At 38.3% G+C, this 288,358-nt stretch overlaps 2 protein-coding genes across 15 annotated transcripts in view; both read left to right on the top strand.

Moving 5' to 3' along the window:
• The first annotated feature begins 212 nt into the window (after positions 1-212).
• MAPK10 (mitogen-activated protein kinase 10) lies at positions 213-151,648 on the top strand. 8 transcript variants are annotated; one of them, XM_030492128.1, is made up of 15 exons: positions 213-600; positions 5,295-5,414; positions 58,224-58,377; positions 72,836-72,907; positions 84,056-84,225; positions 100,439-100,568; positions 102,699-102,757; positions 104,329-104,467; positions 105,734-105,899; positions 109,115-109,186; positions 126,238-126,420; positions 128,128-128,252; positions 139,267-139,330; positions 139,881-139,958; positions 144,290-151,648. In XM_030492128.1, the coding sequence occupies exons 4-15, from the start codon at positions 72,842-72,844 to the stop codon at positions 144,430-144,432; spliced, it is 1,395 nt and encodes a 464-aa protein (XP_030347988.1). In that variant the 5' UTR covers positions 213-600; positions 5,295-5,414; positions 58,224-58,377; positions 72,836-72,841; the 3' UTR covers positions 144,433-151,648. The 8 variants fall into 8 exon arrangements, with proteins under 8 accessions (XP_030347988.1, XP_030347995.1, XP_030347990.1 ...); XM_030492135.1 differs by having other exon boundaries at positions 72,836-72,934; positions 144,285-148,726; XM_030492131.1 differs by having other exon boundaries at positions 214-600; positions 72,836-72,934; positions 144,290-148,726.
• A 20,827-nt stretch (positions 151,649-172,475) lies between these two features.
• The window catches only part of PTPN13 (protein tyrosine phosphatase non-receptor type 13), a 120,692-nt gene continuing 4,809 nt past the window's right edge, over positions 172,476-288,358 (top strand). The window contains exons 1-44 of one of the 7 annotated variants that reach the window (XM_030492576.1): positions 172,476-172,579; positions 173,075-173,182; positions 200,503-200,622; positions 209,553-209,722; positions 215,440-215,505; positions 217,942-218,127; positions 221,478-221,571; positions 233,552-234,112; positions 243,852-243,947; positions 245,634-245,733; positions 251,967-252,186; positions 253,424-253,498; positions 253,608-253,782; positions 254,392-254,545; positions 254,700-254,838; positions 255,263-255,415; positions 256,802-256,984; positions 258,153-258,315; positions 261,822-262,245; positions 262,416-262,513; positions 264,447-264,503; positions 266,141-266,233; positions 267,571-267,678; positions 268,453-268,584; positions 268,764-269,230; positions 270,245-270,388; positions 272,085-272,178; positions 272,981-273,066; positions 273,924-274,086; positions 275,014-275,228; positions 275,318-275,416; positions 276,908-277,269; positions 277,450-277,624; positions 278,868-279,026; positions 279,706-279,877; positions 279,980-280,190; positions 280,593-280,663; positions 281,402-281,463; positions 282,128-282,284; positions 282,579-282,755; positions 284,002-284,084; positions 285,289-285,344; positions 286,477-286,580; positions 287,708-287,856. In XM_030492576.1, coding sequence (XP_030348436.1) covers positions 172,510-172,579; positions 173,075-173,182; positions 200,503-200,622; positions 209,553-209,722; positions 215,440-215,505; positions 217,942-218,127; positions 221,478-221,571; positions 233,552-234,112; positions 243,852-243,947; positions 245,634-245,733; positions 251,967-252,186; positions 253,424-253,498; positions 253,608-253,782; positions 254,392-254,545; positions 254,700-254,838; positions 255,263-255,415; positions 256,802-256,984; positions 258,153-258,315; positions 261,822-262,245; positions 262,416-262,513; positions 264,447-264,503; positions 266,141-266,233; positions 267,571-267,678; positions 268,453-268,584; positions 268,764-269,230; positions 270,245-270,388; positions 272,085-272,178; positions 272,981-273,066; positions 273,924-274,086; positions 275,014-275,228; positions 275,318-275,416; positions 276,908-277,269; positions 277,450-277,624; positions 278,868-279,026; positions 279,706-279,877; positions 279,980-280,190; positions 280,593-280,663; positions 281,402-281,463; positions 282,128-282,284; positions 282,579-282,755; positions 284,002-284,084; positions 285,289-285,344; positions 286,477-286,580; positions 287,708-287,856 — 6,951 coding nt within the window. In that variant the 5' untranslated portion in view covers positions 172,476-172,509. Of the gene's footprint in view, positions 172,580-172,794; positions 172,875-173,074; positions 173,250-200,502; positions 200,623-209,552; positions 209,723-215,439; positions 215,506-217,941; positions 218,128-221,477; positions 221,572-233,551; positions 234,113-243,851; positions 243,948-245,633; positions 245,734-249,292; positions 249,423-251,966; positions 252,187-253,423; positions 253,499-253,607; positions 253,783-254,391; positions 254,546-254,699; positions 254,839-255,262; positions 255,416-256,801; positions 256,985-258,152; positions 258,316-261,821; positions 262,246-262,415; positions 262,514-264,446; positions 264,504-266,140; positions 266,234-267,570; positions 267,679-268,452; positions 268,585-268,763; positions 269,231-270,244; positions 270,389-272,084; positions 272,179-272,980; positions 273,067-273,923; positions 274,087-275,013; positions 275,229-275,317; positions 275,417-276,907; positions 277,270-277,449; positions 277,625-278,867; positions 279,027-279,705; positions 279,878-279,979; positions 280,191-280,592; positions 280,664-281,401; positions 281,464-282,127; positions 282,285-282,578; positions 282,756-284,001; positions 284,085-285,288; positions 285,345-286,476; positions 286,581-287,707; positions 287,857-288,358 lie in introns of those variants that run through there. The other 6 variants (XM_030492578.1, XM_030492580.1, XM_030492577.1 and 3 more) reach the window with 6 other exon arrangements.

The raw sequence follows: 288,358 nt of genomic DNA on the forward strand, positions 1-288,358 counted from the left end.
TGCTGTTGCTGCTAAGTGCTACAGAAGACTATTCAGCTCCTCTTTGCAGCCTGCTCTATCCCCTGATTCACCAGGAGATACTGTAGCTGTGGCTGCAGATTAGACTTTTCTCTCCCTCCCCCTGTGAGACCTCTGTGTGCTTTGACGTCATGTGTGCTCCTTTCAGTTGCCATAGCAGCCCCATTCCCCAAGCTCTCTGCCTGTCTCCTCTGGTAGGTTCCACAATGGTACAGCCAGCATCACGCTGCACAATGGTTTCCAGGCAGTGAAAGAGCGTGATTCAGCAAGCCAATCTTTTTTTTTTTTTTTCTTTTTTTTTTTTTCTTCCTTTATTTCATTATTATCAGACATTTTGCCTTCCCTTTTTCTGTTCTGCTCTACCCTCTCTCCCAGGCTTTTATTTAGTTCTTTAAATGAAAACAGTGATTTACGTTGAATCCAACTGCCCATCTTTTTATTCTTTATTATTATTATTATCGTCATAAATAGCCCATCTTTTCCTCGCCACTGTTTGGAATGTGATTTTTAAAAATACCACCTACAGTCGCAGATTGGGGAAAAGGTTTCTGGACGAGGAAAATAGCTTGCAAGCACGGAATGGTAGGTGGTTGATGCTAATATTCTATGACTAACTGCTTTCGCAGGGTGGGGTGATGAATATTGATTGCTGTTTAAAAAAAATGGGGGAGAGGGAGCGACAGACAGGTTAATGAAGTAAAGTGAAGAAACAAGAAGGCTGCAGCTGTGTATTTTGCGGCCAGAGAACCATCGTTTTCCTGCATTCCGGTGTGTATGAGCTTTTCTGTTTGGGTGCTGTAGGTGAGATGATTGTGAGAGCAGTGCAGAGGGACATCATGGAAAGGAGTGTAATAGTGCTTTACCAGCTGGCTCATGTAAACAGTAGCGTTTACTCAGCCTCATCACCTCTAACACTGCTTGGGGGCTTTTGGGGGAAGGAGGTGTCTTGGTTTGCAATTCAAGTAGAAATGAGTACCTTATGTGGATTATATTATACATACAGGGCCATTTAAAATTTGCATTTGTAAAAATAAAAAGAAGAGAGGATAATGATAAGCAAGTAGAAGATCCAGAGAACAGAAGTCTTGGCCTTTTGAAAGTGGTTGAATGCCAGAAAACCAACAGAGTGTGTGTGTGTGTGTGTGTGTGTGTGTGTGTGTGTGTGTGGAGAAGCGTTTGACAAACCTTGCTGGATGTGGGGGTGAGGGTTGTTTTTAGGAAAGTGATCTTTTAAGGTAATCATCACTCTTCTGCTTTAGTCTTGGACCCATGTGAACAACTCAGCCCATTGGGTTTTACAGAACCACCAAGAGCTTTTAAGAGAAATGTTTACAGCATGCTACAGGCCATTTATTTTGCAGAAGGGAATCAACAATGTGTAGATGCTGCAGTGAAATCAATGTTGCTTTGCAGGGAAATTCTCGGGCAGAAAATGAAGAAATGTTGGTTTTGTATTTTACTGCAGAGAGGCCTTATTAGAAACAATACACATTTGACTTGGATAATTAAGTGTTACAGCATTGTTTAATAAGCAGGCGGTGCTTCCAGTGAACCATGATGGGTATGTTTTACACCATTTGTGTACTGAGTGATTGTAAGCTTGTTTACATGGGTTCTTTTTGCTGCATAGCTTCATGATACCCTCATTGCAGCCTTCCCCTCCTCTGATATGTTCACTGTGAGTTTTGCCAGAGACTTGTTTAAAGACAAAATCAACACTGTTTGAAAATACATTTCTGAAGAAAATGATGGGATAGAGTAGAATTTTTTTAGGAAGAAAGTGCAAATTAGTATATTGTAAATGATAAGGAGAAGCCTGAAATCATAGTGCTGGAGGACACAGAGCTTGTCATGCAAGGCCGGCTTCAGGAAAAGAGAAAGGTTAAGATAGAATAGCATGGTGTTGGCACTGCACAGGGCTGTTTATCTCATAAGCTACCTTTAGTTCCCGTGCCTTGGGGAAAGTGGAGTGCATCATACCTCTGGATTTTAACCCTCTTTCACAACATTGCTCTGTAGTCATAGCTAGAAGCACTTTGAAGCAGTATTTTCTTCTGTGGTCCCGCTGCTGTGTGCTCACTCTACCTGCTAGGAAAGGTGGCATAGAAATACCTTTTCAATTGGCTTAGCTAATGACTTTCTCTTACAGGGATGTAGATGTGAATGACAAAGGTGAATTGACCTCAGTCACTAAACGATATTCTTCCCCCCTGGCTCTGAGTAAACTGCACTCTTGCGCATTGCTCTCTCCTACTGTTTCAGAGTACGCACAATTTGCCAGGGTCCTGTTGGAATTTTGATATTTTAAATTCTTTTTTTTTTTTTTTTGAGGAGTGTTAGGATTACAGGGCAAAAACTGCTTAACATGAAAAATAAGTTGCTGCTTGTCTGCCTGCTTGATATTAGAAAATGTCCTTCTTATTGTTAGAAATATGTGTATGCACTGAAGGGGCTTTTTATGAGCAGACCTTGAGGGATAAGTGTTTTCTTGTAGGTTGTTGTGGGTTTGGTTTTGGGGAGTGGGGGAGGGGGTTGGTTGGTTGGTTGGGGGTTTTTTTTTCCCCTCTGACAGCGATTGGTATGTTTGCAGCCATTATTTAGAGATTTAATACTGCTAGATCAATAATTATAAGACAAAATATCTTCCAGCAGTGTTACAGTACCACATCTGGCTTGTGAAAGCAAAAGGAGGGCTAACAAAATTTCCCTACTATGATATTGGAGAATGTCAATAAATCTCACTTGTAGTTTGCAGTCCATTGCAAAACTCATGCAATTTAAGAGAGCTCTAACACAGGCCCAAAGGAGATGGTTTTAGCATTGCTTTTGCAAACAACATTGTAGTCTTACTAAGATTTGGAAGGCAGAAAAGCTGCATTTACAGAAAGGTCCACGGATTTAAAACTGGTTATCTCTTCTTAAACTGTTATTCAGTAGAAGATACCCAGTTCTTTGGACAATTCTTGAATAACAGAAAATATCACCAGCTTGATAAATCGATAAATTGTCAAAACAAATAAGGTGGTGTTTTGGTTTTGTTGGGTTTTTTTAATGGCGAGCATTCTATATCCATAGCCCTTCCCATGCCACTGGTTATATTTTGAGCTTATTGTAGCACTGCTAGAAATTACAATATAGAAACCTAGTGATTGCAGTATTACCATAGTTGCTGCTCTGTTATGTCATCAAGAGAAAAGGAGAGACACTTCACTGGACCACGATACTGAATATAAATATAACCTGGCTTCCATTGCTTCTGCTACCCAACTCTATGATTCTTGCATGCTTACTGTTTTGAAGGCTGCTTGCAAGAAAAATTCATTCTCATAAAAGGGCACCAGTTAAAAGAAAAAATGCTGCATTTGCTGTGAGTTCTTTTTTATTTCTTTCTTGCAACACCTTCTGTGGAGGCAGACATAAGAAAAACAGCCACAGAAACAAAAAATCTTTTGTACTCAAGTAACTATATAAACCCAGTGGTCTAAAACTGAACGTAACATACAACTCTAGCGTGAAATATAAGATGTTAGGGCTATGTTTCCTTTCTCTTATGCTGTGACAGTGAAATTAAAGTAGAGATCAAAAGCAGTACAGGGACAGAATTTAATAGTCCCCTGTTCACTGGTTGCAAAAATTACACAGCTTTCTTGCTATACTGTGTTTTAGCCTGATACCCATAGCTTTGTTAGCAAGCTTTATAATCAGTCTTGGCTATTTTATTAAAAGAGAAGGACAGGAAATTCAAGTCCCAATACCTTCCAGTCTTGTGTTACATGGAGAGATTTTTAGTAAAGGATTTGGCACATGAACTTGCTAGTGGCACTGGAATGTTCTTCTCAGCTTCATCTCTATAGAAAGGTTGTGAAGTCATGATTTTTTGTGAATCTTATGATATCCCTGACTATACCTGGGCATAGTCAGAGCCCGTTTTGCAGCAAAAAAGAGAAAGAACAGCTGTCATATTTTTAGTCTTCCAGGTTCTTTTCTCCTGCCCAAGGAAAAGAAAAGGTTGATGACAGTAAGAGTGCAGACCCTTGCTCACATCACAGTAGTGACATGGGAATTTTTGAGTGTTATAGTCTCCCAGGATTGCTGTTAGCTTTTAACATTGTAATAAACAGTAAAAGTTGGAGATCCAGAAGAGCCTTCCAGTCAAGTCAATAACTGCTTCACCAACATTCTACACTAAGAGGTCAGATAACCCAGGAAATTAGGAACTGCTATTTGAAGTGACACTTCAGGGAGCTTGGGTATGTGCAACTCTTGTTCCAGTGAAGTGTAGTGGGCCCTTACTGGTTAAGCAGGTGTTTTCTCATAAGGATTTTTGAACCTCTATCCTTAGTAAAAAGTTTTAGTACTCTGCTGAGCTATTTGAAAACATATTGTGAAAGAGTGATAAGAAGATGTCGCCCAAACGTTCCACTTAATGATAGTCACTTAATTTTGTTCAGTGGTTACAAAGAGTGGTACACGCTTGACTGTTCCTCCTCTTGTTTGCTGTCTTAACACCACAACAGTTGCTTTCTACATTTCTTGAGGTCCTCTATAATTTTCTCAATTGCAAGCACTTTATCAATTGGACATGTTGTATCACATATTTTGTTGTTTGTTTTTAAAAGTATGCTAATTTGATGAAGAGCAGTAATTCACAGGCCTTTTCTTAAACCTATATGTATCTGTATCACACAGTTTTTAAAACTGTTCATAATGTCACAGTTCAAATTTAATTTCAATCCCCAGGTATTAGTGACAGATGACTGTGTACAAACCTCAGCTTGTTACAGTGAAAGGTTACGCTCTTCCTCATTCCAAAGATAGATTTGAAGGCCTAACCTGAGAAAGATAGGATAGAAACAAAAATAATTATTTTAGAACAATGTTATGATTTTTAGTGCCATCTGTTCCAATTCGAATAGTCTTGAATGTAAGCTCTTGAGCACATGGGTCTGCCTGCCTTGATTATCTTCCCCCACCTCCTTTTTTTGGGGGAAAAGGGGGGGAATAACTATGACCTTTCTCTCCCATTTAAACAACACTTCATTCTGCACTATTTTCTATCTCTAGCCTTTCTTCTTTGCACAGCAGAAGTGAAAATATAGTACAAATACTGCCTGTAACTGGATGCATTATGGTATTAGAGGAAAATCTCAAGTCTTTGTTACATGATGTTCAAATACTTGCATTCCAGGTTAGCTTAGTTTTTTGCACTTTTTCTGTGTCTGTCAGACCTGAAAAATAAACCCCAAATATTTCTTTCTCCTCTTTTTTCTGCTTAGGGCTAGTATTAGAAACCTGTACCAGCAGCAGGCCGGACTCAAATATCAGCTATGGCAACCCATGCATGAAGTTGATGCCTTTGAACCATTTCCTATAGATGAGACATAGCACATGCTGTGGTGAGTCAACAATGTATTATTTTATTAAACCATACTACTTGGCAAAAAAAAAAAAAAAGGAAAAAAAAAGAAAAAAGAATCCTAAATGCCAAAGTGCATGGTGGTTTGGTTTTTATTTCTTATTGTTGTTTTCTTTGGGAGTTTTTTTTTGGGGGGGGAACATTAAAATTACAACTTCGAGTAATTTTTAGTACATGTGAGCATAATGCTGTCTTTTAAATGCCTTTTTCAAGTGTGTAATTTCTGCATTGTATATGCGATCATCAGATGGAGCATATTGGGAATATGGTTTTGGTGGAAGTGTGAGGATAGCAAAATGATTTTTAAAAATTCCTACATATGCATGTTCTGGGCTTGATATATCCACTATTTCACACTATTTTTTGTAATTAATATTTTGCATCTCTTTGATTTGGTGTGGGGGAGAGGAAAGGTGGTTTTGTTTCTATTTGATATGACTAAAGAAGACTCTGAGAAACCCTGACAGTATTTTCTGACATATAGCTCTATCCTTCGACAGGAAAAGAGATTGCAAAAATAGTGTTTAAAAGGAAATAGCCTTTTTAAAATACTCTTTGGCTTTATCTGTAAGTCTGCTAATAATTTTGATATGCCTTTCTTACATAAGTAATTTTGATCCCCATAATTTCTTTAAGATGGCCTTGGGATACCTTTGGGAGATGAGGAATTGTTTTTAATTGTCCCATGTAATCACAATAGAATTATTGAGAGATCTTGTAATTATTGAAGGTAACCAATTTTCTGTTCAAAACAAGGTTATATTACTTTTTTCCCCCCTTAATACTAGCTAGACATTTGTCAGCTGCAGTCAGCATAACCAGCCAACAGATTTAAAAAGAAGCCACAGATCCAAGCAGATCTGTAGACTTCAAGTAGATCTTGTGTGATTTGACCTTTACTGGGGGCCAGTGCCAAATCTTATACCTGGTGCTATTACACAAATAAGGTGTAGATCTACGTCACTAAAATGTTTCTACTGTTTTGTTAGGAGATAGAACTCTGTTGTTATTGGTAGATCAGGCAGAGATGGAAACACATAGTACATAGTGACTGGTGGGCAGTAGTGATATGTGACTAATAAATACGACAGTAATGAAATAAGTGCTCTGATGGCATGTTACTTTCACTCTTGGTAGAGCTGCTGAAAAAAATGGAACAGGTGTCAGTTAAGTGAATTTGACTTTACTCCGGAGTGAAATGAGAGAGAAACTAGCAGAAAGGAGTGCCTGCTAGTCCATTGAAATAATCAGTGTTCTCTTGAAACCTAAGAGGTGTTTTCCAAGAGGAGAAACCACACACTGGACATGAATAGTGATTTGTGGCATGAAGAGTGGATGCAAAAATCTATGTAGAACTTAAAAAACTTCCCGGTATTACTGCTATGATATTTTTAATGTCTTATGGCTTTTAAGGCCTATTGTGTTTTTCCTAAGGCAATTCTTGTTAGCAAGACAGCCTTCATCTTAGTTTAACACTTAGTTTAATATGGACTCTAAAAACCATATGAATATATAAGGTTTTTTTTCCCCAAATTTTGTTTCTGCGCTTAAGAGCATATAGATAACCTACTTGTTGTTGATAATGAAAGTTTTAAATAAACTGGAAACAGCAAAGGGTTCAGGATTTATGATAGTTCGTTGTGTTGTAAAAATAAAGGATTTTGTTAATATGTCCGTAATGAACAGTAGCTAAAGAGAAATTGTATGGAATTTTTATGGCCTTGTGTACATGTTAATATGATTAGCCCATAGTTATAGCAGTTCAGTTCCCATCACCATTAGCATTTTAAAAATTGCTGTATAAGTAGAATATTTTTTTAAGAAGCTGGGTGGCAATAATCCCCATCTTAACGGTTTTGCATTTAGTAGAATATGCAGTGCTAATTTTGGAATACAGTGATACTGCTGTCTACAAGCAGCATGACTTAATCATTTGTCCCTCAGGTCACCAAGATGTCTTTGTCTTCATGTTGTAGCTATTGATATTGCTGTGTGGTATTTGAAGCATGTACCAATGGCTCTGTTCAGTGTAATTTCTCTCTCAGTTCAAGTCATCTAAAACACCTAATTCAAGACATCTAAGCCACCTTCTTCAGCTTCATTCTTCCCAATTTCAGATGGGTAATCAGTACAAATAGCAGGTTTTCAGAAACAGTATAGCATATGAATCAGTAGAACTTGGAGATGTCATAGGTAGAGAGTTCTTGAGAAGATTTCCTCCCAACTGTCGTAATGTTAACAGACATACAATGAAATGTTTTTAGCAGAAATTAAGGAATTCAAGGTCTTGTTCTGAAGCTACAGCTCCACAGAAAATGTCTGTAGCTGTCTTCAGGCAAGTAATACAAACCTTTAGCATGTATGTTTGAAAGTTGGGGCCTTGATGTGCAAATTCTTACGCTTTCTGTGCAGGTTCTTTCCAGTTAATGTTGGTTGTTAAGGCATACGGATCACTTTGAACACATAACTGTATTTTGCATTCAGCCATTTCTCCTTATGAAAATGCAAGCTTTATAACTGTGGAACTCATATGTGAAATCAGAAATCAGGTCTAAAACTTAGCATGTAACTGAAGTTAAATTCACTTTCAAACAACTTCTAAAAATGGTCAGAAAAAGTAGCATTTTGAGAATAAAAATAGTTCACAATATGCATCACAAAAAAGAGCAGGTAATGAAAAAGTTATTGTATTTTGTTTAACATGAAAATAAGCTTAGTGCTATGGTTGATGGGAGTTTTATGAAGCTGAGTTAGTAATTTTGGTAGAAATCGTGAGAGAGAGAGGCTTTGATATATCTATGCAGATGAACAACAGTACCTGGGATAAAGTAATTTATTTTTTAGCACTTATAGAGTTAACTTATGCAGTTGCATGTTTTTATGAAACATTGCATTGGTTTCTCTTATGTTAATTCCAACGTAAGTGCTAAGTGCACAAAGAGAAATTCTGAACTTCATCTACCCAAGTAAATGTAAAGTAGCTCCAGAGAGTTTTGTACAGTTACACCAGATTTGTATCAGAGCTCAGAACACAGTTTTCTTTGAGAAACCTGCATTCTGCTCCTTTGCCTTCTCCAATAGGAAAAGCCTATTTATATTAAATTTGCTGCATATGATAAATGTAAAGACTTCTTATCTGTTATCGATAGTGGTGATATAATGAGTAACAGGTTTCCTATTTGAGAAGAGTTGCCTTAGTGTATTTCCAAAAGCCATTTGTCATGTGATAACAACAAACAAAGGTTTTGCAGAAGTGACCTGTAATTGTCAACACTTTAACTGTTCACCTTCCTTATTCTTCAGGGAGGCTGAATTTTTTCCAGAAAGTGCTGAGATCTTCACTTTGAATTACAGACATCTCAGTGGAACCTCTTGATCACCTTTTATTTTAATAAACTTCACTGGAAATGCCTGTGAAAGGGAATTGTCCTGCCTTTGCATTTTTTTCTTGTTGGTTTTCTTATTATTTCTTTTTATTATTATTATTATTATTTGTTTTATTTAGTCTCCTCAGGATATTCTTTTGCAGGATTTTTTCACCCACTTTTAAGCTCAAATTGCAATATTTTTTTATGCTGTTACTTCTTATTCTGGTTCCTGTCCCTTCTCCTGCCATTCTTGGTTTGTCTTTACTCATCCTTGCAGCCCGTGAGATTAGTATTTTAATTCAATAATATTGAAATATGGCATTGTCAACTTTTGCAGTATTTGGGGGTTTTAATGCTCAGTGTCACATACATAAGAGAAACTATGAGGTTTTTTTAATAAAAGGTAGGTTTTTCATCCTTACTCCTGAAAAAAATTAAATTTGAATACGTGAAAGCTTGAGGCTTCAAAAACATATAACCCTTCCGATGGGATTATTCCCTAGTAGTATCTCAGAATTTTGGGGGCATATGATACAGTTGTTTGTGACTGATAATCTCAAAAACTTATTGATAGAGTTAGTTGGAAAGTGAAGATTTGTTATCCATCTGAATGCTTGTAAAGGCATGGGCATATCTCTGTTCTGTATCTATGTCTGCATTCCTCCAGTAGCCTGGATTGGCATAGGAAAAGTCAAGCTATTTGCACATTTAAAAAGTGAAAATGAAATTCTTCTAAAAAATTCAAGTGCAGATGTCTGTCTTTTTAGGATCTCCAGTTGTTTAATTTCACTTTGAAATACTAGTGGATCAGATGCTTTTATTCTGCCATATGGCAGTCTGTGCTTATTGAAAAGGGGTGAACTTACATTACAAGCTTAATACCTCCCTGTGTCAAGTGTGACCTGTGAACTTATCACATGAAATACTCATGTCTCTGCTATATTTCTGGAGTCGCTGATGGGAAATATAACTGTATGCCACCTGGCAGGTTAGTTCAGTATTTGGCAGACTCCCCTCCCAACCTTGTGGAAAATATTCAGGACTATTGCTGTAGAATGTGGGGATAGAATATCAGACAAATATATTCTGAACCTTTGAGTAGTTTTTCAGTGTGATCCTTATGAGTTGTAGTAAAATAATTTGACTAGCCTGCAGAACAATAAATGGAAATGCTAAATCAATAACAAAAAAGAGAGTGGTGCCAGCAGAAGGGTGGAAAGGAGACCAAGACAGCAGGAAATTCAGCTGTGTTAATGGGTATGCCATATGAACCCATGTTATATAAAGTACTAGGAAGTATTTTGTAACCACAGTGGGAAATAGTTTACCTCTCTTCTAGATTTGCCATTGTGGTGCATTGGCTCTGTGACTTTCTTTATGTAGTGTTCTTAACAAAAGTGCCTTTCCTTATTACAGACTGTCAATGGAAGCAAAGAGCTGAACATACCGTGTAATACTGTCAGCTTTTTCTCTGTTTACTTTCCCTCTTCTGTAGTGTGTATCAGAAAGAAAGGGGAGCACTGACTGCAAGTGAAGAGTACAGCTTTTGTAGAAAGAAGTATCTGCAGTACTTATACCATCAGCTATCACGTTCATGCTCTATGCACTAGAGTTTAGGTCAAGCTGCCTCAAGGCAGCAGTATCCTAATGGCTGTGCAGGCATCAGATTAGCTGCTTTAAGATCCTCAGGGTGATCATTTCCCTGGTATAAATAAGGAGTAAAATAAGTGAGAGAGATATGTACAGGCCTATCGATGCAATGTGCTAATATGATGTTAGTATAATGATCCTTCTCTCTTAACTATTGTGTTTTGGGATAGAGTATGGCAGACAAGTGAAAGGGTGAAGGCAAATATGCATGATGGAGGACTACCTAGAAAGGTGAGGTTATCCAAAGGTTGTTTAAACTCATTGTACATCCACAGACTCCTCTACAGCACCTGAAGTATCCTTGTGTTGGATGCAGACTGCTGTGCAGTAGCAAGTTGGCAAGAAGACAGTGAACACTGCAGGCATGGTGCAGTACTCATGCATTCTTAATATGCCCCAAATTCCTGGCAAAATCAATAACAGCAATTCACCTGTGATGAGTTTGAGAGGACATAATTGTTAAATAGGCATTCTTGAACTGCTGGATGCTGGCTTTGTTTCATAATAGTCAGAATTGTTCAGGCTTACAGTTTTTAATTACTTTTAAAGAAGATTAAGGATATAAGAACAACCCGTAGTGTCACAGTAAAAATCCGTCTTGTAAAGGCTTGTGTCCTCAGTGGCCATTAGCTAAATATTTGGTGAAGAAAAGTGAGAACAATATAAGCAATCATTAATGTCTCTCTTGCTGTGTCCTCCCATATTTCAGAAGTCTGCTGTTTTTGTTTGGTTTTTTGTTTTGGTTTTGGTTTGGTTTTTTGAGACAGAAATTGTTCCTTTGTATTAAAAAAATGTGTTTTCTAATTCAACATTTTCTGCGCAGTTCGTGTTTTATGACCTGTCTTCTAGGTGCTCACTATGAAGAACTGCAAATGTTGGGATTTGTTTGGGTTTTTTTTTTAAGTGATGTCAGATGTAGATGTTTGACCTATTCTGGAAAAAAATAATTACCACTGTAAGACTGCAAGGACTTTGAAAGTACTATGAAGATACATCATGCCAATGAGAAGTTCTGATTTGCAGCAGATATGAAATCACTGCTACAGGTAGTATTTATGCAGCAGGCTCTGGAGTAATTTATGGTGTATGTAGCTTTGTGTTAACATGCCACTATGCCAAGTTAGTTCTTCTAGATCAATGCAGCATATAGAATCGTAGAATGGTTTGGGTTGGAAGGGACCTTTGAAGATCATGTAGTCCAGCCCCCTGCCATCGGCTGGGGCACCTTCCACTAGTGGTACAGGGACTTCCTAATCTACTTATCTTACCTTTGTTTCTGGAAAAATAAAATTCCTGTTAGGTATCCAGCTAGTAGGGTCACCTTCCTTTGAGTAGCACATAGGGTGAGCTGAGCAGGTGATAGTGCTCTCCATTCTGGCCTGCCAACACTGCATGAGAGGGGAGAAGGATAGCAGGATTTTCTTGCTTTATAAGCTGTTGAATTGAAATAAAATGCAGAAGAGAGCAGGGAGGAATTAATTACCCTGTGTTTCATAGAGTGGATATGAAAGTTTTTCTTGGTTGCACATCAGAACCAGATGAAAAAATGACCTATAATGGTATCCAAATGTTCCTGTCCCTGTATTCTCAAAGCAAATTTTTCTCTGAACCTAATTGCTTATTGTTGTTAGTGAGTTTTCACCATTTAATTTCACTACTTCATGCATAGTCCAAATACAGTGTATATATTTACCTCAGATAATTCAGAGATAGTATGTAAAGATTGACTCCTATTCTTAAGTAAGAACATAAACAAAAGGCAAGCAGAAGAGAGAAATACATTTTTAATGCTGGTTTTTTTGAAACAAAAAAACCCCAACATCAAAATCCTCTCTGAGCTGTTCCTGAAAAATATCTGCATGGCTTAATTGTGAATCATAATGCTACTTAAATGCCTGCATTAATTTTATGGTGGATTTCAGTCATCAGTGTGTAGATGGATGTCTTTATGGTATCATGAATGCTTGATTTGCTGTTCTACTTAAATTTTTTTTAATGCTGCGTGAAGAGAATATGGTGCATGTCTCCCATGATAAAAGAATGTCAAAAAAATACCTACATGTTTATACGAATGGCAGTGATCTATAAATTAGAAATTCTTTAAAAGCAGTGATTTCAAGGTGGTATATACTCCTCAATCCAACAAACATGTAGTGCAATTCCCTGCTTTTCTTTTGAGGATTTGAAGAAACAAAGACAAGGATCTGCTTGGTTTTGGCTTTAGTTAGCTGTGGCAATTGTTAGTTAAGTTTACATGCGTAGGCTCAAATCCTCTCTATAATTACATTGACTGCAGTAAGAATGGGACAATTTACAGCAGTTGAGACTTGTATTCTGCGGGTTTAATTTAATGTTGTTTTTTAAGTGGCACTAGGTTTGTTGTTGAAAATTTCTCCTGTTTCGATGGAGACTGCGTTTCTGGACTGCAGGCTTTTCCTCCGCTTCACCCAACCTCATTTCTGAGCTTTTATGTCTTATTAATGTGGAAAAAAAGAAGTCTCTGGCTGCAAACATTACATGTGGCTGAAATTGTCATGTGAAGCAGTATTGTCAAAACTGAAGTATTCAAAAACCTTGAATAAAATATTCAGACCTGGAGGCTATTTTTTTGTGTGCTTGTAGGCTATCTTTGGGTCTCATTTTAAGGTTTTCTCTAAAATCCAAAAGGGCACAAAAACCTAAGATAGAATCCAGGAAAAAACCCCAAACTAATAGGAAAATTACAGCAACAGTTTTTGGTGTCAGCACTGGGGGGATAAATTTTATAGCTAATTTTGTTGGAAACAGTTATGCATGGATCAACTGCCCAGCAAACTTACCAGGTAGAATCTGACCTGGGAATTACTTCTTACTTGTTTTTTCCTGAAAATAATTATCAAGATCCTGAAAATAATTATCAAGATCCCTCTGAATAGCTATAAATGTTGAAATAATAACATGAAATATTTATATATAAGGAAGCTTTCTGACATGTCTTATTATATCTTGAAGGTGGACAATTGGAAAGAGAATTTGCCCTAGATTTACCCTAGGCTGCATCTCCCACAATCAGTTTATATACAGATTGCCTGAAATCTTTTTCCACCTGAAATCTTTTTCCACCTGAAACTTTGTTCAGTCTTGGCTAGTTGGCTCAATAGGTTGTCCATCTGAATGGCCTGGACACCAGATAGTCCATATCAATTAACCAATGAAGCAGAATCTGATGAGGTCAGGATAGACAAATATAATCTAGATGTATCCCTTGTGCTGTGCACAACTTGGCTCAGGTTTTGAACAGTGTCAGGAACATAAGCTTTTTGACATTAGTTTCTGATGGCGCTATGAAAAGAAAATAAAGCCACACATTCCTCTTTTTCTCTTTTTCTTTCTCAAATCCCTTTTGCAGTAGTGAAGAACATCTCATACCGTCCTGTGTAATTGTCAGTGATACTGTTATCTGAGCCAGTTATCCTGCAGCTTTTCTTAAATGTTTAGCTAACACACAAGACCAGACGCTCTTCTTCATGGCTTCAAAGTCTCAGTGACTGGAGAGAATGGCAAAGAAGAGAGCTATAATCAAGTTAGGCTTTAGTGACCTTCAAAATTATAGCTGAGTCATGATATTCAAGATTTCAGAGTAAATGTGTATCAAGTGCACTTGAATTGCTAATCCTTGTGCAAGTACTATCTTTTTTTTTCCCACTGTAAGAGTACTTTTGGGCTAATGATTAATTTATGTGTGAGCTCTGTATTATACAACTAGTAAGAGACCAGAATAGATCAAAGCAGACTTTGAGCTGCTTCAAGCTAGAATTGCTTGGGTGTTTTCAAAGGAGCAGTGTTGAATTGTAGGAGGATAGAACATGATCCACTGGTAAAGGTGGATGCTTCTTTAATTAGCAGGGTGAAGGCAATCATGGCAGGTTTTTAAAATGACAACAAATACTACACATAGAACTCTCTACTTCCTAGAGACCTTAGGGCACATAATCAAACAGTAGCCCATCATACGTGACAATGATTTTTTTTTTTAATAGGAAAGAGAAAACAATATATTCAAAGTCTTCTTTCAGGATTTGGCTGTAAGCAACAAAGTCCAAATTGGGATGTCAGTGGTGATCACTAAAATAAGTTTGACCTCTGACCTCACACCTGGAAATGCTGCAAAGAAACTTTCTAGTGTTCAGTGAGCTAATTTTAATCATCTGCAAGCATAAACTAGTTTAATTAGCATGTCTACTCTGCTCTGATGAGACCCCAGCTGGAGTACTGTGTCCAGCTCTGGAGTCCTCAGTGCAAGAAAGACTTTGGACTTGTTGGAGCAGGTCCAGAAGAGGGCCACAAAAATGATCAGAGGGATGGAGCACCTCTTCTGTGAGGAAAGGCTGAGAGAGTTGGGGCTGTTCAGTCTGGAGAATAGAAGTCTCCAGACAGACCTTATCATGTCCTTTCAATGCTTAAAGGGGACTTATATGAAAGATGGAGATGGACTTATTAGCAGGGCCTGTAGTGATAGGACAAGGGGTAACGGCTTTAAACTAAAGGAGGGGAGATTCAGTCTAGATATAAGGAAGAAATGTTTTACAATGAGGGTGGTGAAACAATAGAACAGGTTGTCCTGAGAGGGGGTAGATGCTGCCTCTCTGGAAACATTCAAGGTCAGGTTGGATGGGGGTTTGAGCAACCTGATCTGGTGGAAGATGTCCCTGCTCATTGCAGGAGGGTTGGACTAGATGATCTTTAAAGGCCGCTTCCAAGCTAAAACATTCTCCAAAAAGAAAAACTTATCTATGTAGATAAACAGGATACCAACCAATAGCCCTGAAGTAGCACTAATGCTATTTCACAGTAGTTGTCTTCATTGAGCAACCTGACCTAGCAGTTGGATGCTTATTCCCTTCTCCAGTAATGCCTCATAAAGAGTTCAGTGCCGTCAAGTCCAAGTTTTTGTTACCCATGCTGCTGGGTTACAAAGCCCAGTTGATGCTTTCGATCTTGTGATATGAACTACTTCTGTTCTACCACCTACTCCACTTCTTGCTGCTCTAGATAAACACTACTGACTTTGTCTGCAGTTTAAGCACTTGTACTAAAATACAAGTGATTTTCACAACTAACGCAGTAATCTTGCATGCAAGGATATTCTGAAGGGATTCTGATATTTCCACTATATCCTTAAATTCCTATCTGCTTTCCGCAGATGTCAGCAGAACTCTGGTTTTGATCCCATCCAGAGCTCTTTGGGGGGGTGAAAAGGAGGAAGCTTTCATTTTTTATTTTAGCAATCAGAATTACTGGTATTTTGCCTCAAACCTTGCTTCTGAAATAAAAACAGATTCCAGAATCAAGTTATTCCTATTGCTGTGCCTTTCTCACAAAACTGTTGTACCTCTTCTGCTGCTGCCTTGCATCCATCACCTCTGTTCCTTTTCAGTGTCTGCCCTTTCTTTTCAGGATGAGTTGCTTTTTAGCTTTATCCTTTGATATTTCTGTGTTAGAAACTGTCCTTGAAAGGGTTTGGTGGATAATTCCAAAAACAGATGCTCAAAGTAATACTGTGTGGAATGCCCAAATGAGCATAATTTTGGGTTAGATCTGCAGGCTTATTGTGTGTCTAGAGCAGCTCAAGGTGATAAGTGTGATGTTAAAAGCTTTACAGAAAGCTAAAAGATGACTTCACACGATACCATGAAAATTCACCTCTAGGAGAAAAATTCAGATTCCAGATGTAGAGCAAGTTCAGACTAGCAAGTCTCTACCTTGAAAAGTTTGGTTTTGATGAGACTGTTTAGTAGCCATGTTGGAAATTAATCAGATTTTCTTGTCTAGGATACTCCTTTATTCAATCAGTAAATCCTTACTTTATTGCACAGCATAATCTGTGAAACATTCTCAAAATTTTCTTGCCATTGTCCAGTCCAAAAATCAGTAACTGTTTCAGTTAGTTCGCTGGGTGCCATGTCTCTGGCTGGGGAAGAGACAGAACAAACAACAAAAAAGCAGCGTTATCTTTGTTTTACAGGTTTTCTTTTGCTGGTTTCCCCCCACCTCACCCCTCACTCACCCCTCCTCTCCTCCCTCCCCCCATATGAGGCACTTGCTCTTGATACTTCAAATTTATGTTATTTATTTTCAATCACAGAACCACAGAATCAATGAGGTTGGAAAAGACCTTTAATATCATCAAGTCCAACTGTTCCCCCAGGACTGCCAAATCCACCACTAAACCAAAGCCTTATATTCTAATGCAAAGCTTCAACTAGAGGTTGAGCTAGGTGAGGGAGAAAGTTCCATAAATGCCTCCTGTATGTCTGTGAAAGGGAACGGCTCTGTTCTCCAGGAATTTTGTGGAGTAACACTGAGCTGCAGTTTGGAAAGACGGTGTATCGCTGCTCCAACGGACAAGCATATGTGAAGATAATTAGCAGGCTCAGCAGGTAGATAGGTGTAGAATGGGATAGACATAGCAACGTAGAGGCAGAACGAGTTTTAAACAAAAAAAGATTTATGTTTAACTGTGTTGTTATGTTACATCATTGAACTTAATGGCACATGAACTGCTTTGTAATGCTGATTACACCCAAATCCATGGAGAGCTTTTTCATGTTGATTGTACCTTCACCTGGTATTGTTTAAGTATGAATGAATCTATAACTAGCCACAAACCCCAAAATTATAATTTATGTTCATGGTGAATCGTATTAGTGTATCTCCTGGTAGATTTCATGGTTGTACATTAATAAAACTTTCTGCTCTTTATTACCATATATGAAAATAAAAAATGTTGTCAAGAGAGATCTAAACTATTATTCCATCTTCAATGCTGTGTAGTATTGAAGAAGGATAACATGAAATTCATATCTAGAATCACTTTGTTTCTATAGTAAAAGAAATATTTGGTCTTAAAGCTTCTGCTAGGCTAGTAAGTCATCAGAATGAATATTATTTTTGTTGTGGTTTTGGTATTATGAGTTTATGTTAAATATTGCTCTTTAGTAAGTGATGCAAGCATTTTCTTTCAGTTAGGGTGAGGCCCAAAATTCGTCTGCCTAGTTATCAAAAAGAATAGATGCTGTCATTAAATTGCTCAAATTCACCATCAGAAAATGTTGCTGCTTTGGTTTTGCACTTCTATTTTGGCACTTAGTCCTTATACTCAGTTACTTTTTTCATGTTAAGTATCAGCCTTTCAATGATGGCTTCCCCATAACACATATAATGGGGAGTTAAAAAAAAAACCAAAAAAGCTATGCTGGGGGTTATTGTAATTTCCTTTTGTGAGATATGAAATGTAGTAAAGGACACAGAAATTGGCTTCTTTGTGCATGTGATATTTTGCACTATCTTACATGCTATAGAATTTTATGGCTTAATTCTTAGCACAGTGCATCATCAGCATTGTTTATTTGCATTGACTTGTCAGCCTTTGTTTTTTTAAATAAATAGAATATGCAGTAAATCATAGCTGGCTTTTGAGACTTAAAATTAAGATAGTTAATTAACTGATTTGTCCTTGCATATAAATAAGTGGCGGTTTGTTTGCAAAGTACCATGTTTGGTACTGAAATGTAACTTAAACCCAGGAGTAAAAACAAGGAGAAGAGAAAGGGAAGATAGTGCAGAGCAGACAAATTGCAGCAGCTTTGACATGGTTGTTCTTGGAGTCCAGGACAGGGTAGTTTTGGTGCTGTATATGATATACTACAATTTTTTACAGGAGACTTTTACATAATCAGTGAGTGTTTGTTAAACATTTGTGTCGCGGCTTAAGTCTAGCTGACAAGCGTGCTACGCTTGCAGAACCAGCAGTCTAGATACATGGAGGACAATGTAAAGGGTGTTTGCATAAGAGGGCAGAAAGCCGCCTACTAATATGATATTAAGCCTTTGTCATTGAAGTTGTTTGGTAGGACAAGCCAGTGCCATGGAAAAATCTGCCAAGGGGACAAGTACAATTAATTACCAGCACTTGAAATATCCGTGCAAATTATGACTTTGATCTGTTAATAATGTTTGGAGTAGGAAAGTATATGTTTCTGACACTGCTGGTACTTCAAAATCAGCAAACCTGTGCCTTCAACTAAGTTGTCTGGAAGATGGGGGAACTGCTGTAGGACATTATGGTTGCAGGCAGGAAGGAAGAGCAAGCAATGCAGTGGATAACCTTGTGGCTCTCTGAATTAGTTGCTGTTGGAATATCACTGGGGGAGGAGAAAAGGAACAGCTGCAGAAAGAACCAGGCACGGTCTGGTTCTTAACTGCAAGATTTCCTGGTGACTTCTGTAGCTGCACTTTACTGTAACTCTGTGATATAGTATGTATTCACTAGTCTGTCAGAGACCTTTTAATACTAAGGCTTTACTGTTGCAACTGTCCTTATTTTCCCTTTTTGTCTAGAAGGCACCAAGACCATTCTGCCAAATAATTTTGGTCGATTTACTCTCTTATCTTGTGCTTGAAGAGGGGTGTTGGGGGCGGCATGTGAGATGATGCTTCAGGACACTGCAGAGGGGAGAGGATAGTGGTGACAATCTGCAGTGTGTTCTGCCCTTGTTCCAGAGCAAGGTCCAACCACGCCTGAGTGCCATTGTATCTCATGACTATGATTGACAGAAATTTCTCTATTTTACTGGCAGTTTTCTTACTGCTGTTATTAATCTAGATAGCTGTGTTTCCTTTTAATTCTTGATTTTTAAGCTTGCAAAAAAAAATTAATTTAGATGAAATATTCCTTTTGGCATTCAGTGAAGAATGAATGTCTCCTTCAGTTCTGTTCAAATCCTGTTTGCTGATAGAAACATTTGGTTTGGGTTAATATTGGACAACAACAGTTTATGCATCTCTTCATCTCAAGTTAGGGTTTTGGCTGGATATCAATTTTGGTTTTGCCTCCCCATACTCCTCCCCAGCATGAAGTGTTTATTTTCTTTTCATATGACTATTCCTGAAATCACCATTGCCTTCTCAAAGTGATATCAATTCTGGGCAGGGAGTAGTCCAAACACACAACTGGACAGGAGCCTTTTAAAAGGTGCATTGGTTTAGTTATCCTCTTTAAAAGTTTTGTGAGCAGTGCCTCATTTAAACAGATTCTATGGTTATTTACCTCTTCTGATGAGCCTCTGAAGTACAACTAGGTAGTAGGATGGGGGGAAATGGACTGCGATAGTTAAATTTTCTTTGTTTACTGTCTGAAAGTGAGCCTGGAGTTCTGGTTTTATTTGCATACATTGTATAAGTGACAGAGCTTAAGCTCATAGAACATATTTGCCAAAGATTTGGGATTGAGGATTTGAAATTATACTCTCTTTGACAAATACACGATGTCATGTAAAAACAAGTTATTATGCTTAATTCTTTCCTTGCAAAAACTGTACTCTCTTCAGTATTCCATGCTTTTGTAAGTCCTAAGTTGTCTTCTAAGGAAGCTACTTATATGGGGGTTTTTATTGTTTGTTTAAAGGAATATCTGTGCTGCGTAAGTTTTGTCTATAATATTGTAAGGGCATCTTATTACAAATTTGAAGTTATCTTGATAACTTGATCTTGGTAAATTAGCCTATTTTCCAGGTTAGGAGTTGTGCCGGTGACAATCACCTGTGTAGCTTAAATTAGTATATAACAAACAGCATAGTTTTGTATGGAGGCTATTGTTTTAATAAAGATTCAAGTGATGACGTGTCACCAAGTAAGGTAGTAAGTATTGTTTCTTGATTGATTAGACACCAAAATTAATTTGCATGTTGCCTCTTATTAGCTTTTATGTGGAAAACAAGGGTAGGATTTAGAAAAGTGGGATTAGTGATGCAAAGTGGGATTTTATATGCAAAGGTGCATATAAAATCATCTTTTACTGCTTTCAGATTAAGTGAGCAATGGTTGGCTTGTGATCCAGAGTTCATTTTTCTAATGTGCTTATGTTAACAGTTTTATAATTAAGCTTCACTTAAAATTACAATAATAATTTCCTTTTCCATTCAAGCATAACAAAGCACTTAAACAAGCATTAATAAGCCTCATATCAACTTTGAAAAATAAGTATTATTGCCCCTACTTTTACAGTTGGGTAAACATAATTGAGGATAAGTAATTTGCTTTGAAGTGTCAAATACTACAAAGGGCAGCTCCTAGACACTTCTCCAGCTGTGTGGACCACAGTGTTAAAGTGCAGATAACTGGGTAGATCCTTAAATATTAAGGTTTAATAACAAAAATTATCTCAACAATACTTAATCTAGATGAAAAACCTGTGTGTAAATAACGTGTTTTGACAGAATGTGTTGGTCTGAGATTTTTGGGGAAACAACAAAGATTTCATGTTTTGGTTGATCTGCCTTTTTTTCCTGAGGTCTTCTGCTGATCCTTTTCCATAAAAATAGTAGTTTCTTTTCTGAGCAGGCTTTTGTGCCTTTCTGACACATAAATGTAGCCCCTTGAACTTCAGCTGTGTGAAGGCCCAAGACAGGCCTGAAGATCTGTAGTGCCACACCCTATGTGAGGACAGACATCCTCTCTCTGCACTCTCTACTTTCTTTCCTATTGGGAAGTAGATAGGTGGACCTCATCAAGATGCATTTAACTGAATTAAAAAAAAAATAGAGTAAAACTTCTGGACTAAATGAAAGATGACCTTGCATAGGGTTTTTGTTTGGGTTTTCTTTTTTTAGGAAATTTATGTAACCAGCCACTTCCAGAAATATATCCTAACCTGCACCACAGCAGGAAATGCAGAATAAATAATTACAGATACCTCAATGGAAGGCATACCACAGCACGTAAAGAATGGAAAACTTATCTTCCTTCAGAATTAAAAAAGCATGAAAAATATGAAACAAACCATCATAACTAGTGATGAAGCCACCTGGAAATTAAAAGCCCACGTCTTAGCAAGAGGGAGAATTTTGGTGTGGCCGAAGACTGCTGATGTCTTCTGATTTAAATTACACTCTGGCGTTGCTCACTGATATTTTTCACAAGCGTCATCACAGTGTTTATGTAGTATGTATAAAGTTCACAAACATGAAGTCAATGCCATTCACATTCATCAACAGCTTATATCCCTATGGCTGAAACGATACTTCACCATATAACAGCACATGCATTGTTGTAGAGTATATGTAAATCTGTCTATATGTACTGTAAATTCCAGACTACAAATTTATAGGTGAAACATTTTGACAGAACTGAGATGTATGTTATTTCCTGAGATGTAATTTAGATGCGAGAAAAGAAGTATTTGACCTTCATGCACATCAGAACTTCAAGTACTTGCTGTATCTAAGCAGTATTTGGCCCTAAATTAATTATTAAATATAAGTGGCATTAAAGCATCTCAATATTTGACCCACAGATTAAAGGGATAATGAGACAGTGTTTGGTACCTGACTACAGGGGAAGGAGAAAAAAATTAAAATAGTGATGTGCCTCAGTTTATTTTTAGGAGTGGACAACTATGATAAGGAAGAATTTTTTCTAATAGGAAAGAATATAATCCTTTTGCTGCATTGTCGGTGTTAACAGCAGACTAGAAGTAACTCTAATCTGTCTCTAGGAGGACTAATAAGAAAACCTTAAATTGAGGGGAAGAGGATAAGCAGTGTAATTGGGGCACCAGAGTTGGAACAGAAGACATTCAAAATTTGGGATGTTCATCTGCATTATTAGTCTGCAGTTATTTTTTTAACTTCGATTTGAGAAACAAAATCATCCATTGACTAATGAATTCTTGTTATGGGAAAAAGTATTCAGCTGCATTCTATAATTTCTGGCTGCTTTACTGTTACTGTCAACAGCATTTCTGGATCCAGTACTACCCACAGGACTAAAAAAGAGACAGATCAATTTACCAGGATAATTGTATGCACACCTAATTTTAAGTAACTGAATCATCCTGACAAATCTAACTTTAAGCAGCTGAAGAGTGCCTTAATCAGACTATTCAGGTACTTAAAATGAAACACAGAATTAAGAACATTACTACACTAGGTCTGAATGTAGAAAAGCATAATTGCAATGGGAGGAGGGGGAGAAAGAGGATGGGAGAAGGAGAGGGTGTTTCCACAGGCAGGAATTAGTTTTCGCTCCATTGTACGTCTTTGACAACCTCCCACATGCAGAGTTGTGTTTACATCATAGGTTTTTTCAGCCTTAGCAATATCAGCATGTTTGTTGGCTAAAGCTGCTGAACTTTGTCATTGCTTCCCAATATTTAGAGACCAAGACTGAAATAAAGGGCATAAGTCTGAAACAAAGCTCTCATTATTAGATACCAGACAGCTATAATCCCATCTGTGTAGATCTACAGCCAGGATCTGGGTCATGTGAAATACTCCCTCCCACCAACCAGAAGCCCTCTAATGATTATTCATGATTAATTTTAAAGAGAGCTCTGCAATATATTGCTAAGTGAATTCTCCCACTGAACAACATTTCAAACAGTCATTATTATAACAGTCCTGACAAATCCCTGATTAATTCTTATCCATGTGTATCAGGTACTATTAACACTTAACTGGTCAGAGCTCAATCTTTACTACTCTCTGAGTCTGCTTCTTCATGCAGTGCCTGAGTGAAGCTGTCATATGTGTCGTACTGTCAAGCTAGAATACATAATCCATTTCCACTTGTTAGTTTACTGACACTTCTTATGTAAAGTGGGTCTCTAAAGATGGTGGTGTCAGTTCTAATTGCTGGTGCAAATGTTGGTTTTTGCTTTTGCTGTTCTTTAAGTATAAATAAGTGTGCTATATATAGGTCTCATAGCACAGTAGTAGGTGTTTCCAGTTCCTGTTGCCCTGATAGTGTGCTGATGTCTCAATTTGCTGTGATTGCAGAACTGGGCACCAGTGGTCATTATGTGTAGGCACAGTCTTGACCCTGAAAGGTGACTTTGCTCCTCTGTCGTAGAATCATAGAGAGTTGGGCTTGTTCAGCCTGAAGAAGAGAGAGCTCCAGGGAGACCTTATAGCAGCTTTCCAGTATCTGAAGGTACAAAAATCTGGAGAGGGACATTTTACAAAGGAATATAGTGACAGGGCAAGGGGAATGGTTTTAAAATGAAAGAGGATAAATTTAGGTTAGATAGTAGGAAAAAATTCTTTACTATGAGGGTGGTGAGACACTGGAACAGGTTGCCCAGAGAAGTCTTGGCTGCCCCATCCTTGGTAGTGTTTAAGGCTAGGGTGGACAGGGCTTTGGGCAACCTGGTCTACTGGAAGGTGTCCTTGCCCATGGCAGGGGGTTGGAACTAGACGGTCTTTAGTACTTGTCCTGCTATTCCCGGTTGCTAAGCTGTTGTCATGTAGCAGTTGCCGCAGTGGTCGAAATAGGTTTCATCTGTCATATTCTGCAACTGGAATCTTCTGAAACACTCCTTACAATTTCAGGTTTGGAAGTGGCTTCAGATTCACTGGGTGGGTTCTGTCTGAATAAGAGTAGGTGTCTCATGCATTTGTCTTATTTCATCACAAACCAAATTTTATCTGGACTGACCTTAAAACTTTCAGCTTGGGCCTTTGCCATCACTAGCTTCAATCTCTGCCTGAACCGATGCTCTTATCATGTCATCAGCTGTTATACAAATGCTGACAACACCTTCAGGTTTTTCTGTGTTCATTAGCAAAAATACTTTGTCAGCTCATTTGATTGCCAAAAAAAAAGAGAAAGCATTCTTTTGTTTCTTTCTTTCTCCCCACCAGTTCAACGTACATGGTTCAGGCAGTTGATTATCTGATCTGTTAATATCTCTATGGATTACCAAGTATGTTTTCAGCAGTTTGGCTGCACTAAAATGTCTGGTATGAGGGCTGAGAAATGCTGTCTCAGAATAGCCTTGTTAAAATGTCTGAAATTGAGGTGATCCTATTCTTGTTATGTCTTAAGTTTTTGCCAGGCTATGATCCTGTAAGAGGGGGCTTGTTTGCTAGCTGCAAGTCCTTCCTTTTACCAACATTGTGCATACAGCTTGCTACATCTGTCATTGCAAAGAACATATTTCTGCATCCACATATGATGGTGGTGGCTCAGCTATCGATGTATTTGTTGGCTTATTCAAGAACTCTTGTGCTTCATAAAAATTTCTGGATATTGTGTGATCAGCTCTTTTTTGGTGTTGTCCATCTTTGTTTATAGTAAGCTTATAATGCATGCTACTTTTAGCTTTATACATGTATCCAGCTGATATTAAAACATAAGCGTGAGAGAACTGAAGAGTGGCTGAACTGAAGTTCTTGATTGTCATTTGTAATGGAGGATTTCACCAGTGACTCTTGATCTCCTTATATTACAAACACAACATTCAGGTGATTTTTAAATACCTTCGATACCTTTTTCCAATATAGGGTAATAGATGAGTTTTAGCTGTAGTACTGAACTTGAAATGTATAGGTATATTGTTTTCATCGTGAATGAAGTACAGTTGAATTCCAGTCTTCCACTCCACTAGCAGATTTCCTTCCACATGTGTATGGTTCACAAATGAGACCTGATACACAGGAGTGTACCCAAGGAGCCTGACTAAATCTTTTATTGCCTAGGGGGAGTATGTCTGCAGTTGGGTATTTTCATAAGATTTTCCACATACTGAGAGTGTGTCTCTGTTGGTGTGAGGGTTAAAGCATCTACAGATGGCTTGTGGTCTGTTTGACTTCTGAAAATGTAGTTTGGAAACCACTGTACTGCGTAATTACTCTTAATCTGTGATAACCTTATACACAAGAACAGCTTGGTCACATCCGAGTGCAGCAAACAATCTATAGGTCTTGTATGACTAAATTTTTGGTTGTTTGTGTGGGAGAACAGACATTTAATTTTCTGCATTTTTGCTGCTGCTTCAAATATTGAGCATATTCTGGGTGGCTTTGTGTAATTAGAGTCTTTTTCTATTTGTGTGACCTGTTGTTCTATGTTTACTTTCTCTGGCCTAGTTCCTCCTTCCCTTACTTTGAAACTGCTTTTGTGCAGTTAGTTACACAGGGTGGTCAATGAGATTTTTGGGTTCTTGTGGTTTCAGGCAGGCTCTGCAATTATACATTGCTTTATGCACCTTAAAGCAGGAACTTTCAATACCTCTCCTTTTTATCCAGTTATCCATTGCTCTGTAACTGTAATTCTTCTTAATTCCTAAGAGCTTTTATTTTTAGCTAAGCTGGTTTTTTTCTTACGTGCAGATGTACCCAGAACTAGTTAAATCTGTGCACTAAGCACCGTTATTTCCAGAGATATTTCTTTGTACTGGTGTGCCTTCCAGCATTAGGTTTCATCTTGATAACTTTGCAGTTAATAGCAAAGACAAATGTCCAGAAAGAGTGCTACTGCACTGCTACTATTTATATTATTACTGTCATAGGTAATAATATCAATAATCCATATTTAAGTATAAAGATACACTGCTTATTTCCTTGATTCTTAGATACTCATACTGCCTATCAATAGCGTAAGTTGCTCTGAGCTGAAGCTATCATTTACGTCTCATTTCTCAGATAAGTCTTTTCTTTTGGCTGCTGGGACTTCCTCACAGGGCTCTGTGTTTTATCCTCTCAGTCTGAAGTTAGAAATCTTTTTCACCTATATTTGAAGCTACGCTAGTCACCACCATCCATTTTGTATTCATCCTTGCTGGCTTCATTTGTTGTCTTTCATTGCAAGTGGTAAAGAAAATAGAAAACCTTGTTTTCTGGCCTTACCGTTCCAAGAGGTTGTCAGATAGAACGGAGATACTGAATTTTTGGCATCGCTTGCTTTACGTGCACGCACACAAACCTAAGTGTATTATCCCCATGGTTTCTCTGTTATAGCTGGGTCATTCAAAATAGAAGAGTGTGTGGAATGAGAGATGATTGATTGGAAGAGAAGTATCAGGACAAAGAAGATAAAATAGTGCATTCAAGCTTGTGGGAGAGCTTTAGTTCTAAAGCCAAGTTTTAGACATAAAGGCCAATATGAGCAAAACTGACAAAAATCCAGTAGCAGTAGACAGAATATGTCTTCATGCAGCCTGTGCATTTGTAAATTCATAACAATAGCAGCTGCTGGACCAGCTAGTCTCTCTGGTTCTGTCCCTCTCCTTTCCTGTGAGAGGATAAAAGGAAGAAAATGGGAATTGCATTATGTTTCTTGGTCATTTGAGATCTGGAAAGGATTCTAGGCTTCTGCTTTACTTTGGTAATTGGGTTATATACTGCAGGAGGCCAATATACTTGTGTGATTAATAGTCTATTTTGACAAATTATGTATTTCTGAAAAGTACATGGTGCAACACTGCATTTTAATGTAGGAATAACCACAGTTTGGTTTACTCATCTATAAACTTGCCCCTCTGCTTTCCTGTAGAATGTGCATAAATCACATTTCAAACATGAGATAATCATCAGCAGTCAGTAGAAAGATATTTCCATGGCAACAGTTGCTAAATTAAACAGTGCATCAGTACCATCTCCCTATTTTTGTCTAGAAATCTTCCTGACTTCAGCTCAGATAACATGTAGCTTACTGATAAGTAACAAAATAATCATACCTGCTATAAAATAAATTCACCATTGCCTCTGTAAAGAGTGCTTCTGACAGTACTGGGCATCAGCCCGTTACATCTGCACTTCTATAACTCTCCATAGTCCCTGCCAAATATTTAGTATGTCCTTTCTACACACCCAGTGGAGTTACTGCAATTGTATTTCAAAAGCTCAGGAAAAAATCTTCTGGCATGGATGAAAATCTGACCACTTTTATCATAAAATCACAGAATGGTCTGGGTAGGAAGGAACCTTAAAGATCATTTAGTTCCCACCCCCCTGCCATAGGCAGGGACACCTTCCACTAGACCAGGTTGCTCCGAGCCCCATCCAACCTGGCCTTAAACACTTCCAGGGATGGGGCAGCCAAGACTTCTCTGGGCAACCTGTTCCAGTGTCTCACCACCCTCATAGTAAAGAATTTTTTCCTACTATCTAACTTAAATTTATCCTCTTTCATTTTAAAACCATTCCGCTTGTCCTGTCACTATATTTCTTTGTAAAATGTCCCTCTCCAGGTTTTTGTACCTTCAGATACTGGAAGGTTGCTATAAGGTCTCCCTAGAGCTCTCTCTTCTCCAGGCTGAACAAGCCCAACTCTCTCAGTCTGTCTTCATAGGAGAGGTGCTCCAGCCCTCTGTTCATCTTCGTGGCCTAACTCTGAATTCACTTCAACAGGTCCATGTCCTGCGTATTTGGGGGACCCAGAACTGCACACAGAACTGCAGGTGGGGTCTCACGAGAGCCGAGTAGAGGGGGAGAGTCACGTCTCTTGACCTGCTGGTCACACTCCTTTTGATGCAGCCCAGCATACAGTTGGCTTTCTGGGCTGTGAGCACACACTGATGGCTCATGTTGACCTTCTCAGCAATCAACATCTCCAAGTCCTCCTTAGGATTGCTCTCAATCCAGTCTCTGCCCAGCCTCTAGTGCTTGGTATTGCCCCAACCCAGGTGCAGGATGCTGCTCTTGGCCTTGCTGAACTTAATGAGGCTGCCATTTGCCCACCTCTCAAGCATGTCAAGGTCCCTCTGGATGGCATCCCTTCCCTCCAGCATGTCGATTGCACTACACAGCTGTGTGATGACCACACAGCTTGTCATTAGCAAACAGATACAGAAGATAAGTAGGAAGATTTGGGTTTTTGTTATACAAATCACAAAATTTGAGATAAACCCCTCAACAGTTCTGTCTGACTATGATCTTTATATTACGTTTGTGTTACTTCATTAACAGGCCTTTTATGCATTTTGGTGTTCATGTTTTTGTTGTTGTGTGGGTTGTTGTTTTTTTCTTTCTTTGAAGTGCTTGTCAGTGGGAACTGCTCTCAGGAGGTTAAATAAGAAACTTGGGTTTAGTTTCCATGCATAGTCAACAGCATCTCTCTGCTGTACAATGTTAAAGGATTCCTGTTCTCCAGGATATTCTCCTTTTCGTGTATATTAACTGCTTTTGCCATAATGAAGCAAAACCTCTGAAAAGGAAGAGGCAGTTTCTAACAATGGGAAATATTTTGCTTTTTACTCCACCTCATCACTAGTGTGAACTAATTTAAATTTTGAACCAAAGATTTCCAAAGAAGAGATCAGAAAGGCAGAGAATAAATTGATACTATTTTTACCATGTTGTTCTTCAGTTATAAGCTACAGGGACATATTTTGACTGTCTCTGCATTGAAAGAGGAAAACACTAACTCTTTGCTATTATCTAACATATTTCCTATCTACAACGCCTTTCCCACCTCTCAACCCTCTCAGAATTTCTTTTTTTGGCTTGTAAAGCATAATTTTGCATGGTCTTGTTCTATCAGCGTTCTGTTCTGTTTCATCTCCCCGAACCTTAAGTATATCTTAAACCTCTCTTTGGTCTGTCCTCCCTTCATCCTAAGCTGGGAACTTGGGGACTGAAGAGTCAATGGCAGAGGTGGACCACACTTATTCCTGAAGCATTAGAAGTCTGATGGGAAGCTGAAATCAACACTGTTCTTTTCCTTGTCTCTTAGGCCTGTAGATACACAAAGATGGAGAAGATAGGCACTAAGGCATTCAAAAAGTGTTTGCTTCCTGTCAGGGGCAGTTGAAGCTGTAGAATTGGACGTCCTTATGGGAGTTGAGCAAGGAATGGATGAGTTGCTATAGAAAGACTTGAAAAGAAGAAAACTGTCACGTGTGTTTCTGACCAAAATGGGACTGTTACCAGACTGTGTGACATACGATAACTTCTGAAACTAGAAGAATGTTAGCAGGTTTTAATTGATTTTATAGCTGCCTTTTTTTTTTCCTGGTTTTTTTTTGTTTTTTTTTTTTTTTTTTTTTTTTGGCACAGAATTAATACTAAATTTAGTTGCTGTTGCTCTTTATTAAAAAAATGGAATGAAAAATCCCAGCTGCTTTTAACTGCTCATTGCATCTCTAAACCAGCTAATTTTCCAATTCCATCTGATTCTGTATGTGAGCAATTGTGCTTAATCTGCTGTGTATGAGGGGATTTTAATGAAGTTTATCCTGGCAGGAAGAAAGTCTGTAATATGGATATTCTGAGTTCAGGGGGTTGTGCACTTGTGTCCTCACACATTTGCTCAGAAATCTGAGGAAGAACAACTGTATAAGGCTACTGTTTCCCAGGGAGCACGTTGTCCTTCTACACTGAGAGCCTGTCCATGTTTTCTGGCAGCTGGTGCTCCATTGCGTTAAATTTTAAGAGGCTGTTTTGCATTATTAAGCTTGGGGAAGCAAGTACACTGATGATAGCTTAATCAGTGTTATGATTAAACAAACACAAATAGCCCAGTCTTGGTGTTTCTGAAAATAATTATGTGGAGCCGTTTCTGATTTAGATGCACTAATTGAGTTTGGGGTGACTTGCCCATTTGTTGGTATTACCAATGTATGAAAAGTGTCTCGTGGTGTGCTTTTTGCTTTATTTGCCTGCTGAGGCTGTGCCTCAACACAAGTGCATAGTTTGCTGATGTATTCGGCAGTATTAGGAATTTCAGGTAAAGTTGTCAGGTAATTTAAAACTCTAATTCCCTATCTCCAGGGCAACTTAGACATGGGACACATCACTGGGAAATCAGTCACTCACTTCCTAGACTTCCCAGACTACTTCACAACAGGCCTTTAAATGCCCAACAGCCTTTGTACTGGTTGCCTGTCTACGGGTGGCACAGGTGTCCAAGGGTTGCATGAAGTAGATGAAAAAAATGCCATTCTGCCTGCTCTGTTATAAAATAGGGATTCTTCTCTTTCCCTTATTCAGTCTGGTGTGAATCATGTTACTTCTTCAAAAATCTTGCTCAACTAATCCCAACCGAAATGAGGACTTCAGAGGCAAAAGAGTGTGCAGGCAGAAGAATGGAAAGTTTTTGTGTCTAGCAGTAAGGTTTAGTGGTCTCCAAACTATAACTAGAGATTCAGCATCAATATGATCAAAGTTTTGTTCTTGACTATATTGCTTTTGTTTCTCATCTGCTCACTTCACTTTCATTGACCAGTAAAGCCGCTATCTTGCCCTCCTGTTTTGATTGAGGCTTGAAGATTATGCCAGAGTTTACACTGAGCATTGGGCTTGACTTCATTTCTAGAATCTCTTTCAGTCTGCAGACTGAAGACAGGAAAAGGACTGACAGAACTAAAGATACAAGAAAAGTCAAGAAGTGTCTTTGAGGGGAAAAAGAAAGAAAGTGTAGAAGTGAGAAGGGTGTGCTAAGAAAGAGACATACTGAATGAAAAATGAGGACACTGGGCAGTAGAAGCAAAAAAGAAAAGTGAAGTGTTGGCCATTGAAAACCAGCAGCGAGCAGAATAGTAAAGGAGGAGGCAGTATGGATGGAAGAAACAGAAAAGTAAGTAGTAAAAGGTGCAGTAAAGAAAAAAAGAAAAAGGGGAGAAAACGATGTGTGAAGGAGAAAAGATGCTTGGAAGAAGTGCATTGAATTGTGAAGGCAGCAAGTAAGTTTAGGAGTGGAATTAAGGGGGAGTGAAACAGGGGAGAAGGATACCATCCCATCTGAACTGTGTGCTTTCCCACAAGCTCATTTTCTTCAAGCATTTTGGAAGGATGATCCCTTTTGTCTCCTGTTGTCTGTGGCATCTTCTGCCAGCTTCACTTTGTCTTCCATGCACTAATTCCTCACTTCAGTTGTTTACAGTCCCTCTCAAGCTCTAGAAGAATGGCAGCTGTTGCCAGCAAGTGAAGAGAGTTAGCGGTTGCTTTGTGTTAGTATTACGGCTGGTAATTTTATGGTTTCTCCTTCTACCTTGCAAGAAGTAAACCACTGTTGATTAGGGTAGAAGTGTGTTGCTGCTGACTACTTTTATAGCTCCCAAGGCAGTCATGATTTGCTGTTGGGGAAACGTAGCTTTATGAGAACAATCCCAGCAGTGATTTTTATCTTTGGCTTTTGTAAATGTGAAGACACTAAGACCAGGCAGTCTAAAATCCTGCTTTATCTCTTTTTTTTTTTTTTTCTGTGCACCTTTTCACCCCGTTTTTGGTATTTGTCAAGAGACACCCTTCTTCAGGCAGTAACTGACAGCACAGGTGAGAGAAACATGTTTTGCTTGTTTCCCCAGAAGTGTGTGTTTGCTGTGAAAACCTCATTCATATTCTCCTCACTGGTCTAATGCTCAAACGTTGTGAAACGCCTCTGAGTGAGACCTGACCTCTTGGCCTGATACTGATGTTATGCGTGGTACAGTGCATCTAAGTATTGTTTGCCTGTGCAAGGTTTAGTAATGAACAGAAGATTAAATAGCTAGGCATGCACCTGTGTTTTATGTAATTAACGCTTGCTGTCATATGTTTTTGTTTATTTCTTGGCTCCAGAAACAGGAGTCAGTGAAAGCAAATATGTAAGTAACAAAAATTGTTACTGTGTATGCTATATTTGTTTCTGAATTCTCAAGACCAAAAAAATAAAGAAGAATAGCCTTAAACAAGACCAAAAGATCTGAAGAATTTTGGGTTTAGCCTCTAGACATAAATTAAGTCTTTTCTTGCCATGAGGAAGTTAAGACCTTCATTCCAGTGTCTTCTGTAAACTTTTTGCAAGATTTTGTAGACTTTGTGTGGCATGGCTGATGACAACCCTTACTAAAGGCAGTTGATAGACTGATTGCTAGTATGATAGATAAGTACTTAGATTTTAACTGACTTCTATTTTTGTCCATATTTCTGCCATTATTAATAGTGATAGTGAGATGATATCTATGAGACTGTGTTCTGTTACAAAGTATGCGCAGAGGTACTATTTTTGGTCATTTAAATAGAGGGAACAGCAATTTAAACTACTACTTGCACATCTTTATCAAGAGCACTGAGGCCTTCCATGTAACTTCCCAAGCATGGTCTTTACTCTGAGGTACAAAATGCAGATTGCACGCAGATCAAACTGTTATGTTTGTGTTGGGTATTTAGACTAATTGTAATAGTTTGATAAATGAATTCTAATAATTTTCCTGATGAAATAAAGGAGTTACTGATTTAGTTTGTAACTGATATATCTTGACATTCTCTGGTGGGTAAGGCAGAGGTTATCCCTGGTTCTGGTCCTTCGAGAACCTGAGGCACATTTTTTAAAAAGTCTTAACAACTGTTAAAATAGGCAACACCTTTTTGTGCTGTACACACTGTTTTACTCTTCAAGCCATTTCTGCAGCAACAAATGTTTTCTCAGTATGAAAACTTTCCTTCTCACCAGTGATTTTTCTGGTGATCTGTAAGCTCAAAACTACTTCCTACATAGTTCTGTAAAGCAGAACTGAGTTAACAATGGTCTGACTAATTGCTAAGTGCTTGTTCTGCATCTTTAGAATTGCCAGGATATTAGTTAAGCAAAACTGGTTGAAGAGCACCTCACTTTATTCACATGAAGTGCATGAATCGGGTAGAATCAGTGGTTTGAAGGTTCTGCATTCTACTGAGTATAGGAAAACTGCAAATGTAACCGGCATGTTAATAGACTAATTCATTTTGAGTCTGCAAATGGAGTTGAACCAGTGACACAGGTGACTTAAATATAGTATTTATGACATTTGGATACTTTATCTCTCCCTACTAATCATTTCAATCAGCAGCATCATTTCTGCCTTTCAGCAGCATGCATACCTACTTTTGACTTAATTGCACTGCTTGAAGAACTAAATAGACACAGTCCATACTAATAATTTTTTGCACAGGGTGATGCATGAAAGGGTTGGAGTCTTCTGAGTTAGAGTTCAGACCATGTTGGGCTCTGTGTTTTGATGACAGATTCACATCTCAGAAACCTGTATTGGCAAGTGTAGGAAAACATTTTGATCAGCCAAAGGATTGTTTTGTTTGTTTCCTGAGCAGTACAACATTGATGCAAGACGAGATACTGAGGCTCTCCATGTCCTGAAGGAATGCTCACATTCTCTCTGGGTGGAGAAGACGTTGATGGTGTTTCAATGTGTGATGTCATTGTGTATGAAAAACATCTGGTATGTGCAACAGAACTGACCTTCCACTTCTGCTTGAAATAATTTCAGCATGTAAAATGTTCTGCTGAACTGAAATGTAATCACAGACTGCTTAGTCCTTTGCCATAGATCAGAACCACAAGTTTAATCAGCAGTTTAGATAGTTCACAACCTTAGCTGAAGAAAATCATCCATATTGTGTTGAGGGTAACTGATGAGAAGACTTGCAGATACCATTAAAATGATCAGTAACAGTTGCACTGTCAGCAATGGAAAATATTCAGAGTTAATTTCAAATTGAAATCCCACAGCTTTCATCTGAACACCTGCTGTTTAGAATCGGAATATGAAACATTAACTGTGATTACTCCACTCCCAAAGGTACCCAAAACCAAACATCTGTTACTCCTTAAATTAAGATTATGTTTAACATCAGTTTAAACCCAGTAATATTAGGGACAAGGTTAGATTGCATGCAGAGTTCCTAGGGTCCACTCCTTATGAAGAAGTAAAATTATGGTCTGATAGATCAGTGAGTAAATAAAAGTAATTTCTTGTGAAACATATCTGTGAGAAATGAGATACTGGCCATTTTCCTGTAAAGTTGAGCAATGTTACTGTTCATTGTAAGGGACAGAAAAAGAGGCGAGAAATGTTGCTTTGGCTGCCAAATTAAAAGGCTAGTTTTATGCAGACTTCCATGAAAAAAGTACTACATATATTCAATGAGTATGACTAGATAAACTTCTGTAGTATACATATAGCTGGTATACGTGCTAGATATTGCAGTATAATGTGGGCTTTAGAAAGAAGTACTCTAGATTTAGGAAACGTAAATGATACATGTGAAGAGGGCTCTGATTTTCTGTCATGTATGAGATCCTTTTTAATTATTTGATGGGATTTGGGCATGTGTAGAAGGCTTTGAATCAGAGAGTGATAAAGTGTGATTTTTTTTGTTGTTGTTTTGTTTTTTTACAAGGAACTAAGATTGCGTTTGTTTAGTTGCCTGAGGTATTTTGTATTTCAATTTTTTTCCCCTGGTTTGAGTTTGTAAAAAATACAAGAGAGTATAGAATGGCAGTTCTAAGAAGTATTTAGCAATAAATAGGCAGAAATGTTATGCTGTAATCTTTCATATTGACGTGTTATACTTTTTTGTTTCTGTTATCTGTAAAACTCTATTGGTAACATTGTCTACTTCACTGCACAATTGTGGTAATGAAGGGCAAAAGACATAAGGTCTGTAGTCTGGTTTCCTTTACACCTTTGTATATCTGGTCTTAATTACTATGATGAAAGCGAAGAATTTATGGATTTATTCTTTGAGAAAATAAGGTAAGAATTAGCCCTGGATCTTTTTGGCTTTGTTTTCTTTTTATAGTACAGTTTTGTTTTCTTTCAGTTTCCTCCTGGCTTAAGGTTTGGGTGGAGAAAAAAAAGGAAAAAGAAGAATCCTTATTTTCTACCTTTATGCGCAATGGTTAAAGGACTTTGGGATTTTTTAGGTCAAATAATTTCTCTTTTTCCTTTTTTGTACAAAACACTAGTTGCATGCAGGCATTTAGGAAGCCTCACAGCAATTTAATGGGACATATAAAACTACCTTGATTTTAAAACAGAGATGTATGAACACAGGCTGAGAAAGTTGGGGCTGTTCAGCCTGGAGAAGAGAAGGCTGCTTGGAGACCTTATAGCAGCCTTCCAGTATGTGAAGGGGGCCTATAAGGATGCTGGGGAGGGACTCTTCATTAGGGACTGTAGTGGTAGGACAAGGGGTAATGGCTTCAAACTTAAACAGGGGAAGTTTAGATTAGATATAAGGAAGAAGTTCTTTACAGTGAGGGTGGTGAGGCACTGGAATGGCTTGCCCAAGGAAGTTGTGAATGCTCCATCCCTGGTGGTGTTCAAGGCCAGGTTGGACAGAGCCTTGGGCAACATGGTTCAGTGCAAGGTGTCCCTGCCCATGGCAGGGGAGTTGGAACTAGATGATCTTAAGGTCCTTTCCAACCCTAATTATTCTATGATTCTATGAAGAAATTAAAGCAAGATTCTGGAGGATTCCACTGATTTGGAGCGCTTCTTGATTTTGAACTCTTAATGAGCACTTGGAGCTGATTGTGCCAAGACACTTATGGAAAATTACTGGATTTGTGGGTTTTCTACTAGTCCTAGATTTCTGCTCTGGCAAACAGTTCATATAGTCAGAGCTTGACATAGGATGTTTGAACAGTGTCCTGAAGAGACTTGCTGAAATTAGCTGCCTCCTGTGAATTTTAAGTGGTTATCCATTTTAATACCATCAATAATGCTGTGGCAACAACAGAAATAATATTATTGCCTGGAATTCAAAGTGTTGTGACACCAGTCAGCCCTGGAAACATTGAGCAGTTAGATACAGGATGGCATCAATGTCAACCAGATTCATGAGCAGATAGTAATCCCATGCCATTTTCTCTGTGTGTTTCCTGTAGTAGGGTTACTGCATTTTATTTTTACTATTTTATCTGTGTTCCCAATATCCATGTGGATATTGAGATTTACGTTTGATATTTCCAGCCTCATTTACTGTGAGTAGAATAGCCTTGTTCAGAAATACATGTACAACATAATTTGCAACAATAATCTCAGTACTCCCAGATAACTAGAATTTTTACATTGCATGTGCAGGTAAAAGCAGCCTCACCTGGATTGTTGGATCATTTAATCTCTGAACGTGTTGAGTTCTGTTAAAAAAGGTATTGGTTGAGTCAATTGTGTTTCAAGCTGTTTGTCCTATTTCCACCAACATGCCATCCTCTCAAAATGCACCCTTTTATAGGTCTTTGTCATAGACTATGTTTCACAAATAAGAAGAGACTGGAGTTATAATTGCTTTTTAAAGTCCCATTTGTGTTTTCCTTAACATGGTCCAGCACCCATATTGTAGGTGACAGATCTGCCTCATCTGACTTCTGCTTATTAATATGTTCCTATGGTGAGAAATAATTTCTAACTTTCATTTCTCATTTCTGGATGCAGCTTGTTTGTACCTTAGCTAATGTTTTGGAAATAATATTTTGCAGCATAGTGTCCATTGTCACATAGAAAGATGAAATGGAAGATGCCTTAGGGTTCGTTTTGATTTTGGTTTATTTCACTATCAGTGCTTCTCATTTTCTTTAATACAGTGGAATTTTGGGGGAAGCTTACTAAGATAAATTTGTATTTATTTAGATTTTAATATGCCCATTCATCTATAAGCTGTCCTTTCATTTAGAGATTTTCCTATATTTGCAACTACTTCATCTTTCTTTATCCAGATTAAGGCTATGCTCTGCTGACATTATGCCATCCTGGCAAAACAAAGATAACATATACTAGTCAAATAAACACATTCACATCTACTTTTATTGTCAGTGGCTTTGATTCAGAATTGGTTTGCTCTAGTGTGTAAAAGCTTAAACCAACAACTTTTTTGGCAATTAACTGGTTAACTGCCAAAATGTTTTCATATATATAGGCTGATTTATCCTGGATAACATTCAGATGTGCAGTTTCCTGTTATATATAAACATTATTCATACACTTTTTTTCCCCCTTGGAACAGCTGGCGATATTTAAAAGACAGCCAGAACTGTGGTTGCCTATGGCCCTTGCAAATCAGGCTTTCCATGTTGTACCAATAAAGTAATGCTATCTATTGTACAGAAAACAAACAGAAGAATAATGAAACAAGACCAGCCTGAGATATTTGTTCCCCATTTGCTTTTGCAAATGTTTATATTGGTTCTAGGGCAAGAACTATGGCCTGAAGCTAAAGGAGGAAGAAAGTTTTCATTGGTTGTTAAGAAATCACTGGCAAAAGGAAGAGCAATTAGTAAAATAAACAAGGTGGTCATGAAGGCATCATTACTGCAAGTAAACCATAGCTTTCTACATAAACATTGACAAGGTGCCACACAAAGAATATAGACTGGACTCTACTAGCTACGATATGATGTGCATGTAACTTTATCACACAGATTGTTTTCAATGAAATTGCTCTAGATAGTCATATGTGCAAAATGGCAGAACCTCATTCTGAGGGAATCTGTCAAATTCCGTTACTTTTTCAAATGATCCAGTGTATCTTCTCTCCTGCTTTCTGTCATTACATTTTAACGAATTAATCGTAACTTTAAATCTCCATACAAAGTGAGTAATTTCAGGTCAGGAATGCACTGTTCTGTTTTCATTGTACTACTGTCCTTGATTAGTGTGCACTAGCATGTTCCTAAGCATATAAAAAATGCTACGGAAATTAATGTAATGACTTATCTTTGAATTAGACATACATTATTTTGCTGAATCAGGACAATGCAGACAAACAAAAGTATCTTTGCAATAGGGAGTACATTTTCTTTTGTGGATATTGCATTATAGGCATTAATACTATACCACAGATACCTTGGAGAGTTTATTATTAGGAAACAAGAGGGAGGAGGGTAGAAGTTCTTGTAGTAGTAGTAATAGTGTGAATTTTGACTATAGACACAGAAATGGCTGGTATAGATATCTGTCTTTTTGTAAATAGGAGGTAAATATAACTTGTGTGAGCATTGCCAAGTTGTTTGTTGCATGTGTTTCTACTTAAGTTTAGGTATTCAGTCAAAGACAGCGGAAGGTGTGTTACCAACATAAGCTTTGTTACCAGAATTATGAGGTAGGGGACATGGCGAATGCAACAAGATCTCTGGAAAGCCAGGTTTGCTGTTTTTGCACTGATGGAGTGCTAAGGAAGGGGAGCACATACAGCAGGGACTACAGAAATGCTTCCATAGTAGCCCCAACTCCATATACACTAACTTTGAACAAGTTTCAATGGGAAATCTGTCTCTCTAAGGCTTGGGCACTAATATTTTAGGCAGAGGAGTCAACAGGTGTGTGATATGCCCAGAACCATACTATTGTAAGTAGTTGTTTATTTTGCCTATGCCAAAGTTTAGGTGGGAATTTACTACCACAGATTTCCTTTGGTCAGCTTTTGCTGAAATGCAAGATATATAAACTCATTCTGTGTGAATTTCAGTCAGTCCTTACAATGATGATTATCATTCAGTAAGAGTCCATACTTTGGGATAGCGCAGGTTTTCTTGGGTCAAAAATTGAGAAATAGGAAAGGAAGAACAGTGGTAAAGAGGGAGAGAAGCAGAAACAGATTTTTATGTTTAAGATGGTGAATAAAATGTCCATACATGAGGAGCTACTTTCTTTTTTGTAAGACTAGAACTTGGCATCTTAGGATAACCACTGAAATAATGAAAGAGCCATTTTGAAAGGACATTCTGAAAATAATTTGTATCGGTTGAATAGCTTAAGTTTTAGCTTTCAGTTTTAGCTTTTATTTTTTGAAAAATAGTTTTTCAATACCTTGAAAAACAATTTCTGCTTATGTTCCTTTTAACAAAGAAGCAATTTATTTTGATACATTGAAAACATCCTTGCACTTTAACCTTTGTGAAAAACCACTTTTATAACAGCATTATGACTCCTCATTTGAGTATGAAGGATCATTTCTAGATTTCAGTTAAAGCAACTCTTGTAAATTTATTACAATAAAGATGGAATCATTAAGAACATGATTGGATATCATAATGTCGATCTTGGAGACAAATTGAGAAGCTTTCAGTTTTTCTATGCAAGTAGAAATGTCATCAAAAAAACTAAATCTGCCTACATTTGTAATGGACTTAACAGTATGTAGGGAGAACGTCAGGGAGGAGGAGCTGTTGCACGAGGAAGCTCAGCTACAAGAATGTAGCTCTGCAGTAAAGTCAGACCAATTAATTCTCTAAAGCAACCATCAAGGCCCATCCAAAGGTGATTACAAGATGGGCAGTAGTCTGAGAAAAGGAAAATATATTGCCATTTCAGTTTTAATAATGTTAACCCAAACTATATGTAAACACATTGAATAATGAGAAGGAAAAATAACCTCACCACTTTTTGAAGGAAAACCCTCTGGTTTTGCATTTCTCATTTATTCTACGTTTTGGATATTTGACATGTTTTTTTGATATATGCATATATCAGGATGTTCAGACACAGTTTCAGTTGTAACATGCTGCAAAATAATGGCCCACTCCTTCCATCCCTACTTGCTCCTTGTTTGACTTTTCACAGATATTTTTTTCTCAATGGATCAGACTGCTTTACTGCTATGGAAAGTTCGTTCTATTGTCTTCCTATAATTTTCTACAGTTCATTGTTGTCTGTCCAATAACTGTGCTACAATAATATATCTGATGCCCTGGTATAGAACTCTGATAAATTTACACTGGGCTTTTTGTAGACCAGAGTATGATATACGAAAATAGCAAAATGTATTTGTTGTCACATCTGTGATTTGGTTTCTGGTACAAAAGTATCTGTAGTTCACAGTCCATTCCCTCAACAATGGCTTATTAAATGCTTTGAACGATGGATAATAATCATCTCAAAGAAGCAGGAAGCCAAAAAGTCCATGTTTAAGAATATATCCCAAGGCTCAAATAGTCATTTCTTCTGTGTCAAACAGTGTTCAGCTTTAAGGGGTTACTAAATTATGACCATTTCAGTTGGTTTGATGTGCATTTAGACTGAGCTGCAATTTTTGAAGGTTACATTTGTTACAGGGCCTTCAGGCCACTTCCAATATTAACTGACAGATTATGACACCCAGTAGAGTTCATTTCATTTAAAACAATATATCATGCAAAAAGTTGTCCAATGCTCTTATGAAACTGGTAAATTTATGTAAAACAGGGTCTTTGACATTTTGTTTTGCAAGAAAATTATCCCCCTTTACTATCCCCACCTCCATTATACTAAAATCATAGTATAAGGGTCATTATAGGCAAACATATTAAAACTTCTGCCTTCCTGATAATATTTTTCATACCAAGTGTTCTTTCTCACCTTATGGAACCTAAAAGATTAATCTCATGAATGTGGTCTGGGGTCATAGGTTGTTTTGGTGTGCTAGCAAAACCCATTGTTTTTCTAGCATGTATGACGTATGGAGAATGGTGTTTGACTTACTTGCTTTAATTTTCTCCTCATTGCTTTCCAAGAGCTTCACATAATGTAATAGAGTGGAGGAACATATCAGCTAGCCTTGAACTGTCCTAACATTCCCAAGCATTGAAAAGGGGGCCAGGAAAAACCTTGTCTGTGCTAGATGTATTGTTTCCCTTAAATAAACAGAGGTAGAGAAGTACGGTCTTAAGTTTCCTCCAGTGTTGTTTGGGTTAAAATGTAAAGTTACTTAGCTTGATATAGCAAACTGTAGTTTGGAAAGTTAAATAACAGGCAGTATTATCCCTTTCATTTCTATTTAAGCCTGCAGAAGGGTTTTCGTTTGTTTAAGGCACCAAAGAAAGTCCCAAGCACATCCATGTTTTAGAATCAAAGTTTGAAGTATATATTAAGTCACTTTGAGAATCAGCTGCTTAGTGCTGATGTGCTGCTGCAGTGCTGCACTTGCAGAATACTAGCGACATTATCTGTGCTGCACAAGACACAAATATAAAGGGAATTTCTGCTCCAGTGAACTCCCATCCCAGAAAGCAGACACAAAGAAGGCCTCTACTTACTGTGCATCCCAGAGACAGGAGGTGATTGAGGATATAATTCCATGTCATTTAAATAATTTCTGGAAGGCTTCCCTTTGTGCTTTCAGTTGCTAGTGATTTTGGTTGGCAGCTGCAATTTGCAAAGTATTTGGCAGTGTCTGGGGGCTTTTCAAAGTGGTTTCGATAACCTCAGGCAGAAAGCAGAAAGAGTTCACTTTTTCTGGAATAAGTTACAGTTTCTTACTTTGATAGTTTCTTTCTTCTTACAGTCACGTTTAAATCAGCGAGGATTTCCTTGTCTGATGACTCAGATTTTTTTAGTATAGTGTGTGTTCTTAAAATTCAGGTATTAAGGACATCTTTCATTTCAGTGCCCAGATTCTCTGAAAGCTGAAGGACAAACAGTTCACTGAAAGAAGTCAAGTTCCTTTTTTCTACTTGTATGGAATTGTGCCTTCATTGCTTCTGACAGATAATCCTATAGTGACAACTGCAGGCTTGTGACTACTGTTTCTTTGCTGTAGGGTCTGTGGTAGGAACAATGCTCAAAGGAGAAAGATATGCAACACCCAACCTGAAATGGACATTTGATATCTGTCTAGATTGTGGGTAAAAAATAATGCAGCTTCACCAAAACGAACTCTTGAAAAAAACTCATGATATAGGTATGGTGAGTCGCCGTGTAGAGGGATTGTTAGGAAGAGTCAGTATGGGCAATTTTTTCTCTAAGTTTTATTGACTATGAGATTATTAAAACAGACTTAGTAAGTTAAAATCTACATGATAAAGCTGACAATGTTTAAATGAGTTGCTAAATAAAGTCTTAATTGTTTTATATTTCATATATGAGGGACTCGGGGTCTCAATGGTGCTCACCAATGGGCACAAAACTGTTAAAACTCAGTGAGGAAATCTGTGCTTGTTGAGTGTGATTGTTGCTGGAAGTTTGTAATCACAGAAGAGATGACATAAAGCCTAAAAAGAAAACCCACATGGGAACAGGAGGGGTGATTTGAATGGATATTCCAAACTGAAAAAATCAAAATTTAGGTGCCCTGGAAAGAGCTAACAGGCTAGGAAAAGCTGCAGCCCACAAGAAAACAGAAGGTGATATCTAAGCAGCATTACAAAAACTTTCTTCAGAGGGAAGGTTATAGATTCAAGTACATATATCTAAAACACCAAAGCATTCAGTAGCTAGTAAAGGAATAGTATTTTTTCTTCCAAAGATTATAGAGGCATTTTCCAGAAATTTTTCTGGTGTATATAAATTTATTGACACATTAGCATGACCAAAATAGATAATTTTGAACTGCTTCACACTGTATGATACCAAAAGTTCATATATAGTTCATAGAAACACACACAAAAGGGTGAAAAAATGCTTAAAATATAAAATACTATGCTGTTAGCCTCAATAGAAACACACAGAAAAAAATGTGAAAATAAGGAAAATATGAAATATTGTAATAAAAGAAATGTGTAATTTGAGAACCAGATATGTGAAGAACACAAAGGTGTCAGTCTGGAAAAACATGCTTATACCATGAAGAAAGGTGCTGTTTAAAAAACCCATGCCCAACGTGTATGTTCTTTTTATGCAACCTTCAAAAGCAGGTGAGATTATAACAATAAAGGAAGAATTGTGGAGAGGAGGGATGTTCTTGGGCAGCATGTCAAGAGCAGACAGTGGTCAGCTGTATTGGAGGCAACTGTATTGCAGTGACAGGAGCAAACTGGACATGGACTTTGCTGTTCAGAGAGGATGTGTGCTGTTTAGAGAGAGGGAAGGGGAAAGAAATGGAGACCACTGAAAGCCTTCAGTAGTCTGGCAGCATATGCATTTCTTGTGATGAGAAAATAAACAGATACCAGTAGGATGTGGTAGGTTAATATGTTCAGCAAACTTGAAAAGAATAGAGACAAACATTTTCTCAGGGCTTGGTAAGTAGTCATGGATGGGGGCGGGGAGGGCACAGGGAGCTCTAAAGAACCCTTTTGTTTGCTTCATTTAGTTTTGGAAAAGAGATTGTTGGTGGTAGACATTCATGAGAGATTCTCCTGGGTAAAAAACCCCATAAAAGTATTTACCTCTTCTATTGTTTGTGGAAGAAAGGATTCTTTTTTATTATTATTATTAACTTCTTATTTTCTACCAGTTCACTGAGATCTTGATACTTACCAGTACAAGAATACTAATAATTTGTTAACCTAATATTTCACTCTATTTGTGTTTTACAGATATGCTTTGGTGTTACAGGCTATAGGTCTCACAGGCAGCTCAGCTTAATCAAAGTGTCTGACATGAAAGAAGCAGCTAGGGAAATCTTGCTTATAGCGACCTTTGGCTTGTTAAACCATTTGGTTTAGTGAGGTGGGAACTATGGCAGCGAATTCGTACAGGCCAGTGGGGTGAGGAGAAATGGGAGTAAGCCACACAACCCCAAACAACATCTGAAAGGTGCCTCATTTTTTTTCTCAGCAAAACACTGACCTGTCCTTTTGATCACTGTAGTAAAAGTAGGAGTCTTAATATCATAACCAACGATAATAATAATAATCATAAAGCATTGAGACTAAAATATATAGATCCATTGTTGATTCAACCAATACATATTTTCAGCTTTCTAGATGCCATTGTCAGTTTCATGTTTGTGTTCAGCTCTGCGGGGCACAGATCCTGTCTTTTTGGATGTGACTGCTCTATAAAGAACTGCTCATATAGCAAATGCCACAAAAGGCTACGCCTGCGTTCAGCTACAGTGAAGCAGTAGCTGAGCTTCCCTGCTGAAGCATTTGGTATTTGATCTGAAAGCTGTGGAATTATGTGGTGCTGTGCCATGGCAATAGCGTACATCTTGTTCAACTGTTGTGTTGTATTCTTAATAATAAATTCAGTGGAAGGTACAGCTAGTTATCCAGCTAAATAACAGATTTTGTTGCTAAAATCCATAAATGTAACTCCAGTTAACCCACAGGTAGCTTTAGATGGTAAGCTGAATATATTGTAGGTGATAGAGTGGAACGTTATAATCAGTCCTAGAAATCATAACATCAGCAGCGTGGGTGATGTGTTCTGCAATAGCTCATTTCTGGCTTTCTCTTCTTAAAACTGGTCAGGACCAGGCAGAGCCTCTAAACTCCGCTGGTGGTAGCGAGGTTAGAGCGTTAGCAGCTGATGCTCATAGTTTTATCACCGAAGATTGTCTGCTGTACATATCATAGGTAGGTGATTACCACGATTGTGGCTGTTACTTTACCTGTTGTCTTTGATTTTTGCAAAAGGATAGATGTATTTGCCCAAACAGCATTCTACTCTGAGCAAGTCAGTGCTGTAGTGGTCTGCTCCTTGTATAATTCAGACTGGCAACTGTGCCGAACATCTTGGCAGTACTTCAGAAAAATAGCATTTATGTTTTAGGAAGGTGATGTATTGTGAAAGCTGTCATGTTATGTTGTGCTGATGGAAGAGCCAACTGGAATTAGTGAGACAGAATTCTCTTCAATCTCTGTAACCTGTGACTTCTGAACTGAAAAGCATTTTTTTTTTAAGGCCAGTAGAAATGCATCTTTAGATACTTTGAGGCAAAACATGCTACAAATACTGTAAATTCTGCCCATTGAATATTGCATATGTTTTTGTCTAAATATTTAAATTGCAAGAACACTTTTGAATGAATTTTTGTCCAGGAAGATAAACACATGTAAAAAAGATATAAAAAGTAACTGACTAATGCTCAACTAAGGTGTATGGTATCTAGGTCAACCAGTTAAATTTCTGGCTGACCTGCCTTTTCTTACTGAATGAAATCTAAAATAAAATTCTTGGCTGAAGAAAACAATCTGATTATAGCCTTGGATCTCCAGTGTTTGCTATTACCACATTTCTCGGCAGCATTTATTATTTGGGGCTCAGTGGCTGTGCTAGTGTAGTTTCTGCGCAGGAAAGAATTGAGAAGGCAAGGAAATCTCGATTTGATCAAGTCATCATACCATACATCACCTGCTCAGTATTACCATAGGGCTTGTTGCTAAAGTCGATTTAGAGTTGCAAAATCACAAGTTGGCAGTCTTGTCCTTAAGGCCATTCCTTCGTTTGTTCTGATCTGAATTATACTGGTATGTATCAAAAGGCTGTATTCAAGTGGCATAGTTGAATGTTTGAATGTGCTGGGATTAACCTTTGGTAGTGTTTAAAGTGAGGTAGGTGACTAATACTAATTTCATTGTGTTTTGCCTGGTTGCAAGTCCCGGAGGGATGAGAATTAGGTGAGGAAATGGGATCAGGGGCACAATGTGTCTGTGACTATCTATCCTAATGTTTCCTATGTAGTTTTAATGAGCTAAAACCAGACATGGCTCTCCCTTAGGAAGTATGAGCTGACTGCGTGAGCAGTGAGTGTGTGAAGAGGTAAATCTTATATCTGAGTCACCGGTTTTACAGAGCTTCAGTGCAGTGCTCTCTCATTTGCTTGCTTTTTTAACTTTCTAGATGATGTGATACAGTAATTGATATGATTCCTTAATAATATGTCTATAATACATACTCCGTGAGTCTTTTGGAAACTACTATAGCTGTTGCAGATGAACAAGTAGCTTAGGTGAGTTTTGGTGGGTGGGGTTTTTTTCTCTCATGAAAAAATATAGACAACTTTCAAACACACTTTCATTGTGAGTTGTTATTTCTCAGGCACTTCATGTACTGACTTAGAGGCCTTTGAACGTTTCCAGCTACATGGAAATACAGACTTGCTCTGTAGTGCTTTGCTTCTGATTATGCTTGAAGCCTCACTCATTGTTCCAAGTAATAAGACTCAAATCTTATTTAGCATATACAGCTTCACAGTACACCTACAAAAGCAGCCCCCAAATCAGCTAGCATTCATGTGTTACCACAGATCACAAAATGGTAAAGAGTGACCACATCAAGAGAAGATGAGAAGCAGATAGTGAAATGAACTCAGAGGAGACCAGAATTATGGGCAAATCTAAATGAAAAACAAGCCAGTAATTTCACTTTGATATTTCAGCTGTTAGATATTCTGCTGCTTTTCTTATGTAAAATAACTTTTCAAAGAGTGAAAGAAGACAGAGCTTCAGGAGCACTATTGTTCATTCACATTTCTTTACCTATGCTTCCTGCAGACCCTGACACCAAGAGGGTGAGCTAGTATTTAACTGTCTCTGACAGTGAGTCCTGCAATAGCTCTTCTAGTTATGTTATCATCCTCTCAGGTTATTAAAAACAACAACAACACACACACTGAAAAAAACCCACCCAAAAAAACCACAACAAAACCCACACAAAAAAACAACCCCAAAACAAACAAACACCAAAAAAACCCAAACTTCATGAAGATTCCTTTGAGATTGTGAAAGTGATTTAAAAATGCAAGTTTGAAAATCATTAGTGACAGACATTTTTATCTGACTTGTATGTGGTTTGTTTGTGGTGGGTGTTTTGGGGGTGTTTTTTGGAGATGCTAGGTGAGTGATGTGAAGTGGGGTTTGCTTCAGAGGTGAAGCAGCAGCTTACTTGGAGAATCTAAATTAGTGTCTTGTTTTGGGGACATCAAAGGCAGCTGGATATGGTGCTGTTTCTTATAATCTCATCTACATTGCTGCTCTGTTTTTCCACGCTTGTTTGGTTCAGCATCTGCTCTCAGTAATTTTTTTTTAAACTTTTTCCACCATTTCATTTTGTATTTTAAACTCTAGATGAAATGAATTAGAAACTTTTAGTTATTCTCATTTTAACATAAATCAGTGTGACATTACTGATTGCCCTGATTGCAGAAAAGGAATGTATATATAAATAAAAAATAGTAATCTGTATCTGTGATATAGTTAAAGATATATCTCCTTATATAATAAAATTATATAATGTATGTCATTAAAGTATGTGACTTTATTGTGTGTATATATATTTAATGAAAGATGAGATTGCGGTCCTTACGTGACTTGAGAGTTAAGGGCTTAAAAAAAATAAACAACTTGCCATAAAAATGTGAGTATTAGCTACCTGCTTTTGGCTGCAATGTACAATCAATAAAAGAGGACAGAGACTCACCAAGTGTATTTCCTATTGTTCTTGCTGCCCAGAGAAGTGTGCCAGCTGCTCCCACAGCAGTAGGGCTCAGTCTCCATCTCTTTACTGTATCAGAAGAGGAACTGTGCCAGGGTTGAATAGCGTTGTCCATTCCTCTATGGTATTTCTTCTTTTCTCTGGTCATTAACTAGGACAATGGTCCAGTGCTGCATCTTAGTCAGTAATGTCACACTGATTTATGTTGAGATGGTAATAACTAAAAGTTTCTAATTTATTTTACTTTTGCTTTGTTATACAGCTTTGACTAAAATGTGGCTGGTTGGTCTTGGATATTAGAGAATATTGAAGTGGTGATAACTTTCTCCTAAAATTACAGAATCTTCTTACATTCATTACGCTGATTGGAAGGGAGAAGAGAGCTAGTAGAATAAGGATGCTTTAGCTTAAAGTTTAGTTTACCAGTTAAGCAGTTTTTTAGATTTGTTACACAAAGTTCTTAAGCACATCTATCAGGGAAGTAGAATGCTCTAGACTAATTACTTTGATGAATTTGGACAGTAAAACACAACTGAAAGGTATTAGGTTGGCGTTGTAAATATGAGTCCTTTATTGCTAACTAGAACACTATTTAATGAAATAATCCAAAGCAGAGTGAAACCAATAGAAAGATATTTATTGAATACAGTAACTCAGTATGAGACAAAGTGTGACCTGCACCCATTACTTTGAGATGGTGAATGTGTGCCCTAATCAGAATGAAGTTACTGAGCTGGCACAAAAAAATTATTCCTAAGGTTGGAACTTCTGTATCAATCATAGAAAGCTTCTCTGTTACGGGATTAAGAAATCTTATATTTTATATAAATAATGTAATCCAAACCCAAGATGCCACTGATGTTTGAGGAATGGAGGTCAACAATTGCTGTAGTATCTGACCGTACAGGAATATTTATCTTGTCTTTACCCCACTGCTAGCTTATTCTTGCTGAGATTGAATGCCTTTTGGGAGATACGTATGTGTCTTCTACAGGCTGAGACTATGGATGTTGATTTCTTGCCTTTTATTTACTACCTTCTGGCTGTTTGAAAATTTAGTTTCACAATGACACATTTTGCACTTTCTGTAGTAAGCATGTTAAACTGTAGCCTCTATTAAAATCATAAGTAATTGTACAGCCTATTCCTTTTGGCTATCTTGTCATGAGTTGGGACTAGCCTCATACTTCTACTGCTTCCCTTTGTGTATGTTTAGTTGCAGTCTTTTCATTCTATTAGACTCAGCTGTCTTGGTTATTTTGATTACAGTATCATTTGTTTTGATAGAAAATAAATGTAGCCTTACAGATATATTGTATCCATACAGATTCTATCAAGATCATGCAAATATCTCATTAATTAATATTTAATGTTGTAATGTTGCAGCGTTACTGTCCATTTCTGTTGATTAGACAACCTTTTTGGTATTCGTAAAATACTGAAACACTGATCTGTATTTTTTCCCCATTTTTTTCTGTGAAAATATTTAGTTTCCCAAATCTGTAGGTACATTGCTATTTGTGGCTCTTACTTTGCCTATTTCCATTTATTTTTTCTTTTATTATTTTTACTAATTACTATCTTAATATTTATATTTTCCTATTTTTAGCACAATTCCTGATTATGTAAACTATTTATCCATACATGAAGTGCAGGGAAAACCAGATTATTCTGAACTATCTATGTGCTGTAGGTAAACTGTGATGTACTTTTTCCTTTATTTAGTGTTTGTTAAATGTATGTCTACACTGTTGTAAGTAAGTGTGAGATTATAATGTGTGTCCAACTGGTTTGAATTAGCTAACTTGACTGCTGAGAAGAACGGAGTCCCAGTAGTATGGAACTCACTGTGAACTGCAGCAAAAATGGATTGATACCCAGCTGTTGAAGCACATCTGTATGCTACGGTGGCTATTTTATTAGCAGTGCCCAAGATGGCTTGTTCAAAGCTGGTGTGCTCTGTGTACTTAAGCTGAAGCCACAGCACTTGGAACTTACTGATAATTTAAGGTGAGAATGCAAAATCTATTCCGGGACTCAAGTTTTCTTTCTATATTATAACAGATAGTGTGAGACCTGACTTTCGATGCTGGATTCATTACATGAGTTAGCGTTCCTCTGACACCTAAATACATGTTGATTTAGTGTCCAGGTCCAGTACAAAACAGAGAAAAGATCCAAGCTATCAAACCCTTTCCTTTTTAAAGGGAGTTGTCTCTTATGTCCTTATGCATCTGTCTCTGAACTTCACAATGTCCTCCTGTGTGACACATATGATTGTAGCAATGTCAGTGTGCAGCCAGAATTTTAATGAAGGGGGTTGTTTTGTTTTGCTTTGAAATTTCTGATGAGCTCAAATGCATCAAGAATGTACATATCTGACAGTACAAAGAGGTAAAGGACAAAGACCCGTGCTTGCTCTCTGTCAGAGAGGTTTTAAAATATCTTGCCATTTGATGTGCTGCATCCCATTGCAGAGGTGGAAAAGCTGTAGATTCATTTCTAGCATGAGTGATCTAACAGGATGCAGAGAGAAGCAGCTCTACTGAATCCAGGAAAGGTATCAAAATAGCTACCTCTTTGAGAAAAATGTTAACTGAATTCTTCCTGTGTACCTTAACAAATTTGCAGAGTGCCTTTGTAATCCATTTATTTATGGAAAGGCCATTAAGCCAATTACATTAGTTATTTTAGGCTGCCAATGGAACTTTTTTTCCTTATACTTGATTTTTCACAGTATGTAAAGAAATAAGAATTTCTGATAAATATGAATATGTTTTTCAACTTCCTGTCTCCATATTACCAAGAGTGATGGTCCTTTCAGAGTCAATGATGTCTGTACTTTGATTCAGGTAACAGTTGCATATGTCTTTAGTCTCTGAAGACAGTAATTTTTAACCCTCCTAGTCTGTAAATAGTGATGACTGGACATTGGTGTTTCTTACAAAGACATCAGTGTCTCTTGGCTAGTCATTCTTCAAGGTCCTTCCACATGCGTTGTCTGAAAACTAGTGTTGAACAGCACTTCACAAAAGGTCAATACATTAGATTGTATACATTTGCCACAATTACATAAATTTGAGTTACTATATAGGCGCATGCTTGAAAGGACTGCTGCATGTTAATGTATTCATGGATCCCTACTTATCCTTGTTGAATTACACTTAGAATTGGTGGTTCATATTACATAGAATACAGTGGATAAGTTTACATTTGATGAAGAAGCAAGTTCATTGCGTAGGGGTTTTTTATGTGCAACAACTCTATCAGGTGTATCAATGTAATTCCACTGTTACTTCCCAGAATATGGTATCATGTGCTATGCTGTATTATTCCTAGGATTGTCTTCTGTTTCTGTTGTACACTATTGTTTCTGTTCATGTTTCTTACGGATAGTCATTCCACACAATTTAATTGTGATTATTTTTTACTTTATGTTTTATCTCTTTGAAGGACAGGCAATGCACAGTCATTTAGCAGGCCCGGCAGATGTAACCTTACTGGCAAGTAGTGCTACTTCATTGTGCCGGTATGGGTCTGAGGAGTGACAAGTAATCAACACGTGGACCCATACAAGCTGAATTTTTTTCAGATGTAGGACATAAGGAGGCTCTGGAATGCTTTGACTAGAGAGAATACGTATCTGTTTAGCAGTGAAACCTAGTGGCCTGTGGAGTGGTGTTTCTGAAAACATTCCTCTGGTAATTTTCATTTATATACATTTTTTATATATATAGACTGAGCTTGCTATTTAGGCATTAGACAGTGTGAGATATTTATCTGTGGTTTCCATAGGATAAGTAGGAACATGCAGTAAATGTGCTGACAGCAGAGTATGAACATCATTCCGTTGTAGTACAGTTAGTAGTTTTATTCTTTGCGAGTAGAGGCTGGGCCAGTCAGTGAAGTCTGTCACAGTGATTGTAGACATTGAGCTAGACTTCACAAGAAATGAGAAACACAGGGTGTTAGCGTTGTCTTTCTGTGATCTACAGCCACATTCACATTTGTGATTAAATACTGCTCAGCATCAAGTGGCTATCTTCCAACTGAGTCATCATCTTTCTTGAAAAAGAAAGTATTTTCACAGTATTTTCCAACAGAGAAAAAATTTATCTGTTTGTGACTCATTTAATATGAACAGAAATGAAGGAATATCAGTACAGTCAAGGATACTTAAACTGATATTCTCCTCCCAGGTAAGACCGACTTTAGATTTTTTCATCACTGATTTGGTTATGCATGTTGTAAGAGAAAAATCCTGGAAGAACTGTAGAGAATTGCAGCATATCGTAAATTGTATACTTGCAACTTCTTACATATATAGGGTCTGTATAAATATAAAGAGGGATGCACAGGCACAGTGGTCCATCTTCAGTTTGGTGCATCATTAGGACTTATGGCTACAGCTACAGGTCCAAAAGGAAAGGCTCATTAGTGAACCTAGGTGAGTGTTGATACTCAGAAAGGAAATGTTTTCCTTCAGCAGCTGATAATTGCATGCCTTGCAGACACGGGAATATAGGAAAGCTTATAAACTTTCTCCACCTTCACGATTTATGCTATAACAATGACATATCCTCACCCACAGGACTTTAGGCACCTTGATCACTTAAGCTATTTTACGTTTTTTAATTACATAGATTTTTTTCTGAGACTAAGTCCTTTATACTTAGGCCTTGATTTTCCTTCCTTCCCTCTGAAGCAGATAGTACTAAAAAGAATTCTCCCCCCCCCCCCCCCCATGACTTTTGATGTAATCCTTCAGTCTTTCAGGGCCTTTTTTTGAAAAGGACAGCTAGAAATCCAAGGTTTATGCTGTTCGGTTAAAGTTTATTAAGAAAAAACCAGGGCCAAACAAACAAAAAACCACAACACAACAAAACAAACAAACAAAAAACACAACCAAACAAAAATGAACAATGTGACAAAATACATTTTTCAGCACTTAAAATAAGGGAGCCTGGGGTGGAGAGGTTATGTCCTGAGTGAAGACCTACACAATAATCAAATTACTTTTAAAACAAAGACTTGCCTTTTCAAAACCAGATCAGATAGTCTAGCCCAAAACAAGGATATGTAGTGATAGGACAAGGGGGAATGGTTTTAAACTGAAAGGGAGATTTAGATTAGACTTCAGGAAGAAATTCTTTACTGTGAGTGTGGTGTGGCGGTGGAATAGGTTGCCCAAGGAAGTTGTGAATGCCCCATCTCTGCAAGTGTTCAAGGCCAGTTTGAACAGGGCTCTGAGCAACCTGGTTTAGTGCAAGGTGGGCAGGGGGGTTGGAAGTGGATGATATTTAAAGTCCCTTCCAACCCAAACCATTCTATGATTGCCTCTTGGTGATCAAACCAGATACAATCTTCTCATGAGCTTTTATAGCCCCATTTTTACTGCATTCAGATCTGTTACTGGTTGATAAACCTATTGATGTTGTTAAGAATGGTCCCTAAACATTTTGTCCAATCTTCATTTTTTATAGCTATTTTATAACCTGTACTGCCAGCTGCCTCATAGTTTCTGTAGGTCAAGGCAATTCAGCATGTTTTCTGACACTTACCCAATTTGTAGTAATTTTACCAGACTTAATGTCTATGACAGGAAGAATTCCAGGTTCTACTGTGAAACAGCCCTCTACATAGTGATAGCAGTACCTAGCTGCTTCATGGTGGCATGTTTCAAAATAGGCTGATTTAGTCAATGTAATAGAAAGAAAACAAAGAGTTTCTCACTCTCTCACTTTTGCCCTCCTCCACCAGCCATAAGCTGCTTAAACAGTTCCAGTCTTTATCTTCAGTAACTGTCATTCAGTGTTTCTTCAGTGAGCATTCAGTTGCAGTAGCTGAGATTTGTTAGAGGTAACTTAATGTAGAGGGTTTAGATTATTGTACAAGTGAGAGAGAATAGGTTTAAGTATGACAGCATGGATTCATACCTATAATAAGGAAAATAAATCATAATTAAATGCCAAAACTGTAACAAAATTATTTCCCTTGATGGACTTAAAATCTTGCATCTATCCATAGTTGGTCCCACATGCTTTGTCTGATAAGCAATACATTGGCTAGCAACATTCTTTTGTCTCTTTCGGCATTCCAGTTTGCAATAGAACTTACGTTCCTGTAGACACTGGAAATTTGCACTTAAAGAGGGATTGGATAATACCCACTGTACAGCTGATGAAATCTCATTGTGGTGAAAGCTCCTGTGTAATGTCAGTAGAAGAAGACAGTATAAAGACAGTATAAAGTTACCATTGTAACTCTGTGAAAGGCCATCTGCTTTCACACTGAACCACGGTTCAAATGGAGTGTCTGTAGGTTACTCTTGGATGGGACTTTGAGCAACCTGATCTAATGAAAGTTGTCCCTGCACACAGTAGGCGCAATGGACAAGATGACCTTTACGGGTACCTTCTAACCCAAACTACTCTAGGATTCTATAATTCATGCTTAAATATTTAGCGTTCATTCTGACCACCAAGTTTCACATCATTAGCTACTTGGATACTTGACTTGGGTCAGCATTTGAGATAAGAATTAGCCAGAGATCATACAAGTGGTATTCTGGTCGGTTGTTGCAACATCAAGTGTCCCAGCAAGTAGTGTGGTCTTGGGCATGGCCATTGTGTGAGGTCCCTAACCCTGGCAACACTGTGATTCAGAAAGCTTTGTACAAGGCAGCATGTGCAAGACAGTATTTCTGGCTGTTCTTATGGGCATAAATCTGCTTGCCTACATCATTCAGGCAGAATTTGTTTCTTAATGCATTTATCATTCTTTTTGAATACTATTTATCATTTATTTCTATTTTATTTTATTGGGTTTTGTTATTGTAATAGGGGTATTATACAAAACCCAGTAAGATATTCTTGTAATGCTATTATGACAATAGTATATATACAAGATCATGAAGTTAAATACTTTGTATTTCTATCAATCTCTGAGAAGTTGTCTAGAGAAAGTGGGATGATAGTTCGTATTGAAAATGTTTCACACTTTTCATGCAGGTCTTTGGACTTTTTCAGTGTTCTGAATCATTTTGTCATGTTTACATGAGAATAATTACATTGAAATCTCTTTTTACACAGTGTCTCTAATACCCTGGAGTAATTCCTGGCAAATAAAACGCTCTCTTATAAGACAGTGACCTACAGTTCCTCTTTCACATATGCAATTTTATTCAGATTAAGCAAGGAAGATTTCAATAGCATACTGACACACACACGTGTTTTGCTTCGAAGGTCTACAGCAGACATATACACTGACAAGGTTTTTTACAATGTTTGCACTGCAGTGCTCACGGTCACAGCGTCGGTGAGATTTTGTCTTTGTTTTGGCTCTGCATTACTCCAAGCTAACCCCTAGTTAATGCTGCAGAATTTATTTCAGTGATAAATTTTCTTAGCAGATTAATGTCCATCCTGCTCATCCATTTGTTTGGATTCTTCACTTACTCTAACTTTTATTTTAACAATCATGATAAAGAAACTCTTGTATAGTGAAAAATTTCATTTAGCCTTCACTAGTGACTGATGCCAGTCACCTGAAATAAACAGTAGAGTTTCCTTTAAACACTGATGTTAGAAGAAGAAATCTTTTCAAGAAAAGAAACTGCTGTGAATTTACAGCCACAGGTTGGTTAAATAAGCATATGCTTACATCTGCTTTTCATTTGCAAAGTGAATTTTTGTCTGAATTTGCTTATAAATCACAAGTAGAAGTCTCAGAAAAATATTGGGCCTTTTTTTTTTTTTTTAAAGGAGAATCTTTGTGTGTTCTTGGTTTTCATCTTTTAAGGCTGTTAAGTGTGTTCTCTGTTGTCTTTCTGCAACTGTGAGGGACAGAAACATCTTTTAAATGAAAGTTAAAATTCTTAGTTTGAAGCTTTGAGAAGAGCAACAAATACCATCGGATTTTGTGATACCATAGTAAGAGTTGTCAGCACTAGCAGTAGTAGTCATAGCAAAAGTGAGTAAAGGCTGGTCATGCTGGGCAGTGGCTCATATCCTTTTGAGAATGGCAGATGCCTGAAGTTGAAGGGCTATGCTATGTTATGGACTTACACAGATGAGTGAATTTCTGTTGCTGAGGATTATTTATAATCACAAGAAAACTCTGCTTCTGTACCAGTGGTGTTTGGTTTTAAAATTGCCCTTCCATTACAGCTTTGATATTTACCCAGAGAAGACTAGTAAATTTTGTGAACTTGCGGTGGTCGCATTCCTTTTCTCCTTTTTCCCTTCTCCTCTTCCAACTCCAAGTAGACTTCTTGCAAATTTAGTTTCCGTCCTGTCAGCAACACCACCTGCTTTTGTGCTCTGCTGACTCTGCATGTCTTTGAGAAGTTCTGCTTCAGAAATTGTCTCTACTATTCCCAGTCATGGAAGTGCTCCTACTGTGGAGCTGGTGTAGTGTACATGTCATTTTATTTTTATCTTCATTGAAATGCAGCCAGGAGCAGGCATGAATCCACTAAAATGTCTTGGAAAAGGAAACGTCCTTCTGTAACTGGTTTAATGCGCCTTTCTGATTGGGAATTGGAGGCATCCATCTTGCTTTGACGAGCTATTTAAACATTCAATTCATTATTGCTGATGCTGTGAATTTCATTTTTACACCATCTCTTTCAATGTGTAGACTAATAAGCTGCATCCTGCTTAACAGTAGGATAAAGATTTCTTTTTAGCAACATGGTTGAATGCTCTTCTGGATTGATTAACTATTGAAGAGCACATGCTGGCTAGTATAGAAAAGGATTTGATGACCTTCTCTAACCATTGAAGCATTGTAGGTAAGTTCTGTCTATCAAAAACCCACAACCCCCTAAAATCCCAAACATTGCAAACTTGCTGATGGTGCACTCAATTCCACTGCCCATGTCACTGACAAAGATGTTGAACAGCACCAGTCCCAATATGGTACAGCTGTAAGAGGTTGCACTGAGCAACCCTACAGTCACATCATGGAAGCTGGACCTTGAAAATGCTGTGGGGGGTGTTAAGGGTCATCCCCATACAAAGGAAATGTGCTGCAGTAAGATACTCTTTCAGCTGCCTGCTTTCTCATGTCTGACAGGGGTGCTTTATGAGCTCTTGGACTAAGCATCCATCCTATGTTGAGCAGAAATCTATAGTTACTGTGGTTACATTTGAAGTGATACTGATAATTTAAGAACAAAATTAAATCACCACTCCCACCTCAAACAAACCAACCATAAACAGTTACTGGTTAATAGTCCATGTCTGACAGGCTTTCAGAATCCAGGGATAAATACACCATGCAAAGGCATTTACTCTTAGTGTTGTTAAACTTGGTGCAAATGTGGTGGAAAAGTGCTTTGGAGAGAGAAGATCAAGCCTTGTTGGCTGTAGATTCTCTGGTTGTTGGAAAGTTGATAAGAAAACTCCTTGACTTAAATAAAACATTGAGCTCTTCTGGTAGGGTTGATTAGACATGTTTCATCAGATTACAGTAATTCAAGTGCAGTGGCTGTTTAAAATTATATTTATTTGGTATGTGTAAAGCAACTGACACAGAGTATACTAATCATACAGGCTCCTCATGAACAGGTAAAACTCTCCATGTTTTTTATAGGGGACATAGACTGGTTCATCCTGGTGGTGGGCATAACCCTGGTTAACCTTTCTAGCAGTGGTTAATTTGGCCCAAGAATACGTAAATGTTCTGTGACTTCTGTTATATATTTGTAAGCCTAGCATTCTGTGAGCACTGTTCTGATGATACAGATTTTATTTGTAAACAGGAACTTCTCCACTGAATGTAATGTAAATTGCAAGGGCATGTTCATTATGAAGAACAAGTTATGAAAATATCTGTCAGAAATAATTACAGTTGATCCTGCTGTCGGGCAGGAATATAGACTACATAGTTTACTGGTGTCTTCTTCAGCAGTATTTTCATAGCTTTATTACAAGGAATATCAGAATTTTACTCAAAATTATGCGAAAAACAAAATCACATGTAAGGAAAAAAAGGAAAGGAAAGGTTATTAATCTTCTGTTCTTGGCTTTGCACACTGGTTTGCAATGTGGGCTTACTCTTCCATGACTGTGTACAAAGCAGAGTACGCTTGTGGATACCCTTTTTGAAGATGTGGAGGCTCTTGAAATATTTCCGTGTTTTTCCTTTGACAACTAAGGATGTTTTTAAAGGCCTTTAAACAGCTACTTGTTCCTTTTAAAGTTTATACCTTAAATCAGATGTGGCATCAGTATAACCCTTTGTAGAAGACTACGGGCATGTGGAGGGAAATGCACCATGTTTCTGATAGCGGTCTGAAGCGCATATTTTGCCAAGTCACCTTAAGAGTGACTTTTAAGTAGCCTGTAGAATAAGTTAATGGGAGAAGCTGTTGGTTGCCATTGCCCTCCTCTCCCCCATTCTCTAAATTATAAAACTTGCTACAGTTGTTCAGGACAGCAGAGAAAAAGATGAAATGTATAGTTGGCAGGACCAAAAAAAGGTAGATTGGTAAACAGCTATTGTAATTTCATGAGTATGGTAAAAATTGAATGTTATTATTCTTAAAGAGTGAACAATGTATCTTTCTCACCTTTCCTCATTGATATGCAGTTGATTAGGTTTTATTGATTGCCTCTTAAATTTCTACTCATTTCAGCACCGATGTTTTGGGAATTTTAATTTACCTTTCCTGAGGTTTCTTTATTTCTCCAAGTAGGGAATTTTCCCTTTCCTATAGGCCTTCAGATCTGTGCAGAAAGCAAATCCAGGATGTGGACTACTTATTATTGTACAATGGCATATTTAAGGAATAATGTATTGTTTGTTTATTTACCTTTCAGACTATTCTCTATACGCAAAGGTCCACAACTACAGAAATGTTCTCTACCTGGAGTTGAACAGGATATTGCAGTCACTGACTATTGCAATGCACTGTAGTGACCTCCAGGCTTTTTTAATCCAACAGAGTATGCTAGCAAGTGAAATTATTGACCTTAGAAAGGCTGCAGAGGGTTTGAATGAAAACAGCTATTTTAATGGGAGATAATGGACCACTCAGTGTTCCTTGCTCATGTTATCTGTGCTGCTTCGAGTTGGACGTAGTAAAATGGAAAAAAATGGTCCCAAAATGAGCTAACTGTCCTAACTCAGACCCAGGCTTCCTTAACCCTCATGTCTTTAACTCCTTTGACAGCTGTCTTCCACTGGGACAGAGGTGAAACTTCGCCAGGCTGCATTTGTTGAGCATTGGTCCCCAGATTTGCAGCTCTTCCCGGGAAGACCTCAGAACAGAACAATTACAAGTCACCTGGACAAAATGTAACTTCACTGTCACTGTCCTATCCCTGGTAAGGTATCTGGGGCCTCGTTATTACTGATGAAAATAAGCTTAATACAAAGGAAAATCCCTGCAAAAGAAGTAAACTCCGATAGAGATGTTATGTGTTTGTGAAATGTTCATATTGCACTGTGATGAGTATACTGTAAAAATGCAGAAAAAGTAAAAAGAGGAGAATTAGTACAGAAAAAGAGACATTTTCCAAAGGTGTTCTGGAGTTTGTTGTTTGTAGCTATTGTTTGTAGTCTGCCCCTGTGAGGGAGAACTGATTGTAACCAAAGACCTCATTTATGAAAAATGCATGAGTGTTACCACAGAGCTGGTTTTGATTCGACCAGTCAATGAACCTTTGGAAAACACTGAATGAATATGACATTTTGCATGATGGCTCAAAGCCTGGACAGTGTGCGGGTGAGGTAGGCTGTATTCTGTAGACCTGACCTATTTAGCTGTGTATGTTACTGTGAAGTTTCACCTCTAAACCTAATTCCGGTATTACTTCTCTTCCATGAGCATGACTGTGCAACTGTGGATCCTAATCAAAGCCTTACATACATTTGCCTCAGTGGTCTAGAGGATATTTCACATGCTGATATTTCTTTTAGGCCCATATTTAACTTTTTTGCAAAAATCAGGGTCTAAATACACTTGTAATATTCTTCTCTGTGTAGTACAGATGTGTAGTATCATAATATAAATAAAGTGAGCTGGTAGTGCCCAGTATTATGTGACGGGTTTTAGTTCATCTGTAAGTGCCTGTACATTAATATGATAACTATGATTAATCATGATAACGTGCTAAAACACTAACAAAGACTAAAGATAGTTCTGAATGACATTCTGTGTTAAATTTATTTGCCAAGCAATGCTGAGAACAACTGCAGAAAATGTAGCCTACTTTTTTCATTTACTTTGTGAGTAGCTTTCTTGGTTAATTTGGTTTGGCATTTGTTGGTTGGTTGGTTGGTTTTGTGTTGGGTTTTTTTTTCCTTTGATAAACATAGCCAATTAAGGTCATGATATAACATGGCCAGGTAAACTTAGCTTCCTAGGTACTGGCCCTATTGGAGCTATAACTGTTGGCTGCATGTCAAACAAATGCATGGAAAATAGGAATAAATGAGACATTTCCATACTTGGGACCCTAGTATGTAATTTTAAGGTAATCTGCCATGCCCGGGAGAACTAAATATAAGGACAAAGAAGATGAGGAGAGACATGGAATGACTGATAAAAGGTGTTTGTACTGATGCAGAGAGAGGGTGTGTGCGTGCATGTGTTTGTTAGTTTTATAGGCACACTTACAAGTGCTTTAAAGGCTCATTGTGCTTCAGAAATATCATGTTCCTTTTCCCACCATCATTCACAAATTTCTGCCAAGACCAACTTTAAAACTCCCTGCCACTCAAAAGAATATGGAGTCTGTTATTATTCATGTATCCATTTGGTTTCACACCAACACCCAGAAACATGTCCTGAAAAAACAGAGAGTTAAAAAAAAGTGGGGGGTGGGGGGGAGAAGGGAAAAAAAATAGAAAAGAAAAAATCTTATAAATATACTAGATGTTACAGAGAAATGTGTCAGTTTATTCAGCTGCTTGTTTCTACACTCAAAATGTATGGATTCAAAACTGAAATACAAAAAGAGAAAGTGTTTGGCTGTGCAAACACAACTGGGTTTCAGCGAAACCCAGTCTTCCTTTATTTTTATTCTGTTTAGGAATTTCACCTATCCTATTTACACTACCTTTTGTAGGTAGTTAAGGTCTGGCGGCCGGAAGATATCGCGATGTACGGAAAGAGAGAGCCCCTCCCTAGATACTCTCACAAGCCCCATAGCATGGAGAGGGGAATTGTGGGGCAAGGCTCGGCAATACCATAAAAGGTAAAAATTGTTAACCTGCCCTCTGATTGGGTCAGCACAGGTACTTCCGTGTGGCCGAAAGGCATAAAATGCCTGCTGTTGTTTAATAAAACGCTATTTGGTCATCCTCCATATTGGTGTCTGTGATCTTCTAGCCCTAAGCCAGGGATTGGCTTAGCTCTGCAAGTCTTGGCTGAAGCAACGCAGCAACACCTTTCATTGATGCTTTCAGTAGGTGGATTAAACCTAGGCCACTGTTCCTGACTGCGTGGGCATGTCACTTATTTTGCTGGTGCTTTGGTTTTATTATCTGTCAAATGTGTGTGGAAGAGCTCCTGGGGAGTGTTGTAAACCTGTTCTTGTAAAACATCCAGCTCCTACTTTTGTTTAGCATACTGTACTTTTATTTTGGGGGAAAGGGTGAATGGAAGAGTCTAAAAGTTGTTTTATTTATCATTAGTTTCCTTCCTGTAGAGTATCACTGAACCTGTCTCTTACTGATTTTGATGAAAAAACAGTTAAGAGTCTATTACCTAGGGAATACATGAACTATGCACATTATTGCAGTGTTTATGTAAAAGTAAATAAGTATGTTCTGATCAGTAGTATACAGGAGGCTGGAAACCATGTGCAGCAAATTTCTTGTCTAAATTCAGGTGTTTTTCAGGGACAGTAAGTCATTTTTTTGTGGAGCAGCTTCATGACGTTCATTGCATGTTGCAGTAGTCCATGTTACCACTTTGAAATGGAGAAAGGGAATCAATCAGCTGTCTCACAGCGGGATAATTCCTTACAAGTTATGTCAGGTCACTTTGATTTAAGTTGATTTGTCTTATGTGCAGAACATTTTTTCAGCTTGGCATTGAAAAGTAGACAGCAGAGTAGTATGCTGTCTGCTTATGCTTGTATTCTGGACATGTGGCCTCTGTGAGGTTCAAGAGAACAAGAAATCATGGAACTTCCTAACCTTCCAGAAATTGGAACAGAGAAAAAGGCAGTCTTAAAATGTTCTATCAACGAAGTAATGGCAATGGTTCATGTGCAGGCACAAAAGAATACCTCTTACTACACCTATGTCATCATGGCAGCAGCAGCAGCAGCAGCCACTTGCCTTAGAGAAGGGCAGGTGCCTCAATGTAAGCAGCCTGTAGACAAAGACTGAGGTCACAGACTGCCAGCTCAGCCACCCCAGTGGATGATGGAGTAGACACAGTTGACAGGTGCTTCAGAGGAAACATACTTTGACTTTAAGTTATCTAATTCGAATTCCAATTGCAAATTAGGGATAACAGCCCATCAGGCTTGAGACGTTTGTCTGCTACAGTTTAAAAAAATATTCATATATTTTATATATATGTAGGTTTTTTATGTTTACATTTGTAGTTGAAGTGTAAAAGCACTAGGAAGTGAATCCAGAAACCTTTACATTTGCTCATCTGTTGCTTGTTCAAATGGCAATTGCTTTCTTGTAGTATATAATCCTTACCCGCAGCAAGAAAAGAGCTAAGCTTAATTGTGACTTTACTGGCCAACAGATGTTTCAGAAACAGAAAATGATCCCCAGTTGAGCCCTTAATAAAGGCTGCCAACTGAAAAACACACTAAACCCCTGAAACCTTAGCTAAAACTCTAGAGCCCTGGCGTATGACCAAGTCCTAAATTTTTCATTCATGTTTAGATGTCTAGTTTGGGAGAGTGAATGCCAGTGCTTCAGAGGTAGTGTGTGAGGGCTGTGTTATGCTTTATGAGCACAGGCCTCCACTGTGACCAATGTGAAGCTGTGCTGTCCCCATGGGAGCTCTAGGAAGCATTTATGCCTTGGGCACACACTACATCACTGAGATTTTCCTAGAACAAAAAGGGCATGTGGGCTTATATCTCCCTTAAGAACTTTCTCTTCTTTAGATGACCATGTGCATTATGCACATGTGTAAGTGGTGTGATTATTATTACTGCTATGTATTTCTGATCTGATGGCATGTGTGCATGAAACTTTACAAAATGTGTAATGTTTATACTCTCCAATCTTGCCATCTAACTGGGATGAGTATAAGGCAAATCGGTTAATGATTTATACGGAGTAGAATTAAGTGTGAAGGGTTGGACAAAATAAAGAGCATTTACGTTGCTGTTCTGTTATGAGCTAGTATCTCTTTCTTGGTGGCAATGAGGAGGGAGAAGTTACAAAACAGCCTGTTTCACTTTCAATTTTTTCTTGTCCTAAATGGTTTATCTAGAAAATTTCCCAGTTTGCCTCTTTGGTTCCTTTTTTCTTACCAAAGCACTAGGAGAAGGTAGTCTCTGGTTAAAAAGAGCATGCTAAAGAGGGCACCTCTACCCTTACACTTTCAGCTTAGTTTGCAGTGATGCGAAGTTTTTATATTGTTACTGGAATCTTCATGTGCTGCCTTCCATTTCAATACTGTAAAAACTTTCATGTTGCTGTATTAGTTTACTTCCAAGAATCACTTTCTCTCTTCCTCTCTCTTTGGTTGTTTTAATGAATGGCTTATGAAAAACCGCATTTAATTTTTTTTCATTTGGCATGGATTATGCACTTTTCTGAATAGATAGAGTCTAATGTTAAAGGTTAATCCCCAAGTACCTCGTGTCATTGAATATTTTGCCACTCAGCAAAGTAGTTCCAAACATGTCTTTATGGTCTCTCCATATTCTGTTGTGTGTCTCCAAGGATATGATATGATGAGAACTCTAATGCGATGGAAACTCACAGAGAGAGAGAGAGAGAGAACAATTTTCTTTTAGAAAGTGAATTTGGGAAATGTATGTAGGAAAATAGCTCTGCAGTTGCAACTAGAGAAGAACATGATGGCCCATGAAAATGCGATGTCTTTCATGCTACAATGTTTTCATTTATTACGAAAATTAAAAAAAAACCAAAACACCCCAAAAAAATAAAAACCAACTACAGAGAAGTATTTTGCAGCAGAGTTATCTTTTTGTAATGTTGCTGTTTTAATTTCACCTGAGTTGCTTTGTGCCATGTGACACAGGAAAGTATATTAAATCTGGCATGTATGATTCCTGCTGGCCTTTTCACACTTGGGAAAAGAATCCCAAGGATTATTTTAATGTATAATTCTCTGTGCTACATTCCAGCTCTCCGAAGTCCCTGCCCATTGAAATAAACTGCTGGTCCCTCTGTGAGAGCCAGTGTTTTGTGGGGTGATATTTGAAGAGAGCCAGCATCCTAAGCTAATGGAGTCTGGCCGTAGGATTCAACAAAGTCGACACTTCTCCCTGTTATCTCTTGTCCCTGCTCCTTTATTTAATGCATGACAGCCTATAAAAAATGGAAGAACCTTGAATCAGAGAGATATTCTAAATAAATCCTCTGAAATGGCAGGGGCTTGAAAAGGCTGCTGCAGGACATACAACAGAGATGCAAAGTTTCTGCTGCAGCAAAGCCAGAACAGGGGAGTGCTCTGGCTGTCTGGCTTGTATCTGCTTCTCATGGTCTCTCACAGAAGATTTACTGATAAGTATAAGAATCTGTAAATATGCACAGTATGCCTCAAATAGGAGGGCCCTAAAGCAGTTCCTTGATCTAAAAAGAAATGTACATAAAGAAGTGTTTCTACTTAGTCTTTGAAATTCCCACTCTCTGACTTTATCAAAGTCTGAGTTCACAAAACTGTAAATTCTTTTTCTAATGTTCTAGTTTGTGCTCTGTGTAACAGGTAGCTAACAATAACCTTCACAATTCTGTATCTTTGCATTAATCAGCCACTTACAGTGATTTTTCTTGTAGGAAAGCAAATGACACTGTTACAGCAACACCACTTGGCAGCAGTAGATATGCTTTCTTTAAATAGTTCCCCTCTCATTGTTTCGTCAGATCCTAGAACTTGAATTGTATTGATTGGATATATAATTATCATTTTTATTCCTTTTAGTAACAGATAGTTTCATTTCCTTTTGTTTCATTTTTGGTCTAGCTGCTAAACATAGTAAGCTAAGTTTTTTGCAAATTGCGTGTCAGGCATGAAGTTGGGCATCAGTAAAAGCTTAGGTGCTGCACTTCAATTTTTGTGTAGTCAAAGGCTTGATTAATGTAAGAACTTCATGCCTGAGTCTGATGTAGCATTTAAGGAGAAAGGCCTATTTGGAGAGGGGAAAACAAACCTACAGAGGCTTAGTAGAACACAGTGATTGTAGTATCATTGTACACGTGCTACATCTGATGCATGCAGACAGCCAAGGAAGCTAAAGAAGAAAACATTGTGCAGTTGTGTCCATCAGCTTGTAGGCTGAACTTTAGTACAAAGCCAATTATCCTTTGAAAAACTTTTACCCAGCTCCATTGGAGCAAGGAGACACTCAGTTTTACTGGGTTTATATCCTGCCTAACTTGAAGGGAGTTTTGGTTTCTTTAGCCTTTCTGCACTAGCATGACATATGTTCTAAACAATAACATCATAGGTAAATGGATGTAGTCCAGCAGCAGACAAGCTGTTTGTTCCAGTCTCGCATCATATTAGATTTAATTATTGATCATCAGAAACACAGGGCCTCTTCTTAGTCATTAAGATTTTTTTTCTTGTATGCTTAGGGTTTTAATCAACACAACCCAGAAAGTATCAGAGTATTTTCTGTGTTTTCTTAAACAAGATGCAACTGCCATTTGATATTAACATCTTGCAGTGGTTTTGCAATAAATCCTGTTTGCATCCCTGAGATGAGTAGTTCTAACAGAGTTTTTGGAATGGCAATAATTAAAATTTAGAAATGTTAATGCTTAGGAGGGGGAAGAGCTTTTTGAGAAGGGAAGGAATCTGGGTTTTAGTTGTTTGAGAAATAAGCTGTTTTGTAACTGCAGAATTTACTGCATAATCTGCTCATGGCCACAGGCTCATACTCTAGAACTAAGCCTCTTACAATTTTTTTTAGAGTAATAGTATTTTTAGTTATGTAGTTATTGTATTAATATATAAACACAAACCAAAGCAGTAACTGAGCATTCTGACTTTGCAAACAACTGATGCAATTGTCCTTGCTTTGAGCAGAGAGGTTGGATAATAGATTTCCCAAGGTCCCTTCCAGTGTGAGTGATTCTGTGGTTCTGTTCCTGAATAACTGTGAGGTGCAAATTGGCCAGCTTCAGAATTCAGTGGCCAGTTATGCAGTTCCTTCAAAGTTATGATGATAAATACAAGTGTCAGTTAAGCAAATTACTCCATAGTCCTAAAAAGCTTTTTGTGTTTCCACTATACAAACTTTGGTATAAGAAAGATGAGCATCAGTAAATTGTAACAGAATTTTTTATCGAATAAGGAAAATCATGGCTAATTATTATTTTGTTTCCATAATTTTTCCTCTTAAATCACCAAAGCCATATTTTTTTCCTCTAAATTGAATGAAACTGTCATAGAAATTGCTTTTTACCATAGTGCCACAAAATGAAGGTACCATGAAATAGGACTTATATCTGGATCTAAGTGCCCTGGCCTTTCATACATTTCTTCTGAAGTTAGAGTTTTACTTTTGACTAGGATATTCATCCTTTTTGCATGCACCCTTTGTTAATGGGGTGGTTAACTTGCGTAACAGAGCAGCATATTAAGAATGAGATTCAATAGCATCCAGATCAACATATTAGAAATTAATTCCAACCTCTCAGAGCTTAGAATATATAATTTAGCCAAATATTTTTTTTTTTTTTTTTTTTGGCACTGCTTGGTGTGGACTGTAACTGAGTATTTTTCTCTATGTGTTCTATAGAATGTATGTAATATTGACCAGTCATACAGTACCAGGGCCATCTGTGTTGAAGGCAAACTTAACTGAATTCGAATTACATTTGGAGGTTGTGCTGTGACTTGAGAGTGTATTAAAAATAGTTTTGGTGTGATTCATTATGTGTGTTCAGGCAGTTTTACCACTGAATTTTATCTAAGGAACAGCTTTTTATTGTGGGTTGGTTTTTTTTGTTGTTGTTGTTGTTTTTTTCTGTGGGGTGGGTTTTTTTTTTTTTTTTTTGGTTGGTTGGTTTGGGGTTTTTTTGTTGTTGTTGTTGTTTTGGGGTTTTTTTTTTTTTAATAGAGGAAAACAATTTTCTGAGAGGGCAGAATGTTTCATTTAACTCTGTTGAGGTGGTTACATCAATTTTTTGTCTCAGTCTTGTCAAAATGTAGCCAAAAAAAAAAACACCTCTTGCTTTTACCATTGTCATAAAGGTAGTTATCTTATGGTAGGCAAGTAGTAAGGATTTCATTCTGCTGAGTTCTTTCCAGTTTGGTTTTCTTCACTTTTTTTGGTGACAATAGTACCTATGGTCTTGCACACTTACCACTGGACGTTCATTTTATGCAAATTCAGAGCTGCTTCTGCAAAGTCTAATTTAATGCCTCTAGGAAATGGCTAGATTGTATTTTCTCTTTGAATTTGCACCAGAGAATGAAGGTATTCAGCCACAAATGAAAAGACGGTACGAGAAATTATGACAAGGTCATCATAAACTGACTAATTAACCTCCTGCAGCACCTCACATGAACAGGTTCTTTCTCAGATAGTACCTGTTTGTAAAAGTAAGTAATAGTTCGGTGTGTGATATCTTGGACTATTATAACTTGGGTGTTTACACCTAGTATTGTCCAGTGTGGAAATCTGACTTATAATAATTGACTTAAGAATACATGGGAAGCCGGTAGCAAGGCCAGACTTGGAGCTCATTTGTTCCTGTCTTCTGCATGTGAGCTGTGATCATTAATAAAACCCTGCTTATCAATCCCCTATCTTTTCAGTGTGTATGCTCTTTTCCTGTTCGTATATATTTCCTCTGAAAGCCTTTTCATTGCTATTCCTAATTTCTTTCTTTACCACTCTCTTTTCTCCTCCAGCAGTTCTGTTTTAGAGTTGCTTGCATGATTCTTGTTAATTTTTACATACCGTCACTTCTCATCCCTGTGGAAGATGATATCTGTTTCTGTTGGGATTTAACCTTAATAATTACCCTGTTCACACTCTTGCTTTCCCCAGCTACTCCAAGAATAATTAAAATGACAGCACAGACACAACAGAAAAACACTTTTTATCAGTGGAAGCACTCTCCTTGTCTATTATTAATCCACTTGCAAATTTCAGTTCATATTTATCCTCTGATACATCTTGAAGCTTCTTGCCAAGCAGTGGTTCTCATTGAAGCTGATATTGAAAATGCCCTGCTGTTACAGTGTTCTAAATTAGATGTGGGGAAAAAAAAAAAAAAGTTCTATGAAAATTGCTGATAAACCTGCATGTCTGGTCTTTGAAGACCAATTTGATAGGATATTTGGACATATATATCCCAAACATAACTGGCAACAGTTATATGAAAAATCTGGGCAAATTGCAGCCCTTCTTTCTTGGTCCAGCACATTAAAGACAGGGCCCATGTATAAAATTCTGTAGCAGCCTGAGGATCAGAAACTACCATTCTCTCCTGGTATGTTTTCTCTCCCTATGTGACTTTGGTCTGGTCTTCACACATTCAGGATACAAATATGCTAAATGGAAAGATGCAGTATAATAACAATATTCTGTAACTTCTGTATTGTTCTCCTTGCTGTTTATAAAGAGCAGAATAGCCAAATTAAAAAAAAAAAAATTGCAGGAGTTTAAGCACTACTCAAAGCTTCAGGGAACTGATAAGCTAATGTGATGAGATATTTTCAGACGGAGAGAGGATTTCAAGTGCTGGAAATTCGTGAAATGATTCAAACACTTTTTGAAAACAGGAAGCATTAATAATTCATAAATGTTAATCTTTGAACATTAGTGTTTTTCAAGAAGGTTTTTAAGTGACAGCTAAATTGATAAATCACCCCCTCTCACTGAAATGGGACAAGATAAATTTTTTAAAACTTTAAAGGATTGTCCTATTTCATTAATTTTTACATGCTTTGAATCCTTCTGTTCATGAGTGAAATAGAATAATGCAGCAATAAATACTTTAATTAGCCATTTGTAGCACAAGTGTAGAACTATCTGCCTATGCACTGTGAAGATAGGGAACACATTCACTGTACCCATAGTGCACATGTGATGTATTCAGATGGTAATAATCAAATAAGCAGAAATGCTGGATTTGGCTTTTAATAGGAATATGTGTAGTTTCCCCTTCTTATTGAAATTTTAACAGTTGGTGGACCTGGGAATAGATAATAGCATATTACTGGAGAATGTCCTGTGATTCTGTTAAAACCTTCCAGTGTGCAGTCAAACCTTGCCAGTTCAGTCATGTTTTAGATAAAAGTAGCTCTGCCCACAATACCTTCAGCTGCTGTTTGATTTCTGTTTAAATTGGAACTCATACTTTTTATTATACTTTTTTTTTCACAGGATTGCTTTTTACGTTAGGATTTGAAGGATTTGTTTCCAATTCATTTTGTTATGGGACATGTAAACAACCCTCAGACAGAGTATAGCTGCAGGAGTGTGGGAGAACAGCACCGCAGCTAGTTTGGGACTTGATTAATTTCAACAGCAGCAACACCAGTTTAAATACATGTCTAACAGCTACTGCAGCTTTTCTCATCAAGAACCTTGCTTCAACCCTGAATCAGTGTATTTGACATAGATGATTTTGCTGTGGGGTGAGGTAAAGAGTCCTGCCTGTCTAGTCTGTGATGAAGAAAGCAGTGTCGCAGCAGGGCAGCTGGCTCCTTTGCACCTCTTAATTCAAAGTTATATGGAACTTTCCTAAGGCTCCATTTTTGTCTTCAAAATTGTCACAAAAAAAGCTTAAAATGTTCTTTGACAGGCCAAGGCAATATCTACTGGGCATGAAGGATTTGCTTGTTGATTAGGAGATATGGGGATGAGAAACCGTCATGGAGGTATTTTCTGAAAACAAAGTGACTGTGATGCTTTCTCCAGACAAGAGAGCTTGTTAAGTGTCGGCCAGAGAAACAGCTTGGAGGCAACATGGTGGGTGCAAGCACTGAGACTCTCCTCAGACAAGCACAGCAACAGTTCAGGTCCCTTAGGCTCAAAGTTTGCGTCTAGTGGGCCTAAGGCAAACACAGGCTCTCCACTCATGATCCAGAAGCCGATGATGTGAACAGTAGTACAGCCTGGGAAGGAAAATAAGGCTCCCTAGGCTAAAAGACTGGTTGCCAAATTGCTCAGACAGTCACTGGCTGTAGCTTTGAGGATGAGGAAAGAATTCAAGGATGAGCAGAAAGTTTTACTGCAGGAGGCTATATTTGAGAACTACAGTTACTATTGGTTTTCCAGTCTGTTTTGTCTATGTCGTTGCACAGTTTCCTCTCTGCTCCCAGTAATCATAGTATTGATTTAATCCTTTCAGTCTTCAAAGAGCTATTTGACTAATAATGAGATAATCCTGCTGATCCCTGGAGAGAAAGATAAACATTATTAAAAATAAACAGTTCTTCTCCAGAAAAGGCAGATTTCATAGCAGCGCTGAGGGGAAGGGGAAGTTCATGCTTGAAATTGAATCATGTCATTAGCCCATGTTCTCTTTGGAAAAGTAGGTGTTGATAAGGAGAAGGAATAGAGTGAAGAAGAGGAGGGAAAGCAAAAGGCCAGGTAGAGGCCAAGCCCCAGTGGCATCTTCACAGTCCCAGGCAGCAGTTCACTTTGGGTTCCATTGGAAGCTCAGAGGATTTTCAGGATTTTCTTATTCTTGCCTTCATGTCTACTTTCTCCGATTTCAGTACCTCCTAGTATCTTGTCTGAAAGGAGATCATGTATTTGCTGCTGAGACTTGTATGTTTTTACAGGTTCTGGCATACAGATGCCTTTATTGTGATGAAAATTTAAGATCTGGTAGTGGCACTAGTGTTTCATTGACAGGTTTTCTCCCTGTGATGCTACTGCAATCTCTGGCTTCCCAGCTGGATTCCAGCCTGGGTTATTACAAGGTGTTTTGTTGTTCCATTCTCCCAGTTCTTCCCACCCTGAGTGATTTTGCTCAAGGTTGAAAAGATAAAGGATCAGAAGTAAAGAAATACTAGATACTTATGCTCTCACCTAAAGCACAGTTCTCTAGTGAATGAGGCTGTTTGTCAGTAGCTTCTTGTTTTATAACTGCTTTATGTTGTGACCCAATTATCTCAGCATCAAGCCAGTTCTTTATGCACTTTACACCGGCACTTTCAATGTCTCTACTGACACGGTGTCAGCTAGCACCAGAGGAGATATAATCAAGCGTATTTATACAGTTGAATGTGAATGTGTTTTCTGTGTGAAGAAATTAGAAGTTACATACATGTGTGTTTACTTACAGGGCACCAAAGAGACTCTTGTATGATTTCAATATACAAAGACACGCACTATGTAAAACATGAACTCTAATCTGGTTTACCCTGGGTATGCACATTCTGGGTACACACAGACCTCTATGCTACAGAAATATATTCTAATTCCTGGTGTACAATTGGAGGATCTCATCTCTCTAGTGATTCTTTTGATATATCTCATGCACAGAGGAATATGAGTATTGATCTGGGCTATTAAAACATATCATACATCTATTATTTTATAAGCAGTAACTGCATACTAGGACAATATAATAAATTGAAAAATGTGTTCCAGTTCATAAAATCCACCAGTTTACTGCTCTGTCCGAGGGTGACTATTAACAGTTATAGTCACTCCTGTGGAAAGCTGAGGAACTGTGTATGACTAGTAATGCATATACAATACAAAGTGTCTTCTCAGTTAGATCCTCGCAGCAAATTCAGTGAGGAACCAAATTTCCCCAATTCCCTTCCATTCCTTTCTTCACCTTCCACTAGTAGACTCTGTCTTGAATGTGGCATGTTATAACAAATGACACTTCAGTTATTCATTATTATAGTAATATAATGCATCCAACCAATAGGATTTCATAGTATATATACCAGCAGTGTGAGAGTATAATTATCTGCTGGCTTTCCAGAAAACACTGGCAGTATGACTAATGTTAAAAGCTTTTCTTGAATCTTTCTTTCTCCCTCTTGTTTTAATATAAACCCTCTGTGGAATGTGAGGCTCACTGGAATGTGACTCACTGGGCAATGAGGCAGCAGCCTCAGACAATGTAACATGATGCAGAAAAGGTCATACACTTGCTTTCATAACAGGATTATTCATTCATTCATTAAAATTTAAACACATGATGCAAGTATTGGTGAATACTTCCTTAGAGTTTCTTAAGTCACGATGAGTTTGTGTGAGATGAAGTTACTCCAAATTAAGTCTTGTCTTACTTATATTTACACCTGAAGTTAGTTAATTGTTCCTATTGAAGGAAAGTGCTGTAATGACACACATCGTGTTTCAGGATCATGGCCGCATGTTAATGGAGCGGTGGTTGCATTTTTTTGTTTTATAAGTCCTTACAATGAGCTTATATTTAAAATAAAAACATGCATGTTCTAAAATTGTTCTTTGTTATTTATCTCTTTTTACATAAAAGTTGCTGGTTTTTTAATTGTACTGTTAAAACTTTTCAGGGTTTTTTGTTGGTTGGTTGTTTGTTCGTTTGTTCGTTTGTTTTAGGGGGTTTTTTGAGTCCTGCAGAAAAATCAGTGTGCTCCAAAGTCATGTTTCAGCCTGATAGCATTACTATGGGGTTTTTTTGTGGATGTCCCATGCTAGACTGCAGTTAAGGAAGGATTGGTTAGTCAGAGCTGAATGTGGTGCTATGGAATTAATTTAAAACAGCTGTAATAGGGTACACAGGGAGGCCTGTCTAGTCTGGTGTACGGCTCCCTTGGACAGTAATAGATGCCTGTGAAAGAATCTTAAAAATAGGGTAAGCATATAGTGGCAGACTGTGACTTCGAGTTGTCTTGAGTCAGAGGTGATATTTTTGAGGTTAATAGTCTTCAACAGATTGCTGCTTATGTGAATTTGCTGAATCATACTAGGACTTACATTGACTTCTGACATCCACAGCAGTGCAAGGCACAGTGTAGTGAAACAGCGTATGAAGAATTCTCTCCTACTGCTGATTCTGAATCTGTTGTTCAATAACTTAAGTTTGTTGCCACATACTACTTTTATTTAAAAACAAACAAAAAAAAACCAAAAACCAAAAACCAAAAAAACAAAAAAACAAAAAAAAAAAAAAACACCAAAAAAAAAAAAAACCACCAAAAAAAAAAAAACCCACACAAAAAAAAAACCCGACCCAAAAATAAAAACAAACGTGGTTGTGCCACGAATTTATACAGTGATGTAATTAGTCTTTCAGTTCCTATAACTTTCCTAATAATTGTCAACTTAGGACTTGTTTCTTTTCTCCTCCATAATAATAACTGTCTCCCATCCCACGTTGTTCAGAACGTCATTGACCTGAATTTTATTTTTGTTGATGTAGAAATATACAAGTGACATAATAAACTTTGAGGTAATGGCATCGTTTACTGTAAAATTTTGTGGATTTAAACAAATCTTATTTGAGGCCATAACCTTGATGAGCACTGGAAAGAATTTAGAGCCTATTTATGGGTCAATGTTGTATCTGGGTTCTGTTGTTCACAAGCTGGGTAGCAACTTGTTAGTTTTATAATCCAAATGTGGATAGAGCTGCACTGTACTCGCACATCAGCAGACATACAAGATTTCTATGTCTACTTTTCTGTAATTGCAGGTATTTATGAGCCGCCATTTCTTGTATTATTGTGGTGAACCTACTCTGGATGTGAAGATTGCCTTTTGTCAGGTGTGTGTTCCTTACAGGTAAACCAAGGTACAGTATATACTTGTATTTCATTTTTGCAGTTCATGCATAATAAAAGAAAAAAATAGAAGTGAATTTAAGCAGCTTATTGCAAGTAACTGGTTATAAGAGTAAATATCAAAACCAGAAGAATGCATCACAAAAATTACTTTTCTATTTCTTTTGAAGTTTGTTTTGTAGTTTGCTCTTAATGATTTTTGATTTTGTTTTGCTAAAATGTCAGTTAATGTTCAGAGATGGTTTTTAGGTAAAAATAATAGCAGAGTTTGCAAACAGAAAAAGTTGGCTGTGCTTCCAATAAACTTAATGGTGGATCAGACAATAACTGTATGTGCACAGATGCTTTCACAGAAATATGCAAATTAGAGCTATTTTATCTTAGCCTCTGTTTTTGTGAGACAAAGCCTGTTACTACAGATTTCTGCCCCTTATTCTACCTTTACTAGAGGTTGTCTTGTTTCCAGTTGAACATTATGTGCTGTGCAGTTGGAGTCATGAGACTGCATTATAGCAAATTAAATCATGTTGATTTGCTCATTTTTTTTTTTGTTCTCCTGGTTAGATTAAGTCAGTTAACATATATAAGTCACATCTGTATGTATCCTTTCCAGCATGAACAAAAGATGAGGCTTTTTGCTCACTTATGAACATCGTTGTTTTGTGTTTGAATTCTGTCTCTTCGTAATTATTTTTGTGAGATGGGAGACCAATAATCTGGGACATTAGGAGGGACATTAGGAACATTTTTTATTTTTGAGGAATGAGAACAATGCTACATTCTTAGAAATGGAATTATGGTAAACACTTGTTTTTTCCCGTTATATTACTTACGGAGTCCAAGTAAGTGAAAGTACAAATCTAAAAAAGAAAGAGCTATTACTTGTATGTTAGCATTTAACACAAAACAGTGACAGGTGCTGGGAGGTTTGTTTCATGGGGTTTTTTGCAAAAATTGCAAGAAAAGGGTTTTTCCTCAGATTGTATGAAAAAGATGTTACATTCATTGTGCAAAATAGTTTTTTGCATAGCTCTGCCTGGCAACTTTCTTCTCCCTTTTATTCAGACCAAAGCAGAGCTGTACAGAAACATTTTTATTTTACACATGCAGAGGAAAAGTATTCTCAATCACTTCCTTTCATGTTCAGTGCTTCTTTAGTCTTGGCATCAATCACTACATGACCATGTACATCCAGTGCTTTCTGTCACTGCACTCCAGATTCTTCTTTTATTGGAAACATGCCACTGTAACTATTCCTTTGCTGTTACCCTAACTTAATAAAAGGTCTTCAGAGGCACAGACAGAACCAGACATATTTTCAAGGTTTTTTGTTAAACTATATATGGTGAAATTGACAGTATTTTGGAAGATTTTTAATGCTGAATAAAAATTATTCATATCCAACTCCTACAGCAGGTACCCAAAAAGGAGTCATCCAATAAATACATACAAGAAATACTATCTTGACATTGCAGGAAGCAGGATTTTATCCTTCAAGCACTTATCACACAAATACCTTTTCAAGGTCTTCAGATCTTCAAATTTATTCTCCTGAGGGTAAAAGCTGGTTCAGGCTTCATATTAATTTATTCCCTCCATAAAGATAGGCCCTGATCCAAATAACGGTTAAGCGCATAGTTAGCATTAAGTACAAGAACAGTCTCTAAATTTGTGTTTTGCTGCACTAGGACCTTCACTGTCATGGATGCTGTTCATTTGTGTTGCATAGTGCAGGATGTGGATTGTATCTGCATCTTGGTAATACTCGATCCAAAATCCAGATCTGTATTTAGAGACTATTCAACTATGTAGAAACTATGTAGTCTCCGGCTAATAATATTGTTTATTCCATGCTAATTCATAATGTTAATGTGGAAATCAAATGCCCTGTGATTTACTAACAATTCTTCTGCTCTAAGCATAAAGTTCATTTGTACCTTTGGGAAATTTTTATCTGCTGAATCAGCAATTCTAAGAGTTTCAGGAACTACTGTTACTAAAAAATGAAGATGTGACAGAAGAAAGGATATTATCAGCAAGAGGTAGATATGGTCATTCAAATCTTGAGGTGTCTACAACTGACAAGGATCCCAGCAGTATCTGGATAAGAGACCACAAGAATGTAGTTTCCAGTGAACATGATTCAACTCAATAATATTTTCATGTGGTTCGCCAAATGCAAAAATTATTTCTACTATACAGATATGCAACAGATTATCAGAAAAAGTCAGCATGGTGTAGTTGACTGCCCTGTTGACCTTTTAAGATGAGAGCCCTTAGTGATGGTCTACTAGAATACACAATCTGATGGATTATTGCAATTTTGTGGCTCATGTTTACCATGTAGAATAGAAGTCCTGCTCCCATTCGGAATTTGTGCATCACTGTAGACTTTCTACAAAATATAGAGTTGGGCTGAAGTGTCTTTTATAAAGGTATAATATTGAAAAGTACTCCAATGATTGTTAGTACCGTGGACATGTTTTTCTTGTAATAAATATTTTGTGGCAATTTCTCTTTCATAGCCTAAAAGGCATAGCTTTATCTGCTATGAAAGAAAGTGGCTGTTCCTCCTGATACAGAGCTTATGTCATTGAGTGTACTAGTTTCATAGGATGAAATGTGAATTCAGCAGAAATAGAATCTTAAGGATTTCCAACTCAAGAAAAAAGAAGTCTTTCCTGAGAAATATTTCGTAGCATAAGTGGGGTGAATATGCTTTCCCCCTGTTACATCCCACCAATGAGAAGGCAAGAGTAAACAAGATTCACAGATTTCCTTGGTGTGGATTAAGGTGAGGTAACACTTAAAGTCTGTACGTAAACACCATATTTAACAGAACAAATCAAAGTTTCAGTGCTGAATAACAGCTAACAATGTCTAAAGGTACTGACTGCTTCACTCATGTTTTCCCTCATTTAGCTTTTCAATATTTTTCAAAAGTCATCATCAAGATGTGTATAGCCTGTCAGAATTTTCAGCTGCATAGGACACCTTTATTGAGAATACAATTCTATGATTTTTTTCTTTTTTTACTTGGAGCAGTAATCCTGAATTTTCTTGTCTTTGCAAAAAATAATAAAAAAAAAATCTTTATTATTAGAATTTGTGTGCAATAGTATTTCTACAGTACTGCAACAATTCATTTTTTAACAGAAAAGCAGGACACAGGATTACTGAGATGACCTGGCCATACATGTTAAGAAAGCAATGTGAATCAGGAATATAAATTTACGTAGTAATTCTTTGGTATGGCATCATTGCTAGTCTTTATTGCCCAGTTTAAACAATTTCATGTCCCAGATAGGGTATAGCAACATTTTTACATACTGAAATAGGTAGTGATGCCACCAAAAGAAAACCTTAGAATGAAATTCTAGTTTGCATGTCGAGGGTATTTTTGCAAAGTTCTACTCAATTGGTGCTTTAGAAAAAGAAAAAAAAAAAAAAAAAACCACCAAAAAACAAACCTCCAAACAATAATATTTTAAAAGCTTTAATTTCTCTCTAGATATCCCTTTTTGCCTGTATCCTGCTATTTTGCTTCATTTCCACAGTCATGTATGCACGTCTTGAACAAAATGTGTATAGAATTCCTAGATGCAATATTACATCAATGATAATTTACAAATTACATTATTTTAGAAAACTTTTCATTTTACATACAGAAAAGACTAGCTTTATTAACTGAATTGCTCTCTATTGATTGCTTGATTTATCTGATCTGTTTTTAAATTTTACGCTACTTTTGATAAACCATTTTAATTACAACTAATGCTTTAATCAGATTGGACAAAGTTAGTACTTTGACCATTAAAGAAACTGTCTTGATGCAGAATGTCCTATAATTATGCCTTCTATCCAATGGGAGATTGAATGGTATTCATAAGCTATCAAGAAGCAGTGACCTGTATCTTGGATTTCTAAGACTGAAATGATGCTTCATAGTATCAAGACCTGTCTATTTCTAACAAAAGGTGTGATTAAATTATGCAGCTCCTTATAGTCTTTCCTTATAAAAGAATCTTTTCATTAGCTATTGTCTTCACAATGACTACTGTAATTATACAGTTATATTGATAAATTTATTTATTTGAGAACTTCATCTGGGCTGTTGTTAGGTGCTGCTTCTTCACCCTTCTTTTTAAAGGAAGCAGTGATGTGCATTGGGGCATAACATTTTGTATTCTTGCTGCCTCTGCTTGCATAGTAGAAGAAAGCTTCTTAAACCAATACTCAGTATTTCAGTGTAATTCCAGTTTCCTGAGAAGTGTAAAGTATTTGAAAAATATTTTATTATCAATATATGCATTAAATAAAGAGGAGTTAACCCCATATTGGGTCTGCTATGCTCTTAACACATTGTGTTTCTATGTTCCCTTCACTACTGTTGATAAATTGAGCATACTTTTAATTTCTTAGTGTTGCAATGTTTTGCCCAACTTTTAGTGATCCCATTTCTCTTTCCTAATCTTAATTGTGTCTTGCTTCTTTCCAAGCTATTGCCTTTTTTTCAAATCTGGGGCCTCAGAACAAACTGATGAATGCAAACCGCAGTGTTCTCATTTCTCCTGCAGCTGGCTGCTCCGATCTCTTTCCTCTGTTTTGGACACAATTCCACAATGTGTCTAGCTTCCTGTTTCTGGAGCTGTGCCTGAATGAGATGTTTCCAAACATCTTTACCATAGCTTTCTCGCCTACTCTTAAATTGTTCTTTCCTGTATTTTTGGCTACATTTTTGTTTGGATCACTAAGTTTCTGATCATAAAGAAACCTCATTCTCAAGGAATTCTCTCACTGTTTCTTGACCACTTTTCTCATCCTTACCTTCTTTGATATGATGACCAGGGTTGGATGTTACCTGTCTGTCAGTGTTGAATTCTTCAGGCTTCAAAAGAATGAGGAATCATTTTGAACTAGTTGTGCAGATACTCACATATTGCTCTTCTCTTAGAAGTCTGACCTAGAATGAAGCAGACACCTTTGAGTCACAGTGACTTCTAAGAACACATGATAACACATTTACAAATGAACTACAAAAATGTTGTGCCTGAAAGAAGCAAGTATAAGTAGTTAAATCTCAATGAACATGTGGAGGACAAGTTAAGAATATGTAAATAGTGTTTTGCATTGTGTTTAGAGTAGATACCAAAGAAAAGGAAACAGAAGGCAGTCCTGCTGTTTCTTTTTGATTCTTGTGTAATCAGAACTAGGTAAGAGCCAGTTCTGAAGATGCTGAGGTTTTGGTATCTGAGCTAGAAGAGGTTAAACAAGGACAGTGTGTTTAAACAAACAACCAACGAAAAACCAAAACAAAACCACCAACGCCCCCTCACCCCAACCAACCATCACTTATGAATATTGTGCTCCACCTAATGAAGTGGTTTAATATGATGTTTTAAAATAGAGTGAGCAAAATAAATATAGAAAAAAGATCAATGATTAATCGATCAAGGTTGAGTTGTTTGCAAGGGTCAGTTGCCTACTTGAAAGGCTGACTTCATAAAGGAGGGTAGATTGTACATGGGGGCTAGGACAAGACTGCTGGAGAGGGACTAAAAGAAGGAGAATTAACCCATTAAATCCCACTCAAAACGCATTGAAACCAGGAGGACAGGGTGACTAATACAATCTTTACAGGATGGGAACGAGATGGGGAAATGTGATGTGTCTGATGTTAAAACTCTTGTAATACAACACCCAAACATATATACAAGATGAAAAGCTTGTTTCTTGTAGGAGATCTGATCACTATCTGTGGCCTTTTCAGTTCAGGGAGGGCAAGAGTAAGTAAGACGACTGGCTTTATGATGAGAAAAATAGATATTATTTTTGCTGTAAGTGTGGCATATACAGAATAAACAACGAAAAATAGTAGGCTTTTCAGTGTGAAGTTACTTTGTATTTCTCAAGTGGCTGCTTCTGTGGCCATCCAGATTTACACAGTAAAACCTGTGACCATTAAATCCAAAGCAGAGGGTTCAGTAAATGTCTGTTCATCCCAGGATTTTGGCATTTGAATTGTCTCAGAAAATTACACCTGTACAAGTGGGAGGATAGCATTAAATTAATAGCATTGTTGACTTAGCAGATGCACACAGGTGAGCATGGCTTGCCTGTATGTACGTTTTTGGAGCTAGCAAGAAGACTCAGGATTTTACCACGCTTCAGAATTTCAATTTGTATAATCTCAGCATCTGACTTTTAAGGTCAAACTGTAGCTTTAAGATATGATCCTTTAAGATCCTGAGGGAATCGAAGGCATTCACCTCTGACACATGCTGTTCTCCATACCAGTCTCTTTGTCTGAGATTGGGTGGAGACCCCTGAGGAGCCATTGTGATTGCTAGCTCATAACATCCGCTCTTTTGCGTCCTGCTCATCTTAGGTGCTGTGCCAACTGCAAATTAGGAGTCAGCCTTTCAGTCTTCCATCTAATTGTTTTCCTCTCCTGCATTCACACATGTAAAGTCATACAGCTGTTTTCAGTGGCCTTGAAAGTGAGGCCCTTAGTGACATGGTTAATAGTGGGCTTGGTAGTCCTGAGGTAAAGGTTGGAATTTATTATTTTAAAGGTCTTTTCCAATCTTGTTGATTCTCTGATTCTATGAACTCTAGCACCCTCAAAAGTTGATATGTTCCTGTAGGTATTTCTCTGTGCAGACAGGGAAGGATACTAATACTGAGGTAAAGTTTCCCCTCAGCTGATGCCAGCTACATAAACTCTGTGACGACACTCATTGTCTTGGAAATGCAAAGGAGAACAACTTAGCTTTAGCTCCCACTAGCATGGTTGGTATTTATAAAAGCTAGGATGCATGAGATACTCGAGCTGGAAGAAACTGTGATATTTTAGGCTCATCAATAATAGGAATAGTGTTAAGATGCAAAGGTCTATCAGTGAAATATAATAAATATAGTTCTTTCATGGAGTAGAAATGAACAAATAAAATAGGATATCAGGAAACAATTCACCTCATAATACAGAAAATAATATAGTTTTGTTTCTGTTGTGCTTTTTAACCCTCTTTTTTTTCTATGCTGTGAAACAAAAAGGAGAAAGAATACAAATTATAGTTGTGTGTGAGGCAGTAAGTTATTTGGGTTTCAACAAATTTTTAAGTACTTGTTCTTTGAAAGCAAAATCTATGTAATCTAAGCATTTAGTAATGGTGAGAGTATCTTTTCCTTCCTCTCAAACACTTGAGCCTTGACAGTTCATTTTCTTTCCTTCTCCCCAATTGTTGAGATATTAAGCAAACATCATGGCAGATAAGGCTGTGCATTTAAGTGACCCAACAAAGTGAGCTATGTTTTCAAGTCTGAAAAACTTACTTCTCTTACTCTTAAATTTTTCAGTATGGCAGAAAGAGAATGGCATTAGGTGTGTGTTAGAAGTTTTCAGTTAGATACTGAAAAGAGAAAAAATGGTGTGTGCATTCTTCTACATGTGAAGCAAAAGTTAAGTTCCATTCAGTGTTGAAGCAATATAATTAGATTGTCCAAATATTCATGGAAACCAAGGAAAAATGGCACTTCAATGCATACTTTGTCTCTGAGGAATGTCTCTTCACATTACACTGAGGTCTGAGAAACTAGAGGTGTTTCGTTCAAAGTGAAAAGGATGAGAAAATTTGCTTTTGTTTTACACCTGCAATATTTACTATTACTTTGGGGCCCCAGAACTGTAGCTTAACCAAATTCATTTGAAGTTCACCTGAAAATGTATTAACTCACTGAAGTCCACTTTTCTATACGAGACCTATGCATCTTTACTATGATATCCTAAGAAGTATACCTGATCATTATATTGATATCCTAAGAAGTATACCTGATCATTTTATATATATATATATATATACACACACACACTCTCCCTTTCCCCAGCTAATTATTAATGAAGTGGTAATTCCTAGTTTCTTAAGTTGTCAGTATCAATCAAATTTGAAAGAAGTTTTTTGTTTAGGTCTGTCTACAGAAGGATATATTCTGGAAATTGCTAGCCCTGTGTTCCTTTCTGCTGTCAGATAATCAAAGCCTTAACTTAAGCTGCCAGTACAATACCTGTAAGCATTGTGCAGTAAAACCTGAATCTGAAATATCTTATATGGTGTAGATGGGGGTGAGGAAAGAAGATATTAGGTACTATACCAACACCATGGCTTCTGGAAGGGGTTTGAGCGAACACTGAGAATGTAACAAACCAAAATGTGGTGTGTAGGTTTCTTTTAAGATCAGCAATATGGATTGAGAAAACTTTGAGAAGAATCTTTTAATTAGGGTTTGAAAGTAAAACTAACATTCATGTGCTCTAGTAAGAGTATGAATTTCCTTGCTAATGGGAAAAGGTCTTTTACCTTAACTTTAGAGTGAAACAAAACTGTCATTTCCTTGTCCCCATTTAGCAAGTGGCTGTTCTAGCAACTTGGAGATAGTTCATGATTTGATTATGAGTCGTCTTTGTTTGAGAACCTGATCAAATGTGATTAATAACACTGTTAATTCATTGATTTAGGGATTTGATTTAAGTTACAGTCATGACAAGTATAGTTATTCATCTCCTGGTTCTTACAAAAATAAGCAGTACTTTGGGCTTAAGCAGTAGGCTTACTGTGTTTTAATTTTGCTTACTTAGGCTTTGGTAAAAATCAGCAAAATATAGAGAGTAGGGGTTTTTGTCAGTTTTTAGCAGTGTGGGTTTAAAGGGAGGAGACTCTTTGGCCTGTCCACAGAGCTGAAGAGTTTGTCACTCAGAGGAAGCATTCTGCTTGGAGTCAACTTCAATCTAAATCAGCCTGTCTTGAACATTATGAGTAATTCTTGGTGTTGATATTTTCTATCAAAGCTCTTTATGGCTTACAGACTTTTAAGTAGACAGTCTTTGAGAAAAATATTAATCTAAAAATAATAATATTCCGTGAAAATTAGAATAGCCTTTACCTTTCCTACCCACAACAGTAAGGAGTGGATGATCATAGGAATGGTCTATGTTATGCAGAGAAGAGCTGCTCATCAGGACAGTTGTGTGTTCTGATCAGGTATTTGATTGTTACTGCTTTTATTAATTGTCCATATAACCGAGGAACTCCAGAGTGGTGGTTCTGAGCTGTTTCAATTGTTTTCTGAGACATTCCTGGGTTCAAAATAACCACCTTCTGGGACTGCAGGAGTTCAAAAATCCCACTGTAGGCAGCACAGGATTCCTGAGGCTTAGCAGTTCACAGGGTCAGCCTAATTTGAAGGCAAGTAATTTTGATGTGCACAGGATTCTGAATGCAGACTGACAAACTACCTTTTCCGATGTCACTCCATACCACATGAGGAACTGTTGGGTAGCTCGGGAGTGAGGATGCAAACAAGTTATGGCAAGCCTGGCTCACCCAAGCCTTAACACGGTCATGTGGTTTGTTTAAAAAAGTAGCTGTATCTGTACTTCCAGAGGAGCTGGCTATGAGTCAGGCTCAGTAAGGAATGCAATTTTTATGCTGACACTTTATATAGCACTGGTTTCAGAGTAACGGGTGTTAATGCTGAATATTGTCTGCATTGTTCTGATAAAGACATCAGAAAAAAACATGCTGCACATGTGTTTGTCTAGCCAGAGGGAGCTGTGATTATTTCCTGTCTCTCAGGAGCGCATTATTAAAATAAAGCCTCTCAGTTCCAGGTCTGGTACGAATAGCTGAGCTAGCCAAATTTATGCACCTCTCTTCATGTAATGGAAGGAGTTTTAACACTAAGGCTACCCAGTACGAATCAGATGCAGTCCGTCTGTCTTCAGATGAGAAAAATTCAAACATTTTTCAGATTCCTTTCATTCTATATAAGCTTGAATTTTGCACTGTGTCAGCATCCATAAAGTCTCACTTTCTGCTTGTGTGTGTGGGGGGGAAAGCCTTGTCCTGTGTGATTAACAAGTTAATGTAATGTTTCTAATTGCTCTTATGAAATGAGATTCCATGTTTGAATGAACAGCTGCATTTATTAAGGTGTTTAAAAGTCTCTAAATCAGGTGGTTGGGATTAACCAGTGCTGTCCAGTGATAACGAACAGAAAAAAGAATATTAATCACCCTAAGGGAAACCTGAGAATCCAAGTTCTCAGCAAGGTTAGTTATTTGCCTTTAATGACCGACTCTGTGGAACACTGGAATGATGTCATTAAAAATTGAAAAAATAATACTCTATAAAACAACTTCACATTTTTCCTGCTCCATCAAAATTCAACTTCATAGTCTGTAGCCACATAACACGGTTGATTATTCAGATTTTTTTGGAAATGCAATTTGTAATAGAGTAAATAAGAAAATGTAGAATCTGTGTTTGTGACCACTGAAAATAAATGCACAGATGAGAGAGGCAGGTTTGGGTTTTGGTTCTCCTTATAGAAGGCACTTGGGGAAGTCTTGACTTCCGTAACGGAATTGTCAACTGCTTGAGGACAGATACGTGATATGTTGAACTTTTGAATCCTGTGCTCAGCATTATGTAGTATAGAATCCTATATTACAAACACTACATTCTGATTTTTATCTCAAATTACTATATACTTTGCTCCATAGTCTTCTGGGAACTGAGCTCAGTGGTAGTCATAAAACTGTTATAAGGTAACTTTCTGCACAGTAATTCTACAATTTGAGAGAGGTTGCAGCTCAGGGGAAGTTTTAGTGCTCACGTGAATAGTCTTATTTGCTTCATCTGATCGATGACGAAGAGTTTAATTCTTATGTCTCTTGTCCCTTCTACACTGATGTAAGTCTTCTCATTTTAAAGTAAGATATTTATTGCAATACAAATGGGGGCAGAATCAGTATGAATGCATACGCCAACAGTCATAAAGCAGAGACCAGTAGTTGAGAGCAACTGTGTCACAAACATCAGCTAGAGAATTCACTAGCTTTCTTTAATCAGTGGTTTTTACGGTTCATTCACTTTGTGGGTGAATAAAGGTTTGATACAATCTTTGAGAGCATTAGAGGATTCATGTAGATCTACGACAATGGGCCTAAAATGACAAGAATTTATGTTAGAAAATTAAGCTGACTGTGTTTTATCAGTATTCTGATGTTTTACCAGCCTTGGTTTCTGTTTTTTTCTCCACTCCCTCCCCCCTTCCCTTCTTCTGTACAACAGGGATTTGGAAAACAAGTGGATGTGTCATATATTGCCAAACATTACAACATGAGCAAAAGCAAAGTAGACAACCAGTTCTACAGCGTGGAAGTAGGTGACTCAACCTTCACAGTTCTCAAACGCTACCAGAACTTGAAACCTATTGGCTCTGGGGCTCAGGGAATAGTTTGGTAAGTATCAGCAGTTTCTCTTATGCTTTTAAAGAGGATTTGCCTTTTGTATTTCTTCACAGTTTGCTAGCCACAGACATTGTCTAAAATTGCAAAAATAAGTCAGGCACAGACATCCTGAGGCAGAAGGAGCCTAGTGGTTCACTGATAAATTCTGCTGGTGAGAACGATAGCACTAGGTTTGTTTCTCCACATAGCAAAATGCAACTAAGCAAGAAAGCAGGAGAAAGATTTTATCATAATTGACAACTGTGACACTATTTCCAGGGGCAGCACAAATAATATCCTAAGTAATCCCTGTAATTTTAGTCTTTGTACAGTAGAAGTCACTGAGAGCAATATAGAAACTTGTCACATCCCATAGCATTCTCAAGTGTTCAGAATGGAAGCATTTCAAACCCAAGTAAATGCGAGAAAATGTGTTTTTTATTTTTTAAAAGAGTTGTTGCAGTGATTTGAATAATGCAAACAAAAGACATGAAATCAGTAGCTCTCCTAAATAATGACTGGTTTATGGAATTTGAAATTATTATATTCAAAAGTTGTGATACCCTAGTTGGCTTTTTCCTCTGCATTTTTATAGATGTCTCTTAAATTTCAGTGGATTGTATTTAAATGTCTCTGTGTGGGCATTTGTTACCTGTTTAATTACAAGACATTAGCATAACTAACATGATATTTTATCCGTAACTTGATCAGAGATGAAGTCTAATTCCATCTGTCATCTTTATCAATGCTCTTTTCTGACTTTTATGTAGTGTGTGTTACTTTACAGTTGGAGGCAGTGGTAAAGTAACAGATTCATTTAACCTAGAGGCAAGTGGGCTTCCATGGATCATTGGCATTGACACTATAATTGACAGTGTAACAACAATTAGCAACACATCCTTAGGTCTCAGTCTGTCACTTCTAGTGTTTAATATACTTTGAGGCCACACAAGTCCAAAAATTTTTCTTAATGATCAAGTAATTTATCTCCTAAACACAAAAGGGTTAAAGGTTAGTTTAAAATCAACTTTGGAAAAGCAATATACTTTGTGTTGAGTACTATTAAGATTCATTTTGCGCTATTTGTCTGCTTCCACATATAGTAAAATATAGTTTTTTCTTCCTACTTAGTATCCTCTATTCGTTTTAGAGGAAAATCAGATTTTGTTGAACCTCTCTGCAGCTGAATTGCTGTAATGATCAATTGTGAGCAGCAAAAAAACCCCATAGAAGTTGAGCTAAATAAAACCAATAACACCCTGTGAACATCTTTTGTACTAAGAGTTGACAGGCAAAAATTGAGAAAATCAAATCAGAAAACAAGTAAGTTCAAGTAAAAGTTAACACAAATCCCCTGAAATGGCTGAGCAGCATGGAGAGGCCATAAAAGGCCTTTTATAGTTTGATGATACACATATATATTATATGACAGATGGGGTAGATAATGAGCATTTTTGCTTAGTGTGTGTTATATTGTAATCTACCTGTCATGAGGCATAATTTACCAGAAATACATTAACAAACTATGAGCAAAGCATGAAGAATCAAGGGTGAAGTGATAAATTGAGGGAAAAAAAGTGAGATAAATATATGTAGTTTAGTGAAGGGAAGACAATACATGATAAAAAAAAAATCTTCAGTTGTATAAGTTATATTTATATCAGTATATATATATATCAGTAATAATTATATAGTAATAATTTTACTACATAAACTTGAATAGTGTGAGTTTCTATAGCAGAAACTTACACTATTTAGAGACTGTAGGTATTTCGATGGATATAGGGTTACATCTAGAAAACGCAGATTGAGGGAAAAAATATACTGAAAAACTATTTATGGAGTGCTGCTGGCTCTGGTGGGGGAAGTATTTTACCCTGCTCATCTTGTTCTTTTGTACAAGACAGCCATAAAGAGCCTCTATGAAAACAGTGGGGAAAAAATAGGTAATGGTTTCCTGAGATCCAATGGCTCTGTCATACTTACTGAGTTGTTGATTGAGAAGCCTAACAGATCTGGGATGCAATTCTGTCTCAGTAACAGAATTAGCAGAAGTGTAGGAGCTGAATGGACGATTTCTTATTGTTTCCTCTACCAAGGCAGATACAGGTAGGATAGCCTAGAGGGATTTAGGCTTAGATTTCTCATAGCATGCGCTATTTCTGGATTTTCCTTCCGGATGATTGTAGGTAAAAGGACACTACCTGTTTTCTGGCTGGAGTGATGGGCTACCCAGCTACTGGGGACAGCCCTTTCAGGCCTGAGCTGCTGCCAGAAGTTGCAGCCTGCTTCTTGACCAGTCTAGATATTTGAAACTTGGCAGGTAGAGTCCATGCTGTCTTCCCCACACTAGAAGAGCTGAGCTGTTGATGATTTTTCTGCTTTACCTAGTACTTGGCCACACAACTGTAATTCCCAAGTCTTAAGAAAAAGGGACCTATTTAATAATAGATGTTTTAATAATTTAACATCAGATCTCTCAGTACTGGTCAGGTGCAATATGTTCCATGTCAAGGACTGCCTCAGCACTAGCTTCAGGACCAAACTCCAATTGCTGGCAACAGCCTCCCTCTTAACTTGGATGTGGGACCCTACGTGCCCTGTGTACTGGCTGCCTTAGCACCTTACTAGATATACTTGGACAGGCAAACTTTCTGCAGTCCAAGAGGTAATTGTAGAGGAAGAGGAACATGATGTTTTTCGGGCTGGTCTGGAAACTGGTGTTGCAGGGTTCCTAAGCAAAGCCACAGAGTACTGAAATTTTCTTATGCAATTCTATAAATAGATGTCAACGTAAGCAGGAGAATTTCAGTGGAAAATAATTCGTGTAGTGGAACAGAAGGAGGCATGGGAAGCAGGGAATGTGGTTATGAAAGAAGTTGGGACTTCATTTCACTTGATTTTTCTGAAAATTACATCAAAGGCAAAAGAATTTTCTTTATATGGAAGCATCAAAGTAAAGATATTAAGGTCTTCATAAATGATAATTTATTAAATTATGTGAAAAAGAGGAAGCAATATGGTGTGAGAGTTATAACTGTCCTTGTGCCCTTGTGAAATAATTGTGAACTCAATAAGAAAGTGATATTGGCTGTAGACATAGTGCATTCCATATCTTTGGGAATTAATTGTGGGAGCTGTCAATGAGTTTTGTGTTACCTATCTTCACAAAATTATTTTTGCCAGTAGGAAGAAAGAAAAAGCTGCTTGCAAGCTCTTGCTCAGGGAAGTTGCTCTTCACTCTGCACAAACTGCTCTTAATGCAAGTGTAGGCTGTTTTCTCACTGGCATCTGTGAGAAAGACTATATAGGGTGTGTTTGCATTAAATTATCATGTTGTTATAGGCATGATGACCATGGGAGATTGCTGAAACAGATCTTGTAGTTTATTAGACCAAGCTGTAGTTGTAAAAACTATGCAGGCTTTTAACCACACTAGTTGATCTTCAAGTGTGTGATAGAAACAGAAAGCATCAAAGGTAAAATGCATTGAGAACAGTTTTCTGAGTTTAATTAGATATGTGCCACTTAAACTACTGAGAGAAGAGGTAGTTGATACCCCTTTGCAATGTTAAAAGGGAATTGACAACTGCCTTATTTTACCAGGAGGGAAGAGAGAGAGACAGGTCGCTTTCAGCCTGCGGGTGTGGGTAGTTTAGGTGAGGGTGGAGGGAGAGGAATTTTCATGTTCCATAAAATCAACAGAAATATGCTGATGTTGAAGTGGGTGTTTGTGCTTTAAATGAATGCTTTTCACCTGGAAGCAATGTAATTGATCTGTACGTTTTCTGCTGTGGTTTATAAGCTATCAAATTTTATATTACCTGTGATATTGTTCATACTGTCTGACATGTCTAGAAAAATTATCTTCTACAGGAATATTTCAAAGGCAATTTGAAGGGGCTGTGATAGTTTTTGAATTTGTGATGGAAGCAAGGGTGAAGTCCAGTTTTCTATGGCAGGTCATGAAGACATAACTTACAAGCTTGAGGATGCAAGTAATTAAAATCTTAGAAGCAGCTTATGAAGACACTTATCCTATTTTGTTCACATTGGTGCCTATACCTGTGTGCATTACCAGGAGAAACTGTTAGCTTTAAAGACAAAGTCTTTAAAGACTGGTGGTTGAATCTTAAAGAGTGCAGAATTCTTTCAAATCAACATGTTGTGATGGTGGTGCTTGTTGTGGCTTGTCTAAGTGCTGATTCTTTCCCCAAAGTAATCACAGAACCATAGAACCATTTAGGTTGGAAAAGACCCTTGAGATCATTGTTTCTAACTGCTAACCCAGCACTGCCAAGTCCACCACTGAACCATGTGCCTAAGTGCCACAGTTACATGGTTTTCTAAAATCCTTCAGAGATGGTGACTCAACCACTTCCCATAGTGTTCAAAGGCCAGAGGAGTAATGCAACAGATATTTTCCACTACAAAATGTCCACTATGAAAGTTTTTGGTGGTTTTTTTTTTTTTTTTTTTTTTTTTTTTGCTGTTCTCCTTGGAACTGTCATATTGAAGTGTGCTGTTGTGTCATAATATTGGTGATGGAAGATTTGTTAAGATGGAATTGGCTAAAATTCCCTCTAATTCTCTGTATGTCCATGTATTATTTGTCCTAAGACAATTATTATAGGGAAACATCTTCCATCCCCTTCATCTCTGGTAGAGGTCTGCAAAGATATGAACATAGTCGATCAATAGAACCACTTAAAAATACACTTTAATTTAATGTAACTATGTTCTGTGTGGGATGTGCCTGTAAATGATTAAGAGGATCAGATCCTTGAGTTTGCAAAAACATTTGAGCTCTTTTGAATGATGGTTATCTTTCAGTTCTGGTTTTGTGTAGCACAGCTGACTCCTGGTCTGAGTATACAGTTCTATAGTGATAGCAGATCAATGGGAATAATGGTAAAAGCCATAGAAAAGAAGAGCTGATACTTCTGAGTGTAATCAGTTCTGAGCCCATACTGATCAAAGAAGAGTAGTAGTCTATGCTTTTTCTTTGGTGCAGTGGAAAAACCACAGAGAATAGCGAACATCTCAGTGTTTTACAGTTAATGCACAATTTGTATGGTTTTTCTGGACACTGGTGTATAAAGTTCTTGAGAAATCAATGTATTTCTCCTTTGTGGCCCTGCTATCCCAGTAATACTGTTTTGGTTTCTTTGTGTCACTGAATTGAAATACTGTGTTCCTTGATCGAGATCAACATTTCTGCTTGTATAAACTGGCATAGTTCCATTAAAGTTCAGAGGTGTTCGCACCATGGGATAGATCAGTAATTTTCCTCAGAAGAGGAGAAGAAAGAATACATTCAGAGGAAAAATTAAGTGAATCATGTACCCAGATGTGCCTAAAATTTCAATGGCCCTCAAGGGAGCGGCAGTGTTAATTTTGTCAGTCCCAGTCTCTTCTGTGAATCAGTACTTGAGCATATGTTTTGAGCTCAGTTACTCGCAGTAACACAGTCACATCTCGAAGACTTTTGTGCTTAACAATATGTCAACTGGCGCTGCAGATTTATCCTGTTCTGTTAAAGATTCTCCACGTTGTATCCATTAGTTCGGCTTATGTTCTCTTTCTCATGCAGTTGTGTGCTTCGCTTATGTGCTTTGACACTCCACTCCTGAGGAGGTTTTTGAAGACAACCTTTAGAGAGTTTTTCAAGCGTTGTGTGTGAGGGTAATGTAGAGAATAGCTGTCAGTTTGTACTGTGAACTATTACTGTACTGTTAGTGAAATAAGCATGTCAGTTTAAACAAATTCTCTGATGTTACCCAGGACTAATAACATCTCATACAACGCAACACCTGATGAGTTGTTTTGGTTTTTTTCTGCTGAGAACAAGTGGTTTAAACTACTGCCAGATTTTTTTTTTCACTTGAAGCTCTGAAATCTTGAAATACTGTAAACTCACAGCAAGCTTCAAGCCTCACTTGTTCATTTGTACACTGCAGGATTTGTCTCCAACTACCAATTTGCATTTACATTGTAGTTTTCTTTGAATTTTCTAGTGAGCTGTTGCTCTGAAATGCCAGAAATTTAACTGCATGCATTCAGTTGCCAATTAATCACTCTCTGATGTATATTTGGAGCAGCATATTCTGGGGTTTTTTTGTTATGATACATTTATGCCTTGATTCTTCAGATAGCAGTTTTTTTCAGTTCAATCAGTACAACTCTTAGGTATAGAGCAGGTTTATTTGCAGCCATGACTGGATAAGCATCTATGATCTTGCTAGAGCCATTAAAAAATTATCAGTTCTTTGTAAATTTTGTGGCTCAGGGATGTAACTGATGTTCATGTAACTTAAGTTTTTTCAGTATTGGCTGATTAAAAATCTAATTTAATTCACACTTTTTGCTATCAGGCAGTAACATTTTATAACTCCTTTTAGAGGTGTCAGGCTCCATCCACTCCTACCCCATTTAAAACTTCCTTTTTGTCACTGCCAGATCTCCCTTTTCTCAAATGAGAGTTCTATCTTACTCCTACACTGTGACACACTGGGCAGATATTTTTCAAGACTCTCCTTGCTTCTCCTGTTTTGTCAGGTTTTCTGCCTGGAATTCAGTAGCAGACAAATTTCATTTCAAAGACAAAATTAATATTAGAATTAACTACTGTCAATGCATTGCAGCCATTCCTTACCTGAGTTCAGAGTTATCTTTTTATTTTATTCACTTGAACTCTTGAGAAGTCACCACTGAAATGAGGACTGTTGCATTGTCATCTCTGATTACCATGTGTTTAACATGATAGTAATTCCACTAAATACTTCTGCTACTTCTTAGGGGCAAGGACTTTCCCCTGTGATAGGAGTATAACCGTGACCACAATGGAGTCAGAGAGGTAGGGCTATGACATAGCACCCAAATAAAAAGGCAGGTATCAAAACAAAGCAGCAATGGAACCAGAAATAGAAAAAAAGAAAGAGCCAGTCTGAATGACATGCAGCTTAGTCAATTCAATTTTCTTTGTCAGCACATATTGTTGATGTTTATGTGGTCTACAGCTTTTCACAGTGTTTTACAGAAAGCAGAAAGTTGTCCCTTGTCCCAGGGCCTGCTGTCCTTATACAATAAAGGTCACAATAAAAACAGTGACAGAAAAAAATATAACAGAAGTTGTGCAAACTAGAAAGAAAATACGAAAAAAGAGATTGTGTATGAATGCTAGGTGAACTTTGTGAACATTGTGAGACATGTCTGGCATGACATGAGTGGGAAAACTCACCAGAATGGGCAAGAGTTGGTGATAAAGAGAGAAATAGTTAGGAAGGAAAGCAGAAAGGAAGAAGACCCAAAGACAGGACTGAAAGCAAGTGACAAACAGGATCTTAAGCGGGTTTTTTTGGATTGATTGAGGTTTTGTGGGTTTGTTTGGTTTGAGGTTCTTTTGCTATGATTCTTTTCTGGATTCATCATGTTACACTCTTCCATATAAAATTGGTTGCTACCCATTTACAAACTGGAAATGTATTTTGTGGCTCTGGGGTTGCTAATTCACCACGAGCCACAGAAGGGGGCAGAGTTTCTAATTCAAACAAAAATCTGGTTTTAAAATTGTGTCAGAACATCTGCATCTTGAAATCTCTGGTGTTAACAGGGCAACTTGAAAACCTAAGTAATTTCTAATTTTGTTCCTGTCGAACTAAGGCATTTTGGCTTGTCATATAGCAGGTAAAACATTTTGTATCCTTACAAACAATCAGGTTTGCCTGCTAGCATCTTACCTGTGTCAGAGGTGTCCCTCAGTATGAGAGACTGTAGATACAGAACTATCCCAGTTGGATGAGAGTGCTGAAAGTATTATAGCAACTTGGATTGGTTGAGTTCATGTCAGCATAGGGGCAGGTTGTGGACTAGCTCTCTGCCTGGGAAGGTAAAGGTGACATACGTGGTAGTATTGGCTTTCTTCCCTCCCAGAACAGCACCAAGTGACATTTTGGCATCTCAGATTCCCTGTTTCTGTCTGCTTAGTATAGCCTTGCAGAGATTGCAGGGTTAGTTTTGGGAAACTAGAATTTGAGTAGCCTTTTAGGGTTAAATTTTTACGTTGACTTTTTTTTCCATCTATGATTATCACATTGCAGATGGTGACTTGCTGACAATACATTTTCAGTGCTTGGCTGAATTCTGATTTTTAATCAGTTGAGAAATGCAGCAAGAAAGGTTGTGAAATAATCTTTCTTTTACTCCAAACTGACAGCTTTTGTTCCATTTGTCAGGCAAGCCAGCAAGTCTTTTAAATTATGACTACGAGGTGGGTATGGAAGATAGTAGCTGTTTTCTATTTCAGTTTGTAGATCCAAAAATAACAGACTTATCATGTGACTGACAGTTCGAATGTGCTGGGTACTGAGCTTCTGCCCAGTGCACAGACTCTGTTTCAGTGTTGGTGTTTTCCTAGTCTTGTAAATTGCTGTTAAATGAGGAAACTGGACTTTTTCTGTCTTTGCTGCTTAACAGAACTTGAAAACTGTCAAAGTTCACATACCCTGCTGATAGCCCAAAGCACTGAATGTGCTCTCTTTGCCATATGCTGGGCAAACATTTACCTAATATGGTTTAACTACAAATCACACTTGAACTTCCCTTGCCCATTTATTTTCTGCCACTGGCTATTGACAGGCACCCCCAGTTCTGATCCATTTTTCTGATTTTTACCTTGCCCTGGCTTCAGTAAATCCTTGAGCATATAAAGAGTGAGTAATGTGACATGCTTTGGAAACCATTGTCATCTTTTACATGTCACACACATAGGGGAAAGCATTTTGACCTCGAGTCCTTTTAAAGCAGATTGGAAAAAACCCTTGGCTTCTTTCACTGACCAGGTTGAATTTCCTAGGCTGGCTGTTAACAAAAGTTATTGTCAACTAGCAGACTATATAGTGAGATATTGACATGAGAAATGCAGAATCAGAAAGTACGGGTTTTACAATTCTGTTCAGAAAAGGATTCCACAACTGAGTCACTTTCAGAGCCAAGTATAAAGAATTAGCAGAACATATACAGATAAGAAGTATGTAAACATACTTCATGTTCAGCATCATCATTAATATTTTAGTCTCCAGGCAAACTGAAATGGCACCCATTATGAGAGGAATACCAGGCAATGTGTGAAAAGTATAGCTGTTGTTACATTGCCTTTCCTACCGTATTCCTGCACCATCTTTGTGAGAATGCCTGTGGGAAAATTGTTTATCTTGCATCAATATACAGAGCTGATCAGTGGATTACAAAATGGTTCTTGTTAGGGCGTCACCAGCTCATGTAGTTAGGAAGATAACTAAATTGAGGTTCAAGCTATGGATGTGAGAGTCACAGAAGTATCTTTGTACAACTTGAGCCAAAAGGGCATAACCTTGAGCATCAGAATTGTCAGCTCAGTAAAAAGACCTGTGCAAGGGGTGGAACTTCTCTATACACAGGCTTGTGGTTTGTGGTGGTGATGGAGCTGGAAAGGACAGTCACCTTTAAGTCACTATGAGAGGTTTTGATGGAAGAACACTTTGTTAACATGAACAGTTTGATACTTTCATGTGTGTAGTTGTTTTAAAAGAAGATATCAGCAGAGCAGGTTTAGCCTAGTAACTGAACAGCCTCGAAGAATTTGTCAGCAAGTAACAGAGGGCAAATTTTACTGCAGACCTTCCTTTTCTTAATAGATTCCAGCCTGTGATTCCTTTTTCCCATCAATTTTCCAAGTGTGTAGCTTCTTTTGCCACCTAGTGAATAATTTTGTTCTTTTAAAATTTTAATCAGTAGTATAATTGCCAAAATTATAATATAGCACATTTGGAGCCACCAGTGACAGATGTTGAGTGAACTTTTATTGTAAATATGTTTACTAAAAATAAGCGTTCCAGCCTTTTTTTTCCTGTGCAACTTCTTTTACATTGTCTTATGTATAATGGCTTGATCATCTTCCTTCATACCACATATCTGAAAGTTTGGTGAATAAGAGCTGTCTCGGTATGATTGAATTATAAAATAGATTTCACAGCAAAATTTTAAAATCCAATTGCCCTTGGAAATACGAATTCATTGTGCTTCCCAGTTTATCTTTGCTGGAAAGGGCTGCTTGGCTTTGACATTTCAGGCAATAATTGTAGTACTTTAAAGAGAATGAGTAATATGGATTCAAAACTGGACTACAGCTATCACGGATATGGAAATGATACTATTCTAATACTTTACTGGTGACAATAAAGGGACTGGATGAGTTGTGGGCTTGAATTTTGTGTTTGCTTTTTTAGGAGTAAACATGAGTGCATTTTGATCTCTCATTTAAACTGCACTGAGGTGACAGCTTAGTTCAATCTCTCTTTTTGCCTTTACTGCTTAGGTTTCAGGTCATCTTGGCATGTGAAGGGGCTCCAAAGGGCACCAGCTGTAGCATCTTGTTGGCAAGGTATTTGCTGTGACAGGATGCCTGTGTATGACTCTCTTGCTGCACTTCAGCAAGTGCAGTTTTTGCTAACCCATGTAGTGCAGGAAGGAACATTTTGAGCTCAATCAGTAATCTCTGGTGTGCTAGGAAGCTCATGGAATGTCTTGGAGGCTGATTTATTTATTCTGTGAAACATCCATGGTGATAGCAAAAAAATAAATGATGAGTTTGGTGCAGCTGGGGAGGCAGCTTGATTGTATTTCCTAATCCAACTGTTACCAGCTGATTGCAAGGAGCTGTGAGCTGATGGAAACTCACAACAAATAGCTGGAACTGTATATGGTAACAGAAGAAGTGCAGCAGTCATCCATTATGAAATTGTACTGGTCTCCTTAAGCATCAGCTCTGAATGTTGTCTCAGAGGCCACTGAATTTCTCTGACTGTTAAGGGGAAATAGACCTGATCTGGAGTGTAGAGCAGCCATTCCTCACAACAGGTCTGCAGCTCATCATTAGGGTCATATTGGTTATGTTCTGGGTTTTCAGCACACAGACTTGATTCCAAATGTAATAAGGACAACCTTGAAAGGCTCTTGTTCATTACAGTGGACTTTTATTGTACTGTTTCAGGGAAACTGTTTCTGCATGTTGGTGCATGTATGGAATTCTTTCCATTTTCATCAAAAACATTCACTATTTTAAATGATACTTTCTGGAGAGAAGTTTTCACTCTAAGAATAATAATTTATTTTTTCTTTTTTAAAGTGGTTACTGAAGAGAGGAATACGCACTGTTTGTAAATAGATCTGTATCACAATCTATCTTTAGAAACTCAGAAGTTACATGTTGTGTATATATACATTTCAATATGTATCTCTGTGTGTATATAGAATGTATTCTGCTCCATGTATCAGTGATGATTGTTAGGAGAGCTATCATCAGCGTTCTTGTTAAACATGATTTTCAAAGTTACCAGTTCTCTCTGCTGATGGACATCTCAGCACTAAATAAAATAGGCATTTCAAATACACAGATCAATACCTTGGTTAACAAGATCAGCTTCAGCTTTCTTCCATTTTTCTATGCTGGGATGAAGGAACTAAGGCAAAATGCTAATGTCAGCGGCAAAACTACAGTACCTAGAAGGATCAAGTAATGCAGATATATATAACAGTGATTTGTAATAATCAGCATTGCAGCTGAGGTCTTTCTGGAGAAAGGCAAAAGATGACCAAATTTTGTCACTTTAGAAAGTTCATATAATATTAAGTAGCTTTTCAGAAAAATTAAAGTAATATATGTGTTGCAATGTATATGCATAATAAAAGGTAAGAGGAACATTTACTGACCATTGGATTTCTACAACATTCAGTGAAGAGACTTTCTTAATATAGAAAGCTGTTTGCTGAGATTGCTGAAATCTCCATTTCACAGTGTGCCCCAGGAGTCTAGGAGCTTCCCTTCCTGTTTTGGGCTTCCATTCTGTCATCTGAGGGCTAACAATAGTACTTTAATGAAGTAGTGGCTTGAGAAAGGATAACCATCTTGAAAAGGAAATATGTGCACCATCTGAAGAATTTCGAAACTAAAGACTATCAAAAATTGTCATTTGTTATACTAGGAACCTCTAGTTAAAAGTTTATTTTAAAAAGAAGTGTATTCTGTGGTTTTGTCAGCCTGTTCTGGCATAGAATATAATGGAGTAGATAAATGCTAAGTTTCATTTTTGATTAAAAGAATTATTCCTGTATGGGAAGAATAATTTTAAATATTTACTTGGTAAGTGCATGTTGAAATAGAAACTCAGATGTGAAACTAGAATGCTTTTCTTGCTTTCTGAAAGAGGTATAAAAATGAATGCCTGGTCCTTCAAGTGTATGATAACAGAGCATTGCTCATTGATCATTGCAGTCTGAACTTTCACGCAATATTAGTGGTAAATGGTGATCTCAGTTAGTGTAAATCTGACTAGAATGGGTTTCATTTATTTCCCTTTTTTTTTTCCCCTGCTGAAGTCAGCAGAGTCTTGTTAAATAGCTGTTATTACGTATATCTCTGGGTAGGCATGAATTTATATTCACATCTGGCTAAAATTTTTTATCTCTGCTAAATATGTTTATTTCAAATTATTTACAGGTTAAAAAGGCACTTTAAACACAAACATTTACCTTGTCAAACTAGCCATAAACAGAATTTATAGGAAAGAGTTTATTTACTGCATTTTCTATCTGTTCAGCTGCCAGAGATGTGGTACTAAACTTGGGGGATTTTTCTGAGCTCATGTTGCAGTAGAGCTATCATTTTATTACAAGACTAGAATTGTAGTCTTTGTTATAAAAATAGGGCAACTGTACAAATTAAAAAATAAATTCAGTTGAGCAAGAGGTGTTACGATAGTTTCCAAAGAAAGAAGCACAGGCTTTTAGATGCAAGTCCAATCTCTTGTTGGAGATCTTGACATTGACTTTCACACTCAGCCATTTCACAGCAGTTCACAGACACTCATTACTCTCTCTCTCTTATTCCTGCTCCCTTGAGTCACCTGTTTATACAGCCACTCTTCTGCCAGTGATTGAAGTTTGTCTTAAGAAGGCTTATCATCAATACTAACCTTGGTGTTCCAAGGTAAGGATTTTGTGTAGCAAGCACCAGAGAGAGGACCTACATGTGGTATCTGTAATTTCATTGTAGTAAAATACATAGTTGGCTGTCTGTAAACAAAAGCTTCTCTCTGATGAATAGAAAAAAAAAATCAGTGCTATCAATTTACGCAGTGCAATCAATTTACGTATTGACTTCTCGAAGTAGTTGGACACCTTCCATTTGATAGAAGACAGTAATAGAAGAGCAGTCAAGATCCTGGTATCTCAAAGTAAATATCCCTGTACAAATGATGACTTTAGTTGTTTTATTTTCCTCCATGCTATGTAAAGGACTGGGAATGGATCACAAAACCCAAAGGCTTAAGAAGGCCTTGGTTTTCCGATTTTAGATTGATGCTTTTTTGTCTCTTTGATGGAGAGAGAAAAAGCAGAAAAGCAAATGGACATCATAAACTGGAGAAAATGGTTTGGTTGCTCAGACAAACTTTTGGTGTTACTCTTTTCTTTTGCACTGGAACAGGTTGACCAAGGATATTATAAATGCTCCATCCCTGGCACTGTTCAAGGCCAGGCTGGATGGAGTCTTGGGTGACATGGTTTAGTGTGTGGTGTCCCTGCCCATGGCAGGGGAGTTGGAACTAGATGATCTTAAGGTCCTTTCCAATCCTAACTATTCTATGATCCTATGATTCTGACTCCTAGTCAGTGATTTTATGATGTAACTAATGAGATTAAAATGAAAGAGAAAAGATTGTTAAAATGATTTAAAGTACCCTTACATAGTCTCATGTAGGCTTTTTTGATTTGCTTTTTTGCAAAATGAAAGACCATTTTGGCTTTGCTTTTTATTTGTTCAATAATTTCTTAATGCTATTAAGGGATATTTTAGTTGTGGCCTTTATGATGCCCTGTTGTGGCTGAACTAAATGAGAATGAGAGAATTCTGACAGCTGCTATAGGAGGTTTGCTTTCTACGTACTATTAGGCTATAAAACACACATCTTGTTCCTCCTAACATAAGGTTTAGTTGAGTGAAATTCTTTGGCCAGAATAAAGTCAGGTCAGACTGGATCTTTGATAACCTTATCACATAAGCTGCTTCATATATGCTTTAACTAGTGAGTGCAATGTCTATCTTTATGTATGTGCCTAGTACGATGTTAGCTGGGTCTTAAAAGTTATATGCCTTATTAATGAATAAGTGAAGAAAGAATTGTTACCAAATGAATGGATTATGTTGAAGTGTGCCTGATCCCAGACACTTGTTCAATGCAGAGCCAACTAGAGCAGGTGCTCAGGACCACTGGAAGAGTCTTGCTCCATCTTCTTTACTCGTGCAAGCAGATACTTAAGAACAGTGATAAGATCCTCTTCTCCAGGCTAAAACAACCCCAGCTTGCTCAGCCTTTCCTGTATGACAGATGTTGCAATCCCTAATCATATTTGTGGTTCATCAGTAGAACCACTCCAGTACATACCTACCTTTCTTGTACTGCAGAGCCCAGAGCTGGACCCAGCACTCCAGATGTGGACTTAGTAGCATTGAGCAGAGCAGAAGGATCACTTCCCTTGACCTCCTAGCAGCAGTCTTTCTTCTTTCTAAATGCAGCCCAGGATGCTGTTGTCCTTCTTAGCCATGAGGGCACATTGCTGGCTCATGTTCAGCTTGTTGTCCACCAGGACCTTGTCTGCAAAGCTGCTTTCCAGACTTTTGGCCCCCAAGCGTATAATGGTACCTGGGGTGATTCCTCTCCGGGTGCAATGCTTGGCATTTCACGGTGTTGGTATTTTGGGGATATTCAGTATTTATTTTTACTTTTTTCTCTAAATTAACATTTTGATCTGAAGCGGTTTCACTACGAAAAGTTTAAAATAGAAATTCTTGATAGTTTAAAATACCTGCAAGGGTAGTCACGAGAATTTTTTTTCCTCTCTGAACATATTTTCAGGGGAAATCCCACCATCCTGCCCCAAATGTCGGCAGTGGGCTAAAGCACTCTTCAAAAAATACTCATCACTTTTAGCAAACAATTATTCTTATTTGTGGGATGTTTGGTGCTCTTTATTCAGAAGTAGTGTAATTATTCTTCTCTGCCTGTGTGATTTCCAGGACATACATTGCCAACACTTACTTACTTATTTAGAGGACGTGTATGGTTTTGTTGGCTTTGTGACTAAGCTTCTGATGCATGCCTTCTGCTCTGTACTTGGTCAGTAAGACTGTAATGTCTACAGTAAGCAGGAATTAATAAGAAATGAAACACAGGATTTCGAATGTTTACTTTGCTGCTTAAAGAAGTATTTTTAGAGCAAGTAGTGGTTGGGTTGATTTATCTTTTGGGAAATACACTGTTGCTCTTCGTGGAGTAGCAGACAACTTTCCTCTTGGTAAAAGGGAGAATCAAGAAGATTCTCTTTGCGAAAATTTCTAAGAATTAGTGTGCTTTGTGAAATGTAGAAGTTAAAATTTGTGTAGTCGGATTTGAACCACAAAAATAAGTGGTTCAAATTCATAGGAAGTGAAAGTTATACAAAACACTTAAAAGTTTAAGAAGAATTTTAGGAGCCCAGTTTTAAAAGCCCACTTTGCAAACCAGAGCCTGTATTTCTTCATGCTTACGAAATTTTTAACTAAGCATTTTTTCATTATCACAAGGAAATAGTAAAGAAATCATGTGAAATGGTTCTGTTTCTAGGCATGTTATTGGAATTGGATTATATAGTCTCAAAGAATGATTAAATTACTTGATTCCATTAGAAATATAATAAGGAAAAGACAAACCTCATTCTAGATAAAAGTGGGCAATTGTTCATTGAATCACTTAGTGAAGGTGTCCTTAATCAAGCAAAAGCCTCTCCACTGTACCCAATGCACAGAGAGTTGCTTTATGAAATAACCTTCTGTCTCATCCAGTTTCTATTGTATTTTTATGTGAAGTTACTTAATTATATTTTTCCCCACCCCTTGAAAATGAGTGTTAATTTCCTACAAACTGGAGGTCAGAAGTAGTGGTGCATGCTGTCTTCTGCCAGTGTGGTGGTACATGTTTCCTTTTGACGTCTTCTTTTTTCTAACTAGAAACTCTCTCCTTCTTTTGTCCCAGTATTTTTCTCAGTGGAAAAAAAAAAAAAGGCAATAGTAGACTTGAGGCTCAGGAATTTGCCATGAGAAATGCAGGATATTCTCTAAGATGTATAACTCCTGTGTTTGTGATTACTGCAGTGCTGCATATGATGCCGTCCTTGACAGAAACGTGGCCATTAAGAAGCTCAGCAGACCATTCCAGAACCAAACTCATGCCAAGCGAGCTTACAGGGAGCTCGTCCTCATGAAGTGTGTGAATCATAAAAATGTAAGTAAGTTTTCAATAGGAAACCAGAGAAATGGTATGTATATTCATTTGCTAGAAAGCAAACTGTATTGTTGGGTGCCTTTTTAAAACAGAAGAAATGAAAGGTAAATTAAGCTCAAGGGCTACAGTCTTTCAGGTACTAAATGACCACATGAGAGAGTGAGGATCTGTCTATGTGCTTATTTAAATACTATGTCAAATGGGGGTGCTGCTAGTAGGGTTAGAGGGGTAGAAGGGGAAAGAGCAGAATACGTTCTTGTCAATTCCTTATCCAGAAATGCAGAAGTTGTTGTTGGAATCCTGGCTCCATCCTCTTGTCACTGGGATTTGTGACTCAAAAGAACTGTCTCTTTAGTTGGCATAACCATGCACCAATATCACTCCTTGTTCTCAACTTCATCTGAAACCTAGTCATATAGATGCATTGTATAGATTGTACAAGATGAGGGGTCATCATGGTGAAGGTTGCTGCAAAACTGCTGAAGAAAGTTAAGAACCAAAAGGACTTTTCCATTGTCACATATCTGCGTGTAAGCTAATGTGTGTAAGCCAGGGACTCTGAAGCCTCAACACATTGTACCATTCCTTCTAATCACAGCGTTCTTGTTGACATGAACAGAACTAGCAGGTTCTAGACTTTCCTGCTTCTTACATCCTCTACCTATTATATAATATTTAGTATCCATAACTATTCCTATGCTACAGCAAAAGTATTCCATGGATTATATGTTAATTGTAATCATCTATTAGTTAGAACTATCTGCCTGACACTGTATAAGCTTGCTTTTTTGTAGTGAGGTATGTAGAATTGTCCCATTGCATTGTCCCAAGAATTTAATTTTCCTACAATTCCCCAGTTTCTGCTGTGACTTGGTGTCATACCCTTTCCTTTTAATTATGAGTGAATTTTTCTGTTTGCTATATGCTTAGTCTTGTCTCAGATCCTACAATGACTCTTTCTCCCTATGCAAAGCATAAATGAGCTCAAAAAGTGTGATGTAAGGTGAGATTCAACATTAATCACAAATTCGCATGGAAAGAAAAAGCAGGGATGAGTGAGCAGTTCTTCCTGCAGGTGGGAGAATAATGCATTCTCACTCCATGTTTTCAATGGACTGGAAAGAGCAGAGGGCAGAAGGAGTGGTATTAACTTTAAATATATAACTTTAAAAAAGCTTTATAAAAGCTGATAACAGCACAGCATTGGTTGGGTCAGAGTTTTAATCTGTCTGTACAGAGAAGCGCAAAGGAAGGAGAGGATTGTAAAGGCACCTATGTGGAGGCAAGAGGTAAAAAAAGGAAACCCTAGAGAGGTGATAGAGGTGGGGAGAAAAGCATTCAAATGTGGTCTTCATGGCAGCTGTATCGATACCTTCTACCCCTGTTGCCCACGCATAAGAAAAGCATGGCGATTTAAACATGTGAGGTCATGTTTTTCCTCTGCACTGTTTCACGCATTCTTATCGCTGTCTTTCAACAGCCCAGCCCATTTAAACAAAACAAATTTAAAAAACCCTAAAAATAAAAGAATAAAAAAAAAGGGGAGGCAAAAAGGAGCTGCAGTATGCAAGATGTCTTTGCCCAGAGTGTGCCTACCATTTTAAAGTGCTTCTACTAAAAAGTGGTACCTCTCATGGTGGAATTTGTATCAGCATATGTGAGTATGTGCCCTCAAAGGAATTGAGGCCGTATCAGAAAGAAGGGAGGTCTTCTGGTTGTTTTTAATAAGATGGTCCTTTATCATTTGTCCCCTCAGATGAGCATTCTTCATATGTAAGAAATTTCTGGCTGTAGCACAAGGACTGCTGTGCTAGATTGAGCTGAAGTTGGTCTTTGAACCTGTAACTTCAAAATTCAGAGGACTGTCTCACCCTTAGCATTTTGGTTTGCCACTGATCATTGCTAATCCGTGTCTCAGAAACCATTTCAAGTGCACTTAGAAGAAATCTGAGAGATCTGCAGTATTTTATTTTGAATATTGCTGACTTTTTACTTATCCATAAAGTGAGCAGTGTTAGTGTAAATTGAGCAGTGAAAAAACAGAATTTATCCTTTAACACACACTTCAAAATGGGTTCAGCTGCTTACATTTATCAGTTCTCTTCATCCTTTGTGTATTTTGCTTTTCAGATTATCAGTTTATTAAATGTCTTCACACCACAGAAATCTCTGGAGGAGTTCCAGGATGTGTAAGTAACACAGGCAGTAATTAAACTAAAGCTTTAGAGATGGGAGGGGATTGTAGTGTACCTTGAATGCAATAACTCAGCAAAAGGCAAATGTTATATGCCCCTCTAAAAAAGATCATGTGTAGTTTACACTGTGTGTAAAGAGACACTCTGCATACCAATACTGAGAGTACTTTAGACACCTATAAGGTGGCAAATACTGGGCTTCCTAAGCAGTGTAATAGTGTGAAAATCTAGCTGATTGCTCTTCTTGTGAGGTCAGTGTTTGTGTTTGCCTTCAAAGGCAGAGGAAGGGGTCTGAGTAGTTAAAAGGGCCTGCTTTTTTGCTATTAGTTTGCTAGGGGAATGATGGTTGCTATGAGACTCCCTAACGTACATGTGGCACTTTAGTCTGAAATAATGTCCTGTAAAAAAGACTGAAATGAAACAATTCCTCATTTCATATTTGTTTTAATATAACCTTGGGCTGCATAAAATTACTTGCCTGGGGAACTAGTGCTAGGTGTAGAGTACAACTAGCATCTCTGCTGAACACTGCTCTATTGCACAAGCACTGCTGCGTATAGTACGAACTGGCCCTGAATGAAATTTTAAGCATTCAGTGGTTTACATAGTTCTACTCCTTTCATCTTCCAGTCATTCCTGTATTCTGTACACACTGTATGGAAATGTATTCCCATTCTGTACTGATATTACTGATACTAATCAGTAGTGATAACAGACAGATTGTGATGGCTGAAGTCAGGCATCTACTGTTCTGGTTTTGGTATTTGGAATTTCCTCATAATATTGTCACTGCAGACCTGTGCAGAGTAGAGGAGGGAACTAGTGCTGGAGAAAAAGACAGGGCATGCAGCACACATTGAAATGGAGAACTAGTATTTTCCCCATAGTTTGAGAGTGCTTTAGTGTAATGTTACTTATGAATCAGCTGTGCTTGTGCGATGTCTCGTAAGAAATGAGCTGATGTGTTTAACATATTAACTTATTGCTAAAGGGTACTGGGCTAATGAGGTTGTCAGTGAAGCTTATTTATCAGAAGCACAAGGTCAATTAGTTGCAATGAGAATTATGTGAAGTCATGCAATCTTAGAAAGAGTTTTGGGGACATTTCGGATGGGGTTGCATATTTTAGCCTCTCAGACATTTCTACTACTCTCTAATTCCAACATGTACTGTGGTAGCCATTCCTCATAACGGTCAAAGGCCAAACAGTCATGACGTTTGATGCTTGTGGCTCTTCTGTTATCTGCACATTTCAGCGTCTTGCTGCCTGTTTGTTCATGCGGGGTATAGTCTCTGTTATGGGGAATGCACCAAGAAAGGGCCAGCAATCCAGCTGTTTTGCTGGGATGCTAAAGGAATGGTATCTCTGCCATGAGATGGTATAGTGAGAAACAAACACCACAATGGTAGCATTGTGAGTGGGCCCAGTCTCCAGCTGTGTTACTCCCAGTCCTTAGAAATAAAGTGAATATTGAGCAAGAAAAGACATTGTTACTTATTTGAGATGATGCTGTGGTTCCTCTTCAACATAGACAATAACACTATGACTTTGCTTTTTCATTCAGTTACCTGGTAATGGAGTTAATGGATGCCAATCTATGCCAGGTCATTCAGATGGAACTAGACCATGAACGTATGTCTTATCTACTGTACCAAATGCTCTGTGGTATCAAGCATCTTCACTCTGCAGGAATTATTCACAGGGTAAGGGGCCTTTGGTTTAAAACTTATGGCACCATATGACGTCATCATGAAGATTTTAGAAACCACTTGAGATTCTTGTGTACTGTGGATCAAAGCCCTATCTCCCAGTAAAATGACTATAAACTCACAAATCCTAGTTCATCCCTTTAGCAGAATAGCTTTGTGCTTGTGTTAGGAATGAGATTATTTGTAAATTTAATCAATGGAAAGGTAATGCGATTATTAAAAATAAATAATAACCAAATAATAAACACTGGAAATCTTCAAAGTGATTATGATCTCTGAAACGTGTAGATTAATGATATTTGTCCTGAAAATACAGCTGGCTACATCTACCACACATGACATTCAGCTACTTTGAATTGATGTTGTACTGTGGTCCAAGTATTTTTTGGTCAGGATCTGCAGAGGTTAGGGTGTATGGAATCGGTATTTGACATCATTTATGTATGCTAAAACAAATTAAAAGACTGCTAAGTCTTCTGCATCCTCTCATTTGCTTTTCCACGTCAGAGTACTGTGTCTGGTAAGGATGCGGTACCTGGCTGTGAATGCCAGAAGTGTGATTGTTGCCGACATACAGAATGGTTCGTACGACAGTGGGCAGGAGGCAGTTCTGAACAGATTGAAAATACCCTGAGTTATCTTCTTTATTGAAATGTGCTTTTACTAATTTGGGATTTCCAGACAAAAAAAAAAAAACAAATCCAGAAATGTTTTCCTTCTGTTATTAGTGAAAGAAAGCAAGGGCTGATAAAGTGGGTTACAAAGTGGATGTTGCTTTACAATATACAAAAGTCTCCTTTCTTAGCATGTCATATGGTTAGCAAAGGATTATAGATTTGGCTTCCAGATAGTCAACCAGCAAAGGATGAGTTGAATTATTATAACTGAAGCATTAAGTTATCTCCACACGTACAGTTGGAATGTCCCTATTAGGGTCACAGCATTAAAAAAAAATACTCAATATGGTACTCTGATACTAATCCTAGTTTTCTTGAAGTGCTAAAAGCAATTAATTTAACACCAGTAGGATCCTGCTATCCAGGTAAAGTCCCACATTATGCCAAGTTAGAACATCTTCCAGAAGAGTTTGCTTAGAGAAACAGTAGCAAGGTTTTGCTGTGTATTTAAAAGTATTTCTGATAGTAGCTGTGTCAAAAGAGTAAAAGAATATTTTAAGGGCGACCTAAAATATCAGTTCATATCACAGCTGTGCCTGGCTTTATGAAGACAGTCATATGTCTTTTCACTATCTTTTTGCAGGATTTAAAACCAAGTAATATTGTGGTAAAATCTGACTGCACGTTGAAGATTTTGGATTTTGGGCTGGCCAGGACTGCGGGTACTAGCTTCATGATGACTCCCTATGTGGTGACACGTTACTACAGAGCACCAGAGGTCATCTTGGGAATGGGCTACAAGGAGAACGGTAGGGCTGCTATTTCATAGCAAGCGCAGTGTGACCTGAAGTGTAAGGTCTGCCTCTACAGTTGTAAGGGGTATCAGGAGAAAAAGAAAACGTAATGGGAAATGACATGTTTAGTTTAAAAGGCAGGTCATTTAGAGCAGTTTCTCACTGTTGTATACTGCAGCTACTGAATGTATTTGGGATACTGGGTTGGTGAATTTATCACTGTGGAGTTGCAGAGTAATGAGAACCTTGTTCTTAGTTATGGTTGAACTTAACAAATACAATTAGCTCTTTCTCTTTGGCTTCTGCAGCTGTAAAACTGTGGAAACTACTGAAATGGCTGAATGAGTGATGTGCTTTAAATTTGAGTCTGGGTCTCTGAATTGTTTGAGGGAAGAGGTACAAGCTGAAAGAGAGAAACCTAGCCCTTCCAGAATTTCCAGAGAATATCCAGAGTTCAAGCTGAATTTCAGGAATGGTTTCTATCTTTATTTTCTATCTAGTTTTCTATCTAGTAGGTTTAACTAAAGTCCCAGATTTTCTGACGGTTTTCATGTGGTCAAGATCTAGGTATAAATTTTGCATTTTTTTTAATGGAAAGTAGAGTTGGATAGAAGAGGAAAAAGTTGAAGCTAAAAAAGCATGCATCTGATTTGTATGTAGTTTCCCTAGATGTAAATAGAATTTTGCTCTGAACAGTTTGTGAGGGATCTGGATACCTCTTGATCCCTGCAAAAATTGTGAAAAGCAGGTACGGGGTGCTCACTATAGAGAATCAGGTAAGGAAGAATTCACATTTTGCAGAGGATGAAGGGAAAACTTAATAAGTGATTCTCATTTTGTAACATAACCGAGAATTGCATCTGAGTGCCAGGTAGGCCAGGCAGGAAAGGAGGGGATACAACATATAGTGGTGAAAAATCAGCTAGGACTTAGATTCTGCTGTCAAAAGCTACCACTCGTCTGTTTGACATGGAAAGACAGCAAATGTTGAGACCAGGAGTTTATTAAAAAGTGTCCTAAGTAATTTACATTGAAGAGGTTAGCTAACCTGTGCGAGAACTTTTACAAAACAGCCAACTGTATCCTGTAAAAGGCAGTGAACCGATGTTAGGTGCTGATTCCATGACTTAAACAATAAAGGCATGCTAACTCTACTTTCTTCAAAATTAGCAAGTCTCTGCAAGAATTACTTGTAATGTTTATGAATATACAGTACACATTTTAATATGAAAGTCTAAAAAGTAGAGGATTATTAAGCACAGTCTAAGTGTAGAGAATAATTTCTGAAAAAGGAATAATCTTCTTTAAAGTATTTTGTAATTGTTAATTTTTATAAGTGCCATTAGAGATTTGAACTAGGCTCAGCATGCTTAGATGGTTCCTTTGTCAAAATCCAGAGTTCTTCCTATTCTGAAATGAATTATTTTGTGTTTATTTTTTTTTCTCTCCAGACATGTAGTAGATGCTTACTATTGTTGTTGTTATTGTCCCTGAAAGGACAGAGAAAGCACTTGCTTTTCACATGATTAAAATCGCACCAAGAAAAAGTTAGACACACTTTTGTGATGAAGTACACAGCTGGGAAGGTACTAAGAATGTTTGCCACATCCAAAGGTCCCAATCAAATGCCCACTGAAGTTAACATAGAGACTTCCTTTGACTTCCTTGGGCAATGAATCTGGATCAAGATGAATGATCTTGTCTAACTTGTACAAAGCCAAAATAAAGTAAACAGAGAAAGAAAACAAAATATTTGAAAATGAAGGTCAGCAGTCTGTTTGGAGGAGCTGGTCTGCTTGAAGCCTCTGATCCAGCTCCCAAGGAAGTCAACAGAAAGGGTTGGGTTTTGCTTCCCTGCTCTGGCCTATGCTGCCACATTACTGAAGCTCCCCTACCTTTTTTCCCTCTGACTATGTACACTGCCTGTATAAGGACCGTTCACTGCTTTCATTTTCTTTCTGCACTTGGTTGGCTAAAGATGCATAATTATCACCAGTTTGCTGCACTTCTGTGGAAGGTCCCATAGCTGTCAGTATGAAGAAAACTGCCACTGCCTCAGGCATGCTCTTGCTGTCCCATGCCCCTGATACCTGTATCCTCCTTTTCCCAATGGAACATTTCACCTTTATTTTGTTTTACCAAGAAAAGAGTTGTTTGTTTGTTTCTTTGGTTTGGTTTGGTTTGGATTGCTTTTGAAGGATAAAAAGGGGAAGAAAAAGAGGAGAAACTGGTTGTGTAGGTCAAGCATGACCACAAAATGAGGATTCAAAGCTGAGAAACAATATAGTCTTTTAAAGCAGTTAAAAGCAGTTTTTCCCCTTCACATGGAATGCAGGTCTGTTCTTTCTGTGCATACTGTGCCACTATCTATCTATCTAGCCTTTTTTGTTGTAAGACTTAGATGACAAAAATATCCCAAACCACCCAAGTCAAGCAGATAATCTAACTATGCATATTGCATCTAAAAGCTAAAGACAGGATCAGGAAGATAAATGCTCTTAGTCTTGACGGTACTTGTCCTGCAAAGTGGTTGTTTTAGCATTTATTTTGAGTAGCTATGCAGTAAAAAACAGAGTCTACACAGGTCACAGTCTCCAATTCTTTCCATTTGGTATGTAGGTATAGATACATATAGATAGGTACCTAGGACATAGGTACAGATCTTGAAGCAGGAGTTTTAAATAGCCCTTAAGGGTGGTATTTATCTATACGGTCTTTACTTATGTGAGTGGAACCTCTTGTGTACTGCTGTAGAGAGACTCAGTCCTGCAGGGCAAAACCTAGAAACTGCTTGGCTCCAAGTAGGATTTATTCCAGTTGATCATTGTCTGGGCCAAGGTTTTTTGTTGTTATTTTTCTCTTAAAAAAAAAAAAAAAAAAAAAAAAAGCTTTTTTTTCACCATAAACTCAGTGTATATCATGACTCTGTGCAGTTGTTACTTGTTCTTTACTTGCTATCTGTGGGCCTTTCCCGAAAATGTTGATTTTAAACTTTTTCCACCATTGCTACTAACTACTATCAAGCTGACTGACAAAGCTTTTACTTATTTACTTATTTATTTAAGCTTTTGGTGAGACATGAGAAAAAAAATAGAAAACTAACAAAACCACAAAACAAACTGTACTGTTCTGATCAACCTGCTCTTTTTCCCCTCCTTTAGGAGTGAAATATCGTAGTTAACTTTGCTTTTTTTCCCTCCTTCTTCACTTCCCTGTCTCTGCTGTTCTAGTGGATATATGGTCTGTGGGATGCATTATGGGAGAAATGGTTCGCCACAAAATCCTCTTTCCAGGAAGGGACTGTATCCTTGTGCCATTTGCTGCAGCTTCACCATTATTTGTTCCTCTCCTTCACCCCATCCCTTTTACCACGTAATGACTATACCAGGACTGTAAAGATAGAAGCAAAAAGTTGAATCCCAGGGGTATGAGTAAATGAAAATAGTGCACTACTAATATGAACAGAATTTAAAATGAAAAACAGATGCACAGAATTATTTCAGTCAAATAAGTTACTTAATTTTAAAACCTGCAATCATTCCATTTTATGTAGTCATTATGTCATACTAATAAGCAATATAGAAAACAAGCATCATGGGTTCAAATTAGATAGCTTATTTATTACTCTTCAAGGGAAAAATAAGAAAGAAAAGAATCCTAGCCTGGTGCATATGGCTCCTGTAAATCTGTTTTTCTGCTTTTATGTTTTCAAGATAGTGGCTTCATAACATTTGTGGTGACATCATAATCTTTTGCTTGCTAATGCATCATGGAATTGGATTCATCTGAATGCTGTATGGGCTCAGAGTTGAGTCAATACAACTTTTTTTTTTTAAAACAAAATGAAGAATTTGACTCACCCAGTTTAAGGCAACCGTTTATCTGCTGTGGTTTCCAAATTGGCCTGGAATCAGATTCTCTTAATTTAAAAATGGACTTTCCTTTACTTGCATGAGGTCTGCGTTGTTAATTAAACTGTATTTTCCTCCCATCTTGTTCTTCTTGACTTGGGTGATATTATTTTAACCATTGCCAAGGTGGTGAAAGCAATATTAGAAAATGAAAACAAAAGAGGAGGTGCTCTGCTTAGCCTTCGGTTTATCACAGGCTAAGCCAGGCAACCTGACTGTGATGGCTGGGAAGTTTAAGTAGTATCTATTTTGCCCATCAGTATAAAATGCGGCAGCGTAACATGTTTTCTACTTTCAGAAACAAAAAGGCATATTATTTTCATCAGGTTGGCAGAAAGACACCATAAAAAATCTGGAATCGGCAGACATTGGCAGTTGGTGTGGAGAAAACCCAGCTTTCCAGACATGTAGTCATGGAAGTAAATATTTTTGCTGGCTCTTGAGTGATTCCTCTACTGTTTGTCAGAGTTAGGTCCTGCCTGTCCTGTTTTCACAGCTCTGTTGACTTTCTCTGAAAATGTAGCTCTGCCCGGTAGCCAGGTGAAGATGCAGTTATACATTACTAACAGGTAGATGGGGAAACTGCAGGTACCTCTTGTTTGTTGAGGAGGAAACAGCAACATTGTACTGGCTTCTAGTCTTATAGGAATATGGACTGGAAAGTTATCAGATACAAAGCACGACAATAAAATAAAAATGGGATTTTTTATTGTTAATGGAATAAGAATGGTGGTTTTTGTTATTGATAGCTTTGATATTTCACCACATAGCTGCTGGAGCTTCTCCTACTTGTGGAGCAGGCTGCACGCCCATCTGTGGTGGGCTGACCCTGGCTGGACACCAAGTGCCCACCAAAGCCATTCTATCGCTCCTCCTCCTCAACTAGACAGAGGAGAGAAAATACAGCAAAGGCTCATGGGTCGAGATAAGGACAGGGAGAGATAATTCAGCAATTACTGTCATGGGCAAAACAGGAAGGACTTTAGGAAATGAGTTTAATTGATTACCAATCAAATCAGAGTAGGGTAATAAGAAATAAAACCAAATCTTAAAAACACCTTTCCCCATCCGTCCCTTCTTCCTGGGCTTAATTTTACTCATGAATTCTCTACCTCCTCCCTGGCAGCAGTGCAAGGGGACAAGGAATGGGGGTTGTGGTCAGTTCATCACCCATTGGCTCTGCTGCTTCCCCCTCCTCAGGTGAGGACTCCTCACACTCTTCCCCTGCTCCAGCATGGGGTCCCTCCCACAGGAGACAGTTATTCGTGAACTTCTCCAATGGGAGTCCGTCCCACAAAGTTGCAGTTCTTCATGAACTGCTCCAGTGTGAGTCTCTACCATGGGGTGCAGTCTCTAATGACAGTGCCTTATTCAGGGATAGCAACAGAATAGTTTTTAAATACCTTTTAACATTTCAGTATCAGCTAAAATAACAACTGAATTTATGAACAAATGCAGAAAACATTGTGTAAATTATGGGATAGTCCTACTTTTTAAATCATTGGAAATCCTATACCCTGAAAGGCAGTATATGTGGGCCAGATCACAACTCCTACCACATTTTAGTGGTGGGTTTACTCAGGTGAGTTAGAAGTTTCGCATTCGTTTCCAAGTCAATACTCGTTTGTTAACCAGTTTTACCCCATGAATAAGAGTTTTCAGAGTCAGAAAAACTAGGTTGTATATGGGTCCATATTATTTCCTCTCCCACTGCAGCTGTTGATGAGCAGATCTAGTTTGCCTCCTAGATACAGGAAGAGCTGGAGAAGCATTTATGCAGCTGCAGGTAAACTTCACAGAATGACATTATAATAAAGCTTCCTTTGGGCTACTTAAGACCTTCCAGCATTGGGGTTTCTATGCTGAAAGAGGCAAATCTATATAGAAACTGAATATTTCAGTTCTTTTTAGTTATTCAGAAGACTGTCCACTGTGTGCACTTGCTATCGATATAAGGAGCTTACTCGTTTCTAGCCTGGGTAAGAACATCAGGTATGGCACAGTATACATCCAAGAAAAATTCCACAGCTGCTGTCAAGTTTTATGGAAAGAAAAAAATTAGGAAATTAAGATTAACTAAACCATCACACTGAGTTACCATTACACTTAGTGCTGCTGACTTGAAACTTCAATTTCAGAGTCTTCATGGAAATTAAAACATAGAGAATATTAATTTCAGATAATCTTATTTACATAAATAAGAAACTTCCTCTGGGTTACTATAAGAAAGCTCTGAAATCTGTATAGGCTACAGGTACTAGTATAAGGTAACTGTTGTGGTTGGTATGAATGGAAATTATGCATTTTCAAAAAAATATGTATGTTCGTTAACTTTATTAAAATGCTCTCCGAACACATGTTCAGTTAACTGCTATTTTCACTAGCAAAAAAGGCCAAAAAAATCTAGAAGATGATCAGTCTGTCAATATTGCTGAGATATTTAATGTAATTGACCTAGTAGGACACTTGAGATACAGCAGGGCTAGAGGATTGTTCCGTTCAAGTGCTGTCAGCTTGTGATGAACTAGCTGGTTTTAAGAAAAATAGGAACACCCTTCAGCCTTCTGGAGAGTATGGGGTAGAAATTGCACAGCAGGTACCTTTGTTCCTTGTTACTCACCTGAAGCAGGCATTTCAAAATGCTGTCAAGGAGACTTCTTTGTCAAAAGCCAGATCCGCATGAGAAGAAATCCACCTTTTGATCAACTTGCAGATGGATTTACGGACCAAAACTTCCCTGCGAAGTTCTGGTAAGCTTTTGTAGTCCACTTCTGAGCTCCTTGCTCATTGTTTCTTCAATCCATATTCTACTTTTGTCTCAGTTAAATCAGAAAGAGCGTGAGCAACTAAAACCTGCCCAAACTCTTGGATGCCATTGGAAATACATTGGAAAAATCCAGGACTTTCCCCAAAGCTGTGTTCAGCTCTAGCTAATAATATCTTAAAAATCTCATGAGATCTCAATTTAAGGATTAGAAATCTATTTTTGGTATTTTTTTGTCTAAGAGAAGAGGAAAACTTATAATGGTCTGAATGCTTTCAAGTGAGATAGATTTATTAAGATCTGAGCTGCTGAGGCCACGGTGGTGTCCCACAGACACATATGACTTAGTGGAGAAATAAAGCAAACAGCAGTTCTCTTCAGTACTGAGGAGGCATGTAAAGGTGTAAAGGAGGGTACTCTAGCAAGTTCACATGTGAGTCTTTCACCTGATCAAAGGGGAAACAGTGATTTAGTCACAGAAATCTTCATGATAACACATAAGTGTCTTACGTTTGGCTAGGCCTGGATTACAGTGGTGAGCATGGAAAATTCCTGCTGCAAATAGAGTCTAAAACAGTCAAAAGAGAAAATACCATTAGGATAGCAAGAGAGAAAAAATCCAAACTGATTCTAATGTAGATATGAACATTCAAAATGGATTGTGAAGGGAAGTCAGTATCAACAGGGGAAGTTAATGTTTTCTGTGACCGGGTTTTCAAAAATTCCTTTGTCCACCAGCTGTCTTTGAGAGTGGTGGGGTTAAGACATGCTCTCTGACACCTGATAGGGAGCATTCTGTTGTTTTTTGTTGTATTGCTTGCCTTAGGGAAAACATTTGGAAGCAACAAAGTCTTTTAGGAAAAGGTGTTGCCTTTCCACCACTCGTTAGCAGAATATCTCTTTGCATTTGAAATATGATCTGCAATTATTAGTGGATATAATCCTGGCATATTGAGTGCATGTTGTGAATTTTCTTAAACAGATATAATAAAACATCTGCACTTCCATTTAGTGCAGTCTGTTGTTTTTCATTTTCCCAGTAATATTTTCTTGAGGCTTGTTTTGTCTTTGAAAAAAACCAAAAACAATGATTAGCATCAGGATTGTTTAAAAGAGACTATTAAGAATGGCTGTCCTGGCTCTCCAGGTAGGATCAGCTGGTACGTGTTAGCTAAGTGTCTGTTAGCTATGATGGCAATGAGGCCTAAGTCTGAGTTTTGATTCCACCTTGGGTACATGGTATTTGGTTTTGGACTCAGGATTTTTCTGACAATACAGCAAGATTTTGAATTCTGATCATTTTATTGGCAGAAGTTTGCTCAGCTGAGCCGAGGTCTGTTTCAAAGAGCCTTCAATGTAGCTGTGAAGATGATTTGGCTGTTGCCATTCTTCTTTCTTTTTTAATTCAGATATATATACTCCAACAGTTTATAGTGCAATTTTCACTTAGTATAAGAGCCCCATGCTGTCTATGATCTGCTTGGCATTTGGAATGGATTCCAGATGCTACAATGAAGATGATACATGGCTCATTTCCCAGCACTCACCTTAAAGATTTTCAGGATGGGCCTGAACATGCAATTTCAGAAGTGGCCAAGTGTTGAGGTGTAGATATGTGCTACATTTACTGCATATGAATTTCAACCAGTCAGTTAGTTGCCTTTTCAGGCACTTATGAAAATTGGATGGTCTCAAATGTATTCTGGGTTTTGTTTTTTTTCCTTTCTATTCTACTAATCAGCTTTTGCTTGATGGCAACTGTACTAATTTGGGCTGAGTTTCACTGGTACAGTTGAGCAGAGAATTTAAAACTTGTAGACAAAACAGGTACTACTTAAGTCTTTTGTCAAGAGCATGTAGGTGTTTGGTTGGGATCAAAGTAGAGGATTGGAACACACTCAGAATCATGTATCATCAGATATGAAAATATATAAGTATACTTAAATGATATACTTATCTGTTTATATTGTAGCAGGAGAGAATGCCTGTGGGATTCCTGCTGGAAGAGGTGAAATGAGTATGCTTGAATATTCTTTGAGAACTGGGAAGACATACTTCAAAGTCAAAATTTAAATTAAGCTAAAAGGAGCTCTGAAGCTAGCCAACTGCAGGATCTGCAAAACATGTTTTAAATGTTACTATCTGTTAGATGCAGTGTAATATGCTTAACATTCCGTGGCAAGATTCTCCATAGATCTTTTTTACTGCAATTATATTTATATAGTTATATTCAAAAGACAATGGGTGATGGGGAAGAACATGAGTGCCTCCACTCATACTTGAGCGCCTCCACTCGTTCTTGAGCTTGCATGTCAGGATTCCCATGGCTTTTTCTTAATATGCATGTGCCTCTTAATATTCTTTGACACCCCCTCCAGTCCCTCTGCAAGTTCTGCTGTTCTGAAAGGGACAGTGGAGCACAAGTTCCCAAGGGAAAACAATAGTTGTTTGACACTGCAACATAAGAGCCTACCTCTAAGGAAGAGCACAGATTTGCATATGATTTGTACCTCCTTCTGCATTTTTCCAGGTGGGCCAGGGTCTGGCAACTGCCTTTCTGCTACAGGTAAATTCTGTCTTTGCCAAATGAAGGTGAGCATCTGCTAGTCTGAATCTCAGAGAGTGCTGGCTCCACTGTGTCATAAGAAAGCACATGCATATCAGTCTGGAACTCACAGAAAGTTTATAAAGAAAAGAGAGAGAAATTCATACATTGCTTTGAAGCACCACACTTGTAAAACTGTGGCAATTCCCTTTTGGTTCCATCTAGAGTCTGTCAGGAGAGTAGCTGTACTCTGCAGTGTTTTGCAGCTTCAGTTACAGATAATAAATTAGAAGTCAATAATACAGTATTCAAACACTTTGGAACCCTATTACTGTTACTGATAATTTTAAGGGTTTAATAACATCATGTAGAGGGTATATTTCAAGTTAGAAAGGAAAGACTTTCTCAGGAAATCTTAATGGATTGAGCTGATACTGTCCTGAGCACTTGTTAAAACATGTTGAAATCCATATATGTAATAAATACAAGTACGAAGGGAAGGTTTTTGGTATCTCAGTGGGGTCCTGAAACTCGAATGTCACAAAACTGAGAGTTTGACATGATTTAGACAGAATTGAGGGAGGGAAGAGTTTGATGGATTTGGGAGGCTTTTAATCTCTTTCAAGCATTTGAGCTACCTTCACAATTGTCGTTAGGAGTGCTGCACATTGCAAACTTACCTTGGCATTGGAAATCTGAAGCCTTTGTAGCTGTGCTATCTAGAACTTGTGAAAAAAAAAGCAGCTTCATTCATGTATCATCGAGAATTACCAAGTGTTTTTATAAACCATATTGTTTTTTATTGCATAGAAATAACAGAAAAACCTGTAAAAACAAGGTACAGTGTCCAATACAGACTGCTGTGTTTTTCTTCCTGAAAATTCAAGTAAGGGCTAGAAATGGCTCTTCAAAGCAGACCTCAGTGCAGATCTGCAGGAGCACTCAACGACAGGGAGGGAGGTAAAGGGAAGTCCTACCCAGCAAGGTGTCTTTCTGGTTTAGAAGTATTTGGAAAGAGAATCTTCCTGTGTTGTGACAGGCATGCTCAATCGCCTTGATGTTTTACCAGAGTTTGCACCTCAGCCATTGGGAATCAGCATGGTGTGCTAAACATTTTGGCTTCCCATAACACAAATAAAATCAGGTATCATGGTTTGCTTCATAAATACATCTGTCATAGTTTTCCCAAGTTAGTTTTGAGGACATGATCATCTCTTTTCAGCCTGCAGAGGAGCGATTTCTGCATCACTAAAACAGGAGCTATGACAAGTGTGAATGCTTGGCATTCTTACTAATGCTCTGAGCAGAGAGAGAAAGTGTGAACTAGCCCATGAGGTTGGAAAAGATAGCAACTTCATTCAGTTGCACATACATCTCTGGTCTCCAGAGTTTCCCATGGCATGTGTTTCATGAATTTTCATTTAAATGTCATGATTTTCATTGAATGAAAACCAGAGCTCACTGAGTGCAGGTCTGAAGAGCAATCTTAGTAGGAGTTTTAGCAATGCCAGTTGCAGATTCTCCTTAAGAGGTCCCTTTCATTATGTTTTGTCAAGCCTCTGAGAACCTGCAGTTTGGCCGGAGGAGAACACGGGGCCATTATGAAGGAATGAGAAAGGAAACAAGCTATGGTGTCTTAAATATCTCAGTGACGCTCATGCTTTTACCAACTCATTCAGCATGGAAGGAGCAGCCTTCTGCAGAAACAGAAAAGGAAATTGCATCCACTGACAAGTTATAGGGGAGGTGTCCTGAAAGGTTAGCTCAGATCCTTTCCATATAGAAACATCTTTGGCTAGTCCTGATCCTTCTGCACCTTTTCTGAAGGAAATCTGAAACCTGGAATGATGACCAAGCACTCGTTTTGGACAGGAAGTGCATGAGACTAAAGCACAAAGAGGAATAGATGTCTTCATTAATGCTCTTCCATTCCAACTCTCCCTTCTCAACTATCTCTTCTGGCCACCTTCCCTGTGAAGGGCTATGCCAGCAGCCAGACCAGGCTGTTTCCCATGACACAGAAAGGTCTGGACAGTGAGGAGCATGCATGTGTGCCCACAGAGCAACTTGTGTTCAGCCTCTCCAAACTCTGTTTAAGCTCTTGCGGAAATTTTGGATGTTCCTGTTGAGGGCAGATTCAATCTTCAAATGTTTTGCAAAACAGCCCTGATACAATCACTGTAAAGGGTGTTTCTTAACTGTTAAACATGGAATTAGAACCAGGAGGTGGGCCAGAGGTCAAGAGTTGCTGTACAAGTGAAATATTTTCTCTGTTGAGGAAAACACTTGCACATGGTTTGTGGTGGACATTTATTCAAGATGGCTATGCTAGGGAGACATTTGGTGTCCTTGGAAAACTTATTAATATTTTGAAGTATATGCACACACTCGAGTGCATTTCAGAGGAGCCCTGTGCAATAATCTGATTTGTAGAGATTTTGGACACATTAAAAATCCCCTACTTCTAGTAATCCAGGACGTGGGTATTCTAATGGAGAGGGAGCTTCTCATCAAGGGTTACCCAAATGTCAACAATTTCACTTCAGAGCATTGTGAAAAGTTGCAGGTTTAGTTCCTTAACACTGTTTCATGTGATCCTAAAACAAGGCAAAGAGTTGCTAAAGTGAAGTTTTACCTAGAGTCATGCAGAGGTCTCCATGACTGTAAATTAGCCTGGATTTGATTAAGGTTTAGGAATATTCCATGTGTTGGTGGAGCATTGCCAGCCTTTGTGAATACTTTGCATTTGGAGAAAATCTTGAACCAAACGTAGATTTTCAGTGCTTTGGAGCTTAGTGCAGATTGTTGTTTGTTTGTTTCTCTGATGCTTGTGCAACTGAAATTACTGGGGCTACATCTGGATTGATGTTGGACTAAATGAAACTGAGAATTGAGGCTTAGGTCTCTGTACTGCAGTCCTTTATGGAGCTTTGCATGAGTCTCAGTGCCTTAAATGGGGCTTCTGACAGCTGCTGCTGTATATGCTGAAACTCCTAACCTTCAAGTAACTACTTTTCTTAAACGTGAAGTGAAACTCTGGGTCACAATTTGACTTATTTCTAATTGTCTCAGGAGAGGAAAAAGAGGCAGCAGTCAAGAATGCACTTTTTTTTCTCTTCAGATGCTGATTATATTCAGATGTTCATCTTTGCTTCTGATTTGGATATTTTCAAAGAGCTTCCTTCCCAAAACCTCGGGAGTAGAGGAGAATAATCGGCTCTGCTTTACGCAGTTTACAGTTTAGTAAGTCACTAGTTCAACTTGTGTGTGTGTGCTCTTGAGCACAGCATAGAGCAGTAATGTCAGAAGAGAGCCTCTGAAAGGATAAAGGAATTAATGACAGATGAACAAACAACTGCTTGCTCTATCTTTTCCTGATATTTTGCATGCCATTTAGCTTGTGATGAAAGCAGCAATAATTTGCATCTCTAGGTTTGCTTCTTGCTTCTAAACAAGTAGCCTTTTATTTATTTGGGGTTTTTTTGTTGTTTATTGATTTATTTATTGTGTAGTGATGAAGCTTTTCATACGCTAAAGAAAGCAACAGGGAGCCTTAGACCTAAGCATGTAAAGATTGGTACAGATAGGACATTTGCCTTCAAAGTCAAATCCACTTTAAACTGTTGCTCATTATGAAATTATAAGAGTATACTTAACCAAGCAGCATGCCGCTTTCATTTTTTTTCCCACAGTTTCTGGCCCTGAGAAACCAGTCTGTCCCTTTTCTTGCTTCCATGCCCTATGACTTATCATAGAGCAAGGATAGCAGAGGTAATGTGGTTTCATGGTATTGGTATGGGGGAAAATGCCACCTTAATCCCGTACTGGATATAAGGAGCCTGATTTTCATCTTGTGTCCCAGTGTAAATTGTGGTTAGCTTTGTTTGACCCAGCTGAACTGCTCTTCTCTATACAAGGCAAATAGTTCCCCAGTTCACTCTGACTTCAACACAGAAGGTACAGCTTAGTGCTTCTGTGTCTCAACTGTCCTATTTAAAAATCACCATATCCTATCACAGTAAATGGAAATCTTAGTTGATTCTTAAGACCCCTATTATAGACTGCTGGCTTCACTGAGATTCAGTGGAAGTGAGCCAGCAGGCTCTAAAGCAAGCATTATTGGAGTCAAATGATCTCAACAAATTCTATTCATACCCCTGAATAAGAGGTAGATATGTCTTCACAAGAACCCAAGTTCCTTTTGTGGCTTCTGGCAGTTCAGCTTGTGAAAATATGCATGGATCTCTGGTAACTGAAAGGATAAAGGGAAAGCAATTTGCATATCCTCATTGAATACAGAGACCAGCATTCATTTACAATACAAAGCAGCATAAACCTAGGTAATGAATGCAAATGAAAACTTAAAAAAGACAAAATTAATTGGTAAATTTTAATTACAAAGTTGTATTATGACACAGTAGCCAGCCGTGGGTCTCACGTGGTTTTCTGTATTTAATAGTATTGTCTTTCATCCACACTGGGGTAATGAAAGCTGCTGGAGTTGGTTTTTCTCAGTCCTGCTATGTTGTCATGAAACATGTACATTCAAGCAGAAAAGCATTTGCAGAGAGCAAAAGGCAAGTCTGTGTCTGCAGTGTGGGCTGCAGGCTCTGTGCTATAGCATGATTGGATAAATCTTCTCATTTATTTGTTGTTCTGTTCCTGTTTTCTTGTTTACCCTCATTTCATTTTTGTTTTCAGTTGACATGTGGTCAGTAGGGTGCATCATGGGAGAAATGATTAAAGGTGCTGTATTGTTTCCTGGCACTGATCGTATCCTTCCTAGCAGCCATTTTGGCCTCAGTAGGTGCTTCCAACCCCTTCCTGCTAGACTAATGCTGACATACATTTGTGCTCTATCTAAAGAGCTGGGTTAAGTCCCACTGCAAAATCCCTGCAAACCAAAATGTCAATAAACTGTTACTGCCTCTCAGTAAAAGCCTTTGGTGGAAACCGCAGCGAATATAGTGTAAGGAGATGAAAACCAACATTCTACGTGGTTCATCAGAATCACTTTCTGTAGCCAGTGACCGCTTTTGTTTTTAGTTTTGTTGTTATAAATGTCTCTTCATTAATTTGTCAGGGAGGGGAAGAGGGGGTTTCATCAATGACAGTGTTTTGTAAGTTCAGGCTGTAGCATGGTAGGCGCAAGTCACTGTTTATCTCAGGATGGTGCACAAGAGATTCTGCATTTTAAGAAGAAGGTGTGAATAATGCAGACATAACTCTCAGAAATGCTTATTTCTTTGCTTGTTTGTTCTGCAAGTGGTATTGAAGAAGGAAAGAAGGAAATGTCCTCAGTTTGGGGACAACTTCTGCTTCCCAAGACTAAAATTATCACTTAATTTTGTACCAAATTGATGACTTAAAAGGCTGGGAATTTCCTTGGAAACTGTCATAGTAGGCTTCAGTCTGTCATCCTTTATTTATATACGTGTAGTTATTGTGTGAAAGCAGACTATTTTTGGCATCAACAAGAAGCAATTTATAGATAAACGAACTAAATCAGTGGACAAGTGGTCCAAGCAGACGAGGTATATGTAAGTTTTCCTTAGAGACCATTCTGCATTCAGGACTGAGGCAGCCATAATTCCTACTTTATCTGATGCTTTATTAAATCTTAATATATATCCTATTATTTATCAGATTGTGAAAGTGGTTTCTTCTTGTGCACAAGAGCAACCATGTTCTGTGCATGCTTGGTCTAACTCCAGTGATTCTTGGTGCATAGGATTACACAAATGAGAAATGGAGGTGACCTGTGTACAGGTTTTCCTTCTAGTTTTAACTCTGTATTAGATGATGGAGAAGTTTCCAGGCGTTATTCATTTTTATGTAACTTTCTCTGTATTTGTGTGCATATACACTTACGTATGTGTGTGTGCGTACTTATATACATATCAATTCAGTTTAGCACTTCGCTTTTGCCCTCCTTCACACTTTCAAGGGTACAATATTTTGATTAAAATGTGGAAAAAATAATATCTGAAGAAGATGAAAGAAATAAAAATAGGCAATGATATCATTAGTATTTTCACAGCCTTGTCTAGTAAGATTCCGATTTATGTTTTGTCAAAAATGTTGGATGAGCATATGCATACTTAAATGAATGCTAAAATTCCCACGTGTTCTCATGTGATCTGGAGCACATCTCATCTGCATATGTGAAGGTAAACCTTTCCCTTCTATGTATTAATGTAAGTCATTAGCACCTATTTGTTCTCCATGAAGATTTGGTCCAGGCTGTGCTGGTGTTTTCTACAAATGAGGAGTGAGAAATTTAAGTGTGGGGGTTAGCATAGTTCAGTGTTGTAGTTGGAACTGTTTTTATGTTAATAGACGTGTTTTGTAAGATATCATTTAAAGAAATCCCCAAGTAAGTACAAAAAGAATTGACTATGTCTTTATAATGCTTTAAAAACTGATTTCTTTGACACAGCTGTGTACTTGTTGAAAAGAAATCACACAAAGCCTCTATAATTAAACCATTATGTGCTGTTTATTATTGCAAAAACCCCACAGAATTTGGCATTACCAGCTGCTAATCTGTTTGAGATTGTTCTGTAATTGAGTTCACGTTCTTCAGTTGTATTTATAATACATTGCTAAATTTGCACGGTGTTTTATGTACTGCTCCACTTTTCTTCTGCTGTTCCATGAGTGACATGCCTGTGAACAGAGAATGATGCCATTGCTTTCTTTCAGGCCGCTTCTCCAAATCCATCCCCCACCACCACCTCTCCCCTGCTGCTGAGCAGCCATTGGCAGGAGTTTGGCACTTCTGGCTCCTATGTCTGCCTGTGCAGCTGAAAAGAGGTCAGAAAGTTGTAAGGGCAGACCCAGCCTGCTGGGATTGATGACCTCGTGGCATCTTCTTCCATAAATCTGCATAGAAAATGCTTAGCATTTCTGTAAACAAGATTCTTTTTTCAGACATGTCATGGAGTTGGACAGCTGCATAACTCCATCAGCTGATACTATGAGCCCTAAGAGCTTGAGAGAAGCATACTTAATGTATTTATGTGTAGAAGGAACAAGAGTCATTAGAAAGCTTCCTCTTCAACATGAAGGGGTTAAGACAATAATTTGTCATCTAAATTTCATTTTTCTAATCACAAACTATTAATTTATACAGCTATAGAAATGCTTTTAATATTTTCTGATTGAGACAGAGAAGTATTGTAAGTTTTCCCTTATAGCCAAGCTCCCTTTCCTTAGTTGTTTGAATATTTGCATAAAGATAATTTAACTGAAGACTGCAGGCCAACTGAAAGAAGTAAACAGTGGTCCTTCATACACACTTCTGGAATACATTGCATCAATACGTACATTGAATCAATGGGAACAGAAACAAAAGTAACGGTAAACTTTTGGCCTGTACCTCTGAATGGGTGACTTCACTGTGAAATCTGTTTTTTCCAATAGAAATACTTCATTGTGCATTCAAAATATTGTTTTCCCATTAGAAATTTTGTGCATCTGCTTAGGAAAATATGTCTCAATCTAAAGTTCAGATTCTGGTTACTTTCCATGTAAATAACCGAGTATTTAGAAAACAAAGGAGAACAATCCTTAAGACAATATTAGAGTGCAAATGGAAAAGGTGGTTTGGAAGCTCGAGGCAACCAGAGAACCTCACTCCATGATAGATCTTCATCCAAAAGATTTTAGAACTATTTCAGCACTATTTTGTTAAATAGTTTCTTTGTTGTAACTTTGTATGGCAACATTAATGTTAGTAAAAATGCCGCTGTGTTAGTGCTAGGGGCAAACTAATAAATCCAGGTTAGATGCCTTCTTCTGTCTTAAGTCATATAGATGCTATTGTGTAGAGTTGACACATTTTCCTTGATCCTGTTTAGGGCAAGGGACAGCTAATGTGATTCAAGTAGCTTTAAAGCAGACATTTCATCATCTTCCACAGTTTTGGACTGCAATTTTTTCCAACTTCCAGTCTGCCCAACATTTGCTTCACTTCAAGAGGAAAAACAGAGTATTCTGTTTGCAGAAGTTTTTATTCTCTAAGTTTTCTTTTCAGTCAAATATAGGTTAACCTTTTTTGGCCTGAGAAATTTCTGTCAGTTACGTGATCATTAACTCACAATACCACTTTTTCAGTTGGTGTACAAATAACATCTATAGTCACAATCACTCATTGGTTAATGTAACCTAGAGTAGGTTTTCATTGACATTAGGGCTGTTCTGTAGTGACATTCGTTTTCTTCAGAACTGTGGAAGTTAATTCAGACTGCCAGCTAGAAAAAGGTGCTTCTCTTTGCTTCAGTTCAAGGCCTCAGATTTTTTTCTAAACAACTTTTTTTTTAATCTCATACCATGATCAATACAACCTCTCACTATCATCAAATGTGTTACAACCAATGACTGTGTAAAACATAACAACGAAATGGAGTCAGACCTGTATTCAGCACGAACATTATTACACTCTTGCATGCCTTTCATGTATTGGACCTCAGAACATAATCCAATGCTAGTACGGCCTAGGTAAGTGGAGAAACAATACTAGAAAGAAAATGTGTGTGTCCATCTCACTGAAAAATGGTCTGTCTCCACCTGCTTTCACTGGGCATTGGTTTTGCTATTACCGTTATTAGGACAAGCCAGGGCTGCAAAAGCCCCAGAGCTGTCCTCCTGCAAATCAAGGCAAGTCAAGAAGTGGAACATGGCGTCTCTGCCAGCTCCATTGGCTTTGACTGTCATCTTTGCACTGATGACTCATGAAGCTTCTTCCATCACTTAAAATTTTCCAGCTGTGGGTGGTAGCTTGCTTGTCTGTTGTCTCTTAGTGAGAGCCTTTCTGTCAGATAAGAAGAAATGTGTGCAGCAGGCACTGACCCATTGTCTGAGGATTCTCCTTCTCCCCTCTCCATCACTATTGACACTGGTTCCCACCACACAGGCCCTATTCTGGAATCTTTTTTAACTCTTTTTCCCTTATCACACACCCTCCAGAGCATCTTGTTACATCTTCCCTCTCAACACGTCCAACTCCCTCAACATTCTGTAATCCCCAAGATCTCGCTCTTTTTGGCTCTCATTAAATGCCTAAGAGACGGTTAACCTGCTCTGCACAAGCATAAGCTTCCCATGTCTGCTTTGAAGCAAGTCCTGGATTTGGTCCTCCCTGTTTATCAAATGGCCTTCACTCAACCTGCACAGGTAATGTTCCCAGCAATGCTTTTATACCTTGGCTTTCTCACCCATTTAGCTTCTCTAGGCACAACTAACCACAACTTCATTTATGTATTCTCTGTTCTTGTTTGCAAAGCATTTACACATTCTCTATTTTCAAGTTCCTCAGAAAGACCTGCTTCTGAAATGGTCCAGCCAGTAAATGATGAGGTGTGTCAACCTGAATACAGGTTTAAAATGTCAAACCACTTTATTTTCCAATAAAATGTTTAATTCAGGCTTTGAGGAGCTATAGTTTTGAACAAATTTGTTTTTGCAATTCCTTAGTTTTCTGTTGAGAAAAAGATGCTTTTCATGGACAGTACAAGGTATATACAACCTACAGAGTCTGTGTGTGGGAGGGACTGATCTACATAAATCTTTGATTTAGTTTTAAAATTAAAGATATTCAGAAAAATCTTTACAGACCATTGCTATTTCTAGCAATCTTTTTCAGTTGAAATTAAAACAATACAAAATGCTGTTTCAGCATTCCTCTAAACACTTTTGATAAGCAAAGCTGCAAATTTTAAATGAATTATTTGATTTTTGTTCAAATAAAGCAGTTCAGGTGAACCCAAGTTAAGTCTGTCTTGAATTTTCAAGGTATGTGAAAATACCATTTCCATTTCCCTAAACCAAAACACTTTTTTGAAAATCTGAAATTGCTACTGCACCAAAGAGATGGATTTTGCATAACTTCTCCCCCCCCCAATCTTCATTCTGAAGACCTAATTTCTCTCCTAGACTGTGAAGAACTGTGTTAAGTGTGGAGGAATTTCCCAACTACTAATGCCACTTATGACAATAACAACTCATAATAATAATAGTTTTTAAAAATCTCTGTGCTGAAATGCTTTGTTTGTCTTTTAAAAGCTTTTTGTTTCCAAAATGTTCTTAATGAAACTCCCTTCATCACATTTCTTAATATTAATGCACTCATGGCTGTATGCACTCTTCTCTTTTTTTATGTTGTCATCAGATTCTTAGCACTGTGAATTAGTGTGATATAGAGATGGTACTGATTTTATAGACATTTGCTTGATAATATCTTTTTTCTTTGGCACAGTAAGGCTTATTCTGAACATGACTGGAAGAGCTACATAACACCTATCAGATGACTGATTGTTACCTGGAGAAAACTAATAAAAAATGAACAACAAAACAAAACAAAACAAAACAAAAAAAAGCTCAGTACAAATTGCTGTAATACAGGGGGGTTTTAAGCCTGAAAGACTGTTTCTTATTAGTCAGTAATTGTTTAGCAGTGCAGCCACCACATTTGTAGTTAAAGAGAAACATCTGTCTATACCTGAGGCATCATTTGTCTATAGAAAATTAGTCCTAGTGCATTCTTATAAAAATCAAAGTGCTTGTTGAGGGGTTGCTGATTGGGTGGATTTAGCAAAATTATCACAATAAAGTTATGGGAGAGAGTGAAAATACAAGCATAAAGCAGATGAATTGAGGGTGACTTATGTCCCGTGCAGAAATCTTTTGAGCCAGCTGGGTCTCTCAGTCTTCATAGACTCAATAAAGGGGGCAAGTGAACATGTTCACATGAACTTCCCTGCTGTGCCCGTGTGGCCAAGGTGACATAGAGGCAATTACTTGCATGTAATAGAAGGGAGCGCAAGTCATTGGATTGCAAGTTGAAAATAAAAATGGTCACAAGTGTTGACCCAAAGAGGAAACTGTGTATTTTCCCATGGTGGTAGTGGTCTTAGAAGCGCACAATTTGTTCAAGTAGGTATAGTTGTGGGAGAGAGTTTTGCCGTTTGGAAGCTGTAGGACCTGAAGGCATGATGATGAAAAAAAGATAGTGACTGTAAAGTTATGAAAGGGGTGAAACAGCTCTGAGGATTCCCAAAGAACATTCAAACACAAATGTCAGGAGACTACATAGGGGTTTGCGTTTTGTCTTCCTTAACTATGGATGTTCAGATATTGATCAGTGGAATAAAGTTATTGAGCAGCTGGGAACACCCTGTCCAGAATTCATGAAGAAGCTGCAGCCAACAGTACGGAACTACGTTGAGAACAGACCCAAGTATGCTGGCCTCACTTTCCCCAAACTTTTTCCAGACTCTCTCTTCCCGGCTGACTCGGAACACAACAAACTCAAAGGTATGTCTGACAAAGGGATGTGGTTCACATGTCAACAGCTATGACGCAATGAAGTGGGGGGTTTTTGCTCAGTTTTTCTTCTCTCTAGTTGCCTTTGCTTTTAATGTAGATAATTGCAGAGACAAATGTCTGAATGGGTTTTATTCAGCTGAGAGGCAGCTTTTGGAAATGATTTTTGGAGCCCCTGGTGCTTGGGTAGCCAAGGGAACAACATTATCACTGGCACGTTGAGCATATCCCCATGGTGTTCTGCATGACGTTTCTGTACATGAGAAACAGGTGTTCCTATACTCTTATTCTTAAACTTGTCACACAAAGAAACATTAGAACTTTCATTGAAAGATCTCAGTTGTTTGCACTGGGGTTTTTTAGATGAAAAATATCAGTTCAGCCAGATTCCTGCCTCATAGGTTTACGTTTACTAAACAATAAAAAGATATTAGCAATGTCAGCCATGTAGCTGAGGTTTAATATCTGCTATTGGTGGATTTCTTTAGAAAAATGCTGTGGGTTGTTTTGTATATGTGAATTAGAGCACCAACTTAGTTTCAGTGTGATGAGATATACCCCTGTAAAATATAAGTTGCAGTGATTTTAATCAAATATTGAAGTCTTGTTTTACCTGAACAGGGCATTGACCTTAACTGGAAAGAAATGAATGTGTGTTTAGTATAGAAAGGATTTCTCATCACGGCTCTGGAACCCTGCAAACTTGTACTGTGTATCAGTTCTGCACTACTTGAATACTTGGGGCCACTTACTACTGTGGCATGTAAAGGTTTTCAATTGCTTGCAATTTGCATGTCATTACATTACCCAGAATACTCTTCCAATTAACAACTGTTTCATAGCAAGGCTGCTGTCTCGGCTCTGGGAGTGAAAGGTCTGAGCAGATGCTTTTGGATACACAGAATTTTATATGCTTACTACAACAAAATTGAATAATAGAATTTTCTTGGATTTAGAGCTAATGAATAGAAATGGCTGTCAAACAGTGCTGTTATCTTTTGGATACAGGAAGCATGTGCATTTGAGCATACTGAATGCCAGTTTTCAAGATACAGTCACAGAACAAGAAACAGTGAATTAAAAAAAATCTGCTTGCGCATCACTGTATCATCCCATACCCTACCTAAGTATTTCACCATAATGTAATGTTAGTGTTTTAATTAGATATTACTTTTACTCAGCCTGATAATATTTTTGCACTTACATCTCTATTTTTTTCCTTTCATTTTCTTTTTCATTGACACAGGAAATAATTTTGAGCATGGAAGAGCTTAGAACATTATGTCAATAATAACACTAGAAATATATGTTGTTGTATTTTTTTCACATGGGTTTATATTTGTTACAAACTCTAAACAGTAAAAACAGTTCGGGTAATAGAAGGATGAGTCTGGAGCCTGACAGGCACAATGGGCTATATTATCAGGTAAAATAAATGTTGCAACGTAATTAAGGCTGTGCATTTTAGTAGTGGAGAAGGATGTATCCCGCTGATTTAAACTTAGTTATGTGGGACAAACAAAACTTCAGCAGTTCCAAGGCACTTCTATGCAATTATGTATTGATTCCAGACTACAGACTTGACATTATTGCTTCCAACGGGTTGTGTCATTGTACTTTCCTAACCCGATTAACCCTCCTCTGGAGGCAGTAATTGTTTTGTACTAATACTATGTTCATCTGATTTCATTGTTCTAGCCAGCCAAGCCAGGGACCTTTTATCAAAGATGCTAGTCATTGATCCAGCCAAGCGAATATCAGTAGATGAAGCCTTACAGCATCCATACATTAATGTCTGGTATGACCCAGCAGAAGTGGAGGCGGTAAGTGAGGCATGACTCCTTACTTCAGACTGCTAAATGCAAATATGATTCATAGATTCCTGATGCTTTACAGTAGCTTGATAACAAGTGTGCTATAAAGAAACAATATTGTGACTGTGGGGGTCTTTGGATTTACATGAAATGAGATCTGTAGGGACAGGAGATATCTTTTTGTTAGATGAACTGGCAATAGATCAGATAAGCAAAACCATTTCAAGCATATGAAGCCATTTTCTGCTTTCTTCTAGATCACATGAAGAAAGGGTTTTCAACCCAGTAGCTCACCTGGTTTTGCTAGCTATGTAAGTCAGTCTGGCAAAAGATACTGTCTTTCTAAACATTTTCTTGCGGAAAACAGCAAACATTGCTTCCTGTGTTTGTGTTCAAGGGTATATGTGGAGAGGAGAAGAGCTAAACAAAACAATACAAAATCCTGAAATCAGGATTCCAAAAAATCTTGGCAGGATGTAAATTATTCCTTAAAATGAAGCAGAACCTCGTGCTTTCTTGTGCCATGGTTCAATGTTCACTATCATGTACACTGTGTGCAAACACAAATGGAATTTTAATTATGATCCTGTCATGCTCTAGACACCTCTCCACATACCTTGATGAGACTGGTTTTAACAGGAATAAATGCAGTCAGTAGGCACTTCAGTGACATGATATAACAGCTATAGGTATAAATTCACAGATGTTCTCTGTAATACAACGTATTAAATATATGAAAACAGTGTATTTCAACAGGTTTAGAGATCTTGCTTAACCACAATAGGAAACAGAGTTGAACCTTGCAAAATTAAATCACTGCTGTTTAGTTATATGCTTCAATTCAATGTGTGGTCCTGAAAGTGCAGTAAACTTCAAAAGCAAATGGAATGCACAAAACCCGATCAGATTTCACATGCACAGGAATTTTGCGGAGTATGTTGCTTAGGAGTGCTTTATAGGGGGTGGTTCTGCTGTAGATAGCCTTTAATTTTTATGTCCTGTTTGGTTTTCTTCAAGAAAAAAGTTTATCAGTCTGAAGCGTAAACATTTGATACTCTGAAATATCTTACCACCTGGCATGTACATTTTAGTTTCACATCCTTCTTGAAAATGTCATTCCATTCCCAGATGTTGTACTTCTGTTGTATTTCCATGGATTTCTTAACCCAGCTTTATCATCTACTCTGATGTCAGAACTCGGATTTGTCTCCCTCTTTAGATGTGCTTTGCCTGTGAATTTAACCATGGAGATCCACTTCTGATACAGAACAGAAAGGGAATTTGGTACAGTGGGTATTTTGATGTAATTATTTGCCCAAAATGTATGCTTTTAGTTGTATTTCAGATTGAAGCAGAAGTTGAATTTTTGTCATAATGAAGTTGCCCTTTTAGAAGGGCACACTTGCCACACACGACTAGAATTACAGCCGATATTGAACCTTGTATTACTGTCCTCTTATGCAGACAGAGATTGGGATACTTCTGTGGTTGAAAAGACAATGGTTTAATTTCCAATTGTAGCATAGAGTCCTCAAATAATCGAGAATCGTGAATCGTGACTGTAAAACAGGAATAATAATTATTCTTTTTGCAAGGTGAATTGACTGGAATCTAATGAGCCCACTAGCTTTCAAGAGCCTGCAGTAATTATATTCTAGTTCATTGAGGTATTAGTCTCTCACATGCACCTCCTGTCACCATAGATACCTGTACAAACATTGTGCCACATGCTATCAAATCACATTCCTTGTATTTTCACTGTTGGCTGCATTTTATTGCTTAGTAAATGACTACAGAAAGTGTAAAGCAGCAGAAATCCAAACTGTCATTCATCTCATTGAATCTCAAAGAATAGCACCTTGAAAGTTTTAACTTCCAACAGCTCAATGTTGTCCAAGTTTGCATCTTTGAACTGCATCATTTTAGATACAGTTCCTCTGTTCTCTTTACTCACCTTGTTCTTTGCAGTTATTGTGTAGTTAACATGAGCTGAACATCCACATCCTCAGCTGCTTTCTGTGTCTCTCTTAGTTTCAAAGTTTTCTCTTCCAAAACATGCTGCATCTTGTCAATAACATTCTATAGAATGATACCAATACTTTTGGCATGAATGCTTTGACAGTAAAGTGTTACTGAATTGCTTTGACCCCAATCACACTATGGTACAGAGACCCTTCTCTTCTTGGGACCATAGTGTGCTAAAAACCAGGCAGGTTCAGATTGTGTGCAGTGTAACCCAAATAGAAGATCGTGGGATTAATAAATAGTCATTATGTTTTCTCAGAGTGCTAGGAATTCTAGAAAGAGCCTGGCTTGCCTTTAAACTCATTATTTTTCCATTCTCATTTTCAGAGGGAAAGTTAAACTGGAGGACTCTTCTTTATTTTCTTTTTTTCAATCAACAGTTTATTAAATCCTAAATTTCCATCTGTTCATGCTGACACACCTCCAGTGGCTACCTGTGAATCATTTACTAATTTTTTTCTGGAGAAAGCTTAACTCAGATATTCTTTGATTCAGCTGTTGAAGTGCATTCAGTCTGTGTTTTTCATTGGCATTGTCTTGATGATGGAATAACTTTCTCAAACAGATTCAATAACTTTGTCAAACAGACAGCAAGGTACCTGTATGTGATAAACTTCTCTGCTTCTTCACAGACTGCCCTGCAAGTATGCAAGCCAGGGAACCTGACAAGACCGTGATAGGAAAATGAGTGATCGAGATGCTTTTAGTAATTTGCACTGTGCTTAATTTCCCACTATTTTTCATGGTTGTCCCAGTACTTAGAAGCCTGCACTGTGTTGCATCTGCCCATGGTCACTGCACTCTCTTTTTTTGTAGCACTTGATAAGCATTTTTCCATAGAGTGTGGTCTTTCATCATGTGACTAAAGGTTTGGTAGTGGGGTGTTTGGGGTTTGGGTTTTTTTTTGGTTTGGTTTGGTTTTCGGGCTTTTGGGGAGTTTTTTTGAGTCCTCCTCCTATAGTGTGTAACATGAGGCAAGATTCCTTCCACTATCAATAACCCTGTACAGTAGGGATAACAGAAATTAGGATACAAAGATATTAAACAAGATGGTGTTTTCAACCAGTATAGTACCATGTGGGATTTAGTTAACTTAGCTGAAGAGCTCCTTCTCCCCTTTAAATGGCTTCATCAAAGCAGTAAGGCATTTGTTGTACAGTATTCACTTGGTTCAGAGGCGTAGGAGGACAGGTAACTGAAAGCATTTAATGTGATAGGAATTTCTAAGTGATCTGTTGCAATGATGTCATGAAATGTCAGCGTGTGCTGGAGTAAACCGTGAAGAGCACTGAAGACAGCACAGGGAATAAAGAGAGAATTTGGTATCAAAGTTTAACCTGGAGATAATGACCCTCTATGTCTGCCCAGATTTATAGCATCATGAATGTGAGGGGATCAGATAAAATAGCCCTGTCCAGTTAAAAAGCAGACTAGTGAGACAGTTACAGTTCCTTTTTATAAGTCTATTAAAAGTTTATGGTCTTTCACAGGCTGTGGGGGGCAATAAAACTATTATGGCTCATTCTAATGGGCAAAGACTATAACACAAATGGGAAGTGGAAGGAATGCAATACCCTTTACACCAGTATGTAACAGCATTAAGCTCTTCTGGTCAACCTTAAATGCCATCCTGTTATTCCCTGATACAGAAAGGAAGATGATGTTAGATGTGGTACTTCCTATTCATTAACAGCAAGAGATTACACAAACAACACTGTGACTCTCCCACAGACTTCAGCATAAAACCAAACCACATCCAAAGCCCTCAATAGCTCTGAAAAAAATAAGTGATTTACATTTAGAAACAGGCCTTGCATGGTTTTTGAGCTTACCTGCGGAGTGAGTGGGTAAGCTAGATTTTGGATTTAGAGAGAACTCTTATGTCTAACATACTAGCCTATTTAGCCAGCTGCTTCTGAGCCCACCCAGCTTGCTGCAGTATGTTTTATAATAAAGTCACAGTGTTAGGTTCAGCAGAGCATCCTTGCTCTGAAATTAATTTGAATGGTGTTAGTCACAGTTAAGATAATTTCTGTATTCAACCAATTATAACTACAATATATATTTTTTAAAATATGCAAATATACATATATGTTTATGAATGTGTGGAATTCCCAAGGTTTTTACAAGCCTTTTTACAAGGGCATGTAGTGACAAGACAAGGGGGAATGGCTTTAAACTGAAAGAGGGGAGATTTAGGTTAGATATTAGGAGGAAATTCTTCCCTGTGAAGGTGGTGAGGCACTGGCACAGGTTCCCTAGAGAAGCTGTGAATGCCCCATCCTTGGATGTGTTCAAGGCCAGGCTGGATCGGGCTTTGAGCAACCTGGTCTAGTGGAAGGTGTCCCTGCCCATGGCAGGAGGCTTGGAACTGGATGATGCTTAAGGTCCCTCTCAACCCAAACCATTCGGTGATTTTAGGAAGTGTTGAAATCTGTTATCAATCTTCACACCTAATTTATATGTAGGGAAATCAGAGTTAAAGGGGAAAAGTATTATTTGCTAATATTATGCAGCAAATCTATTGCAAAATCAGAATAGCAGAATACGAACCTATAGACCTTACTTCTCTGTTTTATACTTCAATTAAAGGTTGTTTCTTCCTGTATCTTATATGTAGAAATTGTCTTGATTCCACTTTTAAACAAGTGCTATATTTATTTTACATACATAACAGCATTTGGGCTAATATAATGAATAAATGACACATACAATACCTTTTCTCCCTCAAAGTGCTCCTGTTCTATTTTTAGGAAAGAAGACATTTCTAACATCACTTGCCTCCACATATAGGATATCCTGTTTAATGTAGATAATCTCAGTATCTCCCTGATGACATACTAACTTTTCTTCTTTCTTGTCTAAAAATGCTGTGTTTAAGACATTGTTTTCTTTTACACAGCTCCCTTTTTTGAAGTTGCTATACTTTCTTACCCATCATTGAGATGATCTGTGAACAAATCCCAAATCTGATATTTAATTTTTCACATCTCCCCATATGTTTATGCGATGCTGCCTATATGGATGTCACTGACTCTTTCCCAAAATGTTTAAATTGTTTGTGAACAGAATGGTTTCCTAGATACATGCTCTAGAATAGTTTTAGAATTGCCACCTGGTGGCTTTGGGGGGCTCTGAAATCCAGTTTCATAACACTTGTGCTAGTTGTTCGCTAGGACTGCATTTGACTTGAGCTGCCTGGTCTCCAGTCCAATCCTTTGCATACTGTTGGCATTAGAAATCATTTTGAACGGAAGAGATACCTACTTACTTGTAACAATGTCACATTTTTATGCAAGACTGTGGCTGCTTTCTGTTCCCCCCCTGAATTTTTCAATTATTACCTTATTTCATAAAAAAATAACTAAGTAGTTTTAGCCAAAAATATTTGCTTGCATATTTCTGGTAGATGCTAGCTTAGAAGAATTTTTGCTATTTAGGGGCAATTGTTTAGGACTTCATCTTGCAAATTTTTTCTTCACCTATAAATGGCTTGATTTTGGAACATTTTGAATCTCTGTGTGATCTCATATTGGTTCCTACTTGGAAACAGTGTTACTCCATTCCATAGGAACAAATCTAGCAGCAAAATTTGTCATACTTATCTGATGTTTTCTGTTAATTGTTTCAAAATTCATCTTAGATTCTACTGTTCCTGTAGTTATTGCTTGTTATCTGACATATACCATCCATTAGAAGAGAGATTTCCTAGAAAACATAAAGATCAGATGTTAAAAATATCCCTTTTAAGCATATCTCAACGTTGACAGAATTTTACAACAGTGGGGGGGATTTATTTACTGGAATTCACACTGCTTTGGTAATCGGTTCTATTTTCATAGGATTTATACTTCACTGGGGTGTCTTTGCAACTAGAACCACCCATGAGGGGCTGAGTTGTGAATTATCATTAATTTTTCTGTGCATGCCAACCTGCGTGTTATCTTTTATTAGTGTGATGCTGTTTCTTACAATACTTATGAACAGAGCTTGGTTTGTGGTTCTCAGTCTGAGGCCCAGGATAGAAGCTGCTGCTGTATTGCCTTAGCCCTGTATAAACTATCTGTGACCAGCTGTTAGATACAATCTGTTCAAATTAATTTCAAGCTTCATAGTTTGTCATAAGAAAAAAAACCAACCCATCCATCTCTTATTTTACCTGTAAGTGCTCAGCATCCATGACAAAGGACAAGCGTTTCTGGAGAGCTCTGTGACCTTGGCAAACACCACTTCAAAGAAGGTGTCACCTTCACTACATGTGACACTTCATAGCAAAATCAAGGCTGTCAGGTTGTGCTTCTTTTCTGGTATTCTTTTCTCTTGCTCAGCCTCCTGTGTATTGATGTTGTATCTAAACTCTTTGGTGATCTGCCACAGGGGTGTTTTAGCAATCAGTTATGGGATTTGGTTTTCTGCTTAGACGTCAATGGTGTACATCTGTTGTCTCACAAAAGAAGTTTACAGCTCTGCTTTATACATAAGCACGGGTATTTCCTCTAGTCTGTGACATCTATCCATTTATAGCTGATTAATTATGGAAGCTGGATACAGCTTCTGCAGCAATCTTTGTTAACATCAGTGAGAAGTAGTGGTTAGAGAAGAAAGAGGCATTTCTTTTTTTCTTTTGCTTCTTTTTCATTTCCGAATCAAACTAAATCTTTTTCCAGTATGTTGTACATATCTGCAAGCTGTTTGTAGCCAAGTAATCTTGACTGCTGCTGCATGGTATCCTTACAGTCCAAGCTGTTCAGAAACAGCTTAGACCACAGTTTCTTTGATGGATACTGTCTGTGGAGTTTTACAAAAGTCTCTGCAAAGAGTCCAAGTAATGAATGGGCACAGAGGCAACTCTTTTTCCGTATCTATAGTAGAGATCATGCCCAGACCATTGCGGAGTCCCTGGGCAATACAGAGTGAAATCCAAGGTGGCCCGTTACACCTTGCTCTCTAGCTAAAGGGACTTCAGACACCTGGCAACTGCACATCGGTGTACTTCGTCTTTCATTGCAAAAATAAATATATAAATGGTATCGGTAACACAGACTAGGTTGTATCAAAACACAAAGGAATATTTATATTCGTATTATGAGCATCTATGCCTTTTAAATTGTTTAACCTCACACCATTAATTTTTACAGCCTCCATTGCCTCCATTTATATATTGCTAATTCTATCGTTGCTTTGTATGCCGCTCCACAACTACTGCTCCAGACACAACAACTCTGGGAACAGATGCAGAGTCAAGCCTTACTCCTGCACAGCTTTCTAAAAACAGCTCATCCCAAGGTCTTCACTGTGCTGGCACTAGCTCTGCAGAGGCAGGGACAGACATGGCAGGATTTATTTAAGTGTGAGCTCCAGCCCATTCCTTTTTGCTTTCTAGCAGCGTCATACAAACCAATCCATGTTGCTTTGAGAAAGTGAGAATACATCAGCCTCAACACGTTTTGCTTTTTTCCCTAGTGTACAGCTTTTCCTCCCTTGATATTAGAAAGGTATTAGGAAGGACGACTGGTAACAAATCCAGTAGTCTCCTGATGTTTTACCTGACCACATGAAAACACTGTCTTTTGTGGGTTTGGGGGTTTTTTTGTTTGGGTTTTTTGTTGGTTTGTTTTTGTTTCAGAAGAACATCCATGTGGATGTTTTCTGGGTTTGGGGTTTTCTTTTTGTAATTTTTATTTTATCAAATGAATGTTAAATTTAATGCAAAATATTTTTTAAATCAACTTGTAAAATAGAAAAGGCAAACACCACTGAAACAACAAATTGTTATTTTAATATGCACAAGAAAAATATAATTAGTTCCTTCTCTTCTGCATCCAAAAATAGATTCTATTCTTTGTTATTGTTGCCAATGCAATTGCTTACAAATAAATCTGATTTGGGGAGAAAATGGCCACCTTAAACTGAAGCTAGATGCTGCCACCCTTAGGCTTGATCCACACTCTGCTTTGATTTAATGCTAGTTCATACTTTTTCTAAAACCTGTATAGATTATAAGAATGTCTATAATACTGCAGTTGCATCCACCTAGAAAAATAATAATGATGAACTCAGTCATTTTCTATGCCATTTGAGTTAGGAAACAAAGTCATTTTTAGACCAACCTTTGCACCAAAACTGAAATTGGGTGCCCAGGAGAACGCAGGTATGGCAGCTGCTCTGTCCGCTCCCTTGCTACAATACTTGTGTTAAAAGCCTCTCTTCCTCCCTCTAATTTTAGAAACTGGTAAAAAAATACCCAGAAGAAAGAAATTAGCAGAAAATGGGTGGTCAGCCTGTAGGTTGATAACAGGGTATTAAGCTTTGTGTTTCTCAGTAAGATTAATGAGAATCATGGGAGATAAATTGATTCCTGAAACTTGTGATATTCTCAGCTGAGCTCTGCCTTGAATCAACGAAAATATGTCTTAAGGGCTCATTTCCTCATATCAGGGAATTCAGATGGGAAAGCTTCACTTCTTCTGGCATTAAGAGCACTGGCCTGGCCTCTCAGCAGAGCTCCATTCACCTATGTTCTGCACAAGCTTTAGAGGTTATAGATCCTGCCTGTGTGAAGAGGACGAATTTATACATGTCATTATCACGCTGAGTGTTTGTGACCCGTGGCTCTTGCATTCCTGCTGAGAGCCATGTTTTATTGCTGTGGGTTATGCCAGCTCGCTAATAAAGGTCTGTGGTAAAAATACTAGTACAGCAGTAGTGCTGTGCAGGTGCAGTTTCTGCCATCCTGTGGTGTGTGAAGTTCAATTTGGTTGCTCTCCCTTGTGTTCATAGCAAAATAGAGTTTGGTAACAAATGAGATCATTCTGGGCTCTCTCCTGGAAAAAGTCTTCATTTCCAGAATGTGTTAATCTAGGAAATAATTACTGCTGATTTTCTTGTTGCCTATTAGCCAATTATGCCTGCTGAAGACATAGCCGAAATAAATTAGAAGCCACATAAGCCAAAGGTTTTATGGTTCTACGAACTGAGGACAGGAATGTGCATCTGATCACTTGTTCCTTTTGATTCTGTAATTTGTGCTTGGGAATGCAAGCAGCAAAGGAATCTACCCTCTTATTTCTGGCTGGAGGAGAAATACCCCTGGTTTTCTACGGAAGGCTTAAAAAGAGTGGTTATACTCGGTAAGAGCTATTTTACCCACAGCCTGTGCTTTTTGTAAGCTCCTCCCTGAAGCTTTGAGAAAGAAAGGGACTTGCAGGAAATTCTCATCCAACTTGGTTTACCTGCTTTCCTTCCACCTGACAGAGAAGCAGCGATTCAGATGACAGCTCAGGCAAGTGCTTCCCCTACTGCTACCATGAAAAGCCAAGAGCCAGCTACGTAGCAGAATTGACAGGCCCTGTAAAGCTCCTGTAAACTCCTAACCCCCAAGGATTTCCTGGTCTTTGTCAGCTTTCTCTGCTTTCCCCCAGCATGAGGTGCATGCTGTAGGGCTGGTTGAGTAGCTAAGCAGTAGTGTAGCAGGCTCAGCTGGAGGAATGGAGCAAGCTTACCACATCCCAAGGGTCAATGGTGAGTTCATCCACACTCTCCTGTAGCATTCAGCTCACTGATATCAGAGTCACCAGAAACATGGAGTCCCAACAGAGAATGCACTGATTTTGGCTGAACATATCTTAAGCTTCAAAACTCACTGGAAGGGTCCAAGAAGAGTTGTTAATGCTGAATAAGAGAATAGATGCATTAGTTTTGGTCTCAGACTTCTTATGTGGCTGTGTCTTACCTTACTCAGATAGCGAAACCTCAGGTAGCCCTGCTGAGGCCTGGCACTCATTTTAACTCATGGCACATGTTTCAGATTCCCTCTCGGCACTTTCTCAGGAATGAAACATGTCAATCCAGGACTTCACCTAATTCCTTTGTCTTTAGCCCCAGTACAAATGTGACTCTGGAAGAAGCTGTCTTGTTTTCAGCAGACTTGTCCAGTTCAGCTATCATATAACTTTCCTGGTCCATATTACATCAGTTTCTCAGTTGTAGCTGTTAGATGCAAATAGCTTAATGGACTGATGGTTTTTGAGTCCTGAGAGCAAATTCTCAACTTCTTAGTGGATCAGAAAACAGCTTGCTAAATGTGCATTTGATAGTAGAATGTTTTGAAAGGGATGCAATGGCCAAGTGCCCAAGATGAAAGTCAGAGGAAAGTTAGAGTTGTAGATCTTGCTTTCATCTTCATTAGATACTCTTACATTGGATGCTGAAACTTCTTGGAAGAGAGGAGAAGAGTCCTCTGCCTTGCTTGGCTGCTGTATTTGGCAACTAACATCAGGAGAGACAATGAACGCATGGCTTAGTTGCCCAATGAAAGCAGGTATTCAGGCTCTTGGAAACTTTAGTTGCCTTTGTCTCAGCAAATTCTAGAATTCCAGGATCTGCTACTTCTGTGGCACTCTCATCACCTAAAAAAACCAAGACAAAACAAAACAAAACCCACATCTTTCTGGGCAAAGCAAAGTTATTTAAAAATATGTATACTGAAATGCTTGGGAATTTGGAATATGGATCAGAGAGATTTACTTCAAAATTAGAGTTACTTTGAGAAGCTGAATAACAGTGAGTATGATGAGTATGTTCATCAGTGAGTATGATGTCTAAAGGGCATTTTATATATCATTTAATATAGTAATATTACTACTAATTAATCAGGATTGGTATTTGTCTGGCACTCTGACAGTACTTTGACAGTGCAAACAATCTGTGTGTGAAGTTTCTGGGCTCAGTATAAGCATAATGGCATTGTTGAAATGGGTTCTATTTCAACTGCAACTATGGCTCCTCTTTAAAATATTGTTTTATATTGATTTCTTCTGCATAAAGAGTTGAATTCCAGAAGTGTTAATCCCTTTAATACTCCAATGCATTTCATGTGGTTTTTCATGTACAGGATAAATAACAAAGAAGGAGAGGAGAATTTAGCTTTACTTAAATAATTACTCCTAATTATTTACAATTTAACAATGAAATAAATAGCTTTGTTTCTCTCCTGCAGCCTCCTCCTCAGATATATGATAAACAGCTGGATGAAAGGGAACATACAATTGAGGAATGGAAAGGTAATCACAGTTTAGAATTATATGGGAAGGGGTATTTCAGTGGCCATGTGCCACTGCCAAGTGTGTCTGTGTAAAACTGAAAAAATTCCTTTGACATGAAGAATTTACGCTAGTCCTACAAACTGGTGCTTTGGTAGTGAAGATGTATGAAATGTCCTGAAGACTAGCATTATCTACACAGGTTAATGTTAACACAGGAGGTGTGGATTGCACTGCTTCATTGAAGTCTAAGGATATCATTTGGAGATCAGAATACTGTTTAGCAGGATGATATATCAGAATTTTAGCTACAGTAAAAAGCTGCTTCATTTCTAGACGGTGTTGCATTAAGCAATTCATGTGTTGTAGTTTAACCCTATTTGTCTCAATTCAGCTCCAAAAAGAGACAATAGGAGAGGAGGGGAATGGAAGAGAGGTCTTAGGGGAGTAGAGCTCTCAGACTTGTGAACACAAAGTAGAGACCTACGATGCTCATGGAAGGGCTACAGCCTTTTGTTCCTGATCACAGGCGTTGTTTCCTGTTTGTAACTGCTGCAATTCTCTGTTCCAGAACTCATCTACAAAGAAGTAATGAATTCTGAAGAAAAGACTAAAAATGGTGTAGTAAAAGGACAGCCTTCTCCTTCAGGTACTCAGCCCCATTGAATAACTTTGATGTGTGTTTTCTGTACTGACAAAAAGAGAATGGCTACACGTGCATTATGTAGGCCAATTTAGAAGTTCTTGCGAAATCCAGTGCTTCTAATGGGTTGACCTTGATTTAGTTGTGCTCCAGTGTCATGTTCATACTTAAAAATTGGGCTGCTGGCTATTTGAGATATTGTTGTCTTGGCATTTTCTATCAAAGATCTGTGGTTATAGATTACATTCCTGTGGATGGGGAGACTTATCTCAAACTATTATTATTATAATGCTTATGGATAATTGAATTAATACTCTGCTAGTTGATATACAAAATTGGTGATTTTAGAAAGTATCCACCTGCTGGACATGTGATATAGCACCCCTTCCACCCGTATAAGCATCTGGTACCTACTCTGGTAGTTTATCCTTTCAGAAGTCTGATAACATTAGGACAGCTTCCTGACAAGCTTGATTGACACCTCAATGAGAAGGGAAAGTTGTCTTCAAACACAGATTCTTTAAGTCCTGTCATAAAAAAAAAAATCACAACTACATTTTATCTGAGGAAAATTCACATCAGCAATCTTTTCACAGAAATGCACACAGTGACTGCCAGTACACAGAAATACATAGAATCGTGGAATCACAGAATCATAGAATCATAGAATAGTTAGGGTTGGAAAGGACCTTAAGATCTTCTAGTTCCAACCCCCACATATTTGTGAAGGTATGCTTTCACTGGCAGACTTGGAGTGCCCAGTTTTTGAGCAGTGTTCTGGTAGTATTTGTGGGTAAAACTACCTTCTTCAGAGCCTTCCCTCAAAGTAAAATAATTTAATTCAGTGTGTGCTGCGTATTTTCTAAGAGAGATTTTTTTGCATTCTCATTTTTCACTTGCTGCTGAACCAAATTTATGTTAGAACAAAAATGTATCATTAGTAACTGACAGGACAAGGAGAAACATGGCAAGAGTGGAGGAAGTTAATGGAGTGCTGGATGGTAATATTGGAGCACTAGCACTGCACCCGGATTTTGACATCGATGAAGTCAGATATTGTGGACAATCCATTGTGTTCTTGCTGAGTAGCAAAGAAAGTATAGGACTTGGAGAATTAATTTACCAAACTTCTGTACAACCACTGAAAAGAAATCTGGGGTCCTGACAATTATCTTCATAAATCATCATTCTTAAATATCTCTCCCCTAAAGAATGGTGGTTGCAGTCTCATTTATGATCAAGAAACATTGTAGTTGCCAGTTTCAGGAATTTACTACCCAGGGGTTTCTTTATGTATTCTATGTTCTATTTTTCCTATGTGAGAGGTTATTATTGTTTATATAAAACATTTCTGAATACAAAAAATTGCTATTTCTTACCTGTCTTTCTTCTGCTGTTTCCCTTTGACTGTTTTTGGATTGTTAGGCACCAACATGTATTGCAACTACTTAAGAAATGGTCTGAGATGAGGCTTTTTAATGAAACATTAGATTTCCTGGTTTTCATCACTTCATGCATCTGACTTAATTTTTTTTCCACTGAATAAAATACTGAAAGAATGAGATGACACGAGTCACCAGTTCTGAGCAGAAGAGAAATGAGAGAGACTACACACACATTGCTCGTTTTTCGGTGTTCTTGGCAAGAATTCAGCAGGCTAAGATCTGGCACTATATCAATAATCACTACAAGCAAGCTGGAGATGAGTTTCTGTGGTTACTCGGTAGAGCTTTCGGGGAGAGAGCTGACATTGACAGCACCAATGGTAACGGTTGCCCATAGATAGTGCAGGCTGCTTAGAGTGCCTGTGTATCAGAGTGTTGGTCACTTACTGCTTCCTCTTGTTCTGTGAAGACAACAACAAGCTTGAAATGTGAAGCCTGGGGAGAACCCCAAGTGCCCCTCATGCTCATGTCCAACAAATAAAATAAACTGTGTCTAAAATTGTTCACAGCAGATATTTCTGCTGCCTGTTCAAAAAAAATCTCTGCAAGCTACCCTGTAGACTTTCAAATAGTTTTTTCTATTGTCTTGCCTAAATCTTTTTTTACTGCAGTTTAACTCTGTTATTTCTTGCCCTGTTTCCAGAGAACATGGAGAACAGTTCCTTCCATCTTTCTTTCTGGCAGCTTTTAGCTCACATAAATTCCATTATCACATCCCTAATCAGTCTTCCTTCATTTGAACTTCAGTACCTGCATCTTTCAATCTTTCAAATCTACTGCCTTTTTTTCGCTGTATCTAGTTGACTATCTTTCATAGATCACAGTGTCCAAACCTATCTGCTTAAGGCACGAGTAGTGCTGAATTAAGTGGAAAGATTTGTGTGTAGGTGTGCATATATGTGTTACTTAGATATGCGTGCAAACAACATATGCATGTACACCAATATATGCATGTCCAAATGTACACATAAACATTGAATTTAATCTTAGATGGTAGTTTGTGCTTTTCTCTTCTTTCCATGTCACAGAATTGCTAAATGGATCTGTTTTATTTATAAATTCAGATGCTGTACCCCTTATCGACATGCTCACTATTCCGAAGGTCTATGCCATACCTGGGAGAATATTCTCCCATGGCTGGGAGAATAAAAGTGATTAGAATAAAACGTTTTCTCAGTGGAACTCAGTCACAACAATACACGTGAGGAATAGCCACTACTTTTAATCAACCATCAGGATTGTCGAATAATCTCTTTCTTGCTGAAAATTGCTCTTTTATTCTTCCATCCCTCCCTTTTAGTTGCTGCCTTATTTGGTCAGTTTTGTTGCTATCACCCAAGAACTACAGGATACCTTTAGCAGCCCTCTTCTGTCATGTGCAGAGCTTAAAGTAAGCAGCTTATGGACTTGCCAACCATTGAGACACTGGATATCAAGAGTTACTAACGACATGATTTACTAGAAGCTGAGCAAATTCCCAGGCAGACACAAGGCATATTTTTGAAAACAGCAAAATCTGCATTTCTCTTTTCCTTTTTTCCCCCCACACCTGTACCACTTTGCAGCTGTAGCCTTAAAAGCACTTCCATAGGTGCTAGCTAAATAGGGCTTCATAGGAAGCTTCTTCTGAGGAAGGAATCCTTGCTTTACAGCAGGGAAACTGATGTGTGGCTTAAAAGAGTAGATGTTAATGGCAGAGCCAGGAAGAGATCGCAGGAGCTGTTTCTCACCTGCTCTAATGTTTTGCTCTTTTCCTCAACCCTGTAACCAGTGAGAAGCTTCCTGCCAAACAGCAAATTAACACATGGGAGACTTTTTCTCTTTTGAATGTACCTTTGTCATTTCTGCGCTGTTTCACCTGGCACACATCCCTTTAGGAACAAGCTGTTGTAGCACCAGACAGGTGCTTGCCGCACATAGCAAATTAAGCATTACTTGTTGGCTAGGACAGCTTTTGATTAGGTTTCTGAGTGCTCCTGTGTAAGTTCAGCTTTTTGCTGTTGAATTCTTTAATTCTGTCATTTTGGTTTGGTGTGGTTTCATTTGGCTTTGTGCTGAAAGCTAGGAATAACCATAAAAATTTACTTTCCAGAAACTGGAAATTGAACTTGGGCTGAGCTGATACGTGGTGAGAGGAACATAGTTCATTTTATTTAGTTCAGTTTATTGAATTCAGTGGTGCTGAATCAGACAGAGTGTAACAAAACATTCACCTGTACCATTTCTGCAGCTATTTCTTCAGTTATTTTGCCTAGCTCAGTTCATTACACATTCATCAAAGAAAGCCACACAGCAACAGTTTGATCAAAAGTCAATTGAACCTACTGGAATTCTTTCTTTCCGTTTGATTCCTGGGACAGTATCCATGATTTAATGGCAGGCTTCTGTCCAGCACTGTAAACATTTAGAAAGGTAGTATATTGTTTAGTCATTAACGTAATTAAGTTCAGTCATATTTTGGTTATATCTAAATGCATTTGTCTTGACTGATTAGTATTTTCATAAAATGCCACATGGTTTAGTAACATGTAAACATGAGAGAGTATGGAGGACTGCGTTGTTTTTTTAAACCATCTTGGTGACGCCTGTGTGATCCTAGCGGGCATCTGATTTTTGCGTGTTTTGTGGAAAAGAAGTGGAGTGAGAGACACAACATGAGCTAGACCTCTTCAAGCCAGACTGTTGTGGGAGAGAATTTCTCGGTAAAATATTTGATATTATCCAATGCCTAAAGTTTGCTATACTCATTTTCTGCTAATGTTTGCCGTTGTTTAAAATGATCTGTGTACTTACACCCCTGTTGCCACAGGGTAAGTATCCTTTGCTTTTTAAACTGTGAGAACTTCTGGGGTTTCAGGTTTAATCACGTTGGTGTTCGTTTTCTTAGCACAGGTGCAGCAGTGAACAGCAGTGAAAGCCTCCCTCCATCCTCATCTGTCAATGACATCTCATCCATGTCCACGGATCAAACACTGGCGTCTGACACAGACAGCAGCCTGGAAGCTTCTGCGGGACCCCTTGGTTGTTGCAGGTGACTAGCCGCCTGCCTGCGAAACCCAGCGTTCTTCAGAGGATGATGTAATTTAGGAGGAAAAATTAACAGGAGTTAAGAGATGAAAAGGAAGAGAATTAAAATACAAAAATTTAACCGAAACAAACAAACAAAATCTTTTCAGCCTGCTTCTCCTACAGAGTTATGTAATGCAGCTAAGCTCAAGTGTATATTTAACTTATAGTTGCTCTGCTTTGGTCTTCTTCCAGTGATGCTTACCGGGGGGAAAGGAAAAAAGGAACTGAAAAATCCTTTTTTTTATCCCCTCCCCATAAGATGTAAAATTAATGGCTGCAAAACCAGCAACCTGCAACTGTCCTTTTCACACTGGCATGACAAGGTGTGCAGTAGTCACTCTCAAACATACGGGTGTGTATCTGCCTTCACTCTCTGTTCTGTCGTCTTCTGCCCAGTGATGCAGATAGGGATATACATACATTTTTCTTCATATACCAATAGCGCACACACACAGGTGCCAATAGAATTCTGGCAGTGTATGCAGCTGTGTGCCTATAGGAACACACATATCTGCATACGGACTTAGTGTGCACTCCGCAACTACAAATGGCCCATTTCAGGTGAACTGCATAACTACATCTGTGATATTACTGGTATATATTATATTTGTTTATTCATCAATGAGGTTGCATATCTTGTATGAGGATTTGTGGAAGTGTAAATAACCACATTGAACTGTGGCTCCCTCAGACACTTGAAGATGTAGCACCAAAATTTCTGCTGAGATTTGTATATATATTTTGAAATAATAAGCAGTTTGTATTGAAAGAAGAAGCTACAGAGCTTCATAGAAAAATGTTTGTGAATGTTAAGACTTGTTGTTATGATTTTTAGAGCAGATACGCCAAGCTAAGACCAAGTTAGAAAGAAGCACATGTATCTTTGCAAGCTACAGGGAACAAAAACAAAGGGGGTTTTATGCATGTCCAAGCCCAGAAGGATTTATCTCAGTAAGCAACTTTTCATGCCAATGCCAAGTGAGTTATCATCTTAGTTCATAGATAGGTTTGCTATTATGAATTACATGTATTCATAATACATGTGGCTTCTATGTTAGGGAGTATGACAGGGTTGGGGAAAACGCAGAAAAATATCAAAAGGACATGCAACAACTTGTTTTTATTTTACTTCTAGGTCTTTAGTAGGTTAAATATTTGCAACCCACTCCCTCTCTAATGTATGTTTGCAGGTTAGAGGTTGTTTTCCCTTTAAATCATTCCTTGCAGGGATCTCTATCACTTAGACAACAGGTCTTCTCTAGGTGCTTTTGGCTGTTCCTACACTTGTGACAAATCATCTGACTCCCCCAGGAAGTCTTATCAGCTGTGTTACATGGAAAAGAACCACAGAGTGCACAGGTCTAGTATTCCTATATTCTAAGTAATAGCAGAGGATATCAATCAGCTAGTGCGGTGGGCTGACAGGGTCTCAATCAAGGGTCTTAGGCAGTTTTGGCAGAAGAATCCAAAAGTGACTGAAACTGATTTTACCAGGTAATAATACATAGGATTCGCAGTGGTAAGTAACAGCTAGTGTTTTTATCAGAGAATGGCAAAGCTCCACACAGAATGTCAGAACAACTGAGTAGTTTTCCAGCTAAAACATCAATTAGCATTTCCCAGTGCAAGGTCATCACTACCTGAGTTGGAAACTAACTAAAATCTGAGTCATCTCTCCTCTTACCGAAGTGTGCCATGTAAACTGAAATGAGCTAAATCATACTCCAATGCGTTTCCAAATGCCAAAGAGAGAAACTGTTTAGGCTATATTACTGGATATTTTAAATTCATTGATTCTTATGTATTCAAAATTCTACCACAATACGACTGTTCTATTAGGTAGCTTACAAGCCTGCCATTCTGTGGTAGGAAAAAGACCTGAGTATCAAGTCCAGTTTTGTTCAAAGGGAAGGAAGCAAAGCAAAAAATATTCTCTCTAGGGTGGGGAGGAACGGAGGTAAAAATTAAGTGGGTATAAAATAATTTCAGACTTGGTAGGCCTGAGCTGTCTCAAAATTGCTGTAGGAAATGTTTTGTGGTTTTTTCCCAGGTATATTTTTTGTAGATTTTTATGGAAATTTTTTTGAGAATAAGATTAGGTCGATAATGTTCTAAAGTAATCGTAAAAGCAATAATTTACTACTGCTAAAAATATTTAGCAATATTCTCTCTTAAGCCATGAAATATCAAGTTATTGTTGAGTGATGTATCTCTCACTTCAAAGCCTATGATCATAAGTGTATTGAAAGGTAAACAGCAACACTTTGTAGGTATGAAGGCAATAACACCAAGGGTGACTTCTTAGCAATAATGAAATGTATCACCTCCAGATTTAATTCACCACAGATATTTATCAATACTATTCAGGTAACTAGTATCTGCTTTACATTCTTTAATGTGCACTATTTGGGTGTGTTATTTAAACAAAACGAAAGCGTCTCAAAGAGGCAAAGCTGTATGTAAGAGAAACTGCAAAAATACCACAAATGTAGACCATAGAAACTTGGAATAATCACAGTTCATTGACAGTGATATTATGAAGATATGGCATAGGCAATAACAGAGAAGCCGTTTATAGTAGACAGATGCTTACAGGTCTCCCATGTTTCATCTATCAAAGTCAAAAAATGTGCTTTTAGTCCCATGGTATAATTCAGACTTTTTTAGGTTTGTGAAGTGCAGGGTAGAGAACCAATCACCATAGAAGATGTCCTAGTAATTGGCATTAAATAAACCCACAGCATAGAAATTATATCGCTTTATTCCCAAAAGCCCTGATTCTGCTAAGCACCCATGACTGTACAGACATTTAATGGAGACTATAGGGATGCATACATAATTTTAACTGTCATGTGCTTTTGTCCCTTGCTCAGCAATGATCAACATCAGCATGTGCTTAAGTGCCTTGCTGAAATGGGGCCTAAAAGAATTACTGCATCTCTTTTTGTCCTCAAATTAGTTAGTCTCCTTTATGAGAAGCTTTATCTGGGAGAGGAGACTTGGGCTGTCCACATTGGACACTAGAGAAAAAAAGCCATCAGTGAAGAAAAGCAATAGTTCTTTACAGTTCTAGTCCTTGTATGTCCAAACTGAAGTAGCAACCGTTGAACAGGAATAGTATCCTTTGTTCTGCTTTGTGTCAAGAAGTTGGTGCTGTCAGCTGATTCCTTACGAGAATGCATGTACTCTTGAATAAAAATTGTAGTGATGATGTTCTGTGGCTGTCTTAAGGTAAACAATTTTTTACTTTTAGATTCTAGAAGTTTTTGATACCCTTCTCTTCAAGTTCATTCCCCTTTATTCCCATACTCTGTTAAGTCTGATATTGCTTTTATTTTTTGCCAGCGATCTTTTAAATCTACCTCTGTTTAAAATATTACTAAATAGTACTCGAGTAATAAATTTCAGCTCATTCTCTGAGGTTTACAGTTCTAAGCATAATTGCCACCACTGGAGAAATGTAGGAAATTGGGAAGCCAGAGATCTATGTACAGATGTTCCAAGATATTTAGGTACTAAAGGAGTAACCAGAGACCCTATGCCAGAAGTGGCATATCTTCCATCAGCATGAATGGCAGCTGGACACTTTGGTATTTTTGAAATTGTGCCTAAGAGCCTGTTGGTATCTTAAGTGCCTGAATACATGAAGAAATTCTGTCCCAAGTGGCTTAAGTCATGTAGATAGCCATCAGCAAGATGAGGAAAATGGCAGAAGCATCTTAACTATCAGTGGCTGCTCAGAGCACTAGCTGCAAAAAACAGCATTGATAAAGTGGAGAGAAAAGTTGCTGCAAAACATTCCTGCTTTATTTTCAGATGGAGTACTTCTGGATAGTATGAGAAACGAGAAAAGGGAGAAAAAAAAAAAGTCAGAATTGCTCTTAAAAGACACTTCCTCAATTTTCCTTCTCCCTGATGAGCTTGAATGAGGGTGAGGTATTGATTTACTTCAAGTTGATGCAAGGCTATGATTGTTTTCAATCAAAAAATTTCTGTAATCTTTGAAGTCAGTCTTCAGCTGGAATAGTATCTTGTGAGTTTTGACTATATTCCATTAAAATGTAACAGATCTTTGGAGAATTCAGATATTTCAGTTGGTCACACACTGATTTCTATGAATCACATTGTGGTTGATAATCCTCCCATGCTATCTAGAATTCCATGGCACAGATAAATTCTGAAATCTTAGCATGCTTGCATTGTATAAAGTGGAGCTTAAATTGGAGTGCAAGTATGGTAACATGGCAAAAAAAAAAAAAAGCTACAGAAAGCCTAATCAGGTACTTACCTAATGCACTAGTGGTTTTCCTTTGGAAATCACCAGTTCCTGCATAATATTGGCCTCCAGAGAAGACACAAGACAGATGACCATGTCACTGTATCACTCTTCTAAACTTATAACTGATAGATTCATTTATATGGTTTTATCTTCATATATATTGCTTTACCTTCAAGTTTTGGACTAACAATACTGAAGATATTAGACTTGTTGCAGTACCTTCAGGAAGTTTACCAAAGTAGTGCTACTTGACTGATTTGGATTATATTCTAATGTTAGTCAGTAAGCACCAGTGATTTCTTTTCCAACAACATTTTTTCTCATGAAAAATATGCTAATAGTCAATTTTAGAACTGCCTGAGTCAATTTCAGCAAATCTCCCAAACTCCTTATAAAAAAAAAAAAGTGTTTTGAGTATCCTGAAATAATTGTAAAATGTATTTGCAATATTTTAATTCAAAATAAGTTTTAACAGCCAATTGTTGTTTATTACAAACTTTGCAGTATTTCAAACAATCAAAAACGATTCTAGTTTCAGATCTGTCAATAGTTCTTTCTTCATGATTATTGAGATGTTAAAATTTTGCATGAATTCAAACATGCAAAAACAACAACAACAACAAAGGGATTTTGCAACAAATTCTGTGTGCTTCCCGGGACAGCAGTATGAAAAAAAACCCTGCAGGGAAGAATTAGACTTTTCTTTCAATAGTCCAGCAGAAAGTCGGAGTTTAAGTTTAGGCTTCTGTTTTTCTTTGCTTTCATATGTGTGTGTAGGAAAGAGAGGGAGTGCATCTGGAATGCATCTGGAACCCGTGTTCTTTTCATACTTGATCCAAGTTCTCAGTCTGGATAAAGAATGTAATTGTAATGTAATCACACATCTTCAAGAATCTGATGGCTGTGCTTATTTGAACTTCCACCACTTTATAAAGGACATAGTTAACTAATTGGAAGCTCAAGGTAACCTTTTTCACACACACACACAAAAAGAAATTCATTGTGCAGTAGGTTTGAATATTCCACAAATATGTAATGTCTTAATTCGTAAGATGCCTGGGGGAGGCAGGGGAATGGTGAATGTGTCATCTTCACTGATAAGCTGGAAAACAGACTTGTCCAGTGGAATTTAGTGAAATCTGCTGAGTATATTTGCCAATGTGGGCTGATATTTTAATTTTTTTTTTTTTATTTTTTAAATTAACTATTGATTGCAAGAGGTGAACTGTTTAACTTAATTTATGTTCAGGCTCATTGACCCATGGCAAGTTTGAGTTTTAAAGAGGTTTTGATTCAACAAAAGGATGTTGAAAAACTTCAGCTGAGGCTAATGGTGTCTTTTATCTGAGGGAGAAAAGCTGAAAAGCATGTATTGAAGGAAGACACAGTCAATTTGGGAAATAAATGTATCCCTATCATGCTTATTGTTTCAGACAGGTAGCCTGTCTCTCTTGCTAATTTTCACTGAACAGGGCCATTCTTGTCTTCTGGAAAGCAAGATATTTATAATGTAAATAGTTGTATTGAATTTTTTTTCTCTCCTTTATCTGTAACTAATATGTAATAATCCAACATGCTATTTCTGTTAAATCTTCTACGATAAGGTCACTGTATGCTTAAATATGGTTGACCTCTGACCTGTTCCTAAGTCAGTCACACGCTGAAAAGGTGGGTGCTGGAGGTTCTAGTGTACATACAGAATCATGTATATTTAGTAAATTGAGTAAGTGGGACTTATGGCCAGTATACATTAAGCCACAACAGTAACAGAGCTCCAGATCTTAACTAGCAAAAACAACTGTTCACCTTGCCATGTCCATTCTGTAATAAGATCTAAGTTGCACCTGCCTGTAGTTCTGCATGATCAGACTTCAAAATATAACTAACAAGATCTGTAATGTATCAGTGTTGATAAACGTAGATGTAAAAAAAAAAAAAAAAATTTTAAAAAGAAAACCAACAAAAGAAAATCAACAACAACAGTTCAGTATCAAGACTGGAAGATGAAACATGTCCGATTTTGTTGCGCAAAAAGAAAAGCTGAAAAGAACAACCAGTGTCAGTCAGCATAAATGGACTGCAGTAGTGACATTTGTTAAGGAACCAACCTTATTTCCATATTGTTTTGTTCTTACCCTGTTTTCCTTTGACCATCTGTTGTTCCCTGTGTGTAGTACAGGGGAGAACAGAGACTCAGTCATCAGTGTTTTATGGGTCAATGTCGCATCAACGATTTCTGATTTCTGTTCATTTAGCAATTACTGAACTAAGTGGGACTCTCATGTTCTCCCATGTGTCAAAAGGAATCCTGTCAGAGCTTCCTCATGAGGATACTCTTCTCACTGCTGTCTTGACTCCTGTCAGTTGAATGACTTTGCAGTGTTCCCAATAAACAGCACAACACAGCAAACCATATTGATTGAGGGCTTTATTATGTGTGTTGTGCATTTGTACTTTCACAGGGGCTCAAAGTCATGCAAGGACAGGACTCAATTGAAATATGGTATGTACTCTATGCATGACGCCTATATTACACCTTTATGACCTTATAGTGGTAAAACTGCTGATCTTTACAGATGTGGATTTGGACCATCTTTTTTTTGGAGGAAAGTTGTAGTGAACCTCGGTCCTTATCCCACAGACCACTCGCTCCTACCCGGAGCAGCTAAGTGGAAGTTACAGTGGTGCGAGGGCCTGCTGGGGGGCCGTGAACAGGGGTGAATTTCATGCTGTTTGAATGTGATCTTGCCAAAAAGCCTGTATGTCTAGCAGGGGAGACTGTGACTGTTCTATAAGGAGTGTTTGTGTTGTTTATTTTAAAACAAGCTTTGCTAATTAAAATAGTGTATTCTGGAGTCCTATTTGAATGGCATGAAGGGTATCAATGAAGAAGATACAAAGTATTCTCATACAGCTCTCCTGGCTTTTTTTTCTTCATCCCTTGCTAGGGGACACAGACAAAGCTATAAAAATGTGGAAGTTGACAGTATTACAAAATCCAGCCAGTGCTTCTTCTGATGTGCTTCATAGGCTTAATCCTGTGTAACACCAGTCATTTAAGAAGCATTTACAGCACTACAGAAAGGTAGAGGGAATCTTATTGCATGTGAGACCCAGACTTTTTGTCTTTAAGCAGCTTAAGAGTTTATTCCTCTGGGTGACTGCGTAAAAATATTGGGGGAAATATGACCACATGACTGGACAGAATGAAGAAAAACTGCTAATTAAAAGTTAGTCCTGCTCCCATCTCGTCCCCATTAAAAAATGTAAACCAAAATCACACCACCACCACACACCCCAAACCAAACCAACCAACCAAACACATAAACAAAAGCAAAAAAACCCATCCCAACTGCATGAGGGACTGCCTTTTCACAAAGTTGAACACACTTCACTCCAGGTGAAAAAGGAACAAAAAGGAGAGGGTGCTGCCTTTTGGAAAACGTTGTTTTTCTCAATTCTTGCACAAGCTATCTGTGCCTATTATATTTCCAAGCAAGTCAAACCATAACACACAAAGGACATTTTTATGTTTGGATTTATCATGTGCAGAGATGAAAATAAAAATCACAAACAGCCTTCTGTCGAAAAAATTTGAAGTGGGGGAGCTATAGAAAAGAATCAATTAAAGCACCTTGTAAGCACTGTAAAGAAAGACATTCTTACAGCTGTTGGTACTTAAATGCCATTTCAAAAATTCTGTGCAGAACTGGTACTCTTGCTCTGACTTGCTAAAACAGGAAAATTTTGAAGGCCTGTTCTTGTCCCAATTTGTATATGCAAAGATATAATACAAAAGTCTGACTTAGAGTGGCAAGGGAATTTTGGCTTTGTGATTCTTACTGCAAAATACAAAGGATGGGGACCAGCTTTTTGTTTTGCTGAGTACATTTTTAGGCAATCAAAGATTCACCTTTTTTTGAGAGGTTTGCCCTTTTCAGGAATCAGAAATTTTATGACCATATTTCAGTGATTTACACATCATTGAATCCAGATCTGAAGCTGTAACTGTGGTTTAGCTGCAAATAACTCAGAGTCCTAAATTCCAGAAAATCTGAAGTTCTTATTTGAACAGGATGGGTCTATTTCCTATAGTGCTCCTTGATATTCAATGGAAGTACTTCTTGTAGCAACAGACCAGCCTTGGATTTCTTCTTCAGTCAGCTTGCGTGATGGTCTAAACAACTCTTGTTTAGTAAGGGAGAGTATGTGTTGCACATGGATGAGCTGCAGCAAATCAATGGAATCATCTGTGTTGAAGCAGATTGAAGGAAGATCAGAGTGCCTCTGAGAAACTCCCTCCCTCTCCACCTGAGGCAAACAAATGGGATGAAGGTCAGTGAACAACCTTTGTGGTCAAAGTGATGAACATTCACTATGGTGGTGTGAGGTCCATGTAAATGCCCTGAGACCAGTTCATTGTCCCCTTACAGTATGTATGGCTGTTGTGATTTTCTTGTGGGAGTCACTTTCCAGTTTGGTGGCAGAGCTGAAGTGTCACTTCTCTTATGGAACCTTCTGTTGGAGGCTGTTGAGGTTTAGCCCTGTTTCTATATGTGCTGATGCTTAGAAAGCAACAACAATGCAGACTCCATTCACTACCCTGTGGCTAGGACTCTCTTCAAGTACATACTGATACAGACTGAGATTATCTTGCTTTTCAACATGCTCTTCCAAACCTTTTGTTAATGGCATAGCTTGGAGCCTGAATTGCAAATCTGCTGTGCCAAGAAAGCAGGAGTATCAGTATAGTGTAAGGAGCCAGGGAGGAAGTTTAGCTGGTTTAATTAATACTGATTTCCCAGTGTATTTGTCTTATTTTGAAGTTGACTACTGAGAAGGGTAAGTATTGTTTGTCTCCTGATGTTTCTGTATGATGCTTTGTCCACATTCCAAGAGCACTCATATAATGGAATAGTAATTAGGGTGCTGGAGAAAATGGCTCTCTTCCTGAATATGTCTATTTAATGCATAGACTGGGGCTTTTGTTAACTAAGTCCCATTACAGGAGCGGCTGACTGTTGCTGTCCGGAAGATTCTAGCCTTTCTTGTATCATAAGCCTGGAATTAACAATAGGGGCATTTAGTATTTCTTTAGGCTAAATTTGAAATGTGTGAAATTATTCCTACCTCTACTTCAAATATAACATTGGAGGATAAAGAAAATTGCCCTTGATTCTTACAAACTCATGAGGCAGAAATTACAAAGAACTAGCTGCTGCAACAAAATATCCCTTTTATTTTTCAGAACAATTAGTGGTTTAATGTGTGGATGAGGGAAAAAGCTGTACAATGACCTCTTCCTGCTGGTGTCAACCCTAGTTAGGTAAAGACATGTCTGATGTTACAAGCTTACATTGTGTTAGTGGTTAAGAAATTGATGGAAGAGACTATAAAACATCTTTAAGCCTTGATTTGTCATCAGGAACCATTTAGAAATATTACCTCTGGATTTTTTTTGTCTTGGGAAGATATGTTTATGCCCATGCTTTGCAGGATTTACCCTCAGCATTCTCTAGATGATATTGCCGCTCTTGGAGTGGTTTTAACTTTTCAGTTCATTTGCATCATCTTAGAAGTGAAAGGACACATTTTAAGTGTTATCATCAGGCTGCTAAGCCACAGCTAGAATAAATGTTCACTTTTTGGTTTTCTTCTTTACTTGAATAATTATCCTCAGTACCTCAATAGCAGAAGTAAAAGCCCTAGAGGTACATCACCACAGGGTGTTGTTAAATGTGCCCACCCAGACCTGTTTTGCAGAAAGTTGCCTTTCAGAGAAAGATCTGTGGATGTAGGTGCTTGGGGAGAATAGAGACTCTTTCGTAACGTCAGCCTAAACCCAAAATTAACAGGATTTGAACACAGATGCATTCAAGTTATGTACAAAAACTCTCTTCGGTAAAATTGCAAGTCATCTAGGGCCCAGCACATAACTGAGTGGACTGAAGATGAAGTTCTGGTTTTAAAATCAATGAACATTATGAAATGTAGTCCAAGAATCAAACCTCATGTGCTAATACCACTAAATTTCAAAGTCCCAAGTGGCCAAAACATTGTCCAAATTCTTTTTCAAAAGTCTAATGCCATCTAACATATCAGAATGCATAGCTGTATTCTCAGAACAGGAGTCCTCTGAGTGTATGTCTTTCTGAAATGTCAGTTAGTTGAAGGATTGCTGTGATTCTCTGCATAAAGGAAAACATTAATTTTTGGCAATGTGCTGAACTCTCATCTTTTTTTCACCAGAAAGGAGAAAGGCCACATCTCCTAGAACAACACTGTAACAGAATAGCATGCTGCTGACTGCATGTGGGTCAGAGAGAAAATGCTGGCCAAGTCTCAGCACAGTTGCCGACAACAATTTTAGCTTTCTGACTCTATTTAATCACAAGCACAAGACAGGGTTAGTGGACGTGGCAATACAATTACATAATTATTGCTAAAATAATTAATTTGCCAACAGTGTTATGTCCCTTTTTGGCTATAATTAGTAGCATGAGGAAACCAACAGGACCACGAAGCTGCCCATCGGTTTTAGGATTGGATTTTTAGGCAGTTAGCACAGAGATAAAGGTAAAGACTTACATAAAATACAAAAATTCAATGCCTCTGTTATGCACCACCGCATCCAGAGGGACTGTGATTCCACATCACGTTTTTTTAGGAGGAAGGCAACAGTGGTTATTCCAGCTTCTACTCTGTGTTAGATCAAATCCCTTATCTCTGGTTAATGTTACACTCATCTTACTCCTCTGAATGTGGCATTGCAGAGCCGTACAGAAGCAGTCGTACGCTGAAGACGCTCTCTTCAGCAAGGAAGACGCACGATACAGTTGAAGAGTGCCACCTAAAGGCAAAAATGCTGAAGGCTCCACCAGGAGGAAAATTGGGCGAATCCTTCAGGTTGTAATAAACTGCTTGCTGCATTTCTTCTCCAGCCAGACTGACCCTGGGCAATTTGTCGTGTACTTGATAATCTGGAGCGTTTCTCGGACAAAGCATAATTCTACATTTTCTGTAAGTTTTAGTTAATTTTTCCTTCGTTTTCCTATAACTTTCGTGTATGAATGAGTGAAAACAGCTCTCTGTAGTGCTGGGGATGACAAGAAAGATGCCCAAATGAGCAGAACTGAGGGGTAGATGATGGTGGTGCTAAACCAGGTGTGGGTGTGGGTAGGCTTGGCCATGATCAGTCTCTTCAAAACTATTAGGAGTCCTGGAAGTAAAGGGCCACAAAGAATTTAGGCAACTACCTTTTACGAATTTTCAACTGCCTGGTCTGTGGCAAACTTGAAATTACAAACTTCTTCTATCAGAGAAGATAATGTTTCTTGCTTTGGAGACTGACAAGTCTTATGTCCAGTGTGGTGTGTAATGTAGTAATATCTGCCTTGTTGTCCAAGAACAATCATAGAACCGTGAAATAGTTTGGACTGGAAGGGACCTTCAAAGGTCATCTAGTCCAGTCCCCCTTCAATAGGCAGAGACAGCTTCAACTAGATCATGTTGCTCAGAGCGCAGTCCAACCTGACCTTTAATATTTACAGGGGTGGAACAGCTACCACCTCTCAGGACAACCATTCCAGTGTTTTGCCACCCTCATCGTAAAAAATTTCTTCCTTATATCTAGTCTGAATCTACCTTCTCTCAGTTTAAGACCATTATCACAACAGGCCCTACTAAAATGTCTGTCTCCATCTTTCTTATAGGCCCCCTTTATGTACTGAGCCTTGTCTTCTCCAGGCTGAACAACCCCAACTCTCTCAGCCTTTCCTCATAGGAGATGTGTTCCATCCCTCTGATTACTTTTGTGGCCCTCCTCTGGACCTGCTTCAACAGGTTCATGTCTTTCCTGTGCTGAGGACTCCAGAGCTGAATGCAGTACTCCAGGTGGGGTCTCACCAATACCGCCAAACTGCAGAGAGATCAGCTTTGTCATAATATTAATTAGTCCTTATCTCTATAACAGCTTCTTTAGTAGAGGAAACAGTCAGGAGTGGCAGACTGAAGTTGAAAGAAATCACACATGACTACTGTGAGCAATAGTGCTTTAGGCTAAACTTTCATTTACATCTATGCAATTGAACCTCATGCTCCCACACAGAGCAAAAGTTTGAACATTTCACAAAACATTCATCTTGCCAAGTGATACAGTTTGTATCTTCTGGTTTTAAGCTCTAGTGCATTTATTTGTTAGGGGCTACTCCATCAGCTCAGGAAATGAGCTCTCTTAAAGATAATAGCATTTGGTAATTATCACATCTCTCATTTCACCATGTCACAGAAGCTGCTCAAAATGATGAGTACATCCAAATTCCTGCTACATTGCCTGCAAGTGTATTACAAGTAAAGAAAAAAAAACGTTACTGAATCAACATTGCAATCTTGCTGTGAGGAGCTAACGACTTTGCACTTCATAGTGAAGTGCATGCAGGAAATTAATATTTTCATTGATTTGATTATGTAGGTGATGTACAGTTAATATGCAGGAACAGCTACATAATACAGTAAGTGCACGCATGAGCACTTTCTTTTCCTTCACAAAAGAGCTTTAAGTGGAGAGCAGTCAGAGCAATAACAACATAGAACTAAATTGCAATTAATTCACCAAGCTAAGTAGAAAATATTTTCTTACCAAATTTTTTGCAAAACAAAAGCCAGTAACACCTATCTCAGGTCATGAGTTTCTATCAGTTTTTTCTTCAAGTGAGAATTACCTACTACATGTGCTATGTGTCTGTAAGTCATATCACAATGCTTATTATGCCCAAAGGCTAGTTAGGAAAGTAAATTACATTGTATATAGCCAGCAGTTAATTTAAATTAGTGTGGTGTTTGGAGGAAATATTTTGGCAAAATAGCTTCTTTCTTTTTTTTTTTTTGTTACAACACAACACTGAAATATGGCCGTAGACTTGCCCCCAGGTCACTGCAATGCAGAGGATACTTTACGTTCTCTTGCTTTCTTTTAACTATTGAGGAGTAGAGTTGTCTCAGTAGTAGTAACAAATTAATTTACAATAGTGGCTTTGCTCAATTACTCAAGTCGTTATGTGAGAATGCACTGGATATTTTTAGGAGTTTTTATGTTGAAAGAAAATAAAGCAGGTGGTTAAGAATGTGGAACAATCATATCAGCCAAGCTGCGCAAATAACCAACACTAATGAACTGATACACTACCAGACTGCTGAGCAGCCAGTTGAAACAGCTCTGACACTGTAAGCAATTTGGTTGTTGATGCTGTGTTCAGCGTTTAAAACTGATGAACGAACACCTGACAGCCATGTTTGTTACAGTCATCACTCTTTAGAAAATACCAAGTTTAATGAGCACCACAGCACAAAGCCATACCTGCTAATTAGAAATAGCCTCGCTGTAGGCAAATGGTTGTAAATACCAAATCAGAACTTCACCTTCAGCCCAGGTCACAAGTTGGTTCAATATCACGTGTGCTGTTGGAGCATCAGGCTTTTGTAACCTTGTGTAAGATTGCCCTTGAAACACCCACACACAGACATGAACATCCGAGTAGAGAAGAATGGAGAGCTGGGGGTGTGTATGCACACACTGTCCCATCATGTGAACAAAGGCACGCTGCTTTTGCACTGCAGAGAGCAGTGAACTCCCCATCATTCCTCTCTGTGCCAAGAGGACAGTGTTCTGTGCCTTTTCTGCACAGTGTTCTGAAAGCAATTGCTGGTTTGGGGGTTGTGGTCTTTGATGTCAAAGAATTTAACTTGAAGGTTTTGCTTCAGCTGGCGCATGATGTTTTCCCTGAGGTTCAGTAATGCAAATTGGAATGTTTATTGTCACACAGGCTAAGAACTAGTCTTTGGTTTGCCTGTGGGAGGCCTCTTCTAACTAACTCACACAGCTCTGACCTCCCCATACAGATAGTTTCAAACTTGAAAGACTAAGGCAAGCAGCTCCTAAGGCTGGGAAAGAAAATTACTATTCTTCAACTGAGCAGGACTTAAAATGGCAATTGAAAGAACTAACGTGATGGTGACAAAGTATGGAAAGTGTACTTTTATCCCTTAAAGTACCCTTTAAATTTTAACCCTTTCCCTCCATGTTCTTGATACGCAAAAATCTCGTCCTTCCCTTTCAGGACAGAAGTGTGGTAGGACCAGGGTTCACTAGTGTGATGTACTACAGTCTCCTCTTCATCTCAGTCATGGATGCCACAGCAGTGTAGAGTTAAGACCTCAGTGAGAAAGGGAGACACAGCTATTTGCTGCAATCACTCCTGCACTGCAGATCCCATGTGTACATTCTCCTTTACTAACAACACTCGCACAGGTCCAAGGCTGTTTCCCTCATTCAGGCAAAAACTCCTCCTTCACTGTCTAAGAGGAGATTTGGCTGAACAAGGAGGTCAGACTCAAGGTCAAACCTTATATATGGATGGAGGCGGAGAAAGACACTGTTTAACTGCTGAGACTAAATGTAATTATTTTCTGTAAAATAACTAAATAAATAGCAGCTCAACTAAATAAATAAAATAACTAAATAAATAGGCTCATTTTTCTTTTGTACTGATTTTGAATGATTTTGTTGTGGTGTGAGTTGGAGTTAAATGCATGGTTTCTCTACAGCAGTGCGGTGTAAGAGTCTGACAGCTCCATTCCCTTCACTGCTCCCTGAATTTCAACTCCAACTACCACCAGACTTTTCAGAAAAGTATAATAATTTCAGGAAACGACTTACCTGTGTCTCCTATCCTGATTTAATATTTTTCTAGAAGGAAGAACCAAAAAGACACTTAAGATCTTAAAGTTCCTCTGTATCAAAAACTACTATATGTATGTGATTAAAAATAAAAGCAAGTCTTTAAAATCAGACCCATAGTGTGGCCTACTTCACACATTTTCACCTCTCAAACCCTGATTTTCAAGAGTAGTAGTCTCATCAAATGCAGTGCAGTCACATTTGGCAATTGCCCTCTGGAGAACAGTGAAGCAAAAAAAAAAAAACACCTTTGCCTTGCAATTTAGAGATACTGGATGTAGTTAGTTTCTGTATTGTGGTAATACTCTGGCTTGTGGTGGTAACCATTTGACATGATATGATATTTTCAGTCACTTCCTTGACAACAGAATTAAAGATTAAATAATATACTGAACTACAAAATAATCTACTGCCAGGGTTAATTCTGGTTTAGTTTTTTCCTAATACTTCGGTATTCAGAAAAGGTATAAAAATGTTGTGTGTATTAACTTTACTGCTTTGATTACAACTGTTCATCTAACAATTCAAATCCATTTACAACCACAGTGCTGAGGAAAAACCTTGGTTTTCCTCCAGACACTGTTCATACACAGATTTTATACAAAGCTGTAACCTTTACTCAATGAGAGATTGAAATAGAATGAAAATAGGAAGGTACTCTGATTTAAAAAAAAAAAAAGACAAAAAAGAAGTTGCAATTTTCATGTTTTACCTTGGTTATTTGTTATCCTACAGTTTTGGTTAGAATCCTAGACGTAAATAAAGTATCTAACATTTCCAACAGCTTCCTGAACTTCCATCACCACCAGGATATTTCTTCTGAGCAATAGAAATTAAATCAAGTTTTATGGAGGGAAGTCTGAAACTCATTATATATTACTAGATTTTTATAAAATCATTTACATCTCTTTTTTTTTTAGTCAAGGGCAGATCTATTGGCACAAACAGCACAACCACAGTGTACGCTATTGTTTTAATAAATAACATTATATATATATAGGGTTTTTTTAAGTTGTCAGGTTGTTAATTTTGTTGTCTGTAGTGTGCCCCTGTTTCATGTGTTACTGTCTTATGAGTGCTGCTATACACTGAGATTGGCCATTTCCAATAAATGCTATGGCTCTTGTTATCCATAGGATCATATGATTCCTCCTCACTTGTCTTAGTAGAAGTGCTTAAATCAGGACTGGCCATCTGTGAGCATACCTTAAAATAGTTGCAAATTCAGTTTCCTATGTTTGGAGCTAAACTTCCCAGGATGGCTACATCATGTGCAGAAAACTAATCTACTCCCTCTTCCCCACCTGTTTTTATCAGAAATAAGAGATTGTCAAAGGTGTTGCAAATGATACTGAGATGTCCATTAAGGAACTTTGGTTATGCTGATGATGCAATTTCTTTATTATCCTCCACACGACCTACATTGAAATTTGCCTGGGCCTTCCTATATTTAAGAATCTGTGAAGTTGGACATTAATTCATTATCAGCTATAAAAAGATAGCTTGCATTTCTACAGAATGGAGAAATAGAGGTAAGAGATTTGCTATTAACTCATCTGTGAATGCTAAAGCATGTAGGAGATAGCAAGAGACTGAAGGAAAATTAATTGCAAAGAAAGTAAAAGGTGGTACAGAGAAAATACATTTATAGAAATATTTTGAAGGGGGCCAAAAGGTTGCTGGAGAGGGACTCTTCATAAGGGACTGTAGTGATAGGACAAGGCGGAATGGGTTTAAACTGAAACAGAGGAAGTTCAGGTTAGATATAAGGAAGAAGTTCTTTACTGTGGGGGTGGTGAGGCACTGGCACAGATTGCCCAAAGAAGGGGTAAATGCCCCATCCCTGGCAGTGTTCAAGGCCAGGTTGGACAGAGCCTTGGGCAACATGGTCTAGTGTGAGACGTCCCTGCCCATGGCAGGGGGGTTGGAACTAGATGATCTTTAGGTCCTTTCCAACCCTAACTATTCTATGATTCTATGAAATAGCATTATAGGACCACAGATTCTGGGGAGAAATATGCTATTCCATAAAGATGTCTGTTCTGGTGTTTTGAAGGAGACAAAGGTTTTGGTCACAGCATCTGTGCTAATGGTGTGCCAGCTGTGCTAAGAAGGTATTTAACAATGAAAGAAAATGCTCATCAGACTGCAGTTCCTTGTGTAAGGAATACATTTCAGTTCTGCAGCATTGGTAAGATAACATTAACAAGACCAGCTGAGTTTCAGATTTGTTTTCTTGAACATTTAAGTTTCTTGACTTAAAGTGTCTGTGGAACAGTCTGTGGTTTGCAGTAAAGTATGTTTCTGGGGCAGAAAAGAGTATTTACAGTGTTAAGCCAGTTACAAGTAGGCAATACATTAAAATACCTGCTTCTTGATTAGTGTTTTGTTAGTATTCTGTAATGGAAAGCACTCCAGCAGTGTTGTAAAAAATATCTTCTGGACCCCTTCTTGGGTAATAATTAAACAACTAATGGTAACAAGGACTTTACTCTGAGCTTTAGCAGGTGTAGTTAATCAGTACAGCTTCACTGACTTCAGTGTATTTATGGCAATATCAGTAAATGATCTTACTTGCAACATCTCCCTTCAGAGAAAGGGCATTCCATTTTCTAAAGCAGAATAATTCTTGTCATGCTTCCTACACTTCCTTCCATATTTCAACATTGGAAGTTTTAGAAAGACAGACGAACTATACTGTTATTGGAGTAAAGTAGTGCACTTAAACATAAACTTCTTTAAAATAGGTATAAAATAAAGTGGATGCTGCACCATTGGTGAAAGCAACTCCCAGCTAGAGCAGGACAGAGAGGAGATGGAAAGAGATGAGCTAGTGTGTGGAAACATACAGGATGTTTCAAGTCAACGGGTGAAACAAGCCTGTAAAGAATTACAAACACACGAGCAGCAAGTTTTAGGTGGGCACAGAAATGGCTAAGAAGACAAGAACGAATGAAGTCACCTCATCCCCACTCCTGAAGCAAGAGTGTGGTTGTGCCACAGAATTCTAACTTCCCTGAATCTGGAAATTCTTAGGAAAGCTGCAAGAAATAAGTATGCATGTAGGTCTGTTAGGACAGAGTCTAAGTGCAAGATAGCATCAGACAGGCAAGACAGAGATCACATTGGACATCAATTGTAAGTCAGTTATCTCCAGTGAAGTGTCCTGTAATCATGTCAATTTACACCATGGGAGAAGACTGCAGGTGCCGGGATATAACATAAAACCCCTGCTCTTGATTGATGTCGGTCAAGAGGAAGTTAGTGTGTGCAACTCAAATGACTGCTGGTTTGTTGATTGCTCATGTATATGATTTTTTTTTTTTCTGAGTACCATTTTATGCATAGTGATCCTCAGAAAATTATGGTTTAGGGCCCAAGATGTAAAAAAATCTTGGTTTTTCTTAATTACAAGGTACATGTGCTTTTAGTCCCCAGATTTGGATTGTCTACTCATGAAAGAGCAACCACAGCATTTGACTTTGGTGTGCAGTCACTTAGTCTGCTTGAATAATTCCAAAGACTGAAAAACCAAACTACACTTGTTTTGGACAAATATGAGCCATCCACAGGCTAATGTTTATTACAGGCACTATTGATCAGACTGCTTAAAAGATAGATAGGTTTACAATTTACATGCAGGGGAGTCACAAATCAGAGGGCAGATTTCTCCAGCTAAAGACATAATTTTTGAGCTAATGTAGCTTCAATTCTCAGCCTTGTCCTACTTACCAGGTAAGTTTCCTGAACATTGCTGACACAGACTAGCCTACTGTCAAAAAGAAGATGCTTGATTTATATTAAAATCAAGTAATGTCTGTCTGTTTCTTTTTAGAAGAAAAGAAAGAAAAATGCCAGTGTAACAACGGAATTTGTCAGCCTTACTTATATAAAGTACTCTGTACATATTGGTATAAGGCAGCCATACCAGCAGTGAATACAACTTGTACAGACTATTTTTAAAAATACTAATATATTTCCCCAGGAACTATGAAAAAAATGTTCTTCAAATTTTCAGTGATCTCCAGATAAATTCATTTTCCATAATTCACATTTTTACTCTCATTCTTACAAAGCCTAAAAATGTGATTATTTTTCTCTGGTGGTTCCATATCTAATGTATTCCTGTGGCTATCTAGTAATAATCAGTTTGTTCAGGTTAACATAAGAAATGAAAAATATATTCTTTCATATTTTGTTTCCTGTGTGTGCATAATGTATGGTGAAGTTTGCTTAGTTAAATCTCTGTCTGATAAGCCTTGGAGACAATGGTTCTATTTAAAAGTTGTAAAGGAAATAATTGACACCAAAGTTTCCTGTAATAGAAAAGAGATTTCTCTCCGAACACATGCAGCTATGGGCTTGGGCCAGCACCTGATACAATAATACGTGCTAAACTCCCTTATCCTGAGCTTCTTTTTAAACTGTCATACAAACCAGGTAAGTTAGTTATAGACTTGGTATCATTGCATTTGAGTACATTCCCCTAATTTTTTTTTTTTTTAAATAGGAGATGAATAAAGGGTTCTAGACACCCTCTTAACTTTCTTTCACCTTGGTTTTTTCTTCCTTTTTCTCCCCAATAGTTGCATGAAAGCTGGCCAGCTTCTGCCTCTGTCTATGAGGCTTTAAAGCCAAGAATCTCCAGGGGTTTTTAAATTATGACTCCCTCAAACCCTTAAAGTACTAAAATTTTCCAGATTGCCAGGCAAATACTGTTTAACGGGCAAGCCTCATAGAATTACAGGTATGTCAAGATTAGGCTTCTTCAATTTTCCAAGTTCATCCCTGGCTAAATACAGTCCTGTCACACAGAAAGCTGTGTCCATTCAGTTTTGGGGGCAGCTGTCAAAGTCATGACAGCTCACACCTTCCTTTTGCAGACCACAGACCCTTTGTCACTGGACAACTGTGACATTGTCCCATACCCACCAACTCCACATGGGTATGAGTCAGAAAATATGTTGTAGATAAATATATGCCAATATTTTTCTCTATAAATAATGGCAGTTTCCCAATTTTGACCTCAGGTAGACCTACTATGAGATGTATCACAGGGGCCTAAGTGCTATTTGTAGTTGTGCAATAGTATAATCCAAGTAACAAGAGCACTCTGTAATGACAACCTCTATGCATTTTATTTCTTTCTCCAGCTTTAACTGGTCATGTGGTTATGATTTGCTGTTATGGCATGCTATACGATTTGAATATGCTCCTTTGACATATTTTGCATTCATGGTACCTGTGCCTTCCCTGGGGCACTACTACTTTCTATTTCCATGCGATGGAATAAATTACACAGAGATGTGGACAATACAATCAAGTCCTAGCACAAGAAACAGAGAAAAATCACACATTTTCTGCTTAAATGGGAATCGAACACTTTGAAAAGCTTCTTTGAGGACTATTATTTTAGAATTAGATTATTCTTCACACCAGTTGTAACAAAAGACAGATAATGTCTCATTAGTGGCTCTGTTTTCTCATCACTCAAGTGTCATGGCACAGACTGTGCTATGCAGACACATAGCAGACATTTGAATTAGTAGACTTTCCCATTCTTGGCTCTGCATCTGTCACGGATGTGCCTGCCTTCAGAGCTGCTGCGAATGTGGCAGGCAAGTGCTGTGCCTCAAGCTTTGTTACCAAGTAGGAGTCTGTCTGACAGCTCCCTGACATGCTCCTCAGCCTGTTGCACCAACCCACGCTCTGACCCCAGCAACACAGCTCTGCTCTCCTGTCACAGGCTTCAGACCCAGCTCTCCCAAGCTCATATCCCTCCATAGGCCACTGGCACACAACCAGCTGAGCCCCAGGCACTCAAATTCCAGCTAAGTGCTCTGACCTTTGGAATACATTTTTCATTACCTATATATCTAGCCCCAGCAGCTTTTGCTTTCAATCAGGAATCTTTATATGGGGAAGAAAGCAGGTAAAAAGAGCAGCTAAGGCTTCTCCTTACCTGTTCAGGGGGTATGTGCCGTCTCCGATGCATGATACAGGAACACTTGGTAGTTTTACTAGTGTACATCTCTGTCTCTGTTCGCTGATGATATTGTGCCGTGGACTGCTGTGGTTCACCAGGGAAAGACGTATAGAGTCCTTCTGAATTTAATGATGTTATGAAAAGGAAGGTACCAGCACATGCTGTTGCATTGGTCCACTCTGTATTGCTGTTTCTCCTATTTATGGATTCAGCTGTTGTTGCATGGTTAATGACAGTGACTGATTGTAATTGACATAATAAGATGCATTCCATGAGTACAAACTAGGTGGATTGTAATGAGTCATGTGATAAGTATGCATGGTACATTTTATGCTTGGGTTCTTAAAAATGCAAGCTTCCAAACAATGAGAATGGGGTACAGTTTCTTTGATTTTTAGGTAGCAGACGTAAATTAGTTAAAGTAGTGTCAAGCCGAAGAGTTGTAACCTCAGAACAATGGAAATCACTCAAAAGATCAGAACATTCTTACACTCTGACTGCACTTGTACACACTAAATTCTGTTGCAAATGTAGCCTGAAATGCCCTGTAATTTCTAAACATGCTGAGTAAAGGTTTTATTTAAAAGCATAAACTAGTGGTTCCACCATAAGGAAGTATTTTACAAACAAGCCCTTTGAAATTTAAATAAGATAGTCTTCTACCTAACAATCTCCACAGTTGCAAGGAGAAAAGGGCATGTTTTAAATTCAGAATAGTACAGGGCATATTATGAAAGGCAGTGAAATGAAAATGAATAATTATTGCTATGTGTAGCCAGAAGAAAACTTTCCAGAGATTAAGCAAGAGTCTGACTCCTTCTGGACTACCAGCTCTTCTGTAAGAAGATCACGGGACTGGAAGTCAAAACTTCCCATACTTTGCACCAAGTTTCCTGTGTAACCCTGAATACAGCAGGTCATGCCTCAATTTTTCCCACTTTGAAATGTGATTTCGCATATCAGTACAGCAACCTCCTTTGAAAGCTTCAAGAGGCAGGATTAACAGATGTCAAAATATTATCAGGTATAGAATGACACATGAAAACATATAATTGAGATTATAAAGCCAGAATTGAAAATTCAACATTTTATTAACACTTGACCCAAATTATCAAGTGTCCCCTTTATAGTGATTAAGCAACTACCTGGCTTTTAGAAGCGAGAAACTTTTTCCAGGGGCGTGTTCCTGGTGCAAACTATTTTCCTTCTCTGCTTGTTCTAAAAGTAATTTATGGCCAGGGGATACTAAAGAAATTTCTCTTTGGGGCTAATGACTGTTATAAATTCTGCTAAGATTTCCAGTTGTGGAAATACATAGTACAACAGCAACATAAAGAAGACTGTCCAACATACGCTTCCTCTGCTTCATACTTCAAAAATAGCTTCCAGTTAACAAAGCAGAAAAACACTATTAAAACAAGCAATGTGACACACCTAAATAGAACTGGAAGTGTCTAAAAATGATTACATAATTATATTAACAATATCTTTTTTTTTTTTTTTTTTAATCACCAAAATAAATGTGAAGAGTCTACAGATGTTCACATGCAATTCTGGCAGAATCCAGGTAGAGTGGCTGGCATATGTGTAATTGAAGATAAAATTTACCAGCATTGAGGGATGCCACTTACTCTGTATGAAGAGTTCTCTTCTTCAAAAGGGAGTATCTTTCATATTTTTTAAAGACATTTGATTTAAAATCCATGAGACCAAAATTAATTTGTAATGAATTACAAAAGAAAGACCATTACCATGAAAGTGTGGTGATAATAAGCACTGAAGGAAACAAGTTAAAGACCTGAAAAAATGCCTGCAGAAATACACAAGCATGTACAATTATTACAATAAAATTAAAAGTAACCTACTTCAGTGGGCATAACTGTGTGAGAAGTTTGCAACCTCTGAAGTGGAACTCAGTCCTTTTAGTTTGACAAAATAAGCTTTGCCTGATTAGGTACAAAACTATAACCAGATATCCCAGCACATTGCTTTTTAAAAGCTCAGTTCTGCACAACTTAAAAAAATATCCTTATTCCTGCACAAGAACAAAGAGACATTTCTTAGGAACAGAGCAGATTTTTGGTCAATTCACAGCTTTTTATGGCAAATGTTAGTAGAAATGTAAATTATAGTAGTTTATAGATTAAGCAGGGGAAAAAATAATTGTGCCTTATAGAGTCAGATTATGGTCACTGTAACATCAACGTAAATCTGGAGTAATTATGCAGATTTCAATGTGATTACTCTGGATTTACTCTGATGGAACTTTTGTAGAGAATTATACCCTTAAGAGATTTACACACAGATAGAAGAGATTTTGGTGAAGATGGAAACAAATTCTGGCACCATTAGAGGAAGTACAATAGTTCTAAGGCGTTAGATGTATTTTCTTATTTTTGTTTTATTTTGGCTCTTTGACAGCTCTTTTGCTAGTTCTTGCAGGGATTCTACTTCTTTAATTCTGTGATTTTCTCACTCCCTTTCCCTGGAGTCTATCTTCAGCCTTTTGTTGCTTGTAGTTTCAAAGCATTTAATGACGCAACAGACGCGTTTGCATTAGTGTCTCACATCATTACCTCTTCATCCATAGATATTTTCATCTTTACCAAGATATTTCATCACCTGTAATGGCTGCCACCTCTTTATGTATGCTTTGCATGCTAAAAAATGCAATGACCCAGGTTTTGTCCCTGAAATGATGAGAATATAAAAACAATAACGAAAATACTAAGCAGAACTTCCAGGAACAGAGAGTTTGTTACACTGTTGCTACAGCCAGTAGCAACATTGTAACAGTCCCTGAGTGAATGTTATCAAAGGCAACATACTCTCTTAGATGTCAACAAAGACAATTAGTGGTAAAAAAGTTTTGGAAAAAAGTTGGTTTATGTTAACTTGGTTTGTATTTCTTTTTCTGTTTTTCTACCTTTTAATGAAAAGTACTGCAATTAATATATTCAGTTCCCATCCCTTTCAATTAGGTTTAAGATCATACATCTGAATATTTTCTAGTCAAAGGGAGCAAAACTGTGCAATCCTTAAGGATTAAGATTAATTTAGCTTCCAATAATTTCTACCACCTTAGAAAAAGTGAGATTTGATTAAGCAGAAAAGGTTATTGAGGAGCCTTAGGAATTTCAACAGTTCTGAAGTGCAATAAAACAGTGCACGAGCTGTACATGCTGGATCTACATTTTAGATTACTTGTCTGCAGACATTTGCTTACTGGAACTGTTATTGTGCAACTTTCATTGCATGATGGTAAAAGCAGAAAAAAAGGATGACCCCCAAATGATAGAATTTAACAGTAGATAAGCTGAATTTCTTGCTGACATATGAATACTAAAGATCACTGCAAAATGTAAAGTTGTCATTAGTTCAGGTCAGAGCCTTCTCCATTTAAGGGAACTATGAAGCTCGTACTGTGTTCAGCAGAAGTTGTACTAGCACTTGCAAACAGAATGTTGCTAAGTGGTGTTGCAGCAATAGAGCAATGCATTCGTTGAAGATAAGCACAATGCTTTCAGATGACAGGGAGCTACAAAAAAAGAAATATTCAAAAATCCTGTCTGCCTGGCCTTTAAAATTTCATCAGCCAAGAGTCATCAATTATGGAATTACAGAAACACACTACAGTTTGGGGAAAAAATCTCCCTTCTTCATGCCCCCACCCTCAGCAACTCATCTAGACTTTGGTCTGTCCCTCCACACAATCTAGCTACTGTTGATGTGAGAGCCTTTTCTTCAAAACAGGCTGTAGTCTGGGACAGCCTTTGTCTATTTCTTAGCCTCAGTGACCCTTCATCTCATTTCAAATCTCAAATAAAACCAACTCCCTTTCTCCTCCTCTCCCTATACATTTTAATGTCTCTCTTCCGCTGCTCTGATTTAACTCTTGACTGTAATATTCACAAACAAAACCTTCATTAAGATAGACTCCAAAGTTAAATGCAGAGGGGACCTGTTTGAACAAGCAGCTTCTGTCTGGGCAAGAGATTGTTCTCTACTGTATATTTACTACTACTTCAACCAGTCTGGTTTTAAGTATCTAAAGCTAATTAGCTTCTGCAAATTAGAATTTCTTGAAGATTATCCTCAAGAGCTGTAAGTCTTAGAAATACTTTTCTAGTAAAATCTCTGGGGGTTTTTTTTTGGGTTTGTTTTTTTTTCTCCTGTTTTACGTAGTACATATGACTATACTCCTAAATATGTTTCAGGCCTCTTTCCTGCTACTGTACCTATACAGGGCCAACAAGCACACTTTAAACTTCACTGGCATTAGCCTACCAAATGAATTTTATTGCAGATGTGGACCAAAAATACTTACTTCTTCTCACTGGCATTCAGCCTTATCAAGTGTAGGCAGTGTTCTCCGTTCTTTGATTGTCATTTAGTCAAAGAGCACAAAATGGCTAATAGTTCTAAAGGGATTTGTGAATCAAGCTGCCAAACTTCAGACACCTCTTATTGTGTACTTGTTGAAAATAAGGTCCCTGTTTGGGCACCAGAACTGTGAGACGCCCAAAATTAATTGTTGCTTTTGAAAATCCCAGACAGTCCTTGTACTAAATCTTAATCTTTCTCAGAGATTTAATTTTAGTGGTAGCTATTTCTCTTTGCTGCTTCTTTCTGAGAAACTAATGTAATTTCCTTAGGATCTTTTAGACAACACTTAATGTCCTAATATTCTAACTTCAAAAGAAGGTGCTTTGCAGGCCAAGAAGTTGTGTGTGAATTGCATATGATGCAGCTATGGTGGGCTTTTTTCTTCTTTCCCTTTTTTATGGTTTTCCTTAGTCACAAAGTGTGATTAGGCAGACTTAGCCTTCCTCTAACGTGATCTTTACACATACATTGCAGTGTGCCACGCAATTTTTGACTCTTCAGTTACCCATACGCATAAGATTAAGTGGGGGTTACAGTTTATGTACAGGTTTTGTCCTCAAACGCAGTCAAGGTATGGCCAGACACGCATTCCAAACCAGGAACTTGAAGGTACTCTTGAATCCCACAGTTTAGACACAGAGTAACAGTTTAGACACAGAGTAACACCTGTTTATTAAGGAAGTTTTAACAAGAACAATAGGTAATGTAATTTGGCTTCCCCCCCACCCCCCCACAAGCAAAGTTGCACTACAGTAAGCAAAATCTATGAGTAAATGACGTAAGATTTTGATGGTGGAGTAATCAAAGTATATTTATTTGCCAGACGCTCTCTGCAGAGGAAAATTTAAAGTTTGTAAGACTGGTTAGCATGGAAAATTCCTCTGAAGAGCTAAGGAAAAAGTCACACTTGGGAATCTATTAAGTACTGGCATGTCTATCTTTGCAGTACATGTACGTTGTGTTCATGACGAATGACAGAAATACCATGCTGACAAATGCCATTTCTTTTTTCCACAGTGGAGGCAGTCCAAGGCAACAGTCCTTGTGCACAATGTGTTACGTCTTTCTTTTAGTCACCAATGTAAGAAATTTCTAAAGTTATAACAGTGTTTTCCACATATTTGCATGCCTGTAAAATGCACAGTAGGTGAAGGTGGAAATAATATTTTCCATTGATCCTGTGCTCCATGTTTCCTGCTGAAGGTGTTTTATTAAAAAAAAAAAAAAAAAAAAATCAAATAGTATAATGAGATAATTGCTAAGGCATTCACATATATTTACAAAGCTAAGGAAAATGCTGTCCCATACAGATGCTCATTAGTAGAATGAAGAACAAAGAACTAAATCTTCCTTATACAAAAGTAAATTACAATCAAATTTACAATCTTTTAAGAGAGGTGAGTTTTTTGGGAAGAGACTTCTGCGTTCAGTGGCATACTCTAACACAAGAAGACAATTTTGCCTTATATGTAGGTTGAGTTATAACATATCTGTAAGTCCTCTTTTACTCATTCTGTTTACCTGAATTAATGATGTATTTTTGCCACCCCCCCCCCAATATTTCTACAGAGAGATCTTTCTTGCCTCATCTTCAAATACAGTAAAAAAGATAGAATATATAGTAACATGGGTGATAGCAATTATAAATAGACCTGAGGCATGGAAACCAAGTTTTAGGATAAAACCTATTACAGATCATCAACATCCATAAAAAATATTATTTCAGCAAGACACTAAGCTGTAGAAAGAGGAGGTGGGCCCTTGCCATGGAATGTATAAATGTACAGACACCAAAAAGAGCTTTTTCGAAATACTAATACATTCAGTTCACCTTAACAAGTAAGTAGATAGTTATCAACTTAAGGAACTTGTATTACAAGAAAGTAATATTTAAATTACACAACTCACAATGTCTCAGATTACTGTAGCCTCTTAAAATGTTTAGTTCTACTACTCATCTTTATTTTTGTTATGAGTTTCACAAAGTCACTGACAGTATTACTTATGGCAGAATTCACTTTCATGTTGAGTCCTGGATACTTTAGTTAGTACAAAGGAATTGGTATTTAGTTTATGGAACAGTTACAGCCAAACATTTTTAATTTATTCTAAAGCAACTGTTTGCACACACAGACACACAAAAATATTACTTTTTTAAATAGAAAAGATTCTTCTAGACTGTCATTCTGAAAACGTTCATTTCAGGAATTCCGGGCTTCATCCGTGTGACAGTATTCTTTGCAACTAAAAGTACTTTTCATACCCTGTGACTACTTTCTTTCACAGTCTGTCTCCATAAAGGTGGGAGCTCATGCAGAAACCCCACAGGAACCCACCTGAGAAGCTCCTAGCCAACTGTACAACTGGTCAGTGGGTCCTCAAAGTGGATCTCACATTCAAAGTGGAAAAAGAAGCATCTGACAGCCTAAAAACAACCGGTCGTATTTGAAAACTTTGTTTGTAGAACTATGCTTTGTGCAAATTTTATTTTGTTTTGTGTGTGTGTGTGTTCCTCCCCCCCCCCCCCCCATCAATGTAGCAGCTGTTGGCTAGTGGTGGGAAATGAAACGCCTGTCCATGGATGGCTCCCCAGCTTCCCCATCCCTTCAGCACCCTCCGGGACAGGAGACTGTACGAGACTGCTGTAGCAGAGAACCATGACTCCCAGTCCAAGCGCCAAGGACTGGGAGCAGCCAGAAGACCGTCCGCCTTTGGGGCCAAGAACAGGTTGCCGTTATCAGCGCAGCAGTTTATCTCCAAGTCACCTTCGAGCTCCGGCCTGACGCTGAGAGCGGGCAGGGGCCAGACCGGGGCCGGGGCCGGGCCGGGCCGGGAGCTGAGAGCCGGGGCGGGGCCGGGCCTGTGCCAGCAGCTTCCCCGCCGCCTCGGGGGCGTGAGGGAGGGAGGGAGCGGCCGTGGGGGTGGAGGGCGGCTGCGCGGCAGCCTCCCCGCGCTGCTGGCGGCCCTGAGGGGGCAGCGGCCGGCGGAGCCGAGTGCGGAGCGGGAGGGCCGGGCCGCCGCGGTGGGTACTCGGGTCGGAGGGGGGCTGTTGGCGGCGGGCCGGCCGTGCACATGGGCTGGGAGGGAAGGAGAGAAGGAGGGAGGGAGCCGCGGGGCGGGGAGCGCAGCGCCGCCGTTCTCGCCCTCTCCGCGGCGGGGCTGGCGGCCGGTGCGGGAGGAGATGCTGCTCCGCTCTGACTCCCTCCCCGCGCTCCCTCACAGGCGCCGACCACAACCGTACGCGAGCGCTGCTGCGGGGAAGGGCGAAGCTCCGGGCTCCTGGGTTCCATCACAGCCCTGCATGCGCGAACGGCGTCTCCAGGCTCGTCGGTAGGTCCGCGGCTGCCCGGGCCGCTCGCCCCTGCGCGCCGGGGAGCCCTTCGCGGCCGCTCTGGAGGTGCGTGGCCGTTGCGGGGGGAAGAGGCCTGAGGGGAGGGGGTTCCCCGAGGAGGGGATCCCGCAGGCGGGCGACCCTGGGTGTGCATTTAATGGTGCGGGGCAGCGGCGGGGCCGGCGGCGCCAGGTGAGCGGGCTGTGGAGGGGAGGGCGGGTTTCGGGCCCCGCGGAGGGGTGCGGGCAGGGTGAAGTACCGGGCAGGGTAGCGGCCCTGTCCGCGGAGCGCGGGAGGAGGGAAAGAAAGGCCGCACAAAGCGCGGCAAGGGGGTGTTGATTCTCCCCCTGGACTTCCTGCCCGGGTCGCCTTTGGGGTTGAACTGAGCGTTCGGTAACTGCAGTACACGCGTGTGGGGGTTTGCGTGTGCCGGCGGCCAAGGGCTCGTTTTTGCTTACGCAAACCAAACAAAGCAACCTCCCTCCCCCCAAACTTCTTAACAGAGGGAAACTTTTTGCCTTATTAACGTTTTTGGAGGAACAGAAACGAAGTATAAATCTGTTGGCTGGTGATGAGAAATAGCGTAGGTTTCATTGGCTTTTTATCTCTTAGCAATCGACACCTCCGCAGACCGCAGGATAATCTCTCTCATATTCTAGATTGTGTCATTCTCTTTAAATTGCATGTTTAAAACAACAAAGGCAGTGACTTCATAGGGAACCGCCAAGAGCTGCTCTGTACCCCTCCTGTTTATTGGGGAAACATTTGGGAACCGGTTTGGTTTTGTAGGTAGGATCAGAAGTGAATGTAGGACATGAAGACTGTAAGGTTGTTTGCAGGTAATCTGTGTCTAGCCATCTTATTAAGGTGTGAGTTTTGGAGAAGGGAATATGAAAGTCTTTGCATGCGGAACTAGCTGGGGCAGTAACCGTGATCAGTTCGTGAAGGCTTTTCAGTGGGAAGAGAACACGTTTTATGAAACTGTGCAGTGAAACTGGGTCAGAATACGCAGCCTTTCTCCTGGGGGCTGAACCTCATGTGAGAAAGCTGTCACTTACTATGTGTGTTCCTGGATGTCTTGACTCCCAGGTCATTCATTTGGGCTCAGGCTAGTAAAGCGATGACATTTAATACTTGAAGTAATGAGTCCAGAGCAGGACTGCTTTCTGTGTTCAAATTATGCATCAGGCCTTTGGCTGATACTCTGCCTGTGCAAATGTGTCTTTGGATGACCAGAAATACATTTTAAAGACATTTCTGCAAGAGTTAGAATCAACCAGGATACAGATACAAAGAGGAAAACAACTCAAATAGTTCAGTTCTTGTGCAAGAAATACTGATGGCGAAAGAATAAATCTAGTCTCAGAATCTTTTGGTAGTGCAGTTACAACAGAATTTGCTACCACTCCTGTGCTATCAAATGTACCTATCTGTTCAGCTTTCACATTTGGCATATGTGCTTCATCTGGAGCGTCTCTTTTATCTGTCAATAAGCACATCTTTCCAGAAAGTTTTTGAACGTAAGCAATAGTTTACAGAAAGAAAAGAATCGCAGCAAGAGATAGAAAAACCTGAAGTCTAACTTTTTAAGATGTTTTATTGCTTGTTTTTGACTGAACAGTCCTGTCTGATGACTGGAAAAGCACCTAACATATTCCTGCCATAATGGGACTTCTTTTTGTTTTTTCTTTTGCTGGTGCATGATTAAGTTGAACCTTCTGCAGATGAGGATTTTTGTATTAATTATTTTCTATTCAGTGTGATTTGTTTGTTAAATGTGCAGTAAAAGTAAATATTTTTGAATATACCAGATGTAAAAGGACTCAGGCTGTATCACAGGGTATTGCTATAATGACTTAATTAAAAAAATAATCTTTATGTCCTGACACTGTTGTTTAGTGGACCTGGAGGCTGTGAGAGCCCCAGACTTGAGGACACTTGAGTGGATGGAAAAGCATGCATGAAACAAGGAAATATCTGTGGGGGAAGAATGGGCTGAATGCTAAGGGATAAGTGAGCACACAGCACATATTTTCACCAGGATAAGAGTGTATGAAGAGGATGTGACCCAGTAATCTATTCACAGCTTCACAGGCCTTTGGAAGTTTAAAATGGGCTGTGATAGGGATGAGTGGTAAATAACCACTGTAACTGGTCATCTTGAGCCTAAGATCACTTGTGCCTAGCATTTTAATTTTGAATGCCTTAAAGGGAAGTAGTGAAGAAGCCTAGGAAAGGAAGGAGATTACATTCCTGCAGGTGGGAAGTTACCAGGGCACAAATGTTGTGTTTGCCTGTTCCAATGGAAAGGAAGGTGTTCTGTTTCATGGCTTTTTTTCCCTTTATGGTGAGTTTATTTCAACCATGTGGTTCTTATAGAGTAAGCATCACAGTGAAAGACTGCAAGTTAAAATGCAGTCTTTTTATCTGTTTACTTTTTAAGAGCACAGCAAAGCAAATATTTTCACTTTTACATGTGGAACAGGCATTATTTGGCACATAGCTATTTTCCTCCCAACTGAATGCAGGTATGAACAATAATAATTAGCAGTTGTATAGTACAATAAATCTTCAAAGTGCTTTCAAATCTTAATCAGCAAACCTTAATAGCATGCTATTCCTGCGAGAGGTAAGTAATTAGACAGATAAAATGAGACTGGGCAGACTCTTAAATGGAGTTTATTGTTGAAGTGCCAGTCAGTTGGACAAAGCTGCTCTTTATCACTGAAGTCTCTGAATATTGCTGTACATTAAATGGCTTCAAATATTTATATGTTGGAATACATGACAATGTGGCCTAGAGGGCCTGGTTAATATAGGCATCCTCTTGTTCCAAGTTCTTTGCAGTTAAGGAGACCTTACCCTCAAGAGTCTCTCTAGTGGTTGTTTCAGAGCACTTGTCAAGACTTACTAACTTGTATGAGAGTAAGGACAGCTCTTTAAGGGGGATGATTTTCTTTTGAAGAGCTCTCCGGTTTACTCATGCAATAGGCCTAGAACCTTTAGTCCATTCGTGATATTGGTAGGACTCAAAGTGATTTTGCGAGGAGTCTTTTAAACCTAAGAACATATAATACTGATTTGGCTGCCACATTTTTGACATGTGAGGGGGAGTGTTGATTAGCAGCCCAATGGTCTGTCAGTCACCCTTTATTTTCTTTGCTTACAGAAAAATTGGCTGGGATTTTATGGTTTTAAAATGAGCTAGTCAGTGAGACAGACTGAAAAGCAGGTCTTGGGGTAGTGTGTCATGGTGCAGAAAATATTTGTAAGCTGTTACCCTGAGCTGTGCTTACCATGGGGCAAGTGTGGATGGAAAGCTATGAATACCAGAGTAAGTTAATGTTGTATGTCGCCAGTTAACTATTAATGAAATCTGTGCATCTGTAAAGAAGGGTGGAACTTCTGAAAGAAGTGTTTCCCAGCCCCACCTCCTCCTGAAGTGGAGAGAAGGAAGCTGGCATTTACAGATGGGAAGGGCAGAAGACTCTTTGGTGCCGTTTTTATTTTGTCCGGGCTTCTCTTTCTCCTATGCCAGTTAAAGACCTGGTGAGCAACTAGGCATATTCTTTGTGCATCATTATCTATTAAAATACTGTCATAAAAGGCAGTGAATTTAGTAGGCTGCCTTGGGACAATGATATGCGTTGTGAATTTGAAATCCAACTGCCAGGATAGAGATCTGCTCCAGTTAGTTTATGAAACTCCATAGGAAGAATAACAGAGGTGAGAAGGCTTTGTTCTCAGGGTTTCATCTGTTGTTCTTTATCTTTTATGTGTAAATTGAATATGCCACAGAAATGTCTGCAAGTAATATGTCAAGAATTAAAGGAGACCCAGTATTAAAACTGCTGATTTCTGATTGATGTTATTTATAGGGAATACTGTAGTTTTGTAGGATGTTGAGTGTTATTAAGGATTTGTAGATGATAGGGTAAAGTCAGACTTAGGACTAGCTGTTGTGTCAGCTCATTGTTCCTGCTTCAAACAGTCTGTCATTAAATTAGATGAGATGGGGTGCTTGGAGATAAAGCTTCCTTCTTTTTTCCAATTTTGTGGCTAGAAGTAAAGCACGGGGAGAAGAATTGAAAGACTTAAAAATGATGAAAGTTTAAGTGCTCAGGTTTGGAATTGAACACAAACCTGTTCATGAACTAATCTGATGCTGTAGAAAAACAGAGTGCTTTTTTTTCAGTAGGCTCTGACCTGAAAAGACCTTCAATTTCTGTGTGCTTCTGCTGTGTCAGAGGAAGGACAAGTTTTCTGGGGTCTTCTCACAACTCTGGATAATGATTATTTTTTGTTTGTTTGTTTCTTGAAAATTGTCTTAATAAAGAACATTTGTCTGTATGGGAGAAATATGGGAAGGAACTTCCTATAGAGCTTGCTGAAATTTTTGGAAGTAAATCTGAAAATGGTTTTTATATGGTGTTGACATCTTTTCTAGCTGAGTATTAGTATGTAGTTAGGTACTTGGTTTCAGGTACATGTGCAGAAATGGCATATCTGAACTCTGTTATATTTAGAAAAAAAAAATCTTGTGCTGAAGGGCTACTTGGGTGACTTTTCTTGAACAATAACATTGCAGGTGATCTATATTTGTGCCATAAGGTTGAACTTGATGCTGAGTTTAATAGGAAACATTTCTGTTTATTTGTCAAGTGAAAACTTGAGCAGATGCTCTTTCCCATGAGACCTTTTCCTGAAGTCCAGTTTTGTTTGTTGCTCTATAATACGTTGAGGGGAGAGCGCTATTAGATCATACAGATTCCTCATGTTTTAGAAGTAGAATGTGCTTTTAATTATAATGAATGCCAGACTCTTACCAGATAAATAGTGGAAACACCAGGTTCACCTGTGTTTCGTATCCAATACCAAAACAGCTGTAAAAGCTGTTTTGACTACATCTATGTATGTACGTACGTACAGCTGATGATCTCTAGCAGCCAGATGATGGTAGTCTTCCTAGCAGGTTCCAGGATATCCTTGTATGTTGGAATCTTACACCACTGCTGTGTGCTGTATGAAACTAACGATACTAGTTCATTGCAATAGCATAGTTATGACAATGTATTAGAAATTGTTGTGTTCTCTGACTTCAGTGCTATTTCAGAACAACATTTCAGAGTTGTTAATGCAGGTGATATAGTGAAGTTGCATGCTTGGAGATGTAAGCTTCTCTGAGTCTCACATCCATTCTGTAGTCTGTCTTTATTTTTATTCATGTAATAGCTAGTGTTGTACTTGGGTAGTGGGCAGGCCCTCAAAACCTGTTACAGAAACCCCCCAAGGAACTGAGTCCAAAGGCTTTCGAAGTTATTACTGAGTAGAGACAGAACATGGCTTATCTCATTATCTCAAGGGCTATAGACACTCTCATTTGCAGCTCCGTGTTTGTGCAGGGGAATCAGTTCCCAGTGATTAATTTTATGTTTCAGATTAGGATTTTTCCCTTTTTAATATTAATTTCTTTAGCATCTCAACAGTGTGTGTAGATCGGCTACTGTATTTTCAGATTTTCTCATAGAGATGAGTGGCTACAAAGGGGGCATAAAAAACCCCAATAAACCTGTGAAGCTGGTGGTTCCAGGGCTTTCTTAAGGTCACCAAGGAAAGGTAATGGGACTTGGCTTGTAAAGCGACATCTGCTGCGCAGCAGGTATTCAGAGAGCCTTCAGGAAATCGCTGTTGAAATATTAACTACACAGTTTCAAACCTGTAAGCTGCCTTATTTGGTGTTAAATGTATTCCATCTTTCTTGGTGGGGCTTTTGACTTTTTCTGCTGACCACTTCCATGCGTGCTAATTTTAAAATATTAAACGGACTGAAGAGGGGGCTAAATTAGTTTGAAACTGAAAACGTTAGAAATAGTTGTACTCGCTAGCAAAGTCATGCCTGGTTTAAATGATGAAAGATTTGGGCTTGCATATTGCAAGAGGCTCTTACAATAGAGGTGTGAAAAAACCAGAGCATTTAGATGTTTATCCATGTCATATGTAGAAAGTTAAACTTCGATGAGAAAACTAGGTAGAAAATTTATATAGAGTCTCAGTACTGTAAAAAATCTTGCTGATTCTTCTTCTCTTGTCAGAATGCATCAAGGGCAACAGTATTACTGATTTTGCCCGTTTCTCTCTTTGCATAATTTAGTGTTTCAGCAAAGAGAAAAGTTAGAGAAGGGAAAGGGAGCGGATGTTTTGCCTTCTAGTATCTTTACTGTAAAATCAGTAAGTGGAAAATCCTTTCCTAGTGCTTAGGATTATGGTCAGTGAAATAATAGCTTGTGTTTGTTAAGTCAGCGCAAAGCTGTATTTGCCTTCAATGAATTAACTTCGCAGCATGAATTCCGGGCAAGCAAACGGTCGATATGGTGGTACAAGTGCTACTTTTATTCTTTGCTTTTTAATTTCAGTGAGTAACAGCACATGTGTTACTTTGAGAGACATCTCCATAGTATATGTTGCTGACTGGACAATTGTGTGGTTAGGTTTATGTAGAATTATCCCTCCAGCAGCCTAATTAAAGACTATATGTAACTTCCTTAAATGGTATGTTTCAACAGGTGATAAATACTGTGTTCTCCTTCAGAAGTTTTGTTCTGGTATTTCTTTCAAGTGCCTTAGTCTGGTTTAACCATTTTCCAATGATTGAGGTCCATTTTTTGTTTGTTCTTTTGAAGCCAGTTTGCTTTCATCTTTGTAAGGCTTAAAATTGGTCGTCTTCACGTTAATTTGACTTATAGGAAATAAGGGAGTACTGCCTGTATGCATGTGTTAATCAGAGATTTATTTGGCAATAAGCACTCTCTGCACTTCTCAGTAAAGCATTTATCATCTCAGGTTTCTAGGAGAAAAGAGTTTCTGTCCAGCCTTCATAGATTCTGTCTTTTAGAGAAGGCAGAATCTATGAAGATCTTTTAGAATCTTCTTGTGTATCTTCCGTCATCTTTTCTCTGTTCTTAGACCAGTGCCCTGCCCTTGAAGGAATTTCCTCTTAGCCGTTTGAAGGAGAGCCTCAAAAAAGCTTGCAGATAAAGTCAGCTTATTGATTATTGTTAGAAATCTGTTCAAGGAGCAGCAGAAAAAAATAATAACACATCTAATGAATCCACTGAAATACTAAAAAAAAAAAATAATGTTGCAATCTAGGCAAAATTAAGATTTTAATGATGTTTTTCCATAAAAGTAACTTTGACATTTGTGCATGCTGGTGTTTGGCATCTGAACACCCTGAAGAGCAATGAGAATCTCCCTGCTAACTTCACTGGAAATTTGAGTGGGATGCAAGCGGAATACAAATGCCGTTGACATTGTTATCAGTATGTACCATTAAGTAGACACTGCAATATAAATTTGTACGTAGATGAAGAGAAAGTGGTCTCTCACAGAAATAGCAGTTGTGAAATGTTAAATGGTTTGTATTTGAAAAAGGAAGAAATTATTTATCAAATTAGCTAGAATATACCTGTATAGCACCCAGAAGACTTTGACCAAGAAGGCCTACCTTGTGAAAATAGCATTAGAAACCCAGTATTTTTTGGCAGTGCACACAGTTTAAAAATGGAAGATAGAGGAAAGAAGAAAGGCAGGGACGAAAAAAATAGGTGGGCTCAATCAAGATGTGCTGGGCACCTTCAGTTCCCTTTAATCCATAAGGGCCATACCAGAGTGTCTCTGTCATCTCATGTAGTGGTAGTGGAGGCTTCTGTGAGCTGAGCTTTCTGCCTGAAAAACGTTGGGCTGAATTTTCAGGCCTTTGAATTTACAAGTACTTTTGGGTCTCCAAGCTTAATAGTAATTTTTCAGGCCTTCAATGGGTAATTATTACCTGATGTGTGGTTTTTTCACTTGTTTTCTTGTGGGGATTTTTTGTAGGTTTTGTAAGCTTTTTTAGGATTTTTGGTCCTCATGCGTGTTTATTCATAAGTTTTATTCATAAGGTTGTTCAAACTCCAAAACCCAGAAATTTGCTTGGGAAGTCTGCTATAATGATCTCTTTAATAAGAATTGCAAGACACTAAGTTTTTTTAGGAAACCCCAGAACATTAGACTTATGTTTCCTGAAAAAGGTTTCTTCTGATGCTATTTATTTGACAAATGTATACACTTAGCAACACAAGCTAATTCCCAAGAAGCTTAATTTTTGAATAGCTGGATTTTTCAGTGTCATTGCAATCCCTTGAATGACCTTAATAAAGAATTTAAAGATTATCTGCTTATAAAGATTTGCTAGCTGGCAGTAGTGAAAGTTTGCTTCATCAGCTATATAGATGCATTTATTGAGTGGCTTTGCAGTTAGGTTATCACATGTGTGGAACAGCCAAATCAGCCTGGAGCTTTAAGCACATGGGCTAACGTGTAGAACTGAATTACTGAGACAGCTTTGCAAAGCTCCTTCATGTCAAATCAAACTGTGTGTGCTCACCATGATTCTTGCAAGACTCAGGTGTTTCAGAAGATAGTAAATTGTAAAAATGAACTATTTTTTTCTTGTTTGTTTTCAGTAGTTTTTGTGCCATTGTATCACAATAGCACTAGTGTTTGCTTTAATCAATTGGCAAACAGTTCCAGCAAGAACAGTTTTCTCCCTTTTTGCTTGCTCCCTGGTTCTGTCCTCTGTGAATTTGAGGAATATGGTGTATAAAGGAAGAAAACCTTAAGCCTACTTTTTGTTATTTTGTCACAAAATACTAAGGAAAACCCTTAAAAGGGTTATTATAATTTTGTAGTTTTATTTGCATGTTTTGTCTTCAGAATAGAAAATATTTTGTATACTGGAAGATTGTCGTTTGGGTTTGTCAGTTACTGTGGTGGTAACTGAGCACAGCACAGTGCACACAGCAAAGGCAGGTGGAAGAAAACGTTATTTTTGGTAGCTGCAAACATTTACTGCTGAGTGGTTGGTAAAAGTTGGGTGACTGTGAGGCATTACAGGGTCCTTCAAGACCCTGAGCATATTCTTCTCTAGTAAAATCTGAGAAGATAGGCTAGTATCTTCACAGCAAGCAAAAGAAAATACTCTTTGTAAACTACTTAATTACAGCTGCGTTACTGGAACAAAATGTCATGTGGAGTAAAAGTGTAAATGTGTTCAGAAAGGGATTAGAGAAATTTACAGAACAGAGACCATTAGTGACTATTAGATTTGACTGAGCATCTCTAACCTTTAGCTCAGGTGCTCAATAAACTGGTGATTGCCAAGGAAGGGTGATGGGAGAGGTAGTCTGATCCAGTACAATACTACTCTGATCATTGCTTAGACTTCTACATTCTAAAAGAAATGGGAAGCTCCTCCAAACTGAAAACTTCTTTAATCTTTTTTTTTTCTTTAAAAAAAAAAAGTTAATAAGAAATCTTTTGTGATCTGCCTTTGAAGCTTGTGTGCATCCATGCGGGCTGACTTGCTGTTCAGATATGAGCCCTAGGAATAGAAGGCATCCAAACCTGAAAACTGCCACGCGGTCCATGAAAGTCTGTGTTACAGCAGCGTGTTGGTTGCAGTTAGGTCAGTGCTCTATAGAGGCATCAGCAGTGATTGTGTCTGTTCCTGAAAATGAGAGAAGCTTCTACCTAGCTGAAGAAGTGTAAACAAGATGTTGAGCTGTCTGGTCAAGCTGCAGTTCCTTGCATGTTTTTTCATCCTTTCCGTCATGGAATTTTTATTCCCTTTTATTCCCTTTTATTATTTAATCCCTTAAGAAAGGATTAAATAATGGATAGCCAAGTAATCAAGGGGGTTAATTTTCATGCATGCAAGTTTAGAGTAAAAACAGTTGCTCAGGAAGAGAGGATCAAAACACAGGAATACCTTGGTGATAGCACAAAGTATCTGTAGCAGTATTAGTTGTTAAAGAGGAAAGTGAAAATATACTACCTGATGAAATAATAAAATAGATTATATAAGTAATTGTTATTTTAATTGGTATCACATGAAAAGTACAACAAAAACAACTTGTGGAGACGTAAATAGTTTGATTTCTTTTATAGATGAGTGACATGTTACTTAAGAACTGAAGGATATTCTGCAATGATAAAAGGCATTCTTTTTGTTCTTGCTTGCCTCAACATCAGATTCTTGTTCTCTGTTGGTACTAGTACATGTGCTGTTTTGTTGTGTGTGCTCTTTGGCCTTGCATACTGAAATAAGCATAGAATAATCCAAGAGCATTTTTCAGTGTAAACCCTTTTGTTCTGTGATATTGTCAGATACTGATGAAATTTGTGTCTTTCAGTACTGAGTATTAAAGAGCAGAATAGAATCAGCAAATTGCATTTAACGTGGTATGTGAAAATTTCCCTGGTGCTTGCACAGCAGAGAGTATAGTTGGCAATATCATAGAAAATGTTTTTGTGATTGACATTAACTGAACTCTTTGATATATGCCTTAATTCTCACTGATTCTGTCCCACCCATTGCCCTTGCTTTGAGAATATTAAAGAACTGAAGATCACAGAATTAAACTTTTTACCGTAATATGAACTGCTGGTTTGGAAGTCTGCTGATGATGCAAAATCTTGTTTGTTCTGCTTCCCTCTTCAGTGGTTTTGGAGAAATAGAAGAGAAACTATTGCATGTCTAGACTTTAATAATTTATATATAAATTTACTTTTTATGTAGACAACATTCGTTTCAGGGCTTATGATGTATTTTCAATGATAGGCTATAAACACCAGTTAAAAAAAACCCAAGCAAACCAACCTGACAACACAGCACAACTGTTGTGCCAAGAAGTAATATGCATCTAATAAGAGCGATTGCATTTTATAGCAGTTTTGGAACCCTGAGTTATATGGTCTTTAAACCATTTTCAAAGAATTTGTGTAACTCAGACTTTTTTGGTGTGACAAAACTTCTAATTATTGCCCAGCAGGCTCTTTGATACAGAGCAACTGTAAATTGTATATGACTTCTGGGTGGGGAGAGTCTAGGTTTCCTCCTTCTTCCTTTCCTTCTCCCTCCCCGCATCTGTCAGTTGCAGAAACCTTTTGGTGTCTTTATTGTCCATTTGCAGACTGATGGTGTAAAATAGTGTTAAGTCTTACAGCCATTTCTATAGAAGTCTGATTATTGTGGAAGAAGATTGCTAAAAAGTTGGAGAGTGTGTGATTAAAGGCAAAAGCAGGTTGCGGTGCCAGCTGTCTTCAGTTAATATTTTTGCCAAAACTCAAATTTTTGATCTGTAAATCTGTACTTTTAAAAAATGCAGCCTGTGATTGGTTCTATGCATTTATTCCCCCCTAAATGACTGGACTAATATTCTGCGTCTAGGTAAGTGGATGAAAAATGGTCAGTAGTATAAACCAAATTGTAAAAATACTCAGAAGAATTTTTTGAGGGAAAAGTATTTTTCGTCTACAATTGATTAGTAATGGTCCACAGGATGCCTTAGGTCTTCCAGTAAGACTTGGCATCTATAAAGATTTATTAATTTTTCTGATGTGAAAGATTCCGATGTCCCGAACTGCTACTTTGTCTGTAAATTGGGTATTCCTTCCTTGGCTAAAACAGTATGTATATGCTTTTTGTGCACTTATGCTTTCTTTCTGTTCTTTTAACTCTACTGTCTGATGAAGGCTTGGTTCTGGCCTCCGTGCGTCTGCACAAGAAGGAATCTATGGATTATTCTTCCCACCATGGACTGTGAAGATACTGAGTTCTCCTGTCCTTTAGATTTAAATCTTAAGATTGTAAAATTTTGTTCCTTCCCCCTCTGTTTGTTTGGGGTGTTTTATCATTTTGGGTGTTTTTTTTCTCCTTTCTTTCTTTCGTTAATATCAAATTGTGTATTTCTGTAAGTGGTGAACCCTTGATGCTTCTGACTTGTTACTAGTACTACTGTTTCTCAGATAAGTGTATGCAGCTTGAAGTAAACCAATACAGCTGGTCCAGTTTGATAAACTATCATTCAAATTCTGTATTTTATAAGCAAAGTTTATAGGGAGTGGATGGCAGTGAGACAACATATATCAAAATCGAAGATGTTTTGAAACTATTGATAAAAAATTATAAAGTTTTGAAATCTGTTTCAGACTACTGCCCAAATGCTTTTTACAAAACCTCACATTTATGACTTGATGTGCTGTATCAATGAATAATCTCTTTTACTTCTTTTCCAAAGTGTTTATTTAGCAATGAAGGATGGAAATAGGAGTTTGAGCTTCAGCCCATCTTTTTTCTGGCACAGAACTTTGAATTTTTTTTCCTAAAAGCAGCAGTTTCTATTAGAAGTTTATGCCATTTAGATACTGATAATGCAAATCATAATTTTTTATAACATACCCATTTTTTTAAGTTTGCAAGATGAAAACTGAAATTCAGGACTGGAAGAAAATTTTGATTGGTGTAAAAGTTCTAGCCGTGCATGGAAAGGATGGAAGTTGGTATGTTGTATGCAGACCATATTGTGTAAGACTTGAGCTCTTAGGTTTTGAAAGGATGGAAATTTTTTTTGTGTCAGTGTGGTGTTTTAGTTTGTTTTAGGTGGTTCTAGTTAGTGTTTTCTTGGGTATTCATGAAATAAAGAGTTGGGGTTAAGCTGCTGTACATGGAATTATCAAAGTGATTGAGTAGGCAGCAAAATTTGATGTATTCTTTAACTGTGGTCTAACTCTCTGTGGTCCAGCTGCATCAATAAAAGATTCAAGTGCTGTTACATTATCCTTCTATTCTCCTTTCACTTAATCCTTCACTAAGGCAGTAGGTTCACAGGTTAATACGACCTTCTGCTTGGTTCCTTTCCAATCCAGCAAGTATAATTTGTACATGGGTATTATCTGTGTATGTCCTCGCTCCCACTAGCTCTCCATTATAATTCATAAGAATGTTCTTGGGGAAAAAAAAAAGAAAAATGATGCTGTAACTTGCTTTCCTCTCACAGTTTCTAGGCCTGTGGAGGAAAGTTTCTGCTAGTTTGTCCTTGTTATGCAGCCAAGGGTGTAATATGGCTCTTTGTCCTGTAACTCTACTAATATGAACGTATTTATCATCCAGACAAAGCAAAACTTCCCTGAACTGATTTTGGCGACAGCGGGCTTGGCATTGTGTCGTGGGAGGAGGCACTGATGTCTTGTTTTTCCTGTTTTATTGGAAACGCCGTCTTCTGTAGCTTGTTCTGTCCTGTCATCTCTCCAAGTACCAAAATATTGTGGAGTGCAGATAATGATCGGATGGATTCTTCATCCATTGTAGTGTGTGAAGCTAAATCAAATATATTATATCGTGGACTATCTCTCTGTCTTTACTGTAGATCAGGTAGTCTGGTTTGTGTGGAAGGTCTCGTTACAAGGTCTATAAATCACCCTTGCAGATTTTTTGTGTTGCTGTCAAATGATACTGAAGCTTATGTTCTTTGTGGTGAGTGTCCTTTTTACACTCTGAATCCCATTCACTTTCTTGTCTCAGAAACCTTAAGCTTGGTAATGATTTGAAGCGAGGCAGCAAAAACAGGTAGATGAATCTCTTGTGAAAGAGCTGTGGCATGTTTTCCCATCTAAAATGAAAGGACTAATAATCACATCACCTTTGAGGGCAGTTAAGACATGGAGAATATCATGGTTGTAGGACTGAAGAAATTATGCATAGCCTCTGCATTTAAGATGAATTGCAAATTGGGTGCGTGTTAGAAATTTGTTCAAGGGGCAGTATAGTCAATTTAACGATTGTTAAGTTGTAAACAGCAGACTGAATCATGCAGTATATAATGATATATTCTGCTGAAGTGCAGTGAACAGAGTGACAGGCTGAGGGACTGTAGTTAACTGGTCAGGTTCTGATTAACTTGTGTAATTTTGGTACAAAGCCATATGTGCTTTGTCAACTCATGTTTTGGAGCAAGATCATGATTTCCTAACCATAGGCATTCCAAGTCTTCAGGTGGCTTTGTCTACTAATTAATCTGGAACTAAAACCTCCTAATTGCAGGATTTAAACTAGACAGTATAAGCTGCTTGGGAAGGTTTTGGCCTCCATAAGGAGCTCGTTTAAAAAGCAAGCATCTGTGAGCAAAAATCTTAACGTTTTGTGTGGAATCTTTCAATTGATAAAGTATCTGTAGATATGCAGCTAAATTAGCTGGTGATAGTTGTCACATGGACTACACTATTGTCAATACTTGGTCTGTACCACATCTACAGAGTTGAGTGGAGCAAATGGGCAAACAGTAGGTAAATCTAGACGTATGTTATCAGTTGCAGGAAATGGCTCAACTATGGGTGATTGGATAAAGAAAGTCTGCCTTTAAAAAAAATCCAGTATTTATTCAATATCTGCAAGATGGTGGTGAGTAATGTGCTTAAAAACCTTGCTAAGGGTAGATTTAACAGAGAACCTAAACAACTTCAGAGCCTGAGAAATACTGGAGTATGAAAACGCCAGCAGCAGATGAGTGAGAATTTTGTGACATCCTATAATGAACTAGTAGGGAATAATATAATAATACCCTTCCTGTAAAGATTCTCTTCCTTTTTTCTGGGCAATGGGTCTGTTTCACAGTACAGAAGTATGCACTGCATGTTTTCTGCTCGTTCTCAGGTTTTTATGTGCCCCGCAGATTGGTTACTGATTGGGAGTGCATGTGAAGAGAGCATGTACAACTTTAGTCTTAAATTAATTACTGTATGCGTGAGTATGGAAGGAAGTGCAGAAAGAAGGCATCTGCAATCTGAGAGGATAAATGATCGCCTTAGTTGTCACAAATTCTGTGCTTGGGACAAGCAGGTGTTCAGCAGAATCTCCATGTTTGCAGTGTGTGCATCTAACTCAGAGTTCAATTATCTTCTGTATTATCCAGTTGGGGTTTTTCTTGTTACTGGTTTCACTGAATAGTGTTTAATATAGTTCATGTCTGGGCGTTATTGGTAGCTTGCCTAATTTGCATTACATTGACAGATTATCAGTTACTGAGTGGAAAAATGAGATGCATCCTGTTCAAAGACAATGTAATGATTTTCCAACAGTCTGCTCCTGAGCTCAGCATCACTTCAGGAAGGGGAAACATCGTTTATATCTCTTGAACAGCAACTAAGTGCTTTCATGAAGTAACAGTTAAATAGGTTATTTTTTTTTTCTGGAAAGCTAGTAGCTTATGGAGAGAAGAACTTGCCGTGAGAGTCTCTTTTAAGGACAGATGTATGCACTGATGATGAATGCCATTGAATTCCTTCTCAGGAAATGTTTCTACCCCTTAAGACTTGTTAGCGCTACACTTGCAGTACCATGCATGTAGAATGAAGAGTTGGTTTCTGGACAGATGGAGGTCTGTTACTACAGTTGCAGCCCATCTGATGGTATCAAATCTGGTCTTACAAATGCTTACAGAATCTTACTTTAAATCTGCCTTGGCCAAAACCTTTAATAGGCTTTAGAGACCCTCTAACAAGGTTTTCAGGTGGTTGAATTCTCAAAATAGATAAGTGTTCCTGCCCATTTAGAACTCTGTCCTTCAGGGTTTTTCTCCTGTCCTGCAGCAGAAACTTAAACCACAAGTGAATTGTTTGGTGTACAGGAAGTACACACATGCAGGCAAATGCACATATAAATTTTATAGAGATGGGTGGTAAAATGATACATGCATGTGTATATGCATATATATATATATGTGTGGACACACATATACACTCTTTCTCACATGGGTGTTCACAAGCACATCCTCCCTGAAGGTTTATGTAAAGTTCAGAGAGCCAGATATGTGATCTCACTTGCCAGTGCTTCTCATTCCCTTAGTATCAGTCTGCCTTCATTTGAGGCAGCAGCTTATCATTCGTTGTCTTTCTAATTGCTCTGTGTAGGAACAGTTGTTCTGTGGACAAGTGGAATCCAGCCAGCTGCCTGTTCACATCTCTAGTGTTCTCTTGGAGTGTACATGTTTCCTGATCGTGTCTCTGTATGAGAATGGGATAACATCAGATACCTCTGTTTTGAAGAGGTAGTTCGCTTGAATTTGGTTCTCACTTGGAAGTGTATGAAGTTGCTTTATAAAGTTAGACACTGATTCTCCCTGCTTAAAATTTCTTCGGCATAATCTTTTTACAGATTTTCACACCTAACAGGAGAACAATATATCACAGACCTTTTTACTTGCATTTTTGGGCATATGAAAAGTATAGATCTTATGCCTTGTCTAAGTAGAGAAGGGCTCTCTGTCTGAAAGCAAAATGACTTTTTGGGTTTTTTCTCCTGCTACAAAAGAGTGAAGAAAATGCAGTGCTCAGAATAAAACTTGATATTTGCTACTGTGCTTGAATTAGCATTTTCTTCAACTTTCAGATAAATAGAGCAAGGATCTCTCATCTTACGCCTTGGTCCTAAAGATGCGGCTGCTCTTGAGTATACAGTTCTTGACAGCTGAAATGTAGGCCTGTGTTCTGTCTTGTCTGTTTTTCAGGGTAGAAATTCTGACTTTCACAATAAGAATTAGTCATCACTTGTGTGAGTAATAGCTTTACTCCCAGACAGGTGAGTTCACAGATAAGATATCCATGGTGTCATCTAGCTGCAGACCTCAGGGTCTGATCTGTTCCTTATGCCACGGCTCCTTTTTTTTTTTTTTTTGTTCTTTCCAGAAATGAACAAAAAAATCATAAGTGTCTGGGTTGGCAGCGCACTTCTTTTACAGCTGCAAGTCCTGGGATTCTGTGGCGTTGCCCGTGTTGTAGAGCACATGCAGCCACTGAAAGAAGTCTGAATTACCAAGGACTTGGGAATCTTACTGTCTTGAGCATCAACGGCTGAAGAAATAGTGCAACATAGACCCTCCACATGGATAGCACCCTCAGGCACCCTAAAGTTTGAGAACATGATCACTTCCACCCCGAGCTATAGGGCTGCTTCAGAATTGTTCCTGTCAGTCACAGGAACTAAATCATCATTCAGGGTCATAGCTGAGGAGAGTGGTGGTGTTCAGGAGACAGGCCATCTCCATCAGTAATTGCTGACTCTCATCAACTGTTTTCACCAAGAGTAATAAGCAGTAAAAATGTGAGTGAGGATGTAGATTGACTTGGGTAAGAAAGGGTAAGAAAGCTAGGTGTTGGGTAAGACTAGGGTATTGAGTAAGACTAGGGTATTTTGGACTATTTGTAGCAGCTGATTAGTCAAAGAGAACACCTGCTAGGTGGTAACTTGTAAATTGGTTGGGGTTCTTTTCCTTTTCATAGCAAAACCAAATACATACAAGTGCAGTTTAGTGGAAGTATTGGTAGGTGGGATGATCCATGTGGGAGTTTGTTACCTCTCATGTTGAACTAAATGTGTACTTAAACAAAAAAAATCCTTGTATTGCAGTAGTGCAGCTTTGCCTCCATACGCCTAAGGTAAAGCTGGAAGAAGTGCTGGAGGAATCGGATGCAGATAAGTGTTATTTTCAGACTTGTTCTGTCACTTGGCCAGGTTTTATTGTGTTGTCAGATATTGTTTCCTTCCCAGGCAGGATATATGAAGTAGCTGTTAGTATGAATTGTCCTCTGGATACTAGAGTTTTATTCTTATTGAGTGTACAAGTTACATTTCCTGCTAGCAGATCACTTTCTTGTCATGAGTAAGCAAGAGTGCTGCTTTCAAGCTAAAAACACAACAGAATTGTTTCTGAAACTGGTACTTTTCTCACATGAGTATTACACGTTAGATTGTTCTAGCTATGGAGAAACTGTTTCGGTGCCATAGTAAAGTATCTCTTCTTCTAATTTCTTTTTCCAAAATGTCTGGTAGTCAAACACATGAAGCTGGCAAGGATTTTTTTTCCTCGTATTCATCCCACCGTTCTCCCACAGGCAGAAGAAATCTAACAAAGTGAACCCCACAGTTCACCCACCATAACAACAGCAAAAGGCATTCGTTGAAGGTTTGGATGTGAATATATAGGATTAAAATCTGGTTTTGAAATAATGTTTGATGAGATCAGGCTTTATACTTGTTGAGAATATGTTGACTTTAACAGTGATTTACAAATATACTGCAGTCCTAAACACTCTTCATGATTACTAAGGTTGGTGGATATTAAAAATACTTTTTCCCAATATTTTAGCATGTTAACTTCATGATGTTTCTACACTTATCTGCAAGTCAGCAATTTTCTGATGGGGGGAGGAAGGGGGAGAGAAGAAACAGGAAGGGAAAAAAAGCTGTAAAGCTTCTTGAAATTCACTTTCTCTTTCTGATGCCATATCTAAGAATTTTGAAGACTCTTACTCTGTTGGCATATCACGCTTAGTTTCTTGCCAATCTGGTTGTGCTGCCTTCATTTACACTGGTTATTGTGTTGCTGCAAGGGGCTGTCATGCTGAGAAGAGGTATTTTTAAAGCAAGGTACTTGCTTTAAAGCAAGGTACTTGCTCTGTTACTATGAGTGTAAGGATTTATAATCTATCAGAATCTGAACCCTTCAGTACTAGAGAATTTATCTAATATAGTAAAATTCGTATCACTTCATTACCACAGGAGAGACCTTAAGCTAAGCTTTTAAAAACCCACTTTAGAGTAAATTTATCCATTAGCAAAGTTATCTGTTGAGGAATACTGGCTTAATTTTTACCTGTTAAATCAGTGAAACTTACTTGTAGAGTTTGTAGTCTGTGGCAATTTATATCTTGGTGTTCAACATTTGATTATTATTCTTCTCAAACATTGGGGACATTATGAAGAAAATTGTCTTCGTGCAATATGAAAAAGCAGTTACTCTGTGCAATTACCGCTACTTACTTGAGTTGCTTATCAGAGCCTGATTGTCTTACTTGTAGATACCTTTGAAATGCCACAGATGGTGGGAAGTAGTACTTACTGACAGGATAATGCTTCCTAGTGACTCCCTGATATTTAAATCATGTTTCTCCTCCTCTGACCATAACTTTCATTCCCTCTTCAGCTGTGCTAAAAGCTGCAAGTGAATGAGGCCAGACTTCAGTCATGACCTTTTTATAGTATGTGAGGAATGCGTAGCTCATTGTAGCAACAATGGAATAACTGCTGGACTAAAGCTGGGGGTGCCATTCTTAATTTCTCTCAGGGTAGTCTGTCCCCACCATGGCAACAATGCATGTCATCCACACCGACCTAGCAACAGTTGTGTATCCCTGTGTACTTCATGAAGAGCACTGCTCTCACTGTGCACTGAAAAAAAGCATGATGAAAGGATGCCAAGGAAGGCATCTTCATTAAGACTGCTGTAGTCTGAGATTTGTCATAAGTGAAGCTGTATGACAGATAGTACATCACTACATCATGAAGTTATGTTGTCAATAGTAGGATGTATTTTGCTTGTGATAATTTCATGTCTTTACAAGAATTTCATCTGTTCTGTGTGAATAAGAGTATTATTGGTTGATCTGCTATTCGAAAAGCGTTTCTGTTGCCAAGCTGGTTTGCAGTCCTGAAATTTCTGCTTCTCCATTTGTAAAGCTTGTCTTAGTCACAAGTCCTCTGTTGCTACTTAGCAATTAAAATGAAAGTTGCAAGTATGAGAAATGCACCAAGGAGACGTGCCTCTCCGAGGTGGAGCAGATCAACAGCAAAATAAGGGAGTTGCCCAAGGATCTTACAGTGACAATTAAACTGAGAGAGGGATACAAGAGTCATGCCCTGATTTATGTGGATTAAGCTTACTTTGTAGTGATAATTATATACTCTTCTGAATAAAATTTTAATATCAGATGTGAAACATCAGCTACCCTGGTGTATAAAAGAACATTCTACAGTTGCCTAGAAAACATGACTTTCATGATTATTATATACATTTTGGACTGGATTTACTAGTTTGCCTTACATGAAGCCTCAGATAAACAAGTTTATCTGGTTCTGGTGATAGAGAGACAGAAGAGCAAGGGAAGGAGTCAGCAATAACCCTCGCTTGTCTTCCATTGTAAGTTCAGTCCAATGCCAAAAGCTGATTTCTTTCCACCTTCCAGGAAAGAAAGCAAGCATTTTTCAAGTAAAATAAACATTGCTTGCCCTGGAGGTGAGAGCCAAGATGCTCAATGTCACATTCTTCTGTCTTCCAGACATGGGAATACAAGACTGATTTAGGATTTTGGAAGAAGAAATGCTAACATCTCATCTGTTACAGTGGGTGTGAGAGCATCACTATGCTCAAATAAAAGGCCAATAGTGCCCTATACTTCTGGGAGTGTCCTTGTGTTCTTTGTGTTTTATCACAGATTTGAGCTAGTTTCTGTTCCTTTACTTGAGCTCAAGCAGCAAGCTGTCAGTTTGAAGAAGAGATGCAAATTTAAAGAAATTCTCTTGTTATAGTTTGAGGATAGGTCCAGGAGCATGAGACTGTTTTGCTGACGTTCATCCTGTCTGCCTATAGGAGAGAAAAAAAGAACATGGAAGGAAAAATAGGAGTGGAAGAAGCTAATCTCTTCCGCAATGGGGCGAAGTTCTTGGGTGGTAATACTATTCTCTGCTGACCTCTCCAAAATGGAGGAATAGTACTTATAATAAGATAATATTATCATCAGGTAGATGATTGAGTGAAAAGTGCCACAGAAGTGGGTGTTTTTGCAAAAACTTAGATTCACACAATTTCTGGCAGCTGTTTAGAGGAGGGAGATGGGATTTACATCTTTGGGGGCTTTTTATCCCCTCTTCGTATCTATAGGAGAAGTGAAAAAAAAAAGGTCATGGCACAAGGGTTTGTTTCCTTATCCTTCAAGACAATAAATGAGAATAATGTTCAGTAATTAACTTTAGAGCAGGATTCTAAAAAAAATAATTCTTTAAACACAGTTGACTTGATTAGCTTGTGTATTTCCCTTGATTGTGTGCTTGACTTGAATATTTGCAAATAATGCCTTATTTTCAGGCTAGTCTACGCAAATTGGACCTGCAGCTATAGGAAACCACATTTTATGTGCTCACATCCAAGTACGTGCATATTTGAAAATCAGGTTTCAAAGACTACTGAAGCACAAGCTTTCTAACTTGGCTCCAGGGTTCTGCACTTAAGCAGTTTCACCAACAGTATTGTTGGGGATAAACTAATTGATAGATGCATGCCAGGTCTTCTTCAGGGGTGTAAGATGTGGGTCAATGTAAATAAACAGGAGAGATGCCAGCTTTCTGAAATTACAGGGCATGGTAATGACTGCAGATACTTAGGCTCTACAATGGAAGAGGCCAGACTTTCAAAACTGTTCAGGTATAGCTCCAGTTTGGTTTCACTGGGATTCATGCACATCGAGTGCTTTTAGAAGGCACTTCACGCTCAGTGAGTGCTGAAAAAAAGTGTCTTTTATCTTTAGGGAGCTAATCATGGCTTTAGAAAGGTGATTTTTAAGAGGTTCTTTTGGGCAGAATTGTCTTTTTAGAGAGGAGAGGCTGAGAAAGAGCTCTTTGCTTATCTGCTAGGAGGAAGGTGCTCCTTGGAAATTGCTGCTTTTGCCTAAGTATACCTGTGGAGCAAAGGGGCAATAATGCTCCTGTTTGGGACAGATGAGCTCAGCTAGCAGTGTTGTATATGGGAGATATAAGGTGCTTTTTTTCACCACAGAAAATATTTTGGATGCATATAGAATGTGTGACTAAAGCAGCTGTTCACCATGTTTCTTGGCAGTATATTCTGATATTAAATAAGTATGAGGTAGTGCAGGCATCTTAGCTGATGTTTTTAAAGCAGAGCTTTTGACTTAAAGTTTTGGTTCTGAAGTTACAACATGGGGAAAAATGCTGATACAGAAGGTAAAGAAAAAAGCAAAGGATATGTATTGCTAAAACCAAAACACAAAGCTGTCAAGCAGCAGTAAAGTTGAAGCAGTTTAGCCTTTTGACTTACAACCTGTTTTTAGGAATTTGACAAAATTACTGACATTACAGTCTTTATTAAACGTGGTTATAGCAATAGCTTCTTAATTCAATAGCTGATAAGAATTCAATACAATCTGGAATGAATAAGCCATTAAACTTCTCCTAATTCTTGGTTGCTGTTGGAGACCTTAAATTTCAAATTTAAAATGAATGAGGGAAAGAGTTGGTTGAAGGAAGAAAAGAGAATTTTGAGCATGGCGTTTTGAAAACTGCAATTTATTTGGGGGTGGGGAAGGAAGTATATACTTTGCAAATAGTCTTTTTGACAGTGTTACTTAGTGTGAGGGGCTGCTCCGGTTGTGTTTTCCCTCTTACCTAGAACTGAGAAAATGTCAGGCTGCCTCATGCACCATGTTGGTGCTGCTTGGATGTTCCATAGGTGGTGTGCTTTTAACACAGGTTGTTGGGGCTGTACAGCGTACGGGCGAGGAGGTTACTGAGCTTGCTTTACAGGCAAGAGACAGAACTACCCATCCCACTCATCAGGGAGTGTATAAGCTGTCTGCCTTAGAGGGAGGAGCTGCCAGTTGGTCCTCATGAGGTAAACAGGCTTTTTAAAGGAAGTGTTTGAGATAGGGGAGAGGCCCTTGGCTTAAGCAGCATTCTTTCTTGGAACTGTGCTGCCTGCATGGCTTAGGGCTGAATGGTGTGGAGGGTGAGGAATCGTACTCAGGGCTTGTTGATACCAATAATTTACACCTGAATTTACTCTCTTGTCCTGGAGCGAAAAAGAGCTGCCTCCACATGATGTAACTCCTTTCCTGTGGAAATAAATTCTGTCCCAGAACAAGCAACCTGAAAGTAGTGTTCATGTAACCTGGGATTCTGTGGTTCTGTATGCTTCTCCAGTGCTAACTATTTTAATTTGTCTACTGTCTTCCTACATTGTGTTGTGTTCTCTGCCGTTTGAATGTCCGTTTTTGGATGTTCTGTGGCCATGATCGTGTGTGGGTTTTGGGTGTATGGGGAATCCACACCTTCACAGTTCATGCTGAGTTCATACCACCAGGCCCTTTGTCATACCTCCTGATCATGACTGCACCTAGACTTCTCACCTTGTAAAGCAAGGCATAGAATCAGGATGTGCTTAGTTTTGTAAGCCTCCCAATCCCATCTTCAGCTAAGTGTCGATGTGCCTTCGTGCTAAGATGCCGCCATAATGCTTTCCCAAGGATAAAGGAAATTAACTCATCTGTAGCAGGTGCATCTTTCCATGTGCTTCTATCTGCCCTTTCTTATTACAAGGAATGAAAGGATGCACAGGATGCCAGCACAGTAGATCATTCTTATCTTAAATGAAGAGGAGACAGGGAGAGAGAGGACTCATTGCAAGAAAGTGGCCTGACAGGAACCTAAGACTCTTTTGAGAACTCTGCCAATGCAACTAGTCAGCCAGTCACCTGATACCAGTCACTTTGCCAGTCAGCTTGATATCCTGAAAAACACAGGAACTGCCAGGAGCATCTTCGGAAATCTGAAGCAGACTCATTGGTACTGTTAGTAGAAGAGAAAGGTCTTCATTTTACTTACAGCTTTGTGTTCTGTCATTTCAGGCCAATTCTATTCAGCTTTCCTGAGATCCACTCTCACTCTCTCCTTGGATTAGCCCCTCTTTGCTCAATTGAAATGAGCTCAAAGTTTACCCTTAACAGAGAGAACTCATCTTTATTCCGTCTTTTGTTTCCTGCATTTTAGGAGGTTGCTGTTCTTAGTCTGCTGTCCCCTGTTATTATCACCTGGCTTCCATTCTCTGAGTTCTTAGAAATAGGAGTTTAAATACACATTTTAAATCATAGAATCACAGAATGGTTTGGATTGGAAGGGACCTTAAAGATCACCTAGTTCCAACCCCCTGCCATGGGCAGGGACACCTTCCACTGGATCAGGTTGCTCAAAGCCCCATCCAGCCTGGCCTTGAACACTGCCAGGGATGAGGCTTCATGAAATGGCAATTCATTTAATTGGAAAATGAATGTTATACAATGTTGTATAGCCATGAACATAACTGCAATTAGAGGGCTAAGATGTGAAGATAGACAGTCCATATAGTTTTCTTACGGTATTCTACAAAATCTTTGTTTTTCTCTTGCATAAGTTACTGCATACTGTCATTATGTTGCTATTTACCAAACTTCAGGCATTACACAAACCCCAAATCTGTTGTACATATTAAGCACTTAGCACTTCAGCTTCTGTATTAACAGAGGACCAGACACTTTATTGAAGGCTCTGAGAATTTGAGACAGCAAATCCAGAAGAATTGTGCATTGTAAGTATTATCATTCCTACATATTTCTCCTTTCTCCTTGTAAAAAACATCCATTGCAAACAAACTGGTGGGGAAGAAGTACGTTTTGAGCTAGACAGTTTCACTGTCAGCTTCATCATGTTAAATTAATGGTACTTGGCCGCTAACAGATAGTACAGATGGAGAACTTTGGCCATGCATTTTCCCAAAACCACTTCAACTTGCTTCAGTCAGTTACTCGGTTGCAGAGAACCATTTCACAGAAGCTTCTTTAATCTTCAGACATGTTGCTGTGTGACAGTTAAGCACTGCAGCTTTAAGATAGTTTTGAGGAAGAAAAGCAATAGTTACCAAAACAAAGTTACCAAAAAGTTACTAAAACAGTTAGGCTACGACTAGAGTCCCATTCCAATTCCAATTTGTGCCATTTTTCATGTGGCTGTGTTTGTAATCATTGATGTTATGTTGTATTCTCGTGGTCCAGAAAAGGGCAACCAAGCTGGTGAAGGGCCTGGAGCATAAGTCTTAAGAGGAACGGCTGAGGGAACTGGGGTTGTTTAGTCTGGAGAACAGAAGGCTCAGGGGGACCTTATCGCTCTCTACAACCACCTGAAAGGAGGATGAAGAGAGGACGTGGCTGGTCTCTTCTCCCAAGTAACAAGAGACAGGACAAGAGGAAATGGCCTCAAGCTGCACCAGGGAAGGTTTAGACTTGGATATTAGGAAAAACTGCTTCACCGAAAGGGTGTTCAGGCATTGGAACAGGCTGCCCAGGGCAGTGGTGGAATCACTGTCCTTGGAAGTGTTCAAAAACTGTGTCGATAAGGCCCTTAGTGGTTTAATGGTGGACTTGGCCATCCTGGGGTAACAGTTGGACTTGATGATCTTAGAGGTCTTTTCCAACCCAGTTGCAGCTATGATTCCAAACTCAATTTGGAATGTTTTGAGTTTGGTGTGTTGTGATACTTGTTTTTATTAATTGAGCTACTGCTATCTATAATATTCAAGCAGATCTTATTGCTTACACTGCTAGAGCCAATGTCTGCACGGCTGGGCAGATATTCATACACTTCTTACTGTGACCAACAAACGTGTTTTCTGTAGAATTCTTTTACTATTGATGTAGCATATTTGGGAGTTTGAGCAGACATGCGTATGGTCTCTGAAGTGATGTTAAATAGGAAATCAGCTTATATCTGCTACAGAACAGTCCACGCTATTAATCATAGTTGAAAGGAATCAGGATTTTGCAGGATGGACAAAAGAGGAGCAGCAGAGAAGGATTTGGGGGGGAAGGGGGCGGAATTTTTGGTGGTGGTGGTATGTTTCTTTAGAATGTTTCACACAAAAAGTTTTCATTTCCAGATCATATATTTTTAGTCCCTAGGAGAAGATGATATCTTTCAATCTGAATAATCTGGTTTGATTCTAGGTGTACATACTGAAATTTGAGACAGTACAAGGAAACCACAGAATTCCCTGGTATGGATTATAGACCAGATACTGTGCCAGGTGTATGTGAATCTCATACTGACTAGAAAAATGTTTCTCTCTGGCTTTTCATCCATTTATTGCAAGCCTGTACCAAGTCCCTAGCTTTCAATTTTGAATGGTGTATTTATTTTTGTCTTCGGGGATTCAGATTTCATCTTTCTTTTAAATGTGGTCTGGATCTGTTTTTACTTCCATGATCTTTTGATGATCACTTTAGAACATTAATTGTTGAAAATGTATCTTGCTTAGTAAATATGCAGAATAATTGAATACCAAAAACTGGCAAGCTGTGAAGTAAGGAAGAATAAGTGGTCTGTAATGAAATGCAGCCAACAATATGTAATTTTTCATAGTGTAGTATAGAATTCTAGCGGAAAAGGCTCTGGGTAGTACTTCAACAAGTATCTTCAAAGCCTGTGTTTTCAGCTAGAAACTGCAGGATATTCAGCCTTTTATATTGCCATTATATGGGTATGAGCCTGGTTATTTGGAAGTAAAAAAACCATGGAAGGCATGAAACTGCCTAGACCGTTTGCAAACTAAGTATATATCTAGTCAGCCTGTCCTGCTTGTAAATTGTTAGATTAATATCCATGAGTGTACATCTGACCGAGGTTTGCATGCTGATGGGGAGGCTCCGGATAGCTGACTGGAAGGGAGCAGGAGGAACCTCCAGTAGTACTGTTGGGTCATCTAAAGCTGTTGATGTCAGTTAGTGATCTTGGGACAATATGCATTGCTTGTGGAACTGTGTTTTCCATTTTCAGCAACAATTTAGGGGCCTTTTAGACCTAACAAACTTGCCACTGATAATTGACAATATGCCTTGGGCTCTTGCTGCAGCTCACTGCCTCAAGTTTTTATTTTTGGGCTTTGGAGAGAAGCAGAGAGAGAATCAATTGCAGCTGCATCTCAATCAGAAATATAAATTGGTGCGAGTGCTCAGTCAGAACATTTAGTGTGTATAGAAAGCTGAAGTAATTAAGCAGACACATGATGCGTTGGCTCCTGAGCTTACCAAAATGGTGAAGCTTTGACTTTGCCAGAATATTTACGGATGCGTTCTTCAGTTTTCGAGATTATTTTGGTCAGTTGATTATCATATTGTGGTATGGTGAAAATGGCTTAAATCTTTGAAAAAATATTAAGGCCTGACCTCTTTTAGCTGGGGAAAGGAGTCTTTATTTTTTTCCTGGTGCTGCAATACATAGAGTGCTGCTAACCGTTTTACTTAAGTTTTCTAAACTATATGAAGAAGCTGAACAAAGGAGGTAATTATCAGTTGCACAGCTAGCTTGCTTGCTTGCCTGTTTGCAGGTAGAGCTTCTTATTATTTGGTTGTAAGACACTATAAGCAGCCCTGTGAAAATATATTGGAATACCCACTTCCTTTCCTAACAGCAGCTTGACTGACTTAAACCTGTCAAATAATAAAATAGCTGATTTATGTTAATAAACCTGTAACTACTGATCATTCTAGTTTGGTTTTTTTTTTAAAGCAGAGCAAACTCTTGCCCATAGCATTCAACCTTATTGAGTTCATTCATTAGTAGCCAACGGTATTAATGTGGCTCGTTGTTTTAACCCAAGTTGTTCTTCTCATAGTAGTGGGTGCTCGAAGTTCTTTATTGCCATGGTGAATGTTTTGTTGTATTTATATTTGATGGTTTCTTTTAATATTCGAGAGTTTTTGTGACCGAAAGTCGAACATGGGTTATTACTACTTGAGTACTGCATGCAAGGAGAAAATAACTCTTAAATCAGTCTGTCTCATTTCCCAGGTAACATGCATGTGTCACTGGCAGAGGCTCTGGAGGTTCGGGGGGGACCGTTGCAAGAAGAGGAAATATGGGCAATTTTGAATCAAAGTGCAGAGAGCCTTCAAGAACTATTCAGAAAAGGTAAGCATTTTTAAAGACTGATATATACAGAACTGGAAACATTTTGGTTATATTTATATGACATATAAGTAAACTCCCTTGCTCTTCCTAGGAGCTAAACACAAATAACTTGCTCCTAGGTTGTATTTGGGTAAAGCGCCTAGCTGTACCCCAGCACAAAGGGTGTTTTCAACCATCACTTCATGTTCTGTCAGGTCACGCAGCGTGTTCGGTTTCATGTTGGTCACAGCATCACTTTGGTAGGAGGCTACCACAGTCTTTGAATTAGACTCATTGAAGTGAGATAGAAACATAAAAAAAAAGAAGTAAATCTGAGACCACTGGAGCACTTTGATACTGAAGGGGGAGGCATAGAAATGGGTACAGTACAGTGCAGTCATGACGAGTCTGCTCTGAAGAGACTTACTCCCAAGTGAGGCAAAGGTGAGCCACTGAAAACTTGACCAGAGGGCTAGGTATCATTCCCCAGAATGCAATTAGCAAGACATATATAGCTACCAAGAGGAATGTGGTGACTCGTGCTTTAAAGGAATAGAAGTAAGTATCGCTTCTTCTCCATCCCCTCAATTTAGTAGGCTCCAAGCTGAGCATCTGCAATATTGCTAATAATTATATAATTTAGCAGTAGGTCTGAGTCTTCCATATGTTTTCCTTTCTTTTCTTTAAAATCTACAAATCCTTAAGCCTCTTTCCTCCCCCCTTTTTTTTTTTTATTTTGCTTTTATAGCAATAAAAGCTTAACTCCAATATTGAACTTTGGCATCTTGAACCTGGCTTCAGACAGAGTATGTGTTCCCATAATGCATCTTAGTATTTCAGCAAATTTATGGGGGTCATCTCCTTGTATATAAGCATGCATGTGTAAGCTTATTTAGTTTTATTCAGGACAAATTAAAAGCTCACACTTTGAAAATGGCCATTGTTTTGCTACATTACTATGCAAGGGCACATCCTCATTATTGAGGGCAAAATCTATTGTATTTTTTGCATGCGTTTAGATTACAATTTCATGAAGATTCAACATTTAAGGAGTTTTTTTGGTTTGGTTGGTTTTTTGTTTTAAGATTTGGTTTCGGCAGTCTGTCAAGTCAGACACTAGGTCTGTCTTCTACCTTCACAGTCTCTGAAAGTATTCCCTGTTGGATACTTCATAAAGACTCGAAAGAAGGCAGATGTGGGCAGAAACTGTCATACAGCATTTGATTTCTGATCAAGTCAAGCTGACTTAGCATTATAAATAGGAAATTTTGTCAACTTCTCTGAAACAATTTTTGGTAGGCAAACTATGGGTAGTTTTAATATGCCCTTTCCCCTTCACCAGCAAGGTCACAGCCCATGTGTCTAAGAAGTGTTCCCTATTAGGAATTCTGAGTTTATTGTTGCAATTTGACTGACCATCTTGTCCCTCTTCTTCTTGTATTGCAAGAAAGGGAAAGCTGGCATCTTATTTCCTGTGTCTTTCTCATCTCTGAGAGCATCAGAGGAATGATTTTTTTGTTTGTCTGTTTTTTCTTAAAGAGGGCAGGTTGTTGAGACCAAGTGAGACCTTGACTAAAGAGGGATATTGAATGATTAGAGCTTTACTCTTGTACACTTTAAAGGAATCAACACGTTGGGCTCCATCTTGAAATCTATCTGAAAGATCCCAAGTATACACAGTGAAACCACTTAAGACATTATCCTAGGTCTAAATTCTTTTTGAGAAGGAAGTCTCCACTGAAAGTAAGAGCTGACCCTTTCTTGGCATGAGGGCAGTGCAGAAAAGAGTTATCGTAGTTACTATGAAGGCTGCATGCAAGTGTTGGTAATGAGAACACAGCGTCCTTCAGAGGGACAAGTACTGAAAGATGAGAGCACAAAATGGAAATCTGCCCTAGGACTTCTGGTATGTGCTTTTAATGTAGGGGAATGTTTGTCAGCCAAGACTAGCTAAGGTGGCAGAAGCTTCCGGTCTTGCCTTCCTATCGGTGAAGACCAAAATACAAATTCAGATAAAATCACTGCTGGAAGAATCTGTCTCTTCTTGGAGGTGAAACTGCTTTATTGAGTTGTTTTTCTGTTAGTTCAGCAAACTATTTTTAGTTTCATGCTATTAATTAACCTGGGATATAGCCCTGTGGTAAAATGCACTTCAAGAGACACCAAATGAAAGAGCTTTACTATGTAGCTAAGGCTGACAAAGGCAGTGTAATTCCTCACAGCAAGATTGGGATAACCAGATAAGTCTTTAATGAAGATTTGGCTTCACAAAGGAAACCATCTAGAAACTTTTTTGGTCATCTTGAATATCAGTTTCTGTGCTGGCTTGTAAAGATGCATTGCAGAGATGCAGGAACAGGGAATGGAGAGGTTCCTGTAGGCTTCTGTGACTCAATTTCGCTCTTTATTTGTGGAAGACTTGTAGCAAACAAGGGTCATAGAAAAATCCTACTTTCCTTGGTCAAATTTCAGACCTAGCATACAGCATGGAAGAACTATTCTGTGGCAGAGGGTAAATTTCCAAAGTTTTTCAGAACTGACCAATTGCTCGTTGGCAGAGGGCAATGAGGCAAGCTTTTAGCTTCTACAGGTCCATAGCATATTTGGCTTTGACTAGTCTTAGAGATGCTCTTCCTCATTGTATAGCTCTGGAGTCCATGAATATGTTGTTCTGTAAGAAAATTAAGCTTTAAGTGTTTTCTATATTAAATTTCTTAAAAAAAAAAAAAAAGGCATATTGTTCAACAGTCTGTTGTCCAACTGTTTTGAAATGAGGGGGATAAAAAGAACATAGAAATTATCAACTCTTAAATTGCTGTCTGTTGCAAATCTCCCTGCGCCAGCCTTGCAACCACACACACTTAAAGGAAATACCAGCCCAAGTAACCATTTACTTATTTATTTAATCCTGGAAGAGTTTTGCCAATCTGTTTGAAGTTGAGAATCCTTGCTATTACTCCCATCAACTGAGAACATGTTCTTCAATTAATTTGTTACTTAAACTAGTTTCAGGAAAACAGGCAAAAATGCCCAAAACCAAGCTTCTGTTACAGATTTGATGACTTCTTGATTTATAAAATACTGCATGTCTTTTAGTGAGTTTATTTTCTTATTCAGCAGTGAATAAGTGAAGCACATAATGAAAATCCATGTCTTACATGGTTAATCTCATATCATACCATGTGTAATTCAGTGACTGGTGCAGAAATGGGCATAATTTTATGCCTATTTGTATTTACAATTCTAGCTGGTGTTGAACTCTTTAAAAATACTTTACAAACTGATTTGAGTCATTACAAGCAATGAAAGATTAGCTTGAAATGGCCAGTTGCTAATCACTGATTTAGAAGATCAACTCTGGTAGCTGTCTTGTCAGCATATTATAAGCTGTTAAATGGTGGAGAAGACAGTCTAGCACTTGGTTGCAGATCTGACATCAGTTGGACTAGTGACGTTGAGATTAATCTGGAGATTTGAAAAGGCCGATACCAGACCTGCCCTTCTCTTACATCTGTTTAATTATCTGCAATAACTATTTTGTTGTTGAGAGGGTGTATCAGCTCTTTCAGACATGCTGTATCATGTACTCAGTACTCCATGAGGTCAAAGGAACAGGTCTTTGAAGTTAAGTATCTCAAATGTGAGCATATAAGAAGCATATAAGTGTGCTCGCTGCTGCTGCTGCTGCGAATTACAAGCCAGGCATCCCTCTAATTTGGTAGGTTTAACTGGAAAAGGTTTATCAAAACTGATAGTGATAAAGACTTCATTTGATGCTTAGGCCACTCCTAATGCTAAAGCATGTATTGCAGATTCTGAAAATAGCTGGACCTTATGTTTCAAGGTGTGTTTAAAGGGAGGGGGAAGAGAAGAGGAAAAAGCCTGTTAATAAAAAGGAGGTTGAGCAAAGAAAGAGGCACTTTACAAATTGACTGTCTTGCAAATTTGTATGAGGAATTATTTATGTAAAGAAAAGTGATAACATCTGAAAGTGGATGTGAAGAAGGACAATTGTGTTTTGTGGGGACCTGTAAATCTTGTTGACAGTCATACCCATTGAATCTGCTTAGCTTGGGTAAGTATAATGAAGCAAAGGAAGGCAGAGTGTGAAATGTGTTGACAGGCACTAGTGGTGGTTCTCAAGTTGTTGTAGACCTAGTTGAGATGGAGAGGGAAATGCCAATTTCAATTGACAAGAGGGAAAACACAATAAGAGGGAGGAAAAAAACCCCTCACCTCATTTTCCAGCCACTCCTTTCTGTCAGGCATTAAATGGTTGTTTTTTTCTCTTTACCAATAACTGTTGAGGAACAATTTTTTTTTCACCTTCTGGTAACATTTGATCTTTTGATAGCTGAGAAGGAAAGAGATCAGGCTTTTGTGGGTTTTGTAGTGGTTTTTTTTGGTTTTGTTTGGTTGTGGGTTTTTTGGTGTGGGTTGTTTGATTTTCGTTTTATTTTTATTTGGATTGTTCTGTGCTTTTTTTAAGGTATTTCTTTCGTGTCATGAAAGAAATGAAATGTACATCACTTACAATCTTTTTTGCTAACAGCTGTGTCATAAGAGAGAAGAAAAAACAAAACTGAAGGAGCTTGAATTGTATTCTGTATAGTCTGGGAATTCAAAATTACCTGCCGTCAATATTGTAAAATGGATCCATTTTAGATTTCTACCTGAACTTCCTGTTTCTTATAATGTAGTGGGGTTTTTTCATCTTTGGATACTTGTATCCTGTTAAATCATGTAAAAGACTGTTTTATAAGTCTTTCATTTGTTTGGCAGATGTACCTAAAGATTATTTCAGGTTTTATTGCATTCAAAACCAGTTCACTCTCTCACTTTAAGTAAGAGCACATTATTTATCTCTGTCTTGGCACTGCTGGATAAAACTGTGCTCTCACAAGTGTTTTGTTACCAAGTTGCATAGTTCTGGAGTTAACTCGGAAGGCTGGCAGCATTAGCATAGTTCAAAACCTACTGGATAGAAAATTGACCAGGAGCCATATCCTGAATTTCAGTGCTTTTAGAAAGAGGTGTTTTAATCTCTTTTGTTTTGGTTGGTTTGGTTGTTTTTTGGTTTTGCCATTTTTCCCTAATACATTTTCCTTGCTGCTCTTGTAAATTCTAAAGCCTAAACAGAAGATGACATGAATATTATGACTGGAAATTAGTTTCTGTTGTTTTCCTATGGTCCCTGGCTATTTGACGCATTGCATCTTTGATACTTTTTTTCTTGGGTTAAATCTGCATAGTAGGAGCTTTGAGACAGTTATTTTGGTTTGTGATGCATGCCTTAAGGAAGTAAATGGAAAATGAGTTACTTTATTCTCATCCTTTGTAACAGTAGATCAGATTCCCCAAGTTGTGATGTAGGCAGTATGATCTGCTATAATAGTTAAAAGCTACTAAAAGAAGAATCTAAGAAAATGTCAACTAAATGAGCTTGGCAAAATCAGCCCTTTTTCTAAACTTACAATGAAACATATCCATTGTACATGGCTTCAGATCATGAAGATTGTGGACAGAAATACTGTATGTGAATAAGTAAATTCAGCCTCTACATCTGTAAGGGACAAATGCATGCTCCAAAGTTTGTTGAAATTAATATTGGGAAGATGTCAGGTAAATGTGTAGGGTTTTTTAGTGTTCTTAAAACTAAATTGTGTTTCAGTCTCATTGTTTCTGTAGTATGTTTCAGGATATGAAAAGTTCCTATGTATTTAAAGTCTTTGTTGTACGAAACATTAACTTAATGATAAACCCTCCACATTACTTGAAGGTTTTTGATTAGGGGCTTTTAAGCAGATATCTTATAATTTAAAATATTTAATTTTTTATGTCAATGGTCTATAAACACAGAACTAGTAAATAATCCAGTACAGGGCTATTTTTGGAAATTGATGGCCAACTAAGGTGGTCTTTCTAAAAATGCTTTGCTATATAATGTAATATTTTCTTATGTGCATATAATAGGAAGGGTCTTTCCATCTTCACATTTCTTTTGTTTGCCATCTGAACTTATTGCCGCAACAGTGAACGACAGTTGTTCTGTTTTGTTTGAGGAAGTGGGGTTAGAGGTATAGTGCAAAATGGCATCTCTTGAGGCTGGGAGGAATTGATAATGTCATTTTCATTCTTAATTAAAATTTTATTTAATTAAGTTGATGTCAAGTTTCAGTACTTTCATCATATGTTCCGTTTAAAGGTCTTGCTGAAGGAGTTTTTATCAGCTCATCTTATTTTTAAACTTACAAATTTGATAGCTATTTCACAATATGAGATTTCTAAACTCTCTGGTTTTGAAGTTGGCTAAGCTAAGAGAAGGTGTCTGTAGAGGTAATGTCATTTGCCTCATGCCAAGTGTCTTGCTACACTTCCTGGTGACACCATGATCTTGGACATGACTGATCATTTTTACTGCTGTATCAAGCAGGTATTTTTGTCATGGCCATTAAAGAGAGTGATTCCAGACTTAAATCTTTTTGTAGCTAGGAGCTGATTGGATTGCTGTGGGGAAGAGGGAAAATGTGTACTGTAGTGTAAGGATTGGTAATTAATGTCAGCATGAAATTTAGAATTTTTCTTGACCAAATCTATATGATGTTAACACATTTATAAAAAAGTAAAATCCAATCACCTTGATAAATTCAATATTTGGAAGTATTTGAAGTCACACTGGTGGAGGTCTAGAAGCAGAAAGATACTTGTACAACTTGTTTATTGAGCCATGTTTTATGTAGTTTAGCTTATATTGACATCCATAGGTTCATCTAACGTGGCTTTCAATTTTACTTACTGAAATAGGATAGAAAAAAAACCCCCTTAGATCTTGTCTTCTGTGTATAATAGAGATACTGCTGCATTTGGTTTTGTATTTGGTATTTTTCAGGGTGATTTTGGGGGACTGGGGCTTTTTAAAATATATATATATATATATGTATGACAAAGACCTCTGGTTTCCGTTGGGAGCTCAGCAGTTCTGTGTGAGAGCTTAAACTGGCTTACCCTACATGAGCAGAGATACCATCCGTCAATTACTTATCTCTCTTGGGCCAATGGGAGAAAACCAGATCAATGAAACACATTTCCCCAAGAAGACTGAGCCTCTCTTATACGTTATAAAAAGCAGAGCAGGGGGAAACCAGTTCTGCACTGTGAATCCTAAGCTTGTCATACTGGCTTTCTGCAAAACACACTGGCATTTTAAAATCCATTAGAAAAGCTGTAACAAACTCCTTTGGTTATCAGGTGATTAAACAACTTGAAATAGCTACTTGAGTAGGCTCTGTAGGATGTTTCCATTTCTAGAATGTTTGTTGCCCTCCATAGTCTCTTCTCCTTTTTAAAGCAAAATTCTGCATAGCAATTCAAGGTATATTCAGAAAATTGTGTATGTTGGTCTTAGATTGCAAAATTAATTATTGGGTTCTCTACTGAATGATCTCTCTTGCACATGTTGGTAGGAGAGGAAACTTTCAGAGCTTCAGGATCTGCAAGTTGGGAATGTTTTTCTGGATAATTGTACTACCAAGTTATTAATATGGTTTTGCTTTGGTATCACAGAATGTAGAAAGCTTAAAAGCAATTTCTTAGCTCCTTTTGGAGGAAGGGGAGTTGTGAAATTGAAGGACTTACTTGGTAGATCCTTTTACATCTGATACCTGCAAGCAGTAATTTAATACTTTTCCTAGGAGATTAGAAATATTCTAGATTACAAGATAATTGGTCAAGCTAGGAACCAGCACTGTAGGAACATCTTGAGCTGACAGGAGAGTGGAAAATTTTGTTAGTGGTGGAGCTGAAAGAGGAAATTATTATTCTGCTGTTGTTGCTTACTATGTAGAGGGAAAAGAAATATTTATCCTTTAAATGTGTGTTTCCTCAAGTCTTTGATATATCATGTAGCAGAAAACAAAGCAACTGCCTCTGCCTGTAGAAAAATAACATTTAACTTCTATTTCTACTTAGACAAAAGCTTATGCCTCCTTCAGTGAAACTGAGCTGGTTTACTGTTTGAGGAGTAGAAAAAAATATTTTGACTCAAGGAAATGGTCTCTCTTTTCCTGCCTTAGTTAACTTTTATTTTCAAGGTAGTTTTTTTGGGTTCAACACTTTCCCCTGTGCATGTGGCCTGTGTTTCCTCCTTCTTCCCCTTCCACCCTTATTTTATTTTATTTTTTTAGGAGGTCTGTGGCCCAAAGCTTGACAGCAGTGTTATCAGACATCAAAAACGCAGCTGGCAAATCCTATATTTGTGGTGTAGGAAATTGTCACTTTTGGTTTGCTGATTTCAGTGCTAGTTTTGCTGTTCTCAAGTGTTATAAACAGAGTTTGAATGGGTGATCTTAGTAAGGTTTTAGGTTTATTCTTTGCCCACTTCTGCCTAGGATTAATTTTTTCTTCCTCCCTTTTGCAAAACCTTTTTTCTTTGAGCTAAAAAGGACTTCTGTGCCCCAGAACTTTTCCATTTTGTCCAGTTCTGTCAGCTACTCTAATAAGAATTTCCTTCTCTACTTTGTCTTCTCTCTTTGGATCATTGCTGTTGCAGCAGTGATATATTAAAGCAGTTAATTCCTACAATAGGAATGGAGTTAGCCTTAATGACATGTACAGTAGGAAATGTGATCATTTTATATGTCAACTGTAGCATAAATGAAATAGCCTGAGGACAGAAGAGGTCACATACCGCAGGCTCTTATTGAGCTGGCTGGTATGATAATAGCAAAGAATAGTCAATAAAGATAGGCGCTACTCCTTAGTGTGACTAAAATTGAGGTGGTTGCTGTGGTTATGAAGCACCACAAGTGAAAAAGGAAGCATGAATCTATTTCATTAATAATATGTAGGCTGGTTATTAAACGTGCCTTTGAGCAAATAAAATAACATCAAGCAAGGACATCAAACAATGTCGCTTTAATTTCAGTTGTTTGTTTTTTTCCTTTCAAATACAGCTGATCCTACTGCTCTGGGATTCATCATTTCTCCATGGTCTCTCCTGTTGCTCCCATCTGGCAGTGTATCATTTACAGATGAAAATGTCTCCCAACAAGACCTGCGAGCGTTCACAGCACCGGAGGTTCTGCAGAACCATTCTTTATCATCTTTGTCAGATGTTGAAAAGGTACAGTTCCTCTTCCTTGGCAGACAACAGTTGTCTATTGCTGTTGATCCTTACACAAAGTAGCTTTAAACTGTCCTTTTTGGCTGCCTGTGTTTCTTGATTTGTATGTGTAATTCTTGATTTCTTTTGTGAGAGGGGCAGGGATCCTCCTACCTTTTCCATAGAAGTGGGATAGTGATTATGGTTGTATGCACTTAGGAAGAAGTGTCTGTGTGTAGGTCCCTGTCACATGTGTGCTACTGACAGCCATACTTGGGCAATAGCTGCACAGAATAACTGACCATCAAACTAGTAGTAAGCAACACTTTGCCTTGTTTTTCTAAAAAATTACAGCAACACCACTAATTTAAATTTTTTAAATATTTTTGGCAAAATGCATCTGAGAGATAAGCAAGGGAGTTTCTCAAGCACAATCCCGGGCTTAAAAAAATAGGGTATTCCTACACTAATCATGGAAGGTTTGTTTTAATTAACATAAGTATTCCTTATATGTGTGCAAAATTGTTCCTTTCCACCTTCCTTTTTTAACTCTTCCTCAAGTGCAGATGTTGAGGCAGGTAGGTGTGTATGTGTGATCTCCTCCAGGTCATTGATACGCACAGTCAAAATGACTAGCTTCTCAGCTGTTTTCCTAACAATAATTTGTAGCGAACAGTAATGCTTTCCCCAGAAAAACATTCCCTTGGCCTAGTCAAAGATATTTAATGTGGGAATAAGAAGGAAGCTGTGCCCTATTTCCATCTCTTTGGCTTCTCTGGATCAATAATCCTTAGGGAAGGAAGCTAGCAGCAACCACTGTTGTAATCTGGGAACAATTATGACATTTGGCAGTTGGGAAGAACAGCAACATACTCTTACTCCAGAGGAAACTGGGATCGGCACTGATTGCTGTTGTGCGCACAAGGACTATTGAAACATGGAGGGTTTTGTGTTGAATTTTTTGTGTTTGCAGCTTTTTTTCTTCTAAACCTTGTATATAGTCAGTTTTCCTTATCACCAAATACCTACCAAAAATCCCTGTTTCCTCACTTACTTGCAAGCCCTTTAGACATCCTTCTTGCCCTGCAATATAGTCAAAATTAATGATATAATAAAATATTTATATAATTTTACCTATGACAAAGCTATAAGCAATTAGCAACTTAGGTTGAAAGTTTTAATAGAGAAATAAAAATAACATTGACATCAATGCAAATTGTGGATCAGTTATGTAGGATGCAGCTGCCAAACTCTGTAGTCATACTGTTGGAATTGTTTATCCTCTTTCAAGAGAGACAACACTGTTGAAGACAGTAATGTTACCTCTACTGCCAACTCTGAAGTTAATATACAAAACAGGCCTTTAAAATGCCAGAAAAGAGTTTTGAACTGACATTGTTGTGACCTTTGTTAGAGCTGATTGCATTCTTTGTTCTGTGCCAGTATTCATTCAGTATGTTACTTTTTTCTTTTTGAAATAAACAGAGAACTGTTACTATTAAAAGCCATGCTCTGATGTTTCTTTATCTTAACCTTTAGGCAGAAAATACTCAGAGGGGCCACTGTGGCCTGTAAACTCCACCACAGCATATCAAAAGGTGGTGACCAAATGGCATTCTGCACATATGCAGCACTGATTAATCCTCGTTGATTGTGGCTGTGTGAGTTTATTTCTTGATACCAGTATAACCTTGCTTGCTGGGAGGCAACGACAAAATTGAGACTCTAGACTGCAGCAGCTGTGTTGCTTATTTTCTTTGGGAAACAATTGGATGTGGAAATAGCAAGCTTTGGCTTTACATAAGCAAATTACTTATACAGTCATGTATAAACTAAATAAAACCCTTTAGCTTGTGGTATTCAGCTTTAGCATTAGGCTGAAGCTTCAGGCTTTGGGCTTGAGATGAATTAACCTGTATTGTCTTTGAACTCTACTTGATTTTCTGTGTGTGTTTTGCACGCACTGGTGGAGGAAATTAACTCTTCTGATAGCCTGGGATGGTACAAAAACATCTGAAAAAAACTTGCTACTACCATTCTTGTTCTTGGTTTAAAGCCTTGTGGTAAATCAGACAGCTGTTCTCCCAGTGTGGTGGTCATGTCTGGGTGCAGTGAAGGACAGCCATAATCTCAAGATAGGATCTGAGAATTACTCGTCCTGCATTTGCTCTTATGAGACCCTCCAGTTGTATTCTTAGAAATGTACCATTGAGAATTGAACTCTTTTCATGATGGCCATGCTATATACCAGTACATGTAAAAATAATCTCTGATAATGCATCAGGAAAAAAAGAAGACCAGAGCATCTGTGATACTCATCTATAATCCCCTGGTTGGGAACTACACAGTGTTATATATCTGTGCAAAATGCTTCAAACGTATCAGTCCTTCTGGGTTTATTTGCTTACTTGCTTATATGGAAGTAGAAAGCTACCTGAAACATAGCTTTGTACAAAAACTTTTGGCATATTAGGGCTTGATTAGTTGAAGTTAGTAGGGCTTGTAAATAGCTTATGTATGCCTTGGGGGTTTTTGACTGTTTCCCTTTCCATTTGTGTTAAACTGTGTGTTGGATAGTACACTGGTTATTTGTCTTGGTATGTTGACGACTTGTTTCTTATATCTTGGTTCACACATGCTGACTGTAGTAACTTTTTCCTATCGCAACTTGCTGTAGTTCACTGAACTCATTTACTGGAAATTTTCACTATTTTCCTTTTTGATTGTTTTTCTGAAATCAGACCATGTCTGAAAGCTGCTGAAGGCAGAAAAATGTCTTGTTTCTGAAGGCTTTGTAACATAGTGACAGGGTTGCATTTGTCTTTTGAAGTTACAACTTTACTCGCTAATACAAAGTAACAGTGTATTCGAGTATAAATATTAGAAAAAATGACAGACAATGAATACCCTTTTGATTCCTAGACACACAGTCAATTTGAATACAAAATAGTCTGAGGTAACTGCAAGCTTATTAGAAATAGAGTAAGCAAGCCATTCAAAATTATAGTGAAAGACAACTGATAGGACAAGAGGAAGCGGCCTCAAGCTGCAACAGTGAAGGTTTAGGTTGGATCTTAGGAAAAATTTCTTAACCAAATGGGTGGTCAGGTATTGGAACAGGCTGCTCAGGGAAATGATGGAATCGCTATGCCTGGAAGCGTTCATAAGCCGTGTAGACGAGGCCCTCAGTGACATGGTTTAGTGGTGGGCTTGGCAGTCCTGGAGTAAAGGTTGGACTTGATGATCTTAAAGGTCTTTTCCAATCTCATTGATTCTGTGATGCATTTTGGAAATTAATTTGATGTTTTGATATTTTGTGGAAAATATTAAAAGCATCAAAATAGAAAAATGAGCTAGAAGTTTTGAATAGATGCTTTTGTTTTGAAAGCTGTTTTCAGATAGGTCAGTAGGGTAGCATGTTTAATTTAGAGGTCTGATTTGTAGGGTTGTATGATAATATTTTTGTTGAGGATGATGCACTTCTTGGTGGAAAACACCTTCCATTATGTTGCTTAGAATCATAGAATGATAGAATATCCTGAGTTGAAAGGGACCCATGAGGATCATGGAGTCCAACTCCAAACTCCGCAGAGAGCAATCAAAGAATGAAATATATTTAAGAGCATTGTCCAAATGCTGCTTGAATACTGACAAACTTATGACCATGACCAGTTCTCTGATTATAATTAATAATTTTGATAATAGACTTTTTAATTGCTTTTCTTGTATTTTGGGGAGATGGGAGGAGTTGGGAGGTGCTTTTTTTGGTTGGTTGGTTTGGGTTTTTTTTTTTGTTTGTTTGTTTTGTTTGTTGGTTTGTTTTTGTGGGGGTTGTTTGTTGTTACTTCATTGTTGTGTTGGGTTTTTTTTTCCCAACCAGATATGGAACAATTTTCTCAGTATTTAAAAGATAATGTTTCTGGTTGAATGGAGCGATGGTGTTAACTGAGAACCCTGGAGTTTGTCAGTGTCTGTGACTTCTGTCCTCTTCTGTTCTTTGTATGGAACAGAGAGACCCTACTTTGGCCAGTGCTTGCTTTCTGAGAGGAAGCTGAAGGATGGGTGAGCCCTTGTTAGGTACACAGTGCTGGCTACATATTTGTGTCTAGCATAAGACTGTGTTTCAGTGTTTGTCAGTCAGCTGGACTGGACTGTACCAGTGAGTAACCATGTGTCAGCAGTGTCTGCTATATATCATTGCCTTATGCTGATGGAAACCTTTCTGTCCTGCGCTGACTCATATGCCAGACAGCGACCATCTGACAAGATTTAAGTGGCAGAAGTTTAGGACTGGACTGCTTCTCAAAGTATGTTGAATTTACTAGTACAATTTTAATGCATGTTGCTTCTAAGTGTCTTTAGTAATCACTTCCTTACCCTGTTACAAAGCTGTGCTGCTCTTCCAAATACATAAAAATGAAACTTTTTTCCTGTTTTACAACAGAAATCTGAAAACATATCATACTTGTGTTTTGGGGTTAATTCCTGGCATGGTGGAGTAATGGTATAATGTCTTTCAAGCAGAGCGGTCTAAAATGAAAAACATTTATGCATCATCCTTTTTCTGAGTCTTTGAGAATATATTTTGTTGTCTTGAGTAGGCTAAGAGACTCCTCAGTACAAAGATGAATTCTCTTGTAGGATCTTAAGCTATGCCTAGCTGTTTGATTTTTAACAACTTAATGTATTATATGAGAAGAAGAAAATTATTTTTATCATTTTGTAAGTTCTATTGAGTCCATCCATTAGACTTGTACACTCAATTTACACTGAAGTTTTTTAAATCTCTATATTAAGTACTCGAGTCTGGACAGATCTTGTCAATATGTATTTCTAGGACTGAAGTTAGATGTTTTGCTTTTAGTTAGCAAAGAGGCTGACTTAAGCAAATTGCTTCTAATTTGCTGCTGTCCCTTTAATTGCTGTTCATCACCTGCACAATTATCTAATAAACTTGTTGCTTTAAGTAGCACAAATTTAAGTAGTACAAACACTACTAATAACTTGGTAGAAAGAATCATCACTAGTGTATGTTACTTACACCGTACAGAAAAACTGCTTTTTTTCTGCACTTACTTACCTGTTCGGTTTTCACAGTCACCTACAGGGGCAGTATGTGTTTGTGTTCTTAATTCTGCAGTATTTAAAGGTTTTATTCCCTGTCCTGGTGGGCTAATTGTGTTAAAGATACATTAATGTCATTAATGATGATGTTAATCATTAATTATACATGTAATGATTAATGTATCTTAAAGTGTCAATAATGGGTTACGGTGACTGCTTTATATGTTGATACTTTTATGTTCATTCCTTTTTTTCCTTTGATCCCAGTCTTAGGGATCTCTTGACGGTAGTAGCCTGCTGTTTGATTCCTGCTGAGGTCTGCCTTGTGTTTAGATTAAAATTTAAGGACCTTTGGACAAAACAATAGAGTGTGTACCCCACACTAGGCTGGTAAAAGGGATTACATGTGCTTGTGGCTTCAAAGTGAGATGAAAGCTTAAAACTGAACAGAGAAGATAGAGGCACTGGTTAGATGCAGTAGGACATTTATTTCATAGCAGTAGGGTTTCTTCTCCTACCCTCATGGCAAAGGAGAAAAACAATTTGAAAGACAACTGAGCTTAAATGCCAGGAGTAAATGTAGACAAAATGATGCTGTTAGTTGTTCCATTTTAAAGTTCTGCTTTGCATTTCCAGTCCTGTTCAATGAGTTGATGTCTTGTGCCTCATGACAGGTCCATATTTATTCTCTCGGTATGGCACTCTTCTGGGGAGCTGACCATGAAGTTCCTCAAAGTCAGGTAAGCTTTGTTTAATATTGCAACTTCAGAGTTGATAGTTTGACTGAATCTGCATTTGAGTTAACATGTAGGGTGTCATAATGAGACACTGAAGAAGAAGATTTCATTCCTGTGCTTGGAACATTTTCCTGTGGAGTGTGCGAGAGTGGTAGTATCTAGCAGAAAGAAAAAGTGCTGATACTACCTTTCTATTAGCTTCCATGAAGATATATCTGGGCTAGTCTATTCTGTAGTGTCACAGGCTGAAAGACAACAGTTGAAGCTGCTGACAAAGGAGAAAAATATTTGTTTTAGTTTAGGCATATAAAAACAAATATTTAAATAACATTGTTACTTTACTCATAATAAAGCAACTTGTTCTCTATGCTGCTGTTTCTGGGAGTCTGGACTTGGCACATACAGATACTTATGTTACGCAATGGCCAAGAAAGGGTATGAATTGTTTGGAAGAGGGAGTAGACTCTTCCTATTGACTTGTCAGTCAATGCTAACCCAGTTGCAGACTGCTTAGAGCTGAGTGTTATTGCTCAATGAGGTTATTTCACACACCCAGCAGAACTCCTAGACTGTCTTTCCAAATCTGACTGAAGATGATGTGATTCATCATCTTCCTGGGTGCTCCTTCCCTGCCCCCAAATAAACTTTCAGAAGCCAATACGCGAAAGAGTGAACGTAAGATGAAATGCATCCAATAAAGTGTTTCATGATGGACTTGCACTTGCGGGATTTGGCAGAGCATTGTGCAGCTCAAGGAGCTGTTTCTGTTTCATATTTGAGTTCAGTCCTACTAGTTGGTGTTATGTGTAAGGGTAAGGAAGAAACTTTTGAAAGGCTCTTTGGCAATATAAGTGTTCAGTTCCTAATATTTTCTTTAACGGAGTGGTAGTTGGGTTCTCAGTTATGCTGATTCGGAAGTAGCTGCCCAAATACAAAAGTCAGAACAATTAAAGAGATGACTGTTTTAAGGGTACTTATTTGTAATGCCTACAGTGCCTGTCCCAGAAGCCCCAATATTTTCTTAGACAGCTATGCCCTTTATTTGCTCTCCCATCTTGTAGGAGATGAAAGGAGCACTATTCAGCAGTAGTGGGAGAGTGATTGAAGGTAGGTAAAGGTAGGTGTTGAGCAGAAAGTTGGCATGAATTTTAGTCCCCCTTTTCTTTGTTTCTTCCTTTTGTGTCAGGTTGTAGCAACAATCTCACAGTAATGCAGTGGGAAGGAGTACTCTACCTTTTGGTATAACAGTATTTTTCCAAAGACAGTGTGGTGAGGTATGCCTGAAAAGAAAGGGGGAGTAGAAGTTTAAAATTTACCTTTGGGATGTCTCATGTGGCGCCTCTGCCCAGTGGCGTTAGTGGGGGCAAAAGGACAGTCTGCATATGGCATTACTTTTAACTGTTAAATTGCACATTCAGATTTTCCTATCTTTAAGGGGTTTTTTTCCATATTAGTCTGCCTATGTTGGTTAATGAGCTGCTTCTCTGCTGGGAGTGTGGTTGAATACAAGAGTGATTTTTACAATTAGTTAGAAGTGCTAAACAGAGGGATGGGGAAAGCCTGTGTTAATTAAATAAGGGTCATACAGAACCCTCTTTCTTTTTCTTTTTTTTTTGTTTTTTTTAATGGTACAGCTTGGGAGTACTAATACAGGGAAGATTGGAAGATTGTAATGGTTTGAAGTGCTCTGTGATGCAAAAAGCACAACAATGCTTGTACTTTGTGGGTAACCACCCACTTTGGGAGAGGTGCAGATCAGAAAGTTCAAGTCCCAAGTGCCTGCGGCATCTGGGAACAAGTGTTATTGCTGATTATTGCATACCCTGAGGAGTGATATTCCACATACAGTGCACTGGATTAGCTGAATGGGTAGAGGAGAACTAATTCTAGATGGTTCTTATCTGTATGGGTGTTGTCTTGCAGCTGTGAAGCTTTGCTTCCTTAACTAGTGGCTTTGCTGTTTTATTCCTTTTTTTTTTGGTTGATACTGTTTGATGATGTCACTGCACTTTGGAAATGCTAACACAGGTGCTGCAAAATATTGGTGAGGTGAGGAACTGTAGAAAATGAGCAGAGACTGTTACAAAATTGCAGAATGTTCAGAAACAGCAAAGAAAATTTCCTCTGAACATTTCTGCCGGTCATTAAGCCCTTGAGAAAGGGAAGCATTAGTGACCTGAACTTACAGATCAGGCAGCTTGTTTTAACCAGGTTGTTGTAGGGTAGGAATCTAATCTAGATGATGAATGCCTGTCCTGATCTACAACTGCTATTTTTTTGCCATCTAGATGGTGACTTTCAAATTGGTATTCAGATAACATAGGCAGCAAGTCTCATGAATAGTTATTTTACTGTGCTGAATGTCTTTTGTCTCTGTGTATACCACAAGTTGCTGATAAAACTGGTTCTCCTATCTCTCCTGTGTTTGTTTGTCACTAGCCTATCAAACTTGGAGATCATCTCAACAGCATCCTCCTTTGCATGTGTGAAGATGTCATTTATGCTCGTGTATCTGTACGGACTGTTCTGGATGCTTGCAGCGCCCACATAAGGAACAGTAACTGTGCCCCTTCTTTTTCATACGTGAAACAGTTGGTCAAACTGGTTCTGGGAAGCCTGTCTGGGGTAAGTCTCTGTCAGCATTTGAGGAATAATAGAGATGAGCAGGAAGAGAGCAAAGCTGCTAATTCAGAGTCACTCTGCAGTCATTCTTCCTCTTGTTTTACGATGTTGCAATTTTGATAAGGGTGAGTGTTGAGAGAAGTCCTTCTCTCCCCTTGTAACAGTTTGTGCACTTGACAGTTCCTCCTGGAATATGCATGCACGACTGCTGTTTCTGAGGAAGGTAATTTTGTGAGTGTTTGTCTTCATTGAAAGTAAAGTAGGGAAATATGGGAAAATACAAAACATGACGAACTCTGGGGCAAGCCTTAGAATTGTTGCTACTTGAAATGCTTCAGAAATGATTGTTGTGAATTTTATTTTTTAAAGCTATGCTTGACTTTTGGAGAGTTGTTTATTAACAGGAAGAGATACTTTTTAGGCAGTGTGCCACTTCTCTTGCAGTTCTGCTCAGCTCTTGGATATGATAATTGTGGAGGATGTTATTGTCTAATGATGACTAATGCATTAAACTGTTTTCAGAAGTAAAAGGAACTACATGAACTCACGTTGCAAAGTTACTATTCCTGACAGGCAACCTCTCCCTTCACCTAAGCCATTACAACATAACTTCAGAATAGTTAAATAATTTCAAGGCTCTGAGTAGAAAGGAAGGCCATCAATTGTCAATATTGTTAGATTGTTCTCTGGCCAATACTTGCTTTCCTTCTGTTTATAATTAGAAGAAATGATGAGCTGTTTGTTATTGCTGGAATGATATTCATAGAATCATAGAATAGAAGGGGTTGGAAAGGACCTTAAGATCATCTAGTTCCAACCCCCCTGCCATGGGCAGGGACACCTTGCACTAAACCATGTGGCCCAAGGCTCTGTCCAACCTGGCCTTGAACACCGCCAGGGATGGAGCATCCACAACCTCCCTGGGCAACCCCTTCCAGTGCCTCACCACCCTCACTGTAAAGAACTTCTTCCTTATATCTAATCTAAACTTCCCCTGTTTAAGTTTGAACCCATTACCCCGTGTCCTACCACCACAGTCCCTAAGGAAGAGTCCCTCCCCAGCATCCTTATAGACCCCCTTCAGATACTGGAAGGCTGCTATGAGGTCTCCACGCAGCCTTCTGTTCTCCAGGCTGAACAGCCCCAACTTTCTCAGCCTGTCTTCATACGGGAGGTGCTCCAGCCCTCTTATCATCCTCGTGGCCCTCCTCTGGACTCGCTCCAACAGCTCCATGTCCTTTTTATGTTGAGGACACCAGAACTGTACGCAGTACTCCAAGTGACATCTCACGAGGGCAGAGTAGAGGGGCAGGATCACCTCCTTCAAGAGGTGGTGATCCATGGTGGTCCTGAATTTTATCTGGCTTTATATCATTGAAACTCCTTTTTTCACCTCATAGGGGTTATGCTAACATAAAAATTGGTGTCTAGAGACAAAGCACTGTAATTGCAAGAAAAATGTTTGACTTGCTAACGCTTCCTTTTTAAAAAAAAGAATAGATTAAATGATCTAATTGTTAGATAGTTGTTCATAAATCTGGTTTGGAAACGCTTGCATGAGGTGAAAGGTCCCTGCATTTGTCTAATATTTGGCAGCAGCTGACTACGACAGGCCTCCAGAAATAATGCTGAGCCTGAGCTCCACAAAGCATTGTCTAGTTTGTGAGGTTATGTCTGTCAGTCCAGTGCTCCTCACTGTAATGTCTGAAGTCTGGTGTAGTTGCCAAGAGGAGCAAGTCTGTGATTCCACGAAATAAAGGCCTACAAGGCCTTAATCAGTGAAGCTATTAAAATAAAGATCCAAACCTTAAAACAGGCCATAAGCTATAGAAAAGGCCACTATGGAGAGTGAGGCATTAGTCTTCAAGTTCTTAAAGGCCCTTTCTGCTTAGCAAATATTTTGCTTTTGCTCATCTTGTTCTTTTTAGCAGGCTTTCAGAGGGAGTGTGACGTTAGTGTCAGTAATCTAGACTGACCTGCCAAGGACAGCAATAGTGGTCCCAAATGTATGTACTGAATCCAGCAACTGAGTTCCTGCCTCCTATACCATGTTGATAATGAAGGAGCAGGACTTCTGGCAGTTATCCAGTGCTGAAGTTTTGCTAACTACCTAGGTTTCCTCTACCAGTCACCTTTTAAACCTAATTCATAACATGTCACTGCACTGGCTTTGCAAGAAGACAAGAACAAAATAGCCAAATAGAACCAAGAGTTGACAGAATAACAACCACATAGCTGTGCTGCTGTGTTTTCATACACCTTAGCTAGCCATCCCTGCTGTTTCTAATGTTTAGTGCTCTGTATGTGTGCTGGAATTCTTAAGTTAATAAAAAAAGCGTATAAAGTTTTTTTTCAGAAACCAGAGTTTCTGGTTTTTCAGAACCAGAGTGCAGCTTGCTATTCTAAGATCAGTGTGCCTCAAGTCTTGCTTGGCCTTATGAAAGGCTAGAGAGGTCTTAGCTCTATAACTGATCATTTGGTGGTCTGTAAAGCACAGCTGAGAGGCCCTGTTTGAATGTTTTCCCTTTCCATGTTAATACGCTTTGAAAAGGGCAATATAGCACAAGACTGATTCCATCTGCTTAATGTTAACTGAGTTGCATTGTAACTGTAATGGATAGAAGGCTGCTTGATTTCTCCTTCCCACCTCCCAGCTAAGCCACTGTCCAAACTAAGCCGATTCTCAGCATATCAAAAGATCTCACTAAAGATTCTTTGTTGTAGCAAATAAGCTCTTCTTCGAATGATAGTACATGTAAAAAAGAAACCTTTTTTTTGTTTTTGTTTTCTGTTTTGTTTTGGAAGTAGTGATAAAAAAAGGTAAAAGTTTGGGAGTAGTTAAGCCTCACACACAAAAGGAATGTGCCTGAGGGGCTAAAGAAGAGACTTCTGACAAATGCATGAAGATTTTACATGTGTAATATGTTGTGTGAGTTATCAGCCTAAAACTACCAAGTACAAGATAGTTCTTCCAGTTACACAGAAAGCTCATCTTAACCAATCACAAGTTCCAGTCATGTTGCAACTGTGGTATATGGTTTTTGAGTGTTGCTGTCTCTTCAGTTTGCTATAGGGCTGCGATGTGTTGAAGTTACATACTTATGAGCTTAATTTACACATAGTGGAAAAAGGTAGGGTGAATGTGTAGTAAAAATAATGCACAGATTATTTAATATAGATAATTCTAGGGGATGTTTTCACTGATGAATTCTTTTTTAAATGAAAAAAGCTTGAACTTCCACTCAAACTTAACTGTTTGGCACTGACTTATATTGCGAGTTTACATAACGGATACTTGTTTCATACTAATGTGAGATCTTTCAATATTTGTGTTACTGCTTTTTTTTTTGCAGGTGGATCAGCTTTCTTGTAACGGAGATAGAAAATTGCAGCCAGATAGGAGCCAGGCTATTCGAGAGAGGCTGAGGGGAAAAGGGCTTCCCACAGGTAAGTACTTCACTGCAGTAGGGTTATGGCAATAAATACAGCCCTGTGGAAGACCAAGCTTGAGTCGATTTCGCAGCCAAAGAAATTGAATATAGGAGGACTTGCTGACATTCACAGAACCATGATTGTTCAGTGTCTAGCTGAGTGTTGGTGATGGTGACATGAGAATAATTGTTTCAAGAAAAAACGTGTCTTTTTCCAGTTCAGTCCTGATGGTAGGAACAGGTTTTAAAGGCTCTTGGCCAAAAGTTTTGCTTCTGAAGAAAGGGAATCTTTAACTGAAGGTAGGTCAGCTAGAGGAACAGGAAGCAGCTTTTCTTAGTTCCCTCTTTCTTTTGGACTCTGCTTTCTCTTCACAGAGAAGCACACAGACTCTTTCCCTGCTTCCCAAGCAGACCTGGACTCTTTCCCCTGCATGCAAAGCTTTTTATCTATCACATCTTTTTTTTCCGTCACAGTTCTGCTATGCTTTGACAGTGAGGTGGATATGGAGACCAGGTAGGGTTGTACTGTTACTTCAGGGAAGTAAGGAAAGAGGGAACTGGAGTAAGGGGGAGGAAAAGGGGGTGCAGGGAGGAGGCAAACTGTGGCTGTTGCCAATATGGAGGAAAAGGAATCAAGTGATGTAGGTTGACAGCTGAGGCACGACTTCATTAGATGTCCTTGTTTAAGGTCAGTGGCAGCATTAGCTTTGTGCTAGGCTTCTTGGACAAGACGATGTATTCTTCCAAAGTCTGGTCTCATATTTCTCTGGAAGAATTATGGAGCTGGGAAGGAGCATTTTATAAGGCATCAGCTGGGACCACTTTAAGTTGTTATAATGAAGGCAGTGAGATGTGATAATGAGGTCAGGCCATTCTTGCCTTAAAATGTTCATCTGTAAATGGAGTATCTTGATGCCAGAATACTACATCACTCACAAATAGTCAACACTGTAACTGTTAATGACACAGGGTTTTCATCTGCCCCACATTAACTCTCTGCCTGTTTACCACCACTAAACTTGGAACAAAGTTATATTGGTGATGTGCTTAAGTTACTCCTCTGTTTTTCAGTTTTGTGTCAAGCAATAGTGCAGTGAATTGCAGAAACCAAAATGATCTATGGAAACTGCAAATTAGACACAAGTCTGGCAAGGCATTGGTGGTTTTCCTTTATTGACTCTTTTGAGATGAGCCCTAGATTAGGCTACTTTTTGATATAAAAACCTTATGTCAGTGGTTGCCAGCCCTTCCAGTACGGCAGTATGTATTTAGGAACAGTTTCTGGTACAAGCTGTCCCTTAGTTTTCTGGCACAACTGCACTGTTCTGACTGCTTTCTCAAGGGGCTTTGTTTTCCTACAGGCTTTTTTTCTTCTTTCTCAGAATATTTCTGTAGCAATAGAAAGATCTTAGGAATACAGGATTTTGGACTGTATTCCTAATATTTGACTGTATTTGCAAAGCATGTAATGCCTTTCTTTTCTCAGCCTCTTAAGCTTTCTTAAAATGAATTCTTTCCCTGGTTCCTACTCATTTTATAAGGGTTGTACCAGAACAACCTTTCTGGTTGGTGGTCTGATTGTTAAATTGTTAGTTTATTCCTTAACTCTATTTTTCCCAGTTTCCAGTGTTGTCAGATTCACAGTTCCTTTACATGCCTTTGGTTTTTTGGCTATTCCTCACCCTTTTTTTTTCCCCCCATAACTTTATTTGAGCACACTACTATCTGGCTACATTTCCATAGCCTTTTTCCGTCATCTATTCTGTTTTTTTATTCCATGATTATAATAAACTGCGTGTTTTAATAATGGTCAGAATATCTGCTAAGTTTTGGAGACTTAGGTTGTCTTTAAACTCTGTTCTCACTGCATTAGCAACCCTGATTATTCTTTTCTTTGTTGTTTCTAGTTTTGTTTTCGCTAATACAACCGAATAGTCTTTTACTGGTTTTCTTTTCATTTTCTTAGAAAATCCTTATTTTTTTTTTTAAATGTTTGTGTGGTTTGCTGGGTCTTGTTTGTTCGTTTATTTTCCTAACCCACAACTTTAAGCTTTTAGCAGATTATTCTCCCTGACGAAGTGATGTTTGTCCCCAAAGCCTTAAGTATATCTTTACAAAAAAGCTTTTGTTTTAGGTTCTACTAAATTTTAGAGAGGGATGTAGTAGCTCCAGCCAGTATCTCCATGGTTTTCTGGCTCAGTATTAGGGTGAATAACATCCTAGTAAGGTCTGAAACTTTCTCTGAGGACTATGTCTTTAACTTAAAGGGTATAGACTAGATGATCTAATTACTGTTTTTCTACTGTATCCTCTGACTTGAAAAAAATGTCATGGCTAGAATATTCTTTCCTCTTACTCTTGCTTTTTTTGCATTGCTTAGTATGTATGACTTTGCTTCTGAGATGGTTCAAAGGTGTTGCTGTTCAATTTCCAAAAAGTTCAGTTAGGATGCAGCGTCTGAATCTTTGAAGGGCTGTGGGGCTGAATGTTTGTCTTGCTGCTGTGTACTCGCTTGCCTTCTGCTCTGCCTAGGATTTCCAGGGTGCCAAGCAGAGCAGGTTCCCTGCAGTGTGCGCGCTTGTGAAATCACTGGTTCAGGAAACACCAACCAGAGTTAAGGGTTCTCTGAGACTGAGCAGTCCACTTGGCACAGCTGCTTATTGACCAGTAAATTCAGCACAAGTTTTTAAGCGGCCTCAGTCAAAATCACTTTTGTGAATGGTTTCTCTTTTTAGGGAACATCACGTTGTCTGAAAAGATCTAATTAAATATAATCTTTACTTAAATAATCTTTGTGAAATGAGTGAACTTGATAACCCCCAGACTGTAAAGTTGGATGAATAGTCCTCATCTCTAACTGCTGATTCTTTTAAGTTGATTGAAAGTGCATCCATGCACAGTGTTGCAGATAACGTGTGGCACCACATGAAATGAATGTTTGTCCATCACTGTTCTGACGCAAACATTATTTTTCTCTGCATCACTCCAAGCCTGATCCTGAAGGTACAAATTATTAATGAGATGCTCTTGAATACTTGGATTTTTTTCCTATTTTTTGTCAAAATGAACTGTCAACAAGCAAAAATATTTTTCAGGTACTGTGTGGGTTTTATGATATTTTGATGTTATGCTTCTTCCCCCTATCCCTAGAAGTAGAAAATATTTTTCATGTTTTCTGTTATTTGAGTCTTTATTTTCAGAAAATAAGATAAATTGCAGTCATTCTTTTATTTATTTTTTTTTATGTTCCACCTGTCCTGCTTTCACTCAACCTGTTCCAATTTCTCTGTATCATCTGTGGAACTCGTAAAATACCAAAACAGAGCAAAACAAACTCCCCCCAACTCCGAACCAAACCAACTCTAGCTGTTTTCAATTCCACTCGTGTACTGATGTTACGTATACTGAGTTATGTGTCTGAAAGTTAGTGAGTGTCTGATATTAAGGAGACACAGCTCACATTTGATTCAGGGCAATTTAAAGCTTGGTTATTTGTTTTTCTGTAATGGTATGCTGGTTTGCTGGTGCAAATTTTGTCAGTAGCAGCACAGACCAGTTGCCCTGGAGGCTCAGCTTCTCGATTTCTGGAAAAGTGAGCCGTGGAATGTAGTACTACTTTTACCAATGATCATCTCACAGATTGAGGAGCCACAAGTAAGAGGACAGATGAAGGTTTAAGAAAAATACTAAAGGTAAAAGTTAAAGAAAAAAAGAAAGAAAAGCATAGAGTCCTTTTTTCCTCTGCTGACACTGTACTATTCTGCTGCTGCATGTAGTTGAAATACACACCTCTTATTCCAACTGCAAAATGGCAAGCTCTTAGAAAGGTAGGAAGCTACCAGGCAGGATTATGATTCTGAGTGACCTATCCTTCTAATATGTTAGAAGTTATGTCAGTCAATTTTTAGACAAATGTTTGGGTTTAACTTCCTCTGAGAAGACATTTAGGGCCCATTTTAGCACAAGGACAGGGGAGTGGGGGCACACATGAGGACCTATCTTATTTTATCTGTCATTTTACCAGCATATTTAAGGAAGGAAATATCGTGAGTAGAAGTCTTCCCTGGAGAGGACAGAAGACTTGTCTGAGGTGACGTTCTGTTGAGTCATTCTGAAAAAGAGAATTTTCAGTGAATAGAATAGCGGTCGTTTGGAGAAAAAAACAGCATAAAGGGAAGGCATTTATTATGAACTTAAGAGTATCAGAATGTTACTATGAGTATCTAACTTAAGATAGCTGATAAATCATACGAAGTTCATGAATATAGAGATGGTTCAGCAAGAGAGATGTGCTCCTAGTTGCAGAGTAGCCAACTAATACCTTTTTTTGCTTTAAGTCTCTGAAAGTCATTAATGTCAAGATCAGTTTTCCACACTGTGGTCATCAAAATTATAATTGCTGGGACTTTATTGTTGTCTTGTTTTGAAATATTTTTCCACTTCACATGTTTAAATTGGATATTTTGGTCTCCTTACATTCCAAGTTTGGATATTCTCAGCTATTCGTTTCCGTCTTTATGTCTTGAAGATAATTATTAATAAATAGCTTCATGTTAATATTCTCTCCAATTAAATTTATTTTCTGTCTCTTTCATGACTCACTTTCTGTGGCCATCTTGGTGAATGAGCTTTACGGCAGGGCTGACAGCAGAAGTAATTTATTCTAAATTAATATTACAGAATGTTTGCTTGTAGTCAAGTCATACTCGGAACACAGTATTTAGGAACTGACTTAGCCAGCAGAAATAGAAGTAGTAAAACCTCGTGTGAGTCATCTGAACCAATGAGTGTTATTTAAGTTTCATACTCAAAACACTTCAGACCTTAAGAGTCTTTACTTAAAAAACTATTTGTGGAAGTTGCTTGATAAAATTCTTTTGGTGTGACAAAAGATTAAGTAACTTTCCAACTCCTCCAAACATAAAGCAAGAATTAATTCATGGTGTTACTCTTTGCCACAAACTATGGCACTCATCCTTCAAAAGGATGCACAGTCTATTTGAAGCCCAGTTGGAAACTCCACAACTTGTACTGCATTGCAGCCTGCTTCCCAACCCTCTAGTAATTGAAATCCTGCACCTCGATTATGTACGAAGTTCCAACTTACGTTGATTATCTGTGAACACCAAGGACAGCCGTTTGTGGAGATACTTTGTCTTTTAAAAAGATCTACCAGCATGTGTCTTGGCTTTGCCCTCCTACCATGAGGGTCTCTGATTTTAACTTGACTTGTGCATTGTGGTAGGTAGCCTCTCGTGAGATAACCTTGTATATTACAGTATTGCACTTGTATACTGCAAAATTCTGATCTTCATCTCTGCTAAAAGAATATATGCCACATGAATAAAGGCTTGAAATGAATATAAGTAATTGTTAAGATTCGCCTTAACTGCATGTAGCAGGAAATAATTAGAAATAACTGAACAAAATGCTCTATCAGGTGCAGCAAAAAATAACCACGACCACACATGGTACATGTACCATAAACTGAATAAAAGATGCTAAGGCTAAGTTAAGTTGCTTTTAATTTTAACAAGAAATTATAGTGTTTTGTTACCATTCCCTGTAATACCAATTACTAATGTAGCTGCCCAGCAAAAACTCTTAAGACTAAAGGGAATGTACCCTTTTACTTTTGATCCAGAGAAGTTGATTGCAGCTTGTGTTTCAGTTCTTGATCTGGGTGAAAACGCAGGTTTTGGTCTATAAAGAAATGGTTTATAGTGATGACCTCCATGTGTGAACTGAAACAGCTTACTCATTTTCTTGCTAAATCCAAGCACACAGATTTAACTTGTCAAAAAATAGAGCACAAACTTAATTCCATTGACTTAAAAATCTCTCATCTGGAAATGTAATTTTTTTTCTTTCCCCTGTCTCCTCAGTACTAGAAAAAAGAACTGAGTAGGTGGAGAATAACTTCCAGAGTTCAGCAAAACCAAATGGAAGCCAGATGAAGACTTCTTGGTCTTAAAGAAAAAAAAAGATAATAAAAAAACCCCCTGTTTAATTCTTTCACACTCCAGAAACCATGCCTGTTTTCTTCCAATAGGTGTTTCTGTTTGCATCTAGTGGTGTACTGGTGGTTGTTGCTGGTAGAGATCTTTTAAGTATAGTTGCTGCTGCTTTACTGAGCTTCCAGCCTGGCATTATTGGAAGCAGTGGTGCTGAGGACTAATTCAGAACTCTAAACACAAAACAGGAATGGACGCTAAGATCAGTGAGGAAACCAAACCATAGAGTTCAAATGCTGTCTCTGTGCAGAAAAGCAGCTGTATCACTGAGCTTCTCCTGGGGTATGCACAAATCGGGGAAGGGAACAGCTGGGTAGCCCTTTGCCTACCTGATTGAGAACTTTACCAAAAGAATTGGCCCATAAACCCAAGTAGGAAAGAGCAAGGGTGCAGTTGTCTTTTCTGCAGAGGTGCTGAGGAAGGGAAGAGGTAAAATATTGCATTTACAAAGTGCTACTTGGCAAGGTTCACCACCACTCTTCTGAACAAAATGTCTGGTTTCTGAATCTGTTTGGGTTTTTTATTGAGGAGCCATGTCAGTCCAAAGCAGAATGCAAATTGTTCTACGGGATTTATAGCTTGGCCATTACTTAGAGTGTTTTCAACAGTCTTTGTTTCCAGTTTGTTTCTTCCTTCACAAAGGAAGCATTGTTTTGGTAGTACTTCCATCTGAAACTTGGATTTTCTCAACAGTTTAAAAAAGAAAGGAGGAGGTGCCAGTCCTAGCAGTCAACCCACAGACCACATCTGGCTTTGCTGTTTTCTCTTTGGCTTTTAGCCTGCCCCAAAGGGATTGCAAACCAAACTCCTCCATCAGCTACCCACTCATATTTGAGAAACTAACCGCAGTGTCTTGGGATAAGGGTTTTTCTTTCTTTCTGTTTTATGCAGAAAGATGGTGTGGGCGATGTTTTTTAAACTCCTGTATAATAATTTCTTTCTTCAGGCCTTCCAGTTTGGCAGTGATGATATATGCTTTCATGTGAATGCAGGCAACCTTTCTCTGTCCCACCAGCCCCTGTTTCTCCCTCCCTATGTGTGTGTGTGTACGTATGTATATATCCATAAGCTTTGCTAAAATGGAGCTGAAAAAAGTATTCTGTTTTGTGCAAACAAAAGAAGGGGACAACCCCAAAGACTTCAAAGAAACTTGAGCTGAGTTTATTCAGTAAAAACAGATACAGCATGTGATGGCATTGTGCTTGCACCTACATAATATTTGATTAATTGCCTGTATGATCTGGTACACAAGTAATTGCAGCAGATTGAATTTAGTTAGGACCAGAAAACGGTGCTCTTGCTCGGAAGAAAATCAACCAGATTGTTGTCAGTGTGAGTAAAAGATGGTTCTGTTTGTGAATGACGCTGGTGTCAAAGAAGGTTTAGTTGCATTTATAGCTGAAGACATGATAGGAAGAAGGAAGTAGTTCCATGGTCATGTAGTGAATGTAACATCTGCCAGTTGAAGGTGTATGGAAAACTAAATTTTCATTTTAGCACCACAAGGGAATTTCGTTGTGAACTCTTGGTGATTAATTGCTATTTTTATTGCATATATTCCCTCACTATGTATTATACTTTGGACTCATGCAATTACTATAATTGCATTCGAATTATTTACAGTAATTATAAATAATTGCGCTAGTGTAACATCAAGTAGAAGATAAACACCCAAGGGCAATATGTGAAATCAAGAACCCAGATGCTATTTAAATGATCATGAAGAAGAGTTTAGTTCAGCAGAGAAATAACCGGGGAAGGGGAAAGCACATCTTTTGAAGTTACATACTGTAGTATCTTAAGTGTCCTGTGACCATCACTGACAAGTAGGGAAGGATTCTCTGTCCTTTTTATTCTTTTGGGTAACTGAAGCATGGAGTAACTTTGTCTGGTCTCAGGTGAGATACTTAATGTCTTTAGTGGAGCCAAGATATTTCAGATAGGTTTCCAGAGTTTCCATTACAAATAAAAGCCATTACTTTTCAAAGAAAGGTCATAACATGAGTCTTCCCATCCATAATAATTCAAAGACATAGAAGTTCCATTATCCAGTCAGGCTCCTTTCGATCATTGGTTGGATCTTTATTCTTCATATATAATTTATTACTGGTAGTTCTTCCCTTCATTTTCCCACACATTTTCCCATAAAAGCTGGGGAGCAAAAAGTTGATGGATAAACTATGTATTGGCTTAATGCATTTGGACTTGTGTATGCCATTCAACTGAAAATACATGTATTAAAGAAGGGCGTATCATTCCAGTCTGCTTTATTCTGGAGGTGTACCATCACCTGAAAGCTAGACATATGAGCCTTGTGCTGAAATAGACTTACTGCAGTCATTTAAGATCATTGATCTAAGTAATGCTGAGGCAGTGTATTGAGGAAGTTTGGGGGGGAGAACAAAACAAAAAACAGTAACAGTTGATTTTGTGACTTACAAAGTCTAAAATAGTATTTTAAAAAAGTAAGGAGGGATTATTTAAGTTATTAAAAATAGTAAGTAACAGATTTAAGTTATTAAAAACAGAAGAATTAGCCTGTACTGATTGCTGGCTGCCTAATCCAATTTTTTCACTGGTTTCTGTTTTTGAGTTGCTTCTATACTGAGAAGTCTTGTCGTTGATCATTGACCTCTGCTCCCTGGTGCCAAGAGCAACATGCATTTTTGGCTGGTATGAAGTATGGATCTGAAAGTTGTGTATTGCAGCTTTGTTTCAGTTTGTCTTCTGAGGATGCCCAACTTGAGCAGGCTGTGCACCTCTTGCCCCCTAGTTTCTTCTTTAACTTCTCTGAGGATGATTCTTAAGCAGTTCACGTTGACACTGTGAGCCAGTTTGGGGAGAGCTTGTTGAAATGGCATTGTGTAAAGAGGGGTGGGTTTTGCAGAGGTGGGAAGAAGTTCTAAGACTGATGAAAAGCAGAATTGGGAATGGGGAGAGTAATAAAGGAAAGATGAAAGATGTCCAAGAGGATTTTACAGTCTCAAGACTGCAAGGCCAGCTAATACTAAGGCCAGTTGTAGATTCCTTTTGGTACTGTGCTAAAAATTCATGTCAGCTGCATAAGTCAATGTGGATATGAGTTACGCCTGTAGATGTCCATTCAGATATGTCCATTCAGCAGAGTGGAAGAGCAGTGCGAAAGTGCAGTGCCTCCTGCACTGCTTCCTGATGGGACAGCTCATCTCCTGTCTCATCATGCAGTTAGCTGAATGAGTGTCAAAGCTGTAGCAATGAGTATTTTCCCGCTCACTGCTGATGAGTGTTCATAGCATTGGCTTTTCTTCATGAGGAAGCCCTGGGTGGGTGGATGACTTGGGGAACAGAAAACATCTCTTGCATGCTGAGGCAAGGAGCTTATGTCTTCTGAGCCTCTGCATGAACTGGAAGCAGCTTCTATTTATTACATCTAGTCTGAATGCTGCAAGTTCATAGAAACTACAGCTTTGGTGAGGAGGATGCTCCTTCCCCTCTAGCACTCTCTTTCACTGGTGGCTGGGGCTCTTTCACTGCAGCTCTCACCCACATGCCACAGATATATTTATGTCTCTGGGTGTGCTTATGGTGAGGATATCCCCTGGTACTTAAAGTACGTTGTGGCTCTTTTCACTGGATATGATCCTGAAACAAGATAACGTTTCAACAATGCACAGACATCTAAATGATCTTTGAAGCAGGAATGTTCTTCTGAATCTTGACCAGTGATATACCAAGTAATCCTGAATTTGCAGCCTACTATATTTGTAGTATTTTTTTCTTAAAAAAAAAAAAGTATGTGAAAAGAGTGTGTAAAGGAGGTTGTTTGGGGGTTTTTTTCTGCCTGAAATTATCTTGGTACTCTCATTAGTGGGGAGGATTCTCGGAGCTCCTTTGGATTTGCATTTTTGGTGACCATTTTACTGCAGTATTTTGGTTTTTATCTCTCTCACAAAAGACTGAGTTAAAATCCTGTTTAGGAATGTTGTCCTTGATGTACGTGTATGTGAATGTGAATTATATGTTTGCAGAATGGATATCGTCCCACTGCTTTAGATAGATATTGAGAATTTCACAGTGAATGGCTATTTTTAAAAGGCTTTTTTTGTGTGAGTGAATATTGTACGTAATTCACCAGCCTTATGAGGGATGTGCAGTCTGAGAGTAAGATAATAACATAAGATTTACCTGACCACAAAGATAATTATGTTTGCTTGACTTTAGGATTAAAGCCATATTTGTAAAATATGAAATGATGCGTCAGATCCTTTCGGAAGATTAGTTCATTCTCATTGGCAAAGTGTTTTGGTTTATTCTCTTGGCTGTAACATGTGGGAACTGTGTAATTTCTTACAAGACACTTTTTAGACAATCCAAACCCTAACATTTTATCATCATATGTTTGTGTGTTGGTAATCGTATATTTGTGTGTTGTACAGTTATAAGCGTACTTAGTGTTCTGTGAAACTCAATTTGAAAGGATAATTGTAGATAAAGATCATCAGGAGCCTACTGTGCAAGTGGGGCAGTTGATTTCAATCGGCTTTGGAAGAGCAGCAGGCAGCACTACAGAGCCATCTTCAAGAGTAGTAGAACAGCGCAGTAATTTATTCTGAGCTTACAAGTGCTTTCTTTAGTGAGGATGTCTTCAAGCCTGCTGCTTCTTAAAGACGTACATGGTAATATCATGGTAGAGAGCATCTTAGAGATGCTTTAAGAAAAGCATCACATGCCATACGGACTCCACCAGGGTGAGCAGACATTGCTTAGGCAACCCATCATGGAATATTTTCAGTTGGGTTTTCTTATCAGGAGTATAATTTTGAGGTCGGGATTGCCTTATTAATGCAGTAGATTGTAAAATTATGATGAAGTCTAACTTTTTCAATGTACTTGGTCAGGTGGAGTTATAACTGCCTGTGTGGTATCTACAATAGACTTTGGATTTTCACAATTTTAATAATGCAGAAGTATTAGAAGCTTTTGCTAACAGAATGTAAGTAGCAGCTGGGTATTCTTTGATACTAGCTTTTCTCTGGGATGTTCCTCTTATAATAGTTGTAATCCTTTTACTCTGATCTCAGGAAAGCTTAAGAACATGAAAGTAAACTCATAGGTCATCTGGTAATAATAAGAAATTTGGTTGTACTTACCGATGTTTGTAATTTTGTAAAATTGGGCTAATAGTTTGAGACATACATGCTCATCAAAACTTCTTGGCAAGATATTCTACAGAGAGCACATATTTCTTTTATATTATTCCACCTCTGATAGTTTCTTTTATTTTGGAAGTAATTTCACAGTAAAGGAGTGAGAGAAGGGAGAGTGTTCATTAGTATTGGTCAATCCATTTATTAATGAAACATGAAGTGTGCAGGCTTGTAGAACCACTTTCATCTTAGAAGCTTTGCTGGGTTTTGTTGTTTTCAGAGTATTCTTTATCTGGAGAGACTGTCATCACTAAAAATAGTCATTAAAGGAAGATCCAAGGATTTTTAAAATTCCTAACTATACAGTCATTCTTCTCTTACTGCTGACACAACTGCAGGGCATCTGTAAATCTGTAGAACAAACCTAGACTTGTCATTAAAAATTGTAGGTGGTGTCTTTCGGTGTGAGACGTGAGAGGGATGGCTGATTTCAGATTAATCATTAAACAGTACTTTTGGTGATAGTCCAGACTACTTTAAAAATAAAACTAATGAGAAAACAACTTTTAGTATCTATGTGAATGTATTTTTTTATGTAAATGATGAATTATAGTAAGCCATAATTTCACTTGAGCACTTGACAAATAAAAGAAAGAAAATGCCTATCAGCTATGAAGTAGTTGGAGTTCTGTCTTTGTTGACTGAGGCAGCCCTTTAAGTAGCCATCTCAATGTTTAGCATGGCAAAATCAAGGCCAAAATGTGTGCTCAGTATAAACTTTAACAGGAATTAACTTGTGTTGCACTCTAGTGTATTAAGTACAAAATTACATATATGAAATGTCTCCTTATTCCAGGAAAAACATTGGTGGTTGATGCACCTGAAGGACACAAAACTCACTTCTCTCAACAGACCACGCTTAACAAAGGACTTAGCAAATCTATGGGATTTCTGTCTATTAGAGGAACACAAGGCGAGGATGAGTTTTTCCAGGGCATTTCCACAGATTACAGCTCAGGACAGGAAGATGTCTTCTGTCCTTATAGATGTAAAACCCATGAGTTTGAAAAAAAAGGTCACTTTCATACAGATGTCACTCCTAAGCGGAAAGTATGGGCTTCCTCCACTGATTTGCTTTGCACAACTGACAAAGCAGCTGAGAGGAACCATGCTGGAGGCTCTCATGGGCACAGCTATCAGTGTGAAGCATTTACAGTACGGACTTCTACTACCAGAAACAAGGAAGCAAGATACTCTGATGGGAGCATAGCACTGGATGTCTTCGGACCACAGAAAATGGACCAAACGCGCCATGTGCCTGAGACATCAACTTCTGCAGCAATATCAAGTGCCTTTGACAGGATAAGAGAGAGACAGAAGAAGTTGCAGCTTCTGAGAGAAGCTATGAATGTAGAAGGTTAGTGAAGCTTTTTGGTTTTCTGAATATTCCTGTCATTAAAAAAAGATTTCTCTTTATTATAAATCTGAGTTCTCTTGTAGCAGCTCTTGAAACTGCCAAGATCTTTGCTTCATCTTCTTTTTTTTAGGTAAAGTGAAAGCATTAGAACATCTGTTGCCAATGAAGATAAATGTGCTTCTCCAAATTGCTTACCTAGTGAAAGTAGTCAATCTCTCTAAATCAGCCAATATCAAGTTCATCAATTAAAATTAGAAAAAGAAAAAAAAGTTTGTAGCAGCGAATTGTCAAGTAATTTTCTTTGAAGGAAACCCCTCATCTTCAGGTATTAGAGATGGATTTATACCCCAGAGGAAAGGGAGAATTTAATCTCCAGATCGCTCAGGTTTTGCACTGTATACCTCTGGACTTAAGCCCTTAAATATGAAATTTTTTTGGACTCATGTTAATATCTTTACCTCAATGGGAATACTTGACAACAAGTTCCATCAGTTAATTAAAAGAATGCATGGGGGGAGGAGTCTTTGTATTTGTTCTGTGGAGACTTATAAAATGGTCTTATGCAGAGCCCTATAAGGGAAAGTGCATACTTGCTTGCTTTGAAAATGTTATGCGATTTTCAGGGGTTGTAAATTTGGGACAGTTGAATAGAAACTGAGAGCAGAGTGGGATCCTGCTTGTGATGGCCAGAATGCGTAACTTGGTCTTCTGAAGTATGCATGTTAGGAGAGGTGTATGTACAGAGCTAGCTCAGTCATTTATTCAGGTGCATTCAAAACCCATATAGTTGAAAAGTTATGGCTGCCTGTCTATTTCGTGACACAAGTAACTGGGGAGAGTGGTGGGGAACCAAACCACTTTTGCCTCCTTTTCCTGCACTGAGATAGAAACGTCTAGTTATTAAGGAGAGATGATAAAGCCTTTTATCAAGGTTGAAATCCTGAAAATGCCTGTTCATTCCACTTGTGGCCATCTCAGGAGATGCTTATAATTGCAGTTAGCATGGGAAGCAAATTCTTTCTCTCCTGTGCATATAAGCCTTGTTTTCCAGAAAGGAGTGTCACTGAAATGCCATAGGCAGTTTAAAAAGCTACTATGATTTCTGTACAAGTTGTACAGACAGGACAGCTGGAGGGTTTTTTATGCTATCAAATTAACATCTTTCTATGAGGGTTAGGTTATAATGAGATGGAATGAACATACACGGAATACCACTGTGGAGATACCATTATTTATTTCAATGGTAGTTTACCATCTGTCATTATCTACCGAGATGTCTGATGAGGTACAGAGAAGGTTGGTTGATTTTTGGTTTAAGAGTCTGAAATTGAAGGGGACCAGGTCAAGTATGTGAGTCAGCTCGGATTTCTGGAGATAGGCAGCTGACAAAGTTTAGGAGGAGGCCACTCCCTGCACTGGGGAAGCTGAATAGCCTTGTTGTTCAGGAGTGCCGCTTTGTGCAGGTTTGTGTTGCACAACAGCAAAACCAAAAGCTTGGCCAAACCCATTGATGAGCAAGACTTTATCATTCTCATTCAAACAGATTGGGAGACGGCTGAAAGCATAACGTGTCTGTGCCTTGCAAACTGAGATAGTTCAGATATGTGAAACTACTCAATTCATAAAGGGAATGGGTGAAAGTGCAGTCAAAGTAAACCTGGAACTGGAGCTTAATAGTCACAGGAGGTGAGTGACAAATCTGTATAGGGAAGATTGAGGCAATAGCTAATGACTCACTGCCCATTCTTCTGAATTCAGAGTCATTACTTGCTAGAAAAAAATGAAGATACTTTCTCAACAGATAGGTAGGTTGCAATGTTCTTGCTTCTGAGTTTTCTGCTCTCGACAGAGGAAGGAGGTATGTTTCACTCTTGAATTGAAGTTAGGAGTATGTGTTCTGTTGTTTTATTTTTGGCTTTTATTTTTTTTTTTGTCAGTTTATTTAAATGTTTTGGGCCAGACTCTCGTTATAAATGTGACTTTTTAATGAGAAGCAGTTTAAAGGAGTATTTTAGCAAGATGGACGGGCAGATGTGGCACTTAGGCACATTGTTTAGTGGCGGTCTTGGCAGTGCTGGGTTAACGGTTGGACTCGACGATCTCTAAAGGTCTTTTCCAACCTAAATGGCTCTATGAGTCTATGATTCTAATACTTTTTCACTTAGGAGTTAGTTGCTGCTGTGTTTTACAGGGCTTGAGAAGCCTGGCTGAAAGTATTCTATTTCACCGCAGTGAGCAGGTTCACAAAAGCCTTAATACATAAAGTCTGCTAGTCTATCAAGACCTTTCCCTTTTTCTTTTCCTTTTTTGTTCCATATGTTTTACTATTCCTTATCTCCCATCTTGTTTACAACAGACAAGTCCTGTGAGATCTTTCATAAAAAGAGTGTATTGCTAGTTTCATCTGTCAAAGAAATGAAAAATACAGTCCAAGCTTTATGTGCTTTATTAGTGAATGTAATTTTCAAGCATTGAGTGGGTATTTCCAAATGTCAAGCATTATCAAATGTGTGTAGAGTTGCTCTTCTGACATAAACCCAGCCTAGCTGAGAGAGATGAACTGGTAGAAAGCTGAGGTAAAATGTCACCTATCTTGATAAAGGTGGCATTTTCTTGGGCAGCACTTGATGCAAGGTTATCTTGCTGCCTATAGCTGGTGGTCACATAGCGGATAGGTGGGCAACAAATAGAAAGGGAGTGGAAAGAAGTCCACAGGGAGTGTCAGCAACTATTGCTCTTTCCCTATGTGGGGGACAGCATGACCTCAAAGGAGAGGTATTGAAAGGAAAAACAGAGAAAGAGAACAATGTATTTTGAAAGCTTGTGTAGTCAGGATAAGGAATATTTTCAGTTTGGTTGAGTCCAGGTCTAGGTGACAGTGAAGTCTACGTAAATTGTAGTAAGCCTCTGCTTTCGGCTGTTTTTCAGTTTTTGAATTGTGAAGTGGCATTGGGCTCTCTGTGGGTAAAACTTCCCTCCTCAAACTACAAAGGAACTGAAGTGACATGTGGCTTATTTCTTCTTTAACTTATTTTGGGTTAAGCTGGCAAACTTTTTTGTTATTCATAAAGCCTTAAGGAGCTGACTGTCTTGGAAAAAGAAAATGTTCTCATGCACAGGCTCTACTATGCCAAGCTTTCACTCGGAACACATTTTTATGATCCAAATTATAAAGTCATGAAAAGTAGAGTTTATAGTGGAAAGAATGACAGAGCTTTAATTACAGCTGTGCTGTAATAGAGTAGTTTGTAGTGAGCTGCAGATCTGAACTGCACTATAATCTACAGTTGGAACATCTCAGATTTAGCCTCACAAGCCTTCCAAAGACAGTGTCATTGCAAGTGCCTTGCTCATGAACTTGCTGTTTTATATGTTTTCTCTTGTACAGTTTCAGGGTTGAGGTGGTTTATCTCCTGTATACTAAAGATGATTGTTTATGATTAGGTGCTGCTTAGGCAGATGGGGAAAAGGGGAAGGGAAAAAGACTGCTATTTGACTTCAGGTGTAGCCAATTCTGAACACTGAGAACAGACTCGAAAAATGTGTTAATCTTGCCAAGAGGTGGGAGAGTAGATTCTGTATCTCTGCTGTTATTGTTCAGTCTTGGTTTTGTTATGTAGGCTTTGTGAGCTAATAAGGCAGAATTGTTTAGAGTTGTGAAGTTGTTAGGTGTTAATCCCAAGCAGTTTGTACCAGGAGAGCAGATTGTGGTGGTGGTGGTGGTGTTTTGCAACTTGGAAATTGTTGCTTGGTACCAAATGATAGTGTCCCATTTCAGGGAGAAAATAATATTCTAGCTTTTGCATTTTGCAAGTCTGCATTGCCACTCAGGAGCATGAAAGAGTATCTGTTCTCCCTTGCTCCCAGCTTGCTTTGCCTTCTCACCCACAAAACCGATTGTATCTTCTGATAGTTATGAAGTATAAACATACTTCAGGTTTCATATCTTAGGCCAACTTCAAATGCCTCAATAGTAAGGCACAAGGGTGAGAGATGGTAGCCTTGTATGTATCTCTCCTTTCTATTTGCTTAGGAAGCTTTTGCCGCCCTTGTTTTGAGCGTATGCGAAATTCAAAGTGAGTTGGTTTATGTGTTACTTGAGTGAATGTGCATCCTTCTTTTTTTATGTGCAGTTTTGCTTACAAGGCTGTAGTAAATGAGATGCATGAGGGAGCAAAGTGTAAAGATTGCCACTGTCCTGGTGGAATATAGGAGCACAAAACTAGTTAGGAGAGTAGTAATGTAGATAGCTGTGGGTTAAATAGCAGACAATGAGGAAAAAGAGAGGAGGATACCAAAAAAGCTGATCTTGCGGAAGCTTTGGAATGCTGAATCCAAGGGTGGGAGAATGGGGGTGGTTTGGGAATAATCTCAAGCCTTTGTTAAATGTTTTTGCCGTTGGGAACCATGTGAATCCCAAAGTCTCAAGTTGTGCTTGTCCTTCTCTCTTTTTAACTTTGATTTTTTTCAACAGAAAACCTAGATGATTAAGTACTTCTTTGATATTCTGTGTTTCTAGAGATGGGTTTCTATGTCTTAAGTCTTCTATGCCTATCTCATAAAACAATGTTTTCATTAGATACCCTGAAGACTCATCTGGACTCTGTTTATAAAACTTCCATATCGCAACTGCATGTGTTTAAGTGGGGTGTTATGGTTAGGGATATTCTAAATGTCTGGATTTTAAAAGCTCTCTTGGTTTGAAGCTGCAGTTTTGAATAAGGGAAAATTTCTCCAGGTAATCAGGCAGCTGTTGGTAGTAAATTTATCCCAACAAATCAAGGCCCAGAGATTTTAATTTGGGAGCTTTCTATAGACGTGTGTTAAATGGGAGATTGGATTTAGGGCAAAAGATGAATAGCTGAGTTACAAACTTACGCCTGTGAAGTCAGTGAATTGTGCATATTTTTTTTTCCTCTTGAATTGTGTGTGCTCAGTTCTTGTGTAGGCTAAGAAGAGGAAATGCAAGTCATCCACAATAGTGTATCTGTTTGCATGTGAAAGCAAATTTAAGGCTCAGTTTACACGTTTTAGGATCATTGTGCTGCAGTATGATTTAAATTCACTGGTGGTGAAATGGATTCTCATGTGGTTGGCATGTCCAGTAAGGATAAGGTTCAGTTAGAACAATGTTCAGAAGTTGTATTAATGAAGCTGAAGGGTAAAATAATGGATGGATATTATTTTGGATAGAAAACTTTCAGTTAATTTTACTGAGACTACAGAATTTGGCTTTTCAAGGAAAAAGAAAGAAATGTCTGTGGGATTTCTGTAAAGTACAAGTACTCTGGCATCAGCCACTATTATTTTGTTCTGAATTACATAGTTTAACGTAAGGTAGTAAAACAGCTCTTACGATTCCATAATTGCACAGCAAAGTGGCATCTGCTTTGTCAAGCTTTCAGCAGCTCACAGAGTCTAGGATTACCAATTTTTAGTCAAGATATTACATTAGGAGTTGGTCAAAACATTTAAATTAAAACAAACAACTAACTTTATTAGTCATACTTTCAGACTGTGTCTGTATCCATTTACATACCTTATCCTTGATGGCATGGTCCAGGAAAGAAGAATGTCTCTCTAAGTACAACACACTGAGTTCTTACTAGACCCTGGAGTTGCTATTTTTAATCTTGCTGCTTTCCTTTCCAACCTAGCACTGTAGATGTCTGTTTTCTGCAATTTTAGAAGGCTCTGTTTCTTCCTGTCACTCAGATCCTACTGGACCCTCTGCATCGGATATGCTTTCTAGGGAGTCCCCTGGAGGGCTGGTGACTCAGGCTGCATGCACCGTACAGCTTTTTCATTTAGAATGTGGGTAGTGGAAATCTTGCAAGTTAAAATGAGCTTGCCACCCTGGAAAGCTGAATGGATTTGTTTCCCTTATGCACTTGTTGGATACGAATCTGTACCAGAGATTTATTCTGGATCTCTGTGTTCTTCCTGTTAAACCTTCGCTGCCTTGCATAAAATAATTTGAGTTTTCTTATAAGAAAAGAGGAAAAATAAACATGACTCTAACCTATTGGTTAAATTCTTGTGAGAGCAGCAAGTCCCAGCCTCACCTAAAGGACAGTTAATGTGTTTTAAATGGTATTGCATTAACACTCTTACAAAATAGAGACATCCACCAATAAACCTCAAAGAGCAAACAAGAGCTTCCTCTCTGTCCTGAAACTAACGCTGCCATCTTCTCTGTCCAGCCAGAAATAATTCTATAATAATGTGTATTTGAAAAGCTGTGTATCTAATGTGAGTCATGTGTTCAGGATAATGAAATTCCAAGCTAAATGTGGTTCTCTGATTTCTGTTGAAGTTGGCTGAGAAGAGGCTTTCTGTAAATTACTTGTCTGGGCTTGCATGTCCTGCCTTGCGTAAATAGTGTGTTTTGTTGGTTTATGCTGCGTTAAGTGCCTGTAAGGTTGTGCTCTGCTGGCTTTGATTGATAGGGAATTCAAAAAAGCAGCAGTGCAGCACAAAGCAGCACAAACAGAGATTCTTCAAGTTGTAATGCTTTATTCATCTCTGCATTGTGGTGCTACCCGCGTCTTAACTTATTAGTGCAAGTTGTATATATTCATTTTAGTTATGGACTCTTAAAACATGCTTAAACTCAGGTTTGTTTTTCTACTAAGGCATGAAACGACTTGTGTTCTAGTAAGAGACTGTAACCTAAACACTGGAATGTTAAGAAGAGTAACTGGTAAAATAATTTTTGTGATAATGTGCTTGATGTTTCTAGAAGTTAAATCAATTCTGAAGTTTCCAGACACCAAAAATCATAACTATGGAAGAAGAGTTGTTTTACTGTCATCTTTAGCTTTTATTAATGTCATCTCTCAGTTCCTTTCCAGCCAAACAGGCTAGAAGTTTGTCCTCATTTTTTAAATGATTTTATGAAAAGCTTAACTTTAACACGATCCCCAAATTGGGACTTCGTGACCTTTGGAAGCCAGTTCTTAATTAGATGTTTGGCTTGAGCATGATCCAAGTGCCTTCTCTGAAGTTAAATCCTAATATGATATGTTAGAATTGAGGAGAAATTGCTGGTGGAGAGGAGACAGCATAAATTTATTTGGATAATTTTGCAAACATTATAGAAACAGGAGTCTCAATATTTACAATTTAATTGAATGTTTGCAGGTCTGCAGTGGATATCCTGTCAGTGCCCTAGAAAAGAAGTTAAAAGGTTAAAAGGAGGTGCTGTGTTGGGGTGATGTGTAGGGGATGTACATAGACATATACATAGAGTAGCTGAGAACTGGAAGGTTGTCAAAGAGAAGATGCCCCAGCATCAAACAGTTCCACATCTGTACATAGTTTTCCTAAAGTGAGCAAAGCAAAGAAAAATCTAGAGGATTTACTCCAAATTTGAAGCTGTAGCTTCTTAATTGCCTTTAAACTTTTGTCTCTAGGCTGAACAGGCTGATAGTCATTGATGCAACCAGATTTGGAAAGGTTGTAAAATGCCTCCTGAAGATGCGAAGAATACCTTTGCTTGTGTTACTGGGATAAGTTGTACGGTCTTGCTCAGGGAGAAAGATGTGACAAGAAAGGAAGGTGGTCCCATCTCTGTCTCTACTTGTGAATGCTGGGAGAATAGGTTTAAACCTAGCTGGGCCTCATGTGGAGGTCTGTGAAAACACTGAGATAAGCAGCGATTGGGAATCTTGTTTTATGTTTCTTGGCTCATGAACTTACCCCTTAGCCTACAGCAGGGTGCCAACTCCCGCTAACAAGATGAGTCAAGAGAAGTCAAATACCCTGCAGAGTCAGATACCATGCCACATACAAACATTCATTCCATGTTTTAAGTGCATATTTCTGTTTTGCCATTTCACATGTATTGTTTTTCAAAATTTCATGTCTCAAAGAACCAGGATGGAGCCACAATTTCTGTGAGATTCAGGAAGCTCAGGCTGCTGACTAGGTGGAAAAAATAAATCTGTTTAAAATCTCATGTCGTATTTTATTGTTCCTTTTCCATCCTCTTGCTTCAAAGTCAGTTTAGCAGGCTTAAAAAACATACAGCTAATAAAACTACTGGGAAAGAAGAGATCTGTTTTCAGTTAAATGTTTCTGTACCGTAGCTCCAGTATCATGTTTGGATTGAAGCCTCGCTTAAAGAGCTGGGGGCGTTTTAAAAATACATTTCAAAAAGCTACCCACTGAATTTGGTTTTTATTTCCCTTGTTAGGCAAGTAATTGCTAGATTGGTGGTAGATTTCTTTGTAGTAAAATCCAGAACACAGAAAGCAGCCATTGTGAAAGACTGAAGCAACTCCACCCTCCACCACCACCACCACCACACCCCCTCCAGTGAATTCTCTTCATCTTGCTGTAGGTTGGTTTGCAAATGTGCAAACTCTATTGCTAGTTTCTGAGAGTAATGTGAAATGTCCTTAAGATTAGTTGGATTTCATGCTGCTAAGCTGTGCAGCTGGTATGGGCTGGCAGGAGCAGTTGGTTGATTGGCAACTTTGCTTGCTTTTCCTAGTTTTCTTAAAGAATCTTGTATTTGGTGGGACACTGGGGACCTGCACAACCCAAGCAAGCTGGTAGAAATGGGAGAAATTCTGTCTTTTAAGGAGGAAGGTTTTGAAAACAGTCCAAAACTAACATGAATTAGCTTGGTTTACTGCATTATTTTGTATCTTCTCATGCATTTTTCCTGTTTGGAGTTTTCCCTGCTTCTGTAGGAGGTCTGAAAGAGTATTGCTGTTGACTGCATGTCTAACTTGTCCTCTGACCTAATACAGGTTGTGCCACGGGCTTAGTGTTCCTCGCAGGATTTTTCACTGGGCATTTTGTTTTCTGGATGTGGGAAGTTGGAACATCTGACTTACTTTTTTGCAGCATCCGGACTCATTGGCTCATATATTCCCCATTTTGTATTCTTACATTTTATCTATCTTGCTGAAGTGATTTACAGTTGTCTTCAGCAGTTACATGTGTTTTCTCTCTGTCATCATTTTTGTTTTCAAAAACATTAACTGTAGTTGGACCAGAGACAGCCTTCTCCTAATAAAGACACCTGAATTTTTCTCTCAGACAGTGAAGCATTGGTAATCCCAAAATGTGGAGGCTTTTTTGTTTTATTTTCTGCTTTTATGCACACTACTTGGTTGGTTGGTTGGCTTGTGCATAGGAAAGCTTTGGAAGATTGTTGCAAATGTCAAGTACGTACCCCTTCTGTGGAGCCCTTCGCTCCAGTATGTTATTTAAAGAATCCACTGAGGGTAGGAATTGACACTGCTGTATTGACTTCTCATCACATGCATTTAGCTGCTCTGGTTAATTAAATATCGTGAAGGGGCTTATTTAATTGATTGTTGATCATATTTTGTGCATGTTGCTTTCTACACGCAAGATGCGTGCACCAAGCGTTTTCATCAGTTTTGTTTGCAGGAGAGATTGGGTTTTGTCTTGGGTTTTGTTGCGGCTTTTTAAATGTTAGTTTTAACTTGGAAGTGATGATGAGAGTGAAGTTCAGAGGAGGTGGCTCTGTTAGGATTGCCAAGAGAGGCCAGGCAAACCGCGGAACCTCAGGCTATAGAGACAGAATGAAACTGCACAGCATCCACTGAGTGTTCTGCTTTCAGACTCCATAGCCACAGATGGTTTGCATTTAAAAATGTTTTGAAAAGCTTTCAAAAACTTCAAATGTTAATTTGTGTTTGATTTTTGCACTAGAACTGTTGCTCTCTTACTCTTCTGATACCCTGATTTAAACTTTCAGAGCCTTCGAGAAGGTACAAATCTTACCACAGCGATGTTTATAGCACTTCAAGTGAAAGTCCATCTGTTATTTCTTCAGAACCAGATTTCAGGCAAGGTAAGAACTTCGGTTAAAAAATAATAAATAAATAAAAACAAACACCAAAACAAACAACAAAAATCCTGAAGAAAAAAGTTCAAGATGAAAAATAGATGCCAAAAGTATGAAGTTAAATCTTTAGGAAGAGACTTCAAAATTACCACTTATACAAAGTTGTAAGATGATCTTGTGTAATTACAACATTGTGTACAGTTCAGCATAGTTGGTAGTCTGTTCAGAAATGAGTTTGATGTTTAGCATTCTGAAAGGGGACTTGGTAGGAAAAGCTGGAAATTGTTAACTTTTTATTGGAGCGTTTAAGTAACATGCTGTCTTCAGAGATGCAATAATGATCAAGTTGTTAATGTACAATAACAGTAAATTGCAAAAGCTTTATATGGGACATACATGGTTTAATTATTTTTGTATCGGTGGGTTTTACTGTGAGGGTTAAATGGTTGATAATTTACAGGCTCAGGATTTCAGTGTAATGTGAAAGTAATACGTAGTACAGGCTGTATGATAAATTTAAGTACTGTGAAATCAATGGCTCAGAAAAGCAGGAGATAGTGTGAAGGGTTGTTCGCTGATATATGGCAGGAAGGGTTTTCTTTACACAGTGGAAGCACAGCATGGAAGGAAATGCTTGGAGCATTTTTTGAAAGAAGTGCTAGAATGGTGAAAAGAAGTCAAGAGGAAAGCACAGTTGATGAAACAATCAGCTTCGCAGAATCATAAGTGATAGACACAAACCATGTGATGAAAGTAAGGAAAGAAATCAATATTTAGGAAGCTAGAGTATAGCTGCACCATATTCTGTAGCAGAGTTCCAACCCAGCCTCCCTGGGTTGCTCACTGCTCTCAACCTTCCTTGTCTTTGTACATCCTCCTACTTACTAAGCCAGAAGCCTAAGGAGCAGTAATGACTAGCAAGGCTCCTGTAAAGCAATTTCTTTCATTTTGATCCCATTTATAACAGACTGTTTGTGTGTTCTACTGCAAAGTCGACTTCTAAGTTTGTACAGGCAAGTAAGAGCTGCTTTCTGGTTACTAGTAATAGTATTGCTGGACTCACTGAAATGACTGTCAGAACTATTTCTGAATCTGTGGGGCTGTAATGTGTTCTGTAAGAGCTTTCCTGCTAGCTGTGTTAATTGAGGGCACAGTGCAAGATGGAAGTGAAGTAGTTAGCAATATCAGGCTCTTAAGCGTAGCATCTCAGGTGCTGCTACAGGAAGATATACCAGCAATGAAGGTAACTATTACAAAAAGAAGAACAGGGTAGTATATTTCCAGAAGAAGAAGAAGAAGAAGGAAAAAAAAAATAATTATATGTATCTATAATGAGGAGTCAGATTCCAGGAGAAACACGGGACCTCAGCAATATATATATACTGGTTTCTGAACTCCATTCTTGTGAACTGGGGGTTTTATTTTAATTGTGGTTTCTTTTAGGCCGTCCTTAGTATTCTTCAAAGGACTTGTGTAGTGCAGGTATCTTTGCTGAGTGTAAGGTCACTTTGTAGACTGAAATCAACTTTATAGTGCTAGTTTGTCTAATACTGTAATGCCGTTGTGAAGAACACATGACTCTGATTGCTTTTAAGTAATCTCATAGGACTGATAAGTCCATGATTTTTAGACAGGATTACCCTGTGTGTGTTGTGTTCCAGTCAGCTACTAATTTGTCTTTTGGTTTGCTAGTGAGAAGAAATGAAGGTTTCAAGAGGGATGATGCCAGTGGTGCTTTGCCAGGTGCTGATGATACCTCCACATCAAGTCAAGCTAATTCTCAGAGGGCAAGGTAAACCCTGTGGAAACAGCATGTCTTGGAGTGGTTTGTCTTTATCAAAGAAAGTATTCTAAATCCACAAGCAAATTCTTCACTCCCATCCCAGCTTCTGTTTAAGGTTAAAAAATGTCATGTTGTACTTGAAAGAAAATAGCATTTCATAAGTATATATTGCAGCTTGAAGTAAAAGTCTCATGATGCACTGTGCTATACAGGTAAGAATACAAGTTAGGAGCCCAAATTCAGTTCCCATATTTAATGCAGACTGGGCTGTACTGTCTCAAGTTGCTGTATCTGTCAGAAGGGGAGGGCTTATGTTCAGCTTGGAAATATTTAAATAATTTTCTAAAAGTTTTGGGAAGTATCAATATTAATACAGATTAATTTGCCATTTTTTTCATTTAATAAGGAAGTGGTAGCATGCTTATTTCTTTGAAATAAGCCAAAAGCCATACATTTGGTTGTTTATTCTGGCAAACTCTTAGTTTACGATGTTGTGTTTGGATTTTTTTTTTTTCTGTAATGGCTTAGCACTGTTTAGGTCAATTCAGTAACAATTCATGCTTTTTGATATTTATTTTTTTTTTAGTGCTATTTATTTGAATGTTACATCTCTTTCAGTTTTATTTTTTCAAGTGTTGTTCATCAATATTGCTTTAAGAAGTAGGTTCTGCTTTGTGCATAACCTTAATACAGCATCTTTGTACAGCAGAAGCGTATCTTGACGTATCTATTAGGTTTTGAGAGTGGTTCCATTCTAAAGAATTTGAGAATTTTTATTGATACTGACCTTTTGGATGGAAAATTTTCTTCTAGTCTCTGCTAGATGCTGAATCACCTTGTAATATTTTATCAAAATAATTGAAATTGTTTTTGTAATTAAGGGGAGGAAGAAACTCCAAACCCACACGTGTTTTCCTCCTCTCACCACATTACAACAACAGATCCTTCTCTCAGCAGCTTTTTGCTTTGCTTTGGGTAGACCAGAAGAAAGATTGCTGCTGTACTCAATATTTTAGGATATTTTTATGGTTTTGGCATAAGTTAAATGGGAATCCTGCTCTAGCCTATTAAAGAAGCTTAGAGGTGTCTGAAGACTGAAACTGTTCAGGTGATGTGGCAAGGCTGTCAAAAGTGTCCTCTGTGTTCATTTAATATATAGGGTTATGTGCAGTGAGTAGGGCTTAGAGCCATGCATTGAACATGGAGATAAAAATAAATTAACATCTGCTTCTTGCACTATATTGTGTGCCTTAAATGCATCTGGGTCTCAGGTGAGCTGTATCTGAGTGCAGATGAACAAGAAGAGAACAGTTACTTGGAAATCTTACAGCTTTTCGTGACCTGCTGAGCAGGAGCATTGGTTTTATTACTACTTGCACTTTGCCTGAAAAATGCAGTCCTCTAGAAATGCGTATATTGGTATTTCTTACAGGGGAGAGGTATTTAGGCATTACTTAGCTGGGTCAGCTGCTTTGTTGGCAGGAATATGGGATGTATTCACGTAACAGCGTATATGATGGACTGCAGTGTCCAAGCAGTGTTAGAAATCCAGCCTCTCTTGATGTAAGAGAATTTTGGCTAGTATCTGAGTTTTTAAGGTGAATTTTGAAGGACCTGGGTTTCAGGTTTATGTTCCATGCAACCCTGTTAGAGATGTAAATTTCAGCTTCCCATTTTATGCTGCCTTAGCACAGCACTAAAATGGCAAAGTAGGCTATTGCTACTGTGTGTACAGAATGAGCATACAGCTTTCTTAACTTATTTGCCTTTGTTTTATTTCTTTTGGTGAATACTGCTAAGTCAACCTTCATTCTTCATTGACTTAAACCCAGGAAAGTTGCCAATTCAACACTGTAGCTATGCTTCAAAATAAAACAGCAGTAATTTGCGGATGCTGATAGAGAACTTTTGTTCCTATTTGCAAAACATTTCAGAAACAGAAAGTAGTGTGTGGTATATAAATGAGTCACATTGTTTTAAGTTAATCGTTTATTATGCAGGTGAAAATGCCGTGGTAAAGCAGTACATACTTTCTCATGGTTCATTTTACATTACTTTATATTACTCCGTTGAGACTGGTACCTTTAATGGATGTAATCTGTATGTGTGTGAAATCTAGAAGGAAAATACTGGTTTGCAAGTGCAGCATAGACTCGCCTGTTGTGCTTAGCAATTAAATCAATTTTACATGTATGCAGCTATGCACTCTTACTTCAAGGCTTAGTACTTTACTGAATCTCCTGTTTCTGCTTGGCCTCCTCCCTGTGCCTTTGTGAAAAGGTACGACTTGGTACCTACACAAAAATGCCATGATAGGCTACCACAGGTAGTTCTTTACTGGCTTTCAGAGAATCATAGAATCAATTGTTCCCCCATTTTCATAAGGTGAAAAAGCTTTTATTTATTTTTTTCTTTGAACCGAAGAACCAGACTAGTAAGTATATCCAAGACAAAAAATGAAGCTGAACTCCTAAAAGCTAGTTTTACTAGCTTTTTTTTGTAGACCTATTGAGAAACAGGAAAGCAGCCATGAGCAGAATTTGGTCCTAAAATAATACTTACATAATGTCTGTTAATTATGTGAACTGAATAGAAAACCATGTGCTGTGTCTTTCTCTAACAGCTGTTAAAACTTCCCAGTGCTAACAAGTGTAAAAAGGAATACTGTCAAAGATGTTAGCTAGTTAAGCAGGGAGATTTCTAAGAAAGTAACAGGGGTTTGGAACTAGATGATCTTAAATTCCTTTCCAACCCTAACTATTCTATGATTCTATGGTTTTTATCCAGAACATTGAATGTTGCTGCTTTAAAATGTCTGGTGTTGCAGAAGACCATGGCTTTTATAAGTTTAGAAATATAAGCTCTCAAAGTAAAACTTTTGATAGCAGTTCCAAGGAGCATATTCTCAGTTTACATTTTTTGGCTGGTGGTTTGATTTCAGGGTTTGGGGAAGTTTATGCAACTTGATCCATTACTTGAATTCCATCGGCACTTGGGAGCATGTTTCAGTGTTTTTCTCTATGTTCAGAGATACCATCTGTACTTCAATACATATTAAATTTACTGCTCCTGTGGCATGTCCTTAGAGGCAGTCTGCTTAATTATCCACAGCATTATCCTTGTAAAACTGAGTTGTAAATCAAATAGGGGGATTTGGATTTGACAGAGTCTGCCACCAATGTTAAAAAAAAACAACCCAAAACCAAACGAAAACCAGACAGTGAAGCTGTTCAGAGTTATCAACGAGCATGATTTGTGCTGTTTCGGTGGGCTGGGCTGCTCCTAAACTAGCAGAAGCAATGGGCTTTTCAGTAAAACACTCAGAGTATACTCAAACCCTTCTCATGGTCTGTGACTGTTATCCTTTAAACTTCTCGGAATGCTTTCCTCATGGCAATGGATACTTGTGTCTGTGTTTCCTCTTTGCTTCTTGTATTCCTTATTTCCCCTTCCTCCCCACCCCCTTTTTTTTTCTTCCTTTACTATTTCTTCCTTTTTCTCTCTAGGAGCAGCAGCCGACATGGATCTCTTCCTTCTGTTGCCTTTTCCTTCCACTAGATTTCATTTCCATATTGTTCCTACCTAACCAAAAGGCACCCGTCTTTCTCAATCTATTCCCGATCTTTCCACTGCACTTATCATTAGAGAATGCCTACCTGCTTCCCTTCTTCCAACTTCCTTCTCTGATCCAATACTTGGTAAGTACACTAGGTGAGGAGTTAATTCACTTCCCTCTTTTATAGGAGTCAGCCTTCCAGGTGACTGCTCAGGATAATAACTAATCCTGAGATTCTGGTTTGCAGTCAGACATTGATGAAAATACAGAGTAGCAGCCAAGTACTTGTCTGATGAAGTACCATAGGAAGCACACTTTTATGATCTTGACTGTTAGGAATGTAATTTGGATTTTTGTTTTTGTTGGAGTAATAATACTTGCATATTCTGAGCTTCACAGAAGAGCCCTACGTGTATCTGTCAACGGTATCTCCTGTAGAATGAGAGATGCGTTCCTTGTCTTGGGATCTGAGGAGTGAATCATGCTGATACCTTGCCTAGAAAATTGACAATCTGGCCCAGCCATAGTTAGTTTTACTTACCCAGGATGCTGAAGTGTACTGATTTCTGGTTGGTGACATTGACTATGTACTAGGTTAGGAAAATTTTTAAATCATTTGGGTTTTGAGCTTCCTCCCTGGAAACGCCATAGCCACCCCAATTTGCAGAGAAACTAATAAATGTCAACAAAGATGATAAACCAACGTAGTGATATTACTTTGCACAGTAACTTTTGATTGCTTCCATTGCACTGAGCTGTATGTTGTTAAAAAGGCAAGGGTTTTTTTTCTGCAGTAGGAGTTTTCACATTAGCAAGTGTTTTCAGATACAGCCAGTTGCAACATGTCTATCTTTTTCATATCATCTTTGGTAGTTCATAGATATTTATGTTCAGAAAGTGTTTGTTTTTGTTTTATTTCAGAGCCTGTCCTTAGACCTTGATCTGAAACGTGCTCGTGGGTGTATTTAACTTAGTTCATTGTGACTATTCCCACATATGTCGATTTTAATAAGCTTCCTCTTGGTGAAAAGCTAAGCATGTGCACAAGTCTTTGCAGGTCTGAGGCCTTTTCTCATTACTTTGCCCTTTTAGGTGCACATTATTAAGTCTGCTGCAGAAAGGAACAGAGAAGGGAGAAGGGAAGCCATGCAATGAAAGCCCTGCACAATGGAAAGGATAATGGGCTTACATTAATACATTTTTCTGTAGCTACTCTGAACTTCCCTGAAATTCCATTTAAAGAACTTCAACATTGTTTTGCTCAGTTTGTGGCACATTAGTGGTGTTTTATTGTTTGGACTCCCATGATAACATAACTCATTTTAATGCTGGGTTTCAATGCTAATCAGTGAAACTTTAGCATTAAAAAAAAAAAAAGCATATAAGAGAATGCAGTGCACTGTTCACACTGCTGGCATTCATTAGAAACTTTGCTGTAAAAAGATGAAAAAAATAAATGATGTCTACCATTTAGCATAGACAACTGCAATGTCTAGACAGGTGCGTTTTCTTTTAGATTATTAACTGAGTTGTCATTCACCAAACATATAACATATCTTTAGGTCTTTTAAAAGGTAGTTATATAAATTTAATGTCTTTAAAAGTCTGTAGATTCTTTTACTACAAAGGACTGTATGTCAATGTCAGTGAAGGACTTACTCTACATTTATCTGTATTCCTAAACTTCAGTGCAGGCTTCAAAAAACCTTCTTTACTCTTTCATGTTTTTCATTACTCCAGTGTACCATCTAAGCTAACACTTAGCTTAAAATTGCTAGAAGTGTTTTTTGGTGGATGAAAGTCTTGTTAGTTTCCCCTGTCCATTTATGTTTAAAAATTGCCTATGTATAGGTATGTTAACAGAAGGAGAACATTGTTTTGACTTGTTTTAGGATTTCTAAAACAAGTTGGTTGGTTTATATTTAGTTTGGGGTTTAAAGGTGTTTTTCTGTAAGCATGGAACAGGGGGAGGGAGGGGAAGTCGGTTTTATTTTTCTTAGATTTCTTCACATTTCCTAACCTCCTGATTTTCAAATAAAAAATGGCTTTTGTTCATCCAAAATGGGACATGGATTTCTTTCCTTCCACAGAGAATAAAATTGACAGGACATTTGGGGTACATACCTGCTCAGCAAAGAACTGGAGAATAGGTCACTGTGGTTTTCAGACATAGTGAAAATCAGAGAATAAATAACAGTGCTGTGCAAAGAGTTAGTAAAGAATTGCTACAGAGAAAGCAATTAGAGAAATATTTACTTATATAAAGTACACTTTTTTTTTCTTTATCAGCATGGTTTTTGAGCATGCCTTTTTCACAGTCCCTGCTTGAACCGAGGAATTAAGATATTTTCAAAGCATTAATAAGTTTTCTTCCTCCTGCATGTTCGCTGGCTTTGTACTGATTCACTGGATTTGTAATGTCAAGTATTTTTTACACTGCAGCTGAGCCTTTACTTTCATATGAATAAATGACAGGCAGCTGTAGAAACTTGGCATGTTTGCTCATTCTCTGTATTTGGTGGATTACTGTAGAGTGCTAACCTCCTGGCTGCTGAATAAATGTTCTGTTTAATGTAGTATTTGATAGCTAGTTTTTGTGTTCTGGGTTTCCACTTAAGTGCTTAAAGCAACAGAATATTTTAGGCGTACCTACTAATGTCTTTCATCCCCTCTGACTATACCATAGGCAACATGAAGCACCATTTGAAGGCAATCTAGTAAGTCAAGAAGTGATGCTTAAGCGTCAGGAAGAAGAAATGATGCAACTGCAAGCTAGAATGGCTCTCAGGCAGTCCCGACCTAACCTCTACTCAGGAGATGCAATTAGGTCCTCCATGCTTGACATCACCAGAGATCCACTGAGAGAAATAGCCCTGGAAACAGCCATGACACAAAGAAAACTGAGGGTAATGCCCTGATCTCAGATGAACTCTTATTTGCATTGAAATAGAGCAGTGTCTTGAAAACTTAATATGTGGGGTTCGTAGACTAGGTCCTGTAACAAACAGTCATCAGCAGATTGACTACTAGGTGTTTGGTGTTGGTCTGATAGGAAAGATCTACTGTCACAGGGTAAAATTCTGAGGCTTTGTGGCATTAGTGGCTACGTAGCCTAAAGCAGTATCTAGAGATGCTAAACCAGATAGCAAGCCTTGACTAAAGATTGCATTGATTAAACTATGTGGCATCCTAACAAAGGTAAGGTGTAGTTTTCTCTTGTATTCTGTGGTGTTTTCAACCACTTGAGTTTGTATTTATTTTTTTTTGTGGAATGTGGATGTGTCCCACCAGCATCAAAAGTTATTAAATGAACAAGTTGGAAAGGTAAGGAAAGGCAGAAAGGATTCATTTGGCCTTTGGGTTTACCCTGAATCACCATGCAAACTCCCCTTTCCTTTCAAAGCTGTTTTGGTATGTGGATGAAATACAAGGTTACAGAGAAAGAAGGAGACAGAGGTACCAGTAAGTATAGTGGTTGGTGTTTAGACAAGATGATGGATGATGCCCTCTGCTGCTGCTTTTAGTGAATTGGATTTATTTATTATTATTTTTTTAAGGATGGGAAAACTCAAAACAAGACTCAGGTCTTGTTCCTTTAACAGTTTGGACAGGTAACCTCCTATAATTTACAGGGTGAATTAGTAGGACATTTATTTGTCTACAAGCAGACAGAAATTTCACAGGATCTCTACTTGAACCCAGCAGATAGAATTAGGCTGAAACATTTCAGCTTTCGGGAGATGAGACTTGTGTGTCACAGAGATTTGTCAAGGCTGCCCAATGCAGAAAACCTTAGCAATGTCAGGCAGTTGCTTACTGAGATAAGCCCAGATGGTCACAATATGCAACCCACACCCTGTGTTTTAAAGGAGGACAAATAATATTACAGTGTTGGCTTTTGCCTAGCAAAGGGAAGAGCATATGCAGAGTAATAATGACACTGACACTGTAGCTTGCCAGTGGTATCTGGCAAACACGCTGGCAAGATGAGGTTTGTTCCTTACCAGCTCATGGGAGGAATTCAGTACAATTTCTTAGTTTCAGTCTTTGGTTCCTCTTTGGCATTTGCAGGGCAGGAGTTAACTGTGCCTCAGTCTGTTGTTCCAGCCACACGGTGTTCACTCATACTCTTGTGATTTGCAGAATTTCTTTGGCCCTGAGTTTGTGAAAATGACGATTGAGCCATTCATCTCCTTGGATCTACCAAAGTCTATCTTGGTAAGGAAGGGGCTATTCAGCAATCAGTGGCAGGGGAAGTATGTTAAACCAGCAGATGTGCTTTTATCACAATTGTGAATGTTGGGGTATTTTATTTCACAAAATGCAGACTAAGAAGGGGAAGACTGATGACAGTAGGCGAAAAGTAAATGTGATGCTTCTAAGTGGGCAGAAGCTGGAGCTGACCTGTGATACCAAAACAATATGTAAAGACGTCTTTGATATGGTGGTTGCCCATATTGGCTTGGTGGAGCATCACTTTTTTGGATTGGCTACTTTAAGAGGTAAGAATAATGATTTCACACAATTGACAGGTACAAACTAGGAATTGGCTACTTGATGTTGAGAAGATAAGCAGAGACTGGCATCTACAAGGTGTTTACTTTGAGTTATGTTCTATTGCATTGGGGCAAAATATATTCCTCAAAGAACAGCCTTGCACAATAAAATTCTATGTTTGTCAGCCTTATGGCACCTCATCTTGAGCAGCCTTTTCCCTGTGGTTACTGAGTTTTCTTCCCTACTGTTTATTGCCCTCACTCTGACTAGTATCCCTCAGAGGACATGAGTGGGTTTTGGGTTCTGTTAATATGCCATAGGCATTGTTGAAGCCTCTCATGGAGGCAGACCCATTGAGACGCATAGGAGGGCCCTAGTATAGATGGAGTTGCCTTAAGAAAGAAGAACTTGCTCTTGAGCAATTAATTTTTTTCCTATTGGAAGAGCCCAGAATTTTGGATTTCCTATGGGATAAGAAATGTTGGAATTTTAAAGAACCCCTAGCTCCTATTTTGTAGCTATCATGGAAGATAATTTTCATATATATGATAATGTATTATCATATTATTTATATGGTTTTATATCCATATGCTTCCCTTTAACATTCATGGCAGACAATGAATTTTTCTTCGTTGATCCTGACATAAAACTAAGTAAAGTAGCTCCTGAAGGATGGAAAGAAGAACCAAAGAAAAAGAACAAGCCCCCTGTCAACTTCACTCTGTTTTTTCGCATAAAGTTTTTTGTGGATGATGTCAGTCTTATACAGTGAGTATATGAATATATTTTTTTAACCCTTTAAGCCCTGAATTTATGGCTAGAAATTGGATAGTAATCAAATACTGGAAATCTGCTGTAACAGGAAAAGTACCAAAGGCGATACGGGTTTTTTAGTGGGTTTTGTTTTATTTTCCTATTCCAGGCATACACTGACCTGTCACCAGTATTATCTACAGTTGCGGAAGGACATTCTGGAGGACAGGATGCACTGTGATGATGAGACAGCCTTATTATTAGCATCCCTAGCTCTCCAAGCTGAGTATGGAGATTACCAGGCTGAGGTACACCATCAATTTCACCTTTGAGAAATTGTGTTCTTGCTGCTTAATTAAAGAATAGCCTGTGAGCTGCCACACATGCTTCACAGCTTGGGCCTGGACTAGAAGCTCAGCTGATACGCTGTTGGCAATTTTTGCTGTGGGCAAGGTTTTTTTTTCTTAGTCTAACACAGGGCTGTTGCAGAATCTGTTTCAAGATCTGGGTGTTAAATCCTTTCTTTTCAGTGGAAGTAGAGAAGGGCTTGAATAGGAAGAAACCATATGTGAATTAAAGCTCTGGGTCAGGGTTGAGATTCTTACTCAGAAGCATATGATACACTGCATTGATTTGCAGTGTATGATTCTCTGTAAAATGAGTGTTTATGCTTCATTTGTGCTCATAGAGCAGTGTATGGAGTTGCCACCACATAAATGTTTTGTGTTGTAGGTGCATGGCATGTCCTATTTCAGACTAGAACACTATGTCCCGGCTAGAGTGATGGAGAAACTAGATCTGTCCTACATCAAGGAAGAGCTGCCAAAATTGCATAGCACTTACGTGGGTGCATCTGAAAAAGAGACAGAGTTAGAATTTTTGAAGGTAAGTGGCCAGCAGTTTGCTTCCTTAATGTGTTATGTAAGAAATTCATTGTGGGAATATGGGCGAGTGGACTTCAACCAAAAGCGCAAGAAAACAGCTCAGGTTCTGATTAACACTGAAAGGAAGAAAACTGAAAAGATATTCTCAAATGACACATCATTACAAGGGAGAAGAAATTGTAAGAGGTGGGAAGGAAGTCCTTTCACTTTTTTTTCTGATCAGTAGTCTTCTTGCTTTAGCTCAAACTGGATAAAAGCAACTATTGATCCTTGTGTTTACCCTGAAGGAAGCTATGATTATGAGGCAGCACACCCTGCTTTTCCTATGCCCTTTGTTCTTTCTGTTGAGAAAAAAAATATTTAAATTATGGAAAGTTTTGTTACAGCTAATACTGTTTATGGTGCTTGGTATGAAGCAAGCCAGAAGCATTACCAAGTAGACTTCCTTGTGCAGGTACTAGGTAAGATGATAAGAAAGCTGTAATCACAGATATATTTGATTTATTCTAAAAGGACCCATCAAGAAATGTAATTATGGGTTTTGCTGCTGTTGCTCTGAGATAATGATCAGGTCCTGCCTTGATACAATGGCTGAAAATGACTTCAGGGGGTGGTGTCTTGCTGCTGAGACACTGGATAACCATTACGCTATAATTCCACAGTCACACTGTAGTTCCACAGTCTCTTGAGAAGGTGATGGTAGAGGCACTGAGCTGACTTTGCCCCTTCTAAAGCTTTGGCAGAAGTGTTCTTGTAATTTAAGAACAGAGAACAGGAGCAGGGGCCTTGATCCTAGCTAAACCTAGTCTGACTTGGGGTGGGCAGAGCACTTAGATTCTTTCATTTGATTCATTACATCAGTCCTATATGCCAGTACTGAAAGGACAGCAGGAATTAATGACTAGGAGTGCAAAGTGAGTGAAACTGCATCTTTTGGCAGTTACGATGCTTTAATATGATCACAGAATTGCAGTATTAATCTAATTCTGTGTTTAAGAAATGTGTAGATAAGAAGGGCATCTGGCTGGTTACAGTTTGTTGCCAACAACTGGTTTGTGCAAGTTTGGTTTACTCACAGGCATTCTTGGTTCATGCTTTCATTGTTTGATTTTAATAAATGCTATTTTCATTTGCTGTAGTGTTTGGCAGGTCAAGAGATACTACCAAGACTTATAACCCTATAAAGCAGCTTATGTGTCTTTGTTGTAACATCTGTAAACTGTATAAGGAATCACCAGGCAAAGAAAAATCTTTTCTAAAATCCATATATATGTATATGCATATATTAAAATATTATGTAGAAGTATTATATTTATATAGAGATATAAAAACTTGTTATAGCTTTAACCTCATATTCTTAGAAGTTTCATTGTATTGATCTGTATAGTTGTGTCAGAGGCTCACAGAATATGGGGTTCATCTTCATCATGTGTTGCCTGAGAAGAGATCCCAAACAGGTATCCTTCTGGGAGTGTGCTGCAAAGGAGTTGTGATTTTTGAAGTTCACAATGGTGCCCGCACGCCTGTACTACGCTTCCCATGGAGAGAGACAAAGAAAATATCCTTTAGTGTAAGTCAGTCTCTTTTCCTCTCTCTGAGTGTACATATCTATATTTGTATGTCCAGATACTGTGTGTTATTCCTGCAAATTAAACTGCTGTTCTCAGTGTAATCTGACTACATCTGTGTGGCTGAGCCGTGTTGTATTATGGGATTGAAAGAGGAGTTTTGAAATTTCCAAGATTTTTTTTTTTTCTAATTAGCCTGCCTTCTGTGCTGCTGAGGTTCCAGCCTCAGAAGAGAGTTTAGCACCTGTGTTTTGGTTTGGCAGATCTGTAGTGATGCAGAACGTGGCTTCCCTGCCTTGTCAGGAACGAGCTATTATGAAAATAGATCAAGGGCTACTCTTACGGGGAGAAGCTTTACCCATTTCTGGGCGTCCGCCCATGCTCCTGTATGGGAGCATGGGAGTGAGAATCCTGCATTAGAGGACTGGGTATTGGCAAATGCCAGTACTCAGTGTAAGTAGGACATGCATCTATTTTGCTTTTAAACTACTGTATTTCCAAGAGTAGTTAACTTAAACGATAATGGTTGGCAGTGGCTGACACTTGATCTGGACAATACCAGCCAACATTAGTGGGCACAGCATAATGTGGTGGTCATGTGTCAGTTTTTAATGAGGTGTTGAGCTTCAAGTATTTACCTTGGTACAGATATTGAAAACAGGACTTCTAACTGTCTGATAACTTACTTAAAAGGTATAGTCTGTTTCATCTGTGATATGATTTTTAACTAGAATTGGTAAATTGAAGTTTTAAATTTATCTCTTCAGTGATTTTTAGACCTGGAATATTAACTGATAAGATTTCATAACTGGATGGGTATCTAGTTATTTTTCTTATGAGTGGCAACACCCCTTGTGATTTTATTGGAGGCTTTTGAAAACTCTGTCCTGCAAAACGTAATAGTGCCGGTTGTCATTAGTCAGCACTAACAGTAACAGAGAAGGATTAAATAATAATAAAGTACCATCTCAGCTAGCCCAGAAGTAGCTTTAAAGTGCTACTTTGTAAATCTCAAATGACTTTCAACCCCAATTTTATTAGAAATCTCTCCCATTGGTACATTTTTGCTTCAGGAAGGTTTGAATGCTTCAACTGCACAAGCAAATACAAAATTCTTTGTAAGCTAAAAGAAATCATTGTCTTTAACTTTTTTATTTCTCCGTTGTGTAGAAGAAGAAAATAACTTTGCAAAACACATCAGATGGTATCAAGCATGCATTTCAGACTGACAATAGTAAGACTTGCCAGTACCTTTTGCATCTCTGCTCTTCCCAGCATAAGTTCCAACTACAGATGAGAACCAGGCAGAGCAACCAAGACACTCAGGACATTGGTAAGGACTGTGATGTTGTATTAGTTTTTAATAGCAATCTATTTTTGTAAGGAGAAAACTGAACTTGAGCTTCAGTAATTCCACTGAGTGCTATGTATGTGTAGCTCTATGTTTGGAGGGTTTGTACTATAAAGAGAATCTACTAAGTAAGTTTGTTTATTATTTGTTTGGGGAGGGGGAGGGAAGAGTTGGCAGATCACGCAAGAGCCAACACACACAAGAGCCTGGCGCACAGCAGCTCCTCTAAAATAAAAGGAGACTAAAAATAGGTCACTAATAGTACTTTCCAATTTAATTAATGGCTTTTGGCTTTTTTCAGAAAGAACTTAAAAGATATTTAAGTGACAGGATTTTTACATTTTGCTTAATGTGAAATGAATTGTTTTGATAATGTGGAATTACAGATAAAATGGTGTGATCATGAGAGGGCAAATACAATAGAGAGCATTTCATGATGCTGCATCTGTAAGCTGTGGATGTAGCTGTCTTTATTCCACTTAATGTTTGGTGGACCCAGTAAGTTACAATACTGATGCTAGTCAATTTTCTTCAGAATTGCCATCTATTTTGTGTGTATAATATAAAATCTAAAGGTGTTCTTTTAGATAGAAGATATTATTTGGAGAATGCAATCCCTTTAAACACGCTCTGTACTAATTTCTTTACAATTTGGAGCAGAGCCCACTTCGCTGGCTGGCTAGAAGTGCTATTTTGGTCAGTCTGCCTGCTCATTCTTTCTTTGTTCCCTGTTTTTATCTGTCTACATTCCAGTTGCTGTTAATCCAGACTTCCACCAGCATAGCTGGGATAGAGTTTGACCTCATGGCTGCGGAGGTTGTGATCTCTAATTTAAAAAAGAGGGGAGGGGAGGAGAGGAGAGGCAATGTGGCAACTCTGCAGCCTTTTTTCTATTCTGTTGGGCTCAACCAACTCAGTGAAAGGAACAGGACCAAGCCTTTGTACCATTCTCTAGCTTAGTGCTTGCTTATCCTGAATGGCAAAGAAAAGCAGCACATGAAGGGCTTTCTTGGCTAGGCAAACTTGGTTGCTTTCACAGATGCAGTACGTGTTGTGCTTTGGGAGTCTGGAAAATAATAGTTTGTTTCTCTGCAGTGCAGATCACTTGCAATTCAGAAGTCCCAAATTTCATCAATCATTTGTAAGCAGAAGGAAATAAATCAGTGTTATGGTTAATTCCATTACGCTGGTTATTAAAAGTAAAAACACTTCAAACGAAAACTTTGCTTTTGTCATATCTTTACTGATCTAAATTGATTAGCCCTGTTTCTCTTTCCTTCAGGGATATATGCATAGAGCAATAGAGTTACTAGAATATTTTAAAAAAGAGAAAGTACTGTAATATAGGTAAGAGAAAACAATGATGAATCAGCTTGCCAAAATAGCATATTAATTAATTAGAAGCACTGCTTTTCTTAGAGCAGTGAAATCCCAGTCAGTATTTGGGAAGCATTATTCTTGGCCTGCAGAAGCATCAAGTATTTTTGTGGGTTGTTTGGTTTTTTTTTCAGAGCCCTTAAAATATCAGTTAGAAGTAAAACAGTAAGGAAAAGGGAAGGTGATAATATTATTAATTCGAGGCTGATCACCACAGGAAGTGTATGTTTTGAAGGTTCCTTATTTAAAGACTGGGCTAGCAGCACAGCGAACACAAGCACGTGCCTATAATGCTTGCATATTCATGGAGAGAAGTAGCAGATTTCAGAAGACTAACATACTTCAGAAGATTCTTTAGAAATACAGTATTAGTGTCTTTCAAGACTCGCCTTGATTTCAGCCACTGAATGGAAAAAGTGTTTCAAGACAAGGGAGAAGGGCCTGGCATGCATAGTGATGGTGAACAAATTTTCATGGAACATAACAACCGAGGATGGAGGCATAAGGGAGAGCACCTTATAGCCCCTGTGATGTACCATGGTATGTTTTTCACGTGTTGCACAATGTCTTCAGTGACCTGGGAGAAAACATTTTAACACATGTAGATCAAATAGAAGAATTAGGATTGGAAAATAAAAGGAAACTGCCTCTTGAGTAATATTCTTTCTGCATAAGGAGAAAGAGATGAGACCTAAAGTTAACTGAGCACTGAGTTTTAAGATGGATATTTGGATTCCTGAAAGGACATATAGAAAACCACAGAGATGGAAGCAAGGGCTAGGTCAGCCTTTTGAAGGGCAGATTACTGTTGTAGTTAATTCTTGCCCTAGGTATTGGGGGAAGGTGTGTCTTTCGGAATGGAAGTGCTGAGGTTGTATTTTCCAAATATACTCTTTTATGGTGAATACTTCCGCATTTAGTAAAGCTAACGGATGATGTGTACCAAAAAGTAGCATTTACCTTTTGAGTTCCGGTGCAGCTTCCTAAGGCAGCTTATTTCCTAGCTGTATGTAGAGTTTAAAAAAACCTACACTAGTTAACCCTAAATCAGAACTATATATGCAGTTGAGGATTGCTTTTCCTCATATTTCCTTGTGAACTGACTCCAAGACATCAGTGAAGTTTATGAAGGGTTCATATGGCCTGATTTCCTTAAAGACTCTAACAAGCAAACATGTTGCTGCAGCTTATCAAGTTTCTGTGCAAGAGCCAAGCCACAGGAACTTACCTGCTAGCCTTAGGAGGCAGTTAGGCTAATAGAAATGAGCCCTGCTCAGCTTTGCTCTGAATTAAGAGGGGGTTAGGCTCAGTTGTATTATCTTGCATTTGCTTTCAGCTCAGAACATCCATCCAGACAGTTCCCACGACTCAGCTGACAGTAATTTAATTACAAACCCAAAACCTGTTTCCCTCTGCTGCTTGAGGGAATTCTAGTTCATGAGTCAAAAGAGTGTGGCAAAGCCCAGTCAACACTTCCTGTTCTATGCTAAAACATTTAGGATGTTTCTGACAGGGGAAGTCTCCAAGTGCACCTGAGTGAAGCAATGCTCTTTAACCAGGAAGAGATGCTGCCCCATGACTTTGCAGCTGTATTGTAAGCGTGTCAGGGACTTAGTGAAGAAAACTAAACAATGGATGGGTGGAAGTTGGGTGGAAGTGGGGGAGTCCTATTTGTTCAAATTCTGGAGAAGATTTGTGTGAGCAGTTGAAGGGAAGTACAGTCTTCCAGGTCACTTGCTTGAGGATATCATTTGCTTTGCAGAAAGAGATCATGGGCCTGTATAGAAGGCACTGCAGTTTAACAGGGAATGTAAGTCTTCATACTAACAAGAGGATAAGTATCCTGCTATTCTGTGGTTTTGGACTTCACTGTAGTAGATGGTCAGGTTAGTATAATGTCATGAACTCCAAACTTTGTTTAGTGAGCAAACTACATGGTGGTTGTTTATATGTACCTGATGACAGCACATACTTTTGAGCATCTAGAGAAAATATGCTTTGTGTGAGTTGGTTGTTTTAAAATGCTTGTTTTACACAAGGAGGTCACACTAAGTCTGCTGTATAACTTAAATTTGTTTGTTTCTTGTTTAAAAAAAACCCCAAATCCACAGAAAGGGCTTCATTTAGGAGCCTAAACCTCCATGCGGACTCTGTCAAAGGCTTCAACATGGGACGAGCAATCAGTACTGGCAGCCTGGCCAGCAGCACTTTGAACCGACTTGCCGTTCGACCTCTGTCTGTTCAGGCAGAGATTCTGAAGAGACTGTCCTGCTCTGAGCTCTCACTCTTCCAGCCACTTCCTGGCTCTTCAAAGGACAAGAATGAGAAGACTCTGTGGGAGGAAAGACCCAGGGTTATGAGCAAGTCGTTTCACGATCTGAGTCAGAGCCACATCTCGGTTTACCCCCCAAGGAAAAATATCATTACTGCTTTGGACTCTTCCCCCAAAAAAATAGAAGACATAATGGGAAGAGTCTTTCAGCAAATGCCAAAATTTGATACTGGATCAGCAGCAGGAGCATTAAAACTGAGCAAGTAAGAGTCTCTTTGACAGTCCTGCAATATCTTTGTGTACAGTCAATGTACATTTTGCATCAGTTTTGATTTATTATTCATACCATTATTTTATTACATTGATCCTTCCCTTCCCTCTCCCAACTTCCTCTTCCCTCTGTCTGGTTCCCCTTCTCTCCTTCTCCTTTAAGTTCAAAATCTCATGCAGGTTTAAGTAGAAGCCCTGAAAGAAAGAAAAATGAATCAGACTCATCATCCATTGAAGATACCGGTCAAGCCTACGTTGTAGGTCAGCATGCAAAAAATAATATTACTGTATTTACTAACCAACTTCTAAAATTGCTTTGGGTGTAATGCTTTGATATTTTTACTAACTGATGGTAATATTTTGATTTGAAAACAGGAGCAGAGTATCAGGTGTTAAAGTAATGCCGGCCAATTGCCTGTTGTTCCTGAGTAATAGTTGCAGTGAAGCAAAAAAATCCTCCTTTCGACAGCACCAGTCTGTACACAGATGTGCAAAGTATTAGTACATGACAGTAAAAACTGTTCCAGAAAACACCTTCCATTTTGTCACTTCACAGTGACATTTTATTGTATGGATCTTTCAATAATTTGCTAGTTTTCACAGTCTATTTGTCAAACTTGAACTTTTTTTAGTGCTTTTTGTTGACAGGGTGCAGGGAGTCATTTTTAGAAGTAGACTCAATTTGGCATAAGCTGGCTATTGACTAGTACCTCTGAGTCGTAACTGCGTAGCTCTTTCTTCTTTGGTCTCATTTGGATATAATAAATGAGGTACAATTCTTTTTACAGTTCATTAATTGTTTCACAAAAACACTCTTGTAATGAGCTAAGCCAGACCTACTTACTCCATTCTCTTGGCAAGGACTGGATTGCATGCAAATAGTCTTATTCTAGGCAGTAAAAATACAGAATCTGCATTTAAAAAAATAAAAATCAGAGCAGCTAGGTAGACTTAAATTCACACATTGATAATTCTGCATTAATTTTTAATATATCTGTGTCATAGTTTCTGGTTATAGAAGGTTCCCTGTTACAATAATAGAAACTACAATGTCCGAGACATTTGGCAGCTTTAGCTTGCTGTTGGTACTTTGCTTTTGCTTAGCATTAAATATTAGTTAGCTACAGAATATCAGAAAAAATAGGTTATTAAGTTTGTGGAGGTCAGATAAACTTACAAAAAACGCAAAAATGAACCATAGCCCCCCCACAAACACACAACAACAAACAAAACCAAACAGTGTGACATACAAACACTTAGCACATCTGTCCTCACTGCTCTTGAATCCAGGACTGACTTGGGAGCCATACCTTTTCAGTACTGAGAGCATAAGCCACTGAAGAGTCAGATGAGGCATCCAGTTTCTGTAGTAACTGGTTGCAGCCATTTACCCTATGCTTTTAGCTTTACAATTAGTGTTATCATGTGCTTACCTATAATAATTTGGGCAGCAGTTCTGATAAGGATCCTAGTTACAAATCAGATAGTCCTGCTGAATCACATTGCCCGTGCTGGGGGCAAGCATTCTTTGCATGATGAAACTCATCAGCTGAAACTTCATGGTTCAAAGGCTTGGGAAAGGCCAGGACTGCTTTCCTACGAAGCTTGAATTCTCTTACCTTGTTTACTTCAATAACTTAATACACTTACTATTTTATCTTCTTTAAAGTATGCCATATTTGCATGGCATTGATCATTCCAAAGAAAATATGATTCTATATGCAAACCAATTAAAATAGAAATACGTGATACAAATTGCTTGTTACTGCAGCAACTTGTTACTGTACAAAATCTGACAAGACTCATGTTGGTTTATTGGGTTAGGCATAGTCATCCAATCCTCTTTAGAAAATTTAGTCTTTGACTTAGTTTCTTAAAGATCCATTAATTTTATCTGAAGTTAACACTCGTCATAAAGGCCAAACCTCTGTCCTTTCTTTAATTCTTTGCTTTTGCATGAGCTACCATCTATCTGAACCTTGAACTACAACCAGAGTACGAGTGGTTTGGCTTTGCTAATCCAAAACTACTTCCATGTTTATTCATTTTTAAAATAAGTAATCTGATATTGTGAATGAGCTCATGTGTACGGTGTAAAGTCTGAAATAGACCTTGGTAGCTTTCATATTTAAAACAAGAAACCAACAAACAAAAGACCTAATAACGCTATCTAATATTTCCATTCATGTCACAGGCGTTAGCATGAATACTTCAGGAAATCATCTGTCATCAACACTATTAAAAGAGAGCGGTAAGTTGATAAATAATATGCATGTAGAATTAATTCAGTCAGTTTGTGAAGCACTTTGCAAGTGCTTCACTGTTCCACCTGTCCTATTTCTTAAATACCTCTCCCAGTTAGTTGAATAGAACATTCTCTTAAATACAACTCCTTATATTTCTTCTGAATTGCTTCTTGAGGAAGGGAATTTGACATCTGTGTGTAATACTTTTGAAATATGAATAGTGTCTGTTTAGTTTGAGACTTGAAAGGTGTTATCACCAAACATGCCATACTCTTTAAAGTTCATTTCCCTTACTTCTGAGATTACAGGTTTTGTAGAGCCCGAGAAGACTCTTTTCAGTTCATTTACTCTTTAGGTTTAACTTGGTTTGGGAGAAAAACTCTTCTTCCAGTGTGTTGCACTCTCTTGCACACTATTTTATGCTTGTACCAGTGTGGAGAGCTCAGCAGGTTTCTGCTGTTGTTGGATTGCATGTTCCACTTAGGGCAAAAGTATCCCAGGCACTCCAGTCCAAACAAGTTGTATCTTCTCTAGGTAGCAAATTCATGAGTTCAGACGTACTGTAAGTTTCATTCCTGAAAGTTTGAGGAAATTAGTTTTTTTTCCAAATCATGCTCCTGTATCTTAAGCGCGTGGGTCTACTTCAGCCTGTTAAGAACTCTCCAGAGTGACATAAATCACGTAAATCTATTGTGCTCAAATTTTGGAACAGGCAGAATCAGCAGCCTGTGGAGTTGCAAATGAGGAAATAAATGAGAGAAATTTTAGTGGATGTTTCTTGAGTTGGTTGTTTTTAATGAAGGCCTGCCATTAAGAGAATTTAATGAGTAACCATTTAGTAACTTGATATGATAAGCCTCAGTTTCACTTTCACCAACATGGTTACATCCTGCCTACCTGAGCAGGGCATGTAAATACAGATCTAAATACTTTACTGAAATGAGACTAATAAATGTGAAGATTCTAGAGCTCAATTGTATTGTGATTCCAAGAGACTGTGCTAGGTGCTTTTCTTAGGAGGAATAAAAAATTTTAACTGAAGATGGGAGTAAGTTATAATGATGGTGGTTGTTTTGGTTTGTTTTTTAGTGTGTTGGTTGGGTGGTTTTTATTATTATTATTTGGTCATGGCTTGGAAGATGTAAGTTGGACCCACTTGTTCAGAACAGCTTTTCAGGTTATCAGAGAAGTAATCTTTTTAAATGGAATAGAATCATAGAATGGTTAGGGTTGGAAAGGACCTTAAGATCATCTAGTTCCAACCCCCCTGCCATGGGTAGGGACACCTCACCCTAGACCATGTCACCCAAGGCTCTGTCCAACCTGGCCTTGAACACTGCCAGGGATGGAGCATTCACCACTTCTTTGGGCAACCTGTTCCAGTGCCTCACCAGCCTCCCAGTAAAGAACTTCTTCCTTATATCTAACCTGAACTTCCCCTGTTTCAGTTTAAACCCGTTACCCTTTGTCCTATCACTACAGTCCCTGATGAAGAGTCCCTCTCCAGCATCCTTGTAGGCCCCCTTCAGATATTGGAAGGCTGCTCTGAGGTCTCCACGCAGCTTTCTCTTCTCCAAACTTCAAGGCGAACCTGAAGGGAAGCATTCAAATAATGTCTGATCACAAAATGTTGGCTTTTCAGTTGATTCTCTGCAAACAACACACAACAGAGTTGCCTCACCAGAAAGAGAGATCACTTTGGTGAACTTGAAAAAAGATGAAAAATTGGGCTTAGGTAAGTGGCTTAAAAATTGTTGTTGTCATGACTGTTCCTGGAAGTCAAACCCGAATTTTTCTGGTGTGTATTTAAGTATTTATTATAGGACTGAGGAAAGTAGTGCAGACAGTAGCTGGGTTTTGAAGGTATTTAAGATGCTGAAGCCTGGACTTACTTGATAGCGCCTGCTTCTGATTTGTTGAGTGTTGTTAAGCAAGTCTATTTCTTGTTTTCTTGTTTTTTTTATATTGTAAGTGTAAGATAATACTTATATTGTGAGCTAGTCATCCTAAAAGTTGGCCTTTAAAGTTTATTTTTTGTGTTCAGGCACAAGATTTTGTCAATGCGGACATCTCAGTCTTGTGACAGCTTGAAGGGTTTAAACAAAATAAAAAGGCATTATAAAGCCATTATGTACTAATTGTGGAGTGTTTTTCTTACTCTTACAATATCATCAGATGGAACGCTAATTTGAGGTTTAAGGAGCCTGGAACTCAAGATATTTGCATTCCATTCTGCCTTCCACCACTGAGTTTTTTCATAAACCCACATAATTTTTCCCTGTATGAGTAATGAATAATTTGGTGTCAGTATTGTGCTTTAGGGAGTCTCTGTAAAGTGTCCTTAAGGACATTATTCTGCCTGTCATTCAAAATAGGACTTGTATAAATTTGAAGAGGGGGAAAAAGTCTACAAGACAATAATTTTAGTGTTTATCCTTCACAGAGTTGACCAAAAAGGAAAGAAAATCATATGACATGCACCATTTCTTCTCTTTCTTCCCCATGCTATCTGTGGTACTTTGCTGTTTTAGCTAGAATAGAGAAGACTTGATACCTTCCATTTTCTTTGTTCCTTCTTGAACATTCTTTCCAGGTTTAACTGGTAGAATTAGCCCAAGTAGATGAGAAGGCTAAAAAGAAACAAGGAGTTGAAAAACTCAGTTCTTAAGACCAGGGTTAGACATTTAAGTGAAGCATCTGACAATGGAGAAACCCAGAAATTTTTAAGTAAGAGAAAATACATTTCATCTGGTCAGCAAATGTACATGAAATGTCACGTGTTTGTGCATGCGTTTCTCTTGCCACAGTTGTCTTCTGTAGCCTTTGCTGGAGTTTTCTGGGAAGCCAGCTAGACAAAATCTGTATTGCTTGCTCAAAAACACAGAATGCAGTAAAGCTGAATCAAAAAAGCTTTATCATTTATTTTCATGTAGACTTCTCTGAGATGTATGTTTTTCTTATATTTTTAATTTATTAGAACGACTAAGGTTTTTTACATTCTGAAATACAGACCTGTGTTAAGTTACACTGTGGTAACTAACATTTTTGCCTGCTTTGGACTTTTTTTAATAGGCTTTCAAATAGTCGGTGGAGAGAAGACAGGGAAACTTGACTTGGGAATTTTTATTCATTCAGTTATTCCTGGAGGGCCAGCTGACTTGGAAGGATCTCTAAAGCCAGGTGAATAGTGTAAATAAGAGGATGTGTATACATGCAAGAAAAGACCAAACACATATGTAGTACCATTTCCATCTCTGGCTTCAGGCATCCCGTTACCTTCTGGATAATTTCTGAAAAGTGCTGATACTTCTCTATTAAATTATGCAAAAACAAAAATAATATGAATTAAAGTAAAAATTATAAAGCTTGAAATAGCAGAAAATTAAAATTACATATAAACATAAGGGGTTTATTTGCCACTATCTCTCTATAGATGCTTTGTAATATAAATATTTTATGACTCCAAATGCATACTTAGAATTTGGAAGAAGTGACTGTAACCATATAGCTGGGGGGGGTGGGTGAGTATATAATATCTGTTTCATATGGTTTGGGTTTTGTTTGTTTGGGGTTTTTTTTTTCCATTTTAGCCCGTGCCTTGAACTAAACTGCATATTGCTTATTTCATTTCTTGATTTTTGCTTTTGCATCCATTTTTCTTACAGCAGAACAGAAGGTAGAAATAATAATATGGAAAGGTTTGGCAGGTTTAAAAGAGGAAATAATCATAATCAGTTCTTGTGGTTTGTTTTGGGGTGTGTTAGTTTTTGTGAGGTTTTGGGGATTGGTTTGGTTTTGTTTTAATGATTAGGGTTCCTTATTCCAGTATCACTTGAATATTAATAATTTTTAATCCATGCATTGTGTAGAGATTTTCAGACCTGTACTCCACATTCTCACTGATGGATAAAAATGCAGATGTTAGTTTGTATCTGAACAAACCCTTTTGTGCAGGACACCGACTAATATCTGTAAATAGCACAAGTCTAGAAGGCGTCAGCCACCAAGCAGCATTAGAAATTTTGGAGAATGCACCTGAAGACGTGACACTTGTTATCTCTCAGCCCAAGGACAAGCTATCCAAAGGTATGGAACTGCAGTTACTTCTATAAGCAGGTCCAGCTAGTGTATGCTTGAAATTCTGTTCTGAGACTGAATGAGGAAGTGTGTAAAACCTTTACCTGGTTGTAAGCTGAAAAATTTGTGTCATGCTGCAGATAAGATGTTACCAGCTACTGATGACTGTCTTGTCTCCTGGTTTTCAGCATCATGTAACGCTGCACACATCAGTAATGGAACCAGGGGTTATTTAAGAAGGCCATCGTCGGTGCAGGACAATGAGGCAGAGTCCTCTTCAGAAGAACACAACCGGTCTCGTGGTCACCAGAGGCCTGTTTCAGGGAGCTTGTCTGGTTTCTTGGGTGGCAAGCGGGATGGAAGTGTGAGCTCCCAGGATTCCAGAACTGAGAGTGCCAGCCTGTCTCAGAGCCAGACAGCCGGCTTCTTTGGCAAACGTGCAAGTGGTAGAGCCCAGCAGGATCCTCAGCATTGCAGTGATTCCCAGTCTGGGCTTTCTAAAATGAATGAGAAGAGAAGATCCTCATCAGACAGTATACGAGCAAAAAATAAAAGGCCTGGGGTAGTGGAGCCTGTGGAATATTCTGACCGAGGGGATTCTGACATGGATGAAGCAACTTATTCCAGCAGTCAGGAGCAACAACCAGCTAAAAAGGCATAGTGTATTTCATATGAATATTTCCCATCAGTATAATAGTGGTAATGAAATATTTGATTGTGGGTGTGAATAAGGTGAAAAGATGTGGGGGAAGGACAGCCTAGCATGGAAGTTATCCTTCTAATGGCAAATGCTATTAGGTAATTTTTAATAGTTTGGTGATTTTGTTTAAACAGAATTTGTTCCAAAAAAATAACTTGAAATAACTTCCCAGCTTTCCAGTGTCAGGAGGTGGGCATGTCTTACTAGAGGCAGATTGTACCTTGGGATGAACATATAGTGCACTTGTTGATTCTGTAGAAAACCTCCTTTCAATTCTGTGTGTTTGTCAAATATTATAGTCTAGTGACCACCCCTAGAGGTAAGTTATTCACCTGACAGATAAACTAAGTTTTTCCTAGATAAAAGTAGTAGTGGTAGATCTGGAATGGGTAGCAACAGAATTCATTGTCTTTTGGGATTGATCTAATCCATGGAAAACTGCTCTTGCGTAGTGAAGTTCAGCAGTGAACCATGCTCTCTGAACGGAGACAGCTTGCTGTTTCACCTTTCCAAAAGAACACAATGGCAAGTACTACAAATTAATTCCTAACTTGCAGTGATTCCTCTTTTCAGCTGATGGAGGTTATTCAATCAAGTTGTGGCAGCTCCTGCAAATTAATCCAACAGTCTCTTAAGCTGCTGCTGTAATACTGAAAAGCTGCAGTTTCTGTGTTCTGTGACCAACTTTGACAATTAGGACTCAGCTGCTGAAGGCCAAGCGCATTTCTGTGCTAAACCTGTTCAATGGCAGCAATGGAAGAGTTAAAGCAATGAGCCTTATGAGCCTTACTAATTGGTACTTTGCCATGTGGACTCCTTTTGGCTGCATCTGACTCGAAAACACACCATTTAGGTCTTAACTATCAACTTCTGTTCTAATGGCAAATCATTCTCTCTCTTTGTTTTGTTTGTGTTTTTGTTTGGTTTGGTTTTTTTGTTGTTTTGGTTTTGTTTTATTTTTTAATAAAGGAATCTTCTTCAGTGAATACAGCAAACAAAGTGAATTCTAAAAAGGTTACTGCAACACTTCTTAAACCTGGAGATATCTTTGAGGTTGAACTAGCCAAAAAAGATAACGGCTTGGGAATAAGTGTCACGGTACTGTTTGACAAGGTTTTTAGATGTTTTCTCTTTTTCTCTACTCCCAGCAACCCATTAAATTGCTATATTACAAAGAAGCAAAATATTTTCTGGAGTCAGTGTTAAGTATATAGTTTTACTGATGTGTGATTGATCTTACCAAAGCTGAAAAGTAAATACTATTTTATATCCCTTTTCTTGTCATCTGCCCTTTTAAGTAACTCTTGTTTGTTGTTTTATGGTGGAGCCCCAAAGTCCTAATAGAATCTTATCACAGATGCTGCTTTGTGAGTACAAAAAGCAAGATGGTCTTTGTCCCTTGCTACCTAATAACGTGGCAGATTTACAATGGAGAGAAGTAAGACCTTCCCTGACTGGCATTGCAGGCTGTCGAGGCAGTAGTATGGCTTATGAGTATCTATGCACGTTTCATATGAACCACGTTCAGGGTTCTCCCTCTGCTGGATAAAAGACAGAAAGCAAAAAACTACTTAAATCCAAATAAGACCTGGCTGACACTGCTTTCTTGCAATATGAAACAAAAATATATTTTTAATGCACTAATTTCTCCTCAGGCTATGAAATTTTGAAGGGAGTTTGTGTTTAGGGCTCAACACAGTGCAGAGTGGCGCTTTAGAGAAAAATGATTTATAACTGAGATGCACACATTTTTCACTGCTCCTGTTCTTGTGTTCAAAAATACATTTTGATGCTTTAATGTTCAGATATCTCTGGTTGATCACCAGACTACACGATAATTTGAAAAAGGAAAAATTGCTTAAATTATAACAGTAAAGAGCAATTATTAGCTGTAGCTCAAAACTGGTGGCTTTCACTGGCTGTTCATAAGTTGGCCTTTTCCCAAATGTCACCATAAGCCTAGGCATGTAGGTGGAGTGCCAATTCACAAGCCTAGCACTGTGTTCATATATATGGCTAGTATTGTAAAAGGAGCAGCATGAAACTTGATTATTTTAGCATCCCAGACTATCTGAAGTCATATTGCTTTGTCAAGCTTATAACTTGAGACAACTTGAAGAATGAAAGTTCAGCGGGAGTTGGTTATAGAACAGCATCAAGCCTAGTGTATGCGTGCATTGGCTTTGTAGAAAATGTTAGAAGATGCCAACCAATGCAAAGATTTCCCTTAAAGGATGACCAAGGGTTGGAAGAGACCTCTAAAGATCCTCTAGTCCACACTCCCACCCCTGCAGTGAGCAGAAAGGCCAAGGCCCTCCAAAAACAATGCCATTTGAGCTTGAGCAGATTTTTTCAGCTTAGATCTTCAAACTTGTATGATCTGAGAGAAAGCAGCACTCCTTAGTTTCCTGTCACATCAGTTTGGACTAGAACACTGCATGGGTATGCATCTTCTGCTTTGGCATGCTGTGTTCTCACATATACCTGAGCTTTGATATGCATGCAAGCATGTAAAATCTGGCATAATGCAGACATGCTTCTGCTGAGAACATTTTTGTGTTGTAGGTGCATTTGCATTGTGATGCATCATGTTTTTACAATCTTGCCACCCCAACTCAAGTCGTAATAAATTGCATGACTGCAAAAAACATGCTTTGGGTTGGTTTGGTTTTGGTAGTTTGGCTGTTCCTCTTACGTGACAGTAGCCCTAGTGCTTCCTGAGTACAGTTTTCCTTGTGTGACACTGTGTTTGATTAGTAAGTATTTTAGGTGCAAGAAGACTAACATCCTGTTTTTGCTTTCCATTTAGGGTGGTGTAAATACTAGTATAAGGCATGGTGGTATTTATGTGAAAGCGGTTATTCCTCAGGGAGCAGCTGAAGCAGATGGCAGAATAGAAAAAGGTAGTATTTCAGTTCTTTCAGTTGGGACTCTTAATGTGAAAAGAGGGCAGATAGCTGTCTGTGGTGGACCTGACCATACACTGTGGCCTAGAAGCTAGGAGCTATATTTGCCTTCTGTCATTGTACCTTTTTAACTGGGAACAAGAGCTGTTTTTCCAAGCTACTGCATTTGCAGTTGTTATTTTAAATATTGCCTTGGTTAAGTGTAGAACAACTGCAGAACCAACAGAAAACTGCTGAGACTCTGGAAGGGAAAAGTAAGAGATAGGCTGCAGGATTTTTGTATTTTTTTTTCCCTAGTGCAGCCTGTGTTAATGGAGAACATTTCTGTATTCCAGCCATGGAGAGAGAGGGCTTTGTGTTACTTGTGGCCTTCTTGAATGGCATACTGGGCAACTCAATACAGAAAATTGCTGTAATTGTTATGGCTTTTCTTGTTTGAAAGCCAGGCCACATTCCTTATTGAAGTGAGAATTCCCCCTGTAGACTAAGATTTGTTCTTAATAAAGAGTCTGAGCTTTGTGGCAGAGTATCATTCTGATGGTTAACACTAGCTTTGACATGGGGTTATCCCACAGAATCATAGAATTATTTAGGTTGGAAAAAACCTTTAATATCACTGAGTTCAACCATATAGTTTAGTTGCAAAGTTCTCTTCTTGACTCAGCGTGTGGAGGGGAGGGAGAATTTACTTCAATAACTGTCCTTGTTAGCTGAGACTTGAAGGTTTCTGTGCATCATATAGGTTTTACAGGTGATGTTCTGCCTACTTTTTCTTAAATTATCAGTCAATCATTTATAGGTGACCGTGTGCTCTCTGTCAATGGGATTAGTTTGGAAGGTGCTACCCACAAGCAAGCTGTTGAAACGCTGAGGAACACTGGGCAGGTAAGTGGCTGCTGGTCCTACTCCTGTGTATAGTAAACCACATCTTCGCTCATGGAGAGAGGCAAAAGAACCTGAAGACTGGAATTCTCTCCAGTGTCCTGGTTACTTTAGGTGTGTTTTCTTGGACTCCTTGGCTTCCTGGGCCTTGAGTCTTGCTGCTCACCCTAGTGAAATTCTGGCTCTGTGTGGGTCACATTTCTGCATGGAATTGGTTTTTCCTTCTCCCTGCGCCTCATAGGAGGGAAGCTCAGGTGCATGGGTTGGAAAGCAGCTGTAGCAGCATGCTACAGACAGGTCCCAAATCTGAACCACTGAGCAGACAAGGGCCTCCATATATGCAGCAGTGTTTGCATGCTGTGTTGGTAGCTTTATTTGAGTCTTGGTCTTTTTGGATAGCGCTTGGTTCTGTCAATGATATCTCCTCATTTAATAGTGTTATTTATGGCAGCTGCTTCATATGTGGAGGTACTTGCACACTTGGAAATAGCCAGTGAATGTACACATTCAGAGCTGCTAAAGACTACTATTTGTGCTCACTTTATAAAATGCTCGTTTAATAAAACTCTATTCCCTTAATGCATGTGAAGATCACACTTTCTTTGATGCTTCTTAACCCCCTCACAGCCTTATTGGAAGAAAACCCTGTGTTGGCAAGTATCTTGCCAAGTCCATTAGTCTATTCTGAAGATTGTCACAGCCCTTAAAATAAGGAACAAATGGAAGATGTATGGGAAGAGAGGTGTCTGTAAAGTTTGCTCCTGTAAAACTTAGGACCCTGACAAGTTAGAAAGAAACACGTACTCTAGACTGAGCTATCTGCATGACCGTTGCCAGTTGAGAATGTTTCATCTCTTTAGGTGGTGCATCTGCTGTTGGAAAAAGGTCAGCTTTCAGTGGCCAAGGTTCATGCTCCCGTAACACCACAATGCACACCTCCAAATCAGGTGGGGCAATGTGAGCCACAGGAGAAGCCAGCGACAAAAACTACAAATGCCAAAGAATACAGCTTTGTCACTGCAGGTCAGGTCACACAGGACAATTGTCTGAACTTTCAAACTTTCAAAAGCTTTGGATTTTGTAATATTTTTCTTCAGATCTTCTGTAGAATAGAAAGATAGACAAGGAGAAAGAGCTGGTAGGAATCTATACCAAGCCCCTGCACACAATGCAGTCTCTTCCTTTTTGTGCTGTACCATTTGCTTTTAAGATTTCCTTTCACATCTTGGTAATTTTATTTAGTTACTGTTAACTGTTTGCTCTCTCACTGTTCCTTGCTTTTTCCCAATTTCACCAGTCTTGCAGGACTGGGCTATGGCACGGTTGGAATAAAAGGGGTGCTGCTAAGGAGTGCCAAGGGGAGATTAAATACTTGTACATAAATGAGAGCTTCTGTAGGTCCTGCTGTTCCTGTCTAGGTGAGAGAAAATATCAAGAGCTGGATGAAGAGAGACAAAGGATTTGTGTAGCTGCCAAGAGTTTGGCATATTTCAGCATCTCTTGCTGGAGACCTGTGAAAGTGGAGGGAAGCCTACCCAGATGGGGAAACCACTGCAGATACCTTTTGGTCTTCCTGAATGGGATTTATCCTGTCTGACAGGAACTCCAGTTGCTGCTCTTACTAATGTCCAACCAGTGGCCAGGAAGGCTGTTTCACTCTCTGCTTTAATAGGCTCCTTAGTGGACTTCCTGGGGAACAGTATTTTGGAGACACCCTGGCTTTCTGTGTAGTGTGGATGCTGTCAGGGCAAGCCAGCAGGCTAGAAGTCATCATCTGCTTTTTGTCCTCTTTAACTTGGAAGGATCTTCTAGGTAATTCTTGTGTCCAGTAAAGTACAAGAACCCTGTGAGGGGAAGAGTGTGCATTGTCATGTCTGGAGTAAGAATGCCAGACGCTTTTTATATGGCCAGTGTGCTGTCAGAAATAATATGTTAATGTTTCTTTTGCAGAGAACACATTTGAGGTAAAGCTGTTGAAGAACAGTTCAGGCCTTGGGTTCAGTTTCTGCCGCGAAGATAATCTTACCCCAGAGCAACTGGGATCAACTATTGTGAGGGTGAAAAAGCTCTTCCCTGGGCAGCCTGCAGCAGAAAGTGGGCAGATAGAAATTGGGGACGTCATTCTGAAAGTGAATGGGGCATCCCTAAAGGGTTTATCCCAGCAGGTTTGTATCTTAGTAGTGAAACTTATGCTGGGGTAGTCCTGCAAGTCTTGGGGGTCTGCATCTAATAACAAATCCCGTTGTGGCCATAGGAAGTCATCTCTGCTCTGAGAGGAACATCTCCAGAAGTCTCTCTTCTCCTTTGTCGGCCACCATCTGGTATACTACCAGACATCGATCCTTCTTTATTGGTAAGGTGTATAGCATATGATGTTTATGGGGTTTTTTAATGGCTATTTGAAGGTTCTTCAGTCTGGTGGGTGGGTTAGTTAAATGGATAAAGATGGGGAGGGTGCTCACAGAAACATGGTCCTTAAAGTAAATCCCTCAGGAGTATACTAAGCATTTTGTGGAAATGTGAAAAAAATGCAGGACTTTACTATTTAATTTTTTCTCCCTCCATTTTGTGGCTTAAGACACTAGAAATTGGCTTAATACACTGATTTTGTGTCAAAGGTTTCTTTGCAGCCCAATAGTTTGAAGTTGATCTCAAATAGAAATTGAATCTTTCTGTAGCCTATGTTAAGAATATTCTGTGAAACACTAGTTTGTCTGGTTCTGATGCATGTAAATCCAGGGGAAAATAAAATATTTACTTACTGGAAATTAAAGGTGTCCCAAAGAATATTTTCAAAATGCTTCAATAACTTTCAATTTCCAATAAATGCTTTCAATTTATGAAAGAATGGAAGGCCTCTTTAGGATACTTGGAAGACATGGAAATCAAATGTGTTTTGGCAAAAGAGAATGTAGCAGGTAATCTGCCTGAAAAGTAGGCTTTCCATAATACAGGAAAGTGTAAAACTAAGGGAGACAAATCTTCAGTTTAAGTTATTTTAGCATTATTTTCAAACAATAAAAACCATTCAAGTCTGATGACAAACTTAAATGTACAAATACAAATCTAAGTGAAGTTAAAATAGGAGTAGGACATAAGCAACTGAACAAACTAATAATACAAATAATTAGTCCTGTAATTAAACTGTTTGTAGTATGGAATAACTTTAATATGACAGTGCATATATTAAAAGAAGAGGAAAAAATAAACAAATGGCAATTTTTGTTTATAACATTATCACAGATTGGTGTGTTCAAGAATTTGGCCATAAAAGCATAAATGAACCTTTTAAACTTCATGTGTCTGCTAGCTGACATCTTTCTTAGCAATTTGTGATTATTGGCAAAACTGTTATTCATCCTCATGGGAGTCAATAATTTGGCATAAATATTCATAGGTTTTGTAGTCTGTTATGTAGCTTTTTGCTTGAAAGATTTCCTATTTCCCTCCTGTGTGAGAATTATTTGACTTCAGTTGCACTGTAAGCATCAGCAGTATATTCTGGTTGGAAGGGATTTCATGGTAATTGCCTATATGACTGCTGGGCATGTCTTAGAGGCATCTGTCAGTAGGCTCTCCAATACTAAAGCCAAGAGAATATTTGTTTTGCTTGGATGAATTTGCAGTTCTGCAGCAGTATGTTTCAAGGGTTTACAAGCTTTATCTTGGCCAAGTTGTGTTGAACTTGGTGAAACTGTGCTATGATATGTTTATACAGTTGGGGCAATATCTAACTGGAAGGAGCCACTGACTAATTGCATTTGGTAATTTTATGCAGTCTTTGCAACTTTCTTTCATCATCAAAACTGGAGTTTGATGAATGATATGTCCTTGCTCTCTCTAGACTCCTATCCATTCACCCCAACAAGTATTTCCCGATGTCAGCAGAGAAGTTTCTGGTCCATCAAATGGAGAACAATGTGACAGCTCAGATGAAAATGAAACTACTGATCTGAGCAAGAAAGGGCTAAAATCTTCCTCTAGAAGAGACAGCTACAGTGACAGCAGCAGGAGTGGTGATGAGGAGGTGATAGGCTCGCCAGCACAAGTGGGCCTTGGCTGGAGTTCTGCGCTATACCAAACTTCAGATGAAGCTATGACACAGGCACATAGTCAGTATGAGGCACAAGGTGGTCAGGAGGAGGCTGTTCGCACCATCTCGTATCCTGATCCAGGGGCTCCTAGCAAGCCAGAGCTTGAGGACAGGTATGCTGTTTATAATGATACCTGTAGTAATGCAGAAGGTGTTTACAAAAATAAGTTATTGGACTTTTTTGGTTTGCTTTTTAAATCTGCATAAAGTCAGTATTGGCCCATATATTCATTTATGGTTGACAGCCACGTCGTACAAGCTGATCCTTGGGTTTTTTGCTTGTTTATCTATAGTAATCTGCCATTGGACTTGCCATTGATCCCAATCTGTAGAACTGTTGCTGATGTTACCACATCCATTTTAATAAATGACTGTTACGGTACTACTGCTTCTGAGCTGACTCCGCACCTGGGAGAAATGGATTCATTACTCAGCCAGCTGGAAAAAAATGCTGAAGAATATGAGCCGGTAATTTACTATTTCTGTCTTGCAGTACCTCTTGCTGTGGCCAACTGAAAGTTGTTTTAGCTACGATATCAGAATTGAGTGAGTAGAAGTTAGGCATATTGATTTACAAATGGGATAGTTGTAGGCACATACATGTGCCATTTGTGACCAGTCAACTGCAGCTGCTCATACAAATGTCCACAGGCATTTTTTGTCTGGGCTCTTGAGGAGTTGATGTATTTCCCTCCATTAATGTGGAGTTATCCATATGTACATAGGTAGATGTGTATATGTCTATTTCGGGTGACATTTCAGCCTAGAAAACTTGGCATTAAATATGGAACTATCCCTGAACCATGTACTCAGAAAAAGCTGAAATGGCAGATATCTTGCTTCTTCCCTGTTAGTTTTCTGTGTGGTTGTTGAGAGATTAGAGGATAAATTGGGGCAGCAGGGGTATCAGGAGACTGTTCTTTGCAGCATTTATATCTACGAATCCCGAAGACTTTCTGCTCTGCTGCAAAAAGCAGCATATTTTTGAGACTTCTGAAATAGCTTCTTGCCACCCCAGAAATGTCTTGTGTATCAGAAGGAACTTCTTTTCCATATGCTCACATAATCTATTCACAGATGGAAAAAAAAGAAAGTTGAGCCTTGATACATCTCAATTGTGAGGGTCTTTCAGGTTACAAAGCTGTTCTAGCTCATACTCCATTTTGACAGGAAACTGTCCTTTTCTTAGTCTCTTTTTCAGAAGGTTTTCTCAAACCTTCCTGGTGCTCTGTGAGTTTCTATGCAAATGAGGCAGATCTGTGTCTTTTAAATCAAAATTCATGCAAAGTAAAATAGGAAAAACATGTCCATGTGTTCAGTTCCGAGATAAGCTATGGTATTGTATCTTATTGTAGGAAAATACATTTGCCTACTTTCTTCAGTTCAACAGTTCCTGATGGTGAAAATACAGAGCCTTTTTTATATATGGAAGCTGGTTAAGGATAAAGTGAGGTGTCAGTTTTGGCGAGTGCCTTCACAACTTTGTTTAGATTATAGCCCTTTGGCCCAAGGTTAGCTCCATGCAAAACAGTAGTCCATCTGAATTCATTAGAAGCAGCTAAGCTGAGCCTGCTAAGACATACATTGGTACAGTCCAGGCTTGTGTTCCACTTAAACCAATAGGTAAAACGGTTATCTAACTGTCTTAAATTCAGTAAAGTGTTCAAATTGTTTCTGTTTGTCTGTTTAAAGTGCTCTTTTCTTCCCCTAGGAAGTAGAGCTCCGAGTCACTATGACAAAGTCAGAAAAGGGCAGTCTGGGTTTTACGGTGACCAAAGGTAGCGATAATGTTGGCTGCTATATTCATGACATTGTTCAGGATCCTGCCAAAAGTGATGGGAGACTACGACCTGGAGACCGACTGATAAAAGTGAGAGGAGTAATGTTTTCAGATACAGGGATTGCATGAGAAGGACAACTTTGGGTCAAATGTGGTTAAGGAGCAAAGGCATGCACCTTTGAGAGGTGTAATTTGATAGCACTTAGACAAAAGAAATACAAGTATGACAACATGTGAGAAGATTGCTGAAGGGAGTTATGGTATGTCTCACAGCTAGGCATGTGTGCAGCTGCTATTCGTGACGGCAAAAAATGGTTTTAAGAAAAAAACATTCATTGATTAAATAAGATGGTTGCCCAAATATGTGGAGGAGTTGTTGGTTAAATACATCTGTGGCTAGTATATTGTTCAGAAATAAAATTCAAGGGACTTGCTGTAGAAGGGTTTACTGGGTATGTATCACGTAGTACAGATGTTCATCATAGAATCATGAAATAATTTGAGTGGAAGGGACTTTTAAAGGTCATCTAGTCCAACCCCCTGCAACGAGTAGGGACATCTTCAACTAGATCAGGTTGCTCAGTCCTCTGTCCAACCTGACCTTGAATGTTTCCATGGCTGGGGCATCCACCAGCTCACAGGACAACCTCTTCCAGTGTTGCACCATCCTCATAATAAAAAACTTCTTCCTTATATTTAGTCTGAATCTACCCTATGCTGTTTTACTTGGAACCTAACATGGAGATCTGTGTTGCTTTTATTTTCCTAGGTTAATGACATTGATGTCACCAACATGAGTCACACCGATGCAGTAAACTTTCTCCGCACTGCCCCAAAGACTGTCAGATTAGTGCTAGGGCGTGTTTTGGAGCTACCAAAGATGCCAGTGCTGCCTCATTTACTGCCTGATATTACACTAACGTGCCATAAGGAGGAGCTAGGTAACACAGTAGTATACTGTTTTTTGCTCTAAAGCACATCTTTTCCCTTCAGTTACAAAGAATGAACTTGATTTCCCTTTCTTCCCCTTTTTTCCTGCAAAGGTTTGTTGTTATCAGGAGGCCATGACAGCCTTTACCAAGTTGTGTATATCAGTGACATTCTCCCCAAATCTGTTGCTGCCAGAGAGGAGAGTCTCCGTGCACTAGATATTATCCATTATATTAATGGAGTAAGCACACAGGGGATGACTCTGAAAGAAGCCAAAAGAATGCTGGAAACATACCTTCCGAAAGTGGTGCTTAAAGTGACCAGGTATGTTTTGGAAGCAAATGCATCCCTGTACTCTTTAATTGCATGATTTTATTAGGATATGGGTAAAACATGTTCCTAGTATGACAACTAATTCACAAGAGTGGTACTAGGTGGCATGCTGTTGAGGACTGATGCCACAAAAAGGGTCTGTATATTCACAGTTATTGTGCTTCAGTGGAGCAAAAGGGTATTTAAAAAGCATTTGCTGTGCTTTTTATTTCTTCGGAAGAAAAGGCCGTGTTCCAGCTATGAAGTGCAAGTGTTCAAAATACCGTTTTCCAAATATGTCACAGGTGACTTAAAGCATGATCAGCAGTTTTACCAATCGTACATATATACATCAATATCTGATTATTACCATGATTTTTTAATAAAAATTTCTGTGAACATTTCTTTTCATAGAGATGGTCATGCAGTGCTTCCAAAATCCAAAAGCCCTGATAGCTCAAATCCATGGCCAAAGAAAGCTAATGGTAAGATTTGCTTGCTTACTTAATGCAAGTGAAATGCACGTGTTGATAAAAATGAAGGAACTGAAGGCACTTAAAACTGCCTTCCTGTAGATGACGTGTCATGCATAGGTTCATGACAGGATATAAGGTTACTTTTAGGTTTCAGTTATTTCATCTACAAGTTTCTTCATTTGTAAAAGCACAATGTATGTGAAAACCCAAAACTTCACTAGTAGCTAGGTATATAGCATCTACCGGGTTCCATTTTGTCTCATTTATTATACTAGTGATGGGATATTTAGGATAGTCAGTAGTCTCTGATATCATAGTATCTTTACCAAGAAGAGAAAGGTACCTTTGAACAAGGACCCAGATGTCAGATGATGTCAAACAAAAAGTAACTCCCAAAAGTTAGTAACAGGTGACTGTGGGCTTGTATTTTGTACATTTCAAAGGAAAAGAAATCATGCCTTGCTTCTGCTGTATATTGTTGAGCTATTTATCAGCATTTCTCTTTGCTTAGCATCGATTACTTGTATTAGCATTCATAATATGCATTGAATGTAACATTCATAAAACTGTTAGAAAGTATAGTCCATCAGACATAAGTTTGGCAATGTCCAGCAACCAGGCAGAAACGTTATTCATTTCATAACATTAAATACCTTTTTTCTTTAGTAAAAATAATTGCTTTGGGCTAATTTAATTTCTGTGGGAAAGTTGCTGTGAAATTGTTGGGGTTTTTTCATTTTTGTTTAGGTTGTTCCTGTAGTGATTCCTGTGATAAAACAGAAAAGACAACTGATGCTTACGGGCCCAAGGTAAATATTCCTCTGTTGTGCCTATTATCATTAGAAAAGGATCTACTTTACCAAAATTTTTACAATAAATAAATAAAACAATCCATGAATGGAGGTATACAAACCCACTGCTCTCAGCTGATGTGAATAAGCACTGATCGTAATAAATATGCTAGGTTTTTTAATTGATCTCTTTCTTTGGGACTGCTTTATCGAAAGACACATGGTCTTATGAGAAGAATGCAAGGCTCTGATCCACAGAACTCCATTCTGTTCACAGTTTCTGGAGATGCTTGCATGTTACATTCACTAGATGCTTTTCTCCCCCTCTCTCCCTGCCCCCCTTATATTTTCCTGAGAAATAGTGTGTTGTGGGACCAAAAGTATTGAAGCCTGCATGTGTTTTGTAGAGGTCATAATAATGTTAAATGCATCTGTAATCATCTTAATGTAATATTTAATACATGTGGGGGTTCTTTTTAGTTGCGTTACTTTTTTTTATGTGTTCATGTGCAACTTCTAACACACATGAAAGCTGCCTACCCATCACCCAGCTATCTCAGATAAGAATAGGGTTTTGTATTTGTTGCTAAGCAGAGCAGTGAACTTTTTAAGGCTTCCTTGCTGCATCAACAAACTGCCAGACTCTTAAAGAGATAATTTGTACTGTTTTTTGCTTTCTTAGATAAATGGCAATGGCTTCCTGGAGCCTTCTCAGACAAATACAGAAAACAACATCCATCACACAAAAGGACTAATGAATCTCTCAGGATCTGGAGATGCACCTTCCCTTGGCTTTACCAATCAGATATCAGATTTTTCTAAACAGAGTGACAAATCAGGTAAGAGGAGGTGAGATGGGGGACAGCATTATTCAGTCTTTAGTGTATACATGCAAGGCATTGTTGAATATGCTGAAATAAGTCAACGTTAGGCTGGCAGTCAGTTTTAGAAGATTGTCTCCAAGTTGCATGCTCTGCTTCAGAGAAATTAGTTGATGCTGGAGGTTGGATTCTGTGTTAGAGAGAAATGAAGTAAAGCCATGATAAAAGTCAGAAATAATGCAATGGTGTCTGCCTCTAATTTTTTCCATCCTATATTAGGAAAACTTGTCCTTTTATACTGTTTCTCTTTAGAAACAGAGGTTCCAGATGATGAGTATTATGATGAGGATGATCACAATGAAGTTATCCAGTACCTGTTGGACGTTGTAGATGAGGAAGCCCAGAACCTCTTAAATCGTAATAATGCGACTTCAGAGGCTCAGAGTCTTCTACATCTCAAGAAGGCCACATCAGAAGATCACTTGCCAGGTAACATGAGCCATTAAAAAGGCATATCATTGACAGCAAAATACTTCTTGAAACAAAGTGCCAAATAAATTGATTTGGCAGGAAGGAGAGTTGACGTTTAATTGATGCGTGAACTGAAAGTTTCCCAAGTAAAACACAGACAAACGGTTGCTGATTCCAGTGAACTTCAGGTGCAATTCAATAAGGCAAGCTCTGGTTTGACAGATCTGGATTTTGCTCTAGGTAATCTGGGAAAATTAATCCCATACAGGAGTTGTCTTTTGAGTTCATGCTGTTCTGCAGCTACAGTCATGTTGAAATGCTGAAGCATTTCAGCATGTTGAGATCTCTCAAAACCAAAAAAAAATTGCCAACCTGCTCTGTCTCTTTTAGAAAGACTATTGTTTTCAGAACCTGCTTCTGTCTGTACACCTTTCTTTTCCTTCATTCCATCTACTCAGCTCCAGTTGTTATTAACTGAAATTTAGTGTGGAGAAGGATTTGTAGTTCCTTTGTGGTCTCACACTATGTATGTATGCTCCAAAAGTTCAAGCAAGATGCTTGCTACTCCTGTAGAGGTTCCTTGTAGAACTCAAGATATACCTTCCAGAATTATTTCAGCTCTTTTGCTGCTCTCCAGGTTCACTGGGTTATAGTTATTGGTCATTACTGTAGAAATCAGGGAACACTGAGGTTCTGGCTGTGCCAGGACCTCAGCTGATGAATATTATTGGAGCTCCACTACTTCCAATTTCTTGTAGCTAAGATCTGACCTTTGCAACTGAAGATGAATTGAACCTGTAAGATACAGCAGCAGAGAACAAGTCAGATTTTATCTGGTACACCTTAATTAGGTCTTGTTAATACAAAGAGCAAGCAGAATCCTGGTTTAGACCTACTGCTGGTCTAAATGTAACTGAATGGAAGAAACATTGACATAGGAATCTGATAACTTCTTAGCACCAGGCTGTCGATCCATTATGCTGTGGCACAGATACTCTGTTAGCTATGCAAACCACTTCACATGGAATGACAGATGTTCCAGTCAGAAAAGAAAGGAGCCTAAAGTCTGATTATTCTATTCAGTTGGACCTCTTTTCCAACACATTGTTAGCAAAGGGATTTAATCGATGTTTCTTGGTTATTCTGGTACCTGTATTCCCTGTGTACTGCCAGACAGGTGTAACAGGATTCACATCTATGACAAGGTGACTCCTGGGCATTTTTAGATGTGTTTATGCTGTATCTCCTGATTTTCCTGTTCCAGCAGAGATGAATGGAAAGCTGACAGAAGATAAGTCTGAAGACACAGACTGTGATGGGTCATCTTTGCCTGAAGATTTTTCAGAGGTGGGATGGCAAGAAGCTGGCAGACATTTGTCTGCTGATCGTGCTTTTTCAGAAGCTCTTTCCGTTTATTGTTTCCCTTATTGGCATAGAACTTGTGGAAATAACTTCACATGTCTTTTCATTTAAAACATCTTTGTCAGTAGTAGCTGTAAATGGTGTACAAAAACCTATTTTTTTAATTGTATAAGATTATCATAAATTAATTGTATAAGAGAACAATGCATAGAGTTATTTTATACTGTTTTTCTTTTTTATTTTTTTTTAATAAAGGGCTAGAATAAACTACCTTGTTAATGTTATTTTGGGCATTTAATCTAAAAGATTTGCTTGATTCCTGCTCAGAGAAGAGAAGCAGTAACAATGAATGCTGTGTAGACTTAGGTGTCCAAAATCTAAACTGGAGATTTCTTTCCCTCCTACTTTTTGCTAGGATCTGTTCATTCATTTGAATAACATCTATAGGGGGTTTATCCTGCATTGCATGTCCTGTTTTACATCTGTCACTAGATGCCTGGGTTTCATCTCATATTTGAGATCAGCAGAACTTTGTCCAGCACATCCTGGCTGTTGCAGCTTTCTGTCCAGCTACTAGAGCTGAGAGTCAGATCAAGTATCTGGCTCTGTACTGGTGTGTTCTAGGAGGCCAACAAGTAAAATTTTCTGAGTATGGCAGTGGAAACTTGCAAGCTGGCCTAATAAGTATAAGTGGTTTTATAGAGTTTTTCTTGAAAGGGGAGGGTCAAAATGCTGCCTTCTCTGCTGAGTCTTCATCATCTGTTGAGGAAGGCATATATAGAAATACCTGCCATTTAGAGGTAAAGCCCTGTTCTGCTGTATATAAGAATGGTGGCTTGAGAGAAGGCAGAATTTTTCACTATCAAACTTACCTCATAAAGGGGTTTTTACTATTAGAAACAAAGTCAACTGGAGAAAATGTAGATGGCTGTACTGCTGCTGTGAGTCAGGAATGATTTTAAGACAGTTTTTTGGCCTTGTTACAGTAGAACCTCTTTCAAGCATTCAGTGTTCTTGTCCTCTCTTATTTTGAGTTAATGAGATGTCTAAAAGGGGAAAGTCTTAAGTGCTGCTTTGAACTTAGTACCCTTCAGAAATACTCCATGTAATTATTAATTGTTTAAAATTTACAGTGGGTGAGTGTTATAACTCTGTCCTTTAATGCATTTTGAAATATTTCTACCACTAGCTAACACATGTAAATGGATGTGAAGACTACTGTGAAGTAAAAGCTATGCCAGAAAGGTAAGATTTCTTTACTAGTGTTGCTTGAAAGCAAATCTGTGAAGTCTGCATCTAAAGAGAGATAGATTATAAAAAAAAAAACAAAAACCTCAAACTAAAACAAACACAATGAAGTATCTTTGCAAAGCCTTGCAAAGCCTTGTTGAATTGCTCTCTGCCTAGTCTTGTTACTTAGAAGATTATAATTCGCGGGAATATTAGTCAGCTTTATGTGGTTTACTATGCCCTAGTTTTATTTATTCCTTTGATATGTGGTTATAACAAGTAACTGGGCTGTGTTCAAATGGCTACAAATAACTTAATTTGCATCGTACTAACAATTTGGTACTTGCATGTGAAGAAAACATTCAAATAATGCTGTCTTCAGTTTGAATCTTTACAAGCTTCATTAGTGTTACTTCTGGTTTTAGAGCACAGAAACTAAACTGCATAGTTCCACTGGTCCATCTGTTCCCATCTAGGTATTCAGGACTTACTTACTTACTTTTTTACATGGAAAGCTTTAGTCAAAGTGTATATACTTTTTATGTTTTGATGTTGTTTCTAGGAAGTTTTGGGTTGAGGCTTGGCACAAGCAGCATCATTATGACCTAAAATACTTAATATGTTTACCACCATCTTCAAGAAAGCTAGAAAAATTGCAATTGAAAACAGATATTCTAGTGTATAGGTATTGGATTATGTGAATGGTACAAACCTGCTTTTGGGTGTTCTTTCACAGAATCACAGAATGGTTTGGATTGGAAAGGACCTTAAGATCATCTAGTTCCAACCCCCCTGCCACTGGCAGAGACACCTCACACTAGAACAGGTTGCCCAAGGCCCTGTCCACCCTTGCCTTGAACACTGTGAACACTGCCAGGGATGGAGCATTTACCACCTCTCTGCTTAGCCTTTTAAAAGTAATTGCAGTGATAGCTATTACCAGATTCCTGTCTTCCTGTCTCTTTTTCCACTCTGTTTTAAATCTCTTTAGGACTTTATTTTTATTTTTTTGTGATTACTGTTATGGATCCAGTCCAGAAATATTTGTAGCTATAAATTACTTTCTGGTGATTTTTTTTATTAGGTTGCAAATGTGTTGATTGTTTCTAGGTGTTCTTTTTTACTTCCATACCTTATCTTCTTATAGGTCAATTCCACAACCTTCTTTGAGTCAAGCAGATGAAGATGAAATCACGTGGGGAAGTGATGAGCTGCCAATTGAATCAGTCAGCCAGGAACGTGTAAATAAAGGCAAGACCTTTAACAAATCATCAGTGGAAAACTGAGGATTGTGTTAAATAGACAAAATGCCAGAAGTGAATTTTAAAATGTCCCGTTTTGAGAGTGTAATGACACATATGATGGGAAATCTTACAGCTCAGCAACCCACTGGAAAGGATCTTTACAGCTTTGCATAATAAATGTGCAAGAGTTGATAGGAACAAGTATTGGCAACATTGCACCTATACTTGTAGTAGAGCTGAAACCAGCTGAGATCCTTTCTTCCATAGTATCTACCTGAGAAAAGCTGTAACTATAGATGTTTGACTGTGATCAGATTGATATATCATGTGCTTTGCATACTCCATGCTCAAATTAGGCAATATATTTTCATTATCTTGACTCTCATTCTTCCACTGCTGCTCAATGTGGCAGAGTGGAATGCTACTCAAGTTGATGTGTTTGGCAGAATCTAGTCTTTACTTCTTGGGATGGCATTAGTAAAGTCAGTTCCTAAAATTCTTATACAACTACCTTTTGTCTGCATTCATTAAAAGAAAAAAGGGATAATCTGTGTAAACCTATAGACTAAGTCTAAATTTAGGACATTTTTAATTGTGATACCAGAGAGACTCTTGGGGTATTAATTTTGTTGTACTTCAGAGAAACAATGAAGGCTTCATAGAAAGCAAGCTTTATTGGGAAAAAAGATAGATTTAACTCATCTAACAGTTACCCCTTGAAAGACATGTTGAGTCTAAGTGCTAAAAACAAAGTCACAGGCTGTGATATTTAAGTGAAGAATCCCTGTGTGCATTCATCAATTTTGTAGGTTACTGTGTGAAGAACTTGCATTTAAAATATATTTGAACTTTGTTTCAGTTTATTTATTGGAAATTCAGGAAAACAATCCCTCTGGTTCCTGGGTTTATCAAAGCTGATTTTGCATCATGCTGATTTTGTTAGTCAATTTGGTTTTGCTTGTCCAACTGAGAGGACATCTGTGTATTCTCTGGTATATGGAGGCAGTCTAGAGAAAACTGGTAGTACAGTGGTGAACAGCAACAAGGAAATCCAACATTGCATTACAGTTTGTTTCCCTAGGTTTAGCTATTTTTTATTTATATTTATGTCAATCAGTCCTGTTGTTCTGCTAGATTTCCCTTTAGTGACAAATGAAGAGATCTCTGCACTCCCTACTGTGAACGTGCTCCCTGGAGGCAAGTACTCAGGAGCCAAATTGAAGTCAGTGATCAGAATGTTGCGTGGATTGCTGGAACAGGGAGTCCCTTCTAAAGAGATTGAAGTGAGTAATTACTTGTCCTTTAAAGTCCTGTTTTCTAGTATGAAACAGTTAGAAATAGAATGGTTGGCTCATCACTGCCTTAAATACTACAGCTCTTTAATTGGCAGCTTTAAAGGGATGAAAAGACTTCTTTTACCAAAGACTTCTCTCCCTTCCCCCCACTAACTGCTGAGAGATAAGATTAGGTTGAACCAGGAATTCAATTCAAAAGTGTGTTTACATCTTTCTTTCTTCTGGTAAATTACCAAGAGAAAATGATGTTAACAGTCAGAGACAAGGTAAATGCTGCGAAATCTACCTGCAGAATGTGCAAAGAGTCTAAAGTCAACCATGTTACACAATCTTTTTTGAGAGAATGAGAAATTATTTACTGGATAATAGTTTTGTTTGTTTCATTCTCTTAGCTATGTGAAATTAGATTCCTTCCTGTGACTGAATTATTATTCATCTCTACATGAGGATTATTTATTTTTTAATGATTCTGTCCATTAAATACTTGGTT

Source organism: Strigops habroptila, chromosome 7, assembly GCF_004027225.2.
Source record: "Strigops habroptila isolate Jane chromosome 7, bStrHab1.2.pri, whole genome shotgun sequence".
Lineage (NCBI taxonomy): Eukaryota > Metazoa > Chordata > Aves > Psittaciformes > Psittacidae > Strigops > Strigops habroptila.

Excerpts from the sequence above, each read along its gene's own strand:
- MAPK10 (XM_030492128.1), top strand. The coding sequence starts at position 72,842 with ATGAGCCGCCATTTCTTGTATTATTGTGGTGAACCTACTCTGGATGTG. Across the intron at positions 105,900-109,114 it reads AATGGGCTACAAGGAGAACG|TGGATATATGGTCTGTGGGA; the intron begins GTAGGGCTGCTA and ends CTGCTGTTCTAG. Across the intron at positions 139,331-139,880 it reads TACAATTGAGGAATGGAAAG|AACTCATCTACAAAGAAGTA; the intron begins GTAATCACAGTT and ends TCTCTGTTCCAG.